General features: G+C 38.4%; 5 protein-coding genes across 10 annotated transcripts; 1 reads left to right on the forward strand and 4 right to left on the reverse strand.

The window, feature by feature from the left end:
• Positions 1–9,306: 9,306 nt before the first annotated feature.
• On the reverse strand, positions 9,307–40,822 carry nkd1 (NKD inhibitor of WNT signaling pathway 1). 2 transcript variants are annotated; one of them, XM_055205951.2, is made up of 10 exons: positions 40,461–40,822; positions 40,322–40,354; positions 40,003–40,133; positions 21,008–21,065; positions 18,061–18,164; positions 17,866–17,961; positions 15,115–15,262; positions 13,995–14,076; positions 13,672–13,787; positions 9,307–12,673 (listed from the first exon to the last, which is right to left on the reverse strand). In XM_055205951.2, exons 1-10 carry the CDS (start codon positions 40,483–40,485, stop codon positions 12,165–12,167), a joined length of 1,302 nt encoding a protein of 433 aa, XP_055061926.1. In that variant the 5' UTR covers positions 40,486–40,822; the 3' UTR covers positions 9,307–12,164. The 2 variants fall into 2 exon arrangements, with proteins under 2 accessions (XP_055061926.1, XP_055061917.1); XM_055205942.2 differs by having other exon boundaries at positions 13,672–13,790; positions 40,461–40,821.
• A 70,737-nt stretch (positions 40,823–111,559) lies between these two features.
• brd7 (bromodomain containing 7) lies at positions 111,560–124,687 on the forward strand. Of its 2 annotated transcripts, none has more exons than XM_055205922.2 (17): positions 111,560–111,718; positions 112,406–112,608; positions 112,719–112,842; positions 112,923–112,980; positions 113,196–113,340; positions 115,272–115,382; positions 115,651–115,835; positions 117,531–117,651; positions 117,761–117,839; positions 117,926–118,033; positions 118,929–119,064; positions 120,618–120,729; positions 120,917–120,973; positions 121,416–121,503; positions 121,880–122,023; positions 124,261–124,404; positions 124,549–124,687. In XM_055205922.2, the coding sequence occupies exons 1-17, from the start codon at positions 111,670–111,672 to the stop codon at positions 124,584–124,586; spliced, it is 1,902 nt and encodes a 633-aa protein (XP_055061897.2). In that variant the 5' UTR covers positions 111,560–111,669; the 3' UTR covers positions 124,587–124,687. The 2 variants fall into 2 exon arrangements, with proteins under 2 accessions (XP_055061897.2, XP_055061906.2); XM_055205931.2 differs by having other exon boundaries at positions 117,764–117,839.
• A 448-nt stretch (positions 124,688–125,135) lies between these two features.
• adcy7 (adenylate cyclase 7) lies at positions 125,136–183,236 on the reverse strand. Of its 4 annotated transcripts, none has more exons than XM_055205841.2 (27): positions 183,048–183,236; positions 152,268–152,753; positions 148,259–148,465; positions 147,971–148,135; positions 147,396–147,545; positions 141,775–141,932; positions 140,950–141,061; positions 138,730–138,857; positions 138,442–138,600; positions 138,139–138,271; positions 137,853–138,041; positions 137,704–137,744; positions 137,330–137,389; positions 136,637–136,717; positions 136,480–136,549; positions 136,260–136,357; positions 135,999–136,083; positions 135,473–135,610; positions 135,287–135,367; positions 134,474–134,649; positions 134,189–134,297; positions 133,890–134,093; positions 132,619–132,765; positions 129,344–129,448; positions 128,946–129,060; positions 127,205–127,329; positions 125,136–126,957 (listed from the first exon to the last, which is right to left on the reverse strand). In XM_055205841.2, the coding sequence occupies exons 2-27, from the start codon at positions 152,430–152,432 to the stop codon at positions 126,811–126,813; spliced, it is 3,348 nt and encodes a 1,115-aa protein (XP_055061816.2). In that variant the 5' UTR covers positions 152,433–152,753; positions 183,048–183,236; the 3' UTR covers positions 125,136–126,810. The 4 variants fall into 4 exon arrangements, with proteins under 4 accessions (XP_055061816.2, XP_055061825.2, XP_055061833.2 ...); XM_055205850.2 differs by having other exon boundaries at positions 133,935–134,093; positions 183,048–183,235; XM_055205858.2 differs by lacking the exon at positions 137,330–137,389.
• A 289-nt stretch (positions 183,237–183,525) lies between these two features.
• On the reverse strand, positions 183,526–206,950 carry tent4b (terminal nucleotidyltransferase 4B). The gene is made up of 12 exons (XM_055205909.2): positions 206,128–206,950; positions 193,156–193,279; positions 190,852–190,898; positions 190,193–190,313; positions 189,998–190,105; positions 189,682–189,810; positions 188,282–188,495; positions 188,032–188,158; positions 187,556–187,665; positions 186,888–187,072; positions 186,648–186,797; positions 183,526–186,561 (listed from the first exon to the last, which is right to left on the reverse strand). Exons 1-12 carry the CDS (start codon positions 206,592–206,594, stop codon positions 186,415–186,417), a joined length of 1,929 nt encoding a protein of 642 aa, XP_055061884.2. The 5' UTR covers positions 206,595–206,950; the 3' UTR covers positions 183,526–186,414.
• Positions 206,951–207,655: 705 nt separating this feature from the next.
• heatr3 (HEAT repeat containing 3) lies at positions 207,656–220,833 on the reverse strand. Its single transcript, XM_073859051.1, has 15 exons — positions 220,566–220,833; positions 220,070–220,242; positions 218,135–218,222; positions 217,473–217,576; positions 217,100–217,209; positions 216,858–216,998; positions 216,333–216,640; positions 215,186–215,276; positions 214,750–214,904; positions 214,399–214,481; positions 214,161–214,299; positions 213,831–213,917; positions 213,594–213,737; positions 208,304–208,480; positions 207,656–207,952 (listed from the first exon to the last, which is right to left on the reverse strand). The coding sequence occupies exons 1-15, from the start codon at positions 220,695–220,697 to the stop codon at positions 207,842–207,844; spliced, it is 2,043 nt and encodes a 680-aa protein (XP_073715152.1). The 5' UTR covers positions 220,698–220,833; the 3' UTR covers positions 207,656–207,841.
• Between the last annotated feature and the right edge of the window lie 15,099 nt (positions 220,834–235,932).

Raw genomic sequence — 235,932 nt, forward strand, 5'->3', positions numbered from 1 at the left:
GCACTGTTAACTTTGCCGCGCAGGTCTGTTAACAACATATACTTTTAATAAGATAGTCAAATATTTATACTTTACTTTTTTACTTTAAAGGGTAGATTTAAATAAAGAAAAACAAAATGTTTTGGGTAGTTTTTGACTCGTGACTAACTTCTCCGCCTTCTCTTTTCTCTTTAAGGCCCCACTTTTATGTTTATATTTGTCCATCCTTAATGTTCATATAGATAGCCGCTATAGTAACCTCTCACACTGTGTTTTCTTTTTTTTTTGGTGCGGCGATGATGGCGCAGTAGTCTACGGCAGCCGCGGAGTGCAAAAATAATAATAAATGCAAACAAGAAATGACGGAGAAATTAGATATTATGGAAAAATGAGAAATCACTACACATGATATGCATACAAAAATATATTTATTGCGGCCACAAATAAAATATTATTGAATTTTTTTTATTAAAAGCTGGGGCGTGCATTTGCACATGCATGCCCAGACGCTACGCCACTGGAAGTGTCCCCATAAAAAACATACTAAATGGTACTTTTTCATAGATTAAAGATTGCCAAAAGGTTTTAGTGACACTGGGGTTAGGGACTGGGGTAAGTTAGAGGAATAGAATATAATAGTTTGTACAGTAGAAAATGCATTGCATCTATGGAAACGTCCCCGTTGTGAAGAATTTTGCTAACTTTCAGCAAGCTTTGGAAGTTTCTCAATTCAACAGTAGCTTATTTTTCAATAGGGTTTTCATTTCACCTCACGGTGACATGGGTGTGATCCCTACTTGTCACTGAATGGTTGGAATGGTAGCACACCAGGGATTAGTGGTTCACAATAGTATCTCTCTTTCTCCCTTTCACCGCTCTAAAATAGCCCACATATTTTCTATATGGATGATGAACGGCAGCTCTTTATATCTAAAGCTTCGTCTCAAGTCAGTGCCTGTCCATGTTGACTCACTTGAAATAGTTACATTATTAAAGAAGAGGTTTGCTTCACATCTCTTTCATCACAATTGCCCAGAATCCAAATTTCTGCGAGGCACACCTTCATGACAACATGATTTATTTAACAACTGGTCTGATAAAACCATCAATTAAGATTCTTATTCCCATGTCTGATCAGTTTTCAATTGCATTCCGTTTTAACAACGCTTCATCACACATGCATAGCAGGACGCTGTTTTTCTAAAATAGCACATCAAAGAAACAGGTGAGTTGACACTGTTTGAGAGGCTGATGTAAAACTCTGCCAAGCGCAGTGGTGGACAATGGCTTCAAACAGACTGGGGAGCCAAGCTAGTAAGCGATGCTCTAATTGAGACAAGTCTGCCGAAATTGAGAGCCAATTAGCGCAAAGCCGAGAGATAGATGCTCCGTTAAAAAGAAAGAGATCAAATGTCTTTCAGTGAGAGAATGAAAGTGCACAAGTGCCTGAGCGTGTTCATGTGTGCATCTGCGACCGCAGTGGCCCGTACCTTTATGCGCATGTTTGTGTGGTTGCTTTTCTATTGAGTTTTAATTGACAAGAAGATTAAAGCCTCCTTTCGAGACTTTAGCGCACGGCTAAAAGAGAGAGAGAGAGAGTCGTTAGAGAAGGAGTGTGGGGCGTTGTGTGCGTCGTTGAAGGTTATCTCTGGTTCCCGCTGCGTGAGCACTGCCTGAGATGGGCTACTTGTTGGACATTCATTATCAAACCCTGTTTGGTCCTTTCATCTGCTGCTCTGCAGAGCCCTCCTCGCAAACTACAGAGGCACCTTGCAGCTTGACATCTTTCCATTCACTCTGTACCTTAAACAGCATGCTGCCACATCAAAGCAGACACAAGCCCTTTGATGTTGCAAAAATAAAGAGCCCCAATGATCTACTCAAAACCAATGGAACTTTTTTGGTGCTTCTCTCCTTCCCGCACACATACGCCCGCTCTCTTTTTCCCATTTTCTTGGCTTCATCAGAGTTTGGGCAAGGTGGTTAACTGGGGCTAAGTATAGGTAACTGTGGTTTTGCACCTGTTAGCAAAATGTGTACAGCATGTACAGTACGTATGGAATTGATGTATAAATGGGACGTGTTACATCAGACGCAGATAAGCGAAATAATTGGAATGAAATTTAATTACGCTCACACTGAGAGCATATCAGCACTGTGTTTTAATGCCATCTGCCCATTCTGGATATACTGCAAAAATCTTTAGCACCCCACCTCTGGATCGCACACAGCTTTAATTTGACATAACTTATTATGGCATAAATAAAATCTGTGAAAAGCAAACTTGCTGAACTTCAACACATGTGATGCAAACAGTCAGTGGTTTACTGCAGAGAATCAAAGTTATTCAAAAAAGTTCATGGTGAGAATTGAGAAGTCAAGAGTCCGTGATATGCAACTGAAAGCATCTCTTGCAGAAATTTGACATTTAATTTTTCAAAGTAAACCATCCGTTCATGCTTACTAAAACAAATGTACATAGCTCAACAAGAAGAGATGAAAGCCTTTCAGTCGTCTTTAATGTCAAACTGTTTAAAAAACCATATGTGTGAAAGACAGAAGTCCAATGAGCACAGAATAAACCAAGAGGACAAAAGGTTTGACTTTCTTTAGTGCTTTTGTGAGAGAAAAGTGTCAAGCCCTTTAATAATATTTATTTACTCTTATAGACAAACTGCAACATTCTTAATACAATCATTTACTCGTAAAGGCAGAGGATGCTTGTATGAATCCAGAAAGTCAGGGGTCCTAGGAAGGAATATTGAGTCACAAAAGAAACTTGCTGCCCTGGAGTGATCACGAGATTTGTGAGAAAACACTAAAGAACTGAGATATGCATGTGATTCAGGACAGATCTCTGCAGACTTTGAGAAAATGGCTCATGAAGAAGAAACAACAAATCATGATCATATACAGATCTTGCCTTGGTCGGGATTTGTTGGAACACTTTCTTGTTAAATAAAAAAAACTGCATACTTACTGAAGCATAATGTATTAGTTAACCAAGGTTTCAACAAAACAAGTCCATTTGTCAAGGAATAATTATGAAAACTTTCTTGCCGCCTTGGCTCCAAACCCAATGCTAGCTTTTTTTCACAGCTAGGTCAAAAACTACTTTAGCTGTGCCAGTGGGGTTACTACCAGCAGGGGGACTTGAACCCTTGTTTCAGCATGTTTTACTAGAGAAAGCAGTAAAAAGCGAGTAAGCAAGTCTTTTAAGCAAAGTCAGTTAGAATACACCACTTCATATATTTCCAGGGCTGGAGTGGGACTCATTTTCAAGTTTCATGCCTTAGACCGGCCCACTTTAGTTCACGACTGACTATATTCAAATAATATCATTAACTCCTTAGTACAGGTAGCCTACATAAGTCTGCAATAGTGCACTGTTTTCTGCAGCCTTGCAATTCATTGTATTTTTCAAATATATCATTTTCAGTTCAATGCAAATTCAGTAAACTAAACAATTATGATTTGTGCCATAATTATGCAGCCCAACCATAAGGTATTTTAATTTTATTCAATTAAATTTATTAAAAAACTACCTATAGGGTAACAAATGTGTTTGTGTTTCCTCTTCTTACCTGTTGGGTTGAAAAAGTTTGGAAACCCCTGATATAGTGCGTCTGAAACCTGAAACCAAACTCGTGTTCACAAGTTTTAACAAGTTAAATAAAGCAGCGTGTCCTGCATTTTCCATGCATTTTAGATGTTAATGGACCTTAATGCAAGAATTCTTCCAATTAGTGGTCGGGACACAATCAACTTGGGAATAAAGTGGGGACATCTTCCACCTGCACCTGTCAATTTAAATATTCAATCAAAGAAGATGCGAAAATGTTAACCTATTCACACGCTTGTCTGTTCTGTTGTATTTATTAGTGATATTGCTTAAAGATATCAAGGTTATATTTTTACAGAATGTTCTTTACATTTTATTTAGAAAACGGTAAATCACAAACAATTTACTTAAGATGGGTTTTCACAGGGTCACATTTGTTCTTATTTTACTTGTCTTTAACAATATTTGAAATTTATGAGGTAGACTAGTAGTTTTTGGGGTTTTAACCTTTTTAATTAAGGCTGCATGGGTCAAAAACAATAAAGTTAATAATCAGGCCTATTTTATTTATATAAAATTTGACCACTGGCCTGACCAGGAGTTTCATTTATAAAGCGTGCGTACGCACAAAACAGGGCTGAAAACGTGCGTACGTCAGTTTCCACGCAAAGGTTGTGATCTATAAAAAACTATATTGACGGGAGAATTGGCTTGCAGGGTGGGCTCTGAGGATGATTAATTTCCGCACATGTTGCTGCTGATCTGTAGTTTATAAAGGGAACATTGCTTTGTTATATAAATCTTAAAGGACAAGTTCAGGGGTTTTACACGTAAAGTCCTGTTTTCAGAATGTTTATGATGAAATAGAACGGTTGTGACTGAAATTTGGACATATGATGCTGGCCAGAGAATTTCGGGTGTTTGTTGTATCACCTCCCACCTCCACAATGGGTGCATAGGTGCACTGGAACAATCCTTCCTAAAATGCATCAAACTTTTGTTTACAAAGACGTGAAACTCACCGAGTGGTCAGGGGTGTTCACTGATATGTTCACACAAAAATCGCTGCAAAAGATGCTTTCCAACAAGTGTTTTAGCATTCGTTGTAAACTTGTGGACCTATTTTTCTAAACGCCTCACACCCGTATATTCTTCCGTTGAGAGCTTGAATAATAGACACTCCAGCCCAGTTGGTGTCGATAATCCTCCTTTGCCAATTGCAATAATACAAACAACATTCTCGGCGCGGAGTAATACCGTACCTCACACAGCACATCTAATACAAATCAATGGAGTTGGACAAAAACTATGATAAAACCTGTTGGAAAGCATCTTTTGCAGCGATTTTTGTGTGATCATATCAGTGAACATCCCTGACCACTCGGTGAGTTTCACGTCTTTGTAAAAGAAAGTTTAATGCATTTTAGGAAGGATTGTTCCAGTGCACCTATACACCCATTGTAGAGGTGGGAGGTGATACAACAAACAACCGAAAATTCTTGGGCCAGCATCATATGTCAAAATCTCAGTCAAAACCGTTCTATTTCATCATAAACAATCTGAAAACAGGGCTTTAAGTGTAAAATACCGAACTTGTCCTTTAATGTTTTTGGGTGTATGCCATTTTTGGCTTTTGTGCGTACTTAGACTTTTAGTGAGGATCCTATGCACAGTTTTATAAATGAGACCCCTGAACAGTAGAAAAAGAATTCCTGTAAAGGAACAACACAAAACATTTCTGGCAGGGCTCTTCTTATAATATGTCTTCTAAAAAAAGAGTTAACTCTTCAAAGGCTTAAAATACCACTACTCTATACTAACCTGGTAATTCAGCTATATACAGTAAAATTACAATACATAAACTGCACTTGCCTTTAAATCTTGCACTCTCATCCATACTACTTACAGTACATTATAAAAATGGCATGCCTCTTGTGCATGTATGCAGTCACAGTGTTAAAGGGGCGGTTTCCCAGACAGGGATTAGACTAGTCCTAGACTACACAAATGTAAGAGCTGTCCAAACTGAAAACAACTTGCACGGACATATCTCAAAATATTTGTTTTGCCTCAAAATGCACACAAGTAATGTTTTTAGTAAGGCATGCTTGTTAAAACTAGTTATAAGTTTTAATTAAACTACCCTGCTGAAAAAACCAGCATACCAGCAAGACCAGCATATGTTGTGTTTTGGTGCTGGTTTGCTAGTGAACACCAGCTAAACCAGCATCAGCACCAGCATTAGCACCAGCTAAACCAGCACCAAACCAGCATTAGCACCAGCTAAACCAGCATTAGTACCAGCATCCCATGCTGGTCCATGCTGGTTTGATGCTGTTTTTTTCAGCAGTGTAAGGTCTAGTGCTGGTTTAAGCTAATCCCTGTCCGAGAAATCACCCCAAAAAGTTTAATCTGTGCAGTTCGTTTTAACTGAGTTTTTAGACACAGGCTGAAGTAATTACTCATACACGTAAAGCCGGTCACATACATGGGCCTACCCACATTCTCCGTCTCCCTCTCATTCGTTACACGTATTCTCATCACAAAAACTCTCTTAATCCCAGTGCCTGTATCTTGTCATGCCCTTAACAGAGTGATACGGTGCAAATGTCAACAGGGTACCGAGACCTTGAATGCTACCATCAAACCTCAAAGACAGAAAGAGGAAATGTGAACCCCATCAGCTACTTTCCTAATTCGATGAGCTTGACAATTATTACAGCGCTTAATTTTCAACCTTCTTCTCTTACATAAAAGCCTGCAACACCAATTAGCTTTAATTCCCTTTCCTGCTCTCTTTTTTCTTCTTTTCATGCTATCAAGCCTGCAGAAAATGCTACATTCCAATCATTTGCATTATCCTGAGAATCTGCTTTGAAGTTGTGAGATACTATAAGAAAAAAGGGCTCTACTTATCCTCCAAAAAAAGAAAACGTTCAAAGCCTCTAAATACTCTGGAACAGATGTACATTATCATTGGATTTGCGTTTTCGCCTCTTTGCTCCTGTATTGGTAATAGTGCAGAGCGCCGTCGCGTGTCCCTCACATCCTCTGTGTTTAGCATCTCCTCTCAATAGAAGCTAGCACCCCACTGGGCCAATCCGCACTTCAAAGCCCTGTGTCTATCTACAGGAGACAAAGCACACTCCACACATCTGGAAGCAGCCTCCTCACTCAGGCTTGAGTCAATAGCATCATACGTTCGCTCTCTGTCTGTGTATTTGTGACACTGAGATACGGCTCTTCCCCACCTACACTACCCCCCCCCCCCCCCCCGCAATAACCTACCACCAACAGCACCTTCCTCATTACACAAATCCAGGAACCAGTATAAACATTGTGTCACCTTTTATATGTGTGTATAAATATTTGTAAAAAGTTTTTTGTGTTCTTCAAGAAGAAAGAGTGCTCAGAGAAGAAAAAGGCTTGGAGAGAGCAAAGGTGTTCAGTGTTTGTATACTTCTGGTGAAGATAATACAATACAGTGAAAAGCTTTTCTGTATTATCAGGATTTAAACCAATACTGTGCATGGAGAAGAGTAAACTTACTTGGTAATTGATAATAATTATTGACCACAAATCTTAATATTGAAGAAAAACGGACCCCCTCAATATTTATGCACTGTAAAAAATAAAAGTTGGATCAACTTAAAAATTACTTGGTACTGCATAAATGTAAATTTTGTAAGTTAAATTTTCTCACTAAGTGAAAATTTTAACCTCTTAACTGTCACCCCCCCCCCCTTGAGTGTGAGGGTGAACAGTTGATGTGCACCTTCAAATTAATATAACTCTGCCATTTTTGGTCTAGAAACCTTTTCTTGGTCTTTTTTAAGAAAAGACAATTTAAGTTTTTTTACTGATGTGTCTGGAGGTGAACATTTTAAGCAGAGAAATTGTTATAGCAGTTTACATTTATTTTAATAAATAAAAATAATGCAATAACATATTCTTTTTATAAATAAAATTTTAAATATGTAAATGTTTCACAAAATAAATTATGTAAACATGAAGCCATAAGTCTTAAGTAGTTGTGATCCAAATTTTTAAGTTAAAATCATAAAAAAAAATGTGATTTGTGTCACTTTTTTAATGGTTTTACCAACAAAGGCCACTAGGTGTCAATGTTTTGCTGCATACTCTTGTCACAAATTAATAAATTACCGTCACTGCATTATTATTGGAGATTTCCAATTATATATAGCTTGTCAACATTTTTGAAGATTTATAATAAGACGTATTATTGGTAATAAATTATGTTACAAGGTCATGTAACAAAAATTGTAACTACATAATTTCTATCATCAGATGACCCTAAAATATGAAAACTACATTCTGAGAGCTTTCAAATTATAGATTTTTAGGTGTATAATGGGGTATTAGTGTTTTAAATATTTTTAAACAAATTGGGCCCACCTGTGGGCCTGTGACCTTTTACAAACTGACTCTCAAAACGTAATTTTATCCCCAAAATGGTGATGATATATGAAAACTACACTCTTAGAGCTTTCCAGTGATATATAGTTTATCAAGGATTTTTAGGTTTAGAACAAGGTATTAGTGTTCTAAATATGTAATAACAAACTGGGCCCACCTGTGGGCCTGTGACTTTTTACAAACCGACTCTCAAAGCATCATTTTACCCCCCAAATGGTGATGAAATTAAAACTACATTCCAAAAAAGGGTATTAGTGTTATAAATAAATAAAAACAACGTGGGCCCGCCTGTCAATATTTTCCCAAAATGATGATGACAAATGAAAAATACACTCTCAGAGCTTTCCAACAATATAGAGTTTGTCATGATTAGATAAGAATTCATATGCAAAACATTGAAGTAGTTGTAGGTGTCCCGCTGGTGGGACAGTGACATTTAGCAGGATTATTAATGTTTTGAGGCACACCCTTATCACTCTCCCTACATAAATTATTTTAAAACATTGATGATATCTGTTTTCTAGAGGCTTAGACCTTTTCACCGATATAGTTTGTCATGTTTTGATAAACATTTACATCCAAAATATTTAAGTGAATTCAGGCGTTTCTTAGGAGAAACATGTGACAGTTAAGTGTTAAGTTATAAATGTTTAAATATTTAGTGTGTTACCAATTGAAGTAACTTTTTTTATTTACCTTAAAATTTTCACTTTAAAAAGTAAATGTCTTTGAGTGTGATACTTTAAAAGCAATGGCATCACAAGCTATTTACAATACTTGTAATATAATTTTGTGAGCCATTGCAAACTTTCTATTTGTATATGTAAAGTTAAAGTACAATATGTCACTTTATCTGAGCTTAACGTGTTTAGTCTAAGTTATGATTGGCAAATGGTGACAATTTGCCACTCATCGTTCGATTCTTCATATTATTCAAGTGGTTTGATAAGCTAAAATTTAGATGAGCAGAGTCTGTGTGTGCATAATAGAGATCTGTTCTCAATGTAACTTTATAAAAGCATGAGAGGACTTCACGAATCTTATTTTCATGAGCGTGAGGACAGCAGAACGCAGTGTCACGCTCTCTCTAAAGCATTTGTGTCACATTGAAGTGCAGTAGGACTGGAGTGCAGCTGTGGGAAATATTTGAGGCACTGGAGCAAAACATGACACCCAGATTAAGAGAGATGCACATATGCAAAACTATGTGGGCAAATACCATATCCATGTACACTCGAAAGCAAAAGCATGCATGTAGAGTAAAATCATTATATCCATCAGAAATGCATTTAATACAAACACCCAAATAAGATGCATAGTCACTAAGCAACAGTTTAGCTTTTAATGAAAGATCTTTTCTTAGCACAGGTCTGCTATCAAATAAATAAAGCAATTATTTTCATAAGTCTATACTAAACAAAACAAGAAAAAGCATTAAGAAAAGTCACAAATGATCTGTTGTAGTGTTTGGGTGTGGCATGAAATCCTTCCTACATGTTATTTATATACAAGCACCTCCATGAAACACTTTCTGCTGTCACTAAACAAAAGCACTTTAGCAATAAAGAAATATTACATGTACAAATGGCACTATACGAAATAGCTGATTATCCAGATAAATAGTAAAGAGTTCATCTAACAAACACCACAGCAGTCCATTCACATTTTATTTACATCAGGCTACAGCTGATCCTATCAGACTAAACAATCGAAACATTAACAGTGTGGTGATTTAAAAAGAAATTTGGTCAACAACTGCAGAAAACGTATAAATTAATAACGTAGATTAATATTTATGGATCGTTATACAAGTCACGGGTATATGGAGTGTTTAAACTTCACTTTTTATGATGCCATGAGCTGATTTTTTTTAGCAGCAATACAGTGTGTTAGTATCTTGTCAGGAAATAGTATGGGTGACGTCCACACGAGTGTGTGCATATAAAAAGACAGCAGCAAATAATATCTTGTGCTGTAATGAGAGTGAAAATATAAGAGGGATGGGCGGAGTGGGAGTGTTAACTTTCATACCACACATTCATTCGTTAGGAACAGAGACGGAGAGAGTGTCACTAAGTTACGAGTTAGTTGATGAGACCACCATGAAGTGTAGTGTGATAGTCTCACCATTCTGAGAAAACACATCAGCCAGTCATACTCCCCCAAATTAGTAATGTTCTGGTAAATCATAATTTATTATCACCTTTACACTTGGACCAATAAATTTGTGTTACGCAAAAATGGCAAAATAAAAATGCTGCTGAGATTTAAAACATATGTCATACCTTAAATATTGTATATGGTAATAGGGTGACTTACATCTGGAGTGTTAAAACACCTTAAGTTTTAACACACGCACACCTGCTCACCATCTGAGTATGAAAGAGGGCTGATGTGTCTCATAACGTTTGGAAGTGCTGGTTTCAAATCCACACACATTCAGTCTCTGACATTGGGGTATTGGTGAGTTATGGGACGACTGGAGACTCCTTGGCGGCGATACTGTCACCATGCCCCTAAGGAATGAGACAGCTGCCACACACACACACACCCACACACAAATACACACATATCCACTCTTTCCCTTTAGGTGAGTTGGATTCTATCAAAGCTAAAATAGATTCATAATGTACTATTTAAAAACTGCTGCGATGAACATGTCAACTTTAAATAAACCAGACGTGTTGCCTTGCTATCTCACTTTTACCAAAACTGAGCTAAAGGCACTTTCATATTGTCTACAGTGTCCTAAATTAATATGAAGACAAATTCTTGGATTAAGATTATTTCTTTAAAAAAAATGTAATTCTGGAAAATGCAAATTTCTTTATAGTCCAGTTGCTTTACTGTTTTACTGTAAAATCAGATTATATCATACTGTAATCCAAAAATGAACCTGAGAAATAAATATTTTCCTTAAAATCTTTCCTTGACAACACTAATTGTTAACAGTTTACAAGAGCAAAATATGAGAACTAGTCTTGTGATGAACTGATAACAGGGAAACGTTAAAACCACCGTTATACAAATACAAGATACATTATAATGTATAATTTTGTGTCATACAATACAACCTTTTCAAAACATATGATTAGACCTTTTGGCTTGCCATAAACCCGAAATACTTTTTTTTCAAATAAATTATTTTTAAACAAACTTCAGAACACTTTCCTACAATCGGCAGAAGATTATCTTAAGATCCCATATTGTATGATACACATAATTATGCTATAAACTCTGATATCTAGTGGTCTTAAGATGCAATTAGCTTACAGTTAAAAGACAGGAAAACAAAAAAAGATGTATAGAAAAAAAATGAATAAAAATATATCAGTAATAAAGCTTACAATGGATTTCAATCCAGTACATATTGACGACACTGCAGATTGGTGGCATAATAAAATAAAGACAAATAAAAATACAATCTGAATGATAAAAATTATGTTAATAATACAAATGATCATAATAATACTAGAGGTAGCAGCTGATTATGATGCTCGGATTTCTTCATATATATCGGTTTAGTTCTCGTGCTCCCGGACTGTTTGAGCATCCTTACTGGCTCTTTATGTACATGTGTCCTGTATTGCATTTTAAAGGTGTTGATCTCAGCGAGAAGCTCTTCGTAGATAAAGTGTCTTAAATGCAATGGCACAAGAAGTGCTTTTCAAGTGGTCTTTCAGTGGAGAGTAAACACAGGATAAGTGTAAAAAGACACCTTAGGCACACATAAATGTGCTGATTCACACGCGCACACACACACACACACACGCACGCACGCACACACACAACGAATTGTATTCCTTCAAAAGTGGTTTGATATATCAAAGTTCTTCATTTACTCCACCAAAAGAGGAAAATAAGTGAATCTCAGAAAATAAAATGAAAACAACTGGGCTGAGAGAGAGACAGAGAGAGCGCCCTTACTTAATATGTAGATATGTCGAAAGACTTTGCTGCCAAACATATGACTGAAAAAATCACACAAACTACAGATCGCCTGTCCACATTATCTTCATACACACTTCTATATACAAATGCACACATATTCTGACAAACATTGTCTGCTATTGTAGCACGAATGTGATGCCCTTCTCAGCCCAAACATGGCTATGCCAGAAGATTTAAGATACTTCCATTAATTCCATTTCCTAAGTGTATCTGTGTGATTGGGCAGATCAGCTCTTCACGACTGATAGAAGTGATGGTAGTGATGATGATGTTCATGATGATGGTGATGCTCGTGCCGCTGGACTACCTGAGCCAGTCCTCCTTCATACAGCACCAAGCTTGGCAGATCTTTCACATGCTCTTTCTCCACTACAGGACCGGACGTCACGGTCGACCCCAGCGCCCGACAGTGCGGCCCTTCTTTAGGCCTTTGTTTGTGCCGTCGGTAGGGTCCTGAGCTTTGGTGTGGAGGGGTCTGGTTAGACACCACGGGGGGAGGGGGCGCTCCTCTTCGCATAACCCGACCGGCGGAGGCCTGGGCAGTTTGGTTGCGTTTAGTTTTGGGGGAGCGGAGCGCATGTGTGTGCCGGGTTAAGATTGCGGGAGGCTCCATGGAGATGGTCTGTGAGCGGCGATTGTAAGCAGGGTACACATGTCCGTTCTCGGGTTCCTGAGAGCGAGAACGCGTCTGATTGGATGAACGGGTGGTGTGGTTGGGTTTTACAGGCTCTGGGGCAGGAGCGGCTAGAGGAAGCAGAAAGATACGTTTGAGTTGGTTATTTTAAGGGTATATAAAATCAATGTGTGTCTTTATGACAAACGTTATGTGTCATTATTAATAATTACCGGTAATACTTTACAATAAGGTTTTATTAGTAAACAATAGTAAATGCATTAACTAACATGAACAAACAATGACTAATATAGTTTTTCAGCATGTATTAATTAGGGCTGGGCATAGATTAATCTAGATTAATCCTTACAAAATAAAAGTATTTTTGCATAATATATGGGTTTGTGGTGTGTGTAAATATGTATATTTAAACACACACACATACATATATATACACATACACATATATACATATTATACATATATACATACATATATATGTAATCCATTGAATCTGATTGGACCATTGGCATCGCGCTAAAAATAACCAAAGAGTTTCAATATTTTTAAAACTTGACTCTTCTGTAGTTACATCGTGTACTAGGACCGATAGAAAATTGCGATTTTATAGGCAGATATGGCTAGAAACTATACTTTCATTCTGGCGTAATAATCAAAAACTTTGCTGCCGTAACATGGCTGCAGCAGGCGTAGTGATATTATGCACTGCCCGAAAATAGTCCTCTGCTCTTGAAAGTTACCAAGGGGAATATTTTCGGGCAGTGCATAATATCACAACTTTAAATTTTCTGTTGGTCTTAGTACACGATGTAACTACAGAAGAGTCAAGTTTTAAATAGGAAAAATATTGAAACTCTTTGGTTATTTTTTGTGCGATGCTGGTGGTCTAATCAGATTCAGTGGATTGTGCTAAGCTATGCTAAAAGTGGTAGCACCAGACCTGGAGATCAGCTGAATGGATTCCAAAATGATAAAAAAACAAAAGTTTAACTCTAGGGGAGCTGGAAAATGAGCATATTTACAAAAAATTGGAGTGTCCCTTTAACTGTTTATTTATATTAGATTTATGGACTTGCAGGATCTCTATTTTCTGGGATCATGACTTTACCTGTTCCAAAGCGGGATGAGTAGTTTTCTATTCCGGCCAGGTCAAGGTAATGGTTTCTTCTTTCCAAGTTCTCATCTACAGAGGGCTGCTGGCAACCCTGCTGGTTGTGGTAACGCCTACTACAACAAGATCATGTTGTTATGACCTCAAATACATTGCTCTGACATAAGATACTAAATAGCTTTCAATCCATTTTCTATTTTAATGTCAATTTTTAAAAGCTTTGTGGATGTCACTGAACATTGATGAAATAACTCAGAACTGTAAAAAATTATGAAAGATAATACAGATAACATGGTTTTTTGATATGGCTTCACAAGTACCTGAGAAAAGCTCTTGACTTTTTCTCTGAAGTTTTGGTGTCTTCAATGCACTTTTCCCCTTTATGTCTGGGATGGGGAGTATCTAAGAGAGAGGGAGAGACTTTATCAAAGAGAACTGAGTTGCACAGCATCACACACGCACACACACATACTGCAGCAGTTTTAAAGACCAACCAAAATAAGAAAGAATCCTTTGTTCCCTGTTTTTTATTTACTTTGAAGGTTTATAAAAGAAGAAAAAACAACAATACTTCATTTACTCTATTTTAAACCTCAGGCCTCATATAAATCTAAAAAACACACAAACTGGTAAATTTGCATGAAGGCTGCTGCTGCTTTCAAAGGCTCTGCTCTTTTAAAAATATCATTGGTATAAATAGCGCAGATGACAGCACAAAACAAACAGAAATGCTTCTTCAAACTTCTCTCCATCAAAGTTTTTAACCAAGTAACACAGAAGGTTTGGTTAAATGTGGATTTATTTATTTTTCAAACAGAAACAAAGAGAAGACTGCACCTTTCATCTCTCTCCCTATGTTTGGTCTTCATTTTATCATTCCTGTTTTTGCTCCATTTACAGAACATACAATTACAAGAAGACTGGATATGGAGAGGAGAAAATGTTTACACCAGGTTTTAATATCCAGCTCTATTGATCCGATCATGAGAGGTCAGCTGACTGACTAAATCTAAAGTATGCCCTGTTATACGGACTGAAAGAATACATAGATTGCATTTCATGATTAACTTCTAAACAAAAACTCATTTGAATATTGGCAGCAACAATCAACAGACATAACACGCAACACGCACTAGCCCTGAAAAGGCGTATTGTGCAGAAGACAGTCTTGCTTGGTTGTAAGTTAACTGACTTCAGTTTTTCCAGCTCTTGCTGACCGCCACCAACTTCAGTAAATCTAGACTGACCGCTGTAGATGAGAGCATGGAAATGCAAAATATAGATGGAAACTAACAGGACGTGTTGCCAGCTATATTTATTGTATAACCTGGACTGCAGTGGTGCCCTGAAGCTGTAAAGTTACAATGTAACCAAGAGCTGAGATCCGACCCACAAGATTAGCAATTGTGTATTAGCAGCTGCAGTTCTGTCTCTCTGTACCTGGATTGGTCTGGGTGCAGTTCTTCCACCTCTGGCTGGAGTCTGGGGCGACTGAGAGTTTCACTCTAAGGGTCTTACTGCTGCTGGGGGAGTGGTTCACGGACGCGTCCACCACCTCATATATAGTGTGCAGCAGACTGGTGATGTCCTGAGGAGAGGAGACAGGACAACAAAGAGAAAGAAGCATGAAGAAATTATTAAACTGTTACTTGGCGATCTTCATTGATACCAGACATGCATGAACCGTGAGTCTGTATGTATGGTACGAGAGCTCATGTATTATTCATCATTATTCAGCACAGATATGTCCATAATGTGTTAATCAGAGGCTTCTCATAGCCTTAGGGCAGGAAGAAGGTGGCCAGTATGAAACACTGAACATCTGACACCATTTAGCATGTATGCAATGAAATGCAGAGCGTTTATAAGGTTGAGAAAACATCCAAGAAATGCAGAGAATTTTTTTTTTTGCTGACTTTAGTTGGCCAAGCTGGTTTTTGCTGGTTTAAACCGCTCTGCCAGCTTGGCCAACTGGTGCTAAGCAAAGAAACTGACTTGAATAGGTTAGAAGACCAGCTAAAGCAAACCGGTTAAGGCTGATTTAAACCGTTTTAACGCTTTTCCATTGCATATTACAAGGTTTGGTTTGGGTCGGGTTAGCTCACCTCACTCTGGCTTGGTTAGCTTTTCCATCAAGTTTAGTAACACTTCGGAGTGGGAGGGATTATAGGCGTGTCGTTATATTTGCGCTGCCTGCTGCTGTGACATCATACAAGTGAGAGTGTTGTTGTACATTCCCATACATTCAATTATTTCTCAGTCTGTCACAAAATTAAAATTGACCACCACAAATAGATGTTTGCACATCGCGTTTATCACTACCTCTGTCTCACATGACAGTTTCTGTACAAACACCTGTGGCGTTAGTCGACACGCTCCGCTGAACCTCATTTAAGTTGCATATACGCATATATGCGAATGTGCACGTCGCAAATGTGCCGCCACAAACTGCAAGTCTGAAAAAAAACTGTTATGGTGTTCCTGATTTTCAACCTGTGGATGTTTTCATTGCTTAAAGGGAGTTTGGGAACTTATAGCAGAGCACAGATGACAACAGGTTTACTTGAGACCAGAGGCGTCGCTAGACCCCTTTTACTGGGGCACGTGCCCAAGTGTAAATCTTTTGTGCCCCTGTGTAAATCTCAAGTTTACATTTTAGCAGTTAACTAGTGTATTCCTTTACAAAGATAACCGCGGCAAAACGGATCTATTTGCAATGTAGTTACCCAATTCACGTTTGAAAAAGCAACGCAGCAGTCGCACTGACGCGTACACGCACCAATTCATGTCCGCGTCCAAGCACCCATTCATGTCCGTGCGCGTCTGTTTTGCCGTGCGGAGCCGCATACGAAGTACAAGACAAGTGATGCCACGCGATTGAGTTGGTTTATGAAAACGTGACGAGATTAAAGTAAGTTTCTAAATAACAATGAAAATCTTATTTTCACCCGATCACTATTGACGCATGTGATGGACATCAGAAATATTTGTGCAAAGCAGGGAAAGGGAAGCAAAAATAAGAGATGATGAGTTTAAGGGAGGTAAGACACATAACATCTTACCCTGTCAGGTCTCAAACATTAGAGAAAAAATCTCAGGAAAACCTCTGTCAATAGTCTATAAAATTGCATTGTTCACATACAAAAACTGTGTTATACTGTTCTGTATTTTTAGAATGAAATTAATATTTAGTTAACTAAGTAACTAAGATAGATTTTTTTAGTGGCAGTCCATAAAATGGAAATATTCTTAAAAATAAAAAAGTTATTGATCATTGTTATGTAAAATGCATAAAAATATTTTCTCTGCTGTCATTATTTCCTTTAAACATGTTAATAATGTTAAGTATATATGAAGATGATACTTAAATATTTTTAAATACATGTTTGTCTTTCCCGGTACTTGTTGCAATGTTGGAATAGTGGGTTAAGCAAGGGAAATTGTATCTTGCACACCGCAGGCTTTCAAGAAAAAGTAAAAAAAAAAAAAATGGGGGGCCTGTGCCCCAGTAGAGCTTTATGTCTAGCAACGCCCCTGCTTGAGACACCGCAAGCTAGAATGAAGGTAAAGCTAATCTTAATCGTAGTGACGATTCTCTCAGACCAATCAGTGATCTACAGTGTTTTCGCGTCACTTTTTGTTATCAGCTCGGGTTGCTTGGAACCCTGACCGGGGTGGTACTAAAATAAGTATTGGTACTACGTAGGGCACCCAGTGGAAAAGCTCCCAAAAGTAAGCTGACCTGACCCAAACCATCCGCGGGGTACTATGCAATGGAAAAGCGCCATTAGTTCCAACAGAGAGTACATTTACACCTGGTATTAAGGTTGATGTCAAAACATTTTGCTTGTACATTCCACATTAGATCAGTAGGTGGAGAATATTTTGTGGCAGCTTGACCACATGAAAGTCTACACCACAAAAGCAATCCGCTTGAATGCGTTTTCAACTACCTCTGAATGTGGTCGAAAGTGGACAAGCTCAAAACATTTCACACCCTGTTTACACCTGTATTTAGCATCGACCACTTGTGATCCGATCAACCAAAACACATCTTAATGCCAGGTGTAAACAGGACCAGAGAGACACAGCAAGAGTGCACCCATTAATTGTATTCTGCCAGCAGGCTTTTGCATGACAAAAGACCCATTAGTCACTGTTTGCCCTAAGCAGAGGTCACATTTGTCTTACCTCTCTCGTGACCTTGCCATTGTTATCGAAATCGTAAAGGGTGAAGGTCCACTCCTGCCTGTTATCTTCTTCTACTGATACAGCACACTCCACCTCCTGATTAATAAACAACAATAGATAATCAGTGCTTTAGATTAATAATACACACATGCGGACATATGTAAGAGTGTGCATGAGTGTGTTGTTTATAATCACCTCAAACTGTAATTGCTTGTGTTGGCCGACAGTGGCAGAGGCCTCAGTGTCCTGCATTCTCTCTTCCACACTGCAGCTGTCAGTCTTCTCAGGAGGCAGGGCCACTACAGAGGGCACAGATTCAAATAACACTGAAAAACTTGTAAGACATGCTCAAAAAACACTTCTCAATCAAACATTATCTAGAATGTGTGGGATGCGAGACGTAAAGTTAAATCCTGCGAGTAATCTAGAGCGCGGAACACGATCGTATCAGTTCATACACTACAGCCATAGATGTGCATCTATGAATAGACAGGGCAAATGTCATATGAATAGGCACTGAAAAACTGGCAGACTAAAATTAGGGAGTACTTGTCCCTCTAAATGTATTTGGTACACATGGTACTGACAGTAAACATGGTAGAAATGGCACAGTAAAGCACAACCAGGGCTCCAGACTGCCACCAAAATTTGAGAGTGTGCCACTGAATTTTACATCCAATCGCACATGTGCGACAAGTAAATTTGACCTTTTTTTGTGATGTGACACTGAATTTGAAACAGCACATTGTACTCTCTGCATCCATCATTAAAATATTTATTAGTAATACAGTGGAAATTAGTAGAAATGTGAATATTTGGTTAGCATGTTGATTTACAGTGTGTGCCCCTAAATTTTCTGGTTGCGCCCCTAAAATTTTCAGTTGGGGCCACTGTGCTCCTAGCGAAAAAACTTCATGCTCGTCATCATGCTAAAACCCTCTCGAGAATTTTTATCTCCTTTTTCCCAATTTATCCATAAAAAGTTAAAAAAAAGCTGTTGGTAGGCAACTAGTCGACCATCCTGAATCATGTCTATTCAGGCTTTTCATTTGAGCACAAAGTATTCCATCAAAAGCTAAACACATCTGGCCAAGTGTGCAAATCTGCCTTACTTCAACAATCACAATCTAGGGCCAGACCTCAGACACATTTCCTTGATGTCTTATTTGTGACCGTATTGCAAAACGACAACTAAATTCAGAGTGTATTCTGATCGAAAATTCCTGTCGGCATTACTCCTGGACCCAAATCCCAAATTTCAAAGGCAGTTTGTCTCTCTGTGCATTGTGGGTAATAAGATGGAGATGTTTTAAACGACAGCAGATCTAACACAGCTCAGCGAGGACACGGCTCAGCATCAGACTGGGTCCTGCGGGCTAAATCCTCCCCCCCTGCCCCAAATCCCTGTGCTTTGAAGTTCCGTTCTCAAACCTTTTGGCCCAGGATCAGTCCATCTGTAAAACAGAATCTCTAATTAATTAAGCAAAGTCAAATCTGAAACAGTGTTTGTTGTGCGAGCCAAAAGGATAGGCAGACACAACAGTATCTCTCTCTCTGTCTTCACTCTCGCTCTTTTCTCATTCACTTCTCTCTGCTGATCCACTAAGATCAAAGAGGACCTGTCCTGTCCCTCTGCAGAGAGAGGCAAGGGAGGATGAAAAAAGAGAAGAAAAGCACCAGAGGATGAGAGCAGTCGTCCCAGGGAGCTTTTACAGGTTTTTTGGAGGGAAACAGCGTCAGATCGGGGCTTTTGATCAGGGCCAGAAACTCAAAGGCAACGCTGAGCTCCGGGGGCCTATGCCTGCCTGCCAGCCAGCTCACAATATACTGGAGGTGTTTATCTAGAGGACTAACAAATGGTCACAAAGAAACCAAACACACACATACACAAAAAGGAAGTGCTATCGCTTATAGTAATAGTCAAAGGCCTTCCCCGTTGGGTGATGAGAACACACCAGCCACAGAGCAACAGTGACAGAGCTTCACAACTGCCTACCATTGTACCAAAGGTTGCTTTAAATTTAACAGTTCACTGAGATAAGTGTTTAAAGGGGACATGGCATGAAAATATGACTTTTTCTATGTTTAAGGTCCCCATATGCTATAATTGGGTCCCCAGTGCTTCTAACTTAGTTTTGGAAACTATTCTCTGCAAGCATGTGAAAAAAAACAGACATTGAAATTTGGCTCCCCTTGTGATGTCAGAAGGGGAAAATACCACCCCGTAATCTGCACTATCCAACCACAGCACTGCCATTTAGTGCAGATATCAGCTCATTTGCATTCAAAAGGACACACCCAAAAATGGCACATTTTTGCTCACACCTAAAAAGTGGCAATTTCAACATGTTATAATAAATTATCTATATGGTATTTTGAGCTAGAACTTCACATACGTACGCTCAGGACACCAAAGATTTATTTGACATCTTAAAAAAGTCTTGTGAAATGTTTATTAAAGAGTCTCACGATTACTATGTAATTGCAATGAAAGATGCATCATCACTATGACACAACCCTTAAGGGCACGTTCTGGTACTGATCCCGGCAATGTTACAAGGTACTAGGGATGTGCATCAATGCATCGCGTTCGCATTAAAAAGACCTGTCTAAAATCGATTCTAAATCATAAGGCTCCGATTCAGTGTTTCATGCACAGCTTGTGCAAGTACTATGGCTCTGTGATCAGTAGGAAGTCCTTATCAATCTAAAATCACTATGAGTTTGACTCGTTTATAACATGCATTTAAAAAAGCAACACTCGCCAAACACAAACACTTAAAATATTCTCCATTATCATGAAAATACCTGAAACAATCTGAAGAACAGCGATATAAATATGCCTCTAGATATTTCCCAGAATAGTGTTTGTAATGCTACTTCTTCTGTGGCACAAATGGAGTTTCTGCATGAGAGCGCCCTCTAGCTTTTGAATATGGCGGCATTTCACCGTAATTCATTCAAATTCATTCATTGAGAAAACGCGCATTTGCCCGATTAATTGTCACAACCCTACTAGGTACCGATTCTCAAATCGAACCTGGGATCAATTTCAGGACAAGTTTGCGTTCACACAGAAGGCAGTCTGGTTATTTTATGGCATGTGGTGTAGGGGATATAGCAAGGTAATGAGATGGTTTACCTTCTAAACGATAGTGATCATCACTAATGCCCTCAGCGTAACCTTCATCCAATGGCTCCTGCAAAGACAGAGAGAGAATTAATAAACGTCAAAAGCAAAATATTAATGTAACAGCCAGACAAGAAAAAAGTGCAAAGCTAAAGCCATGACACTATTCAAACACAGGGTTCCTACACCTTAGTTAACTTCAAATTCAAGGACCTTTTTAAGGACTTTCCAGGGCCAATACCCTCAAATTTAAGGACTAAATGGGGGACACATTTCAAATGAAAGCAAGGTTACATCATGTTACCTTTTAAGATACATTGTTACAGTTCCCTTTCGAGGGGCTTAACGACAAAAACAGGGTGCCGGGGGAGCCAGGAAGTATATGGCTATCTGAAATATTGCCAAAGATGGCATTACAGGGAAGCAGAAAGTATGGCAAGGGAGACGCAGCGTTTCGTTCCCTTCTCAGGGAACAACAGTTACAAACGTAACCCAAGACGTTTTCATGTGTCAAACACAACTATGCAAAAAAGCATTTTGGTATAAATCAACAGTCGCATACAAAAGATATAAGCATTTAAAGTGAATAGTTTAGCACGTGTGCTTAAAAAGTCTAGAATTTTTATGATATTACCCTACACTACACAGGGAATAATATGGATTTTTTCCAGAAAATAGATTCAAGCACTTTCAATGACATGTATCCATGTATGTATATTTTCAAAAACTTCCAAGGGCCTTGACACCCCCCCCCCAGATTCGCAAACTTTCAAAGAATTTCAAGGACCCGTGGAAACATGAAAACAACAAATGCATAGTGCAGACTGGATTTGAACCCATAATTCTCACATGAGAAACGGTACTTAAATGTCTATAGCATGTGCATGAACTACTAGACCACAAGCCCAAAGCCAAGGTAACCATACTGAACATATGACATCACAGTGCATGAATGAGAAAAATGAAGAGCGGTAGTGACAGTGCTTGTATGAGAAAATAGAGTCCGTCTAGCAAATCCTATTAAAGACAGTACAGCAGGTGCAGGAACTTTAATTACTGATCCTGCACAACAACATCCAGAAAGAATGACATCATTCATCACGTTTCCATAAATATATTTGATCCAAAGACCCCTTGCACTCTGACAGGTGATTTTGTGTAAGTGTCCCTGAAATCAGCAAGAAGTGTCTCATCTAAAATGACACCCCATTCTAGTTTTCCATACATAAATAAACAAATCTGTCCAGAAGAACATCATTGTCTTTCACTCACATGCAGCCTCTTCATGCCGTCCGTCTGTCTATAAGAGTTTATCACTTACTCTTGACCAAAAATTGACCTTTAAACCTCAGTTGCAGTCTGCAGCTGTGTGTAGTGTAGTGTACATCTTGATTCTCCCTATAAGGGGCTGCTTTGTCTTCATCTACACTAATGTCCTACTGTAGTGCCTCAAGCCATACACTGCCGTGCACACAAGCACACACGTTTACCATAACACTCGAGCCGACAGCACACTGGGGAATGTGCTAATTATGCGTTGTCTGGATGATGGATGTGCTGTATTATAAATATGAGTTTCTCCGAATTGGATGAAACACTGAACCGGACGCTTGCATTTTTTCTCTTTCGGTCACTTAAGGTCAAGTTCAGACAAAATGCTAGAATTAGGCACTATTTGGCCTTTTTAAATCAGTGTGCTGTGTTTGCATGAGTGTGTATTGATATGAAGCTGTCCTTTATTCGCAGGACATTGAGAGCTGTGAGAAACTCACTAATCCCTAAACTTCACCTTTAAGAGGCGTTTAGCACAATCACTATGGCGTCTGTCCGCCCCTCTCAGACAACCTTAAAAGGCACTCTAGACCCCTGTCTCGGTCACATGCACCCACAAATCATCACCCTCACCCTGCCTAATGTCTACTTATCCCAACGCCAACTATTCAGTCTATACACCGTCTTAAAGGGACACTTCACCCATTTGCATTAAGTTTTGTATCGTTAGAACCCTAGTTATGTTTTGGTCATGCATCATTTCCTCAGTTGCCGCTGAGACAGGAGAAATACAGATTTCAGTGTTGCACTTCCTTCTTTTAATGATCATCATTTTGCAATCAGGAAGTCCAATATCTTTGTTCAGGGGGTGAGACTACGTCGTGTATAAGTGTGAAAGCACTTATTGCTTTAATAATAGCTTGCCTTTTGCACATGTATGCAGCCACAGTGTTATAATTGTTTTAACCTTTTTCAGCCGTTTGTAACTGAAACGCCTCTGGCGTCTATAAACTACATATGACAGAAGTTGTCGACAGAGCGCACTGCTGCAGGCAGCTTAAAATGAGTGCTCATAACAATATATATCCATCACGTTATGTGTTAAAAACACTGTTTTGGAATAATGTAGGGATTCACCGAATGTTCGGCAACCGAAATTGAAAAAACACATTTTCTGTATTTGGCCGAACAAGTGAAAACACTGAATAAATTTTTCCGAACAATGAGGTCTTTGATGAGGTGATCAAATAGAGAGACACTTAAATGCAGCAAACATGTTGGTAAAAACATTTTAAAGTGTCCGAGAAAGACGCAGAAACATACAGCACTACAAGTTTCATTTATCATTTAAAATCAAGACATCCTGAACAGCATGCAGCATATGAGAAAGAGGTGGCGGTGGCGATCCTGGGTATTTATTTGCTGAATGCACAAAAGCTCGGAGAATGCTCTTCATCTCATGTCAGAGAAGAGATCAGTTTTTAAAAAGGCCCTATAATGACGGCTGGAATGTAAAAAAAAAATCAATAATGTGAAATAAATATAGTAAACATGACATTCTGAAAATGCAATGTGTGTAACAGTGAGAAAATTGACAAAAATTAGGAAAATGGAAAGAAAAAAAATTCGGTTCTTCTGTATTCGGCCTTCGGCTGAGTGTTTCATTTTATTCGGCATCGGCCAAGAATTTTCCTACAATAATGAAATAAAATCACTTTTACTTTGTAAATGACGCGCTGTCACATTAAAGCAAACCTCATTTATTTGTATTTATTTTTCGATGCAGAATCGATTCTCAAAGAGCAGAATCGATTTTTTTCCCCCCATATTTTTCCTGCAAACATTGAACGTAAGATTAACGAGAATCGGAATTCGAAAACTGAATCGAGAATCGAATCGATTTGATCGCTTGTGAATCGAAATTGAATCGCTCTGGAACATCTGAATCAATACCCAGCCCTAGTTATAAATCAGATGCTTTTATTCAAAGCGACAGAGTATAAAAGTCCATCAGTATGTTTCCGGGGACCGAACCCACAATCTTTTGCGCAACGCTCTACCACTGAGCTACAGAAACACATTTAGATTTCACTTACACATTTAATTAGAGTGACCCGATATTTCGTTTTTTGTGCGTTTTTCACAATCGCCAAAGGCTAATTGTTCATGGAGAGCGTGATCAATAATGGCTGATCTCTCTTCAGTAGTGTAATGAGGGGCTGAAGAGGGATCTATACACACTCAGCAGGGTTCAGTGTTTGTGTAAAGAATGCTTCAGGTCACTCTAACGTATGGAGACGTATTGCCATTTAAAGCGCTATTTAGGATTTACAAAGGTGTAGAAAAAAGCAAATAAGGGCCTGCGAGGAAAAAGTCTTTTGATTAAAAGCATTATTTTGTAATTTTATAGATGAAATCTTTTGAGTGACATCTTAAACAAAGAATGAATAATCTGTGAGACATTCTTAAATCTAATGCAGCACACTCTTTGTCAATAGAGGGTATGCAACGACGTCACTTTTCCACGTGACCACGCAGGAGCTCGCCCTATTGAGTGGCAAAACATTCAACAAAATGGCTGGTTTTCATAGCGGCTGCTGTGACAACGCAAGTAAAACTTGCTATTATCAGCTTAAATTGAATTTGGTTGGCATTAACAGTGACCCTAACAACTTGCCAAACAACCAGTAGTCTGTGGACATTGGCATATGGCCAGACATGGCTTTTCCTGACATATTGTCTTGCCTAACATTATTAAACCATCCCACCTTTGTAGACAAGGCTCAACATAATGGATATTTTTTTATTGAAGGCTCACTGACAAAACTTTGCAATTACACAGAATAAGAGTATTCATTGGTGTAACATTTATAGGATTTTTTATCCCAAAATTTTACTCCTTTGAGTGTTTTTTTGCAGTCTGGAAAAAGGACACACAGCTACTTTTCCCATTTTAGACGGTTTTCATGTTATGCTAATGCTGTCGCTCAGACTTTTTTGCCACTCATTGGGCGTAACCGCAGTCACTTTCACCGAAGGTGGTGTCATGTGCATACCCTCTATATTTGTTTCTATCATGTGCTTCGAACCGTTTATAAATATTGAAACAGATGGAACAATGGCGTTTCTGCTGTGGGTCTTTGCCTCACAAGCATCATGAAAAGGCCTGTGAAACATAAACAAGGGCTTCACTTAATCTGTGCCAGCAACCAGAAACTCTTTTCCAGACACCATGTTTCACACTCTGTGGAAAACCAACCAGATCTGTCTGTTTCAACACCAGCCAAAACAGGAGAGAAGTTTTAGTACTTTAATACAAATACACGCCCATAGAACACAGTGCAACATTACTTGACTGCCAATATACACACACATCAGACACCCACTGTGTTTTTGTTGGTCTTGTGATCAGTGATCAGTGGAAGTATATAAATCTTTCAGTATGAAAATGTAAATGTTAATTAAAGGGATAGAGGAGCAAAGCAAGGAGCCAAAGGAAGCAAGCCTGCATTCCATCTGCAATATTTTTGTTATATAGAAAGAAATCTCTAGCTATTGCAATGTCTAGCTATTTTTTCAGGATCTTGTTTCATGAGTACATTTTTAACACGCTTAAACAAGCCAATATTAGCTAAACATCTGACATGCAGCATCACAGATCAATGTCAGATTTTAACAATAGGCCAGTCAGATGAGCGTGCGTTCATCTGACTGTTCCATTGTTTTAAACCTGACATCGATCTGTGGCCATGAATGTCCATTGTTTAAGCTTTGTATTAAGCCCTATTCGTACAAGATTAGTATTACCTGCTAACCTCTAGTCATTTGTAATAATTGTCCGTCCGGAGGTTGTCCGTGGTCTTAATCCTGTGCAAATGTATTTAATTTGTAAAGTAAAACATACCCTACAAATTACCTAACATATTTAGCCGAACACAGAGGTCCTGTGTCTTAATATTAGTCGTATATAATTTTTCAAGGCTTTGTGCACGTTTTCATCTATCTTTTTTATTTTTATTCCTTTCCTTGTGCAACTTAAGGGATTTGTTGAATATATCTGGTTTTAAACATCTAATCAGTCTCTCCTCGTACATGTTTCATGATTAATATTCATAATGTGCAGAACTTTCATTAACGGTACACACGGGCGTAAGCGTCAACGCTTCCCATTCACTTTTTAATGGGTGACGTCAAGCGTTGCCGAACTGAATTGTGGTCACTGCCATTACTCGCTGCAGAAGTTCAACATTTCTCAACCTTTCAAGCGGCAACACCTTATGAAAATAACCTAGGCAGAGTCAGCCAATTACGTTTATGGAAGACCGGAGCATGTGTTGCGGCCACTGTGATTGGCTGTTGGCCACGTTTCAGACAAGCCTTCCGTCAAGTGTTTACGCTTACGCCCCGTGTGAATATACCGGAAATCAGATCTCTGTATAGGCGAAGCATGATTAACATGGAAAAGGTAGCTTTGTGTTACACTGTGTGTCCGAGTGTTGTTGCATCGCTTGTAATTGGGACAATGTGTTACACAAAGCCTTGACATCATATCCAGAAGATAACTCCGTAAATTCAAATAAAATTGTAGACTTCACTTATCCTGTGCGAATGTGCCACACAAAATTCAGATGTAGGGGGGGGGGTAATTTCTAAATCACACGAGGTTCACAGATAATTAAGTGTATTGAGTTTACCACCTACACTTGGGCTGCATCCGAAATCGCATACTGTTCAGTAGGTACTGAATGAGATGAAGTACTTACTTACTGACTGTTAAAACAGTAGGTACTGTATAGTACGATTCCTAGTAGTATGAATGCGATTCGGACATACTACATCAGCCATGTTGATACATCACGTGACATACTTCGTCATTACGTCATACCATGGCGAAAACGGCCGCATCGCTGCTATCGCCTTTCTTCTTCGTTGCATAACTCCTCTCCCGGGGCATCATGGGATAGTGAAGTGTACACCATATGCACGCTTCGAAATCTAACCGGAAGTAGTAGCTCATCCAGGTACCGTTTTTGGAATACTATGTATTTTCGGACATACTACTCGCCTCGCCTACTGCTTTTTGCCTACTATATAGTATGGTAGTAGGTGGTTTCGGACGCAACATACATTAGTTTATATACACTTTAATTCATTAAGTCATTGAGACCAAGCAAAATAAACAGTAGTTCAGTCAAATGAAATCACTTTCGAAATGTATGATTTGTGCACATGATACAAATTTTAGCGTAACCTTAAGACATTGTGTGTAGACGACCGCTATGAAATACATTTACAAGGTGAATGATGATAAATTTACTGTTTAGCACACAACAGTACAGACTAGTTGCTGGTCCAAGCTTCAAAACTTGGAAACCGTGCCATCTGTTTATAAAAGTGTGATTGTGTAAGAGTCACTCTGCAGTTTGGCACTTGCACATGAATTTGTATAGCGTACTACAAGAAAACTACACAGGGAAAACTCCAGGGAGATATCCAAGGGGAAATCTCATCTCCAGACAAGGTTAAGTACGTGCAAGTGTCTGAATTAAATCATGGGTGTAAATGTGTCATTGAATGGCCCATCATTACGGTAGATGTCTGCATCTGTATCTGTAAATCTAAAAGTATGCGAGTGTGGGAGTAAGCGAATGCAAACTCTGGTGTGTGTGCACGATGTGGAAAGTCCCACACTACTCCATGTCTGTGTTTTCTGTCTGCTCGCCACACCACAAGAGCTGATGGACAATTTACACAGCTGATGACAGTTCTACATGATCACAGGCCAAGTGCTCACACACACAGGCATAAAATGCACAAACGGTTATGCATGATCATTCGCCAACCCTGTGCTAGGCCACAGCCTTGGAACTTCATCAAACCCATGAAAACCTAATTAAGACTGTCTCTTTCATTCTGTCTGTCACCTTCACTTCTCACTCACACAATGGCCTTAATCATATTAACACAAGAGTTGTGAACTGCACCCAACCCGAACCACCCCATTTAAGACCCAAAAACACATGCACAGGTACCATATTTTACCTGTCAGTATGCTATCCGACTGAATTCTTTTTTAATCTGCTGCGTCTGTTATCATGCTTAAGCGTATACAGTTACGCACTCTCAGATCTCATGAGAGGGATCTATATGCTACCGCAGCCCCCTGTGCTGAGGGCACGACAAAACAGTCCTTATAGCAATCCAAAAATGACTCCTAGTACTCCCCCCCGTACCCTACATACTTTCCTACATGTGAGGATAAAAGAGTCTGGAGTTCAGTGACCTACATAAGCACCCCATACTTTATAATGAGCAGAACAGACATACCAGATAACCTGAAACACTGGAATGTCAGCACTGCGTGTTAACCTAAACTACTGAAAATTCAGCACTACGTGCTAACCTAAAACAGTCGATCAAAAGCACTGCATACTAACCTGAAACACTGAAACATCAGAAATGCAAACTTACCTGAACTACTGAAAAGTCAGCACTGCGTGCTAACGCCCCATTCAGACAGCCAGCGACCAGCAGTAGCAGAGCGACGCAATCTCATTCATTTCAATGGGATCCGGACGACTTCCGGCGACACGAGCAAAAGTGACCGTTGGCGACCATATGGGCGTGTCCAGCGATGCGAGAAAGATAGGAAAAGCTTAACTTTATTCAAAGGATGAGCGATTTTCGGGAGCGACTAACAATGAGAACGAAGCAGTGGAGTTTATGTCACCCTTCTCTCGTCAGTTACTGGTGTGGATGGTACTCATTTGTTTATGACAAGCAGATTTAGAAACGCCTCATTGAAAGAGGGGCGACACACAGCGATAACGTCGCTGTCTGTCTGAACGAGGGGTAATCTGAACTACTGAAAAGTCAGCACTACATGCATATATTGCAGTTTAAGTCACTTTTTATATTGGCTTCATCACAGAGATCGGAAGGTTGCCCATCGCATGCTACTGAAATAGCTTGTGTGTCACAAAGGCATCTTTCTAATCAATTCAACTAATCATATTGGTTATATCTTCAGGTAATTTCAGTGGTTAACAAACAAAAAACCGAGTAGCAGTAGGGGATATTACAGTATCGTGGGCGTGGCTGAAATATTGTGAGGCTGTCACCCTTACTATACAGAATAACATGACATAAATTACACATTTCTGTTTGTGACTCCCTCTCATGTATTACGCCTTGTTTTGGCAGCTTATCAAATGGCAAAGAAAGAATTGCTACACAAACAGAACACAACAGAATGGAAAAGGATACAATTCATAAAGTGACATCATGCTGTGAATGTGTGTGATGTGTATTTGTCCCTTTAGGGCTTGCCATGAAAAGCATATGTTTATGTGCATCAGGGGTGTCTGTGAGCTTTACTGAGAAAAATGCTTACAGTACAGGCCTGTTTGTCTTAGCTTACTCTTTGTATCATTTATTTAAGTTCAAGCTTACCACAGAAAACACTCAATTTACCTATGCAAATTACCTATGAATAAGCATGTGTGCCTTTGTTTTTGCAGACCACATGTTGAAACAGATCACATTTGTTGGGTGGGAACAATATGGACAAAATAACTTTTATCACTTCTTCAGCATTTAAATGTGGGGTGCATGATTTTTGAAAAACACCCCTTCCTTGGAAAAGGAAGTCGAGCCAAGTACCAAAACACACTTGTAGCCAATCAGTCAAAAGCAGTAAGGGGTGTGTCTACTAACCGACATCATTGCCTGGGTTGCATATGTGTGTAGCAAGTCTATCAAAAGAAGGTCCAGATTCTATTGGGGTAGGGGCGTGTTTGTTTAGGTGATCATGTATCCCGCCTTTAAAGCAATACTTCAGCAACAAATGAAAATGACCCGATCATTTGCTCATCCTCAAGCCATCCGTAGGTAAATCATGGTGTAATTTAGATTTTTGCCTGGACTATCCCTTTAAGTGAAGGTAAGAATGAGCTCATTGCTCACTGTCAATGTTTTAATAGTCAGTCCCACCATCAGTCTGGTGGTTGTTCTTTGGGCCCACAAAAAGAGTTAGTAGCGCTATTAACTCAGCAGGAAGTTCAGTGGAAAAACTGTGAGCTCAACCTGTAGAAATCTAATGAAACACACAAACCTGAGAAAAAAAGAGTGGTGTAACTTCAATGTGATTGTGATAAAACAGCCCTCATATCTGCTTTTAAAGGTTCCTATTTGATAGTTAAATCGTTATAATATCATAGCGCCACATATATAGACCATTTATTTAACAAATTATGGTTGGAAACAGTGTTGATGTAATTAGTTACTGTAAGTTAATTACTTTTTCCTTGAAAAAGTAAAGTAAGTGATTACTCTTATTTTTTCAGTAATTTAATTACAGTTACTTCTGATGTAATTGCACTAAATACTGTGTATGGACTGTAGAACAATTATATGTAATACAATAGTGGATTTAACATCAAAATTTAAAGTGTAATGTTAAAATGCATGTTTTTTTATGCATCCTTCTCACTTTAAATACTTTGGTGAGTTAATAAGAATAATGGTAATTCTCTAGTGTAGTTTCCAATTCTCACTATTAACATTAATGTTGCTGAGATATTGGGTGTTTATTAATACTTAAAAAGCACATATTAATGCCCGATTCTGCAAAACCTTATTCCACATCCTTAATCCTACCCAATTCCTATTAAACTTAACAACTACTTTAAGTATTAATAAGCAGTAATTAGGACTATATTGAGGCAAACGTAGGTAGTAGTTAGTTAATAGTGAGAATTAGACCTAAAAGGTGTGACCAGAATGATACTTTTACAGTATATAATTTATTTGAACCGTTTCAAGCCTATCTTTGTATAATTTACTAAATAGGTTTTAGAAAGTAATTAGTAATAATAACTAATTAAATACAGTAAAATAAGTAATTTAATTTAATTTAATGAAATACAGTAAAATAAGTAATTTGTACAGTAATCTAATTACATGATTGAAGATGTAATTAGTAACAAGTAATTACTTACAAGTAACTTACCCAACACTGGTGTTGGTGAGGCTATGCATATTCTCCTATACTAGAGATACTTTCAAACCAGGAGACACAAAGAGAGAACAACCCATTTTCACCAAAAAGCGTACAAATGACACGTAGTGTGATTATCGTGCAATAGATACGCCAAATTCCGATTTTGCATGCATATGATACGCCAGTCCTTCCCATTCACTTATATGGCGAATCGTTCCGTGTCGTTTTCATTGTTTTCTCATTTGTTTTCTGTTTTTTTTACCATTGTCGCTTGGGTTTAGGGTTAGTACAACTTTTTGTTATATAAAAATTACATCCTAACCCAGCGACCATGGCTTAAATATAGACAAAAACATGGAGAAACCTGTATATTAAATAACCTGCTTAAACAAATCTGAAATCTAACCCTAAACTCAAGGGAGATGGTTTAAAAAACAGAAAACAAATGAGAAAACAATAAATAAAACGACACGAACTGGTTCGCCATATAAGTGAATGGGAAGGACTGGCATATCATATGCACAATAATCACACTGCGTGTCATTTGTACGCATCTTGGTGAGAATGGGTAGGAGAGAGAGAGAGAGAGAAAGAGAGAGAGAGAGAGAGAGAGACATTTGAAGAACTGAAAATAAAGCGGTGTTTCTCGTTTGTTCTCTCTCTTCCCCTTAGGTGATCCCTTCTTTACCCTCTTTAAAAGCAGAGAAAAGGAATAACTAAACTGCCCCGAATACAGAGAAAAGACATTTCAAACATTGTGTTTCATTTCAAAACTCCGGTCTGTTCCTCTCTAAAGAACTTTAAACACCAGAGTAACCGAGAGCTGGGGATTTGTGGTAACAGCTATAGACAAGTCAGAGATTTACCAAATCCTTCAAAATAACTTCTATAAGACAGACAGCAACATGACTTAAACATACTAACAAAAAGGAAGAAGTTATTCGGTTTTTGTTACCGTGGTTTAAGATGGATATTGATGATGAGCTGACAGCAGATGAAAGAAAAAACGAAAAAAAAAAACTGTGGTTAACTTTACATACAGGTAAACCAATCGGTGCTTAGCATACTAGTAGAGCTGTATTTACATAATGCCTCTAAGACAAAACTATCACTGCTATTGGGCTGACCTGCTGTAAATCACAAAACAAATGAGTACCTACACCTCACCCCTTAGAAGTAGAGAAAACTCAAATGTGTCAAAGCAGCTGAATAAATATGGGTGTTAAGGATGCCACAACACTTTCCAGAGCTTTGCTGCTTCTCCGTGTGTGTGTGTGTGTGTGTGTGTGTGTGTGTGTACATTTGGAAAACAGAGCCCAATTCTCAGCTGTTAATCCCAGCAACTCAGTCCACACATTCCCACCACAAACTTTGATCTCTAGAGCACATCCGGACAGACATGCTTTAATGCACTACACACACACACACAAACACACGCTTTCTCCCTTTGGACGCACCTAGCCAGGCACCGTTTCGGTCCCCAGCACACCCCCATACCACACATACCTGCACACTATTTTTACACACACTTACACTCAAAAGCAGACCACTCTTGCATTACTCATAGTCAAAAGGAAAAATACATACAAAGCACAGGCGGACCATTTAAAACACCTAGAACTAAGATGACTTTCAAACATTTAGCACTAGTTTAGTATAGCCTGCCTAGTTTTCCATTTGAACTCATGAACCAGCATTGGATGTCTACTAAGCCAAGGTAGCATCCAGACATCTTTTTAATGGCAATCCCAACACAGATGTGGTAAATGTGTTGCCCATACAGACTATTAACAAACATTAATTCATTCAAACACATCAAGTGAATTCAGTTATGTTAAAGCTCACATAACACACGCTGTTTCTGCATTTCTGATGTTAATCTGGAGTACCTACCTATAGAGTAATATTACATCCTTTATATCTCAGAGGAGTCTTTAGTTTAATCAGATTTAAAAAAGAAAGATTAACTTTACTGATTCTTTCCGATAACGTACGAAAAAATGAAGAAAGAGGAGTTACAACCGTTGGAGTGAGTACGAGTCATGCAACACTATACAACACTTTTAACTTGATTCACTACATGTTTGTGTCATTTATATAATATGCACGCGCCTATTTCCAACGTAAGACAGAAGTCTTACTGCATGAAACTCATGACCCAGTTGGGACATTTCAATGAAATCCAGCGCATCAAACACACACGCAAAACTCTGCTGCTATCCCGGGTAAACAACTGTATCCATTGTTTCCATAAGGCTGGCTTTCTTTAGCCTGACTCCGCCCTCCTACTTGCTTCCGCTTAATTTTCATTTAGCTTCAGTACTACATCTGGGACTGCACTGTAGAGTTTCGTTTTCTCCTGCAAAAATCTGCAGGACCAATCAGCGAACAGATGGGGGTGGCTAAGAACAATGACGTTGAGGTCGTGCGTCAGTTTGAGTTTTAGTTCAGTAATGGCAGCGGAGAAAGACGTGAGAAAAGCTATTCGGTCCATTGATGCAAAACTGCCGAATATACAGAAGTTAAAGCCGAAGCAAGAACCAGGTTTGCTAAGTTTTGTTTGTCTAATTATTCTGACTTGTTGTTTCCGGCCGGTTTCGGTGCATGATATACGTCACGACCACACGTTAGCGATTGGCTTTGGCAGATTCAGAGTGACTCTGGGCAGATCCAATAGTTTTAAACTTCAACAGAGGACCCTCCTTAACGGAAGTAAAGCTTTGCAATGGAGCGTGGCCAGACTCTCTGTACAAATGAAATGAATGTATGAGAGTCTGGTTGGACCAGGCTAGGCTTTCTTCTCCTTACATCCAAAAACACACTTCTTCTTTCGTGCCATTGTTGAGTTTTGAAATTAAATAAAGCTGTCACGGGATGTGATGTTTGTAAGTTCTAGCATCTCCTGCTGATTGACGGGTGGGCGGAGTTTTCCGGAGGTGATACGTATAGAAACCCCTGAACCGTAAGCTGGACCCGTAATTGGAAAAAACTTTCTGAAACTTGTACGAACCCTGGCGAAGTGCATTCGGTACAGAAATACTTTGTAACACGCCCAACTGCTTTTTTGACACGTTGCCTACGTTTAGCATGACGAAATAACTCTATAACTGTGTTAATAAGTCAGAATGCATAAAAATACCATTGAAAAACCCCTTTAACATTAGGGTAGGAACATTGTTTGGCTATGCTGTTTAGAATTATCCGACTCCCAGACGAGCGTCACTGGCTATTTGATATACTGAATTGGCCAAAAATTGTGATTTAATGTAGCCGACTGCGTGGAACACACCGAATAACTAAGTAAAACAATGCTCAAATTCTGCGTGATGGTCAATCGTCGCCTTGTTGTCTTAGCTTTTAGCACTAACAAACACCTAATGAAAAAAGTGACAGAGCAGCCACCTGCAGTTCTCACACTCTCTGTCTATCTATTTCTCCTCTTTCTCCCCCTCCATCCTTGTCATTCTTTCTCCCGTCTCATGGGAACCCCTCAGCAGCCCTACACTTGTGCCAGGTGCTATCCCACTCCCCAGAGGGACCCTCTTCTCTTCCCCTCTCTTTAATGGAAAGAAAAAACATAGCCTTTTGTTCCCTCCCCCACCCTCTTTTTTTCAATCTCTTTCTGTCATCCTTTCTCAACCAGCCCTGGAGAGAGATGGTGAACCTGACATCTTGAACAGAGAAAGAAAGAAGTCTAAGGGTAAGCATTTGAAAACTGCACTTGAAGCAGTTGAAAGAAATACTTTGGATATAGGGAAGGGAATATAAGAAAAAAAGTGAAGGGAAATGTGCATACATTGTCATTCTCTGCACTACATTGACTACGTTTACATGCACACCCCCATAATGTGATTATAATGAGATTTTGGAAATATTGCGGTTACACTTCGATCAAAATAATGCAATTAAAGGGATAGTTAAAATGAAAATTCTGTCATCATTTACTCATCCTCATGTTGTTCGAAACCTGTATGCATTTCCTTTTTCTGATGAACACAAAAGAAGATCCCCTGAGAAATGATGGCAAACACACAGCAGACAGCGACCATCGACTCGATAGTAGGAACAAATATTTTGGAAGTATTGTGATAAATGCTGAAGAAAATATTTTGATAAATGATGGTAAGCACACAGTTGACGGTACCCGTTAAATTCATATCATTTTTTTATTCCTACTATGGAAATCACTGGTCATCTGCTCTGCTGTTTGTGTTCATCAGAAAAAATAAATTCATGTAGGTCTAAAACAACATGAAGATGAGTAAATGATGGCAGAATTTTCATTTTAGCGTGAACTATCCCTCATAATTGCAGCAAGTGTAATCGTATTAAAACATGTGGCTTATGATGGTTTTAATCGCAGTTCATCACTTGTGCTGTGCTTTGGCTATGTGAAAATATATCCACAATTATTAGCAAATAATCAAAAATTAAAACATGCATGTAAACAGGAGGGAAGAGGATTGCTGGATTCATGTCAACATCTTACTGCGATCAACTCCTTACTCTGATTATTGGAAATAATCACATTATTGGTGTACATGTAAACGTAGTCAATGAGACGTAGTCAGTGTTGTCGGTAAAGGTTTTTATCCAAGTACTGATATAAGCATTTCATCTAAAAATAGTCCCCAAAAAGTTCACAAGAACTCCTAAGAAAATTCTCTTTAGAATTACAGAGTTCTGTTTGATCTGGGCTTCAATGCATTTAAACGATTGGGTCTTTGAACCACTCTGTATCAGTCTGTATGTAACATCACTGCTCAAACTCTTGAATAAAGCCTGGTTTTATAGCTGACCTACTCGTAGATTTTGGGGTATAGTAAAGTTTCCAAAACAGATATAGTTTGGTTTAGCGTCGTGGTATTGACCTAGTTTAGAACTGTAGTGCTAACTGGTCTTACAGCTTTGATAAAACCATATTTCAAAGCTGTAACATTGTCTAGTTTTGGCACTTTAATATCGAATGATTTTAAAGCTATGATGTCAAGTGTTTTCTTTGATCACAGTGATATTCTGACTGGTTTCAGAGCTCACTGTTCTCACTAATTGAAAGCGGCCTAATGTCCAAGCAGACTCGGCACTGGATTAAAAGTCTCGTCTTAAGAAGCTTGATAACTGATAATGATAACTCAAGTGGTTGGGTTTCAAAACGGCTAATGTGGTAATGGGACTCTAACTAGGAATGAAAGCATCTGGACATAAATTATGAGAAAATGATAGGAATTGGACTTAAACCCCCACCACCCGCATGAGCATCACAGACATACGCTCTGCATGCACTAACCTCTAGGTCATGACTCAGACCCTTACACCTTCATGAACTAGAACTTACAGCGTAATAGCAGCTGCCAGACCAATGCAAGTTGGGCTGGAAAATGTAATAAGCAGTGCTACATAAGTAAGTCTTGTTTGGGAAGGCCAGTTAACCTAACACAACACAAACACACTCATCAAACAGATTCCTGGCTCCCCACTGTCCACACCAACTGAACCCCATTTACAGCAGACACACACACAACAGCACAAATTTAAACGCATGCTATAACTAACTCTCCAGGTAGCCTCTATTAATATCTATTAGTGAGAATTATGAATTGTCATGTATAGAGAATGAGGTCATTTCTATGATAGACTTTTCTTTTAAAAAAGTCAAGAGATTTACAAAAGTACAGTTTTTATTACTACAACTTTTAACTGTTTTTGACTAAAGTATTTGTTTTTATAAGACCTACAGATTTTAGTTTTATATAAGCACCACAACATTCGAAGAAAAGCCACAGAGGCGGCCGCTGGACTGAAAACCCAGAACCATTTAAAAAACAAATGAATAAAATACAAAAAACACATGTTTTCATTTAAGACTCCACGCTCTGATCCAATCAATATTTCTTTCTGGAATAATAAACATAATGTTTGAAATCATTCTCAAAGGATTAGCATGCTATCTGAAATGAAAGAAAACCAACACAAAGATGCAAATCCCTCCAGCTATACCCGCCTTAAATCACTCCATAATTTTTTTCTCCTGGAAATGCTTTATATCATGTCAAAACAAAGTAAATACATCCAAATAAATAATTACGAGCTGGGACACCTACCTATACTCTTCTACATTTCTTCATTCCCACAAAACTCCTAAAACTATTATGCTGCGTTTACACCAGCTGCGATAGAGGTGTCAAGCGCGAGTGATTTCAATGTTAAGTCAATGTGAAGACTGGAGGTCTGAAGGTCTCGCGGTGCGAATGAGGCGTTTAGCTCGGCACAGTAGACGCGATTCTGCCTCGTTCGCGCAAATTGAGGGTCTGGCGAATGGTGCTTTTTGTGCATTTTGCGTTTGACGCGAATTTGCGACTGACGCCCGATTTTACAAATTTGAACTTTGGCGGATTTTGCATCGCATTAACCAATCAGAAGACTGCTCCCGCCCGGAGTCACTCATTCAACATGAAGCAAAGTTCTTATTTCTATAGAGACAGGAATAAAAAGGACCTCGCTTGGAAGAGTGTCAGTGAGGACATTGGGCAACCTGGTAAGTTGTAAATACACATTTCACTTTTGAGTCACGTGACGTTTATCGACCCGCTGCATTTCGTCGTTTTTTAAACCATCTTACCCTTATAGTAAGGTGAACAAATACAAACCGCTAACTCTCTCGATAAATGCACAATAAACATCAGCCATCTTGCAAACCGACAACCGCATAGCACTTGCCCCATCCACAAGAAGCAGATTTCGCCTCTGACGCGCGTCAAATGCTTGCTTTTTCCACCCGGTACACACACACCAAAAAAAAGGTTATGTTTCTCACTTGAAGGCTAATGTAGTAATGAAGACAAATGTATAAAGAGAAAAAAAAGACATTTCATGTGTTTATAAAGTGTAATTAGGTGTCAGTATCTAAATATAAAAGCAGGAAGTTTGTGTCATATCAATCTTTGTAGCTTGCTTAGTACGATATGATCTCTCCAGCATCAATAAAACCCCCATTTCATAGCAGAGAGTGAAAAAAGCCATAAACTTTAAACTGTGTGAACTTTGAACCAAGAAAGTACCGGCCTTCCAAGCTTATTTTTTCCTTAAGATGGCAGAATCTAAAAATCTAAATAATTTCTTTGTGATGCAGTATGCATATTACGTGCCAAGTCAAGGTTTAGAGTCACCGCTGACCTACGGAGTAAGAAAATAAATGAAATGCTATTTTCAGTGACTCTGGAGCAACTGTAAACTCCCAGTGTCAGATACAGGTTTGTGTTTGTATGTCCACACATTCGAAGACTGGGTTTTAAGAAGTCATGGTTGCAACCTCCTGCTGTTAAAGACGGCTGTTTAATAGCAACCTTTTGGATTTCCTCTCTTTCTGCCGCTCTCTACATCTCTCGCTATCTCTCCAACCCTCAAAAAGTCTTTTGAGTCTCTGCAACAGCTCTTGACCAAAAGAAGCTTACTCTGAGGTATTTTCAGAGCATTTCTCCTCTTCTAAACGACAGTGCTCTTATGCGTTTACCAGGATGCCAAATCTGAGACAGACCGGCCCTCCCTCCACCCCTGTCTCTACTTCACAATACAGCGCTGTCACCAGCCTGTCAGCCTGCAATGCTTTCAAGCCGCCGTGATCTATTACCTACAGAGAGAACTTGCATCTGTTCCTAGCCCTCACACAGTTCTTCCCACCACGTTCAAATAAACCATTTACCCATGTGAGCCGCCAGTGAAAAAGTTGACGTGCCTTTTGTCTAAACATGACTGCTGTAACGTTTTTACTTGTTGGGCAAATTCCCGTTAGAAACACAACACTTCTTTCCTTAAAGGAAAAAGATATCACATCTGAATATAAGATATGAGTTCACCCTTACAGATAAACCACATAGATTTCACGCTTTCACATGTGATCTCTTTTGGGATTTTACATGGGATTCATAAGAAACCACATGTTACACATGCGACCACATGTAAAATTCATGTGGCTTTCTGTAAGGGCAAATATGTGGGCTGTCTTTAACATAGCATATTTATTTATTTGTCTATTGATATTTGACCTCAACAAGATGTGCAGTCAGAAATAAACAGTCTGAAGCTATTCGCAAACTTGACATTTCCCCTTCGCATCGTTCAAAGAAATAACAACACAAAATCTCCTCCTCTGGCTTCAAAGGAACCAAAGAGCGTTTTAACAGACATCATTAAAGGGTGTCGGGGAAACATGCATTCAGAAAATGTTTCTCCTTTAATCACTGCTTGAAAAACCTCTGGCTTTTATAGTTGGGCTTAAACTACAGACTAAACTATTGTTCAGAAAACAATGGCACGACAAAAGTGCTGGTTTTAAGTCAATTGGGTGGTCTAGGAGCGCGTGTGGTCAAGTACAAGCGGGAAATGACGATAATACAACATAAATATATTTAAAACAAGCTGCTTTAAAATAAAATTTATAAGAAAATAAAGTGAATTCATGCACAAATAGATTTAGACAGCAGGGGTTTATCAAGACTGCAAAAAAAAAAAAAAAACAAGTTCAAACAACCCCGTGCATAATTGGCTAATAAATAACATTGCTTACTAAAATACGCAACATTTTTATCAATCAATAGCTAACGTATCACTCAAACATGGTATTGAAGGCGTAGCACAAGTAGCTTAAGTCCATACTAAAGTTCAACTTTCACAAAGTCCACCATTCTCACACCTTTAACATGCAAGTGTGATAAAAGTTATTAATTTGCTTACGTACCCGTGCAGAAAGTCCGCATGTATTTTTCTGCTGTTGATCTACACGAGAAGTCGAGCAGTAATACTTCTGCTTAACCATCCAGTCATCCAATCCTTTCCTCGCCAAACATGCGTTAACTACAAAGCTATCGCCTAAAACAGCAAAAACACATTTTACACCTCTTTAAAGGCTGAAGTCTTCAACTTTTGTTTCCTAACCTTGTAATGGTTTACGCAAAGGTTTAAATATGCGACATGAACTTTGCTTTATTGTATTAGCTAAACATTAGTTATGCTATTATTTCAATCGCTCATAATTTTTACATAATAAGTCTACTCACCTTCAGGGCTCTCCCTCGCTTTACAAATAGCAGCTTTAGAAAAAGAAAGAAAGCGTCGCATTACTCGAAAGAACTACATCACAGGAGCTTTAAAAAAATCTAAGTCTGCCTTTAAAACACCAATAAGATCCCATCTTACCATGTTTGGAGTGAAGTTTACCCATTTCTCTGCATCGGAGAGCGATTTAGAAACATCAGAAAAGAATAACAATCCAGAAAGAATGCGATATTTCAGAGAGTCCGCGAGGAAGCGCGCGCCGGTCGCGTACACATCCACCAACGGCGGTGCAGGATCGAGTGATCTGCGCGGCTCCGCTCAGCGCGCGTGATTGACGCCTCGCGCAGGCCGCCTCTCCCTCTGTTTGATTGGACCGAGGCGGCACATGAAAGAGAGGCGCGATTCTTTTGGAGTCTCCAAATATAAAAAGAGCAGCGCGAAGCCCCCTGTGGGCGCCATGAGCGGGACGTCAGCTAAATACGTCCAGCCGAGCGAACACCAGTCGCTGGTCTGGACCAGAGATTAATAACATTAAAGTTAATCTATCTATGAGTGAAGCAACTGAGTGAACAAACAAAACCCCCTCCAAGTGTGACTTTTCTTTAAGAACTTCACTCAGCTGCAGGAAACACCACTGGCACCGTGAGAGAAAGGGAACTAAAGCCATTTACATACGGTCTGGTATGAAAACTTGGATTCCAATACTTAGGCATTATGTGGTTCATCGTTTAAAATGATGCACTTAAATATTCATAAAGACTTTTTTCAAACTGGAAATCAAACATCTTGCAAGTTTTCACTTAAAAAAAAAACGATTAAAACAGTATTCAGCCAGTATATGTGCAGACAACTAATTGGCCACAGCCAAACAAAGTGCACTGTAAGTAAAGCACCAAAATTAGATGCCAGCCAGACATACTTATAGGCTAGTCGACTGAAATCTTAAATACTTGCTTATTAAAGTAGCATGGGGTTGGATCTTGAGAAGGTAACTGCATAAGTATTTGCTATACATTCACTTTAAAGGAAAACGCTCATACGAGCTCACAAACATGTGCATAATATGCCAGAGTGGGGCATCAACGCCACAGCAGATTTTACATGCTGTCTCTCATTGCAGAGGATTCTGTCTGGCTTTGAACCTCCCAGACACGCACGCATATATACACGCGCAGAGATGAGCATGTTATTATACCATGCTCACACATATTTTCTTCTCTCTCTCTTGCTCACACACTAACACACACGCAAGAGCTGGGAACCAGCCGGCTAGTCGCTTTGACACACTTCCTGTGCTTTGAAGCGGCCAGTGGAGAGATGGCTTTTCCCATCATCGCCTTTGAAGCTTGCATGAGGAGGAGGTTGTATGTGTGTACATGATATGGGGGAAGGGAGGTACTGACATTAACTCATTGTAATGGCTCATCAGTTGCTTTTAGTTAGCTATACACTCTATTAATTGTTCCTCTTAGCAGTTTTGTTTCCTAAAAGAGAGAGAGGGGTCTTTCTCTTGTGCGATTTGGCAATGCTGTTCAAACTTGTACAGAATAGTTAGTGCCTAATGATCCTCTCCTCTAATCACACTTTTTGCAAGTCTTGTGTTGGTGGCCCTACATTAGGTTTCAATTCAGTTCTGTTCTTTCCAAAACATCTATAAAACAGGATGGTCGGCAACTCTTTAATCATATTATCACCTTACCTGTCAAAATTTCGGTAATGAATGAGGGAGTTTTGAGTAAGTGAAGGAAAACGCCAGCAGCTGCTATGTGCTTGTGGACATGTGACTGTTGCTTTTTCTTGTGGGACAAAAGAGTGCAGGGTGTGTGAGAGGGCAGAGGGCAACAGTCCTGCAGTACAGTGCAAAGCCTAGGGACGGCTGCAGAATGGGGCTTTGTAAAGACCCAGCATGCCGTGTATCAGCAGAGGGGGGTCCGAGACAGTTGTGTGTGTGTTTGTTGGGGGAGGGTGGCGAGCGACAGCAGGCTGGCATGTGTGTAGTGTGTATGCCCACCAGATTAGCACCATGACCCTGTTGTGCTTCGAATGCAGGCACAGTCAGGACATTGGCCTTTGTACGTTATGGAATAGGATAGTCAGGTAACACCAAATAATAACGAATGAACTGCTGTTTATTTTTCACTTCAAATCTAGATGAAACTGTATAGCCTCTTTCACACAGAGATTCTGAAAAATACACTGATAATGCAACCTGGGATTGGTTAATTTTGGTTAATTCCACATTGACAGTGATTTTCTGGAAACTGTGCATGCTTTCTCACATCACAAAGATCCTGTGAAGACACACATCAGGATGTGATGTGTAATGTAAGTGTTGAAAATGCATCTTCAGTTTGCTTATGATGTACAAATTCTCATTTGCAAATGAGAAATGATGTGCAAAAAGTTCATTTTATTCTGATTTGCTCATAAACTAACACATTGCGTATCATTCCATTAAGCTGGTGATCGATCTCAGCTTCCGTGCGGATAGTGAGGAGAGCCCTGATCTCGACATTGAACATTGATTTATACATTTAAAACCCGTCGAGTTGTCACACATGCATCATCACACCCTTTACGGCATTAGCCATACAGTGTTGTGCTGTTTTGTTTATAAGACAAGTAAATACTGTATGCATAAAAAAGTGAGCAAAATTTGCAGTCTTCATGCTGTTTCCATCAAAAACTTATGAAAAATATGGTGTGCGTGATGACGTCACAAATTAAGAAAATTATTTATCCCATAAACTTTGGGGTATTGCAAAAGAAGACTGACCCAACCGTTTCCATATATATTTTTGGGTGTATTGCAAATGATCTACCTTTTGTTTCCAATAAAAAAGCATCAAGAATTCAGACAGTTACTTTACTGTCATTTAAATTCCCCAAAAAAAAGGCAACTATGCACTCTAAAAACAAACGTGTTAAATAAGTGATTTTTGGCCCGTAATCATAGAGGAACCATTTTAAGTGCCATATAGCACCTATGAAGCACATGTGTAGAACCATATTGTGCTATGTAGAACCCTATGTGGTGCTATAGTGGTGCTAAAGGACCCCCGCATGGTTCTTCACAGGCGCTACATAGCACAAAAAAAAAGGCTCCTCACCGATTACAAGCCAAGAACCACTTTTAGTGCAAAACAGTACAAAATATCCGAAGAAAACGTCAGTTTCAGTTCTAGTGTTTTTTTTTTATTCACTTACAGTTTATTATTTTACTGCCTCAGCCTTAACGTGTTTAAGTTTTTTTGCTAAGGTATTATTATAGTTTTAGTTTAGTTTTCAAATAATATTTAGACCGAAGGGCAACCTTCCGATCTCTCTGATGAAGCCGATACAGAAGTGATTTTAACTGCAATTCATCGACTGGCTCCAAAAGGGAGTCAATTCCCATAGACCCCCATGTTAAAATGCCCATCTTTAGAGCAAAAAATTATATGTTTACAGCCTGGTACAAAAATGTTTTTTGGTCTGTATAGCTAATTTTGCCCTTCATGACAACTATAAGGGGGGTAGATTTTTGTAACTCCATCCGTTTAAATTATATTAAGCCTTAAACTTCTGCATAATTAAGGGCATGGCCACTTGATTGACGGGTGAACTGCCACTGCTGTCACTAGAGTTGATCTAGGCCGGCGTGGTTTAGAAGCCAACCAGCCACCTCAGCTTCACCCATGTCCCGCCTTTTTACCCATTATCAGATATCCGCAAGAATGCCGACGGCAGGCACCGCCTACTATAGACCGTTTCAGCAGTAACAACATAAACAAGCGGCTGCACGTAACTTCCGGTAAACTCCGCTAAGAATAAATAACAACAAAGTTCTTTAAACGTAGTTTATTTATATAACAAGCAAAAACACAACACATAGATTACCTAGGAAACCAAAACATTTGTTATTTTCGACAAGGCATTTGTTCAAGAGATCAGTTTAGCAACAGACCATTAAAAAAACGAAACCGGAAGTAAAGTTCGGATCCAGATGTGTATCACGTGCGTCCGATGAAACCGTCTATTGGCTTTAAAAACGAACTTGAGAAACCTATGGGTGACGTCAAGGACACTACATCCATATTTTTTACAGTCTATGATTTAGACCTATATTTCATTTGATTAGCAGTTAACAGAAATATTTTAATAGTTTTTGTAAACTATAATATTCCTACTTAGGTGAAGAAATAAATGAAAATGTACAGAGCAGTGGGCCAAATGAAAACAGAAAGACTTGCAACATCAGCATTTGAGATGCTATTGTGCCTATCATAGGACCCTCGTGGTGAAAATCTATCATGTGATGTGACACCACATTGATTTGCGTTAGTTTGTGTTTTTGTCAAAAAGTGTTAAACTATGGCTATTTTCTGAGATCAACGCACTGTGTGAAAGGGGTTTAACTAACTTGATAGAAAAATGGCAGATTTAAAAATGAAATGTGTAATGTGTGCTGCACTCTAGGAGCAAAGCATCTTACGGGATAAGCTTCTTTTTAAAGGTTCATCCTTCTGTAATTAAAAGGATGCTGATGTTGGGTTTTATCTTATGGGCTCCTGGTGTACAAGGGGAAACTGTGGTGTCCCACTTAAGAATGCTGTTTAATCTGGTGGGGTGCACACACACACACACACACACACAAAATCAAACACATTTTAAGCTCCAAATACAAAAGAGGTCCTTTATGGTTGTTTTGGAAAAGGAATTTCAGTTTAGATCATTTAGGTTGGTGTCTCGCTATAGGTTTGTTGGTGGCATACACAGATTAGCTCCTCTAAACAACACTTTATATCTGTCCAGTTTTGTGTACAGGAAGTATTGCTCCGTCATACCGATCTAAGGCCAGGTTTCTCTATAAATCCTATCTCTAACTATTGCTGGGCAACTCACAAAACTGTTCACAGGGCAGTGTCAAAGGAAAACTTCTCCCAAAGCAGTTATCTGAGTGTGTGTTCCCCTTTTGTGCTATCTGAACCCTGGACTGGCTGGTTTTGAAGCAGTTGGGGGTGTTTGCCCCATCCAAAATGAGGACACAATTAAAGCGCTGAGCGGAGAACAGTGGGGATCCCTCTTTGAAGTGTGGATCAAATAGAAGAGCCGCATGGTTTTGTTCAGAATGACAGAGCTGGCAAACTCACCACAGCACGGCTAATAGAGAGAGAGCGCTTTATGATGCTCGTTAATTATCCTTTCTGTCGCAGGCCATACAGAGCAGGGGAGAAAGAAAAAAGAGAAGGACAGGGTATGAAAGAAAGCTACTGTAATGGCAGTGTGGGTGTATATAGGTGAGTGGTAGACTACGTAGGGAACAGTAAGATGACTGGAGGGAAATTGTAATAGACAGAATCATTGCTAAAAAGACTTCTGAAGGCTCCAGGCAATATTTGTATCAGTGTGCCCCCTCTCCGGCTCCATCTTGTCTCTGGTCCCATCACATGGCTAGGAACAACGCACGGGTAATGAATAGTATAAGAAGATACATGATGAAGGCTTGCTAGTTTGAGATTGAATGGAGTGTGTTGGCTCTGAGAGACAGGGTCCAGGTGGAAACCCATATTTCAAAATTACTAATCAAGAGAAGCAGAGAGAGAGAAAGTGGAGAAAGAAAGAGAATGAGTTATCTGAGGTATGGGGTGTCACCAAGACAAATCAAGGCTTAATCGAATATGCGGTGACCCCTTGGGGCGTCCACTGCAACCTAAACTCCAGCTGGTCCAGCCAAATATGTCATCAAAAAGTCATCATTAACTTCATTGCGAAATGTTGTTTTGTTGGCTTTGTTTGTTGTTTGTTAGTTAATGCACTAGCAGGTATGAAAAGGAGGTGATCATTATATGAATTCATGAGAGTCACATTGTACTTGATGACTCTTCATTAGTTTGTGTACATTCTTTACCTCATCATTAGTTTATATTTAAAAAAGAATAAATTCAGGTCTTAGTTCATTAAGATTCATGGACTGTTATTATAACGTGTTAGCGCACATCTTTATAGACAACAAGGTTATTATTGCTCTATGATGTGACATTCTGTTTACCTTTCCAGTATACCTTAGGTTCACTGAGATCAGCAGAAAACAAATGTTTTACTTATAGAAGGCCTATACTATAACTATTTTAATATTGAAAACTAGTAGATATTTAATTAAACACCAGATTTGAATGCCTATTGTCTTATCTTTCGCTGTATTCAATAACATCTGATAGTAAGATTAATTAATCTGTAAACATAAATTGCCTTAAAGAGGACATACCATGAAAATCAGAATTTTTCCATATTTAAGTGCTATAATTGGGTGAAAAAGATCAACCCAGTAAATTAGTTTTGGTAAACCATTTAAGCTTGGGAAAAAATAAGTGATTGAAATTTGTTTCCCCTTGTGATGTCAGAAGGGGATAATAGCGCCTCTTAATCTGCACTATCCAACCACAGCACTGCCCTTTAGTGCAGAAATCAGCTCATTTGCATTTAACTCTTTCGCTGCCATTAAGAGAAAACGCTTCCCCGCCAATGACGAGATTTTCCGTCTTTCCGCAATACCGCAACTTATACAACCCGGAAGTAGCGCCTCACGTGAAAGAGAAAGAACTCTGTGTATGTTTTGATCTCTATCAAAAGTCCTTCGCAAAAATGGAATTATCTCAGCTTTTTGCTCAAAATTGGGTGTTTTGAAGAAACCTACCCATGTTTGAGAGGTAATTACACGAGAACTAATGAAGGTAGGATAAAACGTTTTTTTTATGTTTGAAAGCAGACGGTCTGTTCTTTCATCTGATATATTGTTTGTTTATGTATTTAAAGAAGAACATTTTCTGGAAGGCATTAAACTTTTGTGAAAATCATGAAAAATGCTGGCGCTGGCTGGCGACTTTTTTTTAAAAACGCTGGCGGGGAAAGAGTTAAAAGGACACACCCAGAACCCCCACGTTTTGCTCACACATACAAAGTGCCAATTTTAACATGCTATAATAAATTATTTATATGGTATTTTGGGCTAGAACTTCACATACATACTCTGGGGACAAAGATTTATTTTACATCTTAAAAAAAGTTTTGTGAAATGTCCCCTTTAATATTTAATGGGACTATTGTGAACAAATGATAAAGTGACGACCACTGCCAGCACTGCACAGTAGACTATTGTAACAGTTAAGATTACATTTATGCATTTGCCAGACACTTTTATCCCGACACAATGCTGAATTAGTAAATGCTATATCCACCTTTGACTATGCTGAAACTGAGGTGTGGGTGATGCTGTTGTTCTCAAAGCAAGGGTCAAACAGAGATACAGATACAAGTTGATGAAGAAACAGAGGAGTATGATGTGTTCTTTCGTGTGGTGTGTGGAAAACACTGAAGATTCCCTGTGCTGATTATTGTAAAAGGGACATTATTGTCAAAAGTGGTAGCCATATTCAAAATGTACTTCTGCATTTAATCCACACACACCCAGAGTTGAGCAACTATCACTACAGCGCCCGGGAGCAACTCTGCAAAGGATGCCTTGCTCAAGGGTACCTCAGTTGCTAACTAGTCTTTGCTTGCTAACTGAGAGAATCAAACCTGCAACCTTTGGGGTACAAGCCCGACTCGCTAACTATTAGGCCATGACTAGTCTAACTCTCAAAATTCATTTAATTAAAATGGCAAACTCAGTGGTGAAACAGAAACAGTGGTGAATAGAAAATTATTTTGAGACACTTGACCCTACAGTTTTCATTAAACGGCTGTAGGAAAGCAAGCAGAGAAGAAATGATTTAATAAGTGTAAAGGGCTTCCACCTAGCTAATTCTTGAATGCTTGAATTTCAATGCATGATCTTAATATCAATGCATGTACTTAATGGGGTCAAACTAAACACAAAGTACACAAAATATTTATGTTTTTGAAATGTTAACAATGTTTTGTTGGTCTAAAAGTCATAGCCTATGTTGGCAGTCAAGACCACTGTTAAATATATGCTTAAAAATAAATTTTCCAGTATTTAAAGGCTGTTTTCATCTTAGCGCATTGACATTCAGAAGGAAAATGGTTGAGGCTGAGAGACATTTCTAAGTCAAAACACTTAAAGCACTACTGTAACTCTTTATAGTCTCCTTTCTAAGCCTATAAAAAGTTTAAATGACAGTATGCTATTGTATAAAACAACTATATTGACAATTTAAATGATGTGGTTAGGAACAAATTCAAGACATTAAAGTTGGGTTTGCAGTATACTACCAAATCATCTTAGCTCACAGTATTATAGACACAAAAAACCTAACTACAATATTTATATGGAATATGCGGTCACTCTGAACTGTGGTACGGGATAGTAGTCAGTCATTCATTTTAGCAAAATATAATGATAAAATTACACATGAAAATCACTGCCTGACATTATTTTCTTTATTGATTTCAGTTTGCAGAGCATTGCATTAGCTGTGCAAAACGTTGTGGGTTCATTTACCAGAAAACATACACAGTGATGATAAAAATGGATGGAATGGACTGTGCATTGCTTCTGATAAATGGTTTTGGCAAATGCATAAGTGAAAAATGAAACGAATTAATGAATTTTTATTTTTTTGTTGTTATGCAAGAAGAGACTGCTGAGAGACTTTCACGACAACCAATGCCGTAAACCAGAACAGCGGTCAATTACAAATTTGTGTCATTATAAAAAAAATATTTGACTGCAAATAGCAGCAGAATAATCAGAATCTAATATTACTTTTAAGGCTTGACTTTTCTTGTCTCTTTAGACAATTTTTTGTTTGCCATTCATACCAATTTTCTAAGGGGTACTCCAGCAGTTGTGTACGCACAGTCTTGTGTGTTGGTCTGGGACGTTGTCCACTTTGAGAGGAACTTACAATTTCCTTTAGGATTTAATCAAACGCTTGGCAGGAACTCTCACCTCTACCCAAAATCACTGCACTCTCTGAAACTTTTAACAGATGTGCGTCTTCCTTTGCTTTGCGTGCGGACTCACCTTCCCTTTGCATGGACTCTTGATTATTTGTGTCAGTGTGTGTGTGTGTGCATGTGTTGTAGTGCCTTGAAAACATTTATCGTCATGACTTTCCATGATGTGTTCACAAGATCTTGAAGAAGAATAACGTGCTTTAGTCTCACGCACCATGCGGCGTGGGGCAGCTGCACACACACAGCTATGGATAACATCAGGGCTTCCTCTAGAGGTCACAGGGCCCAGGACAAATTTATATTGGTGGGCCCCCTTACACCCAGCAGTGTAAAAATGTGTTTAGTGGGCCTCTTTCATCATAGGGCCTGGGAAAACGTTGCAAGTTGTCCCCATACAGTAAAGAATACATGGTCAAATTTAGATATTTTTTCATTGCAGATAAAACCTAATCTACTCAACCTCTGTGTGCTTTCATTTTCCAGTTTTCACAGATATTCACAAAGCAACACAGGCCTACGAGTTCTTACTATTTTGCAGTATTTTGCCTCTATTTTGTATTTTGCACTTAAGCCTCACTAACCGTTAGGTGTGCCAGAAAGCACCAAATTAGTATAAATTAACCTGACAAATCTGTGATGTGGGTAGCAATTCCTTTTTTTTGATAAAAGCAAAATCACTGCAAGTGCCTCTGTGGTGCCGAAGTTCAAGTTTTATCTCGCCGAGCACCTTTTTATTTCTTTTCCTCATAGTCCACAGGTGTTCCAAGATTCATCCAAGTTCAATTAGTTCCCAAGGGTATACTGAAAATGGCAACAGCCGCTTATGATACAGAAGCTACAATGCTTTAACTGGAGAACTCTCTATCATAATATTATCACTGTCTGAACAAGATTATGTAGTACACTTTTCTGTCAATAGATAATTTTACTATTACTAACAATTCTAGTTTTTCGTACTGTAGCTCTTTAAATTTACAGTTGAGTCCACCGGGTGTTGATCTTTATTAAAGCAACACCAAAGAGGTTTTTTTTTACCTTAAAATAAAGATTCCAAAATATTTTCAGTCGTTCATCCACTCAAACAGGGTGAACGGCACTTTCAGATTCGCTTTGCAGCGCTCTATCGGCCAAAAACGCACTTAAGAAGTTTCCAACCGTCGGGTCGCGGTCCTGTAGTTCGAGTGAAAACTACAAAAACTTGCTTTACGGCAGACCTACAATCTAATCAGAGCCAGCTTTGCTGCAGTAGGCTAAATTATTTAGGACAGGTGAATGGACAATTCCACTTCCAACCTGTAGGGGGAGCAAAAAGCAAAAACTCTTTAGTGTTGCTTCTTAGCACATTTCCTAAGCAAACTTACCAATAATTTGTGCTGTGGTCTTATTCTTTTATTAGCCATGAACCTATCTGATAGCTATTTGTTAACAAACTATTGTAAGCATGTCAGCACCACTGAAAACCAAAGATATAAGGGCGCACTTACACTATCCAAACCAAACAGCGGCCATCTGACCCAGGAAAACCTGGTTCGTTTGACTAGTGTGATTGCTCTGTACCGTGCCCAAGCGTGGTTTGGTTAATCGCACCCTGGCTAGCTTGCAGAGGTTGGGCTCGAGCGTGGCGCAGAACGTGCAATGTGATTGCAAATCGCAGCAGAGCACGGTTCAAACAGAAAGACTGCAATTGCACAACCACTCACCTTTATCTGCCATTGTTAAAACCTTCAGATGCGCACAGCAGGGTTACGAGAATGTCTGAACTGTACGCATGTACGACAGATCATCTAAGCAATAAACTCAAAGTACAGTGTAAGTGCGCCGTCTGGGGAAGTAGGGAGCAGTGATGCGCGGGTTGATCCAAAATGAGCAGGTGCCTGCAGTCGAAAACACATTCGACCGGATTGCTTTTGTGGTGTAAACGTTCGAGCAGCCACAAGAGACAGTCTACTCTCCGCCTATTTATAATGTGACCGAGCACAATGTTTTACATTGTTTCTGACTTCTAGCACGAACACACAGTGTGTTTAGCACTATCTTTAGGCTTTCATTGATAAAACTAAAGCGGCTGATCTCCGCGTAGTTTCATTTTGCGAGCATGTGAAAGTTACGCAAGATTATTTCATCAATTGCTCTGAAATATCATAGAAAGCTCTAACATATACATGTACAAAACACTGCCCTACTGAAAAATCCAGCTAAGACTAGCATAAGCTGGTAGCTGGTTTAAGGTGGCATTAGCTGGTTTATGCTAGTCCTCCCAGCCTGACAAAGCTGCTCATGCTGGTGGGTCAGCTGGTCTTCCAGCCTGTCCAGCTAGACCAGCTTAAAACGTGACCAAAACACAGCTAGACCAGCTTGCTACACCAGCAAAACCAGCTAAAACCAAGATGGGAGACCAGCTAAAACAAGCTCACCAGCTTATAGATTTTTCAGTAGGGTGTTCAGCATGTTTACTTGCAGCACAAGCAGCGGACTAAGACATGATATTATTTCATGTCAATTTAAACCTGCAATTTCTCCCGCTCGTGTTTAAACAAAAGCAGAAGGACTCGCCCTCTGAGCAAAAGCACCACAATGGATGAAACAATCTGCAGGGCTACTTTTTGATACATAGTCTACTCAAAACTTCGTTTCACTTGTTGATTTTATTTTATTACTTGTTGATATGTTTTATCATTGTTTAAAATGTTAACATAAATAAAAAAGCCAAGCTAATGTAAAATAATATATAATAAATAAATGGCCAGCAATGGCCTGCCAACCACTCACAACACTTTAAAGCCCTTTTCACACAAAGATTACGGAAAATACAAGGAAAATGCATTCGCGATTTTTGGTTAATTCACACTTCCAATGATTTTCCAGAATCTGTGCATGCATTCACAGTCATACCATAAAGATCCAATAAAGACACGTGATGTATTTAAAGTCCGGCACTTGGTAGTTTTTTTACACAGCATCTGAAGATTGCTAATTATCCGTGATTTCTCTCTCAAGAAACCATGCGTGTGCAGTTTTGTTTATGATAAGTTTATAAGGAGCGTGTGATGCACTGTTCTGTCATGCTGATGAATGATTTTAGCTTCAGCGTCGATAGTGACAAGCTCTCTGATATCTGATTCAGTCCAGTTTGCCGGCATTTCTCATCATGAATGCTGATCTGCGTTTAAATCCCCGTGTCAAAGAGCTGAACTATAACTTCTGGTTGCGATGACACGCACATACTCACTACACCTCGCCCCTATTGGCACTGATTCTCCATGTTGTTCAAACAGAATGCTTTCCGTGTATGTAACTAGGTCCTCTTAACGGGAGCGATCCCAGAACATTAACGGGATGTGTTTGTGTTCAAACAGAAGCCTCTCTGCAAATTTTACGGAAATGTTCTGGGACCGAAGTGCTGTGTGAATGAGGTTTAACAGTGTGGTTGCAACGTTTGCTCTGGAAAGCACAATTCTATAAAATATATTGTATAAAAAGCAATTGCTGTCTAATTTAGGTTTTAAGGGTTTTAATGGAATCTTTGGCTCCAAAAAGGCCAACTAATCCATAGCAGTTAAAACAAAGAAATATCATAATAAATACGACCTGTTTCTAAGGGTGTGACATTTGAAAACAAATGTAGCTACATTGGTCAAGTAGCTAGCAAGGATAATTTGTATTTGTTCCGTGTTAGATAGAATAGGAAAACCACTCTCTCTCTCTCTCTCTCTCTCTCAGCTGGCAGGATCTTGCATTCAAATGCTCTCGAGAGTCTCCATGAGCTCACACGGTGTTCACTGACCCATGAAAGAAAGGTCACTATATGATGCCCTGATGTCCTGCATGGGCCCACCCAACTATGTGAACCTCCAGGACATACCCTGCTGCACTCTCACAAAACAATACCCCTACTTCTAACAGAAAGGAGACACTTAAGATTCACATGATGTGACCCTGCTTTTGAGGTATACTGTATATACGAGTGATGCATGCAGTAATCCGTTAGCACTCATTTAAAGCCCAACAGTAAATCAGTGATGTGTTTAAAGAAAGAGTGAGAGAGCATAAGGAATACGTGCGAGAGTGCGTGTGAATTGAGGGGAGGAGGTGTGGGAGGACTCTTCTGAAGAGAGCGATGATGTCATTTGAACCCGAGCATCAGGCTGGTGTTATGTTGCCCCTTGAAGGCCTGGGAAAATGTCCCTCAGTGTGAGACAGCATCTGTGTGTGTGCCGCTAGGTCATGTGCTTGTGAGAGTATGTGTCCCTGTACCAAGAGAAAACAAAGCATCTAGGAAGAAACAATGCCATTCAATGTATCCTGCGGCTGTGAAGATGAGGGAGGGAGAAAGAGGGGAAAAGTAAGGAATGTGGGAAGTATGGAAAGATTGGGAGGGAAAGGGAGACATGGATGGATGTTGCCGAAACATTAAGGGCTGGTTGTACTTTCGTACAGATGTTGGTTTATTATTAAATGCTATAACAATTGGTACCAGACCAAAAAATGTAAATCATGGATGCATGAACTGTCAAATAAAATGAGTAAAATATTGAGTGAGTCCTGTAATTGTTCACATGCTGTCACATAAGAATGAGAAGGGGGGGGGGGGGGGGGAATGAGATCTGAGCTCTCTAGATGTAGATGTGATGCTAACCAGTCCCACTGTACCGTAAAAAAGTGTGTGCATGTGTGTGTGTGTGAGTCACAGCCTTTTCTGAAGTTTTTCTCCTGCATGTTGAGGAACATCTGGAGAACGTATGGGCCACGTCTTTTAGGACTGATTTTCTCCATTTCTTATTGTCTCTCGTTCCCTTTTCACGTGCTTACTTTGCTTACTTGTACTTGCTGAAATCATAATGCTTACAGTGATGATGTAAGTTTTACAGTATATTCTATTACTTTATACTTTCAACCAGACATCAAAGCCTCTCCATCAAACATCATGCTATCATTATGCCAGGATGGCAGTTAGTGTGACGTAGCATGAATCAAATAAACAAGCAGCTCAATGCCACATTTCTATGTCACTTCTAAACTACTAGGCATTGTAAAATAGATTTGCATAAAGTTTTCGCAATTTTCTTTACTGTCTGTCATCGGCCTGACAAACAGTATCACCCCAAACTCATGCCACTGGTTGAACCAATGTTTTAAAGTCGGGTTGGTCAGGATGCTCTCTCAAAAATACTAAAATGATTTGAATGACCCACAAAGCCACAGTGTTTATACTTCGGGGGGAAATCAACCTACAAGTGGCTTACTCTGCAAATTAAGCTGTGGTCATAGTAAAACATTGAAATGCTTGAGTTTTCATGTAAATGTATACGCCCACATTATTTAACACTAACAGTTATGATTTAGCCAGTCCTTCTGGTGTTTCCTGGATCCTAAAAATGCACATGTATTTTTAAGTCAAATAAACCCAGATTACAGTCATTCAAAAAGCTGTCTTAGTCTATTGCCTTTTGGCCCTTTATTAAAACAACATATAATATGATCTAATAAAAACAGTGATGACTGACTCTCCATTTGAAGTTGACCTTTTCAGTGTTTATAACCATTCATCAAGTTCTCCACAGTGTCTTATGTTTTCTCTTTTCAAAGGCAGCTGAACTTTGATCTTTCCCCATTAACTCTGCCATAATCCCAGATGAACATTCTAATAGTGATATGAGTTAAAACCTCTCACTTTATGTTCAATCAGAGGAATGCTTTTCAAAACATTTCTCCCTGCCAAACAGAAAATAGAAGCCAGTCAGCCTTGAAAAAATAAAGAATGCAGAAGAGAGAGAGAGAGAGAGAGAGAGAGAGAATGGGACCAAGAGATGCAGAATGTAAGATAAATATAAAAAGTTATGTGAAACTTATATTTTTAACACCCAGAATTCCAAGGGCCCTGCAACTTTGTTACACCACACAGGACTATTATTACAAAGTTTATTAACTAAACGCTAAACTACTTAAAAACAAATAATTGCAGACCATTCTACAAAACTACTCTGGCACTTCTTCATACAAAAAGAAAACAATTATTCTTGGAATAGTTAAAAGCATTCTAAAAAAACACAGAATAAAGTCCAGAGTTTTAAAGTAGACACACAAAGTCTAATGTCTTATGCAGCGTACGTACACACATAACGCGAAGCATCCTTGCTCTAGATTACCTGTGGGATTTAACTTGGCGTCATACAATAATATTTTCAAGTTGCCGGAAGACATGTTTGAAGCCAATAGCATTTGTTTACAGCAATCACGCCACCCAATTCGTGATTTTGCGTCTATTCGTGTCTTTGCATTGACTTTGTATGTAATCTACTCGCGCAAATAGTTAAATTCACTTGTGGTGTGCAAAACCATATGAAACATGAAACTTTCCAAAATTCTATGTTTTCACGAAATGCATATTAAAGGGATAGTGCACCTAAAATTAAGCAGTCAATCAGCTTTTCAAAATCAATCAGTTTTTGATCACCATTGACTATGGAAGTTAATACCGGTCCAAAACTGCTTGGTTACAAACATTGCGTCTCATTCACTAAGCATGCGTACGCACAAATTTGTGCACGAGATGTGCGTATGGATGTTTTCACGAACAAATCGTGATTCAACAAAAACTTTCGTATCAAAATTACTTCTAAATGTACCCAAAAATTCAAGAAAACCTTAAACCACTCGTATTTTTTATATAATAATATTTTCTGTATAATATATTATACATGATATATATATTATTATTATATACATTATATTATACATTATTATAGCCTAGTTATTTTTTCTACATATGAAGAGTTTGGTTCCAAAACGCAATAAATCCATTTTGACAAATTTTGGTAAAAACGTGTTTTCTATACCAAGAAAGTGACAAGATGAAAACAACTATTTTCTGTTACAAACTTTCACATAGCATCTTTAGGTTGTAAAAACATAAAAAATTCAAATCCATAAGTTGATTTTCAAAGATTTATTATAAAAACGGATTATTTTTTCCACAAAATGCAATAAATCCATGACAAGTTTTTATTCAAAATGCTATAAATCTATTGAATCAATAGCCTATATAAATGTGCATTCATCTTTGCCACGTTATATTCATTTAGTTGACTAGTTGTACACACTAATTAAAAATATAAACATTAATGTCATTAATCAAAACACTTACTTTGTCATATTAAGATCACTGTCATTGCGGTTACGACGTCGCTTAACGTCTTTCACAGCGATCAGCTGTAAAATGTTTTTGGTCCTGCTCGAATTTCGTTGACTTTGAGTAAAATTATGTAAAGTTTTTCATAAGATCCTCTGGGGTCGATGTGTTAGCATGAGAAGCTTGATGCTGTCGGGAGAACAAGCACCCGTCTCCCGAGTGCCTCTCGGGGAAAATATTAGATGCTGATGGCTTACGTTTCTTTCCCATCACAGAAAACCATCACAGGTTTAGCGATGCAATTAAAGTATTATTTTGTTTTGTTTGTTGATCACGAAGTACAAAGTAGATGAGGAAGACTAGGACTCCGTGTACTCAGCGCGTCCGCCATTGTTTGTTTACATTGCGTGACTGGTGGGCTGTAATATCAGAAATGGATTTATTGCGTTCTGTAAAAAAGGAGAACGCATTTATCGCATTTTGGGAAAAAAGGGAGAAAAGATGACAGAATAACACGGCGGATATTGGATTTTGCGTAAAATTAAGAATTTACTTTTAACTACTGACCTGATATAATACTGATTTTGGCAGTAACTCATTTTTTTCAAAAATGGCGTTTATCGCGTTTTGGAACCAAACTCTTCATATATAAAGAAGATGTACTTAATGACAAATCTTCACGCTTTCCTTCCTCACTTTTTAAATCTCTATATGAAAGCATCTGCTTAATGACTAATGTAAACGTCCTATAAATGTAATGAGAAGTCCAAACGTCAATCACTTGATCTTCTGTCTGTTTAATTTTAGATACAGATGCATGTCTCTTTCATATTAATTAAATGTCATATTTGTCAACGCATCCAATTTAATATTATTCCTGTCGGTGGACAGCACTGGCTTTCTTCAGCGACAACAACACCTCCCAAATTAAAAATCCAAAGCAAAACGGAAACTTTATCAATAATAAATATGATCATGTTTTTTTTTTAGCTCTTTTGCTTCTATGACAAACTGCTTTAAAATTTTCTGTGGACTAGCGTTGTGCTGTGGAAAACCCTTATATGTAGCTGGTATGTTTTATGCAAATTACCAACCTTGTGCACGCGGCCACTCACGTAGAACACTCCTAATTCACACACGTAAGAACAAATATAAGAACAAACTCATGTGCATACGCGCTTTTGTGAATTAGGCGTAAAGTTTTCGTGAGAAGTTCAATGCGTATAAATACAAAAAACTTACGCAATTATTAGTGAATGAGAACCATTGTTCAAATTATTTTTTTAACGAGTTTGGAACAAATTGAGGGCGAGTAAATTGCATTTTTGTCGGGTGCACTGTCCCTTTAACCGCTCTGAGTGCAATATATAAGAAGAATCACATTAACAGTTCAATACACTGTATTTTGGTTATACCAAATACAAATTTCTACTACACATCTCTACAAAGCCCGTTTAGTCTGAGCTTGGGTTCTGGATGCTGTTTCAGCCCACAGCAGGTTTATTTTGTGGTGGTTTTTCTAACAGGTTTAATAATCTCAGGTCCTTTCCAAACTGTAAGTGTTCAGAGGATTTTTCAGTGTATGTATACGTGTGTGTGTATGTGTAATTGAGAGCAGACGCTGAGGGGCCTGTGGCCTCTGCGTGTTTCCGCAGTGATGTCAGCTCTGGCGGTTTGTGGGCGATGGGGAAATGTGCGGCAGAGCAAAATGTCTGGGAGGCCGAGCTTTCTGTCCCTCTCTCTTTATTGTTGTATTGTTTTCTATATCTTCAATTATATTTGCCATGTCTCAAAACCCAAGTTGATCCCAGTTTCTTTCTTACTCTGTCTACTTTCTACATATTTAAAGAAATAAATGAAAATGACAAAATATTCCACAAAATTGACACATTTCAGGATGACAATTTAAGATGTCAAATTAAAAGCAATTACGTTTCATAGCCACAAGGCTGTAAATGTGCTCCTTTTTGGGATATTTGTTGTGCATGCTTTACTAATATGAAATACTGTTTCATACACAAGTTGGTTTAGTAAAGAAAATGAATACATACAATCCTGCTTTAGGTATTCATTAAATTTGACAATGCTTCTCAAATAAGTAAAGCACATTGGAGCAGACCTTAAGGGGGAACCAATAAACACTGAGCCTCTCTCTCTCTCTCTCTCTCTCTCTCTCCCCAAATGTACATCTCTCTCATTTGGCACTTTGTTGACTGCTGTGCAAAACTATAGCAGACTTTGAAAGACACAAACACACAGATATATCATAGAGATAACTTACATCTCCCACTATACATATCATCTTCTGTTTCTACCCTGACCCATTTCAGCATGCTCTGGATCATTTGCATGAGAGGATGCAGGAGATGAATGCCAAAATAAACATCAGTTATAGCTGTCATCATCTAGCATCCAAAACAGCTGCAGCTTTGAACAGCACTGAAGTGGCTTCAAACACAGGACACTTTAAAGCACAGCTCCATACAGACTCAAGGCCAGGCTCTTTATAGACCACTGATTTGCTTTCTAACACAGCCAGCAGCATGACCTCTGCACAGAAGATTACATTAGTGAATATCTGTTGATTAAAATGAGGAGTGATGCATTGTAAGTGATAACTCATATTTCATCTTTGTGTGTGTGAACATATGTAAGAATGTCCTGGTGAGACAAGGTGTTCATGTTTTAAGCTTCTCGCTCATGGTTTCAATAAAACCACCTGCGAATGAAACATTCGTAATCTACAGTAAACAACCTGGTCTGACTGTTCACATAGACACACTGGACTCAGACATCATCACTTACCTTACAACAGACAATTTACATATTAACAATTTTTGGCAACTATTTAATATACTTACCTATTTCAGAATAAGCAATTTATATAAGACTACTATCAAGCAAGTTCAAGTTCAAAATCACTTTTTTATTCTGTCTATCTTACTACAGAATGTAAATACTTTCTATTTTTGTCTGTACACACACGACCATATATGGTACGGCTATTTTCCATAGTCTGCATATATGGTCAATGACGTGACGTTAATTATTTTGTGTCAGTATGGTTCAATTAAATGTAAAAGGGTTAAAATTTCAAAATAAATCTGCAGATTACTTGCATACATTTTGAGGACCAAGTCTAAAATTTCTGGTTTTATTTAATTTTGAAAAAAAGATTTGGGGGATAATTGCAAAAATGTCACTGTGGTGTAACAGGTCTGTATTAATAATTGGTGTAACTATTTCTTTTAAATGACAATATAAATGTATTCATAAAAAATGTGGAATAAAATATAATTATCTAGTTTTGTGTAAAATGATTTTTATTTACATTCTTTGGTGCAATTGGCGGTTACACCATTTGACATTTTCAGGTCCATTCAGTTTTAACTTTCATAAAAATGGTGCAAATGTAATTTTTTATTGCATAAAATTAACATAAATACACTATGTGCATTGAAATAAATCTGATGCATGCTTTTAAAACAAGTTTTTTAAAAAGATTTTTGAATTTCACATCTTGCCAAACCATTTTTGTCACTGACAGTGCATAGAGCAGCAGTTAAACACTGCTGTGGAGCCACTAATTTTTTTTACTAGATGTTATGTGACCCTAGACCACAAAACCAGTCATAAGGGTCAATTATTTTGAAACTGATTGCCCAAAATATTTATATTATTATACATCATCCTGAATAAATTTAGAATAAAAAATAGATTTTCATTGATTTATGGTTTAAGGCTAGTACAGTATTTGGGAGAGATAGAACTATTTGAAATATAATATATATTTTTTATATTTACAGAATGAAATTTACAAAATATCTTTATGGAACATGATCTTTATATTCAAAATGTTCGAATGATTTTTGGCATAAAAATGTATAGTTTTGACCCATACAATGTATGGTTTGCTATTGCTACAAATATATGCATGTGACGACTTCTTTTGTGGTGCAGGGTCATGTTATATGGTGTCACAAGGTTTCCTGGTAAACAAAAGTTCATTTTTCTCTCTGCCCTGCAGAGGAAAATGACAATAAACCTTACTTTGATTTGCAGTTTGTTACTGACTGGGTCACATGGAGTATATCAAAGTGTCCTTAAACTTCCTTAGACATCCAGAACTGAGAGTGCTTTGGAACATTCCTATTGTGATGGACCAAAAAGGCTTCTGGAACAAATTACAAGTATAACTATCAGCAGACAGACTAAAAAGAACTTAAAAGAAAAATTGTTCAGCAAAAAGAAGAAATCCTTTCATCATTTACTTACCCTTATGTTGTTGTAAACCCATATGCTGGTCTAATTTATTTATATGTACTTTGATAGTGTTAAGTGGATAGCAGCAGGATGTAATGAAAGATAACAAATGGAAAAGGAGTTGGGACTCAAATTTGAGGCACTGCCAATAATGCTATGTGACTCCAAGCATGTTGTTTTGTTTGTAGCCATGAAACAACTTTTGGGGCTTTTTAAAGAGTACCAATTATCCGATTCAAGATTTTACATTTCCTTTGGTACATACACTAAAGTAAACAATGACGCGGGTTATCGTCTCCAACGCAAATCTCTTTTCTTGGACTACAACAGACAGATTGTAGGCAACAGTTTACTTCCTGGGATTGGTTATGTAGTAAAGACCGACATTATCATAATTCCTCCCACTTCGGACTCAGACTGTAAGTAAACTCCTGTCAGCATTGCATTGTGAACAAATCTTTCAAACATGGTAAGGAGCATCACATTTCCAGCTGACGTCAGAGGTATTCAGGCCAATCACAACGTACAGATTAGCTGGCCATGGGACACAGTGCTTTTCAGATCAATGAGTTTTGTGCATAAATCAATGCATTTCAGGAAGAGATGGAAATCAAAATGTACGGTATGTGGAAAATAATGTGTTTTTTGACCCATAAAAACACTTGAAAACATTGTAATATAGCAAATACCCAAAATAACATTGTTTTTTAGCAATGAAATACGTGCCCTTTAATGGAAAGAGTGAATGGTCATCTAGTGTTTTGTGGATGCTGATATTTATTTATTTATTATTATTATTTTGAATAATCTTCTCACAGCTCTTTTACAATTAAGAAATAAGACTCAAAATGCTTTTCATTTTACATCCATAAGGAGTTTGTCTTACAGTAAACATTAAACAACTGCTGACAGATCATAAGAATAATAATAAAAGACGACGACAAATATAATGACAATTTATAGAGTGGCCATGTCTGTAAAGTTCCAAAAGAGAGAGAGAAAAGTATTTTTAAAGTAAAAAAAATAATCTGTTTTATCTGAATTTATCTTTTTTTATGAACCTGATGCACTGGTTTATCGAAAAGTACTAGCCGGGCTATTAAAATAACTTGAATTTTGGTCGGTAGCCGTAATGCAAAGCTAATCGGAATTGACATTTTGGAATAATATACAATAATATAAAATGGGTTGCTACTTTTTTGGTGCTTTTGGTTAATATAAGCTGTCAGAAAAGACAAAACTGTAATGTCTAATTTTGTCTTCATGGAAAAACAAAATGGCATTAATTTTTAGAACAACATTGAGTAAATTGACATTTTTTGGAGAACTAACAAGACACTTGTAGAACCTCCTGTTATAATCTTATTGACTTCAGGCTTAAATGACCCACGTTGAGATGGTTTAACAACAGTTTGGTGGCAAACTAATCCATTATGTTTTTCACACCCCTACAGATATGAACACGGGTCCAACTGAGAAACAATGCATTTTTAAACAGCACAATGATATTATCAGAAGTTCAAGAGCCTTAAAAGATTGTGCTGTTATACTATTGGAATTATTGGCTGAAAATAACATTGTCCAGCTGTTTTTTTAGTACACTATTTGTATATTATAACTGATAACATAATAAAGACTCTGAGATAAAAGACAACAGAGTACAGTAGAGAGGAGTATATTGCAAAAATGTATCATAGTAGTTCATGTTTATATTATATACCACAACAAACATCACATTGCCATATAAGAATGTTTATTAACAAGAGAAAAACAGAAGACTAAAATATGTTATGATTGAGGAACTGACATAAGAGACAAAACAAAAGCACAGCTTTTTACTTAAAATGCAGGGTAATTTAAAACATTACAGGTCAAATTTGAACAGGATGAGAGCAGAAAAGGCAAAACCCAAAGACTAAATGTACAATTGAGCACACAGAAGAGGGAGGAAAAGGGACAAGATTTTCAATCCTCTTTGATGTGAATTCTTTAGCTGAGGTCTGCTCATGAAGGCTAGACAGCCGCTTACAACTAGGCCTAGTTTCTTTGGAGTCCATCTGCTCTGGATGGTCAAGGTAATTTTGACCCACTTGGCCCACTTTGATCCTCAGTGCTACCTTTACAGATCCTAAAATCTCACCGATTATCTGATTTAATGCTGAAGCACGGAGCACAAAATCTGTTGAGCTGTCAGCAGCCCGGATGAAAGCACTTTCTTGACATTCAATCACTAGCTCTTAATAGGTTGAACAATTTGTTTCTCACTTTTAAGGCTACTTTTACATCGCTGAGCTGCAATAAACGCAAGTAAATAATAGCATGTGCCTACGTGACAATAGCTAAGCGAAAAAAGTGGAACGCTCTCGGTTGATAAGATTATTTATAAGGCAATTACTTGGTTGGCGGTTCTCTGGAAACCTAGTTTTGAATACATCAAACACATCTCAGGCTTATTGCTCTTGTCAAAATTATTTATTTTCCAAGTGAATGCTTAAACTAGCCTACAGACTGGATGTTTTTGTGTTTATGCTAAGAATTACTTCTTCCAGTTATTATAGTGCCATTCATTTATCCAAATCAACACTAAACTTTGGCACCCATCTATAGTCAAATGTGACACCCATTCTAAATCAACCTTGGGAATTCATAAAAAACATATTTTGAAGAAAAATTACAATCTGCCCTTAAGGAAGCATTCTAATGACAGTTAAGTTGTTCTGAACAGGATTTACTTGGGTTGAGTGTTGGGAGTGGTTGGTTCCCACAGTTCTTTGCAGTATGTAAAAAGAACGAAAAAGTGATCGGGAGAGAGAGAGACAGGAATGTTCCCAGCCTCCCGGAGAATGGGACACGAAGAAAAGAAATGCTTTAAACTTCCACACAAACATGCAAGAAATCTGAAAGAATTTGTGGGTCTCCTCTGGGTGGCATTTGCACATTACTGTCTAATGAAACTCCGCCGTGTGCTGTTCTTGTGCTTTGGAGTGCAGCCCTAATGCTAATTAATTGATTCCTAACAAAACTGTATAGCAATTACAACATTTCTGCAGAGGCGAGCTTGGCGTGCCAAGCATGTAGAACATTAATAGCATAACCTTCTTTTAAACAAAAAGAGGAATCGAAGATGTCTCGAAAAAGCTTCTGCTTATTAAAGGAAAATCTGTTGAGTTGTCATTAAGGAATTGCTTCCTATACCTTCTTCCCCATTCCCCCGTTCACCCAAAACACCAACGGAAACCATGGAGAAAGAGCGCTTTATTTCCCTGAAGTAGCTCCAAAGTGAAAAGCTCCAAAGACGTTTGTTTTAAGTTGTAAATGGTCAACCATTCAATATTATTCTTTATTTTATATAAAAAGGGCGAAACTTTAAAGGCTGTTTTTATGCTAATGCAAAGCTTAATTGGCATTAGTAAAATTGCTGTGGCATGCTGAGGGGCTGTGAGATTAGCTAGAGAGAAAGAGCGAGATAAAACCTTCAAAAGGCCTATTTCAGAGGAATTATGGGTTTCCTTTGAACATCTTCCAAGATTTAAATACATTAAAAGCCTGTTGGCATACATGTAAATTAAGCAGTACCAAAGCGTTCCAAAGAATTCATGCTGGATAATGCCAAGGGTGGGAGGACAAATAAGAAAGAGCCCGATCACAGAGGAAGTGCAGCCAGAGATCCCTCTCAGCTCATTCATTCTTCCTCTCGTTGTCCATCGCTCTTTCTGTCTCCTCGTCTGTCCGTAGGCCAAGTGGTTTAAGAGATGAAAAGGCAGCGGAGTGGTGAGTGATCTCGGAGAGACAGATTCATCTGAGCCAATCGCAGAGTATCACAAATACACACAGACACGTATGCATTGAGGGAATCAGACACAAAAGCTCATTTTACACCATTCAGTCAAGTGCAGTTGCAACAAGCCTTGCTGTGAAAGTTTACAACCCACACACGACAGAGGGATGCACCTGTTAAGTGAAGTCTGTGCTTGAAAGTTACCTGTTTTTTAGGGCGCACTCATATTATATCTAACCCAACCCAACCGCACCAGAGCCCAATTGTCCCTAGTCCCTCAAGAAGCACGCACTCACACCAGTGATGCGTGGGTGAATGTATAAAAAACCTGCACCCGCCAACAACTCGGACCGCAAAAAAAAATACTGTACCCGACCCGCTTCCTGGCCCGCATTACTAGTAGCCTACTAGTACTATAAATAACAAAGGTTCAAGTGGAATCTTTATTTTAAAGACCCAACCGATCGCGACCTGAATATCATTAAAAATATTTTTGGATGACTCGTAACCACAGGTGACACGGGTGACCGCAGGCTTCCCCCAGGGCCAGAGTGGGGCCACTTTTCAGCCCGGGAGTTTTAGGCCCAAGACCGGCCCACTTTTTCCATGGTGGAATTCCAAATTAGCACTTTTGCCAAATTGGATAAATAAGGAAACAGTTCAGCTCTTACTTTTGTGTATTTTTATTAATATCATGGTTCAACAAATAATGTAAAGGTTAAATATTAATTAAATAATAATATACTTATTCACTACAAAAAAATAATTTGTAATTAAAATAAAAAATAATAAAAATGTATTTTACTGCATACACAGATCAAGCTTGAGTTTTGTTATCAATATTAAATTGCATAATATTTGCAAAGTCTATGAATCGCCATGTATTGGATGATACACAAAGGCTGATATTTTGATTCAATTTTAAATTTTGCTTGTAAATAGGTTGACAAAGGTAATAGCCGAATAATTACGTTGCTAATGGTATTCATTACTAGGCCTATCTCTCTTTACTAGTGCTGCCTCACGATTAATCGCGACTAATCATAAAGTTTTTGTTTACATAATATATGTGGGTGTACTGTGTATAATAATTATGTATAAATACACACATACACACGCATGCATGTATATAATTAAGAAACATTCGCGTGTATATATACACGTTTATATTTATATATAATCTATATTACATATAAATATTTATTATATAAATATATTTTTTCTTAAAATTATACATGTATGTGTGTGTATTTATATAAACATAATTATTATACGCAGTACACACACACACACATATTATGTAAACAAAAACTTTTATTCTGCAAATGATTAGTCGCGACTAATCGTGAGGCAGCACTACTCTTTACCTGTCGCCACTTGTGTTTGTCCTCTTGAAAATAAATCGGTAAGCTTGGCACATTTGGCAGCATCCTCCTCCAATGCCCTTCTTTTCTTCAACCTGGCTTTCTCAGCCCCTCCTGGCCTCTTCCTCCCACCCTTCCTCCCTGAAACGCGTACCGTTATGGTAGGCGTTTCAGCTATTGGTAGGCGCCAGCAGTAGCCTACCTGAGATAAGATTTGGAAAAGACAGGCCGAACCAACTCTATGGGAGGGGAGAACTCCCTCACATGATACAACCCATGCAGAGGCTGTGCGCTGTGGTGTCAGAATGCGGAACGTGTAACATTATAGTGTTATTTAAAAGAAGATATACTCACTAACGTGACAAATGTAAAAAAAAAACTTGACCGGCCCAAAAATGAAGCGGCCCACCGGGACTTCTCCCAGTTCTCCTGATTACCCACCCCAGGCCTGGCACCCCCTCATTTTGGATCAACCCGCACATCACTTACACTTTGACTAGCTCGAGCACGTTTTTGTCATTAGGATGCGATTGTATTGAAGAAAACAGGTAGTAAATCGCTCTCTTAAGACTGGAGCCCATCGTAATGTTAAGTAATGTTTTTTTATTCGCTTATTCGAACTGTCACTTGTGCCACTCAGACGTTCACGTAATCATGCTGTGCGCATCTGAAGGTTTTTACGAAGGCAGATGAAGGTGAGTGGTCACGCAATTGATCTCTCATTTTTAACCGCGCTCTGGAGCGATTTGCAACCTAACTGCGTGTTCCGCCCCTGTGCCCACCTCTGCAAGCCGGCCAAACCGCGTCCGGGCACGGATCGATCACACTAGTCAAACGAACCAAGCTTTGGGAGTCAAACAAATCATGCTGTGCGCATCAAAAGGTTTTTACGAAGCAGATGAAGGTGAGTGGTCACGCAATTGATCTCTCATTTTGAACCGAACTCTGGAGCGAAGTTTCTTTGGATAATGTGAGGGTGCCCTTAGTTAAATGCATCTCATGTGAACTTAATAAGAAGAGACAGGCTGTTTTTTAACCCCCACCCATCCACACCCGCTGAATTTCTGACCAGGACCGCCAACTCCTGCAATCTACGTGTTCCACTTCTGCCCCCAATGTTTGTGTCCGCTCCCATAGATTTTCTCAGAGCTTGTGAAAAATTTACACAAATGCTCGGACTAAACATTCATTTAGATTAACATCAAGAATAACAAACATTAAACATGATTGCGTTTAAATAAGATGAAGTAATGCTAATGCTGTAATGCTAATGGGTTTGGGTCCCGTGGGAGTCCAAACCGAATGCAGCCCCTCTAACAGCAAGTTTCTATTCAGCTACAATTCTAGATTCAGAAAACCTCTTTGACACATTTAAAAAAAAAAACGATTAAATACTTTTTATGTTCTGTGTGTATTTTTTATGACTTTGTTTTTATATCCTAATAAAACTAAGTTTAGGTGGGACAACAAAAACCTAAATGCTAAAGGCTTTTTTGTCTACTGGATTTATAAATATTGATTTGAATTTGGCAGTTTAAGCCCTAATTATACAATCAAATCTACCTAAACTTTCTGGCAAATCCAATGCAAAAGTCATTAGGCTTTACAACTTGTGAAAAGTATTTATGCTATACTCAAGTACCAGAAATTTGGGGCATTTTAATAAAAGTTACATGAAAACTTTTAAAGTAATAAACAATGAAAATGTACGTCATAATATAGTCTCACGTAAGGAGTGACATTACAGATCTTCAGCATTTATAGAAATCTTTGTTATAGTACTGTAACAAATTCATAAGCTTAAAGGACAAGTTCGGCATTTTACACTTAAAGCCCTGTTTATGATGGAATAGAACGGTTTTGACCGAAACTTGGACATATGATGCTGGCCCGAGAATTTTTCAGTTTATGTTGTATCAGCCCCCAACTCTACAATGGGTATATAGGTGCACTGGAACAATCCTTCCTAAAATGCATTAAACTTTCGTTAACAAAGACTTGAATCTCACCGAGTGGTCAGGGGTGTTCACTGATATGCTCACCCAAAAATCGCTGCAAAACCGTTCTATTTCATCATAAACAATCTGAAAACAGGGCTTTAAGTGTAAAATACCGAACTTGTCCTTTAATAAAATGTGTTATGATACAATACACTACACTTCACTACAACCTTCAAACTATAGTCATGTTACATTATAATTTCTGAACAATTGCCAAACATAGAAGTTCAGCACAAGTTGTGAAATCAATAGTATGCTACTAGCTGGTTATGCAAATTACCTCATTATATCATCGACATCAATGTTTGTCTCACTTTCCACCAGGAACAGGTACTTTTCAACAACTGGGTTTATAAATGCTGGATGCATAAAACAAATGCTTTGAAATCCAGTAAGCAGAAATCTACCACGGCAGATTTTCATCCCTGACAAACAGACTCCTGGGTGAACAGAGACAAAGTCCGAAAACACATTTTGTTTGAGAAGTAAAACATAGTGAATCTTCAAAGGGGATCAGGCCAGGGGCATAAGATAATACATCAGGGGTTTAAGCCCCTCGAGACCCCCTCTCACGCAGCTGGTTAGAAACCTGAAAGGAATAGCATGCATTTCAAGTCTCTGTGTCACAGTGTTAACACTTACCTCACCATAATATAACACTTCATAGCTAATTTAATCAGGACAATGACAACCAGTTAACTACATAAAAGAAGGAGAAATCATTCTTATGGGTCATTAACTAACTAAACATTTGTATAGACCCCCTCTCTCATTTTCATCATATGGCTACCGATTCACTAACTCTTTGTTTTTCTCTCAATAGGTATTGTTTCAGAATAGTGAAAAATTGTATCTCGTTACTATTGCCTCCCTCGCTTTTATCGTTTCCTAATCTTTGTTAGCCGCTTTGGATAAAAGCCTCTGTTAAATACCCAAATCTAAATGTATTATGCACTATTGCTATTAAATTCCTTATGATATCTTTTTATTTGTTTTATTTGAGAAATTCTGTGACCCAAAGTTGTGTTTGGAATTTAAATGACCCTTCTGAATCTTTGCTTCAATTCAAGACTTCACATCGCTCTATCAGAAGAGCAGTGCCAGTGCATGGAAACGCTTGGCCACCTCAAGCAAGCCAAAGCATTTTATATAAACTTAAGAAGATTTAGATCAAAAGGTTAGCAAGAAAAAAATCTTTTGGGCGACTCAAATGAAAAACATTGCCCTTGCAGTTTTTAAGCTGCGTGAGTTTCTAGGGCGATGCGAGACTCCGCTGGTTTCTTCCTAGCTTCTGAAAGATGAAAGAGGAGATTGTCCAAGTAGCCAGCGCCGCATTAAACTCTGCTCTGGCTGACCATGTGGCCGGCTGAGAGAAAGCTCAGAGAGTTTACGCTTAGATAACTCAAAAGATGCGCTGTGAGTGTGGCCCATTACAACTGCTGGAGTAAGTGGGATTTGTACAATGTTAATTACTTTGGCTTACGATGAGAGACTTGTGTGCACTGAAGCCTTGTTGTTTGATGGACAGAAGAGGAGGAGGAATATTCTATGGTTTTGGACATAATCAAAAAACCCTTTGTAATCTTCAAACATCCCTTGACCTAAAAATCATCCTTTTGTTTTCTCTCTTCAAGGGGGAGATTTATTTTTTCCCTCTAAAATACCCTTTGAAAACAGGTTGGGTGCTTTAAAATGCATTTAACCACCTGCTGTTAACAAGATGGCTAATTGGTCAGCTCTCTTTTTGAGCTTTTATGATCAACAAAACAAGAATCAAACTAAATTCAACCAGAAACAAATCAACAACAAAAAGCAAACCGAAAAAAAAATACAAAATATGGAAAAGTCTACAGAGATAGGAATTAAGAAGAAGAATTGGGACTCAACGCATGCAGGTGGCTAATGGGTAAAGCGGTCTGGGGCAATATTGATAGCGCTTACAGGCACAGCTGTGCAAATGACAGCTCACGTTAATGAGCTCATGCTGAGCTTTTACGCTAAGCCAAAACATTTAGCACAGTAAGGTGAATCTTCTTTTGATTGGATGGATTTGCTAAGGCTGCATTTAGTGTCAAATCCCAGTTTGTCAAATCTTGCATTTCAAAAATTCAAGTAATGAAATTACATGAATCAAAATGAGTAAAATGACACGTATTTGAAAGGAGCGATGTCTTGTGAAGTACATAAGATGGCATTTCACAGAAGAGAAAATTGAGTATTTACCATTATTAATTCATGAGTGTTCTTTTGAACAGAAAATCTCAGTGTATTTTTGAAAAGGCAACATCCTTTGGAAAACAAGTAAGATAAACAACTTTCAAAAGGGAGCTATCCTTTCTATGAGAGATTTATTTTCAGTAGGCAGTTTTTTTCTACTTTAAACCTCAGAACAAAAACCTTTAATAAGCAACTAATGATGAACACATATTCCTTTTTTTTAACATGATGCATAGAAATATTGCAATGGTTAAACTAAAATCAATTTCAGTCTTTTGTCAGATGTGAATGAAAATGTCATTTTTTCCTCTGATATGTTGGCAGAGTTCTGACAGAGAAATATGAAGGTGAATTCTTTCCCACGACTAGAACAAAGTCATGTCCTTTCTATAGACTGTTCTCATCAGCTGACCAGTAAATAAATAGAACCACAATGACTCTCTCTCGTGACTATTTTAGAGAGGTGTCTTAGAGACATGAGAATGACTTTGTAATTCCTTCCTTGTCTCTCCCTCTCTCTCTCTCTATAGAAAAATGTGTTTTCTATACCAAGTAAGTGCTGAAAGATGAAAAACACTATTTTCTGTTTCAAACTTTCACATTACATCTTTAGGTTATAAAAACATAAAAATTTCAAATCCATAATTTGCTTTTCAGAGATTTATTATAAAAACGGATTATTTTTCTACAAAATGCAATAAATCCATGACAAGTTTTTTTTTCATGTTATATTCATTAGTTGACTAGTGGTATACACTGACTGGTGACTTCATCTTTTTAGTTGACTAGTGTTGTAACATTAAAGGCGCTCTAAGCGAATTTAAGCGTTTTAGACCATAAAACATTTTTTGTTACATACCGGAAACATCTCCTCACTATCTGCTTGCTGCCTGTCCGCTGATCAAACTGTAAAAAAACGCGATCTCTGTAGACAGCCCAGGCTTCACAAACGGCAATATCAACAAGTGGCCAAACCTACACCACAAAACAAAACAAAGTATTTCAGCCAATAAACGACAAAAAGGATTTGGGGGTGGGGGTGGGGCGCGTTCATGAACGCACGTATGGGCGGGGGAGGAGTTAGCTACGCTTCGTCTGTTTGAAAACAGTTTCAAACGTCAACAATAACTAACGTCTCGCAGATTTGCTTAGAGCGCCTTTAATGGCAATAATCAAAACACTTACCGTAAAACTTCAAATAATAGCCGAGTCCCAAATAGACGCCTGTCTCTTTTAGACGCCTGGTGTGACGATAGGTTTGGGTAAATAAACGCCTGTCTCAAATAAAGGCCTGGTATGTTTTTTAGTTTCGGGTTGTATTTAATCTTCTAAAACCCGTCAGATAGTCTGTTTAAGACAGTTTTATGGTGCAGATTGAACACGCTAAAGTTTTTTTTTGCTTACCGGTAGATGTCACGTGACAGACGCAGTCGTTCCTTTACTCATCACTATGACAACACAACAAGCTTCGTCGCCAGGATTGAGGTGATGATGACAGTAGCGAAGTGGAAATCGGGAGAGTTGGGACTTTTCCGGTGGGCTGGTAGTGTTTTGGGGCCGCTGATAATAGCCGGGCTTTCAGTCTTTTGTCATGCATGCACTCCCGCCACACATTGTATTTCTCACGCGGAAACACTATTTATCATATTTAATATGCTGCAGCGCCTAAAATGTATCTGGCCGCACTGCTCTCTCTCTCTATCAAGCCCGTCTATCCTAGAGTTCTAGTCGAGCGACCCAATACAAAAAAAGAAAGAGGCCACACAATAGCCAATCAGAAAATAGCACTGTTGTATCTGGGTAAGATTTCACGCAACAACCAATAAAAAAACATATCATTGTTTGCTTTATTTATACTGCCAATAATTTAAGACTGTTGTTATTACACGAACTAATTTGTTAAACACATTCAAATTAAAAATAAAACGTAATATGTGGTAACCTACTGCTGTCATGCTGGAACAATTAAATTAAAAGCCTGTCTCTTATAGAGGCCTGTCTCTTTTAGACGCCTGGTGTGATGATAGGTTTGGGAAAATAAAAGCCCGGGCTATTATTTGAAGTTTTACGGTACTTTATGTCATATTAATATCACTGTCATTGCTGATGTCATCCTTTGGAAGTCGTCACTGAACTTTTTTGACAGCGATCAGCTGTAAAATGTTTTGGTCCTGTTCGATTTTCGTTGGCTTCGAGTAAAATAATTGGAAAGTTTTTCATAAGATCCTCTGGGGTCAATGTGTTAGCATGACAGAAACTTGATGCTGTCGGGAGAACAATCAACAGCCAGCATTTTTCGTCTCCTGAGTGCCTCTCGTATAAATTATTTGATTTTGATGGCTTACGTTTCGTCCCCGTCAAAGAAAACCACCACAAGTTTATCAATGCCAACAAAAGTATAATTTTTTGTTTTGTTTATTTGTTGATTACGAAGTACACAGTAGATGAGGCAAACTAGGATTTTCATGTATTCAATGCACCGCCATTGTTGTTTACACTGCATGGAATGGTGCGCTGTGATTTGTTGAGCAGATTTATTGCATTCTGCAGAGAAAGAGGACTGGCGTTTGTCGTGTCTTGGAATAAAGGGAGATAAGATAACAGAATAACATGGAGGATATTGGATTTTGCGTAAAATTAAGAATTTTCTCTTTAATACTGACCTACAATACTAATTTTTGCGGTTACTCATTTTTTTATGGCGTTTATCACGTTTTGGAACCAAACATATATATACAGTACTGTGTAAAAGTCTTAGGCCACCATGCCAGAATTAGATTTGTTGTTTTTGCAATGTTATAATGAATTGTTTCTCAGTCTCTTCAACCCTCTGGGGTCCGACCATTTTGGGACACTCTCAGAGGTTCTGACATACTCTTACATTTGGTCTTTTTTCAGTTGCTTTAAAACATAATAATGGCAAGTGTCTCATACCACTGCGTTCAGCACAAACTGGGCTAAAATATTATATGAGCTACATGTATGTACATGTTTGTATTTTTGAGAGAGAAATGTTTATGCGTGGTTTTTAAAAAAGCAAAATTTTTAAGTCACTGATATAAGTCCACAAAACCCATACTAAACATGTTTTAACAAGACTTTCCTAAACAGAATCTAGTAGTCTAGAGTTTTTTCTTTAAAATGATGTGACAATCACCATGCCTACTTATTCACCTAAAACAATGTATTGATTTAGAAATTGTAGACACTTTTTGTTTAGAGGGGCCGTATGCGAGAAGGATTGATTGACAGCAAGCAAACAAAGGCTCGCATAATGAGCTGCATAATGAGGCAGGAATGTGAGAATGAACTACAGTAAAGAATGTGAGGACAAATGTATACATGTTTGTTTGAGGTTTATTAAGTTTACAATATAATCAAAATAGAAATGATGGTTAGTAGGACATTTTAAGTTTATTTGGAAAGAAACCCTATTCAAAAACTTTGTATAAACTAAGAAACTGATACACAACAGAGCTGAAAACTTCATGTGGCTCATGTTACCATATAACTTTATGTCCAAAAAGTGTTTTTCCACTTCATAGTTTTGTACTGATGAGAGAGATGCAGACCTCTAAGAGAGTTATAAACAGCTGTTAGCATAAATTGTCCACAGAAATACTCTTACTTATATAACTGATGGGTAAATGTCACTGAGACTAAGTTACATTCATATACTATCTTGTACATAAACTTAATCTCAGATAAACATCTGCAGCAATTAATATAAAAAGCTGTTTTCAGATGACTGTTTTCAGATGCCCATCCCCTTATCGTCTAGCTTCTGTTTTAAACGTGTTTCTGTAAGCGCGTATGAACTTTAAAAACACATCGCATGTGCGCGAGCTCGCGTCTCCGTGTAACGCAGCGCTCATAAAAACGGTGTCGCGTGTAAAGCGCAATGTATGGAATTACCTTGCATGTAAACAATATGGAATCATTTTACAGCAAATCCCGCAGTGCAGTATTACTCAAAGTTGCCATGAAGGATACGACAGTGAATAACTGTGTCTAACACTGTACAGCATGTAACAGATATCCGCCATTACGGGAGGTCACACGGATTTGTTTGTAAATAAGCATGTAAACATGGAATCATATTACAGCACACACTTAAAAGATACAGCAGTTCAGACTTACTGAAAGTTGCCACGAAGGATATAAGTGAATAACTGTGTTTAACACTGTTACAGCATGCAACAGTGAAATCCGCCATTACGTGAGATCGCGTCCGTTTGTAAACAATGCAAAAGTTTTTCAATCCGAAGCGTACAGTCTGCTGAGGTTGCTTAACGTTACTGTATGTAGGCTGAACTGCACAAGCCATGAGCATATTAAGTTACATGATAGCAAATATAAATGGTATAAATTAACTGTTAACGTTACTTACTTCTAATCCAGCAGTGCGTTCTCCATTGTTATTCTTAGGTAACGTTAAAGATAAATGCTTCTCTTCCTCAATGTCCAGACATAAATGAAGATATTCCTCACGTGTGTGTAAAGTTTATCTCCCAAACATGCGATAAAGTCTTTAAATCTGATCAAACTTTACGCTTTGCGGTTATAATTGGGTTCCCAGTGCTTCTATCAACCTAGAAAATGTGAAAAGATCAACTCAGTAACTTAGTTTTGGTAAACCATTCTCTGCAAGCACTTGAAAAATGAGGTCATTGAAATTTGATGACATAGGGAGATCTTATTATAATAATACCGCCCTTTAATCTGCACTATCCAACCACTGCACTGCCATTTAGTGCAGAGAGAAAGAAAAAGAATGAAAATAATTGACAGCACAATTGAGTTTCAATTGCATCAAACCACCACCATTGCGATGTTTGAATTTCATCAGCTCATTTGCATTTTAAAGGACACACCCAAAACGCCATATTTTTGTTCACACCTACAAAGTTTAAATTTTAACATTGTGATTCAGTCATGACAACGCCATTCTCAGCCTGCGCTCCAGCTGGGTCAACTTTATTTTTTTAAATAGTTTATATATTTTATATTCAAACTGAAAACATGATGTGATTAACACTCAAGTCATTCAAGTCATTGTGTCTCAAGTCAAGTCAAGTCCGAGTCTTTAACTTCCAAGTCCGAGTCAAGTCTCAAGTATTTAATTTTTTGTGAAGTCAAGTCACAAAAATAGCGACTCAAGTCGACTCGAGTCCAAGTCACCAAGTCACAAGTCCCCATGTCTGGCTAGAAATGCCCCTGGTGCTTGCCTTTAAAACAAGTTGCGGGATGACTCTCCTGCAATCACGCTTCACGTTTGTTTTGATTGTAACATCAGAAGTTTAACAAAAGATTCCTTAACAAAATGAAATGTGATCTGCATCAACATGCCTGCTCTTCATCTCTTCTCTCAGACCAGACGTTAACTTTTCTGTACAGCTTATGACATACGCAGCAAGCTGATGTCCCGCAGAGTAGATCATTACATTACCTCTGTGTCTGTGTTATATTTTGCGCTACGGTGGCTCTACGCAAGGCGTTCAGCGTTTGACACCAAAGTACCGCGAGACCACACTTCTCCATATGCTTCTGATTTCCTCTTGCAGTACTTTGATTTCATACGATCGCCCTGCGAAACGCTGCATGAAGAGCGTCTAACCTCTTTCGTCTCGTTTTAATTCATTGACATTAATGTCAATAGATTTTTGTTATAGTTGTCGTCATGATGGATTAGGATTTATTTAGTTTTCTTCAGTAACTATGACTATGATGATTATTTGTCAACAAAATTATTTGTCAACAAAATTAACACTGCCCTACAGTTGCCGTTCTGTAAAGCTGCTAAATACAGTAATGAATCATCCACAGTCATTTCGAGGCATTTTATTGCGGCTTACCAGCCCCTGTGTTCTGTTAAAAGAGCTTTAGCTCGTCTGTCATGGAAGAACAGTTTAAGACAAAACAGGTGCAACGCTGGACATATATCCACATTTGAACACACAACCCTCTGCGGTCCACACAGACCAACGCATACACACAGATATAGCCACACTATATTTGTATGCACTTCAGACAGGACAAAAGGGACAAAGTGAGACACGAGTGGCCATTGAATTTCGTGTTGCGTCAACATGGGGATGACATTTAAAGAGCCTTCTAAAAGTCTGCTCTTCTTCTATTTCCCTCTCTCTCTCTCTCTTTCAAGCTCTCTCGCTCTCCTGCAACATGCCTACAGGGTTTTGAGGACAATGGCGCTCTTCTCCTTCAAGTAGCTTCAAAGGCTTAGCTACAGCAAGCAGGCGTCTGAGACTTCCTCTGAAGTGCCTAGTTATAATATATTACATCTAGATGTCCCCAGAGTGCCACCCGGGCCTCTGGACCAGAACCAGGACCGGGTCTCTGGCCTTTCTCAAAAAAACGTAACCGTTCCATCGCGATCATATTAAGTTGAGAGGACGCTGAGATGCGACTCAGTAAAGCAAAATCAGAAATGGTGTCTTTGTTAAGCCAGTGAAGACTTCTGAGATTTGACTTTAGAGACTTTGTGGGTACACAACAATGACACAAAGGGAATACCAGATGAAAGCATTAGAGATGTAAATAACTCTTCTGCCAGCGAGAAAGAGAGACTGTGACACACAGACAAAGAAGAAGAAAGTGCAGTAGGGACTGAACGAAAGCAGAGAGTATTGCCTATATTCAATTGGTAATATTGTGTATATAGAGCATATATGCATTTAAAATAAATGAATACTAAAAAAATATTTTGAATCTCATACATGTATAAGAACATAAATAACACTTAAATCTAAAATGATGTGCACTCAAAAAAAAATGATTCATTGGATTAACTCAATAAAATTGTGGGCAGGATTTCCATCCAATATGAATGTGTACCCCTAACTCATAAAAAACTGCTCCACACAATAAAAATATATTGAGTTAGTCCAACTCAATTTAAAGTAAATGGCAATACACAATTAGTTGCCTCAACTCAATTAAGTGTAGTCTGAATAACTCAATTTAGCGTAGTTTGAATAACTCAATTTTGTTATTTTATATAAAACGTTTTTATATCATACTAATTAGCATAAGCACACGTTAGCATGCTAATAGTAATAGCATGTGATACTTTGGATAAGCATGTGAGAAGAGACTGATCTCCAAACAGGCATTAACACAGTTAGTGCTCATTGAGAGAAATACGTCACATCCACAACCTAACCACAAGCGCCACTCTTCTGCACGATGGTAACTAAACAATTTGAAAAAATATAACACAAACGCTCCTAAATCAATAAGATAAACAGACATGAAACACTATTAAGTCTTTCTCTTTACCTAAAAATGCATAAAATAACACTTAATTTAAAAAATTACTCTCCAAAAGCAGTTGCATGCAAAGCATGCTGGGAAATTCATTTTCCAGAACCCAAACTCAAACTAATTGTGTTAACGCAATTAAAAAGAAATTAATAAATTATAGTACATATTCATTTTGCGTTAGACTAATTAAATATATATACTTATTGCTCTTAATGAGGTATTTTAAATTAACTGAACACAATTTTAATGTGTCATTTCTAAGAGGGCTTGAATCATTTTTTTGAGTGTGTCTTCACTGTTTTGTGGCAAGTGCTTGACATTGATTCATTTTGTACATAATGGTGATAATGACTCAATTGCCCATGCTGTTTGTCAAATATTTAGGGAAAAGATCAAAATACAGTAATCCCAATGTCAGGATTAAAAAAAATGATGGCTGCTAGATTTTTTCAATTGAGGTGTGTAAAAGAGTAAAATAATTCACAACCACCCAGTCTGCGGGATCATAATAAAGTCCTGTTAAACACTCATCATGGAGACAGAGTGTTCTGGAGACGGACAGATGTCTGCAAAGATAAGTCAACTTGAAGTGAAAGAAAACCGTTATGGTATTGCTTTTCGAGGTCTTTGATATCAAGATAGACAAAAAAACAGACCTATAGAGATGTAAGTCTGCAAGAATCAGAGAGAGAAAAGAGATGATCGTTCTCACTTTCTACACTTTTAAAGTATATATCTATCCCACGCCTGTTTGTCTTCCTTCATCTTCTTCTTCTAGTGCTTCCGCCTTTAAACATTGCTCATTTGAAAGGGAGATTCATCAAAGATGGAATTTCAGTCCAATTTGTCTTCAAAAGAAGGTAAAAGAAGTCTCTCATTATGTGGGCTGTTCCTCTTCTTTCCCATTAGAAAGGCTGAGTGAGGGAGACAGACTGAGAGAGAGACGTGTTAGTCATGGCCACTTATCTGGCAACCTTATGAGCGCAGGATTAAAAGATGAAAGAAGAGAGAAGGGTTAGTGTTATAGAGAATGTAAGCCGTTCATGAGCCCTGCAGACTCAGCCTTTAACTCTTTCACAACAAATCAAAACCTCTCACTGTCCCTGTCACTGTCACCCAAATGAAGAAAAAGTGAAATGTTGTCAGAATTATTCCCAGAGACTGTTGTTTCAGACAGTGGAGCTATGCTTTAAAGACAGCCTTATTAAATTATATGCTTTACTTTGCTGGTCTAGATATTGTGTCCAGCTGGACAATCTGTTAAATTGGTTTAACTGGTCAGCCAGCAGATCTCTAGACCTCACCATATAGACCTTTTTACAACGCACGTGATCAAATAGCCTGCGCTCGCATTTCAGCAACAGAAGTGGTGAAAACTCTAAAAGTTTATTAAAACGGTTTCCCAGCATCAAAATGTCTGGTTGTTACGTTTGGTTGCACTAATATAATATACTAATATACGTATATATGTATCTGGCCACTTTATATTTGGCCTTCTGCTAACGTCTTCTATCCACTCCACTGAAGTACATGGATCTGGTAGCTGTGTTGAAAAAGTTATTAAAGTAAAATAACTTTCTCTGTCTGTGTTGCTTCACTACTGATTCTTGCCATATTTCCTTTGCCAAAATGCACGCGCATACGTTGCCACATCATCATTGTGTACAAACATTAAAAGGGTCCATAGGTGAGAGTGCCTCAAACCATTCTAAAACCACTGCCTTTCAGCTTTGTCTGGTTTAAATTGTATTTATTTTCAATAGGGAGATGCAAAATTTGACATGAAAAAAAAATGACATGACTTGACTGATATTAACAGTTTGCTTTGAGCCAATCACAAAGCTCTGACACACAGAAGATACTAGGGATGCACCAATTCTGATACTTGGGATCAGTATCGGGCTCGATCCCGACCTTTTTGCTGGATCGGGTATCGGACTAACAAGGCCAATCCAAACCCAATACTTTGTGTCACAAACGCAAAAATAAAGGTATTTATGTAAAATCTGATGCGGCATTCGCTGGATTAAAGCATTGCGGAAGCGAACTGGATTAAACGCATCATTAACACACACACACACACACGTTAGCATGTGGTTTACGGGACGTAGACGCAAAGCATTTTATACACAAACTGTATATTTAACCTATCCCAACCGTCACAAAAACCTGTTGGCAGTCTTTAATCTATGAAAAAATACTATTTAGTATGTTTTTTAAGCTGTTCAGTTTAAACCATGTTTATAGCATAATAAACATGTCATTATACACTATTCATGTCCCCATAAACCACATATACCAAAACACACACAAACAGTATTTTAAACATCTGATTAAAAAAAGTGTCTCAGTAAACGGTTGGATGGATGCAATACACTATGCTGAGCACTTGTGTGTGTGTGTATGTGTACCTGGTCATTTTCATGTTTTGGAGACCAATTGTCCCCACCAAGATAAGAATACCAATCATTTTGTGACCTCGTGGGGACATTTTGAGGCCCCAATGAGGAAACAAGCTTGTAATCAAACAGAATGATGTTTATTAAACATCTAAGGTACAAGAAAGTTCTGTGATGCTTGGGGTTTGGGTTAGGGAAAGGGAATAAAATATACAGTTTGTAGAGTATAAAATGCATTACGTCTATGGAATGTCCCCACAAAACATGGAAATCAGAATGTGTGTGTGTGTGTGTGTGTGTGTGTGTGTGTATGTGAGAGAGAGATAGAGAGATTTTAAATTGTAAAAAAATACAGTAGTATCAGATTGGGATCGGTCGATACTCGAAATCGAAATAGGATTGGTAATGGAAAAAGTGGTATCGGTCATCCCTAGATAATACAAATACCAAAAACATTAAGGGCAGTTTGCATCAAACTAGATGCCTTTCCAGGTCAGCCGCTTAAGGGTAATTTTTAGTAATAGCATGGCGCTGATGTCTAAATGGTAAAAAATGAAGAAAGCCGTTTATGTGAAAACAGCTGATTTGGGACATTTACTGTTAAAGTCACTGCAGGAATTTTAACGCAGTTGCATGTTTAAAGTACTTTGAAAGTGATTACATTTCTCTATGTAGACAGGGGCGATTTCAGGATTTTATAAATGGGGGGGCACAGGGGGGACCAAGAACCAGTCAGGGGGGGGGCAATCAGAAAATTAAAATGAAAATAAATACTGGTTTAGAAAATATTAAGCATGGTTCTTGTGCAATGCCACATGCTCTAATATAGATGGTATTATTTTTTTGTATTTTGCATGGATTAGACAACACAGTTCTGTTCCAGAATAGTTCACTTTAAATAAATTGTCATAATTTACTCATCCTAAAGTTATTTCAAACCTGTATGAGTTTTTCTTCTGCTGAACACAAAATAAAATATTTTGAAGAATCAGAAAGTTGATGAACCCCATTGACTGCATGTTATTTTGTTCCTACATATGAAGTCATGTTGGTTACTCATGTTGGTTACATTCTTAACTCTTTTCTATTTTGTTTATCAGCAGAAGAAAGAAACTCATACAGGTTTGAAACAAGTTTAGGTATATGACCATTTAAATTAAGTAAACTACTCCTTTAAGTGGCTATCTAAATTGCGTGTAGCTTGTATTAGTTAACGTTCTGACATATTAGGATTTTGGGAAAATATTAGCATACTTAAAAATGTGTTTTTCTACTCTGTCTTATCTGACTTTCATTGTTTATTATATTGTGTTTTAACACAACTAAATGCTATTTTTACATATTATATGTTCTGTTGTCAGCAGGGCAGGACTTAACAGGGTGGAGGCCCCTGGGCTTGAAAAAATTTTGGGCCCTACACTATCAAAACAAAAGGTACAAAAGCTGTCACTGGAACGGTACCCTTTAAATGGGCCCTAATATTTACCATTTAGGTACAGATGTACATTTGTACCCATTATATGCACTCTTTAGGTACAAAGGTGTACTATTTGAAAGGGTACCACCCCAGTGACAGCTTGTGTAAATTATATTCTGAGAGTGCACATACAGTAAACAACCTAAAATAAAAAATATATCATAGAACTACAATTTAGGGAAGTTTCCCGACAGGGTTTAGAATAATCTAGCACTAGGCCTATTGCTAGGTTATATAAGGGCATTCAAGTAGTTTTACAAACAAACCTTACAAAAAACATTACTGGTGTGCGTCTTGAGACAAAACAATGGCAATGATATATGTTAAGATATATCAGTGCAAGATGTGTTTAAATTAAGACAGATCAAACATGCATTTTAGTCTTGGACTTGGATAAGACCTGACTAGGAAACCACCCCTATATCTCTAAAGCAGAACATAAGCCCAGTCTAAAATTAAATCATGTATTTTAGGGATGTCACAAATCCAAATTAATCATGCACATTAAAAAATACCCCATAACAACATTTAAAATCATTGTGTTAGACTTAGCTTAAGAAAAGAATGATATGTTTTGATTAACATTCACCTTATTACACACCATAAAAAGTTATAAACATAATCAACAAGCGTATTTTGTGCATATAGCCTAAGTGGTGCAGTGAAAGGAAAAGATTTTAGGATGTTATTTAATAATTATGACAAGACCATCATGTAATATTAGACACCAAAAACCAAAGTGGAGAAGATGATCATTAATTAATTTTTGCGTCTGATATGAACGTAATACATTAAAACCTTGAACGTAGATATAAAAATAAACACTTTTCAGAAGTTTAAACTGTGATTCTGTTATGCACAAGCAAACATGCTGAAAGACAAACTACAGGAAAGTTAGGCTAGCTAGTGGATTATATCAAAAACCATCAGAACATCAACATGGCCATGATTTAGTGAATCCTCACCTCCAGATGAAGTAATAAACTGGACTGATGATTTAAATGTTGACATAGTCAAATGTGCGTTGTTAACTCTCCGGATTTTGTTATGTTTCGTAGCTCTGCTCCACTCGTTCACTTTTCTACAGAAACTGTTTGGTTAGTGTCGTGTGAGCTGCAGACTGCGAGCAGATTGGATTTCATTTGGCGCTACGCAGACCGCTTGGTGATGATGTCAAAGTACCGCGAGAGCGATTAGAAAGCAGACTTCTCCGTGTGATTTCCGAATCACTCTCGCGGTACTCTGATGTCATTTTTTTTGACTGTTGTTGAACCACATGAATACCCCCGTTTGCTTTACAGTCACTTTTGCGCCGTGATAATTTGATTTCATATAATGATCGGATCGCGCAGTGCCGCATGATGTCAAATGTACCAAATATCAAATAGCCGACTGTATATGAGGTTAAACCCGCCAAAGTAGCAAGTGGAGCATGCGAATGGTGAGTGATTCAGATGTCAATTTATGAATGAAAGTGTCAAAGTTTTGTCACACACTGTTAAGTATTTTCACGCTTTTTTAAATGGGTATACGGAAATCCTTGACCTTTCCTACTGGGTAAACTGCGTATACTTGCTGCGTATCACGTTAGATTACAAACAAACAAGAAAAAATAGAGTTACAAGACCTACTCTAGTAATCCTTCATACGGAGCGCTTCATTTTCGCGTTGCTCTTTCTCGTTATCTGTAAAGCTCATTTATGACTCTAATTTCGCGTATTCGCTATTATATAGCATCTATGGGTTTCAAACGCAGTAAACTCAGCGCGTCATATTCAGCACCAAGTTGACTTACATATATTAACGAATTAATTGCAGCACCAAACAATTCCGCACCAACCAACAGGCTGTAAAATAAAAAATGAAAACGACTGAACAAATCAAACGAACGCAAGCCAGCACGGAGGCCCCTATTGGCCGGGGCCCCTGGGCTCAAGCCCAATCAAGCCCAATGGTAAGTCCGGCCATGGTTGTCAGACATAAAGAAAGAGCAGTGCCGGTCTTTCCTATACGCAAAGTAAGCAATTTGCATAGGGCCCCGCACCACTAGAGGGCCCCCTTGATCTCAGAATTATTTAAAACCATTATATCAAAGAAAAATTATTATTATGTTTAATGAAAACAAGACGCTATAATTTAAATAATTTGCAAACTTCCGAATTTGTGCGGGTTTTTAAAAATACTTAATGATTTCTTAAATCACTGATATGTACTCGGACAACATGCAGGCAGTTTCTCAATCCGAAGGCTGCAGCCTTTAGAGGTCACATTTGTAGGCTGCATATGCGTCATAAAAACGTATTTTAGAATATTAACAATTATAATGTTGACTATTATTCTTAGTTAATGGTTAATTGTTATATTATGCTTATGACTTGCAAATGAAATGCTTATTTAACTTAAATAAATCAGGCTTGATGACGTATGCAGCGCGCATATGCGACATGATCCGGAGGTTGCAGCCTTCAAATCTAGAAACGGCCCCGTGCATGAAGCAGAAGAGTGATTTGGTAACGATGCGCATATTATATGCCCACCATTGATTTAAAACAAAGACAAAGCTATCCGTCTGGAGCAGAATAAAGGGAAAAAAACGTGAAGCAAGGGAAAAAGATAAAGGATTTGCGCAAGCAGATTAAGTCAATGTAAAGACACGCGTCCTAGCATGAGGCGATTCAAATGACGCGAATTGGGTGACGCAATTGCCGCGAAAACACGCGCTTTTTCCTTTGAACTTCAAGAACGCGCTCTCGCGCAGGATAATTTGGGGTCACAATGAGAGAGAGAGAGAGAGAGAGAGAGAGAGAGAGAGAGAGAGAGAGAGAGAGAGAGAGAGAGAGAGAGAGAGAGAGAGAGAGGGGTAAGAATGGTGCCCACGTCGAGAAAACTTAATAGAAGACTTGAAATTTGTAAAGGATTAAAGTATATGTCACTCGTACAGTATGTTAACTGGATAACACTGGATATAACTCATTGTATAGATAATAACATAATGTATTTTGATTACACAAATCAAACCTAACTATATGATTGTAGCTGCTGACCAACATAGGGAATCTCTATGGCTAATTTATAAGACATGTTGCTGATACAGTACTGTGTGTTGTACCTTTTCTTGTTAATTGAGTCTTTTTGGGCATCTTATGCCTAGAATTATTCAAGGAGATTGATTCTTTTAACTTCCTTTAAAGTTTGATCAGTTGTGCATAATGACATGTGCAACAAATGGATATAGGGTGTCAAACTCATAGATTTGCAATATTTAAAATCAGACACTATTTTTAAAATATTTGGGGTCAACCTCTGTGACAGCTTTAAAGGGACACTTCACCCATTTGCATTAAGCTTTGTATAGTTAGAACTCCAGTCATGTTTTTAATTGGTCGTGCATCATTTCCTCAGTTGCCGCTGAGACAGGAGAAATACAGATTTCAGTGTTGTAAATGTAAAAATCATCATTTTGCGTCATTGAAAGAAGGAAGTGCAATGTCTTTGTTGAGGGAATGAGACTACAAACACCCCTTTTCTCTGTAAAATAGGCACCAAATTGTAAATGTATGTTACATTTCGACTACAAATATAACACTTTCAATAAAGATTAATGTTTCTACGGGTGAAATGCTCTTTTAAAGCTGAAACTTATCAAATCCTATCAGAGGTCCAGAATGTCATTGAAACACACCAGTGGCTTTGCTGTCATCATTATTAAACATGTTACCCCTCGAAGTACCCCTCCCCACAGAGCCCCCCCCCCCCACATAACAAATCCCAATTTAACCCCTGTGTATTAACAGTATGTATTTATGAGGCAGTTTCCCGGACAGGGATTAGACTAGTCCTAGACTAAAATAAATGTAAGAGCTGTCCAAACTGAAAGCAACTTGCACTGACATATCTTAAAATACATCAGTGCCCTTTGTTTTGCCTCAAAATGCACACAGGTAATGTTTTTAATAAGGCATGTTTGTTAAAACTAGTTATATTTCCTAATGAAACTAAGGCCTAGTCCTGGCTTAAACTAATCTCTGTCTGGGAAACCACCCCTAAATGTAATTTAATTTGATTCATTACATTCATTTAGATCAGGTTAATTTTTTAGTGCTTCTCACAACACATTTTAAATCAAAACAACTTATCAGCAAATACATGTTTCATATTATAATCAGCAAGTTTATCAGTCAGGGTTTCAAAGTAATGTGCATATGGGAATATTATACAGCTATAAGATAATACACTATGTGGTTAGTTAATAACTAACTAACAGCAACATTGACTGGGTTTTATCCAGATAGCACAGGTACGTCTGTAAGATGTCTGGTAAAGATCTGGAATACATCTGGTGTGTAAAAACATCTTATAAAGGAAAAGAGCTGCTTTACATACATTCTAAATCAAAAACGTCTTGCAGACATCTTCAATATGTCTATATGACATCTTTTAGGAGACGTCTCACAGACGTATTGCAGATGAGAAAACAATTTAAATAAGACATCTTGCAGATGTAAACGCAGACATCAAATAGACGTCTCCGAGATGTTTGTGTGCTATGCTATCAGGGTCTGAATGCACTGACAGAGGGCCCCTCACAAAGCTTTGCTTAGGGCCCCCCAGCATCTAGGACCGGCACTGAGAAAGAGTTTAAGCTAGTGACTAAACACGACCCAATAACACCTCGTGTTTAATCCAACCAGCTGTTACTTTATACTGCTAAAATCCTGATTTAAATGCGACATTGTCTGATACAATTTACATTGAAGAGCTGATAGGTGATTTTGGATTACCTGTGTGTCTCATGCAGGGTTGCTCTTCTCATCTGATTGTGTTTATGAGCGCTTTTAAATGCGAGTGATAGTTTTATTGTAGATCGCGTACAGCGCAGACAATTCAGCGCAAATTCAAAAATATCAGAGAATACTGTTACGCGTGCGCGCGCATACCGCACCATAGGGAGGGAGAGAGAGAGCTCGTGCACAGAGAACTGGTGTGTGTGTGGGAAAACACTAACCTTTCGTTAAGTCATGATACTCGATCAACCGTCTTCTGAGAGAGAGAGAGAGAGAGAGGCGCTGCTGAGCGCTTGCAAAAGCGAACGAAGCCGTTTTAAATAGTAAAATAAAATGTAAATGGTAATCATGAAAAATCTATTTGATTTGTGTTGATTTGTGCCAGTGTTGAGTCTGTGGCGGGGCGCCCTCCTTCTTCGCGTTCGCACGAGTCTCAAATCATACAGTGATTGACAACTGGTCTAATGGTGCGGTGGGTGTCGTGGTGTCTCTTTCCTCCTGTTTTAAAAACGCGCAACTACTGTGCTCGCTTCGTCTTCGCGTGAGTCTCAAATCAAACAGTGATTGACAGCTCTCTGGTCCAATGGTGCGGTGGGCATTTTCAGGTTGAGAGTAAATCTAGCTGGCCCAATGAGATTGGAGGGGGGGCACCAGGGGGGGCCAATCATATTCCAAGGGGGGCCGGTGCCACCACATGCCCCCCCTCTAGACACGCCCCTGTATGTAGAGCTGTTTGACATTGGAAGAGTGGGATGCATTAGAATCCAGAGTCATCTGTGAGGTTCAGGGTTTATGGTTATTTATTCTAGCAAGGTGCTCTACATATAGTCATAATAATCAGAAGACCAAAAGCAAAGACAGATAAGGGCAAAGAGAAAATGACAGACAAAAGGCAAAAGAACAAGAAAACTAGAATAGCAATGTGGAAGAAAGGAATGTGCTTGTTATCCTGCAAAAAATAATTAAATAAACAACTTTAAAGAGCCAGCTGACCTTAGCAGCCAAAGGATTATTTCCGTGGCAAGGTCAGCTAGAGAAGGATTCCTGTACCACTTTGTGTTCGTGTTTGTGGTGTGGGGGCATGTTTTAGCGGGAGGCATTTTCTAAACAATGAGGAAGCTTTGAAGTGTTTCATCTTTTCATCTGTTTCAGTAGCCTATTTAAACATAACTCTGGAAAGTCAGAGCGAGTAAGCGAGTGAGAGAGAGAGAGAGAGAGAGCAGAAGACTGGAAAGAAATATCCAGATTCAGTAACAGCAGTAAATCTACACAAAAAAGATCAAATAAATGAACTGTAGTAAAGTATGCAGTTATGCAGAAACTACTTACACTGTTTATGTTTGTAGATCACTGACTGAGAGCTTGATTTTTCATACAACAGTCGGCCATAATAAACTATTCACATTTTTAAATAATCAATTAATGAGATAAAAGACTGTGAAGCCTGAACTATTCAAATAGCCATTTATATATCATGTTGACGGTGTTGTGATTGACAGCATTAAAAAATGCTATTAAACTAAATTTAAGCTTGCAGCCCAGATCATTTACTTTTAGTTTTACAATGTGAACAGGTTTGCGTGAAGAGTCTGCATGATCTGAAATATGTGGTTTACACACACTGAAAAGGAATGTAAAATTGCTCCTTCTGCTTTGATGGGTATTGACACCATAAAGGTCTTGGGTTCGATCCCAAGCAGCACACATAACACGCAGTGTTGGGGTAATGCATTACAAGTAACATGCATTACGTAAAAAATATAACTTTTTAAAAGTAATGAGTAAAGTAACGCATTACTTTATAAATGTACACATATTTTAGTTACTTTTTTAAAAAAGTAACGCGAGTTACTTTTCAGATTAATTTATTTGATTAAAAAATTAAAATATAAATCGTTATATTTGCACTGCCTACTGCTGTGACATCATACAAGTGAGAGCGTTGTTGTACATTCCCATACATTTATTTATTTATCAGTCCGCCACAAAATTAAAATTGGCCACCACAAATAGATGTTTGCACATCACGTTTATCACTACCTCTGTCTCACATGACAGTTTCTGTTCAAACACCCGTGGCGTCAGTAATCGACGCACTCCCCTGAGCCTCATTAAAGTTGCATTTAAGCATGCTCGGGTCGCTTGGAACCCCAACCGAGGTGGTACAAAATAAAGTATCAGGTACTACGTACTGCACCCAATGGAAAAGCTCCCAAAAGTAAGCTGACCCGACCCAAACTAAAACAAACCGTGGGGTACTATGCAATGGAAAGGCGCTGTAAGTCTGCGCGCCTGAGCGGGAACAGTTTCATTCAGAAACGAAGATGGCAGGCCAGAGTTTGACATTTTTTGCAAAGGAAATATGCAATTTCTGAATGCAGAACTTCTCAGTCATAAAAAACACCTGCAAGGCCCAAAAGATATCAAGTAACTTAAAGTAAAAAAGTAACTTAAAAGTAACGTATAAGCATTACTTTCTATGAAAAGTAACTAAATATTGTAATGCATTACTTTTAAAAGTAACTTTCCCCAACACTGTATAACACATAAAAAAGAATATAAAAAGAAATAGCTTGAATGCAATGTGGGATCGTGTGAACAGACTCGCTAACCCTAAGCAAGAGAAAAAGAGACAAATGACTTTGAAATAATGATGAAGGGGTGTAACTGGATGTTTAAAGAAAAACCTTTTAACAATTAGCAAAATGTTAATTACATATAATCCGACATTCATTAGTCTTTCTAAATACTTTAAGTCTTTATCTCACTGTAACTTTATGCACATTTCTGTATTCTGTCTTTCTTTCTCATTTTCCCATTCATCTCGATATCATTTATTGCCGGTTTCCATCCTTACCTCACCCCTGCCCCCTCTCTCTCCCCATCGGTCGGGGGTCCCATGGGTTGTGAGGAGATTAAAACAAACAGGGTTTAATCAGTGGCTCCTGTTCCAGCACAGGAGCGGCAGAAGGAAGGAGCTCTCTCCAGGAGAGCAGCCTGCAATCAAAGACTCCTGCATGCCTCTCGCAGATCCCTATCACAACAACACAACCAGCAGAAACAATTATTTATTCCTTTTGATGTGGGGTTTTGAAGTTATCCCTCCATCCTATTTTAGCGCTCCCTCTCTAACTCTCTCTCTCTCTTTCTCTCATCTCGTGCTCCCTTTCCTCCCATGTCTGTGGTTTTTTTAAACACTTAGGAAACAGGGTCATGCTAGCTTATTCCAAAGAGGGGATTTGTGTTTGAGTGAGCAGAAATCGAGGCGTTGTGTCCCGCCCTGTTGGATCTGTTCGGAAAGATACACTCTCTTATTCATTCGGCTTCAATTAGAGAGGACATGCCTCACTATCAACTTCTCCGTTCCATTATCTGCAGAGCGCAGAGTGACGGATCGGCTTTCTCAAAGAAGGTGGAATAAAGACGCGCATAAGCATGTGGCTTTGATATAGGAATGTTAAGACAGAGAGGAAACGGTCCAGCAGAACTAGACGCATTTATTCTGCTTCTACAAAGAAAATACTCCGGCTTCAATCAGTGATTCCTGAGCCTTAGATCGTTTGCTTTTGGGTCTGTACTGTTGGAAAACAAAATGGTTAAAATATGTGCAGTACCCTTTAAAAAGTGTACCATTTGGTACAGATATTTATACATTTCGTGCCATTATGTATACCTCTGAGGTACTACTTTAGGTGCAAAGTTGTCCCTTTGGAAGGGTACAGCACCAGTGACAGCTGGGGTGCATATTTTAATAACTTTTTCAGTGTTTTGGCCATATGAACATTTGTATTCATGCAAAATATGAGTTTGCAAAGCTGGCCATTAAGCATCAATTATACTCACCTAAAGGATTATTAGGAACACCATACTAATACTGCCTTTGACCCCCTTTCGCCTTTAGAATTGCATTAATTGTTGATTCAACAAGGTGCTGAAAGCATTCTTTAGAAATGTTGGCCCATATTGATTAGATAGCATCTTGCAGTTGATGGAGATTTGTGGGATGCACATCCAGGGCACGAAGCTCCTGTTCCACCACATCCCCATTCCATTTTTCCAGTGTTCAACTGTCCAATTTTGGTGAGCTTGTGCAAATTGTAGCCTCTTTTTCTTATTTGAAATGGAGATGAGTAGTACCCGGTGGGGTCTTCTGCTGTTGTAGCCCATCCGCCTCAAGGTTGTGCGTGTTGTGGTTTCAGAAATGCTTTGCTGCATACCTCGGTTGTAACGAGTGGTTATTTCAGTCAAAGTTGCTCTTCTATCACCTTGAATCAGTCGGCCCATTCTCCTCTGACCTCTAGCATCAACAAGGCATTTTCACCCATAGGACTGCCGCATACTGGATGTTTTTCCCTTTTCACACCATTCTTTGTAAACCCTAGAAATGGTTGTGTGTGAAAATCCCAGTAACTGAGCAGATTTTGAAATACTCAGTCTGGCATCAACAACCATGCCACGCTCAAAATTGCTTAAATCACCTTTCTTTCCCATTCTGACATTCAGTTTGGAGTTCAGGAGATTGTCTTGACCAGGACCACACCCCTAAATGCATTGAAGCAACTGTCATGTGATTGGTAGATCAAATAATTGCATTAATGAGAAATTGAACAGGTGTTCCTAATAATCCTTTAGGTGAGTGTATTTCTCAAGAGACATCCTGAAGAAAAAGTATATCCAAAAGAAAAGTGCATTCCTACAATGCTTCATTATTTACTGCTGTCATTGAACATCCACCAGAAGACGGACATATTGTTCACCTGTTAATACACAACCTCATTAAAAGCCAGAGCTTTTAGAGAAGGAAAGTCAAAACTTTAGTCACAGAGCCTTTTTAAATGTTATATATTTTAATGAGCATCGTCTCTACAAACAAAGCCAGTGCAAGTTTTCTATTCACACTACTTTAGCATCTGTGACTTGTTAAGGGCTCTCGCAGGAAGATGAAGAGTTTTGTTGAAGTACTCAACAAAACAATCCATTTACTGATTGTATCACTCCTTAAATCTTACGGTCTACATCTGTAAAGACAATAAAAGTGGTGAAATATTACACAGTGATAAAAAATTATTGCTAGCTGGTTTTAAAACTCTCAGCCCGATACATCTGCTAAAACCATCAAAGCTCTCAACTCTACTCCAACAAAGGCTTAAAGGAAATTCACTCCGGTCAAATGATATTAATCATAAATGTTTTAATCATTTTTTGTTGGCCTTTGATCATTTCAAGTCAGTTAATTACTCTTGGCACAATTCTACAATAATTCGCTTTTGCCAGACAGACTTGCCGTCTGTTGAATAAATGACTTGTCCTGGTAAACATAAAGACGTGGTCTAGGCTTATTCAACAATAAAAAATCTTTAATTGAAGATCTGTTTCACACATTCTCTATTTAACAGACATCGTGTTTAAATTTTATTTTACTCTGCCCCCCGTAAGTAGGGCCGGGACAAATCCTCCTCTGAATTATTACCCTCGATCACCTGTGTCCCACGGTAGCTCTCTAAAGCTCAATAAAACGTGTCAAAATGTCTGTTTCACATCCAATCCTCCATTCTGCACTTTTGGTGAATCGTTGAGCCGAGAACACATCTGATCATTTACTATAATAGGGGTTACGTAGAAGAAACTGATCTTTTGGCAGAAGTTACTGTAAGTTTAACCACTATCCACGTCTATGAGTCTGAAATAAATCACAGAATATAAGGCTATCCATCATGAAATTATATTTCAGCTGGCACCGGTGTTAACCGCACTCCATAGGCTGTAATCCACTCCAAAATAAGTAAAGTTGTTGGCACAGGACTGCGTCGGCCCTTAAAATATAGCCTCAGCTGATGATCCTGTGAGAAACGGTGATGACATGAGCACTTCATTTGACAGGAAACAGAAAGACTTCAGCACACTGCTTTTAACACACAAGCAAAAAGTTTCTTGGACATTTTATCAGCCAGATATGACTCATATACTGTAATGCAAAACAAGTTTTTTAAGTTAATTAAGATTTAAATAGTAAACAATTTTAGCCTTGTGGGAAATGCGGTTTCAGGTAAAGTTCTGTTAAAAAAAATTTAATTCCACCCTAATAACTCTCATAGGCAGAATTACACAATAACATCTAAACGCTGTTCCCAAGAAAGATATTATAACTGCACAGGGAAAGAGAAACCACAGCTCATATTATTCAATAAATAAATAGTCGTAAAGCTTGTGCAAATGTATTCAAAAGCCATTGTGCTTAATCAAATATTAATTGCCTTGCTCAAATTGTCCTAATATAATCACAAAGATTTTAAACGATTAAATCACTTGTAATACTTAGCTTCGGTATCAAAATAGAGCCAGAATACTGTAATACATTTCATCTGTTGTGTGTTTTTGATAAAGTCCAATTTCTTTTTAACGGCTAAACCGTGGAGACATAAAAACGCCACAGAACATAAAATGCGAAACCTTTGTAAAATGTTTCTGCAATTCCAAAACAGCCTTGAAGGACAACACAGAGGCTGTAAAGCTTTTAATTTCTGTTTTATAAGGAGCTTTATTGTGCCTCTCAGCCTCCCAGTTTTCAATCGCTCTTTAATTAAACTTCAGCTAATTACACAACTCTCACTGAAATGACGGCTCCTTAGGAATGAGACGGAAACGGTGGAGGGCCGCTGCTCCTAAAACTGAAACGTCAGCTGACACCCAGAGAAACTCTGCTTTCTCTGCATTACACCCAGAGACTGGCTACTGGCCAGTAACACACAGATTTAGATCACTAGGAGTTGAAAAAAAATTCACCCGACTGTAATTATGTACGATGAATTTGATTGCTATATAATTAACATAAAAACACAGTCTGCAAAATAATAAAGGTGCAAACACTTTTGGTTGCCTTCATATTTTATTCTACAGTCATTTAAAAAAGAGATAATGATGAGGTTAAAGGCCAGAAGAGGTTAAAGGCAGGGCTTTGAACCAGATTTTTTCCCAATTGGTTCGTTCCAAACTGAAACAGTATTTTAACGTTTCCGGTTAGCTGTTCAACCCTTAAATTGATGTTCCTGAACCGTTTAGACCAAAAAACTAAAGTTCTCGAACCGGTTAATAACTTTCAATGTCAGCTGTGGGACATACAAATGAGTAGGCCGATCATTAGGACATTACACTTAAATTATTAGTTTACATATGTTAATTGAGGTTACGGCCTCTTTAAGATAAGCACAGACCTGATTTCTGCCTCTATTCTATACATACACTTAAAGGACAAGTTCGGTATTTTACACTCAAAGCCCCGTTCTCAGACTGTCCATGATGAAATAGAACGGTTTTGACTGAAATTTCGACATTTGCGGCTGCCCCGAGAATTTTTGGGTGTTTGTGTTTCAGCTCCTACCTCTACAACGGGTTCAACGGCGCACTGGAACAATCCTTTCTAAAATGCACTAAACTCTCGTTTACAAAGACGTGAAACCCATCGAGTGGTCAGGGGTGCTCACCGACATGCCCACACAAAAATCGCGTTAAAAGACGCTTTCCAACAGCTGTTTTAGCATTCGTTGTTAACTTGTGGACCTATTTTTCCAAACGCCCCACACCCGTACATTCTTCCGCTTAGAGCTTGAATAATAGACACTCCAGCCCAGTTGGTGGCGATAATCCACCTTTGCCAATTGCAAGAATAGAAACAAAGTTCCCGGCGCGGAGTAATACCGTACCTCACAGCACAACTAATACAAGTCAATGGAGTTGGCAAAAACTACGATAAAACCTGTTGGAATGCGTATTTTGCAGCGATTTTTGTGTGAGCATACCAGTGAACACCCCCGACCACTCGGTGAGCCCCACGTCCCCGCAAAACGAAAGTTCAATGCATTTTAGGAAGGATTGTTCCAGTGCACCACTAAACCCATTGTAAAGGTAGGAGCTGAAACACAAACACCCAAAAATTCTCAGGGCAGCCGCATATGTCGAAATTTCAGTCAAAACCCCTCTATTTCATCACAAACAATCCGAAAACAGGGCTCCAAGTGCAAAACACCGAACCTGTCCTTTAAGACATAAACAAATGTTTTTATTAGAAAAAGAATACTGTGGTATTTCGAGATCATTTTGTTTGTATGTGTCCTGTCAAGAACAGAAAGATTGTTCGCTTGCTTTCTGAAACGCGTCTCTCCGTGTATGCACTTTTGAGTGCACTTAAACACACGCACATACACAGACGGAGGAAGAATTCCAAATGGCGCTACAGGAAGAAGATGCAGCATAAACAGTCGCTCCACATAAAGTGAAGATTACATTGTTTTTCATTGCTTTATTCACCAAATGTATTTAATGGACTACAGTATGAGACACAGTAGTGCAACTCTCTCTCAAGTTTATACATCAAGAGTTCTGATCTTTAAAGGGCATAGGGATAATCACGTTTGATTGGAGTTGGACTGCATATGCGTCTGTGCGTACAGAAAATTGCTCACTTTAGTGCCTTTTTGCGGTTAAATTGTTTAAAATCACTTAAGTGTTAACATTTGGAAGCCTTTGAAACATGTGCAAATGATACATTTTCTCTCACGAACCGTGGGTCGTGATCTATACGAATCACGGATCAACTGCGATCCGTTACACCACTAATTAGTATTAAAAAACAAACATCTTGAGATACTGTAGATATTTACCTCTTATGATTGAGCATTAGATACATGGGCTTGAATAGGCTACTTGCTGGTGGCAAGCTTTTCATTTCTCAGATGAGTCAACTGGAAGTCATATTGCACAGAAATCTTGTCAAAGAATGAAAAAATAATGGTATTACCATTATTTAAAAAAACAATTCTGTTCCGGAACATATATTTTTTGAAAGTTTCTGGTTTGTTTATGTTCCTTGCAAAACATCAAAAGTTTATGGTTTTCGTTTTCGTTCCGTGAACTGGTTCAAAGCCTTGGTTAAAAGATGTCTCCTAGGTTCACAATTTCATGTATGATCACTATATAGAAACAGCAGAAGTGTCACTGAATCAAATAAGATGAAAGAAAAACAAACAGGACACACACTAAAAGCATACTACAACATGAAGAACCAATGTTACGTGAACAATGTTAACATTTAGTTTTTTACGTGAAATTGGGTAAACCTTCTTTTTAGTAGAAGTGCATTCATCCTTCACAGAAGTAATCCACACGGCCCCCAGGGGGTTAATAAAGGCCTTATGAGGGTAATCGATGCAATTTTGTAAGACAAATATACATATTTAAAACTTTATAAATTAAATATACTAAATTATAATATCTAGATTCCGGTAGTGGCTAATGCAAATTTACCAAAGAGTTTCAGCATAAGATGTAGTGTACGATGCATAGTGACGTAGTGACATATGACGCTTTTCCATTGCATAGTACCCCACGGTTTGGGTCGGGTCAGCTTACTTTTGGCGGCTTTTCCACTGGGTGCCGTACGTAGTACCTGATAATTTTTTTTTTAGTACCACCTCAGTTGGGGTTCCAACACTACCATCGTCACCGCTATAATGTAAAGATTAGCTGTACCTTTGTGCTAACTTGCACTGTCTCAAGTAAACCTGTTGTCTATATCCCTATAGTATACATCCACAGGTTGAATGGAACACCAAACCAGTTTTTTTACGACCTGCAGTTGGTGGCAGCACATTCGCGATGCGTACATCCACATACAGTAAATGCTGAATTGCAACTTAAATGAGGCTTAGCGGAGCACATCGACTGACGCCACGAGTGTTGTACACTGTTATGTGAGACAGAGGTAGTAATAAACATGATGTGCAAACATCTATTTGTGGTGGTCAATTTAAATTTACATTTTTGGCATACTGATAAAAAAATGAATGTACACGTCTGGTCTGAACTTTACTTCTGGTTTCAGTTTTTTAAGGGTCTGACTATTTGCTAAACTGAACTTTTGAACAAATACCTCGTCAAAAATAACAAATGTTTCGGTTTCCTAGGTAATCTATGTGTTTATTTATTTTGCTTGTTATACAAATAAACTATGTTTAAAGTACTTTGTTGTTATTTATCCTTAGCAGAGTTTACCGGAAGTCACTCCGAAGTGTTACGGTACATTCACACGGGGCAAAAGCGTTAATGACGGAAGGCTTGTCTGAAGCGTGGCCAACAGCCAATCACAGTGGCTGCTACACATGCTCCGGTCTTCCATAAACGTAATTGGCTGGCACTGCCTAGGTTATTTGCATAAAGCGATCTGATTGGCTGACGCACGCATTGCCGCTTCAAAAGTTGAGAAATGTTCAACTTCTGCCACCAGCAATGGCAGTGACGCGGCACCAACGGATCCACAATTCAGTTCGGCAACGCATGATGTCACACATTAAAAGTCAATGGGAAGCGATACCGCTTACGCCCTATGTGAATACACCGCTACTAAACTCAATGGAAAAGCTAACCAAGTCAAAGTGAAGTGAGCTGACCTGACCTAAACTGTGAGGAACTATGCAACGGAAAAGCGTCAATAGTGACAAATAGGGCTGACTTCTTATAGTCGAGGATTCGACGATTCGATTCGGAGAGGTCTGATTCGACTATGAACCTCATAGTTGAATAGTAGGGAAGTGTTATGTAACCAATGAGCATACAGGTGCATAAATACAGTCTTAATTTTAATTTTTTTTAGACACTGCTTTGTTCTGTATTTAAATTCCTTCACCACTACAGCCCTAGCTGCTATCTAAAAAAAAAAAAAGGGTACGACTATCAGTCGACTACGGCAAAATCTAACGAATCAGATTCGACTATGAAAATCCGTTGCAATAAATCTAAACCAAGGATTTTAAATCTGTAAAATGTTGATTAAAAGAGGTTAATTCCTAGTTTGAACTTAGTTTATATGTATTTCTTTTCCCTTTTTTTAAAAACTCCAGGAATTCAGTTTTGGGTCTTAGGCATGCTACTGTATGTGTAATGTTACATTTATTTAACATTCTGGTTCACAATTTGCTTACCTGACATTACATGAAATCATTTAACATTTCTTCTGTTTGTCTGTATCAGTAATGCTGGGGTTATATTTTGCGTGTATGGGTTTACTGTAGAAAGCAAGCAAAAGAAATAAGTATTTGTGTGTTGTTCTGGCTGTCACTTACGTTTTGGTCTAAAACAACAAGACAAAAGAATAAGACTAGCAGTGGTACGGGGAGAATTATGAGAAACATAACCTCACATGTCTTACTGAATCAACTGTTTTCAGCAAACTTGGAGAGAGATCACAAAATTCCAGATTTGTTTTTTAGGGTGCTGACAGCTGACATTTTGGGGGCGGGGTGAGATGAAAGACTTGGTATTTTTAAGACTAAAGCAGACACAAAGTTCTGAACATCTGAGTGATATGAAATAAAACCTCTTTGCTTATTCTGTCTAAAAGTAAATTAGTACCATTTGGGCGTATAAGACCACTGTCAATAAACCTGTCAAATGACACAGTTTGTCTTTTGGGTTGTTACTACATCATCTTATTATGCTCTGCTCGTTTGTCACAAATATTCCCCTCTGTTATTGATAAAGTCTTATGGAGTTTGCACACAAAGTCCAAAATATTTCGACGTTAAAAAATAAACACATCAGGTTTTAATTTTTGCATTCGTAGCAAGCATTTTGAGAGGGGTTTTGGCCATTCAGAGCCACCGTACAAGCGAACACCTAAATCCAGAATGGCGTCTCACAAGTTGATCCACTTTGTCTCACAGCACAAAGCTATTGTCTGTCTTGTGTTTTGTAGTTCATGTCTTTTATTTTGAAATCATCATGGGTGCATCCCAATTCAGGGGCTGGATCCTTTTAAGAACGTGGACTTTGAAGGCAAGACTCAGTTTTTGAAGTCCATGAAGCGAACTGAATTGAGACGTCTAGCCTACCGGGGGAGTTGCGTCACTTGCGGTTCCCGCCCACCACAACAGCTGAGAATCAGACTTTTAAAAATAAATATGGAGATATTTATTATTTTATTTGAGAAAATATGACACATTGAAATATTATTTAAAATATTCATAATAATAAAACAGTGACAAGGACCTTTTATTTGCAAAATATACACTTTTATTTAACTACAATTCTGAATGTTTATTTTTAAATATCCAGACGTCACAGGCGCGCATTGAATCTTGGGATAGCCAAGGCTGTGAAGGATCCATCTATGGATCCTTGGTTTCAGGGGACACGAAGGACGCATTTGCAGGCTGCATGTGAAAAAGTTATTGGCCTACAAAGACAGCATTTGAAGGACGCAACCCCTGAATTGGGAAGCACACATGTCTGCATTGTAGTTCCATCTTCATGGTCATTGTAGTATTTTGTATTGCCCTAATTTCCTCCAGATGTGTCTTGTTATCCCGGATTGCCATGTCATGTGTATATATAGCCCTTATGTTGCCATTGTCTTTTGTCGGTTATTGTATGTACTTAATGCTGTTTTCCTGTTTTGGATTATGTTCTTCATGTCTTCTTCATTAAATCTGACATCTGCATCTCTCTGTCATGTTTTGGACAGCTTAATTATTACAAATATTGTTTTAAGTTAGCTAAACAATAGCTTGTCGTTTATGTCATTCATAAATTCGTAGTGAATACTGCTGACGTTATGAAGACTCCATTTGTATAGTTATGCTAACTTTCACAACGGATTAAATAATACGCATCTGATTCAATGTGCAACATTTCTGTGCGTGACTTTTTTTTGGGATAACAAATACATGAAACGCATATAAAATTTTCATGTGCAACAATCTTTTTGTAAATCTGACAAAATCTGTAATGTAAGATCTGGACATCCTCTGTGTCTTTTTGTATTTTTTCCATCTCTTGACAACTCTCTAATGCGATGCCAAGAAGAAAAAATATTCTGTTTGGTATAAGTATCCCAACATTTTTTCATACGCTAACAATTTTAGAGCTTCTCCAGGCACCTGGTATGATGTTCACTTATTTAAACAAGTATGCCTACAGTACGTGTTCTCTTTTAGGGGAAATGGCTTTTAAATTTTAGCTACACTTGAAATCCCAAACCATGAAAGCAGAAGAAATGAAGGTGTTTTGACAGGCTGCTGTGGGTCCAGTCATCCGTCAGATGCTCAGGGGAAATCAGCCTCTCTGTATGCTTCCTGTAGAATGTGGTCTACTTGCAGTTAACAAGTCCCCTGACTACTGCTGGCAGACAGCCGCAAAGAAAGGGTTGGTAAAGTCAGACAAATCTATGCTCTACTGAGCATTGCTCACTAATGCTTTATCTGAAGGCTTATCAGAGAGAATGGATAGTAATTAAATGTGGTAAATCGCAGAACCACACAGAAGATGTCTATCTACCAATCTACCTACCTACTAATCTATCTACCTACCAACCAATCTATCTACTACCAACCAGTCTATCTACCTACCTACCTATAAAAACATAAGAGGTATTCTGTACTAGGCCATTATTAAATCTGACTTTTCCATGTTTAAGTGCTACAATTGGGTGCCCAGTGCTTCTATTAACTCAGAAAATGTGAAAAGATCAACTTAGTTTTGGTAAACCATTCTCTGCAAGCATGTGAAAAAATAGGTCATTGAAATTCAGCTCCCCTGGTGATGTCAGAGGTACGTAAAAGTCTACGTATGCACAAAAGCCAAAAATGGCTTATGCCAAAAAATATTAAAACTTTTAAAACAAGGCACTGTTACCTTTATAAATCACAGATCACCTGCAAGTGTGCATACATCATCCTCAGATCCCTCTCAGCAAGCCCATTATCCTGTCAAGTTAGTTTATTTATATATCACATCCTTTTGCGTGGGAACTGGCGTATGCACGTTTCCAACCCCGTTTTGTGCGTATAATGGCGCTCTTCCATCGCATAGCACCCCACGGTTTGGGTCGGGTCAGCTCACCTCACTTTGGGTTGGTTAGCTTTTCTATCGAGTTTAGTAACACTTCAGAGTGGGAGGGATTATAGGCGTGTCGTTATATTTGCACTGCCTACTGCTGTGACACCATACAAGTGACAGCGTCATTGTACATTCCCATACATTTATTTATTTCTCAGTCCGCCACAAAATTAAAATTGACCACCACAAATAGATGATTGCACATCGCGTTTATCACTACCTCTGTCTCACATGACAGTTTCTGTACAAACACCCGTGGCGTCAGTCGACATGCTCCGCTGAGCCTCATTTAAGTTTCCATTTAAGCATATATGCGGACGTGTGCGTTGTGAATGTGCCCCCACAAACTGCAAGTTTGGAAAAAAACTGTTATGGTGTTCCTGATTCTGAACCTGTGGATGTTTTTCATCACTAAAAGGGAGTTTGTGAAATTATCGCAGAGCATAGTTGACAACAAGTTTGATTAAGACAGCGCAAGCTAGCATGAAGGTAAAGCTAATCTTTTACATTATAGCGATGACGCTGGTAGTGACGATTATTTCAGACCAATCAGTGATCTATAGTGTTTTGGTGTCACGTTTTGGTATCAACTCGGGTCGCTTGGAACCCCGACCGAGGTGGTACTAAAAAAAAGGATTGGGTACTAAGTACTGCACCCAGTGGAAAAGCTCACAAAAGTAAGCTGACCCAAACCAAACCGTGGGGTACTATGCAATGGAAAAGCACCATAAATAAGACCCCAGCTCATTTGCATTTAAAAGGACACACCCAAAAGTGGCACATTTCTGCTCACACCTACAAAGTGCCACTCTTAACATGCTTTAATAAATTATCTATATGGTATTTTGAGCTAAAACTTCCCATACGTACTCTCGGGAGACAAAATATTTATTTGACATCTTAAAAAAATCTTGTGAAATGTCTCCTCATTATTTTGTCATGTGTGTTTTTTGTGTTACTGTTCAACAGTCTCATTGCAATTTTTTATTTTTTATGAAGTAGCTATTAATTTGTACAACTTAATATGTACGTTGTTTTGTTCTTATAATTATATATTTTGTATGATTCACTTCGTACGAATTCATACAAATTAATCACCTTGTAACATACGTCTTCATATCAGTTTGGTAGATTTATGCTTTATAAATGTTTCTTTGGACTTCAACGTTTACTTAAGGTTACTGATAATACTGTTGTGTTTATGTCCAACATATACTGTACCAGGTAGAACTGGTGTTTCTCTCTTGGACGTATTAGTAATGGAATGCAGTGTTTCGAGCAGGGTCATTCAATCAAGTGCATCCCACCTGTTAAACATTAAAAATAAAACTTGATGGTCCTTATTCAAACCATTCATTCTAGTTTTTAAATAGATATCTCATGACATGATTTTTCCATTATCTCGAACGGCAGATAACGCAGAACACAAGATTGTGGCATACCAGTAATCCCCACCACCAATAATGCTAGACACTGTCACACTTAAACCACCTTCATCTCGCTTGAAAAAAAGATCACCTTGCAACCCACACATATGCCCACACAAATTAAATCCTGGATACTCAGTTGATCTACTAGCGAATCCTTGAAGAAGCGCTCTATATAAGACATGAAATAACGACACAAAAGAACAACCCCACTGATATTTCATTTTCTCTCGGTCTCTGTCTGTCTCTTTGTTTTTATCAGAACAGGCAGTGCCTTGCTGTGTGAATGATCCCTTTATCTCACTTTCATTAGCGCGTATGTGTACGTGCGTCGCTCTTGGCGAGGACGGTGCATCGGGTAGACAGTCACTTCCTGGTGTCTGTGATGTTCAGGCAGATTACAGAGTTGCTTTGAAGCTTTGGCTCCTCACGTCTCTGGTGACAGAACGAACAGACCCCTGCCTTCTGCTGCCGTACACAGAACCGAGCGGAACGCTGGCAAAAAGGCCCCACGCTGAACTTAAAAACATTTTTCTGGCTTCCGTGAACAAAAAACCCCACACCTATTCAATCTCAATCCAGGGGCTTTAGATAGAGGGAAATTACATGCATAATGTGGGAAGTCCAGCAGAGCGGAGAAGGAAATGAAAGCTGGTCAGTAATCAGCCTTTACTGAAGCGTTCTGGACGACAACATAACCTTTCACCTCACTACACATCAACCATGGATTTCCCAAATTGATGTGGAAATTAAATTTGGATACCTTGTATTTCTGACCATGGGGTGGAACTTAGTTGGGTGCTAAATGGAAAGTTCACCAAGAAATGTTTTAGACTAATGCAGATCATTCGGATATATGGAGCATACAACGAGACTGGAAAACTGGTGGATCTGTTTTTTCCTTAAAGGAATAGTCTACTCATTTTCAATATTAAAATATGTTATTACCTTAACTAAGAATTGTTGATACATCCCTCTATCATCTGTGTGCGTGCACGTAAGCGCTGGAGCACGCTGCGACGCTTCGATAGCATTTAGCTTAGCCCCATTCATTCAATGGTACCATTTAGAGATAAAGTTAGAAGTGACCAAACACATCAATGTTTTTCCTATTTAAGACGAGTAGTTATAAGAGCAAGTTTGGTGGTACAAAATAAAACGTAGTGCTTTTCTAAGCGGATTTAAAAGAGGAACTATATTTTATGGCGTAATAGCACTTTTGGGAGTACTTCGACTCGCCTGAAAAGTCCGCTCCCCTTCTCCCTCTCATAATGGGAGAGGGAGGGTGTTACTGCGCCGAGTCGAAATGAGTAGACTATTCCTTTAAATGTACAATTATAATTTCTGTCCTCTTTTCATTGGTATAGAAAAGAAGGGGAGTTTTTTGCCATTTTCAAAATTATTTCCAGGCAGTAAGACTCACATGTTAAAGCCAAGCACGTGATGCTCAACCTTTTCCTTTGACGGTCCGATTATTTGAGTTCAAAGAGATTTGGAACGGAATGACAGTGAGAGGCCTTTATAGTAAGTTTTGCTGAGGTCACAGCTTGCCTTTTCTTCTAATCTCTAATCTTTTTATCTGCATCTCACACTTTTCCTTCCCTCGCTCATTTGTTCTCTTTCCCTACCTCTCTCTGCCTCGTTCGCTCCCTCTCCCGTCCCCCTCCGTATGATAAACTCAGCGCGTCGCAGACCGAGGCACACCAGGGCGTTGTGTGTGTTAAAACTGTTTCCCAATGGCAGCATCACAGATTGCTTGAACTTTTCAAACGTCTCAGAATCTGGTGGAAGACCATCATGGTGCTCCTCGGCTTTGAACGCTTATTCTCCTGTGAATTCTCCTCTCCAAAGGGCCCCTGCCTTCAGAGGCTCAGCGAGAAGAAAGGCCTGGAGCGACAGCTATCAGTACCCCCCATCCTTCTTTTCTTCATCTCACACACACACATCCAAGTGTGCCTCCCCCACAGCGTCTCTCATCCAAACAGGCTGGTAAAAAGCCCACTACTTACATTATAAAGAAACCTTCAAAAAAAGAATAATACATTAAAGAAGCTTAAACATCAGATATGGAGCATGACGTCCTGATACAAAAACAATAAGTAAGCCAAATTAAATATTCATTAGAGTAATTGGATCAGAGAGCAACGAGCATGCGAGAGAGTCACTGAAAATGTTGCTGATGCTGACAGTGTATCAGATTCATGTGGCAAGTCGAACCTAGAAGCCTATTTTATTTTAGCTTTCATCCTTCGTTTTTTTCAAGTCTGATGCTTAGGCTGCTGACGCCTGTTTACATCTTGTGGAGGAGGAAAAGCTTTGCAGGAATTTAAGGGGACACGAGATGATGCTTCTTGTTAGAGGTGTTTATCGTCTGCAAAGATCCAATTTTATACGGCAGTCTGCAGAAACTGCTGTATTAAATCGTAGGTTAACAGTACAGCTTTCAGGTCAATGATCCTTGCCTTTGTAGATCTAGATTAAATGTTCAAAATAAATCAAATTTAACAATTATTTAACTTGAAGTGTTCCTCTCTTTAATGTATTATCTCATCTCATAACTTTTGATCTTTTAGGGAGAAGTACTGTATATTGTATCAGAATTATAAAATGTATTATGAATGTAACATAAATGTTTTGACTTACTACCATCAGTCCACTGCGACTCATTACGTGAAAATAAATTATTTAGGGAGAGGGAGTCTCCAAACATTTACGTTAAGAAATGGCAGGTGGCCTCAATTCATCCTTAATGATTTCGCTTTCGTGAAAACTTTAATCACATCGTGCAGATTTGTTTTAAAATTACTTTGCCGTTTTCACACTCGGATGCGGGCGTATGATTTACAGAGGCGGCAGAAAGGATCATATTTCATCCTCGCAGTGTCTCGCTGTCACTAAAAAGATAATCGTTTCCTTTGAGGAGAGCAGAGGATAAGTTTGGACATTAAAGGATTACTCTACTTTCATAAGAAAATGTCCTGATAATTTACCCACCTACATGTCATCCAGGATGTTTATGTCTTTTTCTCTTCGGTCGAAAAGAAATTATGTTTTTGAGGAAAATATTCCAGGATTTTACTCCATATAGTGCACTTCAATTATGTTTGAAGGGTCAAATTGCAGCTTCAAAGGGCTCTCAACGATCACAACCAAAGCATAAGGGTTTTATCTAGCAAAACAATCATCATTTTTGCAAAAAAGTGTACTTTATAATCACAACATCTCGTCTTTCACTAGCCTTGTAATGCGTGACCGCGCCCTACGTAATCACATTGAAAGGTAACGCATGACGTAGGGGAAACTACCACTCCAGTGTTTACAAGTGTTGAGAAGGAGGACCGTTCAGAAGTTGTTGTATGTGAAATGACACAAATTAATGTCTTCATGTCAGTTTATTGTTTAAAATGGTCTGTGCGTTTATATTTCGCATACGTGACCTTTCAACGTGATTATGTGAAATGTAAGGTCGTGCACACCAGTGGCGGTCAGTGACTTCTTTTTTCAAGGGCATACGATGTGAGGTTCGTCACAACATGTATGTAGCCCGTCATGTGTGTGGGTCGTAATTTTATGTGTTCGGTGCTTCAAGTGAACCTGTGTGCATCATGTGTCTTGTCAAAATAAGTGCCTGCTGCAGACGCGTCTAAAGTGTTTATGATAAAAGAGACGCTCGCGGTTGCCAGATAATCGCATAATCCTATGTGCAATCAGAGTTAAGGGAGTCTACTGTTAAGGGAGTCTTGCGTGTATTTTGTGAACGTGAGTGTCTCTTTTATCATAAACGGTTTTGAAGCGTGTGCAGCAGGCACTTATTTTGACAAAACACGTAATGCACACTGGTTCACATGACACAACAAACACATATTTTGAAAACACGAGCAACACACTACACTCCGAACACATATTTTGAATTTGCACCCCTCTGAAAAGCAGTCACGAGCCACCACTGGTGCACATGCATCCCAGGGCTAGTGAAGATAAGAGGTTGTGGTTAAAAAGTACACTTTTAATGATCACCAAAAATGGTGATGATTTCGCTAGATAAGACCCTTATTGGGATTGTTTAGAGCCCCTTGACGCTGCATTGAAACTGCAATTTGGACCTTCAAAAGGTTGGGTTCAACTGAAGTCCACTATATGGAGAAAAATCCTGGAATATTTTCCTCAAAAAACTTAATTTCTTTTTGACTAAAGAAAAAAACACAACATCTTGGATGACATGGGGGTGAGTAAATTATCAGGACATTTGAAAGTTATGATTTTCTTTAACAATTTAACCCAGACTGCAGAAACAGTTACTCATATTTTTCTACTGGTAACATTATGTAGCATTTGTGTTCCCCAAATTCCCATGAAATCCTGTGATCCTATGAAATTTGTACACATACATTAGCAAAAACTGACAAAATTTCCTTTAGGGACATTTGAAATCATTTTGCTACATAAATCAAGTAAATAAAGCTTTTATAAAATGCAAAACGCTTTCTGTTAGGGAGGGTCTAAAGAAATTATACTTAGCTGTATTTAGCTGATTAAATGTGTAAATGTGTTTCTATTTTTATGTTATTTCAAAATCATCCATTATACACTCTCAGATTAAATAGTACAAAAGCTGTCACTCACAAGGGCAATACACTGGATAAAAAATCCCGAAAGGTACCATTTAGGTACAGATACATTTGTTATCGAAATACCTTTGAGGTACAAACATGGACTCTTCAGATATAAAGATGTCCTTTTTTTAAGGCAAGATAAATTAGGCTAGTTGGTTGTTTAATAAACATTACAATGTACTAATACTGTATTAACATCAGTTACAGTATCAACTCTATAAAAAATTAGGCTCATTTTGTTCAATATTCCTGTAATGAATCACTTTGAATATTTTAATCCATCATCGTTTGATTGGAAATGAGTTAAAGATAGTTTCTATTTCTTTGCTGGAGCAGGGTCCCATGTTTGGGAGCCAAGGTAAACTAAGACTTAATGATGTGTAGAGCTCTAAGATTTCATGTCTGTAGGGACAGATCATGCATCTCTGCTGCACCTGATGAAGGAGTCTGTCTCTACACAGGCTTAAGAGTACCAGACACAGACAGTTACCGTCCTAAGAAGAACCATGGCCCTAGCGTTAACCTGCCATACTAAAACAAATCGATATAAATCTACAGCCAGGCAGAGCAAATCTAGAGCTACCTTAGGCTGGACTTCAAAGAATAGCTGGCTGAAAATTCCTCTGCTGCACAGATTCCTCTGTATTAAATCCAGATTTCATTCTGGATGACTTATAAAACATGTTAAACATACTTAACAAGGGCCGGTGTCATTCCCAAAGACAGAAGCCTTATTAGTGGTGTTTACAGACATACATGGAAGGTGGAAAACAAATGCTGCACGATACAAATAAATTCAAGCAAGTCAAATGACTCATAAAACCTGTTCTCAAAACAAAACAGCTGAGTAACTAGTGCAAATGGGTTTGACAGTTCAGAGAGATGATTGTGTACATTTGGTGCTTCAGTAATCAGTAACACATTTTGTAATTGTGCAGTGTTATCCTTCTTGGTCACTTCATTTGAAGAGTTAAATGAAAATCAAGACCAGTCCTGGTTTAGATATTAACGGTAAAAGGATCACCAGAACAAATGTGATGATTGTCTCTCATGTGTTAGTGGTTGCTTTGATGATAAATCCACCCAGAAGACAGTGTTGAAACGACAGTAAAGACCTGCCAGCCATCACACACACACACACACACACACACACACACACACACACACACACACACACACACACACACACTAAAGTGGGTGAAAATGACCGACCTGACTGTGCTATTGGAAATGAAATCTCTTCACTAAAGCCAAAGTATGGTTGGTATGCTAGTCAGATTCCATTAATTTCTATTCCTGGAATTTATTTCAAAGAATGAAGCATATTTATCCTGCTTTAATAAAACAGCATGTGGAGGCTGAGATTAGTACATGAGAGCAAGGCATCAACATTGTGGAAAGAGTGGATTTCATCACAACCTTATATAAACTTAGCAGGCTTTGGTTTGTGTGCCCAAAACATGTTACCCATTAGACACACGTTAAAGGATGAGCAAAATAAGTGTAATTTCCTCCTTCATGATTACAATGTTAGGATTTATTTCTGTCAATGATCACTGTAACTTAATATTAATAACAAAGATGCTAAATTCTGATGCAAGCTCAGAGAAGATTTGACACGGCATTACAGAAATAATAAGATAGAGAAGATTAAGTTTCGACCAATTAAACAAGGCTAAAACCGATTAATCGGCACCGATAGTTCGTTGGTGGAACAATTGGCTATTGCCAAAAAAATCCATGCAGATAGCGTCCATTGCTTCATATCATTATGAAGTAATTAATCTGCTGAATAGATTATGCATTAGCGACAAAACAACAGCAGGAACCTAAGTTTGTCGTCAAGGCTAACAGGACGCTAATATTAGTAACTCAAACAGTTACACAAAAATACACGCAGATAAAGCCAACCCAAATGTTTAATGTCAGCTGATTACCGGTACTTGTATCTATATTTATAATTAATAGTTAATACGAGAGAAAGCAAACTATATGCAGCTGTCAGCTACATTAACATATCCAAATAATCAAAATCTGATTTCAGTTCTTTTTATCTTTTTATCATCTGTAGTTATTTTTAAACAGAAGTAAATAAAGTACAAGACTACACATTTAATATAAATTTAATACACATTTGGGAGTACTTAACAAAAGTATTAGGGCTGTATGATAAATTGCACACGATTGTCATGCGCATTTCGTCAGAAAAGCCGGTTCCTTGATTAGTAATAAATCGCCATCAGCTGCTTTCAGATGGAGCGCCATTTATTACACAGAGCCGTATTTCACTGACAAGCGGGGAAATATCAGATTTATAATCGCCCGCGATTCACCGCGATTATAAATGTGATATAAACCTCTCACAGTAACCGGAAATACGTAATCGTCGTGAAAGCGGAGTTCCTGTCAAGCGTCAATACACTAGAAAAACATAAACCCGGGCAAGTTTAAAATGGATCAAAGAGTCTACACAACTTCGTTAACGGATTTGCCAAATATTACATTTGCTGATGTGACACGACTAATGGAGGAAAACTTTTTCCATGAAGAATTTATCCATAAATTTCTAGGTAAGTAGAGAGCGAGTCTAACTGTTAATGAACTGTTAACTAAAACGACACATTATTAGCGTGTCCACTTACACATAATTTATGTATAGTAGATGAGATAGACTACCTTACTAAAACATTATAGTCTGCTTTGAATAAAGCATTATGGTACCAATTACCCTCAATTTCTGCCTATGGTTGTCCAAGTGAACGTCTTGTGTGTAGCAACAATAACGTTAGCCGGATGCTATCATTATTAGTTAACATTTTTGTCTGGTAATGTCTGTGATCGTATGTTTGTGTGTCGGGGTGAACTCGTTCCAAGAAAAATTGGTAGAGACAGCATTTGATTGCAAGCGCTGACCAGTGAGCCCTAAAATGTAGTCGTCTTTAGTGAACGGTCTGCTGCATACATAAGTGCTCCCCTTTCTTATGGTGAAGTTAGGTCCTTAATCTCGCCGGATAGCCTGAATCCACTTCTGTCTAACTTCACCATCAACAGGGAATTCATGGAACAGATACGGCTTTTTACATTGCCGTGACTGCGGAGGAAGTAGATTTCCGCGACGATTGCGTATTTCCGGTCATAAATACGGAAGTTGTGAGAAAGGTCTATTTCACCGCTCCATCTGAAATCAGCTGATGGCGATTTATTATTAATCAAGGAACCGACTTTAATGACGAGATGCGCGTGACAATCGCGTGCGATTTATCGTGCAGCCCTACTTCAATAATTATTAGTATAATTGATATATTTTTATTTATACATTTAGCAAATTTTCATGGTTCATTACTGCTGTTTTATAACTTTTGTAATACATTTCAGCACTGTTTTACTTTGAGTGTAATGTTTGTGTTTTATACAGTAGCCTAGTACAGTGGTTCCCAAACTTTTTCAGTGTGCGGCCCCCCTTGTGTACGGTGCATTCCTTCGCGGCCCCCCACAGAAAATTTGTGACAAAAAACTGTTCTAAAACTCAACATTTTAATAAAAAAAACATTAAATTATACAAAAAAAGTAGTGCTTTTGGTTAGAAGCCTTATTTTTTTAGGTTTCATTACTCAGAATTCATGATAAATTAATGTATTTCATAAAATGTCATAAAACTGGGGCCCCCCTGGCACCATCTCGCGGCCCCCCAGTTTGAAAACCACTGGCCTAGTATGCATTTTAAAAACTATTGGTCAATTAATCAGCTATCGGCAAGCAGGGACCAATTAGTTATCGGTATCGGTAAAATTCACTATCGGTCAACCACCTCTAATGGATAGCTTCCTCAGGTTTAAGGCCTATTGCAAACAGATACGGCATGGCTACAGTATCATGTGTGTTTCTGTGCAAGATAAGACTAAAGTCTATATAAGATGAGGTGAAGTGAGGTAAATCACATCAGAGATTGCCTGGAGAACAGCCTGAGGGAGCTCCAGTTTAGAGATAATGGCAGCTTTGGAAAGCTTTCGCCTTACCAGACAAAGTTAGATCGAGGGTCATAAGATCATACACATGAAATGTGATTTTGAGATCAAGTAGAATTTAAAATGAAATGTAGTTAATACCTTAAGAAAACTGAGCGGCTTTATCATTTGTGCCAGTAGATTAGCCTTGTTTAGAAAGATAAAGTACTGGCACGTAACAAAGACTAGATATGAGCAGTTCCTACCTTTAATCCTTATGAACGTCACATTCCCATCAGTAGGGTTTTTTATACTGCTGGCCTTGAGAGTCAGGCTTGTAACATGAAGGACTTCAGTTCCTTCCTGGCGGGAAATGACTGAGGTACCCTTTAAGGTGCATTGATAGTTGCCCAATGCTCCGGGTGTGTTCACCACTTGCATCATGTCATTTTCACTTGACTTTTAAATTAAAAGTTGCCCACTTCTTGGCATGTATGTGAAGGTGTGTGATGTGAAGCCTTTTGCAGAGACCTTAACATCATCTTCCAGTTGTGGACATTGTTGAATGTCTCTTTGTCTTAACTTGAATTGTCCAGCTCTGATGGTTGAGGAACTTTTCCAAGAAAAAGAGCTTCTTCACTGTGAACTTTTCTCTAAATGAGAACCAGATGGGAAGTTAAACAGGAATAAATTAACTTGCAGTATGACAAAATATAATCATCATCAAAGATTACCTTTGAGTAACTTAATCCAACCCAACAAAACAATTTTTATCTTTAGTGGGACTTAAATGTGTTAAGAAAGTGTCTGCAAAAAATGACTTTAATATTTTAAATATTGATTAAAATCATTTCTTCAGGTTCTGATTGGAACCCTGCTAGAAAAATCCAGCATCAAACCAGCATGGGAATTATGCTGGTCTATGCTGGTTTAGCTGGTGGTCACCAGCATACCAGCACCAAAACGCAACATATGCTGGTCTTGCTGGTATGACCAGCATGGGATGCTGGTGCTAATGCTGGTTTAGATGGTGCTAATGCTTGTTTGGTGCTGGTTTAGCTGGTGCTGGTTTAGCTTGTGTTCACTAGCAAACCAGCACCAAAACACAACATATGCTGGTCTTGCTGGAATGCTGTTTTTTTTTTCCAGCAGGGAAATGACCTGTGAACTTGGTAGTCTACTTAGTTCTTTGCATAAAGAAAATTTTAACAAAACTTTGAACCTGTTGTAATTAGAAAATGAATGAATATTATCTAAAAAACGGTGCATTCACTCGTACCTTCCAAACTTTTTGGCACCGTTAGCATGACTGTGGATTCCTGTGGTGAGTCAATCTGTTGTGGTAGGTGGCACTTTTCCAGAGGTACGTGCATAATCTTATATTATTAACAAAAGTTACAAGTTTCTTGATATTGCAGAAAACTGATTTTGCAATAAATTACGGGCCAACATGGCGAAGTCCAAATTTCTTTTTCCTTGATAACAGCAGGGTATAAACGTACTCGCTTGGCTTGTGAGGTTTTGGGCACTGTTGTTCTAACTGTAAAGCAATGGTGCCCCTTAGCGGTTTTAGATGGTAAGTTAATTGCATTATTTTTTCTCGGTTAAGAGGATGAAAACTACTTAGATAAACAAACCTATTATTATACATGTTATGTTTAAATACTTACTTTTGGATGCACAAATAGTTTAGTCTCAAATGAAGAGATAAAACACAGCTTAGGTGCAGTACACACCGCCGGACATGTGGTGTCGCTGTTTAAAATCTGAAGCGCAGTAAAGAGGCGCTCTGAAGTCTTTACTCTTCACCGACACACAACAAAGAAAATTCAATCTGGCAAAGCACGGACCTCACTAAAATAACAGCTTTCGTTTAAATTATGGGCAAAAAACACAAGAAACACAAATCAGACAAGCACACACACGACGGTAGGTCACTTAACGTTATTGCTTACTTTAATGGGTTGGGAAATGCAGTCTCTCAGTAGGCTGAAGTGAAGTTAGATGGGGAAGCAGCTTTACCACTGAGACTGATGCTGTGAAAGATGAGTAACAATCTAATATCTTCTTTATGTCTGTATTAACACAATTTTAATACAGCAGATGTACATATTTGAACCTGTTCGTGTGGTGTTGCGTGTGTTTTGTCATTGGCTTTGTTTGAGGGCTGGCCGTTGGCGGTGTGCTTTGCCGGGGCATGCTGGCTTTGATTGGTGGTGTAACTTGGAAAGAGACGTAACGTTAACGTTATAGTGTTAACTTGACAAAATTTTGTGTTATGTAAAATGCTGCTTTAAGAAACACCATTCCTGTGTTGCGTATTATTGTTTAGCCTTAAATAGAAAAAATACATTGAGTATAACGTTATCTGTCGAGGGTGTATCTTTGCATAGGATACTGTATATGATAAGTTTTATTAAGCATTAATGGATATACTGACTCTTGGTGTATTATGTAAGAAAACTGTTTACAAGATGTCAAACTTGCATTTTGACAGACTCGCGCAGTACTGGTAGCGGCTTATCCAGTCAGCAGATGTAACAAATGGTTGGTTGTGTGTAAACTGTGTTTATTGCTTCCTGACATTACTGTATCTGTACTGTCGGCCCATTGCAGAGTTTACAGAGCGCCCTCTGAAGCTGGTGTTAAAAGTTGCTGGGAATGAGGTCACCACAGGTAGCCCAAACCTCGAGAGCACATATGACGACCAGGTAGATTACGACAAACACAAAGACAAGAAAAAAAAGAAGAAAAAGAAGGAGGAGAAGGGTCGTAACAGTACTCCAGTCTCACCGGTTGATGATAAGAAAAAGAAAAAAGTGAGATGTGAATACTAAATACATACACTGCTGTGAATTGCTTCATAGTTGCGTTGTCTGGATGTTTACATGCTTGTTATACCTTAAGGAGTAAAATGTTTGTCTCATAGATGACCAAAAAAAGAAAAGGCCCAGACTCTGTTGAACCAGACTGGGATGAGCAGAGCAGAACTCCCGCTCGCTCTGATGTTTCCCAGGACAAACCCCTCACTCCCTCGCTTGCCAGAATGGAAGGTATCGCAGTGCACCCTTATACAGTTAGTTTAAAATTCGCAGAGGGAGATTGTGCTGATTATGACTGATTAATTCTGCAGATAAAGAGCAGACCCCACTACAGGAAGCATTGAGTCAGCTCATCCGACAGCTCCAGAGGTATGACAGAGACAGCTTGGTTCAGAGTAAAACTTAATGTATATATTTAATGTGTTGTTTAAGGCTTGATTTGTCTAAGGCTAAATTACCTTATATTTTATATAGCTTTCCACAAAATCTTATCCTTGTTCCATTTTAGTGGTCTGTGTTCATATTCATGTCCGTATTTGTTGTGAATGAGAACTGAAAGGTGCTGGTTGTTGTATATTTTGCAGGAAGGATCCCAACGCATTCTTCTCTTTCCCTGTTACGGACCTGATCGCCCCGGGATACACCCTCGTTATAAAGAGGCCCATGGACTTTAGCTCTATGAAGGACAAAGTAAAGAAAGAGCAATACCAGTCACTTGAGGAACTCAAGGTAATGTAATAATCATGGTTTATACAACAACACAAGCTATCATTCATAAGCCAGGCTCACACCTGGATGACTATTGGTGCTTTTCCATTGCATAGTACCCGGTACTTTTTTCGTACCACCTCGGTTGGGGTTCCAAGCGACCCGAGCTGATACCAAACGTGACGCGAAAACACTGCAGATCACTGATTGGTCTGAGAGAAATGTCACTACCAGCGTCATTGCTATAATGTAAAAGATTAGCTTTACCTCAGTGCTAGCTTGCGCTGTCTTGAGCAAACATGTTGTCATCTGTGCTCTGCAATAAGTATCCAAACTCCATTTTAGCGACAAAAAACATCCACAGGTTGAGAATCAGGAACACCATAACAGTTTTTTTCCAGACTTCCAGTTTGTGGCGGAACATTCACGACGAGCAGTAGGCAGCGCAAATATAACAACACTCCTATAATCCCTCCCACTGCAAAGTGATACCAAACTTGATGGAAAAGCTAACCACGCCAAAGTGAGGTGAGCTGACTCGACTCAAACTAAACTAAACCGTGGGGTACTATGCAATGGAAAAGCGCCATAAGAAATCTTGTTGCACCACACACATGAGGAGAATCTTGACAGATTTTGTTTGTTCAAATTTTAAACATGCTCAGACTACAATCATTGTATGGGGGTTGCTGTTTTTAAGCATAGGGAGCTGTAAAACTAATTTCATCCGAATAGAACTTAAATACCAGGTGTAAAAACAGACCCATTAAAGGAATATTCCATTTTCTTAAAAGAAAAATCCAGATAATTTACTCACCACCATGTCATCCAAAATGTTGATGTCTTTCTTTTTTCAGTCGAGAAGAAATTATGTTTTTTGAGGAAAACATTGCAGGATTTTTCTCATTTTAATGGACTTTAATAGACACCAACAATAAACACTTAACTCAACACGTAACAGTTTTTTTCAACGGAGTTTCAAAGGACTATAAACAATCCCAAACGAGGCATAAGGGTCTTATCTAGCGAAACGATTGTCATATTTGACAAGAAAAATAAAAAATATGCTCTTTAACCACAACTTTTCGTCTAGGTCCGGTCCAGCGTGACCTAACGTAAATGCGTAGTGACATAGGGAGGTCACGTGTTACATATATAAAACGCACATTTATGGACCATTGTAAACAATAAACTGACACAAAGACATTAATTAGTATCAGTTGACATACAACAACGTCGGAACGGTCCTCTTTCAACACACTTGTAAACACTGGGGCGGAGTTTCGCGTTCGTCTTCTGTGACCTCTTGACGTGATGTCGTATTGCGTGGGGTCACCTGGCGCATCACGACCAGATCTAGACGAGAAGTTGTGCTTTAAAAGTGCATATTTGTTATTTTTATTGTCAAAAATGTCAATCGTTTCGCTAGATAAGACCCCTATGCCTCGCTTGGGATTGTTTATAGTCCTTTGAAACTCCGTTTACGTGGTGAGTTAAGTGTTAATTTTTGGTGTCTATTAAAGTCCATTAAAATAAGAAAATTCCTGCAATGTTTTCCTCAAAAAACATAATTTCTTCTCGACTGAACAAAGAAAGACATCAACATTTTGAATGACATGGTGGTGAGTAAATTATCTGGATTTTTCTTTTAAGAAAATTGAATATTCCTTTAAGTACTGATGTAATTATTCCAATTTAAAATCCTAAATATCACAAAAGTCTAATATGACCGGGGTAGCCCCGATTTGTAAACAGATCAAGAAGTATAAGATTGGATCTGTAAATGTCACGTTACATAAAAATCAGTGCCGATATCGAGGTCCTGGACCTGATTTTCGTTTGGATTCCCTGGAGAGGAAAATCCTGTAGTGTGAGCCTGGCTTTAATTACAGATTTTCAATTCTGGTGAACATAGATTTTAGCATTTTATTTACTGTGTCTTTTTTCAACAGCTGGATTTCAGAATAATGTGTGAGAACGCTATGATCTATAACAAACCAGACACCATTTACTACAAAGCAGCTAAAAAACTCCTTCACTCTGGCATGAAGATCCTGAGCCCAGTAAGTGCACTGTATTGAGTGTATATAGATTACACTTTAATTGTATCTTGCAGAAAGTGTCAATAAGTTGCATTTTTAAAGCTTGACTGTAAGTATTAATGTGGACACCAGATGGCGCAATTATGCCATGTACAATGTTGATACATTTGCTGCAGTTGCTTTTATAAGGGGTTTAACTCAGACTGTTAAGAATAATCTTAAAATATTAACTACATAAATTGTTAGACTTGCAAATATGTAAAATCTCTGTTTACGTGTGTACATTTAGGAGAGACTTGACAGTTTAAAGCAGAGCATAGAGTTTATGGCGAACCTGCAGACATCCAACAGTCAGTCAGCAGAGGATGGAGAGGAGGAGGGCGGAGCGTCTGACCCTGCCAAAGAGAACTCATCTGTAATGGACACGAGTGATAACTCACAGTCACCCCGTGTACCCAACAAAGAGACTCCAAGGTATGAGTCACACATGTAAGCTATTAACAATTTAATTATGGCTAATTTGTCATGAAATAATCACTGATTATAAAGTATATAGTCAGAATTGCTTTCTTACCAACCATCAAAAGGCCATTCCAGAAGGAGTTTGATTCTGGGGTTCCTTTACTTTACTTTGAACATGTCTTTATATAATGCTGTAAATTCATAAGCAGGAAGGGAATTGACACTGTCCAAATGGAAAATGTGAGTAAAATTTGGCTTTGGTATGTACATTCAACAATTACTCACATTTTGGCCGGACTGATATTTGACTGTTGTTAACCTAAGCAATGCAAAAGAATCAGATGAAAAATGTTAACAACCACCAGTAAAAAAAAAATGGTTGCAACAAATCCAGGGAAGTGGAGTCTGCTGCTGTCCTGGAACCAGTGAGGCATTCCAGGATGTTTTTGGAGTGTTCACCATCTCTCTCATTTCTATTCTGTTTTTGTTTCTTGCTTACGTAAATTGGTTTGGCAGCTGCAGTAGGCGAGTTACATGGAATGCCTAAAACATGTGGTGACTTGTAGGCCTTCTGTACCGCACGAGATAAACGCTTCTCACATACGAAACGTAGCCTTTCACTGAGATTAAATCATCATCTTGCACGCTTCTCAGCTGTGTCGGTTAAAGGAACACTCCACCTTTTTTGAAAATATGCTAATTTTTTAGCTCCCCTAGAGTTAAACTAGTTAGTTTTTGACTGTTTTGGAATCCATTCAGCTGATCTCCGGGTCTGGCGGTACCACTTTTAGCATAGCTTAGCACAATCTATAGAATCTGATTAGACCATTAGCATCACGCTTAAAAAAGAACCAAAGAGTTTCAATATGTTTCCTATTTAAAACTTGACGCTTCTGTAGTTACATCGTGTACTAAGACCGATGGAAAATTAAAAGTTGTGATTTTCTAGGCAGATATGTTAGGACTATACTCTCATTCTGGCTTAATAATCAAGGACTTTGCAGCCGTAACATGGCTGCAGTAGGTGCAATGATATTACGTAGTGCCAGAAAATAGTCCCCTGCTATTGAAAGATACTAAGGGGACTATTTTCTGCTGCTGCATAATATCATTGCGCCTCCTGTAGCCATGTTACGGCAGCAAAGTCCTTGATTATTAAGCCAGAATGAGAGTATAGTTCATAGCCATATCTGCATAGAAAATCACAACTTTTAATTTTCTGTCGGTCTTAGTACACAATGTAACTACAGAAGAGTCAAGTTTTAAATAGGAAAAATATCAACACTCATGGGTTATTTTTTAAGCGTGATGCTGATGGTCTGGTCAGATTCTGTGGATTGTGCTGGGCTATGCTGGGAGTGCTAGCGCCGGACCCGAGGATCGGCTGAATGGATTCCACAATGGTAAGAATCAAATTTTTAACTCTAGGGGAGCTGGAAAATGAGCATATTTTCCAAAAAAGTGTTGTGTCCCTTTAAAGGGCTGGGCATATGCCAAGTATCGGCCACATGCTGCTGCTTGCATATATACAGTTTGTTGGAATATACATTTAAGGTGTTGCCTCATAATCGTTTCATTGGAAATGATGACTGGTATTTTAATAATAATTCCCATCTTCTTACCCATAATTCCCTGACCAAACTTTGACCTCATTTGAATGTATAAAAGATAATGTCAAAAGCCTTTACGTATCCATCGTTTGTGTAGAAGAGACAGTAAAGATGAGTCTCAAAAGAGTGCCAGTCAAACCGAGAAAGACTTGGAGGAGATCAAGAAGATCATGGAGGAGCATGGGGGGAAACTTTCTAACAGAAGTCTGCAATGTGAGGTAACAGCAGAACAATGTTATTTTATTGCACTTGCACTATATATATATATATATATTAGATATGTGTTGGTGAATTGTCACATTTATTTGGGTTTGTTTTTTGTCTGAGCAGCTGGATTTTGAGAGAAGGAAATCTGATGGTTCAACCACCCTGGGTATCCTGAACCCTGCTGACTTGAGCGCTGGAGGTATGTGCAAATCAGTCAAAGATAGGGAAACTGAAATTGTACCTCAGCTTTCCCATGCAAACATATGTTCAATGCTTTTGTGTTAGATCCTGGGTACTGCCCGGTCAAATTGGGCATGATGGGAGGAAGACTTCAAACTGGAATCAATACTCTTCAGGGCTTCAAAGAGGACAAGAGAAACATGGTGACTCCAGGTAACACACAGTCAAGCTTTCTTCTGGTACAGGTTAAGACAATATTGCATCATTTCAACATGTTCACTGAACATTTGCATTTTACTTCAGTCTGTCAGTAATTATAGTGCTTGTATTAGTTGGCCTGTGAAAAGTCTTGTTTATAGTATCTTAAGAAGAAGTGGACTTACCTTGAGTCATATGGAGAGGATCATGGCAAGGGTTCCTGTATTTTAATCTCTGTTTGCACACCCAGCTGGCATAATGTCATGTAACGTGCCAGAAAATTCCTTTGTTTGTGCTGTCAATGGGAATAAATTCACTGGTGGATCTGGTGTGCTGTGATTTCTACTTGGTATCTTATATCTATCAGTTCTTTGGGGTGCTTGCCAAGGCAAGCATTCAATTATTATTGTTCCTACTTGTTCAAGTGTGTGCTATTATTCTTTTATGCAAATGTGTTTGCAATTTTCGCCTAAAGAAAAAAATTGTTGTAGGAGGTACTTGATTCATATCTGTGCACCAGATTATCATAAATATTTGGTGCTCTTTTATTTTGGATCGTAAGCATTTGCATAGCACTTTTACACAGGCATGCATTACTAATGTTTGTTTGAAAATGTTAAAAATGTGATGATAAAAATAAAATGGTGTAATTGTATAATCCTCGTAGTTGTATCAGAATTCGGAAATGACAGTTTTGGAGTAAACCGAGCATTAGCTATTTAATCTCAACTGTTACACTTAACTGTGTTTAGTCTTTCTTGCCATTTAATTCCCTGATTTGGCAACAACTTATTAAAACATTTTGAAGTCTTTGGATTCTTTCTGAAGTTTAGTAATGTGTTGTAAGCTTTTATAAACGGTTTATCATTTCATAAGGTCTTCAGATTCTTCCCCTCTCTCTTTCTTCCAGTTACATACATAAATTATGGCCCATATAGCTCATATGCACCAACATATGACTCCAGTTTTGCCAATATTAGCAAAGATGACTCAGATCTTATTTATTCCTTCTATGGAGAGGAGAGCAGTGACCAAGGCTATGAAAGGTATGTGTCTGTGCATGTGCACTTGATCTTTAATACATTTTATAGGTAAAATAATCTGGATTTGGAGTAATTTGATCAGAATTGTTCATACTGAAATATGCAATAACATTGAAGTTTGATTGTAGACTTCGCAAATCTGAGCTCAGATTTTTGGGTCGGAGTTGACTTAAGCAGAAGTTTCTATTTACTCTTCATTTAATCTCATTAAATAATTGACATATTAAAGGAAAACACCACAGTTTTTCAATATTTTAATATGTTCCCACCTCAACCCAAATGAACTAACACATACCCATCCCCTTCAACGCGTACACTTGATCCCTGCACAGCGCGTCGTGAATGTGTTGGCATTTGGCCTGGCCCCATTCGTTCCTTGGGGTCTAGGCAGGAATGAGTTTGGAGGCCACCAGACACTTCCATGTTTTCCCTATTTGAAGACTGTTGCATGGGGAGTTACACGAGTAGGTATGGTGGCACAAAATAAAACATGACGATTTTTTAAGCAGATAAAATATGAGAACTCGTGTCTCTACCCATGCAACAGTCCACAAAAAGAGAAAACATGGAAGTGCCCGGTGGCCCCCAAGGGCGCACCCACACCACCAAACCAAACCATGCCCCAACGCGATTGTCACCCCTCCCTACTCCCCCAGGTGCACGCACTTACACTGTACTTTTTATCGATCCGAGTCCGGGCGCGCTTTCGTCATTAAGATGCGATTGTTTTGAAAAAAGCAGGAAGTAAAGCTCTCTTTTAACACTGGAACCCACCGTAATGATAAGTCGTTTGTTGCGCGATTACAGACAGCCCTCTCACATGTCATCATATTGCTTAGTTGATCTGTCACGTGTGAAGCTCGGACATTCATGTAACCACGCTGTGCGCATCAAAAGGTTTTTACGGAGGCAAATGAAGGTGAAGTGGTCGCGCAACTGACGTCTTCACCTTTTGAAACGCGCTCACACACTACAGCCTTCTGCGCCTGAGCCCAAGTGAACCGCGCTCCAGCCCACCTCCGCAACCCGGCCTCGGCACGATTAACCAATCCGCGCCCGTGCACGGAACAGAGCGATCACACTAGTCAAACAAACCAGGCTTTGGGGGCCAAGCGCGCCCGAGCACGGTTTGGTTTGGGTGGTGTGGGTGCGCCCTTAATTCATCCCTGTTTGGATCCTAAGGAATGAATGGGGCCAGGCCAAACGCCAACACAGTCACGACGCGCTGCACAAAAACCAAGTCCACGCATTGAAAAAGGATGGGGATGTATCAATTCATCTAGGTTTAGGTACTAAGAACATAGTAAAATATTGAAAAACGGTATTGTTTTCCTTTAAAGAGATCTCCTCTGCTGGCTTGCCTTTCCTATAGGTACTATTTAAAACCGCATTTTTTTTCTCTTTAAGCATGTCCCACATATTTGTGCTGTTAAAACATTTTGTTCAGCTACATGGAAACTTTTACTTTTAAGCTCAAAAGTTCTGGTTCACACCCTTTCACAGACCTCTGTACGTTCCTTTTCTATGTGTTTGTTTGTGTGTGTGTGTGTGTGTAGCATTTCAGATTGCCTCGTTAAATCCGAGGAGCACATGAGCAGGTTAGCAGATAATATTCTGGATGCTTTGACCAATGGAGAGCACTCCAGACAACTGAAGGAGACCGAACCTGTAAGAAACCCTTCATTTATATAAAACACTCATCCATCACTTACATCTTCAGTACAAATTTACTACAAGTTTAAAATAATAATGTGTATAATATATGATAAAGCACTGAAAGCTTATAGTTTTCTTTATTTGGATTTGATTGACATGTGTTTGTGAACACTGTTTGGATGATTTTGTCTTAACACAGGAGAATCTGCAAGGGGAGGAGCCTGTACAGAAAGCAGACATAACGGATGATGTTGAGGTAAGATATCCTTTCAAAAACGAGAACAGTAAAATGTGCAATAGTACAAAGTGTGCAATACTAGTGCACAACTAACCCGAGTGGCCGTAAAGGTACAAACCTTGTATTTAAAAGCAGTGTCAAGACCACAAGCTCTGCACTGCAGCAGCTGTGTCAACAACACCAACCAGCTCACATACACACAAATGGAAAGAATATTTACAGACAAACACCTCTCCTTGACTTCCTCCTTAACTCACACATATATTATGTGTGTGTGCGTGCATGTGTGGTAGACTTGGAGGGTGAAGTATGAGTCGCCTGTGAATGTACACCAGTGTTGGTGTGGAAGGGCAGTGTGGTTATACGGTTAAAAGCTATTTTTTAAATAGGAAATGTAGCATAGCTCATAGTTGATGTGTTATTTTAACCTAAGCCCTTCTTTTGTACATTTTTCCTGTAGGTTGTTGGCTCCGATCCTAGCAGTGGCAATAATACGACCGCGCTCACTTCAAATCTTGACCTTCCTGAGAGCTTGAACTCCTCTGACGGTTAGAATTTCCTTTCATTGCAATTTAAGGTGTATGTGATGAAAAAGTTACTGGTTCCATCATTCATCTGCTGTTGTTTAGGGTCATCAGACCCCTGAGTATTACTGAAACATTTTTTGGATCCTTTCTTAAGACACATCTTCATTATTATATACAAACCATTATGATACTTCTCTCTAAACAGTAAATTGCAAGCCAGCATTTTATTAGGGAAATGTAATAAATTGTCTTGTAACTCAATAAAACGCATCTTGCTTTTATTGTTTTAAATTAAAGTACTCCATCTGTTTCCAAACGGTTCAGTGCAAGTCAACAGGCATTAACAGACTGATTCATCTTGGTAAAACTTCATCTTTCTCCTCTGTCTCACTCTTAGACACGCAGCATTTCCAGCAGAAGCTGGATGAGACGACACTGTTGCTGAGGGAGTTGCAGAAGGCTCAGAAAGAGAGATTAAGTGCTAAACAGCCACCCAACATCATCTGCCTGCTGGCTCCTACTGCTAAAGAACTCCAGCTTGGTAAGCATACACACACACACAATACAACACATCATCTGCTTACTGGATTTTAGTGCTACACAACTCAAGCCATGTGGCTGCAGTGGCTCAGGATAGCATTTCATTCCAGAAATGGTTGGACTAGGTTAAATCCTGGTCAGGGCTAATTTTAATTTGGGGACCAACTATTTATGCCACCGATTGTTCAAGGTTAACTATATTAGTGCCCCTTACTTAATAAACCAGCAGTTAGGAATATTTGGAAACTCAAATTAATTTGAGCAAGAAACTTATCCTTATGGTTTAACTTCACTTTGGATAAGTATCTATAAAATAATCCCAATTGGTCTGTATGTATATCTTTAAACAAAAAAGTATTGATTATTAACTTTGTTTATCATCACTGTACTTCTAGTTGTTTCTTAAAGGGATAGTTTATGCCAAAATTATAATTTTATCATAAATCATTTACTCCTGTGTCGCTCTGAACCACCAAGTGCTCCCATTGACATTTCTAGATATTTTTGATGCTTCTGTCTGTCCTGTTGACCTCAGTTATTTTCACAATTCTTTTCCTCAGAAAAGAATGAAAGACATCTCCAAAAAGGTCCATGTTCCATCAGTCACCCAACAATAATATTATGAAGCGACGAGAACACTTCTGCTGCAAAGAAGAAAAAACGAACGATTCTATTCAACAATTACAGACTACGGTGAATGCTGCTGACTAGGGCTGGGAAAAAAATCGATTTGATTTTAAATTCTAGTTGGTAGGTCAAATCGATTCGTATTTTCAAAAAAAAAACGTTTTTTGTTTTAGATTTTTTTCTCCCCCTCTGCGGTATAGCGTAGTACATACATTTTGCATTCACCAAATCTTCCTTTAGGGTTTCCGTAGCACGCTCCCTGCGGCGCAAGCCCTCTGGCCCTCCCCTCTCCCGAGGGTAGCACATGCATACACAAACAACATGGCAAAAACAGCCGGCGAAAGAGAGCAGCTCCTTCCAAAAAAAGCTCTTTGACTTCAGTCGTGTCGAGTTGGTTTGGATTTACGGCAATTTTATGTTGATGCATTTTAATTAAATATAATAAATATATATATATTTTTAAAATATATGTACAGTTTGCAATTATTTCTTTTAAATGGGGGCGGGGGAAAAAAATCGAATCGAATCGTAAATAGAGTTTTAAAAAAAATAAAAAAAAATTTTTTTTAGGGTGACAAATCGCCCAGCCCTACTGCTGACATCACCTGCTGACGTAGTTGCCAGCGTATTGACAGAGAATATGCTGACAAGGGAAACGTGACGCTCCTTACCAGGTTTGAAAGATTCAGTTGCAAGCAGGAGTTAACTTGCAGGCTTTAAGTCCGAAGCGGGAGTAATTATGATAATGTCGGTCTTTACTACATCACCAATCCCAGGAAGTAAACTGTTGCCTACAATCCGTGTGTTTGTTGTAGTCCAAGAAAAGAGATTTGCGTTGGAGACGATAACTCGCGTCATAGTTTACTTTGGGGTTTGTACCTTTTGCATATCGTTAACATGTACTAATACACACTTACACACCAAAGGAAATGTAAAATTGTGCTCTTTAAGTATTGTTTACAATGTTTGCATAATAATGGATTGAATAAAAAAGCGGAAAAAACAAAAATGTTGGCAACTACGTCAGCGGGTGATGTCAGCAGCATGCGCCGTGGTCTGGCCGTGAACGCGCTCTGGGCGACCAAGGGGGAGAACAACTTGTTGAATGGAATCGTTTGTTTTGTTTTCTTTGTGCACAAAAAGTATTCTCGTCGCTTTATAATATTATTATTGAATGACTAATGGAACATGAATCTTTTTGGCGATGTCTTACATTCTTTTCTGAAAAGAAACTGAAGTCAATAGCACAGACAGAAGCCTACCGGTTTTCATCAAAATATCCAAAAATGTGTTCTAAAGACAATCGAAGCACTTAGTGGTCCAGAACAACACGGGTAAGTGATTCATAATAAAATGGCCCCCTTTAAGGCCATATCATACTTTTGCTTTAGAGTTGTGGGTACAGTTTGACTTCTTATCAGAGTTTCACTGCTTTCATCTTTTCAGACAACACTATGCAAACACTAGACATCATGTTTTTCACTTTCTTTCTCTGCTGTGTTGCACATTTCCACATTTAGATGTCTAATGTTTATCATTTATATCTTTTGTGCATTTTAATCATTTGTAAGCTTGTTTATAAATGTAAATCATTATTTGTACCTTCTGCAGCGGAGAAAGTTACAGGTAATCTGACACAGTTGACTAGTCAGGTGAACCCTGGTGATGTGTGCAGTATATATGGTATCAGGAAGGCCATGGGTATTTCACTGCCAAGCAATGCTGCAGAGGACACCTTTGTACACCTGACCACAGGTAATGGCAGCATGCTGCAGGAATTAATGAATCTATCCCTTCTATTTATCTCAAAGAAAAATTAGGCTTTTTATGTAAATTGGGGTGTTTGAGGAACTGTATTTTCTAACCATTTAATGGGAAATTGTCTGTTATTTGTTTCAGTGGGAGATATAGCTGAACCAATGGAAGGAGTGTGCTGACATGGCAGTTTATATGTTCTGCTTATTTTAAATCCTCCTCTTGATGATGCTTTTGGTGTTTGACATTTGTTTGCATTTCATTAATAAACTTTTTTTAAGTATTGACTATTTCTGTTCTTAACCCAAGTTAGCCTTTTAAAAGTGAGGTTTGTTCACCTTTTACTGCTATAACACTTTCACTCCTCTAGGGTTTTTCCCAATTTACACCGTAATTAAAGGCTTTGGAAAAGGAAGTACCAAAACACACTTGTAGCCAATCAGCAGTAAGGGGCATGTCTACTAAACGACATTGTTGCCTGGGTTGTGTATGTGTGGGGCGAGTCTATCAAAAGAAGGTCTAGATTCTATTGGGGTAGGGGCATGTTTGTTTTGGTGATTTCAAATGTCAACATTGGCTTTTAAATAACATCAATGACGATAAACATTTGCAAATATATAATTTTACATTAAAAAGTCTACAAAAAGCCATGTGCTCAACATGTCCCTTTGGTTGTTCATGTTATATCCTCACAACAACAACTTTGTAGCATGCTACATATGAAGCACAGGAAGTGTAAACTGTTTTATTCTGTAACAGTGCATACAAAATCCAGATTGCAGGCATGTTCCTCAAACAATGCAGACAAAGTACAGAAAGGTAGCAGAGAATCGCCAACAACAATGCTGTAAATTCTGTCATACTGATACTAAAAGGACACCACATCGAGAGGCACATAAAATTGTCTTAATGGGACATTCCACTTTTTTTGAAAATATAAAAATTTTTCAGCTCCCCTAGAGTTAAACATCCGATCCCCACCATTTTGGAATTCTTTCAGCTAATCTTCGGTCTGGCGCTACCACTTTTAGCATAGCTTAGCAATGATATTACGCACTGCCCGAAAATAGTCCCCTGCCATTGGAAGTTAGTAAAGGGACTATTTTCGGCTGCTGCGTAATATCATTTCGCATCCTGCAGTCATGTTACATGAGCAAAGTCCTTGATTATTACGCCAGAATGAGAGTATAGTTCCTAACCTGCCTAGAAAATCTCAACTTTTAATTTTCTGTCGGTCTTAGTACACGATGTAACTACAGAAGAGTCAAGTTTAAAATAGGAAAAATATCGAAACTCTTTGGTTATTTTTAGCGCAATGCTAATGGTCTAATCAGATTCAATGAATTATGCTAAGCTATGCTAAAAGTGCCAGCGCCAGACCCAGAGATCAGCTGAATGAACTCCAAAACAGCAAAAATCAAATGTTCAACTCCAGGGGAGCTGGAAAATGAGCATATTTTCAAAAAAGGTGGAGTGTATCTTTAAAATCGCATTTGAACATTTTATCAGACAGAAATCCGAGCCCAAACCTTCACTAAGCATTCACACTGAACAAAAGCAGTCGGTTACAATGTGACCTAAGACACACAGCAAGATGCTTAAGTTCAACAAACAGCAAATTTACAACTTCAGATTGAAGCAGCCACATAAACATTTGATCTGGACCTGATAGTCAAGAGATGATTTCTGTAAGCTAAACGGAAAATTGAAGACATGATCGGCCATTTACATTTTTTCCTATTTACGTAGATGTAAACATTCATTGATAGTTTCCATCTGTAACACATTATGAAGCCAGACAAAGCATCCTTTGCCCCAACATCGACGCAACAGCAAGTCAATGCAAGAGAGTCGCTTTGCAGTTGTTTTTAAGGAATACAAGCAACCAAAAGCCACAAAACATAGATTCCTTTGTCTTGCTAGACCAAAGACTGATAAAATGCTATAAGACATGATTCCAAACAATAAAAAAAGAAATTAAATGTTTCCACATTTTTCGCTCTTTTCTGTGTCTTTTGGGGTTTGTGTGGGTCATGTGTTGGTCCCTCTGACTGCGAGTCTGAGATAAAAGTGTGAGTTCAGAACCAGCAGACCAATTCAGTCATACCAAATCAGTCTAAATCCAACTGGATCAAGGGCACAATGACGGCAGTACTCAGAAAGTCTGATAGTAATACACTGAGTTTTCCTTCAGCGAACTCAGTTTCCCACTGTCTTGTGGTCTGTTTCCCACAAAAGGATGGCAAAGTTCAGATTGTAATGTGTGAAATACTTAAATGGTGCAAGATGGTTCAGGGTAATAAACAGTGTTCAGTTCTTGAATAAAAACATCTTTAAAAATAAGATCACATAAAGGTCCGGAGTCTGTGTGTGTGTGTGGATCTGTGAGTGGTTGAACCTTCAGTCTCAGCTCAAACCGATGCCCTGTTGTTTGCTGGAGTCTGTGCACACAAAGAAGGTTTTGAGCTCTCCTTTGCCCTTTACGTTTATCAGGCCACGGCACTCACATGAGTAACCCAGCGTCTGCAGGACATCAGATGTCTCCTCAGTTACCTACAACACAAACACAAAGTCACATCAGTTCTGTGCGAGAGAGCGAAAGAAAATAAATGTTCGACAATTAGCTTTTTAAAGACTTGAACGCAGTCATAGTTACAGCATATCTGGTTATAGTAATAAACCATGTAATAATAATAAACTTGAAACCCAGAGCAGGGGATTTGTGCAGATGTTAATATCCCAAGAGAACATTAACTGACACGTACGATCAAACAAAGGTTGATAGAGAAGAGTGATGTACCTGTATTTTGCCTAGTTCTCCCGTGCTTTCCATCCGGCTGGCCACATTCACAGTGTTTCCCCAGATGTCATACTGTGGTTTCCTGGCCCCAATCACCCCGGCAATCACTGGGCCATGGTTTATTCCTGCACACACAAGCCATTGAACACATTTTCCAAGCATGCACATATTATTTTGTCATACTATTTGCATTAATGCCTAACAGTATCTTTCATTTGCTTTGTACTATTGTTTACCACTTTGCATAAACAAGAGACCTCATTTTAATTTTGCCTCGAACACATAATTGGCATCCAAACACTCAAAGCATTTTTTTCTTTGAGCTTCTGAACACTGGGAACAAGTGACTGCTGGAATGTGCTTTTTAATAAATGCCTTTACCGAACAGAATTAAGGGATATATGTCTGTTATTGTAATTTTGACTGGTCTGTGCTGCAGATTGCTATTAAAGCATTTCAAGACATTTTTTAGGTGCATCTGTTATCCATGACCTACTAAAAATGTCTGCGATCTCTCTTATGAGCTGCTTCTCATTTCCCTGCATGTATATACCATTTTCATTTCTTTAACTCTTTATGCAGAATTTAGAGCTTTTTCATATATTTTAAAATATATTCTTATAAGCATAATTCATCTTTAATGTTTAATGTAATTGACTTCTATTTAATAATAAACAATAAAAGAACAAAGCAGAATGTAGATTAGAATGTTGTTAAAAGGATCAGGGTTCCCACACCTTAGTTAACTTCAAATTCAAGGACCTTTCAAGGACTTTCCAGGTCCAAGGACTAAATGTGGGGATACCTTTCAAGTGAGAGCAAGGTTACATCGTGTTACCTTTTAAGATACATTGTTAAAGTTGACGGCTACCGTAGTTGCAACACGCATTTGGAAAGGCGAAGTGCTAGAGAGCACTGTTCGTTTGAATGCAAAATACAATTTCACCACTAGATGGGGTAAATCCTACTTATTGCCCCTTTAACTAAAAAAACAGGGTGCCGCAAGAGCCAGGAAGTATATTGCTATCTGAAATATTGCCAAAGATGGCGTTACATGGACGCAGGAAGTATGGCAAGGGAGACACAGCGTCTCGTTCCCTTCTCAGGGAACAACAGTTACATACGTAACCCAAGACCTTTTCATGTGTCAAACACAACTATGCAAAAAACTATGCATTTTTGGTATGAATCAACATTCGCATACAGAAGATAAACAGAAGCATTTAAAGCGAACAGTTTAGCATGTGGGCTTAAAAAGTCTTTAAAAATGTTATGATATTATCCTACACTACACAGGGAATAATATGGATTTTTTTTCCAGAAAAATTCTTGCATACAATAGATTCAAGCACTTTCAATGACCTGTATCTATGTATGTATATTTTCAAAATCTTCCCAGGACCTTGATTTTTTTACCCAAATTCACAAACTTTCAAGGATTTTAAAGACCTGTGGGAACCCTGAAGGATAGTTCATCTGAAAATGAAATTGTGGTCATCATTTATTCACCCTCAATTTATTCTGTTGAACACAAAAGAAGATATTTTGATAAATGATGGCAAGCACACAGCTGACGGTACCCATCGACCCCCATAGTAGGATAAACAAATACTATGGAAGTCAAAGAGGCTGGTCAACCGTGTGCCCGCAATCATTTATCAAAATATCTTCTTTAAAACACAAGGGTGAGTAAATGATGACAGAATTAAACATTAAGGCAGTGTTTTGCAGCCAGACTTACCCATGCGAAGCCTGAACGAGTTGAATGAGTGTCGGTTGATGCCATCCAGCTTGCCAATTAAAGCGATGGCAAACTCCACCATGTTTCCAATCTGTGCATTCTGCCTCTCACGGTCCTAAGAGCAAATAAAATAAAACAAAGCTCTGAGCTCCAGGAAGCACAAACTGCACACTACACCTAGGATTCTCAAATTATGTAGCTCAGGGGTAACCTGAGCTAAAGATTAAAATGACCTGGTATTGATACTTTCGCTTAGTTATTAAACATGCAGTAAGATTTACGTATTTTTTCAACTAAACTAATCAAAATGACTAACCGGTTTTTGAATGAGGTGAAATAAACACAAGTCTGGTTAAACATACACTACGCATGCAAGAGTGTGCAGTTTACTGCATTACCTGGTTGGTCTGCTCAGGAGGTCCACTCAGTCCTGCAGCAGCCATGTATGTGCTGCCAATGGTTTTAATCTTTTCCACACCACTAAATTTAGGCTTAGATAGCAACTGCAGGTAAAAAAAGGAAATGGTGTATATCAGCATTTTCAGCAGGAGCAATCTATTAAACAATGGCCCGATTTCGAAGACCAGGCTTAAACCTAGTCCCAGACTAAAATGTGTGTTTGAGGTATCTCAACTGAAAACAACTTCCCCTGAAATATCTTAAAATATATCAGTGCTTTTGATTGTTTTTGTCTCATGATGCACACCAGTAATGGTGGTTTTAGGTCTTAAGTAAATCTAAAGCCCAGAATACACTGCAGGATTTTCCCACTCCTTATCACACTGTGCGACATGGATCATTTAAACTTGGGTACAACAAGCATGTAGACTGTACGATGATGACACAGAGACTTCGATGGCTGCATCACACATTAGCGCAACGTCACCAGCATGCGCTAGTGGTAAACAAATACCAGTACGCAAGTCGTAGCAGCAAACATACTGTGCGTTGATCATGCTGAATATTTAACACTGTCAGAAAACTATCGTAGGCTGTCTTTGGACGCAAGACCGGGAATACGGCAGTCTTTGAACCTCTCACACTGTATGACATAGGACCACCGATGAAGAGACAGAAATCACAACGATTGTTTCACGATGGCAATCTTTCGTCTGGGACAGCCAATAATCGTGCAGTGCATCCTGGTCTTTAACTTTGGTTTCACAGACAAACCTGAGCTCACGAAAATCTGTGTTATAGTCACAGAAAATTTGATCACTTTGATCACGTATCCATATCACAGAACCCAGCTCCCCTCCATGATGGGAGCATGGGTGTCACTCCAACGGATTTCTCGTGTCATTTTATGTATTGTTTCTCATTGTTTTTTTTTCCTATTTTCTTACCATTGTCACTTGGGGTTGGGGTTAGAATCACTTTCTGTTACACTGTTACTACATAACATAAAAGTATATCCAAACCCCAAGCGACAATGATTTGAAAATAGGAAAAAAAAACTAAGAGAAAACAATATATAAAATGACACGAGAAATCCATGGGAGTGACACGGAAAAGACATCAGTGCTCCCATCACTGAAAAAAGCTGAATTCTGTGACATGGATATGGATAAAGTGATCAAATTTTCCGGATTTCCATGAGATCATGTTGCAACAACAAGATTAGTCCTAGACTAAATCACATGTTTGAGTTGTCTCAACTGAAAATACTTTGCATTTTCTTAAAATTTGCCAGTGCTATTGATTTGTCTCAAGATACAAACTAGTAATGTATGTTATAAAACACATAATGCATGTTTATAAAATTTTATAACGCATGTTTATTAAAAAGGCTTAAATGTCTTAGGCCTAGTCTTGGCTTTAGCTAAGCCTAGACCGTGAAACAGAGCCCTAATTTAACTAAGGCCTAATCCTCACTTAATCTATGTGCCAATAAAGCAATAAACCCCAAGAAGCTGTGGGTTACCAGTGCATTTTATAACAGCCAAGGGGCGTTGTTATTAACCCCATTAGCTGTTATAAAATGCACTGTAACCCCACTGCTTCACGGGGTTCACTGCGTTTATAAAACGGTTACTTCATATGCATAACATTAGCGGGATTTTATAAAATAAAACACAAATAAGTTCTAATTATATTAGTACAAATATTACTCTTCCGCCCAACAAAGTAGTTCCTCAGAATCAAGTGTGACTGAAACAGAGCGCAGTTCCCAACCAACACAGACGCAGCAAAGACACAATGAAAATATGATTTAAGACTGTGGTGTTTATTTTATAAATCAACATTCATCTAATTTAATACATTAACATTTATATTGTGCAACTGTTGAAGTGATGATCAAATATGCTTGGAAGCATGCTGAACTCTTCCCGTCTGCGTTTTTTTTTAAGTTGCCACCCAGTTTTAGTTTAATGCCTTGCAGAAAAATTATCTTCTTTAAATAAACATAAAATATCAAATGAAAGAACAGACCATCCACTTTCAAACAAAAACAAACAAAAAAAGTTTCATCCTACCTTCATTTGTTCTCGTATCACCTGTCAATTTTTTTAGCTAAAAGCGGAGATAATTAAATTTTTGTGAAGAACTTTTGTAAGAGATCAGATTCAAAGCCATCAAAACTTGCACGCTGTGTTTTCAGTGTTGAGTGAATGCGTCAGTGTTTAAGTTGGGTAAGATCGCCATCTAGTGGATAATAGCGGACATATGAACTTGAGTTAGAAACTCCTCAGACAACATTTTCTCTTTATCGACGAGATGACTGAACAATATTTATTGACATTTATCTGGATATCGCCATTAATTGTGCAATTGTAGACAAATTAAAAATATGATTAAAGACTGTGGTGTTTATTTTCATGAATCAGTATGCAGCAACAATGGCGCAGTGATACTTATGTAATGTGGTCTGAACCATGGGGTGTATTTTATCACGGCTTAGAACGCGTTTCAACCAATCAGAATGAAGAACCAGAACTGCCGTTTTATAATGTGATTTTTATAGTTAAAGACAGAGAGAGAGAGAGAGAGAGCAAGCTGAAAAACCAGCTATACCACAACAAAATACTAGCATTCAAAACAAGCGAGCACTGAGCCTGAATACTCTTCTGGATAAACCATGTTGGTTTCAGAGCTATTGTGACATTCATACTAAGGATTTGTGTAGTCATGAGACTACAAGACATTGCTTTTCAAACAGATGTGGTAAACAAAAATGACTTCTGATGCATAAAGTAAATATGATAAAATGATCTTCATCTCTCACTCCACAGTGAATCAAACAGCTGAAGTCTTCCTCGACTTATCCATTTATACATTTGACTCTGTTTGTTAAATCCAGGCTAAAAATTTCATAATCTAATTATGAGTTAGGGCCATCAAAGTTCAAATGTCCATTTTCTACATTAAATCACCCTACTATTAAAGTCATATTCAAGATGTCAAGGTTATATTTTTACAGAATGTTCTTTGCATAAACATAATGATTTAATGTAGAAAACGGACTTAAATGTAAATGTAGAAAGACTTCAGATGGGTTATCACAAACTGGGTCACATATCGTCAAGGTGACATGCTTACATGTCAAAGCTCTTAGACATTGGCTAAAAAGCATTATTCATATTCAAGGATTATAAGGAGGGTAATAAGGAGATCAGAGAAAAGCAGGACAAATGTATATACATTGACATACGAGATGTGATCTCACTCTGACCTCATCAAAGTCCGCGATGATCTCATTGAGAAGCCTCAAACACTCCAGTCCTTCTTTATTGATGTCACACTCAGTGTAGAACTCTTTGAAGTCTGGCACGGAGGCGAACATCACACATACACAGTCATACGACTTATAGTACAAGTCCTGGAAAAGAGGAACGAACACACACACACACACACACCAACGTTTTTGTTACAATCATTCACTTTGCACAAATGTATTACATTTTTTAGGGTATCACATCTACTGATTCAATAGGGATATGAGATACACTTGATAGATGATACATGATGTGAGTTTTGTCATGGAACAGACAAATTTCCAATACAGTTATACACCATGCATAGGGAAACAATCGCACTAACTATATTTCACGAGTTCACATTAACACGTAATCAAATATGAAATAAAGCATATTTGGTGTGCTGTCTGAGGGGAGGGCTCCAAGTTCGGAATATTTGCCTGAATCCAGAGTACTCCCCTCTCCTTAACTAGGATACTGAATAGATATACAGCTAAGAGTTTGGTGCTGGGGTGGAGGAGGGATGCTGCAAAAACTGTCATGGGTCAGAGGTGAGGGACGTTTTATACTATATAGAGACCTCTTCACACTGATTGGTTGGATTACATAACTATGATCCTCCCGAACTTAGTTAAATAAACTTCATTAAAAACATTCTTGACCAATTTTATTTCGTATTTCAGGACCATGTTCTAAATTTTTGTTTTATATTTCGCTTTTGTCTCCTAGTCATATCGTAAAATATATACTGTAGTGAGAAATGGTAGAGAGGTTACTTACTATATGGGATGATCAAATAATCTCTGTATAATGTATGGTGCAATTGAATAGTTTGAAATTTGGATGAGGTACAATGAGGTACCATGATATGGTCCTGTATGGACAATATGTCAGTGTTTCCCAACCTTTATTTGCAAATCTTTTCAATCCCCTCATCACTTTCAAATTCTGCTCGGTTATTTTTAACCCAATGCTGGGTAAATATTGGACAAAACACATGTTGGGTTATAAATAAACCTATGCTGGGTTAGTTTGTTAACCCAACACGTGTTCTGTCCAATATTTTCCCAGCATTGGGTTAAAAGTACCCCAGCAGAATTTTGAGTGCCATTAATACGATTCAAGCATCCATTCAGAAGGCTCATATTTATACTCATGGTTGGGAATCACTGGTATATATTTGGTCTTGCATGAGAGACGGGGTGGATATATAGGCTAATCCCAGCTGTTTCATGGCGCTTCCTACCTTGTATTTCTGGTTTAGTAAAGAGATAGTGGACAGCAGCCCCACCTCATTCTTTTTGTTCTCGCCCACAAAGAGAGCAGCCACGTGCGCAGGGAGAACGTTCTCCAAAAGGAGACGGTTCAGGTTTTCGCATAGCTCAACTTCTTCTTTATCCGCCAAGTTCTTGTTCTTCAACAGGAAGTCTTGACGACAGCAGTACTCATTCTGAGAGAAAGAATGAGAACAAAGCATTGGTCAGTTGGGTATACTGGCAGTATGCTACTGATACAGATATAGGTCTATGTGGTATGGGTATCTACCTGCCGGGATATGAGCAACATGGTAAAGAGAAAGAGGGTTATGTATATGCAGCTCATTTTTTTGGGGTCCTTCATAAGTTCATCATTCATGCACTGGGGATCGTTGACACTGCAACAGACAAACACTGAAAATGATTGCACTATAATAGAGAGTGGTGTGGCATAGTGGCTAACATTAGATGGTAACCGAAAAGTTGTAATATTTTGCCCATGATCAGGTTGTTCCCGGGGGAATGTTGATGTAATAAATGCAACATGGGTCACTTTGATTAAACCAACCATTACCAAGTGATGTTGGAGAGGGAACATCTGAAGTAATTGAAGAGTATAGCATGAGAGTGGATAATGATGATGTAGTAAACAGTAGAGACGATGAAGAAGAAGGCCACTTTGAGCTCAAAGCTCACTCTCAAAAATACCCCACAGGCGATCAACGTTAGTATACAACTGTACACCGAGTACTGGAAAGAAAAGAACATGTATCAATATCTACTGATGCACTTTAAACTAAGACTCATTAAAGGGACATTCCACTTTTTTGAAAATATGCTCATTTTCCAGCTCCCCTAGAGTTAAACATTTGATTCTTACTGTTTTAAAATCCATTCAGCTGATCTCTGAGTCTCGCGCTGGCACATTTAGCATAGCTTAGCACAATCCATTGAATCTGATTAGACCATTAGCATTGCGCTAATGAACTTGACCCTTGAGTTACATCGTGTACTAAGACCGACGGAAAATTAAAAGTTGCGATTTTCTAGGCAGAGTAGTTCCTAACCATATCTGCCTAGAAAATCGCAGCTTTTAATTTTCTGTCAGTCTAAGTATATGATGTAACTACAGAAGAGTCAAGTTTTAAATAGGAAAAATATCAAAACTCTTTGGTTATTTTTAGCGCAATGCTAATGGTCTAATCAAATTCAATGGATTGTGCTAAGCTATGCTAAAAGTGCTAGTGCCAGACCCGGAGATCAGCTGAATGGATTCCAAAACGGTAAGAATCAAGTGTTTAACTGTAAGGGAGCAGGAAAATGAGCATATTTTCAAAACAAGTGGAATGTGCCTTTAAAGAATGTTGTGTATATGTTTGCTACTTACAGGCAAATACGAAAAATGATCTACAGTAATGGTGCCGTTATTTGTCACCAAACGACATACATCCCTTGTATCCGTATAGCACTGTGGATTAGTGAACAGTTTAACTGATGAACTTTTAGATTTATACATCTAACAACAGGTACACTTTTAAAATTGATTTAAATTGAAAGAAAATTGGGAAATTACCAAGTTAAAGATGGCGAGGATGACTATGACTACAGTGGCAAACGTTACCAATGGGAGGCGCACAAAAGGTCTCTTAACCACTGCTTTTGATAAAGCTGACAGCCACGTACATGACTTCAGCTTTTCTGGAAACATCCTCTGAGAGACAAACAAATAGGAAATATCACTTAATAAAAAAGAAGGTTGGAATGTTTTAGAAAAAGGCAACCGTTGCCAACAAAGGCCTAAGACAGGAAAGAGCAATGTGTGTGTCTGTCTTGCTCTCTCACAGTATATGTAGGTTTGTGAATGACACTATAGCAAATGTCAATGTGTTTTTAGTTATTTTACAGTTCTGAATAAGTGCCTTTGTCTTTGTATGTCATTCCCCACATGACATCAAAATACACAGCTAAGAAGACACCATATGCTCTAACCTCTAGGAAACAATAGGGGGAACCTAATTGTGCCAGACAACCACAAATAAACCATAACAACTGAATGTGTGTGTATGTGTTTAAACAAAGGAAGGCAGTGGTGGTCTAACCTGAATATGACCTGCAAAACAGATGCACAGAATCAAAAGTAGAACACACGCCAACACTGCAAATGCCAGCCCCAGCTCTTTACGTCTGACAGAATGAAACAGATAGAGAAAGAGAAAGAGAGAGAGAGAGAGAGAGAGAGAAAGAGAGAGCAAGTGTCAAATATTCTCATGGTAATTGATTGTAGATTATCAGTACAAGGTCAACACCAAAGTCTCCTTGTAATTTCCTTGTGAGCTTTTGCTTGTGTTTATGGCACTTACTGCTGGGTAACCAACATCTGGATGATGAAGATACAGATGAAGATGAAGGTGACACAGCCGATGTAGTATTTAAAGCTTGGCATCTCTATTGTCCTGTACTGAGAGAGTCACACACACACTTTAAAATTCATATAATTGATTTTCTTAATATCTTTAACAGTGAAAACATCATCATATTGGCTAGAATAAAAGTGTTATTATTATGATTATTATAACTCACCTGCTTTTCTAGATCTCTTTTCGTAAACCACAGTGTGAGGCCGGAGATCTCTTCAGACTTTACCCACTGCCTGCACACAAGCACATGCAGTAAAAAAATAAATGTGCAACCTTAACCAAACAAGACTCTGTAATGATATTTGTTTTTAAAGACTAACTTGCTGGAACTCAGATCATTGATGGTGGTGGCCATCTTGTCATGAAGTTCTTCGTCAAACTTAGTCTTCTGAGATTTATTCCTAAAGAAAACAGTACTGATCTTAGAGTTGTTTACATTTATAAAATAATGCACTTAAAACATTGAGATCCATACTGTATAGTGATATCAAGACGTGGGCACGTGAAATAAGAAGAACGTAGCTGTTGTCATGCTGTTATTGAGTGACCTGTAGTGCAGCCTGCACATACGCTTGGGGGAATATTTTTATAAGTAATGCTTTAGAGATCTAAAGCATTTGTATAAAAAGGAAAAAGGGAAATATTGTAGTTTTGCTGAGAGCTTCTGTGTTTTTATGCGTGTGTGTGAGGGCTGTAGCAGGCAGGATGCTGTGTGTTAGCTTAAACCCCACAGGAGACATTGCAAGAGCCCCTTTGCAATGTGTCTCAACACGGCTCAGGAAGGAAAATCGCTGTTTCCTTTCTCTCTTGCAAGCAGAAACACACACGTGTCAAAGCCGAGAGTTCATAGATATCTTGTGAAAATAGAAATGAACTCTGAGTAATACTGAGAGAGTGCAGCTATGGTAACGCTAACTGTGTCACCAGTCGCAGCGCCTCAATTAGAAACTGCATTGTTAGTGTTGAAACTACGGGTCACAGAGAGCTGGCTTAGTCTTTATGTCTACACTCACTTATGTGTGCTCAAAGGAGCAACAGGTAAAGAGAAGGGCTCCTCAAGAGATTCATCCAAGCTGTCAGAGAGCAACAGTGAGAAAGATAACTTTAAAATCACTTCTTGCAAAACCAGACTCTTGACTCCGGGCCAGATCTGCATTGTATCCGGGCTAAAGTCAGCGGATCCGATGCAGCTCTGGCCCGGAGCCGTCTGCGTACGGACTTCAATGTTAAATTAAATTATTCTTCACACAAATTTACCTAGGGGACATTATATACTTCATGAAGACAAATTTTCAACTAAGGACAACCCTGGATATCTTCAGAGTGTAGCTAAATAAACACACACACACAGGGAGAGAGATTGAAACATCACAGAAATACTGCTTACCTCTCTGCAATTTTTGGCGATACTGACCTAAGAGGGATGTCCTAAGGACAGACACAAATGTGAGCATCTTTGTCACATGCTGAATCACAGAGTTGTATCCTGCACACCTTCATCAACTCCCTTATTTTGAATGCATGTATTTATCTGACCTTGCAGCGACCCTTGCCATTGACTAAGGCATCTGTGCTGAATTCCTCTCTGCTCTGCAGGTGAGCGAACGGTTTGACGGCTCCCCATGACTCTAGGAAGCGCGTCATACGCACAGAAGCCCGCATCTTCAGGCCTTCGCTCCCACGAGGCTTAGCAACACTGGGAGCCATCAGTGATGATTCTTTTGACTAAACACACACATATCAATTAACATATCAACCCACGCGTGTGTACACATATAGAGTATATGGCAGGAAATAGTAATGTGCAAGCGCAAATTCTTACCCGTGGGTCAATGACCAGATAAGTCTTGATGTTGAGCTCTTTAAGGTAGGGGTCTCTTAGGTGACCATTCCCCTCTTCCACATCATACGTTTTGTTTAAGTGCTTCAGAGTCGCCTCTGTGATGTGAACTCGGCTGGGGGAAAAGCCAATAAATAAATGCAATAAATACAAATTAACACAAAAAAGTCGCTTTGGATCAAAGCTAAATGTTATAAAGTAGTGACTTAAGTACCTCAAAACTAAAAAAACTGATATGTCCTGCATTGGTTAAATCAAAGAATTTTATGATTTAAATGTGCATACCCTGGCAACCCCCCAGACTCCATATGATTGGCTAAGGTGACATCATGTGACCACACATCAAACTGCCACTTGCGTAGGCCGATCACACCACATAGGACATTTCCAGAGTGCACACCTACTCGCATGTTTATATCCACACCTGTTGCATCCCGCACCTGCCTGTAGACGAGGATTAGACAAACCTTATGTTATTTCAGTCTTTGTCTTGCAAACACTATAGTTATGATAATGTGAACCTACACGTGTTTCTAGTATTGTGTGTGTGTGTCTGTAAGTATATAAACTTACTTTATGGCTTCACACATATCCAGGCCCATTTTTACACAATTTTTGGCATGTTTTGGCAGAGAAACGGGTAGGCCAGACACACAGTAATAACAGTCACCAAGAATTTTTATTCGCATACACTCATTCTCCTGCAGGCAAAAACACACAATGAATTTACAGCAGAAGTTATCAATCTAATTTACCAATTCATCAATTTTAGTTTTCAAACTGACTGATCAACTGAATTATGAAAACAAATTAATGAATGAACACAGGGTTTCCTGCAGCACTTTGCAGTTCGGCCGGCCCGCCTAAGTTGGGAAACTCTACCGCCTTAAAGGAATAGTCCATTTTCTTAAAAGAAAAAGCCAGACAATCTACCCACCACCATGCCATCCAAAATGCCGATGTCCCTCCCTGCTCAGTCGAGAAGAAATTACGTTCCCCGAGGAAAACATTGCAGGATTTTTCTCATTTTTATGGACTTTAATAGACACCAACAATTAATACTTAACTCAACACTTAACATTTTTTTTCAACGGAGTTTCAAAGGACTATAAACAATCCCAAACGAGGCATAAGGGTCTTATCTAGCAAAACGATTGTCATTTTTGACAATAAAAATAACAAATATACACTTTTAAACCACAATTTCTCGTCTATATCCGGTCCTGAAAGCGTCAGCGTGACCTCACGCAATACGTCATGACGTCAAGAGGTCACAGAGAATGAACGCGAAACTCCACCCCAGTGTTTATAAGTGTGCTGAAAGAGGACCGTTCCTACGTTGTTGTATGTGGAATGATACTAATTATTGTCTTTGTGTCAGTTTATTGTTTAAAATTGTCCGCAAATGTGCGTTTTATATATGTAACACGTGACCTCCCTACGTCACTACGCATTTACGTGAGGTCGCGCTGGACCGGATCTAGACGAGAAAGTGTATATTTGTTATTTCTATTGTCAAAAATGAAAATCGTTTTGCTAGAAAAGACCCTTATGCCTCGTTTGGGATCGTTTATAGTCCTTTGAAACTCCGTTGAAAAAATTGTTCAGTGTTGAGTTAAGTATCAATTGTTGGTGTCTATTAAAGTCCATTAAAATGAAAACAATCCTGCACTGCTTTCCCCAAAAAACACAACTTCCTCTCGACTGAACAAAGAAAGACACCAACATCCCGGATGACATGGTGGTGAGTAAATTATCTGGATTTTTCTTTTAAGAAAATGGACTATTCCTTTGTTTGTATCTATGTTTTTTTTAAGTGTTTTAGCTTGTCGTTTGTGAAGCACCTTGGGCAACTTCTGTTGTATTATGTGTGCTATATAAATAATAAAACAAACAAACAAACAAACAAACAAACAAACTAGGTTGTCAAAAAAATAAAAATAAAATGCTGCACAAAAGGCCGTCTAGTGCATCTCGGAGAATAGCGTGGACGCGCTTCACACCCCGAGCGGGCACACACACCACACGGCCGAAATGATAAAGACGTGGTCCGGACCGTCACTGTCTGGAGGATAACTAGCCAGTTGATAAAATCTCGGAGAATACCACAGGGCCGAAATGAGATAAAGACGTGGTGCTCATATCTGGAGTATAGCCAGTTAATAAAACACGTGTCTGTGAGAAATGTAAGTGGACTTATGTTTTGGGTTTATTTAAGCCTGTTATTGTATTAATCTATAGTTCTTGCAAATTTAATGTAAGTTAGCTGGTGATTTTGTTGTTTGAGCAACCTGCTAGCTAGGTTTCACATGCCTGTTGATTAGATATAATTGTTGTGTGCTCTTGCTTATGTTATTTATGTGCATTATTTACATGCTACAGTAGTTACACTCCTTTAAGATAATGTAATTATAGTGGGAAATAATCAGTTTTTACAATTTTTGCGCTATTTATCATCGTTCGTCAGACATTCTTTAACATCTGCTTTAGTTTGTGTTTATTAACCCTTTAGTTTCACTTCATCACGCAGCTATTCCCGTTAGAGGTAAAAAAAATTAATTCATTAATAATCTAGTATGTGTTAATTTTCTGTGATAGTTTCTTTAAAATTAAGTCTTATTTGATTGTTTTAAATAAAAATATTTTAATTTTCATCATTACGCGTACGCCCGCCCCCCAGAAAAATACACCCACCCAACCCTACCACCTTAACTAACAAATGTTCTGCGGGAAACCCTGATGAATGACAAATAACAAATCAAAAACCAACTTTAAGTTTACAATTATACTTACTTTTGCAATCTGGTCAAACTTTCCAAAAAGTTCATTCAGCATGATTACAAGCTCTTTAGGAGAACAGTCACTGGCCAAACGTGTGAAACCCACAATATCAGCATACAGAATACTAGAACGTGAGAAAAGAAAGACAAAAATACATGTGTTTGTTAATCAAGCTCATTTTTGAACTATGGAAAAAATGTCATATGCTCAAATCAGGTCAGATAAGCATAGCAGAGATTTATGATTTGATTTCTTTTAAATGAGTTTTTAAATAACACTGCATGTGTTAAACAGCAGCAGCTCAGTGTAACAGCTGTCTGAACACCCAGATAGGAAGAAAAACTTCATAAAAGGGTCTCATGAAAATTAACCTTTACGACTCAACCTGTCCTCAGTGCACACTAAAAGATCAAACACACACTCACAATGCATGTCATCACCCTTCTAATGAGCAAGTTCAGAAAGACAGCAGACCGTATGAATCCCGCCAGGTGAACAGCTCTCCATTGTTTGCTCACACACATACAGGCGAGTGCGTCTGTGCTTTATCGGAGCAGCTGTAAAGGGAGTCGAACAAGCCATCTATCTAAATATGCCTGAGAACTGACCGTCTTTGTCACCCCCCCCCCCCCCATTTCTACTCTTGGGGTCAGTGGGAAATTAATCAGGAGAGCGGCCGCATGATAAGCATACAGACTGACCATTCATTTAATATCAGGAATATTAAGAGTTTCATAAGGAAGGGTGAAATCAGAGACACTGAATTACACACAAACGGCTTAAGGCTTACATAAAGGCCGCACTGGATTGATTGCATGCGTACAGTATGTTTGTTACCTGACGTTTTCATGTCTCTTCACATAGAGACTGTGAAAGTTATTGTCCCGCACCATACGTTGCTGTTCCTCTTTGTCTTTGCATTTGCAACGCTCCATTATGGCCAGTTTCATTTTCATGGAGATGTACACAGGAAGCACTGACTGTAACAGGTTTTCCTAGGGAACACCAAATACACAAATACAATTTTATTTTATTTTAAGATGAAATCCCTGATATCAGACATTTAATTTACTGTTTCATTTCTTCTGCTATGCACTGCTTTGTACATTTAACATATCCATACTTACAGCAATCTTATACAATCGCTCATCTGGAGTGTCCAATACAGTATCGGTTTCTGCTGTTGTTAAAATGTAACAGATTGAGTGTCCCTGGGCTATGTGATTTGGATGTGAAGGTGAAATGGGAAACTAACAGATCAAATCATTTACAAGAACAGAGCACTGTCTGTATTTTCTTTACTGTGTTTTCCAAGGACGCTTGTACAGTATATAAACTTTTTGGGGGGGGGTCAGCATTAGGTCACTGTTTTTGAGGTTCTATTGGGGATTCTTTTTTATCATTTGATCTATCTGGTACATATTTCTTGGCTATTCTCAAACACACTGTCAAAGAGGTGAACATTCTGCCATTAAACTCTATCTTTGCAAAGTTTCAGTGTCCTTAAAGAAACTATAAGAAATAATAAATTATCACTCATTAAAAAAATGCCAACTGATTTTTAATTAGAAATTATTTTGACGGCACACACTTATTTCAATCTCTAATGTAACCTTCAGCTGTCAAACAGTGGACACAAAAACTGAAGCCAAAGGTGACATGTAGAATTATTTAGATATGTAAGGTTTGTGAAGTCAAAACTAAAATGTTGAAGACTTGGATAAAAGTAAAGAAAGGCTTGAAGGTTAAAAGGCAATGGAAATTTTATTTACAATATGTAGCACCATTAAATAGAACTTAGAAACAGATAACTAAAAACACTAAAGCACAATTGTAAAACAGATTTAAAACAGATAAAAAAATTATATTTAGCACACTGGCAGAGTATTTCAGAGTCTAGGCGTATCATAACAGTACTGTATAACCTCATTCACACAGCACTTTGGTCCCAAAAAATACCCGTAAAATTGGGAGACAGCCTTCTGTGTGAACGCAAGCAGGTCCCGTAAATGTTCTGGGATCGCTCTTGGAAAAGGACCTAGTAAGATTCCCATAACATTCCCGGAAAGCCCTCTGTGTGAACAAGACTCAGAAACCATGCCGTAAGGGGTGTGCCATAGTGAGGACACGTATGTCATCGCAACAATGAAGTTATGGTTCACCTCTTTAACTCTTTCGCCGCCATTGACGAGATAACTCGTCAATTAAGAGAAAATGCTTCCCTGCCAATGATGAGAATTTCCGGCTTTTCGCAATACCGCTATTATCTATTACTTCCGCTACTTATAGACCATTTCAAAAGATGTAAACAACACTGGTCCAGAAGCACTTCCTGTTTCATTTTTTTAACACTAGATAAACGTTGAGATAAAATAAACCAACAAAACATATAAACCTGAATTACCTGAAGTTAAACAAACATCTTAAAGATAATAATATATGTGAAATAAAAAAAACTGTCACAAACTGTAACAGGTAGTGTTTCTGGACCAGTGTTGTTTACATCTTTTGAAATGGTCTATACCAGTGGTTCTCAAACTTTTTTAGCGTGCGGCCCCCCTTGTCATGGTCCTGTCAGACATCCGTGCTAGATGTAGGTCTGAGTGCATCTGACAGGACCGTGGCAGTATCATGTTCTGTGTGGGGACATGTGGGGTCACATTCTGTGTGTGGCTGCCACATGTTCCCGGTGTCTTGTTGCTGTCGTGATCTTGCCAGACCTTAGTGTAGATCAGGTCTATGTTCTGTGGGCAAGGTCAGGGCAGCAGTGTGTGTACGTGGGAACACGTGTGTTCACATCATATCTGTGTGACACGTGTTCCCAGTGTTTTGTGGCTGTCATGGTCTTGCCTGACCTTGGTTATTATCCAGAGGGCAGGACCAGGGCAGCATTGTTTTATGTGGGAATACGTGTGTATTCACATCATGTATGTGTAACACGTATTCCCAGTGTCTTGTCACTTTTACCCTACTCCCTTATGTAATCATGTCTTAAGTGATTAATTATGTTCACCTGTTCCCCATTGATGTGGTGTCTTTATAATGCCCTTGTGTTCTCTGTGTGGTGTGCGTGCGTTGTTGTATATTCTGTGTTGATGTTCACCAGTTTTCCAATCCGAGTTTTCTCGTGTTCTGTTCGATTTGTGTTCCAGCACAGTGTTTTTGTTCCCTTATGTTTTTACCCTCTCGTGGGTGTTTAAGTTTTTTAAATAAATCATAGTTATATTTTCTTACATCTTCTGCATTTGGGTTCTCTATTATTTTTCACAATCCGGTTTATACGAACCGTGACATAACGCACACACCCAACTGAACCCAGCAGGGATGTTTGCTGGCAGCCGCCTGGCGATACGGGGAAGGAGATCCCGCCCCGCATACGAGTCGGGGTACGAGTGTTATGACTCACTCGTATGCGGGCCCGAAGGTAATGCCAGGCGGCGACCGACCGGATCGGTTGGATCCCGCCAGACTCAGTCCAACGAGAGAGTCATAATGACCGGGTCCATCAGGATGGGGATGTCGAATCCCGTCCCTCCGATGCTAGAGACTACTCCCGGGGCCAGTCTCGGACCTGCGCTCCCTGCGTCGAGGGGGAGGAGGAGAAGGACGAAGAGGGCCTCGGAACCGGCGCAGCCGGAGACCCGTCATCCGCCGGTGCAGCCGGAGACCCGTCATCCGCCGGTGCAGCCGGAGACCCGTCATCCGCCGGTGCAGCCGGAGACCCGTCATCCGCCGGTGCAGCCGGAGACCCGTCATCCGCCGGTGCAGCCGGAGACACGTCATCCGCCGGTGCAGCCGGAGACACGTCATCCGCCGGTGCAGCCGGAGACACGTCATCCGCCGGTGCAGCCGGAGACACGTCATCCGCCGGTGCAGCCGGAGACCCGTCATCCGCCGGCGCAGTCAAGGACACGTCACCCGCCGGCGCAGCCGGAGACTCGTCACACGCCGGTGCAGCCGGAGAATCGTCACACGCCGGCGCAGCCAGAGACACGTCACACGCCGGCGCAGCCGGGGACACGTCACCAGTCGGCTTTTCAGCCACAGGACGTTAAGACTCAGGTTCCCCATGGACATTTTGTTTCCCCTGTTTTTGCCCCACCACCCCTTCATCATATATTGTTTTTGTTACATCACCCCAACCCGTTTGTCACGTATGTCTGTTTACCTTTGTTGTTTGTTGTAATGTTGTCATGGTTGTCTTCTGTTGTTCAGTCTTTCGTTCCTCGTGTTTAATGTTTTTGTTTGTTTTTGTTTGTGACGTCTTGTATCCGTCTTTAGAGAAGGGGGTACTGTCATGGTCCTGTCAGACATCCGTGCTAGATGTAGGTCTGAGTGCATCTGACAGGACCGTGGCAGTATCATGTTCTGTGTGGGGACATGTGGGATCACATTCTGTGTGTGGCTGCCACATGTTCCCGGTGTCTTGTTGCTGTCGTGATCTTGCCAGACCTTAGTGTAGATCAGGTCTATGTTCTGTGGGCAAGGTCAGGGCAGCAGTGTGTGTACGTGGGAACACGTGTGTTCACATCTTATCTGTGTGACACGTGGTCCCAGTGTTTTGTGGCTGTCATGGTCTTGCCTGACCTTGGTTATTATCCAGAGGGCAGGACCAGGGCAGCATTGTTTTATGTGGGAATACGTGTGTATTCACATCATGTATGTGTAACACGTATTCCCAGTGTCTTGTCACTTTTACCCTACTCCCTTATGTAATCATGTCTTAAGTGATTAATTATGTTCACCTGTTCCCCATTGATGTGGTGTCTTTATAATGCCCTTGTGTTCTCTGTGTGGTGTGCGTGCGTTGTTGTAAATTCTGTGTTGATGTTCACCAGTTTTCCAATCCGAGTTTTCTCGTGTTCTGTTTGATTTGTGTTCCAGCACAGTGTTTTTGTTCCCTTATGTTTTTACCCCCTCGTGGGTGTTTAAGTTTATTTGTAAATAAATCATAGTTATATTTTCTTATATCTTCTGCATTTGGGTTCTCTATTATTTTTCACAATCCGGTTTATTCGAACCGTGACACCCCTTGTATATGGTGCATTCCTTCGCGGCCCCCCAAATTTTTTTATAACAAATTAGTTCTAAAACGTAACCTTTAATAAGACAAAACATATTAAAGTATACAAAGTAGTGCTGTTGGTTAGTAGCCTTATTTTTTTTAGGTTTAATTACACAGAATTCATGATAAATTAATGTGTTTTATGAAATGTCATAAAACTGGGGCCCCCCTGGCACCATCTCGCGGCCCCCAGTTTGAGAACCACTGGTCTATACAACCCGGAAGTAGTGCCTCACGTGAAAGAGAAAGATCTCTGTTTTAAAGATCGCTCTGCATCTGATCTCTATCAAAAGTCCTTCACAAAAATGGATTTATCTCAGCTTTTTGCTTAAAATTGGGTGTTTTTGAAGAAACCTATACCCATATTTGAGAGGTAATAAAAAAAGAACTAATGAAGGTAGGATGAAACTTTTTTTTTGTTTGAAAGCAGAGGGTCTGATCTTTCATTTGATATATACATTTACATTTGTTTGTTTATATATTTAAAGAAGAAAATTTTCTGTGACCTGCTAACGTCACGTCATACCGCTTACGTCACGTAGTACCACAACATCCAATAGGAAAATTCAACTACAGTAGCCACCGTTCAGAGGGCAGCACTCAGACGTTTTTACACCATATATTGTAGCATTAAAACACTTTATATCCAAATGTCAAAAAAGTTACTCAAATCAATGAACAGCACTGTGAAGCCCATTTCTTACAGATCATTAACTAAAAAATGTTGGTTTAGGGTTTAGTTACTCTTTAAAATGAAGGATTTGCATGCAGATTCACATTCATGATGAGCAAAGTGGACTGAAGCAGAGATCACGGAGCTCGTCACTATCTGTGTCGAAGCGGTGATCATTTAGCAGCATAAAAGAATAGCACGTCACGCACTCCTTTATAGTCTTATTATAAACAAAAATGCACGCAAGTGGTTTCTGGAAAGAAATAACGGATAATAAGCAAACTTCAGACCCCGCGAAAAAAATACCAAGTGCAGGACTTTAAAAACGTCACGTGTCTTTACAGGATCTTTACGGTATCTGTGTGAACGAACACACAGATTCCGGAAATTCATTAGCAGTGTGAATGAACCAAAAATCAAACGATCTTGGACAAATCCCGGATGCATTTTCTGTAATGTCTGTGTGAAAAGGGCTTATGTTACCTTTGCCAAGCAAACATAGACAATGCAAAAGCATTCAATGTTCCAATGTTCCATGTTAAAAATGTTCCTATAAAATACAGTCTCTAAAATCCTGCTCTTACACATGTTATTAAAACAGAAATCTAGACTTATTTACATAGATCAAGGGTGATGTGTTTTGGATTGTGTATATTTTTTGCACTAATCTATGCTTTTCCTGTGTCTGTTATGTGTGTAGAAGTGAAGTTGTATAAGCACCTGTTGTCTCTTCTCAATCTCCAGTTTCATGCGAATGCCAAGGCAGCGGAGAGTATCCTGAAATGTCTGTCTGAGCGCTTTCTCCATCAAAACCTTATGAAATGCCCCAACTACAATTCCACAAACAAACACCACTACATTTGACAAAATCTAGAGAGTGAAACAAAGAGAGAGGGAGACAAAGAGATTAACATTTCAACATAGAAGTGTTACATCCTTCTCAGTTTGTTTGCTAATAGCCCTACAGAAAAATCCAGCTAAGACCAGCATAAGCTGGTGAGCTGGTTTTAGCTGGTCCCCAGTTTGGTTTTAGCTGGTTTTGCTGGTGTAGCAAGCTGGTCTAGCTGTGTTTTGGTCACATTTTAAGTTGGTCTAGCTGGACTTAGCTGGTCATGCTGGAATACTAGCTGGTCCACTAGCATGACCAGCTTTGTCAGGCTGGGAGGACCAGCATAAACCACCTTAAACCAGCTACCAGCTTATGCTGGTTTTAGCTAGATTTTTCAGTAGGGAGGTTTCGTACAATTAAAATAAAACTGTTTCAAACTTAAATCTTCATTTATTTTTGCTTTTACCTGATTGGCTATGAGTGATATGGGGTCCTTCTGGAACACTGTGAGGCGCACTAATAGGACAATGATGTGAGATAGAGACGAGATGATACTCAGAGTTACAGCATAGCTCATCTGGAATGGCAACATGGTATAAACTGTAATGATGATGAAGAGGAAGAAGGGCACCTGAAGATACAGCAAAAGAATTGGAGAGATAGAAAGAGGATGAGAGAGAGAAGTGTTATGTAATATAGTTATGTAAAAATGTGATATGCCAGTCACCCAAGTGAGCATGCATTTGCACTTTACCTGGTCCCATGGTGGTATTTTGCTTATTTTGTCTCTACTGAAAATAAAGGTAAAGCCCAATGTGAGGTGTGTGGCCCACACAGCAAGGCCAAGCAAAGTTCTCCATCTCTGAGAGAGGGTCTCTATACAGAGTAACAGAAATATAGCCAGGAACAAACACAACGCTCCTCCCAAAACACCCACAAGTGGACCATGATTCTGAACTTTCTGAAACACACACAGAGAAAAGCAAGATGTAAAATATCATATAAGCAACCTCAAAGGCCTAGAAGGAGAAGCTTGTGTGCATGTATATTGCCAAACAATATTTCCTAAAAACTTTACTAAAGTGCAATTGTCTTGAGTCTCTAACAATTAAAACTTTACATGTTTGTGTCTACATGTTTATACATGCACTCTTTCATGAAAGCATTTGTTTTGAACAATAGTTGCAAAGAAGCTTTCCACTGTTTTCCTTTTACTTTTCTTAGGGGAGACAAACAAACACATTGTAGTCAAAATGTATTAAAAAACACCAAGGGCCCTATTTTAACGATCTGAAAGCGCAAAGCGCAAGTGACTTTGTGGGCGGATCTTGGGCGCTGTTGTTATTTTCCCGGCGGGAGAAATAACTCTTGCGCCAGGCGCAAATCAATAAGGGGTTGGTTTGAAGTAGGTTCATTATTCATAGGTGTGGTTTGGGCGTAACGTCAAATAAACCAATCAGAACGTCATCCAACATTTCCTTTAAACGCAAGTGCGCAAGTTCCATGGCGGGTTGCTATTATTATGACGGATTTACCAGGCGCACGCCAGGAGCGGTTCACAGCCGAGGAGACTTGTAAGAGCAGTCAAAGACAGAGAAGTTGTTTTGTATGGGGATGGTAGAAACCCACCCAAATCAGCATCGGTTAAACAGGCGTGGGAGGAAATAGCCACAATTGTCTCATCAGCTGGCATCCCCAGGACGTTGCGCCGCAAGCGCTACAATGATGTCAGGAGACGGGGGAATCCCAAGCTTGCCAGCATAAAGCGGGCACGCCATGTAACGGGAGGTGGATCTGCCTCTACACATGACCTGACGCCAGCAGAGGACATCGCTGCGTCCACCCTCACCGCTGAAAGCCAAGAAACGGCAGTCCAACCTCAAAGTACACTTACAAATCAAGTTCACATACATTAAGGTTTCTTATGAAAACATTTTAATAATTACTTACATAAAATAAACGTAATACAGCCAAACAACAAACTTATGAAAATATTTTAATCGTTATTTGCATGATAATTTTTAAACGCAGCCACATAAAATAAATAAAAACTATCACCACAATGCTCACCACAATGATTTCCCTTATCTCATGTGTTAATATTTTTTATTGTAACAATTTATGATTTGCAAAAATAACTGTTGCATCTGTGTAGATTAGATAAGCAAAGTGTGTGCGCGTTGTGCACGCTATACATTATGGTCAAGCATGTGCCCTTAAAATAGCATAATGAACAACGCGCAAAGCACCACTGACTTTAGACTAGTTTTTTCTGGTCAGTGGCGCAATTGCTTTTTGAAACTGCAAAATAGCATCAGGGATGGTTTGCGCAGGAACACGCCTCCTTTTTTGCGCTGAACCGCCCAGGGAGCGCAAGTTCATTCCCTAGTTTGCCGACGTGCGTCTGTGGAGGAAAAAACCCGCTGTGCGCCGGTGCAAAATACGAATGATACATGCGTCACTGACAAAGTCAATTGCGCTGGGTGCAAGATAGGGCCCCAAGAGATCATGTAATTCATAAGCAGAGTTTCGCGTTTGTGCTTAGGGGGCACCTACTAGCAAGTTGGCTGCAATACTTTAAGATTAGTGAGAGAGTGCAGCTTAATGGTCGTAATCCTTTATTGTTTTTAGCATAATTTATTCAGTCTACAAATTTAAATATTAAGATAAGACAAATAAAATATGAAATCTTACATTTTATTAATAGCTCAGGCAAAATCATAATTGGCTCTGGTCTGTCCCCCAAAACTCCCCCTATGATCTGATTCGATAAAACCAATACCAGTTTCAAACCAGAGACTGTTTAACCATTAAAAGCAGATTTTGGATTATGTAATTATGTTTCTAAAACTGAACCATACTTCTCATGAACAGGAAGATAGTCCAGACTTCAGTCTCTGGAATTTAATCTCAGAAAATATTAAATGGATTTATAGACTCACAAAGTAAACAGATACAGACATTCAACCACAAACCAGACCCTCACGAACAGACAGGTCAACATCCCCTTGAATCTATATTTCTAGTCTATAGAAGTCTATAAGAATAACACAGCAAGTCTTACACTGTCTAATGTACCACCACTGTATGTCCTGTGTACAAACTGTACATGGCTGAAATGACAATAAAGCTCATCTGACCTCTCTAAAGTCTGATGTAAATGTAGAAACTCTGCCCTGGGATTTTACATTACTTTGTTTTTGGTACTTAAAGGGGACATATCATGAAAGTCTAACTTTTTACATGTTTAAGTGCTATAATTGGGTCCACACTGCTTTTATCAACCTAGAAAATGTGAAAAAGAACAACCCAGTAACTTAGTTTTGGTAAACCATTCTCTGCAATGAAAAATAGGTCATTAAAGTCATTGAAATTTGGCTCCCCTTGTGATGTCAGAAGGGGATCTTTTATAATAATACCGCCCCTTAGTCAGCACTATCCAACCACAGCACTGCCATTTAGTGCAGAGATCAGCTCATTTGCATTTAAAAGGACACACCCCAAAACGGCACATTTTTGCTCACACAAAGTGGCAATTTTAACATGTTATATAATAAATTATCTGTATTTTGAACTAAAACTTCACATACGTAATCTGGTGATACCAAAGATTTATTTTACATCTTAAAAAAGTCTTGTGAAATGTCCCCTTTAATATAGAGGGAGTGATATTTAATTAACCTGTATCATTTTAATTTCCTGGTTTACCAATACTTTTGGTCCAAACATCATTGAATCATCCAACCCATTAAGGCAAGAGACTGTATTCAAAATGTACAACATAGTAAATGAATGACTTAATTTATCAATATTTAATAAATCGATAATAAAAAAATGGCATTAACATGATAAAGTTCATAATTGACAAAGCCAACTGATTCAATTACACTATCAAACTAAAAGCTGTGACCTGTGTGGGCCTCTCACCCAACCCACATATAGAGACTAACCGCAGTGAGTCCTCTACTCATCTTCACTTAATTGCTTTACCATTCTCTAAACATGTGGAATTATTACCAAGATACATTACAGACTTAACTGGAGCAGATATACATACCTCAGTCAAAAAGCATGCAAACACACACACACACACACACACACACACACACACACACACACACACACACACACACACACACACACACACACACACACACATATCATCCTACGGACTTTGTGAAAGTTCAAAAAGATAGTAAAATAAAAACAGACACAAGCCCACACAAACAGAGCCATGCTAACTTATTCTTTCCTCCTACAACCGGTTGGTGTTGAGGCAGAAGGTTACAGGAATTTGCACAGATGGTATAGTGCTTATCTGCTAGAGAAATTAACAATAGCAGTAGAATAGGAGCATTCTGGGACCTCCCCATAACAGCTGACTGCTGAGAATATCTTTGTGCATGTATCTTATCCAACATAGAAGAGTTAAGTGAGAAAGTGCCACATATACCCAGAGCAAGAACATTATGCTTATTACACAAAAAAATGCCATTTTGATAAGGATCAGATTATGCAAGTGATCATGGTACCTCAGTCACCGTAGGATTATATAAGAGAGACAGTTTAATCACCAGCAGGCTGACTTAGGATACTGGGATCGGAATGAAGTAATATAAAAGCGAATCCCATGCACTTTAAAAATAAAGAATACACTGCTGTGGCAGGTTATTATTTTGCAACCGTTCCAACAGCATGTGTTCGATATCTGATCTGTGCATTTGTAAGTGAGGAAGAGGGAGTAAATGATTATGGACTCTTACCAGTTCTAGGCTGAAGAAGAGCACTAGCAACGTTGTACATGTGAGAATGCTCAGTCCCAGCAACAGAACGAACGGCTGGTATTGGCTAATGCCAGAAAATTTTCTGTACAGTGCTTCCTGTTTCAACTTCTGCTCGTTCAGCAAGTATTTCCCTTTTGCTGGCATCCTGACCAGTGGCAGTGCAGCAGCCGAATAATACTGACCAATCACAGCAGAGCAATCAGATGGCACAGAAGTACACCTCCTTCCATCCAGAGGAGTGCGTGGCTATGCAGAAATCCCCATAGAAACCACACAAGTGTGTGTGGGAGGTCATTCCATTGCAGAACACTTCATCTTGCCCCTCCGAAGGACCTGCTCATGTCCTTTACGCTATTTTTCTTCTTTCTGTGTTCAGTCGTACTATGCTTTTGTCCCTCACTCTGTAATAGCAGGCAGAGCGTAGCGACCTTTTAGGTGCCTCCTTATCGGTTTCTGGTTAGGTGCCTGCAAGACAGAAAATGAGAGAGCGAGAGAGATTTGTTAAAAGCACTATAAAGATCGCTTTGTTGTTCATAAAATCTTTTACAACACCTCCTGCTTTCATCCTATGAGCCTTTTTATTTAAAAACTTCCTAGACCTATTTTAAAAGCTGTCAAATAATTCATGAAGGATTTAAAATCACAATTTCAGGTCAACTTTGCTCGTCTCTATAAACACTCCTCTGTGTAGTCATTCCCACACTGGCTGCTCTCTGTCTTTAAAAAGGATTTTGGGCAGAGTTCAACATTTGTGGATTCAGTCTTCTCTTCATTACAGAGACTAATGCTGATGGCTGCTCTCCATGAAATCCTCTGCCAAACCTCAACTAAACTTACACAGAAAAAAATACACAGTGAGACACGCATAGCTCTTTAAAGAGAAATCTTTGGTGAGGATTATTTTATGTGACCTGTGCCCTTCTAGACACATAGTCCATCTTAAAGCATGTGTGTTTGTGGCTATGTGTTTGCATTGTGACAGCTGCAGGCAAGCATATGTAATACTTGCATGTACACACATGCACACAGCCTACAGGAAACCTTGTGTAAACAGAAGTATTACAATGAAGGCTTCATCAAAACTTTGCTTCTTTTCTGTGAGCTGCCTAACGGTCCATATCATCCTACATCCTCTTTCAAGTGGAACAACGGCCCACAGAGGAGGAAGAGGAGACATGACCCTGTAAATTAAAGGGACACTCAACTTTTTTTGAAAATATGCTCATTTTCCAGCTCCCCTATTAAACATTTGATTCTTACCGTTTTGGAATCCATTCAGCTGATCTCCGGGTCTGGCGCTAGCACTTTTAGCATAGCTTAGCATAATCCATTGAATCTGATTAGACCATTAGCATTGCGCTAAAAAAATAAACAAAGAGTTTGAATATTTTTCCTATTTAAAACTTGACTCTTCTGTAGTTACATTGTGTACTAAGACCGACAGGAAATTAAAAGTTGCGATTTTCTAGGCAGATATGGTTAGGAACTATGCTCTCATTCTGGCGTAATAATCAACGACTTTGCTGAAGTAACATGGCTGCAGCAGGCGTAGTGATATTACGCAGTGCCCGAAAATAGTCCTCTACCATTGAAAGTAACCAAGGGGACTATTTTCGGGCAGTGCATAATATCACTTGCAGCTTTTAATTTTCTGTCGGTCTTAGTACACGATGTAACTACAGAAGAGTCAAGTTTTAAATAGGAAAAATATCAAAACTCTTTGGTTATTTTTAGCGCGATGCTAATGGTCTAATCAGATTCAATGGATTGTGATAAGCTAAAGTGCTAGCGCCAGACCCGGAGATCAGCTGAATGGATTTCAAAACGGTAAAAATCGAATGTTTAATTCTAGGGGTGCTGGAAAATGAGCATATTTTCAAAAAAAAGTGGAATGTGCCTTTAACTGTGTGTGTCCAAAAGTCCTGATTTCTCATCACATGTAATTAATGTTTGAGAACCGCAAGCATACAAAAAGGGAAGCATAAACAACAGCCTCGCATCCAAGCGCAAACACACAACACAGCAAACCTTGAATGTTGTGTGACGCTGACACAAGTCTCAAATTAGAAAGGCAAATGACACAGTATTTATTGTAATACTACTATCATATTTTTCTTGCATTCCTTTGGGTGGCGATAAACTACATTAGATATAATCCTAATGGCAATTTTATTTATTTAGCACCAAATATAGCCCAATTTGACCAATGTGCTTTACAATTAAATAAATAAAAACACATATTTAATTTAATAATTAAAAACCCGCAAATATGATACAAGAGTGGTTCAACATTCTGAAATAAAATAACGGTAAAATACAATGCAAGAGTGCTTAACATAAATGATATGCTTTATCAAACAGAAAGAATTTCAACTTATTCTTAAAAACATAAAGACAAAGTAAGTCCAATAGAAAGGGGCAAGTCAAGTGCTTTCACTCTCCAACACTATTACAAACAGCCAACAAGGATTTATATAAGGTGAGCGAGAGAAAGTAAAGAGACAGTGAAGGTCGTTACAACAAGTGAAGAGACAGCAAAGTAGTCAGTCCTATTGAAGTGCCTCTGAAAAGAAGCATAAAAACAGGGGGGCAGAGAGAGAAAGAAAGAGGGGTGGAGAGTGAAAGAACTGGGATGCTCCCCGATTTTCTCTTTGTTGATGCTCATTACAAAACTAAATGACAACACTGTGTCACTGTTTCACTCTCCCAGACAACAGCACCTAAGCCAACAAGCAGCCTTTATATCCCCATTCTAAAGTTACCATGGCAAAGGAACAATCTGGTAGGGCAATAACAGAGAGAAAGGGGAAGAAAGAAAGAGAGAGAGAGAGAGAGAGAGAGAGAGAGAGAGAGAGAGAGAGAGAGAGAGAGAGAGAGAGAGAGAGAGAGAAATTAGATTAAATAGTCTTCATGCATGTGTGGGTAAAGTAAGGGTGTGTGGGTAAGTGAGAGGGCAAGTCCTTTTCAGCGAGTTGCTGATCTAGTTTCTGGAAGTGACATCATGAAGTGGGGCAGCTCTGCAGCAGCAAAACCTAAACAATAATCTGATGCTAAACATGACACAAGCATAGCTCTATAATCTGCCCACCTTCTCAAGGTGAAACGTTTTGCAGTTGCACACAACACTGCAACACACTGTGAGATTGCAGACCAATGACAAAGCAAGACAATAAAGATTCAATGACTTTATACATGCTTATTAACATTATCAACACCGAAGGAATTTATTTTGGGAGGGAACATGCACACACACATATGACTGATTTACAACAATGTCCTTTAAGTTATACCTAGATAACGGCAGGTAGTAAACCTGCCAACACCTTTGACTTATGTAATCTTTGTTTATTTATTCTTAACATCATTCCAGCATCTATGGCTATATTCATGGCAGAAACCAGTCAATCCACACACAAATTAATCCACAAAACTTGATCGATACACACATTGGAGAAGGGGCAATCTGACATTTTTAAATGTACCTAACCTGCATGTTTTTGGATTGTGGGAAACAAGTGTATCCGGAGTAAACCCACACTGACACAGGGAGAACATGCAAACTCCACACAGAAAGACCACCCATCCCAGCCAGGGCTCAAAACGGGGACCTTCTTGATGTAAGGCAACAATGCTTCCCACTGAGGTAAGCTGTTGTAAACTCTTATGTAGTTTTATCAGGTGCCATTATTAAATGCAGTTAAAGAATGTATTTCTTTTATACTTCTCATGCCTAAAGGTCGACCACCCACACACTTTTGTTAAGAGAAGACCACCCTATTGGAATCTAGTTGTAAAAAAAACAATATAGATGGGGTGCAGGTGGTGTGTCAGTAACTAAATCGGATAACCTGAAAAGCAAGCAAAAGATATGTTGCAGAAATCAAGTCACATTTTTAACTAAACTTTATAACACATTAAAAAATATTTTTTTCATTTTAGCTCAGTATTATCCCTCAACACCAGGACAGATGAAAAATCTAAACTCAAAGATCACTTCTCTTCTATCCTGACAACTTTCCTGCTAAGAATAGAAAACGTGAAGGTTCAAGTGATTTCTCATCCTTCTGAAAGCTTACACATGAAGAGGTCACTATTCGCTTACTCTTGTGCCATCTCACCTTTGAGACTTACTATTAGACATTTTGTTGTAAGGTTGGTTATTTGCAAACAAATTGTGTCTGTCTCAAATACATCTTGCATATCTGCTTTTGTGGAAAAACATGTGATGGAGAAAACAAGAGGACAGGAAGAGGGAAGTGCATATACTGTATGTCTTCATCAAAGCCACTTAAAATGTGACATTCCAACAGCTTCATGTGATATGACAGCTGGTGTTTTTTATGGTTAAACCGAGGGCAGCATTGCCGGCAACAGCCTTTCAACACATCATAAAGGCCCATTCTCTGCCATATTCCAACAAAATCAATTATAAATGCACTATTTACACTCATTATCTCTCTGAGCACATCATTTAGTCCATGCCATTACATTCTATCTGTTTGTGTCTGTTTAGAGTAGAGCACCACAGTAATGTCTTAAAGATTAAAGCAAAGTACTTTAAAGTCTTTAGTCTTAATAGGCTGGCACCCTTAGGGGTTTATATGTCTGTATAGAAACCACAGTGAGAAACCACATTTCTTTCAACACAAAAGACAATTTCACCTCTGAAATCTGGAATTCAGCATCAGGAAATATAATGTGAACAATGATATGATTATTGTTATGATGATCAAATGATGAAACAGGGTACCGTGTAGGGCTGGGTATTGGCAAGGGCCTCACGATACAATACGTATCACGATACATGCACTGTAATAAATACTTTGCTGCCTTAAAATTTTTTGCCGAATCAACTCGGATTTACAAGTCATTTTAACTTACTATTATTTATCTTGACTAGAGATGAGTTGTTATAACTACAGATGAGTTGTTATAACTTATAAAATTAAGTTGACTTTTCTCAACTATATTTTATAAGTTGTGACAACTCATCTCTGTTGACATGACTTATCTAAATCTGAGTTGATTTAACAAAAAATTTTAAGGCAGCAAAGTATTTTTTACAGTGTGGGTCATGATACAATGTATCACGATACAATACAATGCGTTGCATGTTGCGATACTTTGCAATGCTTTTCCTTTAGTTTTATCAAAAGTGTAAAATAAAAGAGCACTTTTTTTTAAGGTTTTTTAAAGCCAAAGTGCGTCCACACGAAAGCTGCAGGTGTCTTAAAATTTTCTGCCATTTTTTCACTCCCGCTTACTTCTGAGACATTGGCCGTATATAACAGACAACTGGACAGGGACAACTACAGCAGTGGCGGAGGAGGTTGTTTGACGCACACAGAGGGATTTTTATATAGCTTTAAAATATCGATAGTAGAGATTGTAATATCGACACTATCGTGAAAAAAAAAAGGATTACGATAGTTAGCTGTATCAATATTTTTGCACAGCCCTAGTACCGTGGCTCTATCTGAAATACAGTATGTAATACACACACACACACACACACAGAAATCACATCGTAGTCTATAGGGCAAAGAGAACCAGGGCCTAAATTTTAGCAAACACTACATGGCCAACTGTATGTATGTGTCCTGTTCTAGAGGGATTGGCTATTTTAACTATTCCAGTAAAAAGGGTTTACCATACAATGTTATAAAAGTTAAAAACAAAGCAGATGGTTCAAAAAATGTTCAAATACGGAGTTCACGTTTTCTTGCGTTTATACAATTTTTTTTACCCAAACATATCTCAAAATGCTGCAATTATCCTTGTAAATGTAGTGTGAAGTGTCTTAGTGAATGTAAAAAGTTCAGAAAAAAAGCCCATGTGTAACCTTATCCTTGCATTATGTCTTAACACCCTAAATATACCTGCGGCTGTCTCTTTTTAATGTTAATCAAATAATAACAGACAAAGACAAGATCACTTACAGTTCTTGACCGATTCACTTTTTCAAATAAAGATTAATCTATGTTTACAATAATGTACTATTTACAGTGACAACTATGAATACAGCAGTACTATTTTACATTTGATTACTTTATTCAATTTCTGTATTAAAAAATGGTGCTCCTGTATGCTCCTCAGTGGTAGAGCATTGCGTTATACCTTGTGATGCACTGTAATGGCGCTTTTCCATTGCATAGTACCCCACGGTTTGGTTTGGGTCAAGTCGGGTAAGCTCACTTTGGCTTGGTTAGCTTTTCCATTGAGTTTAGTAAAACTTTGCTGTGGGAAGGATTATAGGCGTGTCTTTATATTTGCACTGCCTGCTGCTGTATCATACAAGTGAGAGCATTGTTGAAATGCTAAACATCCCCATACATTAATTTATTTCTCAGTCCGCCATAAAATCAAAATTGGCCACCACAAATAGATGTATTGCACATCGCGTTTATCACTACCTCTGTCAGTTACCTCTGACAGTTTCTGTACAAACACCGGTGGTGTCGTCAGTTGACGTGCTCCGCTGAGCCTCATTTAAGTTGCATATACACATATAAGTTGCTTTGAATAAATGTGTCTGCCAAATGCATAAATGTAAAAGTACAGTACCCAGGGCTCCAGACTGCCACCAAATGGTGGCATTTTTCCACCAAAATTTCAGAGTGTGCCACTGAATTTTACATCCAGTCGCACATGTGCGACCAATAAATTTGACCTTTTTTGTGATATGACATTGAATTTGAAACAGCACATTGTACTTTCTGCATCTATCCTGAAAGTATTTATTAGTAATACAGTGAAAATGAGTAGAAATGTGAATATTTGGTTAGCATGTTGATTTACGGTGTGTGCCCCTAAATTTTCTGGTTGCGCCCCTAAAATTTTTAGTTAAAAAAAGTGAAAAAAGTTAATCTGACTCTGGAGCCCTGGTACCATTAAATAAAAATCTGAACAGCATTTTTTTATTTCATTTGCATGTTTGTATATATTTGTTTTAGCTCATAATTTTATTATCTGTTCTTAATTTATTACTGACTTTAACAGTTTATGAAATTTATATGAGCAGGGCTCGAAATTGCGACCATTTTGGTCGCATATGCGACCGAAATTTAATCTGTGCGACCTTAAAATATATTTGGGAGCATTTGTGCGACTGCCCATTTTGTTGTGACGCGAGTTGATTGTGATCCTGCGTGCTGGCGCTGTCCCAGGTTCAGTGTTCTCTCCAACGATACATAACCAATCAAATTTCACCATTAAGTTCTTGCGTTTAATGAAGACCGCAGATTGGCCAGCCGATTACAGCCAAGGTTATTACTGTATTTTTTTAAGAGCCAGACGTACCTTGCTTAAACATGGCGAAAGTGCCAAAAATACAAGACGTGTCATGACAAATGTGTTTATTATTGATGGAGACACCGAGCTGTCTGTCAAAGTGTGTTTGATGGTGTATGTGCGCATGCGCTGGTGAATGGACATTCGACAAACATCCTTGTGGTCCATGTTGCTGTGGAACACAACAATGCTGATGGTATGTTTTTGTTGTATTTTTTAAAACATTGCCTATTTAGTATTAAAAGCATCCTGGTAATGCAGTTATCAATGCCAATATATATTAGCCTTCTATATTAGGGTCACTTTTGTAATGTCACAATTAATCAGTGTTTTACGTGTTTGCTAGATTTTCTATGTAATCTTAATCATGTTACCTGTAATTGTTAAATTATTATTGCTGCAATACTATTTCAACAGCATTTGGGTATTAATTTAGGAATTTATGCAGCATAAAATAAAATAAAATAAAATAGAAGACCAACTTTTAAATGCTGGCCATAGGACGTGTAAAGCCCGGTGGTGGTGTTTTATTTTTAATAAAATAAATCTATAGACCCCTTCAAGGTTTGTAAACATTGAATGACTATCGGGTGCGCGCGCAGCACGGGGTCGAACTGTTCATACCATTTAGGCTTTATAATTTAATCTAACAGTGCTGAAAAATGATGACTTACCTCAAATGAAGTGAGCACTACAAACACAAGCCTCTTTGATCTTTGCATTGTCCCAGTCTGCACGTTAATTGCTTGCAAACGCAGATGTTGTATTTTTTTGTTTTTGAGATTCTGCATGACTCGCGAAAACTTAACGGAAGACCTGGTGCGATTTTCACAGCCCACGACGTAAGTAGGCATTTTTGACGATACCGAATAATACGCAACTGAATCTGCTGTAATGACTTTTCTGACCCCGACATGCGCAGTGGGAACAGCCTGTGACGTGAACCGTGAAGGGGCCTATTAACATTAACATTGTAGTTGTGGTGCTTTTAAATTTTTTGATGGATGTGCCTAAATTTTTGCTGGTGCTCCTAACTCTTTAAAGTTGGGAGCATCAGTGCTACCAAATAAAAAAGTTAATTTTGAGCCCTGATGAGCTAGGCAAATAGCTTTTAATGTCATAACCTTACAGTTACATGGGTCAAAAACAATAAAAAATGTGTTTTTATTTTAGAAAATAAAAACATTTTTATAAAACAAATTTTACTTTTTGTTTTTTACATTTTAGATAATTTTGTCAGGGCAAGTAAAATCTGAACCACTGGCCTGAAGTTTATATAAATTTTTAATCAACATAATACTAGTGCGGTTACATGTATTTAGGAGTTTCACACATCTTGGCATGTTATGTTGTATATATATAAAATTTAGTTTGGTGCCGAGCATAAACTTTCCATCACTGTGAAATACGCAAAGTGTGGCAAGTTAAACTGTGCTGCTTTTCTACTGCCAAACAGTAGGTTACTTTATTACTGTTGACACAACAATGGGCAGCAGTGAGGCCTACATAATTTTATGACTTTACAGAGCATAGAGTCATTTTAACTCTGCTTCATCTCTGGTGAATCATAGAAAAGGTGTGCTTAATGGCTCCCTGAAGAGAGAAATATACTCTTTAAAGGAAACATATTCTGGCATCACTCTAACAACAACAGTGTTATCCTTCGGAAGCACAGACAATAGTGACCCTGCCTGCTGTTGGACAGCAAGGTCAAGCTACAAAGGAACTCTGGTAGTGTTGATTTGGGTGGCACTGGACAAACAGTGTGTTTGTGAACTACCGCACCCTTCCCTTTACCTACAGTACATCACCTATGATGTCCACATGCAATATTGGCCATTGTTCAATAAAAGCATAGTAATACACATAGAAAAACACCAAACTGATTTTTAGATTGGATTTCTATAGAACCCCTAAAGTGCTTTGACATAAATCAAAACTAATCCTAGTGATTTCTAGTGCCTAGATGAGAAATCAAATTCAGCAAAATAGTCTCAGCCTGACTTATATCTTACACAGATCCTGTGTCACAGGCATGAAATAGTTTTTTGCAAGCTAAATATAAACCACAAATATTTTGTTGTATCACATGATAAGTCAATGACAGATTGATTTTGGAAAAGATGTTACATGAATATAATCTTTCTGTTCACTGTCAGCTGGCTTTAGTGTTACAATTTTCGAGGTAGTGAAGAGCTTAGGACTGTGCTTGTTCTTGGGGTGCCATCAGCCAATAAGTGCTATCAGGACTTTTTCTATGAAAAGGCAGAAGCAATTTACAGCTTAGTTGACTGAATAAAAAAACTGTATTCAGAAATGGGTCAATAACTTCTTCCACCCTGAAGCTATTTTGGGGATTTTCGCCTGGACTTGGCCTACAATTTCAAAAGCTTCCCATACCCACATGCAGAGGTTTACATACAAATGTTTGGTATCATTTTACAGGAAACCCTTTGAAATTACATAAAACACTGTTGAAAGTGCTAAATATGGTTGTATGTGATGTCAGTCCTCTAATAAACACAAAAATAAATAGGCGCTTTTTGATGTTTTTTTTCTAAAGTTTTTGTTTGAAAGTGTATAACTCTGGCCCTGGGTGCCTCAGCTCCCTGCAGACAGTTTTGTTTGATTCCAGCAATTGCCAGCTTACAAAGGAAAAAGGATTTTTTTCTCTATCATAATATATACAAAAGTTATTTTACTCCAACTGAAGGGAGGAATAATACCCTTTTTGTATTTAATTTGCACCTAAAAATATTTGAAGTGCTCCCATAAGCACATACAGTGGAATAAATGCAATTGCTTTATATCATTTTAAAGAAAACACTTTGAAGTTACATAAAAAGCTGCTGTTTGTGAAAAATATTGTTATTTATGTTGTTTTTCATACAATGAAATACCAAATTTTCTTTTTTTATGTTGTAAATACTGCCTTTGATAGTGTATAACTCTGGTTCTGTAGCAGACTGCAAACAGTTCTGGTTGTTAACAGCAGCAGACAGTAAACACCCAAAAAAAAGAATGATGTCTTTAGCATGTCGCATTCAAAAGTTATTCTTATTTTACTGAAGTGAGCGAAAATACATTTTTCATATAAATATTAATTTTTTAATAAAAAATAGCAAGGGATTAATTATGCACACAACCAAAGAAAATGTTGTGAATGGACTCATTTTTTAGAGTAGGACCTAATATAAAAGATGGTGTATCATTTGTGGCTATATGTGCTATCTGAGGCAGTTCATGCTCAAGTTTCACATACGTTTACAAAAGACGATTTTTTACCTTATTATTCATTCAACTATTGTTGGATATGTGTTAATAATAGAACAAAAATAACGCTGTAGCCTTATTCCTGAGAATGAGAGCTTTCATTTGATATAAGACTTGCCCATGTTTGTGTCACGGATTTGCCAGGTCCTTCCACACACACCCCTCATCATCACAGATCACAATCACCAGAGTATTAATCAGCTGCACCTGTCACCTCTCATCAAGCATTCCCTTTATATATCACTCACAAACACACAGTCATCGTCCGGTCTCGTCACAAGAACATTACTGTCTATGTGATTACCAGACTCTCTAACTTCTATATCTTTACAGAACTTCTCCTGAACATCATCATCGTCATCATCATCATCTTATGGATTATCTCTTCCCCAGTGTGTCTGTGTGTCTGTGATTCCCCTCTGAAGACCAACAACATTCATCTCTACATCTGCATATTCTATTATTCAATAAACTCTGTTACATTTTATATATATCTGTCTCCGTAGTCTTCTGTCAGTGACAGAAGACCGGACCAACAACCAACTAACACCATGTCTCAACAGGATACTTTCCAGAACCTGGTGGATACATTACGCAACGAACTACTACAGACACAACAGACCACTGTTACTCCTCAGGCTACCGCTAACACAGTTCCCATGGCCCATCCAAGCCCATATTCTGGTGAAGCGAGTGAGTGCAAAGTATTTTTATTACAATGTGAGCTTATCTTTGAGATGCAACCTAACCGTTTCCCTACAGATAGCAGTAAGATCGCTTTCATCATGTCTCTACTTACCGGAAAAGCGTTACACTGGGCAGTCTCAATCCGAGAACAAAATGGCTCCGTTCTCCAATCCTATCGAGCCTTTAGTGAACACTTTCGGGAAGTCTTTGGATTTCCAGTAGGTGACAACTCCATTTGTGATGAACTGTACAATATAAAACAAGGTAACGATTCGGCAGCAGAGTTTTCATTGCGTTTTCGCACACTAGCGGCAGCTAGTGGTTGGGATGAACGAGCCCTCATCACTACTTTTCGTAATGGATTAAAAGCTAATCTTCGACTACAACTGGCTGCGTTTGATGACAATATTGGTCTTGAACGATTTATTCAAAGAGCGATCAGAACTGAAAATCGCATGCTTGCCTGTAATCCATCTCAATTTGCACTCTACCGCTCACCAGAACCGTCCCCTCCAGGACCAGAACCCATGCAGTTGGATTCCACCCGCATCCCACTGTCAGAGAGACAACGTCGGATTAAAGAGGGGTTATGCTTATACTGTGCCAGTAAAGGACATCTCATCGCTGATTGTCCCATCCGTCCACCCCGGGCGTTGGTGAGTACTGTCCAACCAGAAAAGCATATTTATACACCTCTTACCACAAAGGTGAAATTATCCTACCGTAACGTCTCCATTATAGTATCTGCACTCCTCGATTCAGGGTCGGCCGGGAACTTCATCTCTTCCCAGTTATGTAGACAGTACCACATCAAGAAGGAATCCATCGAGCAAAAGTTAAAGGTGCAGTCAATCACCGGAAAACCCCTCAACCGCTCCGATATCCGTCAACGATCTGGAGAAATCACTCTGACAGTGGGAATCTTACATCAGGAGAGGATAAAATTTCTGGTCCTGGAGAATTCCACCGCGGATGTGATTCTTGGACGCCCATGGTTAATGGAACATCATCCGGAGCTCTCTTGGGACACAGGAGAAATTAAACGCTGGAGCAGTCAATGTTTTCCAAGATGTTTCCCAAATCTTCCAAAACCTCTTCCTCCAAGTGAAAAACTTCAGGTATGCAGCACCTCTATTGAAAGTCCTAACGAAAATGTTTCTGTATCCATCCCTTCAGAATACAAGGAATTTGAAGATGTCTTTTGTCCCAAGAGAGCTTCCAAACTACCACCTCACCGGCCATGGGACTGTGCGATTGACCTCCTCCCGGGTGAACCAGTACCAAAAGGTAAAATTTATTCATTATCCATACCAGAACAGGAAGCCATGGAAAAATACATTACAGAGGCCTTAGAACAAGGGTACATACAACCGTCCAATTCCCCTGCTGCTTCTCCATTTTTCTTTGTCACCAAGAAGGACGGCGGTCTCCGACCCTGTATTGATTACCGTGGCCTGAACAACATCACTCGGAAGTTTCGCTACCCTCTTCCTCTCGTCCCTACGGCACTGGAACAGCTCAGAGGCGCAACCATTTTCACCAAACTCGATCTCAGAAGTGCCTACAATCTGATAGGAATCCGAGCCGGTGATGAATGGAAGACCGCTTTTGTGACCCCTACTGGTCACTGGGAATATTTAGTGATGCCATATGGCCTAGTAAACGCTCCTTCAGTATTTCAAGACTTCATGCATACCATTTTCAGAGATATTCTTCATCGGTTCGTGATTGTCTATATTGATGATATTCTTATCTATTCCAGTGACCTCAAAACTCATGTACAACATGTCAAGGAGGTACTACAGAGACTTCGACAACACTCACTCTTCATCAAAGCAGAAAAATGCGAATTCCATCAACCACAGATACGATTCCTGGGATATGATGTCTCATCTAACGGAGTGAGTATGGACGAAGGAAAGGTAGCAGCCATTAAAAACTGGCCTCAACCCAAAACGGTAAAAGAATTGCAAAGATTTCTGGGCTTTGCAAACTTTTACCGGAGATTTATAAAGAACTTCAGCCAGATTGTGACTCCTCTGACATCTGCCTTAAAAGGTAAACCAAAATTTCTGTCTTGGAATGAAGATACTGCTAACGCTTTCCAATTTCTGAAGAAAACCTTTTGTGAAGCACCCGTTCTAGTACACCCAAATCCTAACAAACCTTTCATTGTAGAGGTAGATGCATCCTCAACAGGAGTCGGAGCCGTCTTGTCTCAGCAGCAGGGGAAAACATCTGACGTTCGTCCTTGTGCTTACTATTCTCACAAGTTCAGCCCGGCGGAGAAGAATTATGACATTGGTGATCGGGAACTGTTGGCCATCAAGCTGGCGTTAGAGGAGTGGCGTCATTGGCTGGAAGGTGCACGTCATCCATTCACAGTGCTGACAGATCACAAAAATCTTCAATATCTTCGTGAGGCAAAAAGACTGAATCCAAGACAAGCAAGGTGGGCTCTCTTCTTCACTCGTTTCCATTTCATCATTTCCTATCGTCCAGGAACAAAAAATTGTAAAGCCGATGCTTTGTCAAGGATGTTTATTGCGGATGAAGATCTCTCTCCCCCAGAAACCATTCTTCCTGAGAAAATCTTTGTGTGTCCCATCGATTGGAGCCAGGAAGATGAGATTCCCGAAACCACCAATGTTCCGCCGGGTTGTCCTCCAGGAATAAAGTATGTACCCTTGCAACATCGGACATCTCTCATCACCAAAGCTCACAACTCTGTAGGCACCGGTCATCCAGGCGCCCAACAAACCCTCTCGCCGCTAAAACATCGCTTCTGGTGGTCTAATATGGCAGAAGACATCAGAAGGTTCGTGAGGGGGTGTAAGGAATGTGCTATGGCCAAAACCCCAAGGCATCTACCCCATGGTAAACTACGTCCTCCTCCTGTTCCTCGTCGCCCATGGCCACATGTAGGTGTGGATTTCGCCACCAATCTTCCTCCTTCTCAAGGTAACACCTGTATTTTCGTGGTGGTAGATCGATTTTCAAAGATGCTACGACTAATACCTCTCAAGGGTTTACCAACAGCAATGGAATCTGCAGAACTCCTTTTCCAGCATGTGTTCAGATATTTTGGCCTCCCAGAAGACATCGTCTCAGACAGAGGACCTCAATTTATATCTCGAGTCTGGAAAGAATTCTTCAAGCTGTTAGAGGTAACTGTGAGTCTCTCTTCAGGTTATCACCCCCAAACGAATGGTCAAACGGAACGTAAGATCCAGGAAGTGGGTCGCTTCCTCCGAACCTTCTGCCATAACCACCAGGACTCTTGGAGCCAGTTTCTACCCTGGGCCGAGTATGCACAAAATTCCCTACACCAGCATGCTACGGGTCTTACACCATTCCAGTGTGTACTCGGTTACCAACCACCCATGTTCCCCTGGACTGGAGAACCCTGCGACGTACCATCACTGCAGCACTGGTTCCAAGAGAGCGAGAGGGTCTGGGACTCAGCTCATCATCACCTCCAATCCGCCATCCGCCGTCATCAACAGCATGCAGATACCAGAAGGTTCCCTACCCCGAACTTTCAAGTTGGTGATAAGGTTTGGTTATCCACGCAAAACATCCGTCTCAGATTACCTTGCAAGAAGCTGAGTCCCAGGTACATTGGTCCCTTTACCATCATCAAGGAGGTCAATCCGGTAGCCTTTCAACTTCGTCTTCCAGCACATTACCGGATTCACCCCGTATTCCACGTATCACAATTGAAACCATTTTACTCACCTGTCACTTCTGTTCCTCCCACAGGACCTGGTGAAGAAGCCCCCCCTCTTGATGAAGAAGAAACCATCTACACCGTCAGGCAGCTCCTGGACTCCAGACGACGAGGTGGGCGGCTTGAATACCTGGTGGACTGGGAGGGATATGGACCAGAGGAAAGATCCTGGGTTCCTCGTGATGACATTCTTGACCCAGAACTCCTCAGTGATTACCATCAAGCACATCCAGACAAACCTGCTCCCAGACCCAGAGGCCGTCCTCCTCGGCGTCCTAGAGCTCAAGGGTCCTCAGGAGCGGACCCTCAGGGGGGGGGTACTGTCACGGATTTGCCAGGTCCTTCCACACACACCCCTCATCATCACAGATCACAATCACCAGAGTATTAATCAGCTGCACCTGTCACCTCTCATCAAGCATTCCCTTTATATATCACTCACAAACACACAGTCATCGTCCGGTCTCGTCACAAGAACATTACTGTCTATGTGATTACCAGACTCTCGAACTTCTATATCTTTACAGAACATCTCCTGAACATCATCATCGTCATCATCATCATCTTATGGATTATCTCTTCCCCAGTGTGTCTGTGTGTCTGTGATTCCCCTCTGAAGACCAACAACATTCATCTCTACATCTGCATATTCTATTATTCAATAAACTCTGTTACATTTTATATATATCTGTCTCCGTAGTCTTCTGTCAGTGACAGTTTGTCATATTTTAAAAATATGAAATATGTGAATATTAAATCATATACAAAATTATGGGGGGGGGGTGATAGTGTAAATAACTTTCTTACAGTAAAAGATTTCTCAAAGTGATGCATATCTGCAGAAAGTAGAGACTCTAAGCTTTCAAACAGTATCTCATATGTGTTACTGGGGTCCATGACAGACCATTAACAATTAAAATAATATTTTATATTAAGTCAAAATGAGAAATTTTGGACCCGGGACAGGGTCCTAGGGTTGAAGAGGATAAGCAAAAAACATTTTACTAAGAAAATTTTATTTCTATACTAACAAGTTTTCTGTTTGTCAGGACTGCATCTGATTCCAGTGTCTCCCATACATTCATTTATTTGTGGTGGCCCGCTTCTAAATCAAAATAGAATTTTGCACAACCCATTTTTTTGACAGGTTCAGTTTACACACCCATGGCATCAGTTGCCATAATCCACTATGAAGACTCAGAAGCCTGGTTTATACTTGGCTCGTCTGCCATTCGTGTGTGCAACAAAAATGTCATCTTCACTGAGTGGGTGGTTGTGCGTGCTGAGTGTGCAAGACCCCATTTCGCGTGGCGTGTGAACAGTGGTTTTTGCGCATGGCTCCACTTCTGAAAATGACTGACCTTACCTGATTGCATTTTAGTTACCCATTATTTACCCATCCCCCTGGCAGATGTACCGCCACGAAGTCTGTGAGAAACACTGAATTCAGTGGGATTTTCTTTAAGACCTTTTAAAAGGATTCACCCAAAAATGAAAATTCTGTCATCATTTACCCACCCTCATGTTGTTCTAAACCTAAATAATGGCAAGTACACAGTTGATTGTACCCTTTGACTTTCATAGTACCGTCAACCATTATTTATCAAAATATAATCTTTTCTGTTCAACAGAATAAAGAAACCCCTACAGCAGTGGTCTCAAACTCCCGGCCCGCGGGCCATTTGCGGCCCGCCCTCCCCCTCTCTGCTGCCCGCGTCAACTTTCAAAAATATAAAATAATCTGGCCCGCAGAAAGATTTTTATTCACTTTTTTTATATTCAAGTGTTCGTTCACATGTCGCGTCTAACAACGCGTTAAAACGAGTCAAAGCATTACTTTCCAACGTGCTCGAGAGCAGAAGTTGCGCTCTGGGGCGTGGGTCGCGTCACCGGTTGCTACGCAGCCATGAACCGCACGCTCCGTGATGTCGAGGATCACTGAATGCAGGGGTGGGCATCGAGGGCCACAGTCCTGCAGAGTTTAGCTTCAACCTTAATCAAACACACCTGAATGTCATTTCCAAACAGTCCTGAAGACTTCAATTAGATTTTTCAGCTGTGTTTGATTAGGGTTGGAGCTAAACTCTGCATGGACACTGGCCCTCAGGACCAGGAGTTGCCCACCCCTGACTGAATGCGTGATCGGATTTTAATTCCTCAACTGAACCTCGCGTCAATCATACCATTGTCACCATGCGATCAGTTAATCTGGTCGGGACTTTGTAGTGTTTGTCTAGAGAAGATTTGTTACTTCCGGGTGGATATCAGCTGTTACTCAGAGAAGATTGAGCTGCGGTGGGCTTAGTTCACCTCACGTCACAGCATCTAATGGAAACACCGCATATGGAGGCAGAGCGGTAGATGTAATGCAACACATTTTAAATTACAGAAGAGCCATCAAAGTGCCCAGGTTAAGAAAAGAGAAAAGATGAGGAGAAATGTAAAGAAGATAAAAGTATGTATACTGCTATATATAATGAAGTATAATATATTATTATGTAGCTTACTATTCAATTACACATAGAGCAGTACTATTATTTTTTCTGTCCAATATATCTTATATAACATGGACTAATTCAAAAGTTATGGGATCACTTTCAATTATTAATATTTTCCCACATATAATAGAGAATTTATGAAAACTGAAATAATAAAGAACATAATGAAGTCAATACTATGACTGAAAACAATCCAAAATAAATCAAAACAGAAACACTTACTGGTGGTAATTTTTATAATAGTTTATAAATGTATATAGAAATAAATTTGTTAGTTTAGTGCAAGGTTTTAATAGGTCTTAGTTAAGATAAGATTAAGAAAAGATTTACTTAGGCTACTTTTATAAAATAATGTATATTAAAAATATAAAACCAGTGCTTATATATCTTCAAGTATTATTATACATTAAATAATAGAAATTAAACATGACATTTACAGAAACATTGTACTTTTTTGAACGTTAAAATAGCTCTGCGGCCTCCCGATGAACTGTCTGCCTTAAAAATGGCCCCAAGCCAGTTTGAGTTTGAGACCCCTGCCCTACAGGTTGAGAACAACATGAGGGTGTGTAAATGATGACAATTTAAAATTTTTGGGTGAACTTTAAAAACGATCTACCACAGTCAAATAGGAAAAATAACACGACACAGCAAACTAGAATCAAATCTATACAATCAAAATTTGATAAAAAAAACATGAGAGCTAATTTTTCAATCAAAACCATGGCCCCATGAATTGATTCAAATCAAATTGTGTGGTTCCCAACTATTTCTACCCCTATTAAGCAAACATTATCAACCCTTAACAAACATTCATTTCTCTTCCTAAAAATACAAAGTACCTGCACACACAACCAGTTTAGACTGGCAAACTATAGATGAACATTCATACTCTTTGAAAAATATCATTAGCTAGGGTGGTATGATGTGTAGTTCAGGTAAGTGTAGCACAAGAAGGCATTATTATCCACCACCTGAGGTTGGAGTCGGGTCACCCAACCACTCCACACCTCTCATCTGATTACTGCATGTATAATTATTTGATGTAACTACCGGAGATCTGGTCTTTCTCTTTCATTAGGAGCTTTCATCAAGACTAGATGGCTGACTCATTTCACTGTCTGTCTTTCCGAATGTGTGCTGATTCTCAGTTCTGCTTTCTTAATCTTAATTCAGGCCCATTCTAGACACTTTGAACTAAATGTTTTAGGCAATCGACTAAGTTAATGCTGTTCTTACACTTTTTTTTCAATTGCTAACAAGCATTGTTCAATACTGAAACCTCATTTTGAAAAACTCTTGACACTGTCAGCAAAAGTCTATATCTGGACCAAACTGTAAAGCATTTTTCATTTTTTTCAATTTTTAAAATGCATTCAATGTCCACTTTTCAAAACACTTCTGTCATTCATACTTTAAAACACACCACTACAAAACACTACGTATTTTCACCACATTTCTCTAATGCTAAAACACTGCTTTTAAAGTTAAAAACATTCCCAGAAGAAAATTATGGAAAATGGCATTCTGTAGTAATGACTTTAATATATAGAAAATTGTAGCAGAAACTAAAATAATAATCATTCTAAGCTAAATGCAATTTCACTTGAAAGTCTACCCAGGTATTCTGCTCTAGTCTCATACAGTAGTAAAAGTCAATATCTTGGAAGTTCTGATTGTGTTTTGTAATATGGATCAAAAAAGACTGGTTGGTGAGGAAAGAAGACTGGTTAAGATAGAGATAGTGTGTGGAGGATAAAGGAGAGGAAGACCAAGAATGGGAATCTCTGTTGCTATATTGGCCACAGTTACAGAGCATATTGGAAAGCATGTCCCTCTTTGAGAGAGGCCGGTCTTATGGTGCAACCAAATCTCCTGTGTTCAACAACTGCATCAATAGTACGAATTTTCCCACAAAACTGACAGAACTACACAGTACAGTACAATGTCTTCACAAAATGCAAGTTGATTGTGGAAAACAGACATCAGAAAAAAAATTATTTAGCTGGGTTTTCACATGCAGTGAATAATTGACGACAGGCCATTGAATTATTGGAAAAATAATGCACACAGAGGTGGTGATGCGGCTACAACGCAAAGCGGAGTGGCCATTACACATCAGGTGTGCATTATTTTTCAATAATTCAACGGCAGGAGTCAATTATTCCGCTCATACTACAGTTACCACACCTGAAGACATATATAAGACATATTTAAAAGGATTCGTCCTGTTTTTGTACTTAAATTGCTATTGTGATTTAGGACTACCTCTTTGGCGTCTCATCCAACGGCTCTTTTTTTGCTTGTTTCAAAATGTCATTTTAAAGCTGGCAATGGAGGCTTGAGCCGTTGATAGCATTCTAATGCAGTTATTAATGAAGTTATTAGAAAGAGAGCGAGAGCGACATAGACACAGAGAGAAGAAAGAAAGAAAGAAAGACGGCGAGAGAGAGAGAGATTGTGTGAACGAGGCTACCTCGGTGCGTCTTTAAACAGCGCTGTTATTGCCTCGGAAAATCGTCTGTTATGTTGTTTTTATTACAGTTAACTATGTGAAGTGATATGGAACTGTAATGTGGTCAAGAGAGCTGCCTGGAACTATGTTCGCCGTGCGTTTCCCAGAAAATAATTGCACATCTCAGAACGTTCATCAACCAATCAGATTCAAGCATTAAGCGGACCCCTAGTACAATTATGTTTATAACACAATGGATTTATGATTACATTTAACAAATCATTTAAGCCTCTCAAAATATTAATGTCAACTTTAACAAATGTCTTTCTTCCAATAAATAGTATTTGTATGATAAGGTCTGCTTCCATGTAGCTCAGTTGGTAGAGTGCAAAATATTATGGGTTTGTTTACTAGACATGCTGATGAAAATTTTGTAGCTTGAATGCAGTTCAAGTCGCTTTGTATAAAAGTGGCTGCCGAAAGCATAAATGTAAATAGGAGCAATAATTACTGTACAAACGTGTTAGACTTTTGGCACACAGCATAGCTTGACTTTCTTTCCCACAATTTCTGACTTTGCATTAGTTTCTGAAGTGTCGTGGCCTCAGATACTGTGTTCATCCATATGTCATTATCAACACAAAAGCAAGGAGCTGAAAAGACAGTACTTTCTAGCGTGCAACATAATTAAACGACCGATAAATGACCAGCAAGTTCAACTTCAGCTTGAGCTATCTTTTTTTAAAAAAACTGTAAAGCAAGATTTAAGGCTACCTAAACAAACTGTAAGTGACATACTTCAGACCATGTTAGAAATCTGTCAGTTGAACATGGCTTAACACGTTACTTATAATATTGCATTTAGCAATCCGTTTATAAATATAGAGTTACTCATAGTTAGTAAAACGTGTAACGGTAAGTAACATTTGTTAGAATAACATCAGAACATCTTAATCATGTTAATAACAAATACAATTTATTACATTACTTTCCAAGATGCACTGACAGAGAAGACATCAGATGTGATGTTGCCAAATGCAAGAGAGAGGGAAGACTAAAATCCTCAATTTTCAAGTCATAATTTACAATGAATAAACAACTTGTCATGAGTGTGTGGCAAGGACGACGACGACAAGAGAAATCCAATAACATATATCTTTAATAACAATAAACTGGGTTAATACACATCACTAAAAACAAGACCAGACAACAACAGGGAAAAAAGACAGAACTTATGCTGCGTTCCAGGCAGGTTTTTGAGCCCGTAAATTACAACTTCAAACCACGACTCACGACTTTGTAGCGTTCCAGGCAAGTCGGCCAAACAAACTGAGCGCAAGGAATTTTGGTAGCTATGTCACCTTAACATGTCCATGCGGCGATATACTTTCACAACATACTTATTGTTTTAGAAGCATAACACTGTAATACATAATCGTGTGTATTATTTACTATTATTATTATTATATTATTAATAATTTGACTGCAACGTTAAATTGTCCTAAAGTGTATTCCCACCGTGTACCACTTGCAGAAACACTGCATCCGTGGGGGCCGCCATTGTTGTTTTGTATGGTATCGCGGGCTATGTGACGTCAGAGCTCGGAACTGGGAGTACATCGAATTTTTTTTGTTAAATCAACTCAGATTTACAAGTCATGTCAACAGAGAAGAGTTGCCACAACTTATAAAATATAGTTGAGAAAAGTCAACTTAATTTTATAAGTTATAACAACTCACCTGTAGTTATAACAACTCATCTCTAGTCAAGATAAAAAATAGTAATTTGATATGGCATGTAAATCCGAGTTAAATCAACAAAAAATGTTAAGGCAGCAAAGTATTTTTACAGTGCACTTTTTAACTGCAATTTTTAATATGAAGTACTAGGCTATATTCCATGAAAGAAAATTGCAGCATTTCTGATGAATTAGTTAAATATGCATTTTGTACAATCTTTTAAATGAAAAATTGTTATCCTATATGAAACGATAAACTCATGAAATAATAATGTGATTTATTTGAAGAATCATTTAAAACTACAAATAAAAGTTAAATGCTCCCTGATGTTTTTTTTAGGTCAGTGTGTTATGAATCAAATATGCTTTCTGAAACGGTTGCTAGTTTTATATTGGAGCGAGTAGGGCTGGGTATTGATTCAGATGTTCCAGATCGATTCAATTTCGAATTCACAAGCTATCAAATCGATTCGATTTCGATTCTCGGTTCAATTTTCGATTACGGTTCTTGGGTTGGTTTTTATACGATTCACCTCAATGAATATAGATTTAATACAAATACTATATTAATAAAAAATAACAGTAAACATAAGTTTACAAGTGGGTAATCAATAAAAAGAAATTAAAAGCCACAACACTATCGCCGTCGTCTTGCTTGCGAAATCTTTTTTTCGACAAAAAAAAAAACGATTAATCGAAAATGTGGCCTCAGAATTGTAAATGCTTTAGCAATTGAAAAAATATGTAGTATTTACAGTGTTCACAAAAAAATAACAGAACATGATCTAGTTGTGGTTTAGAATAAAGCTCTGTCTCGTTCCATGTATCAGTCGCTTTTTTCCCTTCCTTTCCATGAAAGCAGTCGTTGTGTGCAAAATTGGTGCCCCAGTGTTACATTACACTGTTTCAACTATAGTGTGTGTGTGTGTGTGTGTGTGTGTGTGTGTGTGTGTGTGTGTGTGTGTGTGTGTGTGTGTGTGTGTGTGTGTGTGTGTGTGTGTGTGTGTGTGTGTGTGTGTGTGTTTAAAATCATAATGAGTGTTTTTGCAGGTGTGTGCATTCGTGTGGAGCTATTCAAGAACATTTGTGTAAAATCTGTATGTATTTCTACATGCTATTGTGATACAGTCTCTTTTTCCATTGTGATGAATATAAAAAAAATCTAATCGTAACTATGTGCAACCCCCATATATTTAGACATGCATGACACATGCACACACATTCAGCACATCTCAAGTAATTCATTCACTAGTATTTTTCAATTTCAAGTTTTTCATTGTATTGTCATATGTACTAGGTACAATAAAATGTTTACTATGTTTGCTAATAAAGACAAATTGCAGGACAATACAAATATAAAAAATATAGAATTAAGAACTATAAAAATAGGATGCAATTAAAAGTCTGTTATGGTTGTGTATGTGACCGAAGCTGAAAAGTGGATTATTAGCTAGACAGCAATTACTTTTTTATTTTATTTGGTTACATTACTTTTGTACAGTACCTCCTTTACATCTAACTTTGGCACATTCTCTCTTAGCTCGACCTAAAACAGAAAGGTCATGACAAAAGATCATTGAAATTACAAGTTAATCAAAATTAAATTAAGTTTTTCAATTTTTTTCCCATAAAAGCAAACAGCTCTTACTGGAAGTTATTGAAAAACCACACAGAGCACAGGTCATATTACATCCTCTTCTGTCACACAAAACTAGCTTGATGCTTTCAGACCATATGTATGCTTTTCCAAATACACTAACAACATCATTTAAACCCTAACCATTTATGCACAAACACAGAGGATTTGCTTAGACATGTTACATGATGTAAAGGATTCAGAATTAATACAGAGGCTATTTAGTATTGATGTCCTTATAAACGGGCACATCAGTGGTGAATGGGCCCTAGAATAATAGGTTGCAGAAATGCACACAGAAATGCAGAAGACTGATTCAACCATTTTCTAAGCAGAGAAACTCGCATCAAGGACAACCTTAGATGTCTACTCAATCTAACCACACACACCAACCCATTTCCTTAGCAACTGTGACTCATTTCCCTAACTACAGAGCTAAAGCAGTGCAATACAGGCAGCACTCAGCAGAGAGATAAATCATTAAAAAAATAATGAACCTTTCTGAAGAATTTCTGAGAACTGTCAATTTCCCAAGCTCTACAATTCACGTGTCACATAAATGATAAGGATGTCTTAAACATGTTATGTGACAAAAGACCTCAACACCTGGTCTCCGACAGTGCGCAAACATAGGGTGTACCCTATCACTTCCTCCGGCCTTCAGGTGCATTGAAATCTAAATATTCTCCCTACTGTACTGTACAATGACTGTTATTATCCACTGCTGCAAATACTCATTCTCTACTTACTCTATAAAACATCAGCAGAGGAATAATTCCAAACCCAAAAGGGGTGATTTCACAAAATGAATAGAAAGGATACAAAAATATGCATAATAAGCATTGTGGACTGTCCCACAGCACAAGTTTATCATTATCTCGTCTTCACAATCTGTAGAGATCAGTCTTATCATCACATACCATTCAGGAAAAAGAACCCACATAAAATGCTACAAAAAAGCATGCAAAACATTCACACACAGTCACATAAAGGTGACAATGTCCGCTAAATCTGGCTACCCCAATCCCACAAGAAGTCTTCTGCAAGAGTATAAAAAGCACACACAAAAATACACAATGCATAACGCACACCAATGCGACAATCAGCGTTTCACATATTACATAGCGTTTTCACATTTAAAAAAACAACACGGCTATACACAGCGTCGCATAAGTACCTGAAATACCTTCAACAGTAACTGAAAAGCCTGATCTTCAGAAATACCCTCAAGTGTCGGATCCACTTTTAGGACAAAGAGACAAGAGCATCGAAAGGGTCAAGAATGGGAGAACTTCCACTCAGTATAGACCGCACTCGGCTGCCAACCAATGTCCACACCTTAGCGTCTCAGAATAAGAGCGTGTGTACATGATGAATAAACTGGAAGACAACGTTAGACAAAACATTACATCAGTGCTGCAAACAAGCACACACTACATTAAGAATGTTCAGAATGCATGAAACACGATGTATGCTGGATCTTTCTGCATGTATTTAAATCCTATTTTACTCAGTGTTCCGAAATACTCAATACTGATTGGTTAATCGTGCCAGCCACCACACACCCTGAATTGAGTGAGTTTATCTGTGGTACTTTACTAGTAATACTTCAAGTAATATAATAATAATAACATTTGTAATCTCAAATCTGTTTTTTTTTACAATTTTTTGAACATTTCTTTACAATTTTTGGCAAAAAGCTGTGAAATATATAATCTGCTCTTTGTTGAAGTCCTGTTCACTTTGCATCCACACTCTTGGAAAAAGGGTACAAAGTTGTGACTGGGATGGTACCTTCTGAAAGTAATATGTGGCATTTTGGTATAGATATATACCTTTAAGGTACCAGTATGCATCTCTACCATTTTTAAGGTACCAATTTGCAACATTTAGGTACAAAAGTGTACTTTTTGAAAAGGTACTGCCCCAGCCCCCAGAGAGACAACATTTGTACCTAATTTCTGAGAGTGAGCTGAAACTTTCTCTTACAAGCTTTTAACTTTATGACATAAGAATGGGCAGAGGATACAATTAAACAATTAAATAAAGGAGAGAATAAGAAAACAAATACTGTATTTTCCGGACTATAAGCCGCACCGGAGTATAAGCTGCATCATTCAAAAATGTGTCATTAAGACGAAATAACATTCATAAGTCGCATTGGACTATACGTCGCATTTATTTTGAAAATTATTTCACAAAATCCAAGCCGAAGAACAGACATTTAATCTGGAAAGGTAAGTTATTCAACTAAACAATAGCAGACAGAACAGCAGGCTAAAAATATGTCTGTACGTTAAAGTAATATTATCAGTTATTTAAACAATAAACCATAGCATACAGAACTTAATTGGAAGGTTGAATAGTCTAAATTAACCGAACAAGCCAACTAGTGTGAAGTTCGCATAGTCGTCATTCCACATTACTAAATCCATTGAATTACATACAGGAGCAGCATATAGCAAACTCTCACGGCTGTAAACGGTAATGTTGTCTCTTGCCTCATAAATGTCAAAATTCATTCATACTGACTTACTAGGCGCACCGGACTATAAGACGCAGCACCAGCCAAGACATGAAAAAAACCCTGCAGCTTATAGACCGAAAAATACGGTACAGGAAAAATGTAATAGCAGACAACAGGTTTTTTCTATCAGCTCAATAAAAGGATCAAACAGTCTGATATGAGAGGATCAAACAGTAAGACTTTGCAAATGAAATCACATCATCTCTCACAGGCCAAACATTTAACACAAAACCCTGTGTGATCTTAAACCTATTGAACTCTATGAAGAATGCTGCTTCATTTTAAAGCCTTTAAATAGTGTATCATGACTTCATCATGGATTTGACAAGGATAGCATTGCACATAAATTCATTACTGGATAAAACTTTACAGAGAGAAAACATCTAAAGATTTTGTGAATTGCTTGAAGGGACAACAGAATTAGCATGTGGCAAATACATCAAAGAAACAGTTTGGATAATTTTCTCATGAAAGGGAGGGATCGTGTAAAAAATCAGTAACAAAAAGCTTTTGTTCATTTCTGCTAACATACGCATACGTTTATCAATCACCTGATGACACTAAAGCATGCAGAACTGGACTCAAGCATATCTTAATGTTTTTTTAAGAGATGGAAGTGAACCCTACAACTCCTCCAAACAGCCTGGCAGCAGACACTGAGCAGTGCGAGAGCGTCACTTCGTAAGGGTCACAAAATAGACCAAACCTAAAATAGATCATACGGCACATGCTTCACAGCCCACAGAGCCAGAACAGCAACACACTACTGAGGGGGAAACAGTTTTGACCTTCTGAGTGACAGTCAGGAACCTTTTGTGTTGGCTGTGAACACACTAGATTAGCTATTCTTCTCAATGACTTAATACAGCCGATGTCTCTCATGCTGTGCCATCAATTGCAATATGCCACTTCCTGTCATATATGTGCTTTTTTCAGATTTTTCTGTCTTTCAAAGTATTACTCTGAGACAGACCTAACCTGTCAGTCAAACAGCACAGCAAGCAACAGCACACAAAACTGTAGCACAGTAATGATCGGCCCTACCACATATCTGACTAAAGCAGCATGGCACCACTGCGTCTGATATTGGTTAGGTGATTACATTTGTGGATGAATTGATTTTGTGTAATTGTCTATGAAACATGGTTGAGATGAGAGGAATCAATAGCCCTCAACTCATAATAGCATACTGATCATCATTTACAGAGATTTAAACTGTGTTATGATGGGAAAACTGTAAAAAAAAATCCTTTGGGGGGTTAGAAAATATCAACACACGTGCGTATCAGGTTATTTTGTTTGGGAAAAAAAATCTCATATTTCCAATTCTCAAAAACGCAATATAGTGTTTTTTATAAATCAAGATTCATGGCAGTAATTTTGTTTTAAGTTTACATCCTGACTGCTAGATAGTAGTCTTCTTTTCTTTAAAATTCATAAGTGACAAGTACTTGGTAAGGTTTGCATATGGTTATGGCAGCTTTCCTAAAATTATATCCTATTCTATTCCCAAAACAAGATATGTTCCAATATACCGCTACAACAGCAGTACAGAAATGCACCGAATCGCAGCGCAACCAACGTATCATACAAACAGATTATTGCCGATACACAGTCCTACTTTGATAGGACATCAACTGTTGGGAACTTTAAGGGCAAAATTCAAAGCCCAATCAAAGGTCGCATTCTTTCTGATGCCATTTTTTAAATCCTAGTTAGTGTGTAATGTTAAAGCATAAATAATATCTGCAAAATGATAAAGCTGGAAGTTCACTGCCACGCGATATATTTTCTTTAACAGAATTCGTCTTTCAAAGCCTACAGCGAACAGCCGGTTTAGACTACAGCCCTCTACTTCATGCTTACTGCTTTAATGACGTCACTAGAACAGTGACTAAACTCCGCCCACAGGAATACGTCAGTCGCCAGCTAAGCTAACGGCACGCTAAGATGCTATCGAATCAAAACACACTAAACAAGCTACACAATCAGAACTCGACACGTATTTCTGAAGGAGTGACTTCATTGAACAAGGAAGACATCAGCCAGTTTTGAGGACAGTGAAAACAGCGCTATACAGATAAGTAAATTGTAGTGCTGTGGTCAAAATATCAATACGACGATACATCGTCATGAACACCTGACGATGCGCACATCGATAAAGCACCTTCCGTATCGATTCGGATGCACTTTTGAAAATAGCGTGATGAATGGCTGTTGATCCGTGATTCATATGTAAAGCACGCATGAGACCCGTGGAGACCGTAGCGTGAAAGGTAGCGGGGTATACTTTCACTTTCCGTGTCCGTCTCGCGTTTGCACAACTTGCGCACTCTTGCTCTCTAAAAAACATAAGTTAAGTACTAACTTAATTAAGTATTTCTACGAGTTACCCCAAAAGCTAATAAATTAATGGTAAAAACACAACTGTTACAACACTGCTTATTCAATGTACAATAATAAACAGAAAACAAAAAACACCTTGTCCTGTTTAATTTTAACATATTTTGTTTGTATGTTTGTTGTGGTATGTTTGTACTACCCAGTCTCACAAAGTTTCGTGATATAGTCACACATTTTTTTGATTCTTTTTTCGTGCTATTATCACGAAATTTCGTGTTTTTCGTGATCGTATAACGAATTCCTGTTTTCGTGTGATTATCACGTATTGGTTACTTGACTGTTTTGTTCTATTTTTAAACCATTGTCGCTTCGGTTTAGGGTTAGATTTAGTGCTTGCATTAGAATGTCACTTTATATATTGATCTATACTATTTTTTCTGATTTATTTTTTTATATGTCGCCTGGCATTAGGGTTAGAGTTGGGTTTGGTTAGGGATGTCATTTTATGTAAATCTAACCCTAAACCAAAGCGACAATGGTAAGAAAATAGGACAAAACAGTCGAGCAACCAATACGCGACAACCACACGAAAACAGGAATTCATCACACGATCACGAAAAAACACGAAATTTCGTGATAATAGCACAAAAAAGAATAAAAAAAAAATGTGACTATATAACGAAATTTCGTGAGACTGGGCTGGTTTGTAAAAACTTTGTAAAAACTTCTTAAATGACCTAATATTAATAAGGCCTTGTCCTGGATTAACCTAAACCCTGTCTGGGAAACCGCCCCAGACGCATCCAAAATGTGTTCCTGTTTTCTTTGGTTTATCATTAGGAAAAGGGGGAAGATAAAGCTAAAAAAAATTCATTTACTTAACAATTTGCAGATGTGTGTATGTGTGTGTTTTTAAAGAGCAGAGGCAAAAGTAAGTTAAGGAAGTCACTCCCTTAAAGTGCACCACATTCCATTCTGTGTAAGAGACATCGCCTGTGTGGATGTGTGGAAAGTGAACTCCAGAAAATCTCCACAGGATGAAGGGAGTGTTCAATACACAGCACAGGGGAAGAACTCATGGGACAGCTCAGAGAGCTAAGACCATATTAAAGCATAGTTTTAGGTGGTGGCTTAGTATAAATATCAATATCGTGTTCAGGCTCAGTAAAAAGCTATGCAATGTTTGATATCCATTCAAGTATTTTTGAAACTAAACTTCTTGAACAGTTTTGAAAGAATGACTTAGGCTACTTTAAACACAGCATCTATTAGAGAAGAGGTAACACCGCCACATCCTAATGAGAATGCATCTTTCATCCAGCACTCTAAACATAAAACCACAGTCTGCCATTAAGATGATGAGTGACCTCATTAGTCAACAGAAGGTGAAATCCGGCATCACTTCTAACAAAGCAAGACTCCAAAATACACATATTGTCTTGAAAGCAGCATTGGCATGTCAGCATAACTTTTGAAGCTTTTAACAAAATATTTTTTTATAGACAATTATGATAAATGTGCATTTTGATTGTTGCTGCAAACACAAATTACTGCAGACAATGCCCACATCCTCTGTGAGGTTTCATCCTCGATCAAGCCTTTTAAAATCTGCTTATATACTCATGGGTTCAACACAGGATTATCTTGGTGTGCTTCTTCAGTTGTACAAAGATTGAGTGATCCACCAAAACCCAAATGTCAATCTACACTGACTGTATACAGTCACTTCTGCAGTCTGTGCATAACCTTCCAAGAAAAAGTGGTTACATTTTCCACTGTTGGTTGAGTTTAAACTTAGTGCATTCAACTCTCCGGTTCTGAGACTTAAGTTGAAATCTAATCTTTTTTTATTACTGTCATTCTGTTCACTTTCAGATGACATGCCCTGTGGCTCTGTTTACTGAAAATACACTGCATATAAGCTTCCACTTCACTTAAGTTCATGCAAGCTAATGTTCATTTCCTGTACAAGGGCAATTTCAGACAAGATGCGAAGCAGTTAGGCTACTTTCACTATCTACCAAACATTGGCCAATAATTCACTTTTTACTGTTGTATTACATTTTAAAGTTTAGTATGAATAGGGAAATATTATCGCTGCTGGTACTCGAAACTAAAGTCTCCACTAACAGTGTGCTTTATCACGCAAATCTCATGTCAACTAACGTTACTAGTTTCACAGACCAACACTAATGAAGTCATGTTTAAGTTGCGGTTTAGTTAAGCTATATCTAAAACAAATACGTTCGTAAGTTATATCTATTCATCTTTTCCTGGACAGTAGGCTTCTACAAACGTATCAATAACACGACATCATGCAATGCTTTAGTCAGAAATCTTTCTCTGAACTGGACTGATGCCCTGAGCTACAGACATGAGAAGGAGACAAAAGAAGAAACAAAAGAGGAAACAAAATAACCCATTTTGTCATCTGACTGTGGTCTAGAAAAGTCTTGTATTATCATTTTTAAAGCAATATTAAAAGAAAACACAAATGAAGAAATAAACTTTCCTCAGGAGTCCAGGTAACCAAGCTCTACAGGTGACGTATCAAACCGCTGAAGTAAGAAACTTCACTCACCCGGCTGCTGTCGTCAAGTGTAAAAAAGAAGTATTTGTTGGCGAACCCCGCACCAGAGATGTTTAATTTTGTCCTCCTATTGTACTTTTGACTCTCAAAATTTTTGGTCAATCTGTCTCTCTCACAGAGGCTCGAGCTCAGGCAGCTAAGATAACCAACTGTGCAGCGAGTGCACGCGTTACGGAAAAACGCGCGCGGAACATTTGTGTTCAGCGCGCGCCTCCCTGCGTACCGTACAGCCACTGCTGACAAGTCTTCACATGTTTAAATACTAGGCTATACGTATGTAGTGTCTGCAATTTGAGAAATGATACATAATAATGTGATATCATAACGATCTGCTCTTAGAAACGCAAAACAAAACAATAATCAGAAGTTTATATTCCAACAGCATGACTTTGATAATTGTAATAACTGCAAATATTGGACTATAGTTTATATTCGTTGGAAAGCGTCAAGAAAGTTGATAACACGTACATTTCGGGTTTGAAAGTGCATTTTATTATTGTAGAATACAGATCTTTCCTCTGATTAAGTCAAAAAGAGTTACAGATTGAGCTTTGAGCTTCCCACCATTTGCATTCACACAAAAAATATACAAAACATATTGATGTCCTAAGGCTATCCTATGACACATAAAATGGGTGATCACAGTCATACAATTGATGATTCAACACAAATTCTTCAGAATACAGATCAATCATGAAAATGTTATAAAAATAATAACATTAATATAATAAAATATAATTATGTATATTGTTTATATATATATATATTGTTCATGAATATGTATTTTGGGATTGACAATATTACCTAAGAAGCGACTATTGGTAAGTCTATAGAAAACCATGAAAAACGGCAATTTGTGCATATTAGTGAACCAGCTGGAATTGCTTAAACCCTCCCCACAGACAGACAATATCAGTAGGAAATTTACAAAAAGTAATAGGAAACAGTATCTCTGCCATTTTTTTACTATTTGGTAACTGCTTTTTGAGACATGACTGCAAGCAGCAACAATTGTTCCCAAACCACAACCACAAAAATAGCAAAGTATGACTACCAAAGACAGGACGAAAAGAAAAATTTGAACCTATCTCAGGCACAGCTTAACCTGAACAAATTATGTGCATCACTTCTTTAGTTTTAATCTCAATCCTTCAGCCTTAATATTGTAACTGATTTAACATTATGAATGCTTTCAGTTACAAGTTAAACGTCACGTGTGCCCAACATGATGAAACACTGTTTAGACACTGCTTGTTGTTAAAAGTGGGTAACAGTATTTCTGTGGGAAAATTAGTTTGTGTGCTGGATTGTAGGACATTAATTGCCTTGGGTCTTAGCTAATTCAGAAAAATAAAATTATCTTGAGCAGTGTGCTTAATATCAGGTTTCCATTAGGATGCACTGTTGTACCAGCTGCCTTTTAGGGGCATTAGGTGTCAGCTCAGCTATATATTTGCAATTAGCTATAGCTTGATGGCAGCTAAACATTTATACCAAGACAGGACATTGTCAAAACCTATAAAATCCATAGCAATCTTTCAAAAAACAGGAACATACATGCTGATAACAAATGTATAGACTGAATGCACTTGCAGGTTAAAATAGTAAACATACCACCTTGATATTTGATAGTTGTGCTGTAATTTTATTGCATCAATTGGAGCCAATCATGGATACATGTAATGTGAACTGTTGGAGCATTTGCCGTGGCACTGAAGAACTTCAAACTGTTCTATCTCTAAATCTCTGTTAGTCTTTTCCAATGATATCCATCTGGTTTTAAGACACTACTGGCTTTGATAGGGCGTTATCTCATATAGAGCTTCACAATGCAGGTGGAGAACTAATATTGCCTGATCAAAAGCCATCATCTCTTAAACATACACCTGCTGGCATAACTAAACCAAAAAGAGGAAAGTCAATTGGGAGTTACAGTGTATGAAGTAGAATTAGGTTATACCATCACCTACTGTTCATTTTAAGAACTGCATTAACAGGTTCAGAGCACAGGCTTTCTTTCGCAAGACATCAAGATCCAGTGGAATGAAAAAATAAAATAAAATAAACAAAATAAAAATTATTTCACACACAAAAAAAACTTACCTCCCTTTAAGTAGACCAGCCACAAATTAAAATACTTACATCACTTTTTCTATATCTCTTAAAATGTTAATTTCAGATTTCAGAAATAAACTTGGTCACTCAATGGTTATCAGAAAAAAGAAAAAGAAAATTGCACACTACATGAAAAGCAACAATCATTGTCACTCAGCCCTAAGACGGGACAAAAACATCTGGCCTCTAACAAAAGCATACATAAATCCAAATGTTAAACGTCACTGATAAAAAAATAAATACGTTAACAAATATAAATTCCTATGGGCAGATCACTAGAGATGCTGTAATCTTTTAAACATGGCAATGTTGATAGTGTTTTCAAATGTCTACATCAACACACTTCAACTCTCTGTGAAAGACAGCAAAACTCATGTAAGCGCAGTTTTATACTTACACTTCAATACACACACGCACACAGTGTGCAGTGGATGTTGCGGTCAACTACTGACGCTCTCTCTTTCAGTTGCCGACATTGCCCTACCGAAACATTACACAAACACAACATAATAACAGAGGCTGATGAATAATGTTGGCAATTGAACCCAAACCCGTACATAGCTTTGAGGAACCGCAGTGCTAATATGTTTGTATTTATAGCATAGGTAAATTTGAACATTGCTATAAAAGTCTTATGAAACCATTTCCAAGTTTTGATCATGTATTTTTCTTTTTTTAAACATTTTTTTAAAGCTTTTTATGTTTTATGTTTAGTTTTTTTTTGTACAAATATTTGTATTATTATCCTCTTGTACATGACCAAAAAGAACCACTCTTCAAAAAAGGAACAAAAAAACATGCATAATTTCTTTTTGTACTCATTACATTTTCCATGTTTTTATAGACATTTAAAAATCTTTGTACTTTCAATATAACACATCTTTTTTGTAATCAAAGTCTTTTTTTTAAGTTTCAGTTTTCCTCAGTGAGGTAAAAGTCTGGGGTATCAGGTATTGCTCAAGTTGAACTCTCTCTCCTACATTCTCCGGTCCTCCACATTACCAAAGGGAGTCCTTCAGCAGAGCAAAGCAGCTCCTCTATGGGCAGTGAACAGAAGCTGTGCAAAACTCTCCCACATGATTTAAATTCAGTGGACTAAACCCCTAATAAAAGTTTTTTTTTTCTTTTCCAGAGTCACACGTAGCCCCTGAACAGTGGAACAGGAGAGATAAATGATACCATCGGTGCTCCCCTGTGGTCAGAGACGGTAAGAGCAGGTGTGAGTCTACAAGAACAGCGCCTCCTATCTACACAGGTCCTTCAGCGCTGCCTCACCCTGGGGTTTCCTCTTCTTCACAATGACTTTGTGATGAGGCTTGCTGTTTTGTTGTATCTTGTTGGGATTGTTCTGTGGCCCTTGAGCACTTTTAGCGTTAGCACGCTGTCGGTTCTAGTTGAAACACATGAAAAACATTATAGATGAGTGTCACCTTGGAATTTAATGTTTGTCATAAATTGATTTACGGCATTTCTTACCTTACTGCCCTTATTAGTGGGTGTTTGCATTGGCGTTGAATGATTCTGCGATCTGTGATTGGACAGATTTCTCTCAGTACCCTCGCTGTGAGTGCCGGAGCCCCGCCCACCCAGTGCTTTTGCAGTCTTACACGGCGTTCCATCGGAGTCCTGCAGAAAGACAGTCACGACGCATGACATCAGTCTTAAACTTTCTCTCTCAGTTCAAAGAACGTGTTTGCATGGGTACAAAGTGCTTACCGCATCGCTTGAGCTGGAAGCTGTTGAGGATGGAGACGTTGATGGTGATGTTGATGATGAAGGAGAAGAAGAGGAGGAACTGGATGACACTTTGCTTCTGGAGACTGGAAGAAGCTCATTAACTTCCTCTGAAAAGTTATTATTACATTCATCCTCAGCCTCAACTAGCAGAGTGACATCATTTCCTATAAAAAAAAAATCAATAAGGGATATTCAGTTTTTTAAAGCATAACTAAACCCCTGGTCAGAGCCTGACTCCACCCACTGGCAATATTTGAAAAATGCAAGAAAAGTGGGCAGATCCCAACGGAGATAGAGGGGACGACCTAAGTGTGTGGTAAGATGGTAACAAGGGCGTGGTGATCTTGAACCTGCTTACGTCACGAGTCATTTTTTGGACCCAACATCCAATAGGAAAATTCAACTGCAGTAGCCACCGTTCAACCTGAAGAGGGCAGCACTCAGACGTTTTTACACCATATATTGTAGTATTGAAACACTTTATATCCAAATGTCAAAAAACTTACTTAAATCAATGAACAGCACTAATAAAGCCCCATTCTTACAGATCATTAATTAAAAAAAGTTAGTTTAGGGTTTAGTTACACTTTAAAGACAGAGGTATACCAGAGATCACAATGAGCTCAGGTCACAGAGTAACGTCATACCATTACAGTTGAGGGCAGGCTCATTGTCTCTTTGCTGGACCCAGTTTTTACTGATCCAGTCACGGTAGTCTGCTACTTCCTGGGTGACACGGATTATTCTACCCAGAATGCTGTGGGAGATAAAAATGAGATGAAGATATGAATCCTATCCTGAGTTTTGTCACAGTATTTATTTATTTACACCTGACTGTTAAAGGAATGGGGAATAGTTCACCCAAAAATGAAAATAAAATATTGTTGTTATAAACCTGTATAGATTTCTTTGTTCTGATGAACACGAATGAACATTTTTCAGGAATGTTTGTAACCAAACCGAACATAAGCACCATTTATTTCCATAGTAGGAAAGAATACTATGGAAGTAAATTGGGCTCATGAACATGTTTCTAAACAGTAATGTATGTTGCAATATACTGTAAAAATGAAACACACACTTTTTATAAGACTTTTCTGTAAATTTACATGCACTCTCTCACCTCTCAAACTTGTTGTTGGGGTAGTGCTTGGCAATGTAAGACACAGCGTGACCTAAGACAAGGTAAGCATAATTAAAAGCCTCTTTCACCTGCATCGCTCCATATGAACTTCGTCCGACATCATTTCCTGTGACGGCAGACACAAACAAATTTTAGAACATTTAGGTCAGAAAGATTCTATAAATACTGTATATATCCATTTTCTTGGAAACGTCTGTATCTGTATTCCTACTGAATGTGAATAAGAGACCTGGTTGCAAAGGATCCTCAATGTAAAGCATAGAGGGTCTGTACCCATCCAGCATGCCCCTCTGCACTTCATCTTTAGCCACATACGAGCCACCATCTTTGATCCTGATCCCCGTCTTCAGGTAGTTAAAATTCCGACCATACAACTCAAAGAACTCTATCAAAAGCACACCCAGGTTTGTGTTTGGACTGTTCACATCCTCTCGGTAATGAAGCTAGACAATAAAGAAGAAATTATTATTACAATGTTATTAACAGCTTATAAATACTAATCATTCAAATTGGGGTCGTGCACCAAGAAAGCAGACGTAATATCAGAAAACTATCTAAGCAAGAATTAGAATAATCCTGATATTTGAAAAGAAGATCATATTTTACTATATAATTTGTTTAGTTACCGTATTTCCCGGAATATAAGTCGCATAAATGCATTTTGAATAGGAACATCACTATACGTCGCATTTATTTATAAAATGATTTCACCAAATTTCAGGCAAGATATTCAACTAAACAATGGCATACAGAACAGCAGGCTGAAGAGGTGTCCGTACATGTTAAAGTAATATTACCATTTATTCATCGAACACAATAGCATATCGAACATACCTGGGAGGCTGAATAGGCTAAATTAACACGACAAGTCAAATCAAGTTCAAAAAGGTCCTGAAGTCATTCCACATAACTGAATCCATTGAATTAGATAAATATAAGAGCAGCATAGAGCGGACTCTCGCGGCTGTAGACGGTAATGGTTTCTCTTGGTTCATATGAATTAACTTTGACATACAAGTAATCGCAGGACAAGCCAAACTACGAAAAAAGTTTGACTATATAGTCCGGAAAATAGGGTATATGCATTTACCAGTAATATTCAAATGGGGGAGTTAAAGGTATATTATCCATTCTGACTTATTAACACCGTTTAAGAGTTTGATTCCAAGTGTCAAAAAAACAAGTTGATGACAAAGTATTTCTGTGCCGAATGCACTTCGTAAAGTTTCAGAAAATTTTGTTGAACATGAAAGATTCATATGTAACAATTGTGCTTTATTTCTTTTATGGGCAATTTCAGTCCTGGAATTACAGTGGAACTCCTTATATGTGCACTTTAACCAGAATAGCGCAGACACACACCAACCAAGAGCTGACACAAAATCACCATTATGGAAACAATGGATATAGTTTGTTCATCTGGGGTAGCAGTGGATTTGTGCAAGTGTGTTGGTTTTACGCTGGTTTTCGTTGAAATGGGGCAGTTCCAGTCGCAGGCAGTGTTTTGTTAGCAATCGGAGAGTCAGTGCATATAATGTAAACGACATGAACATGTAGTGAATCAAAAGTTATCCAGAGATAGTGGGATAATGTTTACAGGCAAGAGCGGATGTAGAGGAGAAGCCTGACCTGTAAGAAGCTGACCACCATAAGGAATAGACTGTAGGATCCGATTCCTCCAGTGAAAACCTCATTCAATTCTCTCTGCAGTAAAAACTGCTTTAAAACCATCACCAGGTACGGTAACGCAGGGTATTGCTGTAACACACAAATACAAAGGAAGTCAGAATCTCTTTGAGTTATCAAGCATCTGGTGTTGATCCAATGTACTTGATTCAAATCACAGCATCTAAAACTTATGCAGCATCTATTTTAATCTTACTTTGCTACTCGAGAGGCAATAATGAATAAAAAATGCGCTAATGTGCCAGCACTCCACACTCACCTGTTTGAAGTCCTTGATAAGCTTTGCAGCTTTAACACCACTTTGCACATTAAAGCTGATGTCCACTTTGACCTCTGTGTGCAAGTCTGTGAGTTTGATGATGGGGACCTACACGCACAACACGCACGCACAGAGCATTATACATGGAAAACAACAAAGACCATCAACACATACAACACAAAGGAGAGCTCGTACCGTCGCTTTGTCAAGAACTTTGATAGTGTTCTCGTCTGCAACTTGTCTCTTGCGTAGCGCCTCTTCAAGAGTCCACAGAGGCAAAGTCTCCCAGTTCCCAAAAACCACCAAGTCTATGTCACTGGTACACAGAGGAAGAGAGATAGTGAACACAAAATTAACTCGACATGAATGAGATTGACTACTTTGGACACACGCATGCGCGCACACACACACACACACACACACACACAGATTTATTTAAATAAGACATGGTTCAGTAATCTAGGGAAAGAATAAATGCAGTATGACTGGGCTGAGTGACGCAAGATTGAATCTCATGGAAAAATGCACACAGTCTGGATCATGGGATAAGCAGAGCTAAAATTACAAATCTTAATCTCCACACACACACACACCTACTCATACATGGAAACAAAATAAGGGAACAAAGTACTAAAAAACTGATTTAATACAATGCAAGCTTTGTTCTACCTTATAACGTCTTTAACAGAGTTGAATTAAGAAACAAATATCCAATTAAAATCCTATTACCTCTCCACTGTGTTTAAATGAGCCAAACAGGTGGAATAATAGATACTTTCAAGACTATTAAATATACCATAAAGATGTTGTTTTAAATGACAAAAATAGCATAAGTAAAACGGTTTTGGCATTACCTTGTAGGCAAGTACAAGCCCGTGCTGAAGCTGCCAAATACTTGAACCTGAACACGGAAAAAAGAAAAAGGTCAGACTGAAACTGTGAAAGCATCATCACCAATAGTCATTCTTTGTTCAGATTTCAGGCTGATGAGATGCGCCGAGTTTCTATCTGTTCTGTTCATACATAGACCTCATACAATGTAATCACAAATACAGTAATAACAGTCAAACAATACACGTACAACTAAAAGTAATGACAGGATTTAAAAGCAAGGATGAGAAGTCTGTGCTTTTGCCGAAACGTAAAAGTTGATAACTATGGTGTGTATCAAATTTAATGTCAAGAGCCTTAAATTTAGCATCTCCAATGTCTTGGCATCATGTTGACCAAGTGTGGTATCAAATCTCATGAATCCCCAATGAGGAGTATTTAAAAGTTCATAGTATACAACTGTCAAAAACACACTTCCTTGTGCCAGTTGGTGGTATTATGCCGGGACTCGCAATGGCCACATCAATGTGATCAGACTCCTTGGCCAAACATACACCTCACATTTCATCACAATCAAACAATGTATGCCTTAGATATAAGACACTTCCTGTTTCTCTGATTTTGCAAAAAATTGCAGTCGCCATGGCAACAGCTTTTGCGATATCAAAAATCTGTTCGGATTTTAGCATCTCCAATGTCTTGGCATCATGTTCACCAAGTTTGGTGTCAATCGCATGAATCCCCTCAGAGGATTATTTAAAAGTTCACTGCATGCCCTTCAAACAATCCTAAATTGGCCGACTTCAAGTTGGACGGGGCTCATGGGTGTCGACACGAAAGTTGTTCGGGTCGATGAGATCTATGCACGTACCAAGTTTCGTACATGTGCATACGTATGTATGTATGCACAATCTATTCACCAAGTTTTTTGCATTACAGGGGCGCTACAGAGCCCACATCACATCTGTGTGCCAGCCTTTGCCCGGTCCTAATGGCTGACGACTCTGACTTTTTGGACTTTTGAGACTTTTTGAGCATGTTAAGGCCCCGAAAACTGAAAAAAGAAGAAATAAAACTTCCTAAAGAATACAATAGGGCTTTGCACCTACGATGCTCAGGCACTAATAAAACATTGCCAACATACTGGTTAAATAACCTCATTAGTTTTTATTTAGCATTTTATTGATATAGAGGTTCAGTGGCTTTTTCTTCATATCCTCTCAAATCAAAACACTTGTGTGGTGTTTCATGTAGCCATGTCACAAGCCTTTTGAAACACAGTCGAGGAGTGTTTGTGTTTGCTTTATGTCCTCAACATTGCTTTCAGGTACCACGTGGGACCAATGTCAATTCTGGTATATAGTTATTGGTGACATTGTGAAAGAAACAGCTAAAAAGAACTGACCTCATATATACAGTGAAAAAAGAGGGAAAAAAACATTTTGTTCTAGGTTAAAAACAAGCTAAGCTCTAAGACAACATCTGTGGCATAATCTTGACTTTAAAATTCATTAGATTTGGTGCTTTTAATCAAGGTCTGTAGGGCAATGTTCCCCATAATCCCCCATAGATTCCCATGGTCATGGATTCCCATTGTCATTGTTTTGTTGTAATCAAAAGTATGCCGCAAAATCATATAACCCAATTCAAAATAAAAAGTGCAAAATAAATATAAACATAAATGAATACAAATTTGAACTTGAGCCTAGAAAATAAGTATCCATATTTATTAAGACAGTGTTGTTGTGCAGGCGCTTAGTGATGCAAGAGTCTGTATGGTTCAAAAATAGCAGATAAAGCCTCTCCTTGCACAGTTAAATACTCAATCTGCTTACACACTATTCATATGAAGCTCTTCCAGTATGAGTCTTTGAGGTCCATTGAATATTAGAACTAATATATTCCTACATGTTTTTAGAGAAGTAGGGATCTTAAAAGAAATTGGCATGTCTGACAAAACTTTTTTATTCCCAAAATACACAAGCAACCATGCAGGAATAAACAATCTCAGCACTGGCACTTGAAGTGCAGTTTTTACAATGCATTTTTATGCATGGCTATGAATAAATTTTATAGACTCCTGGGTATTTTGATGCCTCACTGAGACCATAGATTAAACTGATTCTGTTTATTTTTTTATAAATTCATAAAAATGAATAAATATTGAATTTGTCACAATCGTTTGCACACTCATTGCCAAGAGTGAACTCATCTCAAAGCAGTCAGATATTTTATGTTTTTGTACTGGGACCCAACTGTCTAAGAATACATTATAGAAACTTTATGTGGACAATCAGATGAACTAAAAGTGTGCAAGTAACACTTACATCGGCACTGGGCCACAAGTCCTTGATGACTCTCTGGATCCTGGCCACCACCTCCAGCCTCATTTGCTCTTCCTCTGGGCGAGGAGAGATGTATTCATAAAAGTCCTTTATCTCTTCATGCAGCCTGGAGAAAGAGGAAGAAATTAACTGAGCATGACAGAATCACTAGATATTTAAGAAATTATGTCTTCATATAAAATAAGGCTCCTAAATTATTAACAGTAATACCACACAGAAGTGCTTAAGCAGCACTGTACCAGAATCAGGTGGTGCCTACAATAAACCCTGTGACCTTTTGAGCTGAAATGCAAATGCTTACATAATTTCTAAAGAAGAGTATTTGTGGGCTTATCCAGAGCATTTCTTTTAAAAATAAAAGGATAAAAAATAATTTTCCAAAACTTTATTTAAACATAATTTAAGGCAGGGGATCATGTTTACATCTAATAGCAATTACTCTATATGGAACAGAAGCTAGAGGACCAAACACAAGGTGCAGCTATAAACTGCTAAAAATCACATGATTTAGAGTAGACAGACTTACTAGAAAGTCATTTTGTCTGTCTATGTGCATTGTAAGTAGAATGTGAAACAAGCCTGCCAGACTTTTTCCACCCAGGTAACAGGTTTGTAGTTTGCTTCAGTATTTAATTGCGCTTAACTAAAGTGTATATGTGACCCTGGACCACAAAACCAGTCATACGTACCACAGGCATATTAGCAATAGCCAACAATACATTGGATGGTTCAAAATTAGGGGTGTAATGATTCAACCGTGTGTGTGTCCCATTAAAAATGCCTGTCTGAAATCGATTCTGAATCGCAAGGCTGCGATTCTTTGTTTAATGCACAGCTTGTGTGTGTACTATGGCATTTGGTCAGTAGGAAGTCGTTTATAACGTGCATTTAAAAAAGCAACACTCGTTAAACAAAATCATTTAAAATATTCAATATTATCATGAAAATACCTGAAACAATTTGAAGAACAGTGATATAAATATTCCTGTAGTCATTTCCTTGAAAAGCATTCGTAATGCTACTTCTTCTGTGGCACAAAGGCAGTTTCTGCACGGGAGCGCCCCCTGGATTTCACCGTAATTCATTCAAATTCATTCATTGAGAAAACGCGCATTTGCACGGTTAATCGTTACACCCCTATTCAAAATTATAGATGTCAAAAATCATGCAAGAAATAATTGACAACGGGCCGTTTAATTATTCGAAAATAATGCAGACACAAAGTGGTAATGCAGCATGACGCGAAGCGGGTGTGTGTTATTTTCACTTATACACAGGGCTGTTGAATACTTTACTCTGATTCGTTGAGAAATGCTCCATGGGTATGCATTATTTTTTGATAACCGCACACGTGACCTGAACAATGTCTTAGCAATGTCAATGGTAACTGTGGTATAAGCGGAATAATTGACTCCGGGCCTTCGAATTATCTGAAAATAATTTAACGCCCCGTTGTCAATCATTCCTTACATATTTCAAAGGAACGGATTCCTCAAAATGTATATATATTTATATATGCATTTATATTTGTATGCATGTATGCATGTATGCATGTATGTATGTATGTATGTATGTATGTATGTATGTATGTATGTATGTATGTATGTATGTATGTATGTATGTATGTATGTATGTATGTATATCTATGTGCTTTACAGTGGTAATAGTTAAGAATGTTGGTTAACATGACGTAGGGTGACAGAGCATTTGGCAACTCACACCCTAGTTATGCTCAAGTAAACATTTAAAGGCTGGTTAGTAGCAGGCAGATGGAGACTGCCGGCAGGTGATGGCCCATTACACATCTCCAGGCCAAAACCTAGATTATTATACAACATCACAGTCCTAGTGCATTTAAACGTGCATTCTACATTCAACTAATGTGGCATCACTAATCGACTAATTAAAAACTCAAGATACCAATAAATGTGTATTTAAGCTTTAAACAAAAGCTGATATTGTAAAATTCATGAGCATTGATTGATTGAACCTCAAAGTAACTATAAAAATTCCCAATGAGCATAACTAGCACTTCTTAAACAAGTTCTTCCATAATCTCAAACAAAATCAGGGAACAAAGCACAATTCAGCAGACACTGGCACAAAACGAAACTTGACAGTAAAAGAATACGAGACAAATATCTTCCACCCAGATATTTCAGAAATAGTCCACACAGGTGTGACACCTGCCCTGCAGAACATTGTCGCTCGGGAATTCTATGCATCCTATTACAGAAGAATGAGAGTGACTCTTTAAAATACCAGGAATTGTTCACAAACCTTGTGGCAATGTCCCACGAGTCAAACTGATGGATCACATTTACACCTTATCTGTGCAGAGTAAAAATGTGGTTTTATGAAGGTAAAGTTGACCTAAACATGGAGTCATTTGACTTAATAAGCGACACAAATGCAGACCGTGTGCTTGTCTGAGTGGAAACTCTGAAAGGAATTTTCGTATTTTCTATAACAAGTCACAAACAAATGAGTCATGCAAAACATTGAGCGTGCAAACACGTGGTCTCTTGGGGTCCGATCAGTGTGTTTGTCTGACTGTGCCGAAAAACCCAAACTGCATGAGAAATTCAGCCCTAGCTATGCTCACACACACACACACACACACACACAGACACTCTGCAGAGGCAATTGGACAACATTCATGAAAGCCGGTCAACACTGCAACACAAACACACCCAATGCCAACACACTGGACAGTTCCGCAATGTGCAACGTTGGTGCCAAGGAAATCCCACGATGCGAAAAGCACCCTTAAACATTTCACAACCTTACCAGATGTTTAAATGTTAGTAATGTAAAGGAATATGAGCAGTTTTTAAAGTTAATGGAAAGCATTAACGGAAAGATCAACAAAATTGTCACCCAAGTTCCAAGCCAGACGACTGTCGTGATTTCAATTAATTGTAAAAAATTTACGAAACATGTCCATTACAGCATTAAATATTTAGATTTGCTCACATTGCATCAATTATTTCTTAATGTGTGTGTTTTTGCAGCGTTGAGCATTTACACAAATCACAGACGTGTCTGTTGAGCTAAGGAACATGATGGCCAATGAGATGTGTTTTAATGATGAGTTCTGATGTGCACACTGACCCTTTATTTAATTTTTTAAGTTAATATATAGGGGTGTAACGATTAACCGTGCAAATGAGCGTTTTCTCAATGAATGAATTTGAATAAATTACTGTGAAATCTCGGCACATCCGAACGCCATGGGGCGGTCTCATGGAAAGTTATTCCAGGAAATGTCTACAGGAATATTTATATCGCTGTTCTTCAAATTTTTTCAGGAATTTTCATGATAATAAAGAATATTTTGAATGATTTTTATTTAACGAGTGTTGCTTTTTTAAACGCACGTTATAAACGACTCCGACTCATAATGATTTTAGATTGATAAGGACTTCCTACTGACCAAATGCCGTAGTACACGCACAAGCTGTGCATGAAACAAAGAATCGCAGCCTTGCGGTTCAGAATTGATTTAAGACAGGCATTTTTAATGGGGCACATGATTTAATTGTTACATTCCTATTAATAATATGATGAAAGTTAGATGCGTGCAACAGTTATTTTTTTATTTTACATATATTATTATCTTTAAGATGTTTGTTTAACTTCAGTTAATTCAGGTTTATAGGTTCGGTTGGTTTATTTTATCCCAACGTTTATCTAATGTTAAAAAACGGAAACAGGAAGTGCTTCTGGACCAGTGTTGTTTACATCTTTTGAACTGGTCTATACCATTTATTACCAGTTTGAACAATCATTTTGTTTTTTCATGCTTCTAGGCTACTAGACATTTTATTTAATAATGCTTAAAACAGCATCCATAAACACTTTTCAGCTTTTTTTGTCTGGAATATGACCTGTACAACGTATTCTATTATTCTGTTATTTAACATTAATAATTATGATCACAATATAAAGGGGGGGGGGGTGTTCAACAATGATTTTGGTTTTAATCTTGCGGTATTGAGTGCTCATTTTATATTTAAAACATCTTATATGCTGTTCTTGGTCACCTCAGTTTAAAGACACTTCTGATGCTGCTTTACTTCTTCATTGTATATTTTATGCATTAAATAATAAAATTTTTTTTTTAAATGTATTTAATAATGGCCCTATGTAGCATTATGCAATTGTTGTGCAGATACATTTTTGTTAGTGCCAGCTGCATTTCTTGACAAGCCAGGAGATGTGAATTTGCAGTGGGTTTGGTTTGTTAGTCCTGCATTGAGGTGTGGCAGAAGCTGTATTTGTTGAGCTCTAGCTGTTCCCAATAACCAAGCATAGGCTGCTATGGTTTAAGTTGTCTCTATAAGAGAGGGAGTGGAATATGTTGCCTGCCGATAAATAAACTGTTGTTAAATTATGATACTTTAATTTTTAGCACCATTATAGTTTATCATAGGTCTAGCATTATAGTTTATCATAGGTCTAGCATTATAGTTCATCATAGCATTACTCCATCATGAACTAAACGCATGAGTCAGTAATCAATCCTCACACATATCATTTTGAGAAGTCAATTACAATAAAAGTATTTTTGCATGTGCTTGCAGAGTATATGTTGTTGCACCAAGTCTGCATGGTAAATGCTCAATCTAACAAGAGAACTGAGAGCAGTTGAAAGAGGAAAAGAGAGTATAAATGACCTTCTGATTTCAACTTATTTCATCAAATCTAAAACAAGATTTAGACCTTTAAAGCATTCATCCTTAGAAGTCTGTTTCAAAAGCACATTTGACCTCAGTGTTGTCCATTCATGCTGTGGGAAAACAGACACCCACTGAGTATTACATCCCCGAGTTTCGTTTCACAAGAAAAGCTGTTCAGATAAGTTTCAATTCTTCAGAGCTGCCTGTTGTGCCATCCAGTCAAATACAAGCAACATGCAGTTTACTGCCCCTGTCAGCCAATCAGACTGTCACAATCCTACAATGCAAGTCCATCCAACCCAAAACCTAAAAAAAAGTTTTTACTGGATGACTTAAAGTACACATAAAAACATGCGTACTTCAGTGTTGAGATAACATTGATTTTGGTTGCAATGTGTGTTTGTGTGCAAAATGGGTATCTGTTGACTAAGTTTCAAGCTATTGTTAAAGGTCAGTCATTCTGTAACCTAAAGCATATATACAGTTAATACAATACACAAATTAGTTTTTAATAATTTTATATATACATTTTGTATTTTGTAATATTTAGTGAAGTTTAGGTTAGAAAATCCTATTAATATAAATGCAAAACTACAACATCATAGAGACAAGTTCACACAACAAAATAACAATGTAATAAATATACAAGCAAACAAACAAGGAACTTGTCACAATACAAAAATGATTGTTTCAGTACCGATACCAAATCAAGAATTGCGATTACAGACACTTTTCGATACTTTTCCTGAAAGGGGAGAAGTGCTCTCAAATCTCATTGCTGTGCTTTATTTTAAAACCGGGACAACATTCTAATAATATATCACACTAACAAATGAACATATGAACAGCAGATATATTAAACATTTTAACAAAATATGAAAAACATCTCTGTTAGCAGTTATCACTATAACCACTGCATATATATTCAATTAACCATAATATTTACCATAATTAAAAGGAAATGATGAGCCTAAATAATAACCTAATGTTATTTAAGCCGTGATATATGGATTAATATAGGACTTTAATGTCTGATTTATTTGTGGATAACTTTATATTTGAGTCCATAATTTCTAACAAGGTGTTGCACAAAAGAAATGCATAATATAAATATAAATCACTGACAAACATGCACATGCTCGGATTATAATCATTTATACCACGGGTCTGTTGAATGCTGTATTCTGATTGGTTGAGAAATGTTCAGCTGGTATGCATTATGTTTTGATAACCGCACATCTAACCTGTCAAATGTCTTAAAAATAGGCACCAGAGCAATGTTTGTGGTAACCATGGTATAAGAGGAACAATTGACTCCGGTCCTTTGAATTATTTGAAAATAATGCATACCCGCGGTGTAACGGCTTCGCGCCGTGACTCGAATTTCGAAAGTTAAGACGACTGAGCTGCAGCAGGCAGGCATAAGATGTATAAAAACACATTTGAGAAGAAAGGCGCAGGAGCAGCATACAGTTAAGTTGCGTGCGTTCTACTGGCTTTGCCTTTGCGATCGACTGGTCAATCGCGATCTAACTATTGGGCCATATTTCACTCCTCGCGTCATCTTTTTCTACCAGTCTATCACAAGTTATCCACCGCAAAACCTTTTTTGGGGGGTAATGAACATACATACTACATACGGTCATTAATCATCTTCATCTGTGAATCTAATGGATGCATGTGCCAAAATATTGCCTTAATTTGATTACATTAGGGATTAGAGATGTAACAGTATGACAATTTCATTTCATTTTACTGACCTAAACGATCACAGTTATTAGTATTATCAAATTTTATTAGCTTTAAAGGAATAGTCTATCCTTTTTCCATATTAAACTATGTTACTACCTTAACTAAGAAGAGTTGATACATCCATCTATCATCTTAGTGCGTCTCTCATTATGAGAGGGAGAAGGGGAGCGGATTTTTCAGGCAAGTCGAAGTAATCCCAAAAGTGCTATTCTGCCATACAATATAGTTACCCTTTTAAATCCACTTAGAAAAGCGCTACGTTTTATTTTGTGCCACCATACTTTATGAATGCAGGACTTTGTGCCACCATACATAACTTTGGTGAATGCAGGACAGTATTTACAATTTCACAATAATTAAAATTTTAAAATGGTAAGACAAACCGTCTGGAATTTTTTTATCATGATAAACTCTGAAACCGGCAATCGTTTACCCTAATCGATTATATATAAAGTTTCCACAAGGCATACATATTTCAGTCCTTCCAGAAAAACGCAGAGTTTTTTGTGATTGTTGAGGGCAAATATCCTTGATCTTGTAGCACTTTTTCTTAAAAAATGCGATGGAATATGCGGGATATTTATGCAATTTTATGCGATAAAATTGTGGGATCTTGTAAAAACTGTTTGCAGCTTTCCATTTATGTTTACTTCGCGTAATTATGTCACTTCTTAACATTACCATGACAACAGGGGACATGGCAGTGCATGTTTGAAGTAAATACAACATTTTCAACTTTCTGCTAAGATATATATGACTTTTTGCTACAAAAATGTGGGGATTATGAAATCATGCAAGCCCTGCATAATTTGCAAGCAGAAATGTGCAATTTATGTGGCAAAAGTGCAGCATATTTAAAAATGCGCCCCCGCATAAATATGCAGACTTTGGCTGATTATGCATTGAATCATGCGATCGCATAATCATATTTTTCTGGAGGGACAGATATTTGGCACAGTTGTGTGATAAATAACTGACCTTCAAGCTATTATGAAAGTTCAAAGTACAACACCCAACTCTTAACTTAAGTCTGACCAAACCTAAAGAACATGCAATACCTTTAGGCAAAAGCGAGTTCTCCATTTCAGGTTGCTAGGCACAGTTTGACCTGCTGTCAGTCAGGCATGTCAAGGCCTTCAGGCTGCTGAGAGCACACTGAACCTTTATAGCTTAAACATTTAGGAGAACCATGATATAACCACAGTTACATACACTATTAAACCCCATCATTCATGCTCAGTGTGTGCTAACGGTTTACTTTAGAGCTGCATGATAAATCGCACGAGATTGTCCTCGATAAATAGTAAATCGCTATCAGCTGCTTTCACAATGGGCAGCATTTACTACACAGAGCCGTAGTTCACTGATAAGCGGGAAAATATCGCATTTATAATCGCGGATGAACCACCTGTGATTATGAATGCGATATTTCCCCTCTTGTCAGTGAACTAAGGCTTTGTGTAGTAAATGTCACTCCATCTGAAAGCAGCGGATGGCAATTTATTACTAATCAAGTAACCGGCTTTACTGACGAGATGCAGGTGACAATCTCGTGCGATTTATCGTGCAGTCCTCCTAGTACAAAGTGAAAATATAACCTTATTTACTAAATGTGTGCTCCAGACGATTTCTTGACGCTTAGAATTCAACCAGGCTCGACCAATCTCATTGCCCGCGCCCACACACGCATAGTATTTTGGGACAAGATGATGAAGGCACTGTATCTCAGGAGACAGGAAGTAAACCAAACATTGAATTCGGACGTGCCTCCGAAGACAGCATTTTAGAGATTTTGGATGCAATGTTAATTACATCTTTGCTAGCACAACATAAAAAGCAGCCCAACATGGCCTCACCCATAGCCTCACATTTTATATTGTTCCAAGCTAACTTCTCCTAAACTATTTATTTACCAGGCAGCATCACCAGTATAATGCAGTGATTTACAAATTGCATAATGCAGATTCTAAAAATGTTGTTGCCATTGTACGAAGAACAAAAGTAACACGAGTCAAACACATTCTTCAGCACACAACTGTCAAACTGTTTGCCTTGACCCAAAGTAACCATATTTTGGGGAAAATACCACTCTGGGAAGAGCCACAGTAATGATTCAGAGGCTTAAGTGCTTTAACTGGGTATGGTTGTGTGGCACAATCAAACCTCTGGCACAGAGCTTAAAAAACTCACATACCCAAAAACCTCTGCTAGCAACAGAGATTCATACTCAGGGAAATGCACGCTGAGAGTGATATTACTTGTGTAGCATCTAACAGTTCTGAGAAAGGCTGAACACAAACACGGTTTTATTTTAATATAGCCTCCATCAACCAACTAAATGCCTCCCTCATGTCCTGTGTTATTATGGTATGTATGTAATAACAGTGATCGCTTAAAAAACTGAACATTTAGCTTGAATCTGAGAGGCAGCCGCCAGAGGGTTTTTATGCAAAACAGTTAATAATACCAATCATTTACATGCATTTATGCATTTGGCAGATGCATTTAACAAATTAAGAGTGCATTCAATCTATACATTAGGTTTCAGTATGCATTTTCCTTGAGGACAGTCCCTGAGCTTCAAAGTTTTGGAAAACGACACCATTATCATTTTCGTGTAATCTCGAACAAAGGAATGTGTGAAAACAGTGACCTCATGTGAATGTGTACTACATATTTAGTCTACAGACATGCTCGAAACAACCATAAAAACAATGCTGATCTACAGCAGGGGTCCCCTAGCCTAGCTAACACCAGACCAGTCTCATAGAGAATGAGACGTGGTCTGGGAACCATATGCAAATTTTCTCGTATTTGAGGCATGGTTTACGAATGCCCAGAGCCGTTTATTGAGCGTTACGAATGTCTATCAAATGAGTCTATAAATTTTACCAGATGACTAATGTAGAGCGACATCAATTCAAAAGTAAACGACTTTTATCGGGTACGAGTGCAGCTGAAAGCTATGCAACTGAACCGGTAGCTGTATATTGTATTGAAAAGCAACAAATTTTAGTGGCACTACGACAACCACAGTACACGCATAATGACAATGATATTAATAAATACCACTTACCATTTATAAGTTAAATGTACTTCGTCGTCGACAACGACGATGCCTAGCAGGTTGGTCCTATAAAACTCCGTGTTTATCATGTCTTGCCATACACAAACATCCTTCTTGGATATTTAATAGCCCAGTTTAACGTCAAAAGTTGCTCTTTTTTAAATAAACTTGCGTTTAAAACTACGTAGAACACCATCAAAGGCATTGAAACGTAACTTCGCGTCTGTTGCCTTATTATAACAAATAACAAAACTGCCTCCGTGTGCCCCATAGACGTCGTCATCGTCTTGCTGCCACCTCCCCGTTCTGTGATTGGTTCCCTATTTCAGGGGCAAAAAAGGGCCAGAGTTTCCATGCTAGACTTGCAGCGTGAATAAATTTGCGCGCAAGGCAGCATGGGGAAACCCAGGCTAGGGGTCCCCAACTTTTTACCGGACCGGTTTCAGCTTTAAAAATTTTTTTTGAGATGCTGAACAAAGTGCTGAAAATCCTTCTTTGCGAAATGTATAACGTTTTAAACGACAGTAAAGATCAAAGAACCATACATTAGGAAAATGAATAACGGCTTTATTTTTGTAGACGAGTTTGCCTGCCCATTTAGTCTAAAAAATTGATGGTAAACGAACTTGGCTTGATTTTCTCGAAGGCAGCTTGAACCTTAGGTCGGGCTCAAGCCCTAAGTTCAAGTAACAGAACAGAAAAAAAAATGAGCAGTGAAGGTGGAGATGAGAAAGAGAAGTGATGCCAGAAGAACTTTGCAACTTGTGCACGACCCGGTACTGGGTCGCGACCTGGTGGTTGGGGACTCTGGTCTACAAGACTGTATTTGTGCAAAAAATTTAGTTTTTGAATGCTTTTGCAACCAAATGTACAAAATTATTCTGCTTTATAGTCAATAGTCATTTGTAGTAATATACCAACCTCATTATCCGTCAAACGAAAATGCTCAATGCTTTTGCCATCTCGATTATTTATATTTATCGCTCTAAAGAAGAATGTGTGTATATATATATGCAGGTGGGTAGTGTTTCTTTACAAAGAAACATCCCTTACTACTGACCTGACATGCATAATACAAAATTTTAAGTTGTTTTGTGGATCCCTAAAATCTTTTGACAGTTTTTGAAATGATTGTTGTGTCAATGTACCCTGAGTGGATGTTATTCTTTAACCAAAAACTATTTAAAGACATTAAGTTGCTTAAATGTTTTCTGAATCTAAATGAATGCCCACCATGTATTTAAATTACTTCAGTGTACTCAATATGCTAGTCATACACTGAAAACATCCCTTTTTTTTTTTTTTTAGAAAAACCCAACATAAAAAATTCAGCAGCGGCACAACTGAGTGCAGAAAGAAGAGAGGGGAAATCCTCTCTCGCTGCAGCAAAGCTGTCAGGCTGATGAAAAGATCAGAATTCACTCTGAGAAAGCTGATTGGTTAGAAGCACTGTGACATCAGAGAGACCGGGATCGTGTGTCATCTGAAAAGGGGAGCGTTTGTTTTGGGAAGAATGGGCAGGAACTCGCTCAACACGCAGAAAACATAAACAAAATTCTCGACACACCCATAAAACTATCACTTTTCTTATGCCTCCTAAAAGTACACTGACTGACATGATTATAGTGGGAAATCAACCACACACACACACACAGCAAAAATCACTACAAAAATGATAAATAAAACACTGCTATACTGAATAAAGGGAGCACATAAGTAGATTTCATTCTTATTTTCTGTTTGCCGAAAACGAATAATCCCCAAATAAGTAGAATAAAATCTTTCTGAGCATTTACATCACTACACTTTGTCTTACATCTATAAGACGGAGTTAAAAGGAGATTATTTATAAGAAAAACAGAAAACAGTGAAAGTGAGATCATCAGGTGGGAAGGTCTGTAGGTGTGGGCTGGAGTATTAGACTAATCACAAAGGAATGCTCTTATGTAAACAATCTGCTAACATTACTATAAATGAGGATAAAGCTTCTCTCCAGTGTACTTTGCTCTGGGCTTTACAAGCTGCTGCATATATCACAGACGGTCATATGCACTTTCCAAAAACCTACCAAACCACCACCACACCCACTACACCGAATATAGGATCCAACAAATTGAAAATTTTGTACCTTTAGCAGTACACCTCTCGGATACACTGGACGATCTTTGTATTAACATTTATATTTAGTGTTCTTAATAAAACCCAGCTACTATAACCCAAATCTATCTAGTCAGAGATAAGAATGGATTGGGAGCATGTTGCTTATTTTAATTTCCCGCACTACTCCCGAACTATTTTATTTATGACAAACATGGAGTACAGCTTACACCCAAAGAGAGTTTAGTAAAAATAATATCAGACGTTAAATGAAGGTGTACTAATAAACATCTGAATGACGCCAATAAAAATGCAGACAAAAAGTGCATGTCAGTATGACTTGTAATCTTCGAAAACGTAGGGGTAAGCTGAATGTGAGATGCATGGTGCAGATTGCTAACTACCTGAATGAATGAAAGATAATGATTAATAAGAGAGGAAGAAACCATACAACCACCACGTGTGTTAATCTTTTTGGAAAAAAATATATTTTACATTTTAGCATTTGGTATATGCTTTTATCCAAAAACTTTTACATTTTATTCAGTGCTCTCTGAGATCGAACCCATGACCTTTGCGTTGCTAACACAATGAGTTACAGGAACATACATAAACAATAATAACTTTGAGAATTAATTGGTATGTTAATTGTTGCATTAAACTTTACCATAGTAAGTATAGTTTTTAAATTATCAGTTAGTCCCACTGTTAAACAGTGTAAGATTTGTCTTTAACAATTTGTTTACTTTTTAATGACAGTGGTGGTTTATTCTAAGGTAACAGTTTTATTGTAATCGTGAGTCATCATTTGTGGCACATTTACGAAAGGGTTTTATGTGTTTATCGCAGATCTTAAATCACAAAGCAAAAGTAAAAACTGCGAGAACTTTCTGAAAGTTTGTGGGACTGCTGGTTTTGGGATAGAGAAACGTCACTGGCATTTAAACGGAAGGATTGCTGGGATACTCTAGACATGCCAAATATGGTGAAAACAAGCTTGGATGTTAAACGACTGATAAACATGCTAGGTTATATATACACGTTACTGTAGTAAATAGATTCATGGTGCCAGATACAAACGACGTGCTACTGCTTATACACATCTTATTAAATATTTAAAGACAGCTTTTGCAGAGCTGTTGATGATTATAATCTGCTCCAGCTATGGTACCGTTTTATCTATTACGCGTCAGCTCACTCCTCGCAACTTTTCACACAACCCTTATTTTAGCATAAATGTAACGTTAGGCCACCTCCTGAAACATAACCTTTGCTCAGCACACACCTGGGCCCTACGTCGTTTTGAGATGTTTTTATTCACCCACACATATAATAAAGTTAATTCGTAAAACTCACCCCACGATGCCATCGTAGTTTCTGTTTTTCCACGGTGTGCCCGCGTAGATCTGCGCTTCCCCAGCTGTCAGCAGGCTCCTGTTAAAGCCGATGGTGCTCGCCTTGTTGTCTCGTTTCCTCTTGTTGGGGAGCCCCCTTCCAAATCCGACGACCCCACTTCCACCCACTTGCCCCCCTCCGCCAACACCCCTGGTCACCACAGCCCTGCTGCTGTTATTGTTATTTGTTTCCAGCGGAATAAAGTCTAGTTGATCGGCGACCTCACTGTCAGGTTTGGATCCAGACATCCCCTGCTGATCCTTGGGCTCGCTGCTGCTGCCGTTGTTAGTCGGTTTGGCACTGGCGGTGTTGCAGTTGTTGTTAAAGTAGAGATTTCCCAGCGTCTGTGTCGTTTCCCAGATTTGCATCCACAGGTTGTTGGCAGGTCCGCGCTGTTCTGGCTGAAACCAGGCGATTCTAGGATCCATCAAACCCCAGAGCCCCCAGACCAGAGCAAAGCTCGGTTCGCTTAACCCACTAGCACGCTTTGCGCTGAGGGACACGCTCGCTCTCTTCGCCCTAGACCGCTACTAAAATATCCGTTCGGGACTGTGTGGGTCCATTAACGTCTCTCCCGAGAGAAAAATACAGCTTCGCGATTTATGAAGATGCCGTAAAAAAGGTGTTTAGCTAAAATAAATATGCAACCGTCGAACTTCAGAGCTCGTGGACAGCGAAACGTGACAGGCGTCTGTTTAATGCATCTGACCTGTTTCTCAGATCGTGTCTCCTCAATGGCGGACTTACGGGACTACTGCGCATGCCTAGGCTGCTGGGGCGAGCGGCGTGTGCGCGCGCGGACACCGAATGTTACGCAAGAGTGCACGTAAAGATTCTGTTACGTAACAGCGAGCCACGCTGAGGGTTTGATACTGTAGTAATTTGAATACATGTAATTTGAAGCCTTAGCGTGATGTGAGGTCATATTTCATGTGAAACAAGGCATAAGCTTTATAACAAGTTTATGTGGGGTTTACTATTATTATATTGAGCGATTTTGTAATTAAACATTAAACGTAAACACGAAGAAAAATTGCAATGAAGCTTCTAAAACTTGTTTATGTTGGTTATTCTTATTCCACATATATTGGAGAAATGACAAAACAAAATATTAAGATGTACCAAAATCCAAAACTTATGAAAAGAACTAGACAGCACTATTTATTTTTCTGACAATTTAGAGGTTTTCATGCAACATTGTTAATCTGTTGTTACAGCACTACACAATAGTGCTTGATTGTTCTCTCACATGGATGCAGGGGAAGGTTAGCAACAGTGTTTGTAAATGTAACCCCTGGGCACAGATCTGTCATTTTTTAAATGCTAATGCAGAGAATAAGGACAGGTTTTACAAGAAAGCATGATCTAACTGTTATGATGACATTTTTGTCTTATTATTTTTGTTAGAGCAATACAAATGCAAAAATTAAATGACCAGATAAATATATATTATAATTCCACAACACAAAAATGTACCACCACCAGACACTTATGATAATTTATGCTTTAATTCAAGCACCAATATGTTTTGTTACAAACATTAACGGCAAAGTAATGTCACCAAACTTATTTTTTCAACTTAAATTTCCAGACGTAAACACTCAATAAAACTTTAGACATAAAAAAGCTAATTACAAAAAGGTGGGCCGTTTTTTTAATAATGATATGGGAACTCTCATTTTTTCAGGTTTTCTAGGTATCCGATGAATCTCTTGAGGTTGATCCTTATGTTGTCCAGAACACAAAGCTGATCAGGGCTGTATTTGCCTTTCCCCTCCTTTCGTAGCTGTGAGAAAAAAAGGCCAAACTGTGAAAAGCCTGCCATCTAAAGGCTTAAGAACATACTAGAACACAGAGATGAAGATATGTGTTCCCTTAGAAGTTTCCAGACTAAATTTCTTAAAAGAAATAAAACACTTTTTAAAGTGGAAATTTTACAACTGGTCAACAGCCATCTACCACAGTTGTGTACATTAAGATTTAAGTGTCACTTTCTGTAGATAGGTTATGTAAAGATTGGCTTTTGACCTTTAGGTCAACACTAAAACATCTACATGAGATGCAAGATTGGTGTGTGAATGTGATATAAAGTGTGTTCTTATGATAATATTCCTACAATTTTGCTTTTCCGTTATACCTTGGCTCTGAATCCTGGCTGAAGGGCTTTGAGAGATGAGAGCAGGTTAATGTGTTTTGCAGCTTTTTCAGCTTCATCGCCATCGGCAAACACGTCAAAGAGGGCGTCCAGCGCCTCTCCACACACCACAAGGTTTGTGTCCTTCATTGCAATGTTCAGTAATGCATTTCCAATCAGCTGCAAATAGAGTTTCTAAGTAAGTTTTAAAATTCATTAAATTAAAATATCCCCTGACACATATACTGCTCAGTAAAAAACCCACAAGATACACATGATACACCACACAAGTTTTCACAAAGCCCAAAAAATTTACTTTCTCTTTGTATAAAATCTTATTTAACTTGTTAAACATTATAAAGACATAAGAAAACATCAATAATACATTTTAAATCCAATTTACTCTAAAGCCTGTTACACACCAAGCCAATAGCTGATGTTCGGGCAGGTTTTGAGCGTCATCTGACTTATTTTTTTCTGTGTGTTCTGCACCGCCCGCTAAAGTCAGTCACTGTCACCTTTTTGGCTGATTAATCATGTCAAATCAGTGGTGGCGCTAGTATAGGTGTCGGATCATTTTGATTGGCTGTTTGGCATAGCCAACCAGTGCACATGAAGAAAAACAGAAGTGATGAAGGAAGCAAACAACAAAGTCAAGAGGGATCCCAAGCTCATTCATATACGTATAAGACATTACAAATATATTATGAATCCATCTGTGATGAGCGTGATTTGCTAAACTGGTAAGCGAACGTTGCTTTGTTTATATTTTATATCACTGCAGTCACTAGCCAGCCTGGGTGCCAGCCGAACTTAGCCCCGCCCACAACATTTCAGGTCGGGAAGTTCAGTCTGGTGTCGCTCCGTTGTGGCGCAACTATGCTCGACCCAAAGCTGGTTGAACCAATCAAATTGTCAGAGCGGGCTTTATACGATGATGGACAGATGATCAACAGTAATGTAATCAACCACGTCACCAAAGAGTGCTTGTGTTGTATCCCTTTACAACATAGACGGCTGCCGCTGGAGAATTGAGATTCTGCCATCAAGTCTGTTCTAGAAGATATCAACAGCGCATTGATTTTAAAAGAGGAACAGAAAAATGCGGTCAAAGCATTTGGGGATCGGAAAGATGTTTTTGGCGTCCCTACTATGGGATTAGGCAAAAGTTTCATTTATCAGCTGGCTCCGATGGTCGCTAAGGGCGTTTTCACATCTGTAATTCGGTTCATTTGGTCCGGACCAAAAGCAAAAAATTATACATTGTAACTTTTTTAGCAGATTTGGTTCCATTTCACACCACACTGATTGCTCTGATCCGCACCAGTTGAAACAAACCAAAATTCTGTCATGTGATAAGATCAACATCACTCAATGGTCACACGTATTTGAACCACTGATCTATATAAATGACTGGATTGCGCATGACGTCACAACTGTGAAGCCACCGCGCAGCCATGTTGGTATACCCAAACATTCTATTAAATCAATGGACGCGATCAGATTTTAATGATAAAACATCACTTTACTAGTCTTCGTTTTTATATCTGAAGTAACCCTGTACATTATTACAACACAAACGTCCTAAGCATGTACATAGTTATTTACTGAAAGTTGTACATTTTCGTTTTTAATCAGTTATTATACATTCATCTTCATTACAGTATCAGATCAGCAGACAGACCGCAGCATATTTAGTATTAATGACGAACGTGCTCATTCTGAAATCTAAATAAATAATCATACTTTGTACCGTATGTGTATGCAATAATTTGCTGGTTTTGTAATTATGTTATCTAAACTTACAAGTTACCTAAACTTATTTAGAGAAATAACACTGATCGTGTAGCTGAATGTAAAAAAAACTTTATTTATACTCGTGTCATTAACAGAATGCAGCAGACACACTCACCTTAACGTTTTTTATAAATCCATTTTCCTGCCCGATTAAAGCATAAACATTGCAAATAACACCAGAATTAACAGTTAATTTACGTACACATATCCTAAAAATAATCTTGCGTGACTGATACGCTGTGAAGCGGGTGAATTTAAAACATGATTTTGAATGGAAGTCAATGACGCTCTCTGCCGGTTGGGTATACCAAGATGGCGACTCGAACTCTGCGCTGGCTTCACCTCACGCTGTTACGTTAAACGTTCTATGCCCAATCCAGTCAGTTATATAGATCAGTGATTTGAACGTATTTCCTAAACGGCTTCTCAAATTGGTCAGAATCAACGTGCGGGAAATTCCAAAGGAACCCCCGGAAGTAAACAAAAGAAGGATAATACAGCAGACACCATGGACAGACGGCTGTGCGCTGTAATTATGTCTCCGTCGTTGTTATACATAGTTTGTATACAGCACTCTAGACAAACCGTTCATTTTCAAAATGAATCGCAGATGCGGCTTGAAAACAATGTTTAATGCACTACAAACGGCGAAGACAAAAAATTTCGGAGGCTCCGCCCGCACCTCCTCGCAACTCCAGGTATGTCCGCGAGCTGTCATTGTGCTAATATTGCTAATAGAAACGTCAACAAACACTTCCTCATCCGATAATGCACTGCGCAGCTGACTACGGCAGCTGGTTTAGTCCAAAATGCGCAGTACTTTTGCAGTTAGGTCGGTTCGATCTCGGATCGTGTTCTCACCACAAACGAACCACTCTAGAGTTCGTTTGAAAGCGTTGGTCAGCTTGTTTGGTCCGCTTTTGGTGCGCACCAGAGTTTGATTGCTGCATTCTCACCTGCCCAAACGAACCGCACCAACTGAGCAATCGAACTCTGGTACGATTCAATCGAACTAAACAAGGCAGGTGTGAAAACCCCCTAAGAAGATGGGACACAATAAAATGGGCAACTCTGCGTGCACGACAATATGGATATAATTGCGGTCATTGCCAGATATTTTTCTGAAGCCTGTGGATGAAGTTTATCTAACTTACAAATGGTAAGGGATAGTCTGACTGTATGACTAAAAAACTCACAATGTTGTGATATGAAATGTTGTTAACATAGTAGGTGTCGATGTACAACCATGTTAGTCTCATTGTAGTGAAATAACTAGCAGTTCAGGTCAGGCTGGAAAAGGACAGACGCCATTTCAACATATGTCACACACATAGTTGCTCTGATTGGTTGTAGTTCTATCCAATTGAGTGCAGAGGCATTTTTTGCCTTGTTCGGTTGAAACACTAGGGCTGGGTTTCGATTCAAATCTTCAAGAATCGATTCGATTCAGATTCTCAAGATCTTGAATCAATTATCATTGTTCGATCCGATCTGATCCGATCTTCGAGATTTAGATAACTGTTTTTGAAAAAAGACGAAATGGTGCCAGATGGGGTTGCGCGGAATGACCAAAAATCTATTCCACGGAATGAGTCATTTTATTTCACAGTAGCGGTATATTTTATGGTATACATGTTTTTCAGTTTATATTGTTTTTGGATTATAAAAATGTGCAGTTATTTGCCACTCACTATAGCTTTTAACTGCTCACCACAGTTTTAAAATATGGACAATTTAAAGTAAATAATTTTAAAGTGAAAATGCCCAGAGGATAACAACAAATTAAGTCTTGATAGACAGAATCTTGTTTTTAAATGAGTTATTAATTTTATAGACTATTGAAGCTTTAGTATGCATCGTATTTTGTATTTATGCATACATATTAAAAATAGGCAGTATGTAAAATGAACAGGTATAAATATATGCAAAAACCTACAGACAGGATAAATATCTGTATATGAAAGACGGAGCTTTAGATATAGATATTATGACGGGTGCTATCAAGCGATGAAGTCTGTTTTACGGTCTTGACGCTCTTTACTTTCTATTAGACATTAACATTTCGTTTTTCTGATCAAAGATGTTTGTACTATAAGCGAATTAGGCGTCAAACTACATCGCTCCAGCAGCGCACGTGTCACTGATATAAACGCGAGTTTTGTCTTAGCTTGTTTAAAGTTCAGAAAACTTTACAACTATTAGCATTATGTGCGTGAAGAACTCTTTATTTGGCGACCCATTGCGCGCGCCTCAAGAAACCTCTGCCCGTGAGAGACCAGCTGCATGAGCACAGAGGGGGCGAGAGAGAGAGTTTCGCTGGAGACCCGCGGTGGATTCACTGGCATTTGTTATAAAAATAACACAAATAACTCGTTCATTTGTTATGGAGTTTGCAAAAAAACTGCTTGCTTAAAGCAACACTATGTAGTTTCCATGTAAAAATGACTTACAGCTTCCCCATGTGGTTGAAAAGTGCAACAGTGCCTGGTATCAGACACTCTTCTGAAGGCAGGGGGAGGGGCGGGGCTGTGTTTCCTACCATCCACCGCCACTTTCAGAGTGTGCTTGTAGCAGCTAGGAGGCTGCTCAGGTTGCAGCAACAGTACAATTTGTCCAGTTAAAAGTTGTTCTATCACTGAAATAATTTTAGAGACATTATTTAAAGGTAAAAAAACTACATAGTGTTGCTTTAACGTTACTGACCGCCATGTTAGTTGTTTTAATGTCCTCCCACCTCGCGCTCATGCGTGAATTCAATGACGCGGCAATTAAGTTATTAATTATTAAATCGATCCTCTGAGTTACGGATCGATCTTTAAAAATTAACATGAAAATCGATTCAGAATCGGTGAATCAATTTTTTCAACACAGCACTATGAAACACGCCCCATAATCACAGCCCAATGGAGCAATATTAGGCTCAATTTCTGACTAGAATTGAGTATGACAATGTCAGGCTAGTCACTAGCTCCTCCAGTTACCCATTATAGGTAAGTTATCTCATCTGTAGGTGCAAAACATACTATTTGGCTAATGTCCATTTGGTGTGCCCAGCCAACTTTGAACCCTGATGCAGCTAGCACAATGTGAGACAACCTCACAGAACGCACTACTTAGCTGGCTGCGGTTTCGTGCGTCCCTAAGCGTATAAGTCGCTCCGGACTTTAAGTCGCATTAGTCAAAAAAAATTTATGTTTCAGTTAACAGGTTTTTTCAAGGGTAGGCTACAGGAGCGACATATAGCGCCCTCTCATGGCTGTAGACAGTAATGTTTTCCTTTGGTTCAAGTTAGTCAGTATGAATTAATTTTGACACACAAGTCGCAGGACCAGCCAAACTATGAAAAAAATGCTACTTATCCGGAAAATACGGTAAAACAATTTAACAACAAAATATTAAAGAATGTTTTGTGTCCATAGTGGGGATACGCATTTGTACAGCTAAAAATACAGAATATGAATAATATGATCTGAAAAACGATTACTATCAGTATTACCTGTAGGGTTTCTGCAGTGTCTTTCTCTTTGGCAAGAGAGCTTCCTGTAATGCCGAGAATGGCCAGAGCATTAACTCTCACACTGACCAACTCACACCTGGTTGCTGCCTCACAAATACTCATTAGCTGGTGTGGAGTCATACACTGAGGAAAACACACACACACATAGATGTAAAACTACAGCTTACGAAAATGATCTACTAATAGATAAAAATAGTAAATAACTGTGCTTATTACCTGAGGCATGCTTTTGGAGGCCATGATTTGTAGCAGAGAGCGTAGTGCACTAGTTACAGCCTCTAGGAACTCCTCATCTTTTAATACCTCTAAAAATGAATATACAAATACAGAAGATATTACACATTTCCTTTCCGATTCAATTTTGTAAGAGATATTTGGGAGGTTTATCGATTCAAAATTTAATCGAAGTCTAAACACCAACCGAAACAATGAAAAGTGCAAAACCACATTAAATGATGCCCCAAGTAAGCTTGGCTAGTCATATATATAGTTTTCTTTTAGAAGCCTGACAGATTTAGTAGGAAATCGAAAATTTAAGGTGCATACCTCTGCTGAGCTGAAGACTAATGAGGAGAGGTGCTGAGCAACGGCCTGGAGCCCTGAAGCACCTCCAAGAGTATCTGTGTCCATAGAAGCAAGGATGTTATGGAGACACGTCAGTGCTCGGCACTGTACCCGATGCATCCTGGGAGAAACAAAGAAAGTGAACCTACAATCACCATAACCACACAGATGGATAAAGATCACAATACAAGAAACCACAAAATATGTGTGGATGCATTACTTTTTCACAAGGCATTTCCAAACGGGGTACTTGCTACAGAGCTCAAGGGCAGCGGGGCTTGGAAACTCTGCCTTCTTTAAAACCTAAAAAAAAACCAGTCAATCAGATATACAAAGCTGAATGCTATATGAAACAACCTCTTAACTCCATGATCACCAAAGTACAAACTATACAGACAGTGCTCTCATTTAAGCTTATTTTACAAATATCCAAGAGCAGTCTGGATTTAAGCATGAGGGAGTTGCGTCCTCCCGCTGGACCGGTAGGGTATACGCTCAGTAAAACACATCATTAAATCAGACTCTTGCTGTTCTGGCCTTTGCTTGCTGTGTAATGCCATGGTTGTGTTACCTGTTGAGGTATGCTGTGACTGAGCAGGGTTGTGTGTAGTTCAGCAGACAGGCATAGAGGAGAAAAGAGGGAGGAGCTCGTGTCTGATATCCCATCAGCACACATCTCACTCTCATCACTGCTGGACATCTCCTCCCACTCATCATCTGACGGCTCTACACACACACACACACACACACACACACACACACACACACACACACACACACACACTCATTAAGAGTATGAATAGTGTTAGACAACATCAATGCTGTTGATCCACATGTTATAGTCCTTTGAGAGTACAGTCATTTCCCTTGAAAAACCCCATCATGTTACCCTTTGCCTGGTATTTTTTGACACATAGAGGTCATTGCGCTAATCTGGCACATTAGCACTTCAAATAATATTAACAGCGCTCCCACAAGCACCCGCTTGCCTATAAGCACACACTTACCATCAGAGCAGCACATGTTGACGATGATTTCCAGAGACGTCTGCTGTGCTGACAGCAGTGCACTTGCCTCACGTAACTCCAGTCTGTCTCTCTAGAAACACAAAGCAAAAAACTAACTACTGGAGTCATCTGAACACATGTAGAGATGGGTACATATGAGGAGCTCAGATGCAAAGGCACTAAACCCCACCTCCTTCAAAAATGAGATAATGATATTAAAACACATATTATATGTTCATTAAATACCTTCACTTCAAATCTGCTTAATCCTGGCCTGAGGCCATTTAGAAATATCAGTTTGTTGACAAAAATCGATTTTTCAGCAAAGTCCTCTAAGTGCGGATTTCTTGTGAGTACTTAGAATTGAAAACAATCTGAATGTTGCTGTGAAATAGGTCACAGCGCCCCCTAATTTGGGGTTCAGTTTCTTAAGTTTTTACATTCTGACTTATCTGAAATGTTTGATGTTGCGTCTTTGGTGATTTTGCAACTGTTTACTATGCCCCATCTAAATAAGTGGATTTTTTAGAATTTGAGTCAAAAAAGCTTGCATGCACTTAGAAGGTTTTGCAGTAAAAGACAGTCAAATTCACAAAATATCAATGAAATGACTTATAAGGCTTTTGAATTACTGACTAATGATCGTTTCGTTGACATTAAAGGGGCCATGGCACAAGACTTTTTTAAGATGTCAAATAAATCTTTGCATAGATATAAGCTTTAAAGCGAACAGTTTAGCACATGTGCTTGAAAAGTCTAGAATTTTTATTATATTATCCTACACTACACAGGGAATAATATGGATTTTTTTCCAAAAAACTTCTTGCATAAAATAGATTCAAGCACTTTTAATGACCTGTATCTATGTATGTATGTATATTTTCAAAAACTTCCCAGGGCCTTGAATTTTTTGCCCCAGATTCACAAACTTTCAAGGATTTCAAGGACCCGTGGGAACCCTGGTTCAGATACTGTATACCACAGTACTGTCAAACTGCATTATGAAATGAACTGCAAATAATATTTAATGCTGTTAAATACATTTCAATCTAATATAGCACCGAATTACCTTTGGCAGCTCTAGTGCAAAACTTTTCTTTTAATGTGCCCACTTAAAGCATCACAGGACAGAGCAGCTATAACTTACAGGCAACAAATCTGAGATATCGTTCTTTTTTTTGGACTTCCTGCCATTCGGCGTTCCTCCATTAATCTTCCCATCCTCCTCCATATCCTCTGCTTCATCTGTGTTCACCGCCGGCTCTTCGTCTGTAAGAGCTGAGTCTGTGGCAGATGTGCTATCTTTAGACAGACGGGCAGATTCAGCACGCCACAGATCTGGGATCAGCTTTCCAGCATCCAAACTAAGGCTTTGTGAGAGAGTGGCCACAAGTGCACTGACTGTCTGAGACTGCTGGGCTGAAGACAGACCGCTCTTTAGATTCCATAAAGAGCCTTAGGAAACATAAACAACTATTATTGATATGAAACATTTATTAGGCTCCGTTAAATCACAAAGCACTACAACAGCATTTATAATTCTCTCAATAACTAATTATTTAGCTTTTTATCAAAATGCAATAAGGTCCCACAGAGGCTGTAAAGCATGTTGCAGGGCAAGTTTTGTACTACATTGTAGTGATGAGCACATCCAGTGTTGTGTGTTTTTTACCTGCAGCCAGCGTGCGCAAGAGAGTGTACTCCATACTGGTATGTGTTGCGGACAGAATGTTATCCAAGACAGCAAACATTGTTGCATTCACACTGCGCACCAGGTCTGAGTTATCCTCCGATACGGTGTGCAAGCAGTGGGCTACACAGACAAAACAATAAAACATGGAAATGTGAGAATGAAAACAGCTGTGTCTATGTGCATACATGAGAGAAATAAATAATATATGCAGTTGATGTCACCTGCTGACAACGCAAGCTCCATATTTTGGTGGTGCCTTTCTAGACAGTGTAGAAGAGCATCTAGAAGTCCGGCTTTATTAAACATGGATACTGCAGTGCTACTGCTCTCACTGTTCACACACACAGCAGAACACAAAACACAGAGATCTCATTATTATCTGTGATTAATACTCTTCATAGTTAACTCTAGACAACTGCATTATTCGTTTTCTGTATGCCTCACACCAGAACGCTCACTGAGCAGATTGATATATGCAGTCACAAAAACACCTCCTCGTAATTTGATATCAGGTGGTCTAAGATGATGTATTTGAGACACTTGCCACAGAGCTTTTAAGGTATTACATATATGTCTATCTAAGCTCAATCTTACCAGAGATTCCAAAGTAAATTCACAGCCTCATTGGTAACATTCTCCACCACATGCTTTTGTCCCTTCGTAGCAGTAGCAGGGTTCACGTCAAAACCAGCACAGCACTGTTCTCCACAAGAAAACATACAACAGATAAGAGCAAGTGTTTTTAGTGAATACAAATTTTCAAGCACCCAAATCAATCCCAATTGGTATTCTACTCACTACATGTAGAAATCATAGGGTAACAGCTAATGAATGAATAGCACAGGAATAGTGCACCCAAAAATGAAAATTCTCAAGTAAGCTTTTTAATGTGTCACTCATGTACGAGGCAGCATGAACTTGACTACTTGTGAATGTATGATCTGGAAACCAATGTGGATCATTTAAATAAAATGTTTAAAATGCAAATTTCCAAATATTTATTCAGCCGATGGAATCATATGCATTCATTTTATGATAGCGGCGTGTGCTTTTTGGAGTTTCAACAAATTTGGCATCATCCAATTCCATTACTAAGAGAAGGAGAGACATCATATTTTTTTAATGGACTGTGTTTGTGTTCAACCGAAGAAGGAAAGTCATATACACCTGCTGACATGGCATAAAGGTGAGTAAATGATATGAGAAGTTTTTTTATTCCTTCAAGAGTTAACATTGTAAAGAAGAAACATTCATACCTCCCTCATGAGAGCGGAGAGAGGCGTCAGCACATCCTGTCTGACCATGTTTTCACATACTTCAGGACCTCCGCAGGCACTCAGATTTCTGTAACACATGCATGGAAGGTAATGAAGCAAAATTACATTCAGATGAACATCTGATCTGATCCAACTAATTCAAACCAATGTCATCATTTACTCCCCCTAATGCTGCGTTTACACCAGCCGCGGTAGAAACGTCAAGCACGAGTGATTTCAATGTTAAGTCAATGTGAAGATGCGTTGACGCGCGTCTGGAGGTCTCGCGGCGCGAATTAAAGGCGGAGTCCACGATGTTTGCTGCTTAGCCTGCTTGCTGCTGAGGCGGCATCCCCGCCCGGAGTCACATATTCAACATGAAGGAACGCTTGATATTGTCGGTGAGCAGTCACCCGGAGCTATACGACACAAGTTCTTATTTCTATAGAGACAGGAATAAATAGGACCTCGCTTGGAAGAGTGTCATTGAGGACATTGGGCAACCTGCTAAGTTGTAAATACACATTTCACTTTTGAGTCACGTGGCGTTTATCGACCCATGCCATTTATTTTCCCCTTATAGTAAGGTTACCATATACCAACTGGTAACACTCTCGATAAATGCACAATCAACATCAGCCATCTTGCAAACAGACAACCGCATAGCACTTGCCCCTCCAACAAGAAGAGGATTTTGCCTCTGACGTGCGTCAAATGCTTGCTTTTTCTGCGTGTCTACTTCGCTCTAGACGCACAAATGCATTCAAACTGTTCAAGCGGAAAACTAGGCCCGGTAGGCGCGATTTTGATGCCTCAAACGCGGTTGGTGAAACGCAGCATAATGTTGTTCATGCATGCATTTCTTTATTATGTTGAACACAAAAGTATGTATTTTGATAAATGATGCTAACTAGACAGTTGACAGTACCGTTTTTCCATAGTAGGAAAAACAAATACTATGGAAGCCAGTAGGTAGTATGTGCTTACCATTTATGATCAAAATATATTTGATTCTGTTTGACAAAATAACAAAACTTATACAGGTTTAGAACAAAATAAGGGTGAGTAAATGATGACATCATTTTAATTTTGGGGTGTAGGCCTACTATCCCTTTCATGTGTTAAATTCACTTGGCTGTTGTGGTGAATGACGCAAAAATAGTTTACTCCTAGTCTAGTCCAGTTTAGTCTCTGCACTTAATGAATAACAATAACAATGTGTTTATTACCTTAATCATAATACATTTTGATATTGCTATTAAACTTCAAAACTTTAAATTTCATTCAAACAAAAATAAAAATAAAAACTACTTTCTACTAAAGAAAATAAGTCTATTTTTCCCCATATGTCCATTAAAAAACCATTAGGTGTGTTTTGAGATAAATTATACTTGTCCAGGTGGGTTCTAAAATGACAAATTTTGGGAACACCTGGTTGAGTTTCACAGGGGCGGGGCGTGAAAAATTTGTGACACATGCTGGCAAAATGAGTGGGAATGAGCACAGTGTAATTTTGAGCTACAGCCAAAAACAAGGTATAAATGTCGATTTTGGTCGAAATTGAGGTTTGTATAATAATAAGTACATTAAGCCTTCATTTAGCAATCCCAATGCTCTAAATAGTCATTAAACTTCTAAGATTATCTTTATTTGTATGTTTTCTGAGAGGTGTATCATCCTAAATGCTTAACCTATACAAAGATGTGTGTCCATCCACGTGCGCGTCTGATATTTTGGTTTCGTTTTTTAAAACGAAAAGTTCACACAGATATCATCTGTTATGTCATAATTTTTCCTATGAATATTGTTTTTGACTTTGTGTGTGCCAAATCTAGTAGTTTTACTTTCACAAGTGATTTTAAGGTATGGATGCAGTTATTTTGCTTTTGAACCCTCAAAAATCTCGATTGTTCTCAAAGTTGTTCTCAGTGTCACCTGAGTGCTCCAGCAGCGGTTTCTCTGACAGCCAGACTGTGATCCAACAGTAAAGGTCCGATCTTCCTGACTGCATCTCTTTGCAGGAATGCTGGGATTGTCAGACTTTGCTGCACAACACGAGAGATGCTCGCGCAAGCATACTCGCGCATGTCTGCTGACGGACTCTGCAACTGAACAAACACACAAAAAACAGACTTTATAAAACCCTCTACTAAATGAAACAAAACTGCTTACATCAGACATTTTTTCGGAGGAGTTGATTCCACTTGTCTGACAGTCAGGCTTTAAAGCATATTGGCTGACTCGCTTTATTGAGTGACCATGCTTACAATAACTTACATCCAAGTTAAAGAGCTGTCACAGTCACTATATGCGCCATATTTATTCTTGCCACGGTGTCTCTATTTACTTTACTTTGGAGTTTCTGATTTGTTACCATAATTTGCCGCCTATCAAGAAAGTTGTCAGTGTTGTAAACTCATAGTAAACTCACTTTATCGAGTAACTCCGCTGCAGGAGAATCTTCTTCATCTATTTCTTCAGCAGCCTGTGTAACAGAAGTTACTGCAAGGCCGTCAGGCGAAAACGGCGGTCGTTTAAATTTGGTATTCTTTGTCTTTCCCATCTAGATGTTTTTTTAAGTGCTTTACGCTTGAAATGTGATATCAGCTGGGAGTTAGTTAAAAAATCCAGCCAAGCTAATAACACGAGCGACCATGTGGACATTAGCCGCTGCCGTAAAGCGTCAGAGAACGTCGCAAAGAAAGTGTCGAAAACAGTGGCTACCACGCTATCTAGTGGCTCTGAGGCGCACCGCAGTTGACTGTGGGTGTAATAGGAGAGGGAGAATGGGATTGATAAAAATCTTAATATTCGGCTGGGGAAATAATATTATAGATTGGCAAATGATCAACAACCTGTCATGTGGTTTCTCAATCTAAAGTCCCATCACTCAACAATTCATAAATCAAAAGCAATCTTCTTGTTATAGGCAAAGTCCTTTAGGAGATTGCCAGAGAGTCCATGTCTAATCTTTGACTGCGTTAAAAGTAAATCCTTCCCTTTGCTGTCTAAAATCTGTCAGTACCTCTCCAGCATCCTCTCTTAGGAACCTGGATGAAAGGGAGATTTTTCTTTTTTCTCATTCTCTCTATGTTGTACATTTGCACATCTGGCACATCTTCTATGTATAAAGACTAGCATTGCATTCAGGTTAAACTGGTACTTATACGTTCATGAGCAATACTTTTCTTTCTTTCTTTCTTTCTTTCTTTCTTTCTTTCTTTCTTTCTTTCTTTCTTTCTTTCTTTCTTTCTTTCTTTCTTTCTTTCTTTCTTTCTTTCTTTCTTTCTTTCTTTCTTTCTTTCTTTCTTTCTTTCTCAATGAAGTCAGTTTTGGCTGTAGCACATGTTTGACCTCCCCTAACTCTGTGTAGTGTGTCCAATGAGATCTAGAGACCCCGGCTCTTCCTTTCCAGATCCCCTACCGCTAGTCAGCGCGTGGCAACTCACCCCAGCAGCTGTCCTCAGAGAGAGCTTAAGAAAAGTTCAGGGCCCACACTTCATCGCAAATCAACATGTTTCAAAATCACATACGGCTTGCGGATAAGAGAGGATTTCAACATTATGTGTCCGATGCACATCTCAACACATGTAGCCTACTTTCCTCTCTTGGTCTGCAATACACAATAAAAAACTCAATTATTTGAGTGTGTAAAGGTTGATTCCTGATCCAAATGGTCTCCCCAGGCACAGTGTCTAATGTTCTTACTGAAATAACAGCTCTCTATCTATGAAAAACACACACACACACACACACACACACAGTATACCTCCAAGACTGCATAGCTAAAGAATCTCAGCATCAGGGTGACAATGAACTACTCCTTCTCATCACTAGATGGAAACGTTGCTCTACGTTACCCTGCCAGCAGCGTCCCAAATCTCTCCACAGCAATTTCACACTTTTTTTGTTTGTGTGCACAAACAGCACAGCAGGATGATGAAATACATCTGCTGCATAAAATATCCATAAGCGCCTGAGCCAATGAGAGCTTCTTGCGGATGGGCATTGGCCCTTTGGCCATTTTGAGGTGAATGAACAAGTATGATTTTTCTTTAGAGTAAAACAAATAGGCCCGACATTCCTCCAGCATGTGTGATCAGTCATATCTGCTTTACTATTGTTCACCCAGCTTTAATATGATCCATTTTAATGTTAAGTTAAACACGCTCTTTAGCACAGCATTCCTTTTTGCCCTAAGGCTGTCGGATTTAATAAATGTCTATTAATTACAGAATGGAAATGGCATAGGACATTGTAATTTGTTGCAGAGGACTTGTTTGTTGTGTGTTGTTGAGTGTTTAAAAGTCGTCACCACAGTGGAAACACTGAGCACAAGACAACAAAACATATTTATGTTTTGTTGAACGGATACACACAGTCTCATAAAGTAAAACACGAACCCTGCTCAACACAAAACTCTTTGATTTCATGTGATTTCTTCTTTTCCTGGTCTCTCTGTTGTGGTCTGAGTCCATTTTAACAGATTTAAGCCTGCTAAAGTAGTTCAGCTGATTATATCTAACCACACATCTTACAAAAAAAAAGGAAGGGAAATTGTATTATATATTTATGGCATTGTTTATATGTTTCCTTTATTTATATTTATTCATGTTTATTTATGTTTTATTTACCCACAATGCTTTCTTCAAAGTTTTTGTGTGATTCCTTCTGGATAAAAGCACAGTGTGAGATAAAACACCTCCTAGGAATGTTGATACAAGACTTTGTCTGTGGGCCTGTGTTTGTACCTCATGAGCAAAGCTGTTTATGAAACTAAAACAACAGTAAACTGTACTAAAGCCATATCTTTACCCTTGTGCCCACACAAGCACTATAATAGAGTCAGAACACTGGTCCCATGCGGCTAAAGCAGAGAGACTTCATCTGAAAAAGAGGAGAGAGACAGATGGATGCATAAAACGGACTGGTTATGTAAGATGAGAAAAGGGGGCTCTGTAGGTTGAACTAAGTGGGTGATGTTTGTCTTTAGTGACAGGAAAACCACATAATAACACTTAATTAAATAGACATTTTCGTGCAAACCTCCCCCGTTGGGTGAAACTGAGGTACAACAGAACACCAGACATTTTTTTTTAAAATAAAGAATTTATCGCAAGAAATGTGTACTGGAATACAAATATTGTTTTCTGTATAGTTTTTCTTTTTATGTAGGTTTCCTGAACACTTAGATTTGAACTCACGTCATTGGTTGAGCCAATGTTGAGCCATTACAACAAAATCATATATTCACTATATAAATACTGTGGGATATAATCTGACAGTTTTGGTTGTATTTGCACATTGAATTGGAGTAAGAAAATGTATTTTAAAATAAAAACGCACTCAAAAAAAAAGATTCATTCAATTTACTCAATTTTATTAAGGTAAGTGGTCACAATCAATTTATTTAAGCTACATTTAAACAACAACAAAAAAAATAGAAAAACAAAACAAAATCTAAACTTTTGTTTAAAAGCAGCTTAAATAAATTGATTGTAACCACTTAACTTAAAAAATTTTAGTAAATTGAATGAATGAATCATTTTTTCTGTGTTCCAACAGAATAAAAAAAAGGCAAATAGAGGCTCATAGAACAGATGCTGTATATTGTTTTAATTTTCCCTGTTTTCTTTATCCATCAGCTGTTGCCCTGAAGGCGTCAATCAGACCTCTAAAGCAAAGCAACAGCACACAGACTCATCCAGCTGCAGAAACACTATAAAAATCGAGCGCGGATCTGGTCCAAATACTTTTCTTCACCTCTTTCTCCTATGAATAAAAATATTGGTGCAAATGATCTGTTTAGGATTAATAGTGTGATATGGACCTCGGCGTAGGAGGGAAGTGTGATGTCATTCTAAAAACGTGCATCACTCATACAGTAAAAACCCGACCGGACAGGTTCGAATGACAACCTTGACTCATATGATTTGCTTTCCAGAGAAAGTGATACTTCAAAAGAAGCCATTTAAATGGATTATTATTAGAAGGAATTTTTTTTTTGTAATGTAATAGCAGTTAAATAATAACAAATTTATCTAAATGAGGTGCTTGAGGTTAAGTGCATCATTATTCTACTAGATTATAACCATAAGCAACAACTACACTGATATAAAAAGGATAAGTAAGTAAAAAGGATGTGTTTTGGATTAAAAGTCAGAGGCCAATAGTTGTACAATAGTTGTCGGAGGTCAAACAGCTGCTCGTGGCTCATCAATTACAAAAAATACCGTTGCAAAGTACAGTTTTTGGACATGCACAATAAACTATTAACTTCTAAATAATACCACTATGGTAATTATTTAATACCATGGAATATGCAATATGGTATTATTACCCAATATAATGTCTGTGCAATGGTACCACCACAGACTTTTTCGGTAAATGATACTTCTGTCTATGTAATGCTTGCAATGTTTCAGTGCATGATTGAAACAATTGGTCACATGATACCAACATCACCTTTAACCAGATTAGCATTAGCAGTGTTTTTCATGGAAATGTGGTTTGAAAAGCGTGAAGGCCTAATTGTGGTGAAGGTGTTAGCATTAGTTATGAGGGCAAGACCTGTATATTAGAGGCGGTTACATGTGAAGTCATTTCACACATAGAGAGCATGCTAAGCCCCCAAGGAATGGTATTACGAACAGTGTATTTTTGTGTTTGGGTGTGCATGCATGTTTTGTGTCTTAACCTTTTAAACTCTGCTGGAGTCACATGCATATAGCAGGGTGTATATATTGTTTGACATTATATATATTATATAAATTATTATATATTTTATGACATTATATATTGGAGCATTTATGCAATGTGTGTGTTCATAAGAAAAAAGGAAGTTTAGTGGTTGTAATAATGTTAACATTTCATGTGAACCACTGAAATGTCAAAAATGAGAAATCCTTTCGGCTGCTAATTTCCCAATTCTGATCAGCAAATTGTAGTATACTGTAGACTATTATAATAATAATTACGATTTGATTATCTATATAACTGTAGTAGTGAATTAGTAAACTGTAGCAAATACTGCAGTATCCTTTATATTTACTATGGTATAGGTTCAAAAGCATTTTAGTATTCAGGTTTTTACTAGACTTTATTATAGTGAAAATACAGTACACTCTAAAAAATGTGCTGTCATTTTGCAGCTGGTTGCCAGTAACTTACTGTAGAAGATGTACAAAATGTTTCATGTTCATTTAACTTAGAACAAAATGTTGCCAGTAAATAACATAAATATTAAACATTAATACTGTAATTTCTACAGACATTTTTTACAGTGTATATAATATTCATAATATATATGAATATATATTACAGTATATTAATAATAAAGTATAATATTTTCACGTGGATCTTAAATATACACAGCTTAAATTCTTAACTCTCTATTGTAGAACTTGCTAAAAAATGTGTTCGGACTGTTTTGTAATGACCAGAGCGAGCGAGCGAGCGAGCGAGAGAGAGAGAGAGAGAGAGAGAGAGAGAGAGAGAGAGAGAGAGAGAGAGAGAGAGAGAGAGAGCGAGAGAGAGCGAGAGAGAGCGAGAGAGAGCGAGAGACTAAGCAGAGTGCTGTAAGAGCACATGGCTGTAGGCTTGTGTTTGTATCTTATGACCCAGCTCAGAAAGAATCAAATGAGTTTTTTGGCATTTTGTACATTTAAGGCAAAATTAAACTGCAGAATTCTGCCGAAAAGATTTAAACACAGCATAATGGAGCTTCTCGTGCTTTTGTCCTGTTTAATTGACAGGAAAATGCATTATTAAGTTAATAAAGCCAAAAATATTTAATAACCTTACAAGAGTTGGAGGAACTTTGTGAATAACGTGCATTATTTTATTTTTTATTTTGAACGCTGCAGAGCTTGCGAAGTTCTGTGTGGGTGCAGATTTCATGTGGGCCTACATGACAAGCTAAACGGCAGAGCTGCTCACTGTTTTATGAGACAGCAAAGCCACATCTCCACTACTGTGCCCACACACATGCACTGTAATACAATCAGAACGCACACTGGTCCAGTGCTGCCTCAAAAACATTACAATAGAGAAACTCGATCCAAGAGACAGAATGAGAAAGACAGATGAATAGTCTTAATGGTTTTACGTAAGAGAAGGAAGGAGGCTGTTTGGATCGAAATAAGTGGGTGATGTTTGTCTCTAAGGTCAGGAAAATCACATAATGACACTTGATTAAAGGACATTATTTGGACAATGCTTTGCAAGTGCATTTGCATGCGTCACTGACGGTTTGTAAAAGCGCTTTCTGAATAATATGAGCTCCGGTCAGCGGCTGTGAAGTAGTTGTGCTGTGAAGAATGTACTCTGTTATGGGGGAATGAAGCCCTGAACTGTCCCAAAACCTGATTGGCATTTACCTGGCAATAAAGGTGTGAGTAGTCACGGTTTAGAGTGTACGAATGTGTGCTTCATTGAGCATGTGATATGTAACACTGCCTTATGTATGTAACAGGAACTGTGTGATGACAGACATCAATAAATCATTTTGGCTTCGTACCAAATTTTGGGTTCAGTCAGTGGATTACTTCGACGTGAAGCGCTAATGACTCTACGGTCATTTTGATTGGCGGCCGCCCTTAATGTCACATTGAGGTCTTTGTTATTCACACAACAAACGAAACAAAATGTTGTGCAATTTAGTAATGCATAACACATGAATCAAAAGAAAATGAAACCAGGAAAAGCAACAATTTGTCTTACAATTACATGTAAATACTACCAGCTGATGAAACTGTTGAACCTACACCTGTAAATGACTAAAAGTAATTCCTGTTTGTAATTGCGTTCACACACCACGTGACTTTGGCATGTTGATCTATTTGAGCTTGTCCTCACATTGCATTTGATCTGGATACATGCAAAGTGTGTATGTAAGGGATGAGTGGGAATAGTTAAGCAAATGAGAAGGGGTCATTTACAAGATATGAGTCACATATTTTGCTGAAAAAAGAAAAAGAAAAAGTGAATGCAGGGCGCACATGGTGAAACTGAATGGCTTACGTAGTACATCCCCTCCTCTCCCACCAGGTTAATCATGCCAGGCTACAAAGATAAGGATGAGTATGTATGAGCTTCAATATGGTTGAGTGTACATTTGCATATATAGCTAAAAAGACAATTTTAGGCCAATACCAATCTAGTGACCTCTTATAACCCTGTGACCTTGTGATTTCCTCCTGGGTGCCCATTGAGGTGGGAGGTTAAAAGGGGGTGGGCTGTCAGCTCCACAATTGTAATCATTGGCTGAAGGGGTTGTGGTCAGCTGGCCTATCGTGTGAGCTCTCTGGGACGTTATCCAGTGTTTGCCTCGGAGGGCGTGGGCTTGACATTCTCTGGCAGGAGCTCAGCTGGACCTTAAACATTTTGAGTTGGCGCACAGATGCTGTGTCCGAAACCACTCATTCGTTCACTTCTTCTCGTTTCCTATATAGCAGAAGACATTTGAGTATTAGGGAAGAAGTGAATGAAAATGAGTGAGCACTTTCAGACACTGACGTAAATACCATACGCCAAAAAGTACTATCACTTTCATCTTAAATATTATACTCTTAAAAGTAATGGTGCTTAAAAGGTTCTTCAAAGCGATGCCATAGAAGAACTATTTCTGGTTCCACAAAGAACCGTTCAGTCAAAGGTTCTTTAAAGAAGCATTTCTTTTATATACACTCACCTAAAGGATTATTAGGAACACCATACTAATACTGTGTATGAAACCCTTTCATCCTTCAGAACTGCCTTAATTCTACATGGCATTGATTCAACAAGGTGCTGAAAGCATTCTTTAGAAATGTTGGCCCATATTGATAGGAGAGCATCTTGCAATTGATGGAGATTTGTGGGATGCACATCCAGGGCACAAAGCTCCCGTTCCACCACATCTCAAAGATGCTCTATTGGGTTGAGATCTGGTGACTGTGCAGACCATTTTAGTACAGTGAACTCATTGTCATGTTCAAGAAACCAATTTGAAATGATTCGAGCTTTGTGACATGGTGCATTATCCTGCTGGAAGTAGTCATTAGAAGATGGGTACATGGTGGTCATAAAGGGTCAGAAACAATGCTCAGGTAAGCCGTGGCATTTAAACGATGCCCCATTGGCACTAAGGGGCCTAAAGTGTGCCAAGAAAACATTCCCCACACCATTACACCACCAGCCTGCACAGTGGTAATAAGGCATGATGGATCCATGTTCTCATTCTGTTTACGCCAAATTCTGACTCTACCATCCGAATGTCTCAACAGAAATCGAGAGTCATCAGACCAGGCAACATTTTTCCAGTCTTCAACTATCCAATTTTGGTGAGCTCGTGCAAATTGTAGGCTCTTTTTCCTATTTGTAGTGGAGATGAGTGGTACCCAGTGGGGTCTTCTGCTGTTGTAGCCCATCCGCTTCAAGGTTGTGCATGTTGTGGCTTCACAAATACTTTGCTGCATACCTCGGTTGTAACGAGTGGTTATTTTAGTCAAAGTTGCTCTTCTATCAGCTTGAATCAGTCGGCCAATTCTCCTCTGACAAAACCTTTTTAGTAAACTCTGTGTACACAAACAATGTTATCAATGCTCGCGTTCATGTGTAGAGATCCAGGTGATACTTCGAGCAAAGTTTCATGTTGTGTCGTGCCTTCTTATTGTTGTAAAAATAGTGGTAGTTCAGTAGCAGCGGACAGCGGCTGGAAGAACGCATCAGGGATTGAGTGGGCATCACACCCTAACCAAGATTTTTTTTTAAGTAGCGTTTCTTTTCATGACAGTCGGGGTGCAAAATGTTGTCTTTCGTAGCCATTTCCCGTATCCGTAAGAATCATAGACAGTAAAAGATAAGAAATCCGTAAATCGTAGCAAGCTAGCCAATGCTTGTAAGTAGCCTACTGGTACTCGGTAGGTACTCAAGATGGTGGCAGGCAACTGGAATCATGTTAAAGGCCACATGACTGATATTCATCAATATAAGACATAGAGCAGTTTTGGACACAGCAAGAGATTCCTTAGATTTGAGCAGAGCATTATGGTTATTTAAATCAGTTTCTATTGTATAGCGGCATTACCAGTCTGCTCTGACCTCCTGCCAAACATTTCAATTGTCTTTTAAACATAATTTAAATATACTGAATAGATTTGAGGGCTTTAAATAGCAATGAGAGCCCACTAAAAAACTCTTGCACTGCAAATGGCCACAATGCTGCAGGCTGCTAAAACTCGACTGGATGACATCATACGCTTTATACCATGTGGGCTTAATTTGGGCCGTTCCTCATATAAGACACATTCGATTTCTGATAAACAAAGCCAACAGATGAAAACTTTATCTCAGTGCAGTTTTCTTCAAAAGGAAACTCTGCTGTGGTCATTAGCACCCCTCTCCCGCCCTTTACAGAACAGCTATTTCAACCATATAAAAAGATGTTATCTGCACCAAATAACCAGATCAGATTACGTCATATATTCATTAGAGTCCTTTCTGAACCTGTCCAGTTTCCTGCAGCGTACGATATTGGCAGTAACTAAAGCATCATTCTGCAACGTCTAAATATTAGTACTTATAAATGTCTTCATACGTATACATTATGGTCTCAATGATTTTTTTATTAGAATTCCTGAACGCTCAATGCTTACTTTTCTGGTGCAACTAAACATGCAATAATTCAAAACAAGACATTTTTACAGGCCCCATTGTTTTCTGTGAGCTAGTTTTGGTTATTAGAAGAATATTCTAAACGCTTTCCAAAATCTGTTTGGAGATGCCAGTGATTTATTTTCCCTTAGTACAGCAAAGAATAACAAAAGTTCACAAACATCACACAAAAAAACCCCCACATCTCCTAAAGGGCAAAATCATGCTGAAATAATTGGCATTAGCACATTGTCACTATATTGAATATTCATGTGAGATCATGAGACGCATTCATTTATCATTCTTCTCCAAAAAACAAGCAATAACTTTGCCGTATCACATACAGATTTTTTCCATTTGTCTTTTTGGTCTTTAAAATCTGCATGTGAGGAATTCATCACAATAATTACTAATGTTCTCTGGACCGATCCTTCAATGAACTTCAAAGGATAAATTTTAACATGAGCAAATAAAGCCAGATGACCCGTGCTCTCCCTAAAGGCTATGTTGGATATGCGGTCAGAAGATAAACCAGCATGATGATCAGATGCTTTGGAGGTGATTTTTCTCAAAAATGATTTCCTGTTCCTTTTTTAAATTGCTATACAAGAAAACATTGAACAGATACAGTACAGTTCAGGAGTCGGTTTTGGTATTCTAAAAATGAATATGCGGATTGATAAGCAAGTCTGCAGTTTCCAACACTGCAAAGTTGAAGACATAAAAAGTACAGATCCTCTTGAATCTCACGGATCCAAACATTCTCACAACCTTTTCTGCATAATTGTACTTACATCAAATGTATTTGATAAATCACAAAGAACAGAACTTCCTGTAGCTCAGTTAAGATGCTATCCAGAATATACTTCCTATCATTGAACATATGCAGCTATATGTGTCATGCTACAGCGAATGGCATGTTTGCTGAATTAGCACTATGTAAATTATCTATCGTCTGTCAAAAGCAAAGCCTGGATCTCACATGCTTTAGTTCACTCAGAGCACTCTGCTGTAGGAGGATCCCATCATCAGTCCCTAATGGCTCTTATCACTTGTCTGACGTGGGATGGGGATTAGGAATATGAAATCCTCCCTTTACTGCAGTCATAGTAACAAGCTAGTTGTGGTTAAGTGAGGGATGTGGGAATCAATGGAAAAATGCTATTTACATGTGAAGCCATGACCTGATGTTAACTCATTTTTAACACAAAACCTGTAGCTCAGTTGGTAAAACATTGCATTAGTGGTGTGAAAGGTTATGGGTTCGATTGCTAATGAAACCAACATATTGGTTAAATGTATGACTTGAATGCATAGTTAGTCGCTTTGGATTAAAGTGTCTACCAAATAGAAATAGAAACTGAATGTAAATGTACAACTGCAAAGCTGAATGCAAAAGTAAAAGTAGTTCCCAAAAGACACACCTGATGTACCATTTAACCTTTCAGATGGTAAGAAAATGCACACTTTAGGGGTAGCTGAGGGTGAAGTTGTGGAGACAGTGGGAACATGATCTGTACAAGTTACAAAGTGAGCTAAACGTGAGCAATGGCCATGACTGCTTCCGTCTTCCATCATCTCGCTTTCTGAATGGATATTGTTTCGTTTCACGTGATAATCTCAAGAGCGTGTGCGCGTTTGTCCTCGGGTTTCCGCATACTAACTTCCGCATATTAACCCTGTAAAACTCTCGGTTGCAATATTACAACATCAGTTTAAAATCTAATAAAGTATACCTGTACATGTTTTTTTCTCTTTAAAACCGCATTTACACAACTTAAAAAGTCCTAATGTTTAATCCTGCAATGATTTTGAATTGTAGACTTTGTAAATAGGTTTGCTTTCCTGGCCGTGAACTTACAAAACCTGCAAAACTGCCTTGAGGAACATATCCTTTTTACTGAACTAAATAAATCAACAATCATGTAAGTAAAATGCCTGAAATATTTTTTTTCTGTGATTAGTTATGTGTCTAGATCATGCTGATTTTAAGATACAGCTGAATGTTTTGATTATATAAGATTTTAAGCTTGTTTTGTCAATGTTGTAGTTTTACAACGTTGGGTTTGAAACAATTGTACCTGCGCACCTTGCACATTACATGAATTTGCTGTTCTTCTAAACTTTTAAAAATTTCCATTTTTAATCATTTTTTTGTAGCAACAAAATATCATATTGATGTTAAATGTTTATTTTGAGTTTTAATCAACGTTTTAAGGTTATTAAATAAGTTTATAGGAAATCAATAATTTATTTGAGAATTTGAAAGTATTTATGTGCCAATATTTGAAACTATTTGTATCTTATTGTTTATAAAATATTCTTAGCTGGTCCTGTTATCTTGTCTGGGCTTTGTTTGCTCAAATATCTGTTTTCTGCATGACGGTCAGGTGATAATGTTTTGGAATGTGGGGTGGGGGGTATAGGTGATATTAGCATTATAAATAGAGGACAAAAAGCTTCCTAGACAGTATTGGTGAATTCTGTGGAATGGGTGAATCCTTTGAAATATAGAAATGTGATTGGAAATGATTTGCATCAAGATTAATAAGCATGAAAATAATCAGTGGTTTTTATTTCAGAATTTTACCAGCCATGACTGTCTTATCTACAATGTGGTATGATGTCATTTATATCATCTAAATTTGAAAAAAGTGACTTTGAGATGGGACTCTGATATAACTGATGAGGAGGAATGTGATGATTCCTCTCAACTATAAAAGAGAAATTAAAAACTTTGTCCATATGATGATAATGTGGACATGGCGCCAACAAAACCAAGCATGAACACAGATCTTTCCCCATTACAGGTATTACTGTCAGAAAAAGGATTTTATTAGACTCAAGACTGATTTTTGTTATTGGCATCACTAATGATGCCATCTCCTTTCATACTGTATTCCACTGGAGTAACTCCTTACATGCTTAATATTGACGATTCGCGATCGGGGCGGCTCCGACATTCTTCCAATCAGGTTTGGACACTCTTAACACACCTCACGTGTCTTGAGACCGATTTCTGCTTTCTCGGACTCGTCTCGGACTTGTTCCTTCAAAGACTCGTTCTTGACTCAGTCTCGGACCACAGTGGGAGGAGAAGGACTCGTAATTTCAGACCGAGTCCTTGAGACCAACACATTTTTTATGTTTATATAAAAAAAACACACAACACATAACAATATGATGCAATGTTGATGGGCATTATTTGAAAATTACATCCCATGGTGCAATGCAAAGTTTATTTATCCCTAGAAAAATAGGCAGAAGATGATGCATGTGGTAGGGATTTTTTTAATGATAGTAAAAGCATAGTCCATATTAAGACTGCTTCTCTAAACAATTCCCAATCTAGCTAAGTCTGTAGGCCTAACTGTTGATTATTAACTGGGGTGATATTAAATCATGAATATGAAAACTGACATGTTTTATGATCTTGGTCTCGACTCGGTCTCGACTCCTAAAAGACTCTGTCTCGACTCAGACTTGCTTCCTCAAAGACTTGGTCTTGACTCGGACTCAACTGTATTTAAAAAACCAAAGGACTCGGTCTCGACCCTTCAAAGACTCGGTCTTGACTCGGACTCAGCATAGGTGGTCCCGTCTCCATCACTACCTCACACCAAGGGAAAATCAGATAAGATAATCTGTAGAACCTTCAAGATAATCTGGACATAGCTAGGATTGTCGGAAGGGGGGAAATCGGCCTAAAATCAACCTGATTATCTTGTGGTGTGTATACCCAGCATAAGGGTACTGCACCAGTGAAAACATAAAAGTATAAATTTAGGGTTTATTGTCTAAGTAAGTAAAGAGGGAAAAATAAGTAAGCGAACCTTCGCACAGTATTCAAAATATTTCTCCTGTCAACTTTTACCCTGATTAGCAGCCGCCCAACGCACACCAGACATAGCTGTATTACTAATACGCAGAAATGCCACACTCTAAAGAAAAAGGATCTGAAGGAATGATTATACTCAAGCTGTTTTTTTTACAGTTTATATAACTATGACTCTAATAAGATCAGCTGCAAACCGTACACACAGCACCGTGATGATGCAGGACCACATGCTCGGTAAGAGGATCTACTTCCTGTAGAGACAAAACAAAACAAATGTGAACAACTAGCAATATGTGTGTGCTTGTTTGATAGACTACAATACTGTATATGTAGATCGCAGGCAGTCTCCTTATAAACAACCCCATCCACCCTCAATCATGAGACTAGCCATGCTGTATGTCTGTTTCTTTCTCTCTCTCTCCTCTGTTAGACTGAAAGAGGAAGTGTGTTAACCACTTCCCAGTGTAGCAGGCAAGGTTGTGCTGATTCACAAGTCCAATGAACAACAAACACTTTCCACCCACAAACTCTGAAAACAGACCAAAAATGACATTAAAGAACATATGTTTAAAATTACTGTGACAACACAGTGGCAACATATTAAGATATTAAGTATTAACCTTTTAAATTAAAGTTGAAGTGTGTAATTGTGATGCGAACTCAGCTCAACATGTTAAACAGTTACAGATTTACCATTTACAGGTTAACTTTCATGAAAGTGTGAACTTTAAAGACTTTGCTTTTGGTCTAAGCATCCACAACATAGGGTCAACCAACCATGTGAATTTGAGGAGCCTGTGTGCCATCTCTAGTGCCACAAAATTACCCTTTAGCTTTAACACAACTCACAGCTAATGTTTCTTGAAATTGTATTTCAACAGGTATAAAAGATCTCCAGATGATACTAATAATGTCATTATGTGTAGCCTCTGGTTTTCTATGTTTTTTTTTTTGGTCAACTTTAAATAAATTAATTAATGATAAAATAAAAATTAAAACCAGATTTATTATTTAATTATAGATTTTTTTTTAATTCAATTTTGTTACACATTTTGCCAAAATGTTTTCTATAATAATATGTAAAAAAATCTGGTTTTAATTTTTATTTTATTTTTAATAAATTAATTTAAAATGTCTGTAGGTTTTAAAGAGCACCTATCGTCCGATTCACGATTTTACATTTCCTTTGGTGTGTAGGTGTGTATCACTACATGTTAACGATATGCAAAAGGTACAAACCCCAAGGTAAATGATGATCCAAGTTATCGATCCAACGTAAATCTCTTTTCTTGGACTACAACAAACACACGGATTGTAGGCAACAGTTTACTTCCTGTTGACGTGGACAAGACCGACATTATCATAATTCCTCCCGCTTTGACTCACAGCCTGTAAGTTAACTCCTGTTAGCATTGCATTGTGAGCAAATCTTTCAAACATGGTAAGCGTCATATTTCTAGCTGATGTCAGAAGTATTCAGGCCAATCACAACGTACAGATTAGCTGGCCAATCAGGGACACAGCGCTTTTTAGATTGATGAGTTTTGTACAAAATCAATGCGTTTGTGGAAGGCAGGGATATCTAGAGCTACAAAAATGTACCCTATGTGGAAAATATTGTGTTTTTAACCATAAACCATGCAAGCACATTGTATTATACCAAATACACACAATAATGTTTTTTAGCAATTAAATAGATGCACTTTAACATGATAAGCAGTTTAATGGATGGCAGTGTGTTCAGCTTATTCCCATGAGTTTAAAGGCATTAAGAGCTGATCTTTGCACAGTTATGGGCAGATTTTCACCAACTTGGCCCTGATAGAGTCTAGAGTTGTATTTTGCTTCACTGCTGCTACAGTATGAGACTGAAATAAAACACATTTAAATCCACGAAGTAAAGTGTATGTGGGCATCCAAAGCTGTTGATGTAACCCTTCTACACATGTAACTCTTCCATATCAGTTAAAGGTTGGAATTTGATATTTTTACAAAGATCCATAATCATGTTGTACTAGATCCCTACTGTTAATCTAATATTAAAGTTCACTCCTATACCCATCATAGCGCCGCAGTGTTTTTCCAATGCATCATAGTGCAGTGTATGAAACATCACATCACAGATCTGTGGTGTGGTTTGTAATATCCCCTTGGTTTGTGTTGTGCATAACAAAAATATTTCAGTTGAACCACAATTAATCATTTCAGTCACTTTGAAAACATCTAGACCACACCCATGTGCTCAAATTAAAATCGTTAATATGTCTTGGCGAGACATAATCAATAAAAACAAGGCATAGGTCAGACACACCAGAAATACATGTAC

Source organism: Misgurnus anguillicaudatus, chromosome 21, assembly GCF_027580225.2.
Source record: "Misgurnus anguillicaudatus chromosome 21, ASM2758022v2, whole genome shotgun sequence".
NCBI classification, from domain to species: Eukaryota; Metazoa; Chordata; class Actinopteri; order Cypriniformes; family Cobitidae; genus Misgurnus; species Misgurnus anguillicaudatus.

What these genes read in the sequence shown, in the direction of transcription:
- nkd1 (XM_055205942.2), bottom strand. Translation starts at nt 40,485, where the DNA reads ATGGGTAAACTTCACTCCAAACATG. An exon ending in CATGCGGACTTTCTGCACGG is followed by an intron (nt 21,066 to 40,002) that starts GTACGTAAGCAA and finishes CTGTCTTTGCAG; the next exon opens with GAGCCATTGGATGAAGGTTA. An exon ending in ACAAGCAATTACAGTTTGAG is followed by an intron (nt 17,962 to 18,060) that starts GTGATTATAAAC and finishes TTTATTAATCAG; the next exon opens with GAGGTGGAGTGTGCTGTATC.
- brd7 (XM_055205922.2), top strand. Translation starts at nt 111,670, where the DNA reads ATGGGCAAAAAACACAAGAAACACAAATCAGACAAGCACACACACGAC. An exon ending in AGTCACTTGAGGAACTCAAG is followed by an intron (nt 113,341 to 115,271) that starts GTAATGTAATAA and finishes TTTTTTCAACAG; the next exon opens with CTGGATTTCAGAATAATGTG. An exon ending in CCCAACAAAGAGACTCCAAG is followed by an intron (nt 115,836 to 117,530) that starts GTATGAGTCACA and finishes TCGTTTGTGTAG; the next exon opens with AAGAGACAGTAAAGATGAGT.
- adcy7 (XM_055205841.2), bottom strand. Translation starts at nt 152,432, where the DNA reads ATGCCAGCAAAAGGGAAATACTTGCTGAACGAGCAGAAGTTGAAACAG. An exon ending in TCCTCGCCATCTTTAACTTG is followed by an intron (nt 135,368 to 135,472) that starts GTAATTTCCCAA and finishes ACTAATCCACAG; the next exon opens with TGCTATACGGATACAAGGGA. An exon ending in TCATCGCGGACTTTGATGAG is followed by an intron (nt 129,449 to 132,618) that starts GTCAGAGTGAGA and finishes TTTTACCTGCAG; the next exon opens with TTGCTATCTAAGCCTAAATT.
- tent4b (XM_055205909.2), bottom strand. Translation starts at nt 206,594, where the DNA reads ATGGATCCTAGAATCGCCTGGTTTCAGCCAGAACAGCGCGGACCTGCC. An exon ending in TGAGGATCCTTTGCAACCAG is followed by an intron (nt 188,159 to 188,281) that starts GTCTCTTATTCA and finishes CTGCCGTCACAG; the next exon opens with GAAATGATGTCGGACGAAGT. An exon ending in CCCAACAACAAGTTTGAGAG is followed by an intron (nt 187,666 to 188,031) that starts GTGAGAGAGTGC and finishes TATCTCCCACAG; the next exon opens with CATTCTGGGTAGAATAATCC.
- heatr3 (XM_073859051.1), bottom strand. Translation starts at nt 220,697, where the DNA reads ATGGGAAAGACAAAGAATACCAAATTTAAACGACCGCCGTTTTCGCCT. An exon ending in TCTCCGCTCTCATGAGGGAG is followed by an intron (nt 217,577 to 218,134) that starts GTATGAATGTTT and finishes TGTGGAGAACAG; the next exon opens with TGCTGTGCTGGTTTTGACGT. An exon ending in TAGTCTTCAGCTCAGCAGAG is followed by an intron (nt 213,918 to 214,160) that starts GTATGCACCTTA and finishes TCATTTTTAGAG; the next exon opens with GTATTAAAAGATGAGGAGTT.